Source organism: Xyrauchen texanus, chromosome 40, assembly GCF_025860055.1.
Source record: "Xyrauchen texanus isolate HMW12.3.18 chromosome 40, RBS_HiC_50CHRs, whole genome shotgun sequence".
Classification (NCBI taxonomy): domain Eukaryota; kingdom Metazoa; phylum Chordata; class Actinopteri; order Cypriniformes; family Catostomidae; genus Xyrauchen; species Xyrauchen texanus.
The window spans coordinates 5645730-5934087 of NC_068315.1; positions in this window are offsets into that span (position 1 = coordinate 5645730).

Below are 288358 nucleotides of genomic sequence, written 5' to 3' on the forward strand. Positions count from 1 at the left end.
ACTCTCTCTCTCTCTCTCTCTCTCTCTCTCTCTCTCTCTCTATGTCACAGGCTCCATGTCAGCCAGTTTACTGTGCATCCAAAGCCAATGAGGCAGATCTTTCTGGCCTTTATATCCACCCACATGTTTTCAAAAGGCACATTGCAATAACTACATGATACAAAGGGATGTGTGGCTGGTTGAAATTCAAGGAGAAGGGATCTCACTAAGATGCATGGAAACTAAAATGACTAACAGCTAGTGCTTAGTAAATACACATCGTGCCTTCCCTCTCTTTCAGTGTGCATATTTAATGTATTATGATATTTCCTTTTGCCAAAGATATAAACCTCTCTCCTCATCTGTTCTCTGTGTATTTCACCATCCATAATCCTACAAAGGGCAGTCATGGCTACCTGCAATTACATTAGCCTTTGAAAAAATTCCTAGACAGCGCGTCTTAGAGCCGGAATATTAAAACTTCAAATACTTCAGACAACATGCCCTCGGGAAGATAATTATTGTTTTAAAGAGAATGAGAGAAAGGACTTCATCTCATTCCAGGAATATTTTGAGCAAAGCACAGCAGGTTTGCCTTTGCCAGGCCTCTGATTGTTCACATTCTTTTAATTCTTTGGTCTCATATTGGTGGAAATAGTTTTGTCAATTTCTGTGGATGCTGGTTAATCGTCAAATTTCATTCATCCTTGTACCTTATTTTCTATAGGTTTGAATGTGTCTGAATATTAATTCTTTTTAATTAATTAAGCTGACTTTGCCTTTTGAATTACGTAAGATTTTTGCTATTCTTGATCACCATTCATTGACATTTTGAGGTTTAATGCAAGCATTGAGTAATAACTAACTAAATGCAGTGATGCTACAATATTAATTATATTTCTCAGTAGCATGGCAGCACCCCCAATTAGCCACAGTATAGCATGGAAAAATGCTTTGAAATACTTAAACACACAAATCTAAATGTTTTTCATATGTATTGGAAAGTTTGAGTATATTTTAGTGACATTAGTGACTTGGTTCGTACGGGCATAAACCGGTTCAAAATAAAATGATTCACAGATTCATGCATTAAACTTTATGTTGTCTGTTTTAGTATATTTCATAAAATGCTGCTGTTCATAGTATTTGACTGTGTTGTATAAATTATTATTTATTAATTTTTTTCTTGCTTTATTATTTATTCAGTGGTGTATTAGGGTCATTTAGTTTAGTGTGGGGCACAAACAATCACTTAATCAATTATTTAACCAATCTTTGAAACATTTACAATAACTCCAAATTCTGTCACAGATGTGCTTCGCATGTTACAATTTATGTTCACATCAGGGACTATGAAGTACTGTGAATTTGTGCATGTGTGTATGCACTTTAACCAGCAAAGTTTAAAAACCGAATTGTAGTGAAGTGGTTGATTGACAGGTAGTCGTTTCACACTATAACTCACTGGTTTCACTGGACTCAAACAAGGGGAGTAAAGCCTGTCTACTGTCATTTATGTGCTTTTATAATGCCTGCGAGATCCTTCAGTGATGCCCTAGTACTTATAAAATGAAAACAAGTATGACTGGTAAAATTAGATACATTTTACAGAGAGTGATGAATAAACAACCACAACCTAGCACAACCTCTGAACATGATGTCACATAAACATTCCTAATGATTTCATCTCAGGACAAAACACCACTAAGATGTGCACATCCACGTCAAAAAGCTCAAGTGACCGTGAAAGTAAACAACAAATACACAAATCATCAAAGGGTGTGCAGCATATCAAAATGACAACAGACTTCCAACATTTATCAGTCATTGTAATCTAATACAAACCAATGCACCAAAAACACAACACTGCAATGTAATAGCATACAATTAATTGAAATGATGAATGGTACACTTCAACTAATCCAACCAGCAGCACATAAGAAAAAAAAAACTATTGATGGCAGATTTCTCCAGATTTCTGTTGATTAACATTGAGAATGAAGGGCTAGCCCCATGCTTAGCAAATGAGAACGATTTCATGGCTTTTACGCAACATACCTTAATATTAATATAATTTATCAAAAGAATATATACTTTTTCTTGTATTATGGATATAAAACCTGTTTAAGTTGAGTAAAATATATTAGTTCTGAATATACATTTATGATGATGTCATGCAATTTGCACAACAGCACCACCTCTGGCTGGGCTTAGCCCCACTTCCCTCTTATGTAGAGATGTGGCTATTTGTGTGAGATATATCTATCTGCAGAGCCATTAGGCACAGCAGTTTCAGGACAGCAGTCTCAGGCCGGAGGTTAGGGTGGATCTAATAGAGCCACAGCAGTTTCTGGATGGATGCTTGCATCACCTACAGTTTTGAAACATAATTTCTTACATTTGTTTGCTTTATTAGATTTTATATATGCTGTTTTCAAATCAATTTCCATTTGATGACATTCTTAAATATTTAATGGTAACACTTTTCAATAAGGTTCCATTTGTTAACATTAGTCAATGCTGTAGGTATCATGAACGAACAATGATCTATATTGTTAAACATTATTTATTAATATTGGTAATGTTAATGGATAAACACACAATTGTTCTTTGTTAGTTCATAGTGCATTAACTAATGTCAATATATATATATATATATATATATATATATATATATATGAACTGCTGTTTATTCCCATGTAGCCATTTCACAACTGTTTTGAGATCTTTAATTATTGGTAGTTCCTTCATAAGAGAAGGGTAAAGAATAATAAAATATTTAGTTTTAATATTTTCAACAACACCCAGACACACACACACACATATATATATATATATATATATATATATATATATATATACTGTATATATATGTATGTGTGTATGTAAATATTTTTTGATTATACCTATATAATTCCAAAGTTCCTTAAAATGGAAAGGTCACACTTGAAGACAGAAAAAAAAAGATAATATTTAATATCAACTGCAACAACAGCATAAAATCCATCTTATTTAGTTGAAGTGGTAATAAATTACTTACAGAGGTCAAATAAAATGCACTGAAAATACTATGCAAATATGTGTTTACAGTATTGTATATTCCAGGTTAAGCATGATCCATGCTCTACCAGTTGAGCTACAGAGCTCCTGCATTTCAAGATATTGCAAGGATGATCGTAACAACAATGTTTTGGTTTCCCAGGAAATGCATAAATGTATAAGTCAATAGATTGAATGCACTGTAAGTTCATTTCAATAAAAGCATCAGCCAATTGAATAAATGTTAAAGCATGTCTCCTTATTCTTTCTTTCAACAAATACGTATAAATCACACCAATTATTTTCAATTATAAATGATTTCTCTATATTCCTTACCATCAACATGAAAACCCCACAGTCTGACTGCTGGCGTGGTCACTGTTGCACTGGTGATTGATGGTGTGTCTCTGGCTGTTGCCGTGGGCACTGTTGCACTAGTGGTTCAAATGCTACAGGTGGTTCAGAGAAAAGTAAAGTAAATTTTAATATTTGTGCTACATATATTGACAAACAACCCTAGGTGTTTTTATCTCAATGGACAACTGCCTTGTTGGAGTGGCTTTTGATATGCAATTTTAATTTGTCCAGTCATGTCGGCTTAAATACACTTGCCATGCAAATAGGGAAGTAAAATTGCTGCAACTGGGGTAATGTTTGACCTCTCCAAATCGTAATATGTCCCTACAAACTTTGACAAATGTGACAAAATATAACAGTGAGCAAGAGTATAAGTAGGCTACCATAAACTCACAAACCCTAGGCCTAAGCAAACCATTTATATTCAGAAATATATATAGATCCTTAAAGGGATAGTTCATAAAAAAATGTAAATGCTCTCTTAAATTTTGAATCCTTTTTTTATCCTTTTTAGAAAGATTTTTCAGCTCTTTAGGTCCATACAATGCAAGTGAGTGGGTACCAAAATTTGAATGCTCCAAAAGCTCATAGAGGCATCAAAAAAGTAATCCATATGACTCCAGTGTTTTAATCTGTATGGGTGATACCAATATTTAAGTCATTTTTGCTATAAATTATTCTCTCTGCCCAGTAGAGGGCGACATGCATGAAGAATGCAACCTGGTCTCATAGAATGTATGTTACTCTTTTGCAAATGGACTTGTATGTGCCGCTTTCTATGTTTTGCTGCAGTTTCCTGGTGAAATGAACACTAGAGGAGCTACAATAACTGTGTGGTTTATTGATTGTCACACAAATCACGAGTACAATTGTCACTCTATTACTCACCCCAGCTATATTATGATAGCAAAACACTTTTACTTTAATGCATGATTTTAAAAAATGAATTTTCACACGTTTACTACAGACCCACCAACATATACACACTTATTCCTATGCTTTTGCTTGCTTGGTAGCTCACCTGATAGAGCATTGGACTTTGGGCTAAACGGCTGTGCTTCAAGTCCAGCTAAAGACCCAAGAAAGTGAAAGTGGCATAGAAGCAACAAAAAATGATGAGGTTGCTTCAGTTAATGTGTTTTTATTTATTATTATTATATTAGTATTGCATTTTAAAACACTATCTGTTAGGGTTAGTGTTGGTTAAGAGTAAGGATGTCTGTTTTGATAAACTCTCATTAATCTTTTCGGACACTATTGGTTAGGTTTAGGGTAAATTTTTATGTTAGGGAGATACGTTTTACTTAAAAACCTCCATCTAAAATGTCTGATTACAAACTCATTTTGCTCTGTTTTATTTTTATGTTCACTTCCGTGATTTTGGAGCTTCAAAATTTTGGCAACCATTCACTTGCATTGTATGGACCAGAAGAGCTGAGAAATGCTTCTAAAAATCTTCATTTTATTTTAGCAGATGAAAAAAAGTAATTCACATCTGGGATGCATAATGGTGAGTAAATGATGAGAGACTTTTCTTTTTTGGGTGAATGATTCCTTTAATTGTTTGTGCCATGAAAATAAACCTCTGATATATATATATATATATATACTGTATATATACTTTACTGCAAAAAGTACTCAAAGTTGAAGAAACACCTATACATTGTTCCCCTGATAGCTTCTACTTCGTGTTACTTTATAGTGAAGCTAATTTCTATTCCAAAAGAGTTTACTGTAGTTTACCGTAATTTATCTGACCAATGAGTAGCTTGTTGTTGCTTGTCAAACTACAGTTTCAAAGTAGCTTACTCAACATTGCACACAATTAATCTTTGATACCCATATGGTCACATATGACCGAAATAAATATGTGGTATTAGATCCAGATTTTTACAGATGTGCCAAGCCTTGCGAAAAGGTTAATTTAATGTAAGACTTGCAATCCAATTATCCAACTGGTCTTTGTTGACCAGGGACTTTGGGCATCAGGTGAGGAAAGTAGATCTCAATTGAGTCACTGAAACAGAAGTGGAGTGAGCAGCTGTGGTTGGCACAATGATTGACATGTGCCAGATTGCAGCCTTGTGCTCCCATGTTGCATTCTGACCTCTAATGTTTTATATGTGTATTCTGCACTGCTGCAGAGCCAGATCATATCAGGTTACTCTTATAGGATTAACTCTGAGCTGCCCTTGAGGTATAATGAGATCTCTTGAAGATGTTATGGATTTAAACTTGACCACCTGCTTGAGTAGATATTAATGTATGCATGTGTACATGAGTGTAATGCGATTCAAACATACAGTGTTTATTTTTAGGGGAGCACGGCCTTCGGCACACCAATTTTTATTTTATATTACAGATGAAGCTTTAATATTTTCCTGTAATTGAAAGTAATTTGAGTTACATTTTGGCAATTTTATGAATCACTCGTTAACCTGGCTTTGAATAAATGGATGTAATGCTTTGCTCCATTCAACTTGTAAAGTCAGAAATACCAGCATGCTGGAAAGTGAGAAATACCAGTTTGCCTATACTGATGAAGTGCTTAAACCAGCCAAAGGTGGTTAACTGGTCTCCAAGCCTAGCCAAACTGGTTACCCAACTATCGGCAGTGGGTATCCTGGTATATGATGACCTGAAGTAGTCCATCTTGCAGCGGGTCGGTCACAGCCCGAACAGTGCCGAAAACACTTCCGTTAGATCTTGTTGTGCCACCACCCGGCATTGCTGGAGGAAGCCGTCCAACTGGCTGAGGACCATGTGTTGAGGGCAAAGCCATCCCACTCTCTCTCCCCTTCCTATTTTTCTCCCTTCTCTTCTCTCTCACTCTGACCCTGTCATGCAGCCTGTCCCGGTCAGACTACCAACACACCTGTGGAGGGAATTATGGGAAGTGTAGTCCATGGGGAACAGATGACAGAGGCAAAACAAGGGCAGACAACAGTGAATCGTGACAATACCATAGATGTTATTCACATAGCTTCATCTTTGATTTTTGATGGGAATGAAAACGTGGCTGTGAGGGATAGATTTACTGTCTCTTTAATGACATGCTCTGTATAAAGCTATTAAAAAGCACCTAGATCACAACTAATTTTGATTTTTTTTTTGTCTAATTAAATTTCTTTTAAATATTTTTTTTTTTTTTCTAAAGTTTCGTCAGCGGAAAACCCTTTAAACAATTGTTAAACCCATTGAAGAGACTACATCTTTCAAAGACTTGTTGTCATTCCCATCAAAAATCAAAGATGGCACTTTTCTGAGAAAGTTCTGTTGTTTACAGATTTTACTGCTGATTTAACATTTATTATTTGAATGTAATATTGACTAATTGTTTTGATGAATGCAGTCTTTCCTTATTAAGGTATATAGGAGCTGTACTTGTGTGCCACATGTATCCATAGAAAATAGCTACCCGAGAGCATTCCCAAAAAGGCGGCAGAGTGGACTGACTAGCCTTGAAAGAGACTTTTGCATAATTTATATTTAACAGTTTTTTTTGCCACAATAATTCTTATGGTAGTAAACAACTGTAACTAATCGTATAGTGTTGCCATTTCTTTCTTCCAGATAGAACAGAGCATTTATCTGTATTTTATGATATAATTCTGATTTGAAAGAGAAATCTGAACTTTGGGCTTGTTGAAAAATAAAAAGATGAGTTTCCACGATTTCCTAAAAAACATATTTATGAAAGAAACCTCTGAGTGTGAAAATGTTAGGCCAGCTATTTTTGGCACATTTTAAGTTTTTATACTATTCGATACAATAAAAAGGGTTCCCTCTTGCGTTCCCATAACCTTCCAGTCATTTGTGATTTCTGGAAACCAATTATTTGTAACAAAAGTTTTTATTAAGACAGATTTACCTAATGAATTACTCATGTGGGAAAATTCTTCAAGTTATAACCAAGAGCAATTAGGTGAAGATGATGAAGCATTTTAAAACGGCACATTACAAGACAAATTTATATTCACTGTAAAATTGCCATGAGGATTTTTCAAGATTTTGTACATTTCTAGGACTTTTTCCTGCCTGGAAAATACCCTGAAACCTGAAAATAAAAACAGCCAGTAAACAAATATACAAGTGATTAGCAAAGTAGCCAAGTTGTCAGCTATCTAGCTATCTATTTCACTCTAGTTTATAAGTTGTCTGCTAAGGAGAGCAACTTTTGCAGATGTGCCCATTTTGAAAACACAGACATCTGGTTTGCCATCTGCCATCAAACGTGTGTTGTTTGAAAGCGCATTAAGGACACGATATTGTCCACAGTCTCGACCCAGACATGCTAAAGGTCACTGCCATGGAAGATGTGGAGGCAATGGAACACACTGATTACTCTGACATTATTCCTATGTCTCTAATTTACTTACATTTTCCTAAATGCTGGAAAAAAACAAACAAACAAACAAAAAACTGCTTGAACCAGCCTAAGCTAGTCTGCTGGTTTTAGCTATCTTCCAGCATGGTCAGACTGTCTTTTAAGGTTGTTTTTTGTTTTTTTGACTGCCCATAGTGCATTCAAGGTATGTAAGGTAATGACTTTCACTTGGCTACAGTGTTGCTATGTTATTTAAGCACATACTGTTCAGAAATACTACTCAAGTAGTTTAAAAAAAATGTGGCAGTGATAAGTTGAAAAAGAATGCAATTTTTTTCAGGACTGGCTTCTGTTTTTGTAGAAGAGTCAACCACATTTAATGTTGTATATTCACCTTGCAACTAATTACCTTGCATTAATAATACCAAAAATAACGGGGCCTGGATAGCTCAGCGAGTAACGACGCTGACTACCACACGTGGAGTCGTAAGTTTGATTTCCAGGGAGTGCTGAATGACTCCAGCCAGGCTTCCTAAGCAACCAATTGACCCAGTTGCTAGGGTGGGTAGAGTCACAATGAGGTAACCTCCTCATGGTTGCTATAATGTGGTTCTCGCTCTTGGTGGGGCCCGTGGTGAGTTGTGCTTGGATGCAGTGGAGGACAGGGTGAAGTCTCCACATTCGCTCTGTCTCCGCGGTAACACGCTCAACAAGCCACATGATAAGATGTGCGAATTGACGGACTCAGACACAGAGGCAACTGAGATTTGTATGCTGAGTCACTAAGCCATCACAAGGACCTAGAGCGCTTTGGGAATTGGGCATGCCAAATTGGGGAGAAAAGGGGAGAATGAAAAAAGTATATCAACTGAATCAGAATCAAACAAACAGTATTTTGATTCCTTTGAATAATAAAATTTTTCTTTTAATGTTTTTTTTTTTTTTTTCAAACAGACTAAAAGAATATTTACTCATGTATGATTATAGCAGACTCCTTTTTAAAGGTCTGTCTGTGCAATTTGTAAGCCGGGCACATCTCAGTGCTCGGTTAATTGGCAGATATTTGTTCCTCACGAGGTTGCAATGCTGGGAAATAATGAATTCCTGATAGACTGAGAGATCAATAATAACCTGAGCCGTTAATAAAATAATTACCCTCTGCCTGACTAAGTAAACAGGGGACTTTATGAACAGCACTGAGGCACCTATGATTGAGGAGACACTTGCTGTTTGTCAGAGAAGAGGAAATAAAAATTGCATTTTGGGAGTTGTATACATTAAGTTAGGGATGCATACATGGTTGCCAAACCCTGTGATAATCACATTGTGAAATAATATCCAGAACCAAGTGAAAATATAATATTCCTCACGTGCAATAAAAGGGTCTGCAGTTTGTTGGTTAATGAGTTCACCTTTTTAATAATTGAATTATTTTAGAATTGAAGATGCATGTGGGATTTGCCCATTGTTTAACCCTTAGGCAGGCCAGAAGGTTTTGTTAAAGATTTAAAGTTTTTATAATAATGTTTGCAAAAAAGGTTTGCTCAGCAATGTACCCATATTGTAGACAAATATATTCCAAAGACACCCGAGGACCGACAGGCCAACATACTGCACTTATAAATGAGCGTAATAAAAAAAGGTATAAGTATATACTTGTATAATATACTTGGGCCACCCACCAGGAGTTAATACAAAAGATGTGGGACAGACAGGGTACGATGGGTTAAAGGCATCCCTTAAGGAATATGTGCTTTTTTACTGGTTGCAAAGTGAAGATGGAAAAAATAAATAAATGTATATGTAAGGTAATGACTTTCACCTGGTTACATATATGGGATTTCAAACTATTTAAATATTTAATCGCAATTAATCTCATAATTTATTTATAGTTAATCATGTTTAATTGCAATATCTTTATAAACATGAGTGGACAAAATATGTTTCATCAAGATGTATTTTTCAGTCATCCACACAAAACCAGTGGAATTAAATAGCTCTGGTCATGTGACTATTTGTACCACTCATGCAAAAAAGTCTGCACTTTCATTGACAATTGATAACTCTTGCACAAAATACATAAAAAAACTCCTTTTAGACCTCAGTCACAATTGTAACCGGTGGAATTAAATGGGACAGTGTAGATTAACTGCAAGTGTCCAGCAATCTCTCCAACTCCTGCATTGGCTAGTGCACTATCAAACACAGACACTGTGACAGAACATTATGGACAGCAGCAGGGTTTCCATTAGCCTGTAATCAGTAGAGCCGCTCCCTATATGCATATGATGCAGTCTTTGTAAGGCACTAACTCCCTAGAGAGCACCAGAAACTCCACTGACTGGCCTTACTGGCACGTTATACATTATTAAAGGACCCGGTAGCAGTTGCGGAACATAGACGATCGTCTCACGCTCAAACTTAAGGCAGCTGTCTTGCCACTGCAATCGTGCTACCAAGTTCCGAGCTCTATCTGTGCTTTGAGGGCATGTTTGTTCTACTGCTGTGCTACATTGATAAAATGCTTGGCGCAGGTATCAGAATAATGTCTCCCATCATCTGTTTTCCTGACGGTCAATGCATGTGACATTAGCGGCATTTGCTCAAATTGACTCACTTCTCATGAACTACGGTTTCTTCAAAGGGTCATATTACGTGATAACGGAATAAAAAATGTATATTATATATATATATATATATATATATATATATATATATATATATATATATATATATGTGTGTGTGTGTAGTGTATATATTTATCACACTTGCAAGAGTGCGATATGGCCCTACATCAGCACTGCTGTGATTCAGCCTCAGGGAATCACAGCAGTGCTGATTTAGGGCCATATAGCACGATTGCGAGTGTGATATTGCTTAAATACCATATTTCCATGAACAAGTTCATTTAAAATAATTAGGAAAACCAAAGTATGTTAATAAAAAAAGAAATTTGTCCATGGAACTACTTTCTTACGCCACTGATAAGAATCTGCCATTGCTGGTTCAAAAAAAATGATGCATCCAAGCCTCCGTTAGTAATTAAAAATGTCACTTTAGAACTAGTATCAAGGCTTGGGCTGTTTCTAACAAGTTATTACAGTTATTGGTCCTCGGAACTGATTGGACCAGAACTCGGATCTGATTGAACGAGAGATGTTCCAGGAGTACTCGGATGCTTCACTGTGTGTATCACGACGATGGTGTTCATACCGTTCTAAACTAAAGTGCAAGAGCAATGCAGATGTTTTAAGAGTCTGTCTCTTTACATTTACTTTTGTGACATTACATATTTTAGCCAGCAGGTGGTGGCAAAATAAATGTTTTGTGTTTACATTCAACAGCACTCCATGATCGCTTGTATTACTATTACACTACTAAAGATAGGAAATACCTTTTAAATGGCTTTACACTTAACAACTTCAGCATTAAGGCTCATCACAGCTGAGAGACACAACAGACTGATAAATTACACAAACTCAATATGCATACCTCTTACAGGAGTTTCCACATTGGAGAGAAAATACTGTGGAAAATGGCAGGGAACATTGCGGTTTCTATAGTAAAAAACTCTTGTGCATTAGTTACTGCGAAATAGGGAGGAATACCCCTGGCTATTTTTCCACTGAGAACATCGGATGAATTTCACCAAAATTACATTATCTTCAGAAAGCTGACTAACAAACTACATCAACAGGTGATCGCACATGCTGCATCTCTCTCTCCATCTCTCTCTCTCTCTCTCTCTCTCTCTCTCTCTCTTTCTGAGCGGGTGTTGCAAGTGAGTGGACAGAGTTTGTTGGTGTGAGTGAGCTACTTTAAAACATTTAACTTTCTTTATTGAATATTATAATTATTTTTAATTTCTTGTTTTGTTATCTTTAATGTTTGTTTTCCTTGTAAAACATGTTGAGCTGACTTTGGTCAGCCATCAGGTGGAATGGGAACAAATGTAAGGGATTTCTCGTGTTTGTCTGTCAAGCATGGCTGCAAAATGAAAAGTTTGAGGACATATTGAAGAGATATGGCAAGCTAATGATTTCAATCAAAATGATTCCCCTTGGATGTAAAAATCCTACTTTCAAACATGTGATGTCCTTTTGACATCATGCATTCATGATTCTGAAATCTCAGAATTATCCTTTGAACCTGTCAGTGAATTTGAGCATTGAAGGCAAGAATTACACTATCATCAGTTCAGACTTAATGAAATGCTTTGTTTGTGGTGAGTACAGACATGGTCGACAGACCTGTCCAAATAAACTTGAAAATATTGTGGATGAGGAGGCTGTTGTTGATAAAATGCAGAGTGCTGAGGACAGAGAGAGCGTTAATGGTGAGGAATCAAATGTTTGTGCTGAACCACAGATCGTGAATGTGGAAACCACACCTATTCAAGAGCAGTCTGTATCAGATAATTCAAATGGTGGTTCTGTGGAGACAGCTGAAGTGACAGCTGATCAAAGTGAAATGATTACAATCCCGATAGAGTTAAACCCTTTGCAGGGCAATACAGAGATTGTGTGTGAAGCCATCTCAGCTGTTGATGAAGGGCAAACTCATTCTGCTACATCTGGAAATTATGATGATCCAAGCAGTCAGAGCTCAGAAGTTTTTCTTTCCCAAGACTTTCCGGATTTAAAATTACAAACCGAGGAATCGGACCATGATTATGAAGATACTGAGGGTTTGGATTTAAGCATGCAGACAGAGAGCAAGCCTATGGAAAGACCAAATTGTATTCTATTAAACAGATCAATTAATTTCTTGATAGTACTAAATGACTTCATAAGACGAACATTTTATAATTTTCCAAATGTAAGATTATTCTTAGAGTCAGGTATTGTTGCAACGAGAAAGTCCTCTTTTGATGAGCTTGTTCAACCCAAAATATATTGTTTTAAGAAAATTATGTCCAATGAGAGTTCTTTGAATGTATGTGGAATAAGTTAAGTATGGCTTGGTTGACGGAGCAATTTACGCAATTTTCTACTGAGTATATTTTTTCTTGTCTATGCCATAGGACCCTTGACTTTTGGCTCTTTTAATATAAATGGGTGCCGTGAAAAAGGTCTGTTAATGTTTTTTATTTAATTTCTGTAAATTAACAACCAGTGAATGTTATAAATTTAATATGTGGTAGAATGCAAAGAGTTGATGTGACACTTGTTCTTAACGTCTCTCTTTTTAATGTTTATGTCCCCAATAATGGGTTAGAGAGGATTTCCTTTTTTTGAAAAACTTCATATAGCTATTAAAAATGGTCCTTGTTATAGAATAATTGTTTTGGCTGGGGACTTCAACTATACATTAGATCATGCACTATATAGAAACCATGAAGAACCCCATAGCAATTCTGCTTATGCACTTAGAAATTTGTTCTTATCATGACATGGTGGACGTCTGGAGGGAAATGTAGCACCAAACAGTATGCATGGCTCAAGGTTAATTCCAACATGCTATCTGGAGCAAGACATGACAGGTTATATGTACAGAGACTTGACAATTTTTTTTCAATAGTTGCATCATTCCTACTGCATTATCAGACCATCATTTTATGTCTGTAAATGTTTCTGTTGCACAGGGCAATTTTAAAAATTATTTTTTTAAAGCATGACATTCATCATCTGAGCTTTGAAGGGGACGATGTGGATACTAATGAAATCTTAGACGGGAAAAAGCTACTTCTAAAAAATATGTTAGAATAGAGGGGCCAAGAGTTACTTACCTGCACAAGATTTACAGATTTTAATAGTATGGATGTTCCCACAGCATCCTTTTTTTACTTGGAAAAGAAAAATTTCATCAAAAAACATCCTGAAGGCGGAGAAATAAAGGATGAACATGTAATTATTTCCCATGCACTCTCCTTTTATGAAGAAATGTACAGAGCTGAAAATGTGATCCTAACATGGCTGATACTCTTCTTAAGGATGTACCCAGTCTCACTGAGGCAGAAAAATCTAGACTTGAAAGACCACTCAATATTGGCGAGCTGACATTGGATGTTCAAGAACTATCTCTTGGTAAAGCTCCAGGACTGGATGGGTTAACTGCAGAATTTTATAAAAAATTTTGACCTGAAATAAAGGGGAACTTCGAGACATTAGGAATTGAAGGCCAGTATCTTTGATTGGGGTGGATTTTAAAATATTTTCCAATCGTTTAACCAATAGACTTAAACAATGTATATCTACAGTTATTCATGAAGATCAGTCATTTTGCATGCCTAATAACACAATCTTTGACAATCTCTTTCTTATCTGTGATCATACATATTTTGCTAGAGTGCATAAGCTTGATGTAGGGTTTGTTTCTCTTGACCAGGAAAAAGCCGATTGATCACTCTTTTCTTTTTAGATGTTTTAATGCTTTTGGTTTTGGTCCTGTATTTACTTCTTATGTAAAACTTCTTTATACAGACATTTATAGTATTTTAAAAATAAATGGCTGTCTTACAAGAACATGTACTGTTGGCCGGGGTATACGCCAAGGGTGTAGTCTATCAGGACTCCTGAATGTTTTTGCTATTGAACCATTGCTGATAGCTCTGAGAAGACAGCTTTGTGTGACATCTCAGTAGTCATATCATCTAATGAAGACCCAGTAACTGTTAAACTTATTGCATATGCAGATGATGTTACTGTTGTCATAACAACAAATGAGGATGTGAAGAATTGAACATGTCTTGAAGTCTATCAGAAGGCTTCCTCTGCACAAATAAATTGGCAGAAAAGTACTTCCTTCTTACTGGGTCAATAGGAAGATGGCGACCCTCCAAAGCTTCTTGTGTGCTGCTCTTAGAATTCAGATGGGTTTATAGTGCTGGGAGTTTTTCTTGGGACTGATCATTATATGTAGAAAAACTGGGAAGGTCTGTATGATAAAGTGTCTGGGTGCATACAGAGATGAAGATGGTTACTCCCTCAACTGTCATACAGAGGAAGGGTGCTTGTTATAAACAATTTGGCAGCCTCAATACTGTAGCACTGGTTGACTGTGATTGATCCACCTAACGATCTGATAAAAAGTTTTCAGAAAGTTTTTGTGGAGTTTTTCTGGGATGGGTATCATTGGCTCCCGCCCAGTATTCTATTTTTGCTATTGAATGAAGGAGGACAAGAACTTATCAATCTGGCAGCAAAAGTCAAAGCTATGAGATTAAAGGCTACTAAGACAATCTCTTAAAAGGCGCGGCTGTCGTCCGATAGAGGGTGGAGGAGTGGCCAAGGAACAAGCAGCGGCATATCGGAGAACTTGCGAGTAAGAGTCAATATAAGCCATGGATATCAGTTGGTATGGCTTTGTGTTTTAGTGTCAGAAAATTTGCATTTCGTCTTGAGTGAACCTCTTTTTGTTTAGTTCCTTTTTAGGTAATGATCAAATGTCCAACACAGTTTTTGAAATGTTTATGAACAAAGGAATTACAATAATTTGTGACTTGGTTGATGTAATTTCAAGGAGGTTGTAGAGCGGAGGAGGGCAGGGCTGGAATGACGCATACCCGGTCCCCAATCAGCCTGATGGGGTGCGTGAGGGATAAAGGCGGCCGGAGATGACAGTTCGAGAGAGAATTACAGGCAGGTTCCCTGTGTGTGGTTATGTTTTTGGTTAAGTTGATGTGGCAGGGCGGAGGGCGGGGCCGGGTCGTGATCCTACACACCCGGTCCCATATTAGGCTAATTAAGCCTCCGTGAGGGATAAAGGTGAAATGCAGAGGATCGTGCGGGAGAGAGAGATCGTTTACGGACATGCCCATCGTGTGTGTTTATGTTGTCTTTTAAATTTATCATTCAACTATTATTTATATTGAAAATTCTCGCCTCCTCCTTTCCATTGATCACTTTACACTGGTGCCGAAACCCGGGAAGGAGGAGGGATACGCCGTAGTAGAGTTCTCGCCACTACCGTCCACCCCAACGGAGCAGACGCGACCATCTGCCGGGGGACAAGGAGACCAGCCGCCTGAAAGAGACGATGGCCACCGACCGCGAGGGGAGAAGGGGCTCCTAACCGACTGCCTGGAGCAGTCAGGGATGCTGCCAGGGGCAGAGGAGTTCCCTACCAGCCTGTGAAACGTGGCGGGGTTTAAGACCGCCGACCGCGAGCAGGGAGGGGCTCACTGCCGACCGCCTGGAGTGAGAAACCGCTGCCAGGGGTGGGGGCGACCCCTTCTGTTCCCCGAGAACGCAGCGGGGCGTTCTGTCAGCCAGGGGCTGGAGGACTGCCTCTGATCCGCCCGGAGAGGCGCGGCTGTCGTCCGATAGAGGGTGGAGGAGTGGCCAAGGAACAAGCAGCAGCATATCGAAGAACTGGCGAGTAAGAGTTTTTTTTTTTTCATCTCTCTCTCCTCTCTCTCTCTCTCTCTCACTGTCGCTCTGCATTGGCCTTTTCCCTCTTTTAAATTTTACAGTTTTTTGGGGGGGTACTACACTGTTACAGGAAGTACCCCCCCATTTTAACTATTTCTGTTTCCCTCCCCTTGTCCCCTCCCTCGTCCAGGTAGATGGGGATGACCTGCCGGCAGACTAGACTTAAAGCACGCCCTCCCCCAGGTAAAGGGGGGGGGTGTACATCAGGCCGGGGGCTCCCCAGCCTGAGAGAACTAGGGAGGAATGTTGCAGGACGGAGGGCGGGGCCGGGTCGTGATCCTACACACCCGGTCCCGCCTCCATGAGGGATAAAGGTCGACTTCAGAGGATCGTGCGGGAAAGAGAGATAGTTTACGGACATGCCCGTCATGTGTGCGTTTAAGTTGTCTTTTAAGTTTATCATTAAACTATTATTTATATTGAAAAGCCAGTTCTCGCCTCCTCCTTTCCATTGATCACTTTACAGTTGATCATTAAAATATTTTTATATTGTCAAGCCGGTTCTCGCCGCCTCCTTTCCAGTGAACTGTGTTACAATCATGTTTGTGTTAAAACTGATCATTCTTATGGAATTAATGACAGAAGATGTGATACTAAGTGGAGTGAGTTCCTTACTGTTACTGATAATGTGTCTCCTTCTTGGAGGCTTTTATATAAAGGCCCTCTTCCAAAAAGATCAGGGGATCTTCAGTGGAGGATTTTGCAATGTGTGTTGGCAACTAATGCTTTTGTGTCTAAGTTAAATGCAAATGTAACTGAGACAGTTTTTCATGTTTTTGTGAAGGTCATAGACTGTTACCTTTGTTCACACTATTGGAGGGAATCGTGTTAAGGTTAGGTTTTTTCTTCAACAAAGTACATTTTATTTTGGGTTGTAGGTATTTGAAAGCACACAGAGACAAATTTACTATTGCAAACTTAAAAATTGGGCAGGCTAAATCTGCTATTTGGAAGACGATTGTTAACTGAAGGGCTAAATGTAAATGGTTTACATCTTTTCACTGCACTGATAGAGTCTAGAATCAGAGTTGAATACGCTTTTTATCAAGCTACAGGAAATATGTGTGAATTCAAGAATAAGTTGTGTGTGAATAATGGTTTACTTTCTCTTTATGAGGATGGCACCACTTCATTCAACTGGTGATGATTATGTGTGCTGTTTTTCCTCTCTGAAAATGTATAGCTTTTAGTGACTGTTGATTGTGCATGATTAAATGTGTTTTAAAAGTTTAAAAAAAGGATCTATCTCTCACTCACTCACTCACTCACTCTCACACATGTACACTTAAATGATCCCACTTTAAACGGTCTTTAAAATAAATATTTTCCCACTTTTTTATGTTTTATTTTTTTTATTTTGTTTTTTTTTTATGCCAAATACTATCCTTTAATTTATTGGATAGTTACTGCAAAACATTTTTGTTTAATCACCTTGAACAAAACTGCAAATGACAAACAAGTACTTTGACTCAAAATAAATGTAAGAATTTCAGTTATTCTTAGTAGCTACATAAATTTGCAACAATTTAAGTTATTACATGTTAGATTAAATTAGCTAAATATCAACCTTTAGACATTGCACATCATGGATTATGAAAATATTGCAGTGCATAGTGACAGACATTTTTAAGAAAGTGCTGTGGTAGTTTGTATTGCTATTTAGTGTTTAAGGAGAAAATCAAATCAAAAGAGCCTTTTAGCCCCATTCTACCATACTATTATCCCTAACAATTATAACTAATAATGTGGGAAAATTGGCCAAAAGTTGTGCAGTAACGAGAGGCAAAGTATTTTAAACAAGGTCACTGATCATTTAAGTCTGCTCTTTACAGTTTCAGCATAATAATAAGTTATTATGTAATTTCAGTATATATATATATATATATATATTCTTGAACTTGTTATGATTCAATGTAGGTTATGCAAAGAAGCTGTTACTGAGCATTTTAAACCCATATTTATATCATCGATCATGTATGTAGTTAATTGTACAATATAAGTTATAATAACACAACATGGTTTGATTTCATAAGGAGGAAATATTCAAACACATGCATTATTTGCATTATTTCCACTGTGGCCTCAAATAATTAACTTGATTGCAGACTGTTTCCAGGATCCTCCTTGACAGGGACTGTGGCCTTAGATCTCTGTGAGTTCAATTCAATAGAAAATGACAGGTAAATGACAAACAACTACTGTTACCACAGGAGTAAAAGTGCCCTTGCCAACAAATGTACCTTAGAGTTGAGTTGTTTCCCTTTCTTGTTGAGTACACATCCATTTTTAAGCAAGAATCATTGCCTATTTAAGTTACACTTATTACATAAGTGTATAAAATTAAGATTATTGTCATGCAGCCTCCTTAGACGAGCATTTTCAGTAAAATAAGGCTTACTTTTTCTGTTCCAGCATGACTATGCCACTGTGCACAAAGCAAAATAAAAAAATACATAGTCAGGTTTGGAAATAGATGACTGACCTGTATACGAAATCAAACCCTATAAAACCTTTTGAACACCTTTGGGATGAATTGAAACACTGGCTGTGATTGAGGTCCCATTGCAGTGCATGATCTCACTGCTAATCTTGTGTCTGAATGGAAGCAAATCTACATATTGTAGAAAGTCTTGTCAGAAAATTGGAAGCTGTTATATAGCAAAGGGAGGACCAAATCTCTATTAATGCTGATAGTTTTAAGTACAATTTTAAAATTAAACAAGCACATATGGGTATATAGTTCAGGTTCCACATATTTTGGTCCATGTAATGTAGGTCTATTTAATGAAAAAAAAAAAAAGGTAGCACCCCAATAATTTTTTAAAAGTGTAATTTTGCAGTTCACCTTCGAGCACTTTTCAAGATTTGTATCACCTTTGTGAATTCAAGCAAAGGTTTTGATATTCAGAACTGCTTTTTGTCTAAATTCCTCAGTAAAGTTTTGAACAAATTTGAAAGATAAGCTGGCCTTTTCCATCTAAAGTTGTGAAGACTGAAGTTGTTTGCCATGTCTTTTTTGCTTAATACAGCAGTATCCATCTCGGGTCAAGGTTGGTTTTTCTATATTTTTGTGAGCAATTCTGATGTGGAGGCTGTAGTTGAATGGGCTGTAGTTGAATGGGCTTTCTTGTATTTCACCACAGTCATTTGTTGTGTTTGTGTACCTCCAAATAATTCTGGAAGCTGTGTCCCAATAAACAATCATGTTTGCAAAGAAATGTGTCTGCTGAACTCTTGGCATATACTAGCCTGTAAATAGCATTTTTACAAAATGCATATTGAGCACTGTCTCCTGTTCTGAACTCATGAAGACAATGTTACAATGTACACAAGCCATCAAACTGTAACTACAGTAACAGTAGCTGAATGGATATCCTTTTCTTTTCTGATGTTATTCAGCATAGCGTGTGCTGAATTATGCCTCCTGAGTTCCATTTCCCTTGTTCTCAGGAATCTGTATGGCACTGTATGCACCTCTGGAACAACAGATACAACATAGAATGAGGGTAGACTGCTAAATGTATTGGTGTGATTCAGGAGCAGCCCCCATAACCTGGCAACCCTAGACCCTGCTTTATAACAACCAGATCCCTTCTACCAAGGTGAGCCTGCAAAGTTAGCAAAAAAAGGCATAATGTAGCAGTCCCATAGACATTCTTATGGCGGTTCACTCGAGAGGAAACAAGAGACAAGAAAAATTAGAAAGAAAACTACTTTTGTGAGGAAACAGCACATAATATAATGAATTGGCCACCTGTCCACTAATCTTTTATTTTTTTGCAAAAAGTTTTGCCTGGGGGAGATTGTCCCCAGAACCCCAATAAGGGTGCACTGTTTTGCTGTACCTGTGCTTTAGAGAGTAAAAAGTTTAAAACATCCCTGAAAGTGTGTAGGCCTGTTTTAATGAAGCAGCAGCATAGAGATTTCACTTCTGATGTCACCAAGTGCAAACTGATATCAATAAAATCACTTGGCCATACCGAGTTTTGCACAAATATTAATGATTTAGCACCTCTTCAACACCAGCAAGCAAAATTTGCTGATGCCACCCCTGTTGTTCATACTCGTCTCTTTACTCTATATAGCTGTATATTCCCCTACAATATAATCAAAACTAAAAATACTTAAAAAAAAAAACATCTTCATAGTTGATTATTCGACCAATATGACTTATCACAATAAGGAATGCGTGAATGCTGCACTCTAATATTCGCTCATTTAACAAAAGCAGCTACAATAATGATGCATAAAATAAAATAAAGAAAGAAAACATCTGCGTTGTGATTTTTTTTAATAGATGTTAAATAAATGAATTTCCACACAAAACTGTAGTCTACTTGGGGCTATTTCTTTTCAATGCCTATTAACATCCCCGTGTAACACAATCAGACAACCATTAGCTCTCATGGTGCTCACTCTCCCCTGCCCATTAACCACAATATATATCAGTTAGTTCCGGTCCTCGGATCTGATTGGATGAGAGATGTTCCATGAGTACTGATGGTCTCACACCATCAGCACTCGGACACTTTGCTGTGTGTATCGGATGAGACATTAAACTGTCTCAAGTCCTTACTCTCTGTGGTCATTAAAATTCCCAGGATGCTTCTCGTAAAGGGTAGGGGTGTGACCCCGGTGTCCTGGCCAAATTCCTCCCATTGGCTCTTCTCAATCATGGCCCTAATAATCCACATCCATTAATTGGCTCTATAACTCTACTGTCTCCTCTCCTCTCCTCCAATAGCTGGTGTGTTGTGAGCGTACTAGCGTACTATGGCTGCAGTCGCATCAACCGGGTGGATGCAGCACACTGGTGATGGTTGAGGAGATTTCCCTATACTATGTAAAGTGCCTTGAGTACCCAAAAAAGTGCTATATAAATGTAAGGAAGGAATTCATTCATTCATTCATTATTATTAATTATCACTCTGCTTGTGTTTGTGCCATTCTAAACTAAAGTGTAATATCACTGCAGATGTGTTAAGAGCTATCTGTCTCTTTATATTTAATATTGTGACATTACAGATTTTAGCCAGCAAGTGGAGGCAAAATATTATTTTTTGTGTAATATGAGCCAGTTGGTGACATGAAGTATTACTACTACACTATTAAAGCTAGGAAATAGCTTTAAACGGCTTTAAACTAACAACTTCAGCATTAAGGCTCATTACAGCTGAGAGACACGCAGACTGATTAATTACACAAAGTCAAGGTGCTTACCTCTTACCGGAGTTTCCACATAGGAGAGAAAATACTGTTGAAAATGGTGGAGGAGATTGCGGTTTCTATATTAAAAGACTCTTGCGCACCAGTTACAGTGAAATAGGGAGGAATACACCCACTCAGATGGCAATTTTTCCAATTCGAAAATTGGATGAATTTCACCAAAATTACATTGTCTTCAGAAAGCTAACAGACCACAGCATCATCAAAGGGTGATCGCACATGCTCACTCTCCTCTCTCTCTCTCTCTCTCTCTCTCTCTCTCTCTCTCTCTCACTCTCACACACACACACACACACACACACACACAAACATACATCCTTGTTTCTCCAATAACATGTTAGAAACAGTCCAAGCTGTGATACTAGTAGTTCTAAAGTGATGTTTTTAAGAGGCTTGGACGAGGCTTGGACATATCATTTGGTTTGAACCAGCAACCACAGATTCTGATCCGTCACATAAGGAAGTAGTTCCATGCACAAATGTGTTTTTTATGACATTAAACACATATATGAGCAAGAGTGCAAATTGGCAATTTGTCCCTAAATCAGCACTGCTGTGACTGCTAAAGGCATTCGGCCTGTGGCCTCGTGCCTGTAGCCGAATCACAGCAGTGCTGATGTAGGGCCAAATCTCACTCTTGCTCAAGAGTGGCCTGGATAGCAGATTTGCAGATTGAAAGTGGCCCCTTTCAAAATAAAATACCCCATAACAAACAATAACAAAATAAAACAAAATAAATTCATAATCTGGCATAACAACATATCCCTGCTACATCCACCCCCATGGTTTTATACCAGATTATGAATCAAACTCAAGTTCTTACTGATTTATTAATGATGACACATATTCTAAAACCACTAATGATCTCAATCTCTTTTTAGATTAAGGTAACCCAGGGGTAGCTAATCCCCAAATTACCCATAGAAAACTATACCATTTGTATAGCTCTACTCATGACACCATTAACAATTTTTATACAGATGTTCAGCCCTAACAATAAAATTAAATTAACATGAAAATTTTCTTTCTTCTTTTACAGAATTTAAAAGGTAAGAACAGTAAAACTACTTTTAATTCAAAATAATCTCAAAATGTACATTTCAAAAACAGGATACACTCTCTGCATAAATATGGTCTGTATTAGACTATTAACAGGCATAAACAACTGCTTATACACAAAGCTCTCTGCTATCACAAGGTTCTTGCACACTCAAAGGTGTCTCCATAGGCATCTCTACAACAGTAGAACCATCACACTTGTCAACCTTTGAAACATACTCATTATTCAGAACAGCTAACACAGCGGATTCATCAAACATCACAGAACCTACAGACATAGACAAATTAGAAAGACTGTAGGAATCTTCTTGAAACACAGTCATTCCATCACACTCAGTTCCAAATTCCACTGTTGGATCATTAGTTACATCTCTCTGATCAACACTAGCGCACTCCACAGATTATATGCTTGCCACATCCGTGGTAACATTTAGATCAGCCACCCAAACGAGAAGTTATGTCTTCACTCTCAGTTTGATCAGTTTCTTCACATGATGTACCAACACTAGAAATCTCATGACAGCCATTGTTATCTTAATCATCCCAAGGGGATACCGGCAAGAAGTTGAAGGGCATCAACAGGTTATATTGCACTTTACACGTTATTGCCGTAACACGACCTGTGCCAGGGTTACATATTTATATGTGTTCAATGAGCCATTTGTACTCACAGCAACATAAACTGTACTCTCTTATCGATCTGCTAACTTATTTTGCCTCATTCTCCTTTATTTGCAACAATCCCAAGTCCTTTCCTTTGAATGTCCTATGTTTTTCCTGTCACAATACTCAGCTTGTTTGCTTTGCTGTCACTCAGAATACATTTGTGCAACTGCCATAGCTTCACTCAAATATTTCCCAAGAGACTGGACATTCTTGCTTACATCTTCAGTCTCATTATTTAGCATGACATTCTCAAACAAAATGTCCAATGCAATCTCGGTTTTTGGCCGAACATCAAGAAAAGGGGGGAAACCTAGTGGTCTCATGTCTCCAACAATTATATGCAAACGAAAGAGTATTCAGCATCTGAGGCCACTTTGCTTTAGACCTTGGATGTAATGAACAGATAATATCACCCAGGGAACAGTTAAGCCTCTCAGTTTGTCCATTACCCATTGGATTACGTAGTGTTGTGGCAAGGAGGTGGGCAGTGCCGGGCCCTAACCAGGCTAATCAAGCCCACAAGAGGGATAAAGGCAGCCAGAGGTGGCAGTTTGGGAGAGAGAAAGAGCTACAGGCAGCTGCCCTGTGTGCGTTTGTGTTATATGTCTTTTGGTTTAAGATAATCATTCAATTATTATTGATATTGTCAAGCTAATTCTCGCCTCGTCCTTTCCCTTTTACCCCTTTACATTGGTGTCAAAACCGGTAAGGAGGAGGGATGCGCCATAGTAGAGTCCTAGCACTACCATCCACCCCAAAGGAGCAGCCGTGGCCATCCACCCTGGGACTGAGGAGCCCGGCCGATTGAATGTGGAGGAAGGACTGCCGACCGTGAGAGGAGGAGGGGCTCCCTACCATTTCCCTTCAGTGGTCAGGCTGCTGAACACTAAATTATGGCAGGGTCAAAGATAAGACCGCCATCCACGAGTGGGGAGGGGCTCACTGCTGACCGCCTAGAGTGGGAGAACCGCTGCCAGGGGCAGAGGAGACCCCTACCATCCATCAAATCATGGTGGAGCAATATACTTTCAGCCTCTTTACCCCTTTTCTTGTTCTAGGTCTCTTCTGACCAGACATAAGCTGGAACAGGGTCTTGGCGACCATAGACCAATTCTCTATGAAATGCTGGAAGTAATTATGGACTTTCTTATAATCTCCTTTTGCTCTGTTTCATCTAATATTGCTCTCAATTTCAGGTAATGAGCTGCCTAACGTCAGCAGTATGGAAGCTGAAAGGGCCTATCATGTAACTCAGATACGGTGCCTCTTTGCTTCACCACAGTTCAAGCTAGGTATCTCTCTAAAACACACACAAATTTTAACAAGCTTGTTCCTCCAAAAGAAGACACCTCACAATCACCAACGTTTACATCACTCAGGCTTGTCTAACCAGCTATAGCCTGTAGTGCTAGCTGCAAACGTGGAACTTTTCACTGAGATACTGCCACACAACCTGTCATGACACACCTTGCCAGCATTTTGACAAACTACACTGTCAGTGACTTGTTCGAGATCCTCCAAAGCAATACAAGGGTACACATCAGCCACTTTTGCATTTTTACTCAACACAATATTTGCATTTGTTGGGTTGACCATTTTCATTGGGAGTCAACCATCACCCAACAAAGGTGAAACCACTCTCCCCAATAAAACAATGTGATGCAACAATTACCACAGTGATCCCCACAGAGAGGACCGATCCTGGAGGTAAACGGCCACAGACAAGATGCTCACTCATAGGTTGAAGTGTCAAAGCCATCTTCAATTTCAATGTGCCTTACTAGTCAGGAATCAAATATACCCTACATCTCTCAACACACAAGAGCATGTGTAGAAATTTGCTATTTTCTGATTGGATGGGGTGTCAGGTTTACACACCACCTTCACTTCATCTGACTGATCAGAGGTTTCAAGACATTCGTTCCAAGAATGATTTGATCCTTTTGTCCCCTTACGATAAGAACAGGAACACTGAAGCTGACCCTATATACTTTAAACATCAAATTGTACACGCCATCAGGGCTAGTTTGCTTACAACCACAACCCACTAAGACAATATTTGGAGTACTCTGAATTTCTTGGTCCAGCACTTCGGCATCTCTGAGCTGAGGAACTATCTCCACGCTTAGATTTGTTGACATGGAGCCACTGTCCAGAATTCCCTGAAGTTCAACTCTGTCCTGTACCAACACACTCGCATATAACAAGCTGTCACTCTGATTAACTTATATGCTGTCTTTGATTTGTCAACACTTTCACAAAAGAAGGAATACACAGACTTGATGTCTGTTTCACCAGAGGATTTTATGCACAGCACCAGCTAGTCCTCTGCCCGAAGGGAGTTGTCTAGTTTCACTGAAACTTAACTTTTTATTGCTGACCGGAGCTCACCCTGGATGTAGATTTGTTGCAGTTGTAGCTTAAGTGTCCAGCTGCAAAACACTTGAAACACAAATTATGTATTCTGCAATGAGCAGTCATGCTGTACTCAATACTATTACACACTTTGAATTTGCAAGTCTGATTTATGTTTTGCTTAGGCCAGGCACCACTCATAGACTGATTGTTGCATACTAATGCCTTTTCCAGCAAAGTTAGTACTTTGTCCAATGCATTATCATCAGCTACAGCTGTCACTTGTTCATACTTAGAACAAATTGATCGGTGCATCAATGACAGTGGTATTTGACTGTTCAGTTACTTGGTCACAAACCAAGTTCTCATCAAGCTCATTCTGATTGTTTCCCCAGTCTTACTCCCAATTTGTTTTATAAAACTACTCATCTGACTTGACAAATCTTGTTCATGAGTATAGTACTCACAGATACCGGCTATAGTGGTTGGACTGCAGTGCAATTAAATTCTGTCATACGCTGACTCACTGTTCTACCCCACCTCGTACTACTGTACACAGTACCCATAAACAGCTCACTTTTGTCTGGTGTACTCAAAATTGCGCCCGCCCTCTACCGGCCATAAGTTCATTGTAGTCTCAAACTGAATCACTTTTCTCAGCAGTCATTTCACAGTTGTCAAAATATACATAAAAAAATGTCAATGACAATCAATTTGATTTATGACTGTTTTACTCTATTATTACACAATTAATCAATCTCTAACAAGTTAAACTAAACACACACAGTTCATCAGGCTAACTGAAACCCACTAGTCAACTGTCTGTTCATCGATCACAAGCATGCACTTCTAGCGACGGCCCTCAGCACCAAATCTCATACGTTGGCAGCCTCATCACGGACACTAGCCAAGTCCTCAACAGCAGCAACCGACCAAACTTTTGTCACATCTCCAGTTCCCCAACGACTGTCAACCTCCACTCAGCAACACCGGCGGTCAACAAACAGTCAACCATTCGAAGGGTCACGGTGCCAGTTTTGTAGCAGTTGTTCTTCTGTGTTGTGATTTATTTGGACAGATAAAGGGATTAAATAAAGGGATTTCTAAACAAAACTGTATGTAGTCTACTAGGTCTACTACTACATCCCTGTTTAGCACAAACACAAACAGACAAGCATTAGCTCTCATGGTGCTCATTCTGCCTTGCCTCTCCTCTCTGTTGGCATCACTGGAAAGAGCAAGTCATAAACACACATATAATAATAATAATAATAATAATAATAATAATAATAATCATTATTATTATTATTAATAATTATAATACACAAAAACTACATTAATTCACCAAAAATACACATATACCATACATTCAAACAACAACAAACATGAAACAAATATACATTTAAAAATGAAATGAACAATAAACATATATGATATTATAAACCGGCAGAACCGTACCTCTCCTCTCTGTTGACATCACTGAAACGAGGCCAAACCCGGATCTTGATACAGATTATACTCTAGTCTACTCATGACATCAGCCAACGCACATGCTGTGACCATTATCCCCGGTAATACACAACAAACCCCTTTCAAAATAAAATATCCCATAACAACTAATAACAAAATAAATACAAATTTATTTATAATCTGTTGTATCAACATACTGTATCACTGCTACATGTATATGCTTATGTGTTTAGGCTATCTCATTTATCTAACTGGCTTTCCAAATTGTTCTCATTTGGTGGGAAACAAACTGAGGTACCAGATTTGGCCATGAGCTTATTTACATTCAGACCAAATACCCTGCACAAAACAAAGCATCCATTTCTGACACAATGCAAAAAGTGGGCCTCATTCACGGCATGATTGCTTCTATTATCTGGCCTGTCTTTTTCACTCTGAATGGATCCTACATTTTTTTGTAATTTTTTTTTTTATTTGTAATAAATGATTTGACATTATCTTTGCTTGGAGAAAAAAATGGATAACCTGCATATCTGATCTCTAGAGAATCTCAAACTGTTGCTTAGTTTTAAAAGTTTTGTGTTTATTATTATTTGGCTGCTTCACTATTTCAATTTATAAGACATGCTCCCTCCCCAGGGACCTTTCGTTATGTCAAGTGTCACCTTAGTCCTGACACTGCAACAATAGAATCAAACAGCCAGCCAAATGCTCCTGCAACAATGCAAGTCAATAAAGAAAATTACTTTTCTCAGAAAGCGTTTGGCAGAGAAGGCGCACAAAATATTCTCTCTGGTAGAGGTAGGATGCTATGTCAATTGCTCACTTTCATGGGGAGTCGACTCTTGTCCAGTCAATTATGTATTGACAAACTCTGTAGTTCTGTCCTCAAGCACCATTTGGCACCATACGGTATAACAACCAAAAGAGGGAACAGTAGTCAGACTCCACTGGACCCTAGACCCTTTTCTCAGAAAGAAAAACTACAATGATTGTGCTGTTAGTCTCTGAGTCAAAGTAAGAGACTTTCAATCAGTTCTGAGAATCTTTACTTTGACATCTCCAAGGACAGGTGTCCAACCAAATGCTTAAAGGACAGGAAGTCTTCTGCTGGCTGGAGTCACTGCTGGATGGAACACAATCTTGAGTAAGCATGACAAACTGATTTTGGAGCAGGCGGGTAACACAAGATTAATCTCTGTAATTATCTCCCAAGGAGACATTTGCTCACTGCATGCAGAGAGTATTTGGACAAGGTACATAATGGTCTGTTCGCATTTGCCAAGACCCTGATATCTCAGAGATATTGGCTAAAACCTCAGTAGCCTCATCTCAATCATTATCATTCCAAATAGGCAATTTGTGCATTTATTTATTTATATTCCCTTCTACTTACTTATTCATTCTTGCATGCACTCAACTGGAGAAAATATTTTGACAACCACTTGTGGTTTTATGTTACAGGCAAAACAGTCAATTTGAAAGCACATCAAAACCCTTTTTATTATTCAGGAAATGTTTCACATCTCAAAACAGAGACATAATCTTGATATCTTACATCTGTTTGCGCCATGCCTTTTCAAATAAAAACAATCTGATGGTACAGCCCGAGACACGTACGTCCCCAACCATCTGTCCACGTTGCAGAGACGCCTCTGATGGAAAATACGGATCATTTATTTCAAACAAGCTCCCTCTGACCATATTAGTAAGTTAAGATGCTAGACAAAGAAAAAAAGCTAAATTGTGGAAAATGAATTGTGCCCTCTACTTATGTTTTTTGTTAATTTTATTTGTACTATTTACCAAACTTATCAATTCTCCCTGCTGATAGTGTCATTAATTTGCAATGTTTACATTATTTTAGCACCCAATTCACTAAAGGGATTATGCAAATCAGGAAGTGGCACAGCACCACCAAAAAAAGAGGGCTAAATGCAATTTCCTAATCTTGAAGGTCAGTTTTGATTGCTAGATTGTGGAGGATGCAGTAGACCACTTTGGTCTGGCATACTTATCTACACCATTGCATATCATTTGATCAACTTGTGATGAAATCCTGTACCCATGATTTCTTTTGTTTAAATGTGATTTAATTTACCGCCTGCCTTATGCAGCAATTACTGTGCCATGCCTAGGCTTTTGTAAATATGGTGCAATATACAATATAATAAGTCGAATTTACATGAAAAATAGGGTGTGTTTTAGCTAAAAAGAATGACAATGACATATATACATTTTAATACATGACATACTCATGCCGCAAGCTATCTCCAAGCATTTAGAGCCTGGTTTAACTGGATTGCTGGATTGTGTGGTTTGGTTAATAATAACAATAACGGCTCTGCCCCGCCGCAAGGCCCCAATCGCCGGTACGCCCAACGCGATTGTTCCCTTGGTCCCCCTCGCCCGGAGCTTGGGGGTGTGGCTTGCGCTCCTCAACCTGTTGCGATGGCTGATCAGGACCGTCCGACACGGCTATGCGATTTCTGTTTGTCATGCGCCCGCCCGGGTTCAGCGGCATCTGTTTTAAATCAGTGAAGGACGAGAACACCGCTGCCCTGTGTGCGGAGATCGCGACCCTTCTGCAGAAGGACGCGATATAGCCTGTTCCTCCAGCTGAGATGATGAAGGGGTTCTACAGCCCTCAATTCATTGTGAGCCACTCACCTCCCACGTGACCTCAACAGCGTGGCAGACATGCTGTCGTGGCTGGTCATGCTCTGGAGAGAGTGGAGACTCCACCACCAGGTGGTCCAGCTGATTTGGAGTCGATTCGGTGAAGTGCAGGTAGACCTGTTCATTTCCTGGGAATCCTATCACTCCCCGCTCTTCTACGCCCTGACCGAAGCTCCCCTTGGCACAGATACGCTGGCATACAGCTGAATTCCCCCCTCACACCCTTTGCAAGGTCAGGGAGGACGATGAGCAGGTCATCTTAGTAGCACCCTACTGGTTCTCTGAATTCTCCTGAGGATGGATCTCCTCTCTCAGGGATGTGGCACCATCTGGCACCCGCAACCAGACCTCTGGAAGCTCCATGTCTGGCCCTTGTACGGTATGTGGAAGACCTAAGTGGCCTACCACATGCGGTGGTAGACACTATCACTCAGGCTAGGGCGCCCTCTATGAGGCACCTGTATGCCTTGAAGTGGCATCTGTTCGCTAAGTGGTGTTCTTCCCAACCCGAAGACCACCTAGAGATGCGCAGTTGGGTCTGTGCTTTCCTTCCTGCAGGAGAGGCTGAAGAGGTGGCTGTCCCCCTCCACCTTGAAGGAGGATGTGGCCACTATAGCAGTGCACCACGATGCAGTTGATGGTAAGTCTCTCGGGAAGCACGATCTGATCATCGGTTTCTGTAGGGGCGCAAGGAGGTTGAATCCTCCCAGACCGCGAATCATTCCTTTAGGGTTGATTCAGGTTGATTCACTCTCCGTCTCTGTTGTGGATGTAACCCGATCCTTCCGACGGGTGAACATCCGTAAAGCTGCGGGTCCAGACGGCATTCCGGGCCGCGTCATCAGAGCGTGCGCGAATCAACTGGCAGGTGTTTTTACGGACATTTTCAATCTGTCCCTCTCCCTGTCTGTAGTCCCCACATGCTTCAAAACATCAACCATTGTGCCTGTACCGAAGCAAGCCACAATCACTTGCTTAAATGACTGGCGTCCTGTTGCTCTGACCCCCATCATCAGCAAATGCTTTGAAAGGTTAATCAGAGATTACATCTGCTCTGTTCTGCCCCCCTCTTTGGACCCATTGCAGTTTGCCTACCGTTAGAATGGGCAGCAACATCTCCTCATCACTGACCCTCAAAACTGGAGCCCCGCAGGGCTGTGTTCTCAGCCCCCTACTGTATTCCCTATACATGCATGACTGTGTGGCAACACATAGCTCCAATGCCATCATTAAGTTTGCTGACGATATGACAGTGGTAGGTCTGATCACTGACAATGATGAAAGAGCCTACAGAGAGGAGGTGCACACTCTGACACGCTGGTGTCAGGAGCACAACCTCTCCCACAATGTCAGTAAAACCATGGAGCTTGTTGTGGATTTCAGGAAGAAAGACAGAGAACACAGCCCCATCACCATCAATGGAGCACCGGTAGAGAGAGTCAGCAGTTTCAAGTTCCTCGGTGTCCACATCACTGAAGAACTCACATGGTCCGTCCACACTGAGGCCGTTGTGAAGAAGGCTCACCAGCGCCTCTTCTTCCTGAGACGGCTGAGGAAGTTTGGAATGAACCACCATATCCTCACACGGTTCTACACCAGCACTGTAGAGAGCATCCTGACTGGCTGCATCACTGCCTGGTACGGCAATAGCACCGCCCACAACCGCAAAGCCCTGCAAAGGGTGGTGCGAACTGCCAGAAACATCATCGGAGGTGAGCTTCCGTCCCTCCAGGACATATACACTAGGCGGTGTGTGAAAAAAGCTCGGAGGATCATCAGAGACTCCAGCCACCCGAGTCATGGGTTGCTCTCACTGCTACCATCAGGCAGGCGGTATCGCAGCATCAGGACCCGCACCAGCCGACTACATGACAGCTTCTTTCCCCAAGCAGTCAGACTGTTGAACACTTGATCTATCGCGATCAATAATTAGCACTGCACTTTATTCATCTTATATCTCACACTGGACTGTCAACATATTCTCCTCAATATACTACTTCATATATATATATATATATATATATATATATATATATATATATATATATATATATATATATATTTCATATACTCCTTATTGTATTGTATATTGTGTGTATTGTATATAATTATTGTGTTGTGTAAGTATGTGTACATTTGATTTGTAAATTGTTTTGTGTAAGTATGTTGTTTATTGTAATTGGTATATGTCTCGTCACTGTCATGACTGCTATGTTGCTCGGAACTGCACACAAGAATTTCACCTACTGTTGCACTTGTGTACATGGTAGTGTGACAATAAAGTGATTTGATTTGATTTGATTTGATTAGGGGATTTCTCCGTGGGTCTATGGGGCCTGCAGGGATCCCTGTTTCAGCTTCTGGAATCAGTTGACCTAAAGGCGGTCTCTTTGAAGACTGCACTCCTGACTGCACTCGTGTCCATCAAGAGGGTAGGGGACCTGCAGGCGTTTTCTGTCAACGGTCTGAAGTACTCTCACGTGGTCCTGAGACTCTGACCGTTCTATGTGCCAAAGGTCCCCAAAACCCAGTTTCGGGATCAGGTAGTGAAACTGCAAGTGATGCCTCAGGAGGAGGCAGACCCTATCTTGTCGTTGCTGTGTCCGGTTCGTGCTTTGCACATCTATTTGGATCGCATGCAGAGCTTTACATGCTCTGAGCAGCTCTTTGTCTGCTTTGGTGGACAGTGGAAAGGGAGTGCTGTATCCAAACAGAGTATCGCCCACTGGGTCATTGACGCCATTGCTTTGGCATATCATACCCTGGGCGTGCCGCCCCCCTTGGGGCTACGAGCACACTCTACCAGGAGTGTGGCGGCCTCCTGGGCCCTGAACAATGGCGCCTCTTTAGCAGACATCTGTAGAGCAGTGGGCTGGGCAACACCCAATACCTTTGCGATAATCTACAATCTCCGTGTTGATCCGGTTTCATCCCATGTGTTGTCAGGTACGAACAGGTAAGTTTGCGGGACAACTAGCCGGGTGTACCGCTGGTGTACAGCGCCTTTCTCCTCCTGGAGGGGAGACTTGAGCTTTTTACCCCCCAGCCGTGTTCACGAGGACGTGGACACTGGATGTCCTTCCTCCTAAGCCCTCTGGCAGGCGAGTTCTTGGATAAACTTGATGTTGTCCCAGTACATGTGCTATTAGGCCCTGTACTGGGGAGTGCTCCACATGGTTGCCTGTTTCTAACCCTGTGTGATGTATTTCCTATGAGACGGTTTCCCTTTTGGTAAACATGCATCTTCCTCGGGCAGAGTTCCCCCCTACCACCGGTCACCGTGTTTGCAGAGCTCCATACCCTCTTGGTAGGACCTACAATGGGGAATTCTCAACATGTGACACTGCCGGCAAGACTCGGTAAGACCATGTGACGTATTTCCACACAATTGCCTTGGGAAAGGACACCCCCGACGCATACACTAATAGCCCCCAGCTGAGCAATTTTCACTCATTTTTGTGGAGTAATTTTCCTTTAATACTGACCACAAGAATACCTGGTTCTTCTGGGAAGGGGGCAGTTTTGCCGATTTTTCGCAAAATATCCTTGCAAAAAATAAAAAATAAAGAACTAAAACATGGACCTAGTGAGGATTAGTAAACAGTTCAACTGTGTAAATGCACTAACATTTGTACACTTGCTTTGCTTTGAGTTTGCTGTTAACAAATCTTACTTCCTATCTCTTTTTGTTTTTTCTCTTTCAGATATCCAGTTAAGCCTGTAAAGGGATCAATAACAGGTTGCTGTCAGTTCAGCCAGTATGTTTAGTTCAGGTGAAATTCGGTAGTTCTCTTGAGACCTTTGTTTAACCTTTAATCTTTGCCTCTTTCCCTTTCATATTATTGCTATTTTCTCACTGGCTCACTGCCCTGTGGTCCTGATGCTCAATTCTTGCTGAAAGTAGTCTTACTTTCCAAAGCTACTGGAAAAGCTTAGTGGGGGAATTCATTATGAATTAGGGTGTGTTCACACTTGGCAGGTTTGGTTTAATTAAAATGAACTCTGGTGTGATTGCTCTGTTAGTGCAGTTAATTTGAACAAGTGTGAACGCGCACCAAACAAACGGACCAAGACCGCCTGAAAAGTGGGTCTCAGTCCACTTCCAAAGAACTCTGGTGAGGTTCGATTGATATATGAATGCAACATGGACCAAAGATGTCTAAACAGACCAAAAACAGGAATTAATTTGCCTAATACTGAGCATACTCAGTATTACCTGTTTCAAGCATACCTGGTTCTTCTCATCATAGGAGCTATGTTTCCCATTACAATTCGATACAGGTGTTGGAACTGCTGTCAGCTGTCCATGCAGCATATCTTCATTTGTGTGTGCATCTGAGGAATTCCTGGTGCTGTTTTGACTCCTTTACACATTTGATTAGCTCTTCATTTGTTCTCAGCTGGTAAAAATACCACCATATATAAATATAACAAGCGCATTTCGCCCAGCAGCCAGCATTGATTGAATGATCAGCAAGTTCCGTCAAAAAATTTACATCATAAAAGCTGTCCAATCAGGTTGTGAATGTTTCCTGATGCCTTTGTATTTGTATCATTAGGTTCAGTGTTAAAAATGCTACAGTGAATGATAAGCAAACCAGGACTAAATGTATCATTTTCTTTTTGATCCGGACCAAGAGAACCGAACTACAAGTGTGAACACACCCTTAATTGTATCTGCTGGTAGTGTAGTTTATGTGCATGTGCTATTTGCATTGTTTTTGCCCCCGATTCACTCACAGAATAATGCAGAACAGGTGTGGCTCATCCACAAAATATTCATACAATGGAAAACATACAGTAAATCCATACTACAAATAGCCAATGATGTAATTTGTTTACCTGTATATGTGTTTAAAATGCTGCCATACAGTATGTATATAAAAGCATCCCTAATATATATATATATATATATTTATATATTATTTCTTTTTAAGTCATAATGTAGCTGAAACCTGTTTTATATAGATATCCGTGCATGTGGGGCAGAGAATCTGTTCCCCTACCGAACTCCACAGCACCCCTCATTCCAATAGAAATCTGTAGTCAAATATGTTACTGAAAGGAGCCTTCATTGAGACGCATTGGGGCAGAAATGCTGACCATATGTAACTTTAGTATTAATGCACACAAGCAGTGTGACAGATTGCGAACATTGTGAGCTTTATCAATAAAACGTGTTTGTAATATTGTGTTGTTTCCATTGCAAATTCAGACAAATTGTCCATCAAACAACTTAAACCTGAAAAGCCAGACATAAAAATTTTTTGGAAAACAAAAAACAAGGGTAGGCGATTTACTTTTGTGATGAAAAATTGTTTGTCATAAAGCCTTGGCTCTGTGTAAACTGAAGAAAATGTTATGTTTCCCATATTTTCTTTTTCATTCTTTTTTTGCAAGCAGATATGGTGGTGTGTATAGTATGTGATTTGTAACAATTCTGCTATCCTGTTCATTACTTGAAACTTACTTCGATTTATTTTCCACTGGGACTGAACAGCATCGCTCCAGAACTGCAGTCTACAAATCTCATTTAGCTATTTAAAATGTGCCTTAAAATACAGCATATACAGTACCTAGTTAAACTGTATGGTTATAATGCTTCTCCACATCATTTTGTCATAATATTAAGAAACACTGCTGCTGTGATCAACATAAATTACAAACACCTCTTTTTAATAAAATTCCATTTACTGCCTGCATTCCGGCATTAATTGTGCCAGGCAAATTGTGGTGACTTATTTAAATAAAGCACAATCAATATGCCTAATTTGCATAGAAATGCTGCATGTTTGCACTGTAAAGAATTATAATTACACAATTTAAATACTTTAGTGTCTGATTGAACTAGATTGCGGGTGGTTAATGAATAGGACTCCGATTTTTGCGATGAAATACCCAGCACAAAACAGTCAATTCTCTCCTTAGAATTAAAATGTCCTCTTGTCATTGTTGTATGTGAAAGCACAAGTGGATTTTTAAGTGGCCAGGTTTCCCTTTGTGGCTGTGTTTTATGTGATATGTAAAAGAATGTAAGGAAGCCTTATAGGTAATTGCAGGATAATTACAATTCCCCAAACTTTTTTGTCCTCACAAAATTACAATGAGCTTTGTTACGATGTAATTCCAAAGCACATTTCCCTTATAGATGATTCGGATCTCACAGAAGCGGGGAGCATTTTGGCAGAACTGTAATGTAAGTGTCAAAAAACGTAATGATGTTTTCAAAGCTGTTTTCTCCCTATGGATCACGAGACCATGTTTGTTTTCTGGCAGTTTCATTTCAGGTAAAAAGATGTGGAAAACAACTGGTAAAAGATGACAGAAAGTGATCAAAGGCAACAACTCATTATTGTGATGTCAAAATATGACTGTGTCAGTGTTCAGTTGTGTACCATGATATCCTGAAACCGAAAAGGCAAAAATCATTTAAATATTTATGGTGTGGTACAAGATGCTGTGAGGTATTGATAGCATCAACAACAAAAAGAATAGGAGAGAGAGAGAGAGAGAGAGAGAGAGAGAGAGAGAGAGAGAGAGAGAGGTAATTGTTTTTAAAACTTATTTGAGAAAACATTCGTGCATTATTTGTTTTGAACGCAACACACCACAGTAATATATGCAGACTATTTTAGGCTTTTTGAAAATATTTTACTCCAAGACAGCGCTGCACATCTCAAAAAAGGAGGCAACCCCAAAACACACTCAATAGAAAATGTGTATGCTTTTTTTATTTTATTTTTATTTGTTTTTCATTAAAAAGGTGTGAAAGCTTATGGGAGGGATGGGAAAAGAGACATTTTGTTCTGTTGAATCCTGAGATGCTTTCCAAGGCTTAAAAAATAAAAGCTTCTAAGTGCATGTCAAGGGCCATGAAAACACTGTAATTAGAGCACAGAGGGAGAGGACTTATAGAAACATTATTTTCTGCGACTAAATTGACACTTTCGACCTCATGAGCCCATTACTAGAAGAAATTCTTTTCACTTTCCCAAAAGTCCTCATTGTTAAAAAGAAGAAACCCTAGGCAGAAATGTGAAACAAAATGTGACTTTTTTTCCTTGTTCCTTTCTTCTTTTTCTTTTTTTTTTTTTATTATTACTTATTTATTAATTAGCTTGGTTGACATGCACATGCCAAAGTGCTATTTTGCTTTGAAAATCCATTTGAATAATGTACAATAGAGAATTATTGTTTTTCTTTTATTTAGCATTCGGTTAAAGGTGTTATGTATGACCTTGTCTTGTTTTTCCGTTGCCCCTTTGTTTTCCATTTTTGTCACTTTTTTTATTCCATAGTTTTCACTTTTGTCCCTTCTGTAGCTCCACAGTCTTGTTAGCCCTCGTGTTCACTGTTCATTGTTTTCACCTGCCCTCGTTAGTTTCCCATTGGTTTCTGTTTATCACCTTGTCATGTTATTTTGAGTTCTGTTTGTTCATTGGCCCTTTTTTCTCATGTTCATGTATTTATACCCTGTCTGTTTGTTCAGTCACTGTTGATCGCTGAATGTTAGTGAATGTTTATGAATGTTGTTAGCCCGGTATGTGTTCCCTACCTGTTTCCTCAGTCTTGTGTTTATTTCCCCATTGAGGGTTTTTCCTTTGTTCCCGAGTTTTCCTTGTACCTGCCTTGTTTGTTTGGTTAATAAAATTGAACTGCATTTGGATCCGCATCTCCTCGTCTGCCTTCGCTGCCCATTCGTAACAAAAGGATTAGTTAAACAAACAATGTCATTATATACTTACCCTCAAGTTATACCAAACCCGTAGGATGTTCTAGCCTCTATAAAACAAATGAAATATTTTTTTTAAGAATGTACTGATTATTTTCCATAAAAGTACAATGCATGGGCACTGGAGCCTTTAAGCTTCAAGGCTGCTGAAGCTCCATGAATGAATCATAACAGTGATCCATATGACTTGTGCGCTATATTCTAAGTCATGCAATGACTTTGAGTTAAAAAAAATTAAAAATACATTTAAGTTGTTATTCACTGACAATATCCCCCTTCCATTGAGCTGTTTCCTGAATCATTGAGTCAGCGAGTCATGGGGGTGTATTACAGAAATATTTTTCACAAATTCATATTACAGAAGTAAATCCTAACTTGATTTAGGATTCTTATCTTAACTTGTAAAATTGTATCTTATCTCAAGTTAGGAAATCCTAGTTTTCCTACAATCAACCCTCATGTCTGTTACCAAGCAACCAACAATGCACAAACGGCTGCTGTGAGTTAAACATTAAAAAGGCTTCAGAAATAAACATTTTGATGACTGCATTATCATAATTGTTTAATCACATTATCACATGGGAATCTGTAATCATTTTAGGACACTATTACATTTGTAATTTGAAAAATGCTTAACGTGGCTGAATGTAATAAAACAGTGTTATTTAAAGACCAAATTTGCTGTGCTACTTCTTGATCATGCCTAGAATCCAAATTCAGTACAAGACCTCAATCTGAACGCAAAGTCGCACGTTAACGCATATGCTCCAGTCCTCATTCACTGTAATTGCACTGAAAAGAGCGACCAGTGTGTGTGTGTGTGTGTGTGTGTGTGTGTGTGAATGTATACATTTGTACACTACAGTACATTGTGTGGACTTAATGTCCCCACAAGTATAGTAACCCTGAGATCACCTACCTTGTGGTGCCCAGCCAGCGGTCCCCATGAGGCAAATTACTTATTAAACATAAATAAAAATAAAAATTCAAATGAAAAATGCAAAAATATTTCGGTGAGGGTTAGGTTTAGGGTTAGGTGAAATTATTGTTGGATCTGTATAAAATGCATAAAATGGTTGGATGTCTATGGAGAGTCCCCACAATGATATAAAAGCAAGTGTGTGTGTCTGTGTGTGTTGCGTTTTTAACAGGTAAAAGAGCATTAAACAGGTTTGGGATGACATGAGGGTGAGAATTTTGAGGTCAACTATCCATTATGTTGTGTGTTGGCCACTTTTGTAGCCAGTTAAGTATTGTAAATCTCAGTTTTAAGGAATCAAGCAAATCGTTCCAATTGCTTTTGTCTCTTTTACATTTTTCATGCATTAAATACAAAGTCTATCAAGTGATAAAATGTATAGGTCTAGAAGCTTTCCAAGATGAATAAACAAAGCAGGAATTTGCATGCATTAATTCTAAGTAAGCTGTTTGTTCTCAACCTGTAGCACACATGATAGGTGTAGGTAAAAATGCTGCTGATGATATAAAGCTCTGTGTTAAAGGTTACTTCTTGATCTTGCCCACATTTGCACATGATGCATATTCATGAGTGTTATTCAATGTTTTAAGGTTTGTCAGTCACAGCTTGAAATCACTCACTAATTAAATGCAGTTTTTTTTGGTGGCATTTGGCTTTGGTCATAGTTCAAATCTCTGTTTAAAGCAACTCCTTAATTTGTTTAATGATCTTAAGTTAGTTTTATTAGTCTTTTAGATCCTAAATTAATTATGTTCTCTAATGACAGTGCACACGTTAGTTAATTAACCTTTATGATATTGTAATGGTATGAGTACCATGGTTTATAAACAAAAACAAACCAAAAAAAAAAAAGTTGACTACAGTATGGTTTATTTGCATGAAGGCAAATTTATAAAAAAAAATGTAAAGCATTGAAAATCATGGTTTTAAAAAACATTTTACTTGTACAACAAATTAACCATGGTGTTACTTTAGAAAAACTGTTTTTTCAAATTATTTTTAATTAAAGTTTATTACCATTGTTTGGTTGTTACTGTAGTTTTACAACAAATAGCATGTTTAAAATATCTCACTATAGTAAAATCATGTTTAAAATGTATAAGGGATGGATAAAGCTGTTGCGATGGAACCCAAACTATTGTGAGGGAAAGTAAAACTATTTAAAAAAAATACATATTCTGAAATTTTCAGTATTCCCTTCCATGTCCTCTTAAGAGCTCTGTACTTTTGTATCCCAATACCTAGCTAAAGATTTAATTTGTATTTATTTTTTTCATCCTTGCCACAGTCTTGATTACTTGGGGCAATACGACATTACTTTATGTAAAGTTGTTATGTTAATGTGTTGTGAAATGCTCTAAACAAAAAAGCCTGATTTGATACTAAAGGGAACTCACACAATTTCCTTTGAGGCCTCATACTGAATACACATCACATAGCACAGCTGTTACCAGTGACGTTCAATCATTCCATTTTTTTTTTAATGGGGAAAATAACAGGAAGCATTAAATAATTTGGTCATCTATATGTTTTAAAAACAGAGTCCCTATACATCAATCACAACACTGCAATCTGCTGAAATGAATGTTCACAGATGTGGTCAATACATCCTTCCACTTCACAGTGACATTTTTAACAGAAGTGCCCCAAATTACAAATGCAGATCACTTTATGATTTAAAATTGGTTTTCAATTTTCCTTCAGATGTGTGTGGAGTTAGAGGGTGAAATGTCACCATACCTGCTCATCATATACTGGAAGTACCACCGCTTACCAAATTGGATTGGGATGTTCATGAAAGTATGAGGTGAGCTGGCACAGTGATAAGGCCAGAGATTGCACCCGTCACTGTGTATGACAGACTGACCTGTGTGGGTCATTTAGAGAAAGCAATCAATCAGGCAATCTGGGAATGGATGTGTCTGCTGAATTCTATTGGGAGGCAGATGGCAAGGTGCAGAGTAAAATAGTGACGCTATTATAAAGGCTTTTCCCAACTGGAATTACAGTGCTGTAATCATGTGGTGGTAGGAGCCATTAAAACAAACCACTCTTTTGAAAAATGGTGTTTGAGAAGCTGATGGCAACATCAAAGTTCAAAGTTTCTGTCAATGGAAATTGGTTTGCCCGTGATGTTGTTGGTGATGTACAGAAAGAGATCGTAACTGTGGTAGTGAAGTTCTTCAACTCTCACATTGCAAATTCTAGCTATGAATGATTTGGTCACACATTGGTATAACAAATTTATAAAGGATCAAGTCTGCCTGACCTCAAGGCATTATCCACTTGTAACTAGCCTTGCGACCATTTTTTACAGTATTTTTCTGAATTTCCAGTTTTACTTTTCCAGTCATTCATGCTTACTGATAAAAAGCACACGAAAAGCAATTTCTAGTGAATTGAATATTTTAGAGTTGAGCATAACTAGAAAATAAATTATACATTATGCTATAGTATAGCTGTACTATATACATTTCCATGAATTTTACTATGACATTTTTAATTGTATTTATATTATTTCCCTGATATTTCAGACTATTTGTATTTCAGCAATGGCAGGTTGGCAGTTTTGCTGCTGAAATTGGTCTGCATTTACTGAAATTTAAATCACTGCCCCAGTGGCCAAAGCAAATTAATTGTTGATCACCAAAGTGGCACCAAAAGTTTGTTGTAAAGTTGTGTTTTTTGTTTTTTTTTACTATGTAATTCAGTCAACATGAATGCATATTTGATTAACTCTACCCCATAACCCAAAGCGCAACCCTAAACTTAACCATCAGTGGAGTAAAATTGTAATTTAAGAGCGACTATGCAACCTCAGGATTGTGCTTCATGTTGTTTATGTGAACAGCCATGATTACTTCCTGGTTCCCGCAAGACCTAGTGGTCAGCTTGCATTATATGTGTTGAGGGGCCATAGGGCCTGGAAGTGTGAGTGGTCACTTTGCACATTTTGTAATATTTTATTTATTTATTTATGTCCATTTGATATTTTCCTTGTGGATATAGCTCATCTTTATAAACGTTGTCCTCAGATTCCTTCTCTTTCACATTCTAATGCTGATTGCTCAGTGTCCTCTCAAATCCCTCTTGAAACCACTGTTGTTGCAAACCACATGACAGGCAAAGTACCTCTTTACTAATAAGACTTGGAAAAACTTCCAGAAATGTGAACTTGTAGTCCCTATTTACACCTGGTGTTAACACCCACTTCGAGTGATACAGTCACAAGTGGTCTTGTTTGAGTCTCTGATTTGGTGATGACATACATCACTCACTACATCAATGTATTTCTGAGTGATGATTTCAATTATACTATATACAAGTATTTATTTTAATCTAGATGCCAAAGTGTGTACATCTACAATATGTTTGATGATTCATAACCTTTTAATACCTATTAATGTTTTTCCGACCTTTTTCTCAGAGACAGATACAGTGCTATTTATTTATTTATTTATTTATTTATTTATTTATTTTTTATGGAGTTGTGAATCACCCCAGATTTTCTCTTTCTTTAGGAAAAATTGATGACGGATTCAATCATGATTGCTGACTAAATCAAGATCTTAGTTAATCCATCTTAGGCTGCGTTATTCTTCATGGGCTTCATTTCACATGGATGGACAATAGCTCATGAGGAGATGCACTGTTGATAGAGGACATATTCATTCATCAAGGGAGCCTTACGTTGATGGATATGCAGCTTTAAATGTTGGGCTTAAAACATCAATCATCGGTACGGGAGGTCAGGGCTAAAGACCATAGCCCAGTTGCTGGGTAACACTTCCATTCAGCCACAACCACAAAATGGAATAAAGTCACTTTTATTGCAAAAGGCTACCCCAGGCTTCTATTTCCACCAGTGAACATGAATTTTGAATATGATAGTTAGTATAGTAACTCGTTAGTATTATTAGTATTTTGTACATAAAGTGTGGTTCTTTCTTTTTTTCAGGTCACATAGATTCAACACTATTCACTGCTGTGGATGGCACAGCTGTTTGTGCTTTTGTAGTCTCCCAAGACTGTATTTTGATTAATAAAATAATTGCTTGTCAGTTTATCTGTCATACTCATACTCAGTAGGGAGGGCGGTATGCAGCACGTTGGGACCCAGGCAGACACTCCCACATCAATTGGCGAACATTGGTTCTGGAAGTGGCCCGGCTCCCCACAGTGCCAGCACACTGGCCCAGACTTTTCCCCTGCATCTGCGGCCACATATTCTCCAACCTGGTGGGCAAGGGGACACAGAAGGTGGGGGAGAGATGCCTGGAACCCCCCGGGCCCGCAGAGCGGGTTTTGGGTGAATAAACCCCCATCTCCAGGGAGCAGGGTGAGGTAGGGGAGGGGAAGAGACAGCAGGGGAAAGAGAGAGAGAGAGAGAGAGCTTGGCCATCTCTCGGATATGCCATCAAGTGGTCCTCAGCCAGCCGGACAGCATCCTCCAGCGATGTCGGGCAGTGGCACTGGATCCATTCCGCAGTCTTTTTGGGCAGCTGGTCGATGAACTGTTCCAGCACCACCAAGTTTACAATTCCCCAGTGTCACGGTCCTCCACTATCAACAACCCCTGGCAGGCATCCTGGAGATGCTGGGTGAAAGCAAATGGACAGCCAAATTCCCCATATGTCAGTGCTCCGAAGCGCTTGTGATGTTGCTCTGGGTTCCGGCCGACCCGCTGTAAGATGGCTCGCTTCAGATCCGGTTACTCCAGAAAGGTTAACTACTGGCAGTTGTTGAGCCACGAGTTGAGCGTACCGCCAGCCTGACCCTGCAGCGACATGCTCAAACAACTCAACGAATGCTTCGGTGTCATCCTGGGGACTGGTCTTGGCTAGGGTGATCTGAGGTGGGGGTTCTGCAGCCAGTGTTGCTGCTGGAGTAACATGCAGAAAAAAGCTCTGGAACACCTGCCGGTCCTCCGCCTGGGCTTGAAGGAGCACCTTGAAATGTTGCTCCTGTTCTGATTGAAGCTCGAGGAGGGCCTGGTGTTGGGTCTGGTGGATGCCAACAGGGTTTTTGATGTTGTCCACCAACAGAGAGGACTCCATGACAACTCATCTCCCTCAATCCTGGGTTTTGTCACCAGTGTAATGAGGTTCAAGGAATGAGGAAGCAGGAGATGGCGATTCCAACTCAGGTATGTCACTTCTATTATTTACACAAACACGTTCGCTTAAACGTGTTATGGTGTAGCTTCAGATAAATCACTCAAATTTTTCTAATGGAAACGGCAGCGGCCAACACACGTAGCTTGTCAGCTGGGCTCTCTCTCTCTCAACTGCTGCTCTCCTCTCCATAAAAGCCCTCATAACTCCTTACTGAAACACAAGACAGGTGTTAAGCACAGGTGGAAATCATTCACCAATCATCTCCCCTGCTTCACTCTCCACAGCACAGCACTTGGCCATGCCCCCACCTTCACATATATGAAGGCAAATATTGCTTTTTTAACTGGATTGTCCAAAAAAACTGGAAAACATGCATTAATTATCATGAGCTACAATTGTATTTCATTAAACATTTTGAATGTACTTGGCTACAATGGCTGATATTATTAATTTAAAATTATTATTTAAAATATATTTTATGTCATTTTTTAAGGGGCCCTATTTCCAAAATGGGGCCCTGGGTTGGTTGCTTGTTTGCTTGGGGCCTCAGAAATTGTAAACCGCCCCTGTGTGTAAATGGCTTTCTCTGTAGATGGAATATGAGTGAAGCAGCATTTCAAATAATAAAGTGAATTGGCACTAAAGAGTATTTGAGTAGATTGTATTCCTTTTGTTGACCAATTAAAACATTTTTAATAAAATAACATATATATATATATATATATATATATATATATATATATATATATATATATATATATATAACAAACCACCAAAATGAACTCAAAAACACCTTCCTTTTGGACAGATTGCGTTGTAATTGGTGTAAGACCCATTCGTACTTACATTTCGTAGGAAGTGGTCAGGGGCCTTTGTAGTCAATAGAGGTGTTACCGACCTTCTTTCCATGTTCAGGAAAAGAGTCTCTCTCTCTTACTCTCCTTCTCCTGCAGTAAGTCCATAGTGATTAACACTGCAACTCTCCACAGTGCCTGAAAGCCCTTTGATGCATTTTGCATTTGAACAAACCACAGAATCCAATGATGCTGATTAAGTTGGCTTCAGATTCTCACAGTCATCACATGATCCTATGAGGCTTTAAGACTTCCTGTTCTATCCTGGCCCACCAACAGCTGCAATGCTGCAGCCCATTGTTAGAAATGAGTATAAATTCTGTAAAATATAAGGGGGTAATAAAGGGGACATCTTTCATGGGGGACTGGGGGTGGCCCAAGAGAGATAGATCAAAACCCCTGATAGTAAGGCGACGTCTGCAAATCGGCTGCAGGTGATCGGCCGCACGTATTATCCGCACACATTGTGGTGCAAAAGGTGCCAGCACAAACACAAAGGTAACACTTTACAATAAGGTTCCATTTGTTAACACTAGTTGCATGGTCTGTATTTATATAGCAGCTTTTTTAACCTTAGAGGTTACCAAAGTGCTTTACACTGTTCCCTGCCATTGGGAGAAACTTGGGGTTCAGTGTCTTGCCCAAGGACACTTCGGCATATGGAGTCATGTGGGCCAAGAATCAAACCGCTAACCCTGCGATTAGCAGCTGACCTGCTCTACCACTTGAGCCACAGCCGCACAGATAATGCATTAGGCAACATTATAATAATTACGTTATTAATCTTAGTTAATGTTACTTAATAAAAATACAATTGTTTGTTGTTAGTTCATGTTAGTTCATAGTGCATTGTCATTTTAACAAATACTATATGTTGAAATTAACAAACGAATATTAATAAATGCTTATAAGTATTGTTCATTATTAGTGCATGTTAACTAATGTTGTTAACTTATGTAAACAAATGGAACCTTATTGTAAAGTGTTACCAACGCAACTGCTTTCGTGCCCACAACTGCTTCAGCTCAACAGAGTAAACATTTAACATTTACTGTTAAAATTGTGTTGCATGTTTAGTGTAAGTGATAGCAAAAAACAAAAACAAAAAAAAATAGCTTTTATTACCATAACACCATGCTTTTCCTTGGTGCTCGACCTTCCCCTTGAGTGCGATCTGCAAAGCAGCCACAGGACGCCAGGTGTAACGAAACATATGTGACTCGATTGGATTTGGACTGACACAATTTAGACATTTGGATAAAGACTCCAGCTGCAGACTTTCTTTTTTCCATGCAATAATTTCATTTCATTATCAAAGGTTCAAATATGTTTTCAGAAGTTTAAATAATTTATTCAAAATTCTCTTGGCTCAAAAAATCTAAGTTTGAATGGGCATGTCAGCTCATGTCATGTAATAAATGTACAGAATGTACATTTATTAGTCTCTAGGAAATATACATGGTAGCTGTTTAAGCTGCAATTTCATACTTTTACAAAACAAGAGCAGCATTACCTAACACCATTCATTCCAATGACATTATTTTGTAATTATTACATTTTTCAGTCAGTTGTATGTGTCTGGAAAGTAAGATGAGGTTAATGCAATGCAGACAGTGAAAAGAACCTGCTAGTTGAGGTTTTTAATTAGCTGCCGTATTGCTACTTTAATGATAATTCTTTATTACACTTACATGAACATAAATAAGCAGCCAGATTGATAACACTTACACCTTAAGAAATTTGTTAGATCTGGTTAATGATAAAACCGTAGATACTGTTCAAAATTAAGTATTTGTGCATTCTCTAGAAACCGAACCCATGACCTTGGCATTGTGAGTGCCATCCTGTACAAGTTGAGCTACAGGAGCATAAAGGAGTATATTTAAATAGGGCTTAAAGTGGCTTATTCCACGCAAAATTGCTAATTATTTCATCAGTTACTCACCATCGTGTCATTCCAAACCTGTATGACTTTCGTTCTTCTGTGGAACATATGAGGAAGAATGAAGAAGGAAAGTTGTATGGTTTTGGAACAGCACAAGATTGAATAAAAGATGACAGCATATTCACCTTTGGGTAAACTATGCCTTTAAGTGCTGAAATACGTTTTGATGTGACTGTTTACCTGAACCTCCTATTATTAATCTCTCTCTCTCTCTCTCTCTCTCTCTCTCTCTCTCTCTCTCTCTCTCTCTCTCTCTTCTTCTTCTTCCCTCTTATGACAGATAGACAGAAAATCACAGAGACAGCTTTATTCTTCACCTGACAACACAGAACAGTGAATGCATTAAAGCTTGACTCTAATAAGTTGTTATTCTGCATAAAACAAGAGGAGGGGCAACCAGGATTGACGGGCTGGTCTTAAACATTGGCATGAAAAATAATATGCTGCTAAAAGAGACAAGAGGAGGCAGATTAGGGCATGAATTTATATCCATATCCGACCATGTTATCTGTTTCTTTCACTGCTGCAGTCACGCATATATTCTTTATCATTTTCTTGCGTCTGGCAGTTTGAGCGATGATGCTGTATACAAGCATATGCATAAGGCAGAGCAAACTGGTATGCATACGGCATATGACCAGGGTTAGAAATGGTTCTCAACTTCTGTGTACACAGCAGGATTGGGCAAAAATTTGAAAAAGGGGATGGATCCCTCAAACATTGGAATTATGTCATTGTTACCCACCCTCATTTTATTCCAAATCCACATGGCTTTCTTCCATGGAACACAAAATGTTTACATTTACATTTATGCATTTGGCAGACACTTTTATCCAAAGCGACTTACAATGCACTTATTACAGGGACAATCCCCCAGAGCAAACTGGAGTTAAGTGCCTTGCTCAAGGACACAATGGTGGTGGCTGTGGGGATCGAACCAGTGACCTTCTGATTAACAGTTATGTGCTTTAGCCCCCTACGCTACCATCACTCCGAGATTGTAGGCCTAACATCTCCCTTTGTGCTCAATGGATTACAGAGTTACAGAGGTTTGCACAGCCTGATCTCATGAATTAAATCACATGCTTCATTATATGTCAAATGTCCAGCAGACAATGCCAAAAGCAGGTGTAAATAAAGGTTTATAAGTTGAATATTAGACTGATGTTTTAATGAGTAAATCGTACCTTTCTAACCAAACACTTGAACCTAAATCTAACCAATTGTGTCCTAAAAGCAAACAAGAGGGAGACACAAAACAGACATCCTTACCCATTATCAACACCTAAACCTAACTTATAGTGTCCTAAAAGCACATTTTCTGAAGCAACCACATCTTAAACCACTTTTGTGTCAGCTTGCATGTTTGGGTGGGCTCAAACTTTGTTCCTCCGAGTCCAAAGTCCAACAGTCTATCAGGTGAGCTACCACAAATATCATAGATACCATTTTGATATCATAACATAGCAATGTGTGAGTAATAGTGCAAAAAATACAAGTTTATAAAGTCATAATTAGCCACTGTAGTCATAAATTGTGTCTAGTGTTTATTTCACCAGGAAACTGCGGCTAAACGTAGAATGTGGTGCATTAAAGTCAGTTTGTGTTTATTCTTTGAGACTAGGTTGAGTTTGCAACAACATGAGTTTGAGTAGATGATGACAAAATGTTCATTATTGGGTGAACTATTCATTTAATCCAATTCTAAATGGTGCACAGCCCTGGTGTACATCACTTGTGATCTGTCTCTATCTATCTCTCTCTCTTTAATGAATGCTAATGGTTCATGATTGACAGAGTGCATTTTTAAAACATCACCGTCAGGGAATATGAGAAAAAGCAGGTCTCGGTGCTAACATTAAAGCCATCACTCTGGGCATTCAAAATGAATGTTCACCTGATTCACACAGCATGTTAATTAACTGCCCTCTCCCTCAAAGCCAGTAGTACAGCTAATAGAACTGACAGGACTTTGACATCACATTTACATTACATTGATGTCCTTGGCAGATGCTTTTAAGACAAAGTGATTTGCAAAAAAGTGCACAAGTTGTGTTTAGCTATATCTCGGCATACAGCTAAACACACCATTAATAGGACTAAACCTTAGAACACCTTTACAACTAAAATACTGTACAATTTAGGGATTTCACAACAACTCGTTTTAATATTTGACAGGTTGTTAAAAAAAGTAGGCGACTAATCTGCGATTGACAGATTCATTTTGCTGCATTGTCATGAATGGTGCTACAACATCTGACCCACTCATTTAGAGATTCTGTCAGCCACTGGACATCAATTTCAATTGTTTCATGCATTGGACTTTGAGAGGTTCACAAGAACTGTCTGTGTGAAAACTCTAAATTAACTCAGAGTCTTTTCCCACTGAGGGCCATTTAGAAGTATCTGTTTAGATTTTGACATTTTATTATTATTATTTTATTTGCAAGCAACCAGTGGCGATTGCTTTAAGACTACAAGGGAATCAATGCTTCCCATAAATGTCAAAAGAAATGCAGCAATGATGAGTTTAATATGTACAAACAAGCTATATAAATAACATGTTACTCTTTGTGCATTTCTATATTTTAGTAAACGTGTTAAATATCACACATTATTATCTCAGTTAGCTCAATAAGCTTATTTTTTCTAAAATAACAGAGTAATAAATAATGTATTAACATGAAACAACATGTATTTAATATGTGATTAAGTTGTGGAACAGAATGTACTCACACACTGTTATTATGCATGTGTAATAGACAAGTATTATTTGTAACAGACCAGTCTTTTTACATACCTATTTGTGTAATAGAAAGATCACTTATTTCAATTAACTCTCTACTACACAGCTGAATACATGTACTGGCTTCATAATTATAAATTACACAATATTACATGTACTTAAGTGTACTTCGTGTGTAATTACATACCTTAACAATGTTAGTTCATAGTGCAAAAACAAATGTGAACAAATACAACTTTCGATTTTACAAGTGTATATGTTGAAATTAACATTAACTAAGATTAATAAATGGTGTAAAAGCATTGTTTATTGTTAGTTCAAGTTAACTAATGTTGTTAACCAATTTTAACAAATGGGAACTGATTGTATAGTGTTCTCAGTTCAACTTAAGCACAGCTTGTTAAGGTATGTAGTTACACATGAAGTACCCGTGCAGTCTAGATACACTTTATTTTACAGCGAATAATATTATGTAATTCTAATGTAATGATGAAGCCATTACATGTATTCAGTTGTGTACTAATGAGTTAATTAAAAATTCACTAGCCACAACTAGATTGCAAGCTTTTCCTACATTTTACTTGAAAAAAATGATAGATATTTCTAGGAATTATATACGTTCTTATGTCAATACAGTCACAAAGCTGTAAACTAGAGGTATAACTAGTTAATGTAACCCCAAGTAAAAATAATAAAGTGGACAGTAAAATATGTGACAGTGATTTTTCCAAATAAAGACACGTGTCTCCTTAAACATGCTCTATAAAAATGACCTTGAATTGTGCTTCTCTTGTCACTTATAGTCAAATGTGTAATGAATTTTAATGGAAAGCACTGAGCCTGGGATCTGTTCTATCAGTTGTCCCTGGCTCTGAGACTTGATGGAGCACTGTACCCACCTGCCAGTTTCGTCATAACCGTTCAGTCGCGACTTTCCTGCAAGATTACACTTTCAAAGAGGCTCCTAGAGAATGTTATGGGTCTATATTTAATGTGAGTCATAACTCTTAAAAGCTCTCATCACTTTTGAGCGGTGGCAGCTTGAATCGCTCACAGTGTGGAAGAGCCAGCGCTTCCTCTATCTGTCGTGCAGATTGGAGGCTTTCTGGAGACGTATGCGACTTCTACAAGCTCATTTATCAAGCTGTGGCTTCTGCTTTAGAGAGGAGGGAAGGTGGCAAATTAGGCAAAAGGAAGAAAGGAACTAAAGTAGAGAGGGTGAAAAAGACAAAGGGACAAGGGCAGAATGCTGTGAAGCTAATGCAGAAGGTACCTCAATTGTATTGTAGTTCATTATGTGAGAACTCCAAGAAGAATGACCTTTTTAGGAAAAAAAGAGGAAGGATGGAAGGAAGTAAAACAAATAGGGAGGGAAGGATGTAAGTAAAAAAAAAAATCAAAAGGAAGGAAGCAAAAGGAAGGAAGGAAGCCAGTAAGTACAGAACGTAAATAAGTAAGAAAGTAGGTGGAAGGAAGGAAGGAAGGAAGGAAGGAAGGAAGGAGGCAGGCAGTATTTAAGCAAATAAGTAAAAAAAAAGAAGGGAAGGAAGCAAGGAAGGAAGCTAAAGAGAAAAAAAGAAGGAAGCCAGGGATAGAAGGATGTAAGTAAGTACAGAAAGTAAAATAAGTAAGAAAGTAGGTACAGTATAAGTAAGGAAGAAAGGAATTCCTTTAGGACAACATGAAAAAGAAGGAAGTCAAGTCATTTTTATTTGTATAGCGCAATGCGTCATTTTCAATATCTATGTGAATGTAGATGTCTCCAACAATTAAAGCTCTATCTACATTAACTAGTAGATCAGATAGAACATTTGCAAATTCACCAAGGAAACCAGAGTAAGACCCAGGTGATCTGCATACTGTAGCAAGGGCAAAAGACAACAGAGTTTTTTATTTATTTATATCTGATAGTGCCATATTAAGCATTATCATTTACAATTAGTGCTTTGGTAGAAAGAGATCTAATTTTTAATAGCTCTACCTTTATATGATGTTTATTTTAATTTGTTTGTTAATATTTTTTATTCTAAATTATTTAGTGAGATTTTTGTGTTTGGTAGTTCATTGAACAGACACAGTCTCTATATCGGTGGTTCTCAAAGTGTGGGGCATTGCAAGAGGGGCGCGGAAGGTCAGTTTTTATTAAAGTATATTAGTATCATTAATCAGGTGCAAATTATTGTCCAGAGGTCCTGACTGCTACTGAATCAGCACGTACAAGGCAATGTCACGTGACACTTATTACTTTTTTCAGTGCTGGCTAGAATGAGGCAATCTCAGTCAATGATTAATACTGGATGAGAATGACTTTTATAGAGACTTGCAATTATCAGTTTATTATTATTATAAGAAATAACTATTCTTCATTAAAATTGTCTCCAATGAGATATAAAACTTTCTGTAGTTTAATGCAGATGAATGGAGGATTTGGATTGCTGAGCGGCCAAGCGACCCCTGGAGTAAAGTGGGGGCTATATGATATCTATGTAATACAGTCTCTATGTATTGTAGTTTATTTGAACTATGTGATGTCTCAAGTCAGCTAGCAGATGTTTGGATTAACCAGTTTGTCTGCTTCCTGACCTGGTCCCCAGTTGGTCAAATACTATCATTATATACAAGAATATGAGCCAAGTTACTAGAGAGGAGAACGGCACCTTCCCTGGAGTGATGGAGTCTGTCTCTCTTTAGCAGGTTAGGTCTACCCCAAACATTCTTCCAAATGTCTATAAATCCTTTACTATTCTCCAGACACAACTCAGACATCCATCCATTCAGTGACACTAATTCACTATAAACCATGATCACCACGTCACCACGACGGGCAGGGAGGGGGCCAGAGAATATTACAGTGTCTGACATCGTCTTTGCAAGTTCACACACCTGTTTAACATTATATTTAGTGATTCCCAACTGGCGAAGCCAGACATCATTAGTGCCAACATGAATAACAGTTTTAGAAAATATACGTTTAGCATTAGCCAGCACTTGTAAATTGTATCTGATGTCAGACACTCTGGCACCTGAAGTGCATTTAATAACAGCTGGAGTCTCTATTTCCACGTTCCTTACAATAGAATCATCAATTATCAGGGCTCTTTCAACTTGATTCTCATCGGGTGCATTACTGAGTGGGAAGAATCAATTGGAAACCCTAGCAGGAAAGGGAGAGTGGTGGCGCTTTGCTGAGCAAATATGCTGCTGAGACGTCACCCACATGCCCAAAACATGTGTATTTTGCTCACTGTACTACCCGCACCCAAAATAGTATCTATTGGCGTCTCTTTCTCAATGACCTCCACTAGTGTTTGGATGCACGTTTCTTACTCATTAAACTTCTCCTTCAGCCTGACTAATTCCTTACATTTATCACATATACATCCCTCACTGCTGACAGAAGAAGCTATAATAAACTTGTGGCATGTAATGCAGGAAGAAATAACATGAGCGTATGCCATGACTTACAGCAATTGTTTGTTGTTGTATGGTTGTTCTTGAGCAGCGAGGATTTGAAATTGATGTGGTTCCTAATCAGCAGATGTTTGAGACTGATGCAAAAATCCATGTAAAACACAGTGAAGAAAACAAATGCACACAGTTGAGACATGAGATGTGGACAAGCGAAAAAAACAAACAAAAAAAAACACAAGAGGAACAGGTGCGTGTGGTATAATAAACACAGATGGACATGGAAAAGCAGAAAAACATGAAGCGTTTGGTAAAATGACAATGAGCATGTAAGAATAAGAATAATCAATGCTAAGCAGGCTAGCAAGCTACAAACACTCATGCAGCATGCCCTCAGCAAAAGAAACAGGAAGTGACATCCTGTAGAGGAAGACAGGAAGGAAGGAAATTAGGAAAGAAAGAATGAAGGAAGGATAAAAGGTAAAAAGGAAAAAGAAGGACATTCAATCGTAAATGGAAATAAAACAAATGTTTCTAGGTTACTCTGCAAACCCAATTCTTCTCCATATACATGATGCTCTTTACCACCAGCCGTGGTTTAATTGACAGAGCCAAGGCCTGCCTCTCTAAAAGCGATTGGATAAAATGAGCTGGATTGACATTACCCGACCCAAAATTTTCACTCTGAGCTAGAGTCTGTGGTGCTAACCAATATCTCACAGGGCCTCATTTAACTTAGACACCATGTCTCTTCCTTATCTGGGGTTTGACGTCTCTTAAAATATTTTTGTATGCTCATTCTGAAAAGCAGGGTAAAAACTAGGGATGTCAGTTTCAGCTTTTTATCTTTTAATATTACCTCAGACTGCTAACGATAGCTAGCTAGTGAAGCCATAAGTAGTGTAACGTTATGCCAATTAACCTAGTAACACTAATGTTAATTTACATTAATCATCATGATTTTAACTTCGGCAATAGTATTTTGCTATGTTTGCTCTTGTACACTGATGATGATAAATTGTGTGTGGAGTAGTGTATAAATGTAGTGGATACATTTAATGTAAGTTCAAGTTTATTACCTCAAAGATTACCTCCTCAACCACATAACGTTAGACGGATCCAGGAATACTCCAGTGCATAAATCTACGAGTGTGTGTGTGTGTGTGTGTGTGTGAGCTCGTGAGTTTACAGCAGCGGGGGAGTAGCTGACTGAACTGACTGGCGCACGAGAGAGAGAGCGCAAACACAACCTTTTATTTTATGTTATTAAGAGACTGAGAAGTGCAAAATTATTTTAGATGAGAAGTGTAAAAATGTTTTCACGAGACCGTGGTGGGGCAAATGAGACTAGTCAATTAATGGGAAACACTGAAGTACATGTGTTGTTCATTGGAAATGTCAATGTGTACCTCAAAAATCGTTAATTTCCTGATTCATCATTAAACAGTAAACATATTTATTTTTGTGTAACATTAATTTACTCTAATATGAACATCTAAGTCAGTCAGTTGCTGGTTTCTAGCATAAGTGGACGAGCACACCCCATGCAGACCATTTTTTCAACCGATTTGATTTACTTGGCCTTTGAGACAAACCTGGATAAACCACAATGAGAGACAGGTGTCACCCACTGGCTATGGCAATTATGATTAAGATGTTGGCTATTTCTCCACCAAATGTACACTTATTTCTAAATACAAGCATAATGTTATATTTATTTCTTGAATATGGACATTTGGTAGGGAGACCAAATAAAGGACACCATTTATTGTCCTTTATTTGGACAGCCGGAGGGGGGATAATGGGGTTCAAAACAGTGCTTCTATGAATGCAAACTTTAATACAGAGAAAAAGAAGCTCTATTAGCATAACATAAAAATATACACTCACCTAAAGGATTATTAGGAACACCTGTTCAATTTGTCATTAATGCAATTATCTAATCAACCAATCACATGGCAGTTGCTTCAATGCATTTAGGGGTGTGGTCCTGGTCAAGACAATCTCCTGAACTCCAAACTGAATGTCAGAATGGGAAAGAAAGGTGATTTAAGCAATTTTGAGCGTGGCATGGTTGTTGGTGCCAGACGGGCCGGTCTGAGTATTTCACAATCTGCTCAGTTACTGCGATTTTCACGCACAACCATTTCTAGGGTTTACAAAGAATGGTGTGAAAAGGGAAAAACATCCAGTATGCGTCAGTCCTGTGGGCGAAAATGCCTTGTTGATGCTAGAGGTCAGAGGAGAATGGGCCGACTGATTCAAGCTGATAGAAGAGCAACTTTGCCTGAAATAACCACTCGTTACAACCGAGGTATGCAGCAAAGCATTTGTGAAGCCACAACACGCACAACCTTGAGGCGGATGGGCTACAACAGCAGAAGACCCCACACCGGGTACCACTCATCTCCACTACAAATAGGAAAAAGAGGCTACAATTTGCAAGAGCTCACCAAAATTGGACAGTTGAAGACTGGAAAAATGTTGCCTGGTCTGATGAGTCTCGATTTCTGTTGAGACATTCAGATGGTAGAGTCAGAATTTGGCGTAAACAGAATGAGAACATGGATCCATCATGCCTTGTTACCACTGTGCAGGCTGGTGGTGGTGGTGGTGTAATGGTGTGGGGGATGTTTTCTTGGCACACTTTAGGCCCCTTAGTGCCAATTGGGCATCGTTTAAATGCCACAGCCTACCTGAGCATTGTTTCTGATCATGTCCATCCCTTTATGCCCACCATGTACCCATCCTCTGATGGCTACTTCCAGCAGGATAATGCACCATGTCACAAAGCTCGAATCATTTCTAATTGGTTTCTTGAACATGACAATGAGTTCACTGTACTAAAATGGCCCCCACAGTCACCAGATCTCAACCCAATAGAGCATCTTTGGGATGTGGTGGAACGGGAGCTTCGTGCCCTGGATGTGCATCCCACAAATCTCCATCAACTGCAAGATGCTATCCTATCAATATGGGCCAACATTTCTAAAGAATGCTTTCAGCACCTAGTTGAATCAATGCCACGTAGAATTAAGGCAGTTCTGAAGGCGAAAGGGGGTCAAACACAGTATTAGTATGGTGTTCCTAATAATCCTTTAGGTGAGTGTATATACAAATATACATTTTCAACATTCTTTTGAATGTCCATGTAATAAAATAAAATATTTGATGCAATGAGTGTTCCTTAATTTACTATTACTATTATTTTGAATGGCCATGGAAAATGAAGCAATGTGATAACAATTTTACGTGGTCACAAAAAGTATTCCGTTAATTTACCTGATGATCTTTCACATTTTGCTGACCCTTTATGCATCGCAGAGCTAATGTGTGCTCTAAATTTAGCAATTTTATTAGCAACTGACACATAAGTGCCAGCTTTACATGTCATTTATTCTGCTTACCACGGATCTCGACCTGCACGAAAGCATGGGAATCTATTAGACCAGATGCACATCACAATGCAACTAAAGTCGAATCCCGGACATTTTCGCAAATTTAGAAACCCCGGCCGGACGCTTTTTTAAGGTCCAAAAAAGAGGACATGTCTGGGAAATGAGGATAAATGGTCACCCTATATTTGGACATCCTTGACTAGCCCACAAGTTTAAAAACATTAAGCTAAACATGTAGGTAACATCCGTAAATCCTCACCATTACTCTTCTTTTGGATAAAGTCAAAAAGGCTGCGTTGCATTTTTTCTTGACGTTTAATTTTTCCTCGAGTGACACAAGCTTCCTCTCTCTAGTAGCGGGAGGTGGAGGGGGAGGGTGTTACATCATGTGAACTTCAAACAAAATGTAGCAATATTATTGTGAGTAGCCTACGTTCTTCGAAGACCTGCGAGACGGGCTGTGCCATGAAGATTTTTGCATATTCATACAAAAATATTTGTGTTGTTGTTGTTGTTTAGCAGCACCTAAACTTGTGTTGCCTACATTAAAATTGCATCTGGTGCTACAAAACATTTGAGGCTGAAGCCCCGGAAAAATGACCTGGCGACGCCGATGCTACTGCTACTACTACTACTACTACTACTACTAATAATAATAATAATATTGTGTACTTTAAACCAACACAATATCACTCAGAAATACAAAAAAAAAAAAAAAAAAAAGAAAGTGTATATGCTACTTAAAGTAGTTAAAATACTGTTTACATGAAACAATTATCCATTTTGCAGTAGGAGCACTATTTGTGTCAAAGGAGAGAAATTGAAACAAAGTTAATTGCGAAAATTCATGTGGTGTTCAGGTTACATAGTGTTGGCTGAATATTTAATCATACCAATGCTGGCTTAAGCTAATTTACTGGCATTCATTAGAAGACAGAAATCCATCTCTGATTCCAATCGATTTCAGGTACCCTTACATAAAAATGTCTGACCTATAGAAGGAGAGGTAATGAATTCCACATTTAATGTGCACAATGTGCATCATGCCTAAAAATGCTGTATAGAAGTTTTAAAAGAGTGTTATTAGGTTATAACCACTTCAGTCTTAATGTAATATTTGTTGTTTTAATAAAGAACACAGAGCTCAGGTATGTTGTTTTATTTATAAATAAATATAACAATGTTCTACAGTCGAGATGTTGAAATGTATCATTTTAATACAGTATAATGTTTAATGAGGGGTTACAGTTGTAAGTGTCTTGATCTTAAAGTACCAAATAATGCATCTTAGTAGTGGAGAGACAAGAAAATAATACTTTGATTAATATAATATTACAGTTGTGTCCAAAAAGAGACCACTACTGAAAATGCTTCCATTTTCATTATATTCATTACAAATTATATTAATAGCATGACATTGTGAGTGAAAATTCCAGAGCATTTCAGAATTTCTTAGTATTTGGAAATGTTAATTTATATTGAATTTTATTTTAAAGCATCTTTTGTGCTTCAATGGAAGCAAGCAAATCTGACCTTTTTCAAATCTGAGTTCACAGGGTCAAAGTCACACATTGTCTTATTTGATAAATGACCTAGAAATACTGCAAAATCTTTGATATTTCTTATTCTTGATTTACATGTGGTAAAATCCTAAAACCTTTTGAATCCCAAATTTTCAATATGGCCTTTGACCTTTGGACTCCAATGTGGCTCATACCAAAAAAAAAAAAGCGATAACATCAATTTATGGTCTCTAACTTTTCTAAAATCGTGTTTAACCCTCTCCTCATGACCATGTTTTTTGCTACACTGTTAAAGCAAAACATTAACAAGGGGTGTGCAGTGAAGCCATTATCCGTTTTTGTATCTGTATCTGTTCGTATCACAAAATGATCTATATCTGTCTCTGTATTTGGATAGAACCGGGTGAGGTTGGGGCTTAAACCGGAAGTGTGTCAAAACGAAATAAAATGCCAATTTTTAAATGTTCCTCTTGCATTTATAGTTTCTATTCATAAATATGCCTTATACAGTTAATGCCTTTTAATTGTAATAGCCTAATGATTTCTGATGTTAATATCTGTATGAAACAGAATTGTCATTCTTCTGTTCATGTATAACAACATTATTCTGAAGGCAGGAGATGTCGTGCAAAATGTGAAATGTCAAGCACAAAGTTTGCATATGTTTGTATATGATGTCATTTCTTAGTTAATGTTACACTTGACAAGCTCCAGACGCACACAATTGACAGAGACCGCAAACAGAGTCGAGACCACGCCCATGCGATTTGAAATCATTTATTCATAAGGTTTACACTTTATAAATATTTGCTGCACAGATTCATAAATTATTTGTCATTTTGTTTATGTTTATTTAAAATGTCGCTTTATCCTTGTGCCTCTTGGTTAATGGTCATATGAATATATATATATATATATTTATATTATTCATATGAATCCGTTATTATTGAAGTCATTATTCGTGCTTTTCCAAATAAGGTATTCGGCTTCGGGCACATCCCTAACATTAACAACACACAGACTAAGAACCCAGAGTTTCCCCACTGGACTGGAAGGTTGTCAATATATTGACTACCTCAACGCAGCCATGGATAAAGTTGGTGCAGCCTGTTCATTAACTGATCCCTGCCATCCCAATAGGGAATATGCTAACAACTCGGATAGGACATTCTGACATTCCGAAGCTGGTTTGGATCTCTTTCAATAATGACTTCATCTGCAACTCTAAACCCACATGTTCTGTGTGCCATGACCAAGTTAGATGGAGAAAAAAGTGGATATGTTGCCTAATGAAATGTAAGGAGTTGAGTCAACTGAGAATGTCCTCACTTTTCTTACAGCTGTAATCCTTACACTCTTCCAAAGCTCTAACAACTGTAGACTCACTTACCTACTGGCGCCCTTTTCTTATAGATCTGAAACCAAAATAAACAGTAAATTACAAATGGCTTAATTGATTCTGTACAACAGGCCATTCAATGTATCTTATGGCTTTAATACAGGCCATCTAAATACAGTATGAATTCTATACATTTTCATACTCCCAAATATTATGTATTAATTAATATTTGTTATGTTATATATGCTTTATACAATATTAAATATGTACACTACAGGTCTAAAGTTTCAAAGTATGGGAATTATGCAGTGACAGTTCTCGCCTCCTCCTTCCCGGGTTTCAGCAGTGAAAAGGTATTAATGAAAAGGAAAGGAGGATGCAAGGACCGGCTTGACAATATAAATGATATTTAATTAAGAACTTAAAGAAAAAGGCACAAACACACACATATGACGGACAGCTGCCCATAAAAGTTCTCTGTCTCTCTATGTTGCACCACAGTCCGCAGTCGGCCTTTATCCCTCTCGGAGGCTTGATTAGCCTGAAAAGGGGCCGGGTGTGGAATCATGACCCATCCCCGCCCTCTGCCCTGTTACAGTGTTTATGTAACTATAGCTGTCTGTGGAATTAAACAGCAAAATTATTTTAAAATCATACTTGTAAGGTAAAACCCGGCAAAGCTACTTTGTTATTTAATATATGTACCTCTCTTGAGACCTATGTGCCAAAGTAACACAAAAGACAAATGAGATTTGACAGATAAATCCTTATTTTGATTTGTCAATGTTTAGAAACAAAATGTCCCCTCTCTGTTTATTTTTTTTGCCTGAGTGGGAGGAAATACCCACCACAGTGAACTGATCAAAGAAAGAACTAGTTTTAGATGTCAGAAAATGGAGGAGATGAAATTGTGCTCAGTGGAGGAATGCCTAACAGAATCAGTGAAAATGAAATACCAAAAGAATTGCTGTAAAAAAGAAAAGCCACGGAATTGTATAGCAGAAACAAATCAATACTGGGGCAGATGAATCAAATCCGCTGCCATCAAATGGAATCCTGAGGGATTGTTGAACGTTCCCTAACTCTGGCCTCCCATTAGATCCCAATCCCTCTAATATCCCTCTCAAATCCAACATATCCCAACACAAAGCTTCAAACATTCTGTGCTGCCATGTTCTTCCAAACAGAGCCTATACAATTGTTTCAGGAAGCATCATCACAACCCGACAGAGTCCTGTTATGAGACAAAGAACACACATTCATGGCTTTTCCAAAGACAGTATATTACCCAGCTACAGCTGAAATGTCCTACCTATTCTTGTCAGTCTTCAAATCACACCTGACACCCAACAGCTCACACAATCTTGTGTTCTCTTCCCAGCAACAGTAATCAGGAACTTTCTTTGAAATTACAGCTTGCCAAGCTATAAACTACTTTTAGTTTAAAGGAGTACCACTAGAGTAAAGCTCCTCTTCTAACAAATTAGTTAGATATAGAATATAAAATAGTCAGAAAAATACAGATAGTGAAGTTGACTATATATATATATATATATATATATATATATATATATATATATACATATATAATATTCCCAGTTCAATACAAATTAAGCTAAATATGTTTTAATTACCACAAATAAATTATTTTGACTTTATCCTAATTTTCTTTAGAAAAAAACAAACATTATGGGTTATATTGAAGCACTTACTGTTCAATGGAAGAACACAACTTGTATGATGGTTTAAAAGACATAGTGTTTAGAGGAGCACAGTTGAATTAAATACCTCTGGTCATGTGACTATTTGTGCCACTCATGTGAAAAAAAGGTCTGCAATGTCATTTAAAATGGACAACTCTGTGTAAAATACATCAACAACTCCTTTTAGACTCGTTTCTACTGAGCCTCTAAAGGGTCAAGGTAGTGGGGAACAAATTAGTTGGGTGTAGGAAAAAAATAAGCAAAGGCTTTTGTGTCCTCTCGCAAAATGTGCATCATAATGTCAGTCTTCTGCTAGCTCTCCTGTATGTATTCCAGCATCATTACATCTTTTGAGTTCAACAAGAGAAAGCCAGTGAAATGGATGAGTGAAGCCCAAAAGACAATAGCCTACATGGGCAATGCACAAATCATAATCTTCAATTTATGAATGTGTGAAAATTAAGACAACACAATTAAAATCACATTAAATGCAAGTGGTCTAATTGAAATGGTATGCTGTGGCGCACAACTGAATCATTCACAATTGAATCATTATTTTTTTTGTTGTGATGGTGCGATGGTGTTTCCCTTTCCATTAATAAAGCAATAAATGCTTCATTACGTGTGGTGACTGAAGGTTTTGGGCTTTAAAATAACTGTAATTCAGAACTCACTTTTAAATCATTCGTATTTGTGTTACTCTTTAGTTTAGCCACCATGATTGCTCTCCCTTTGGAGTGCCCTGTAGAGGCATCATTTATGCGATTGATACCTGTCAGTGTTGAACGCAATTTATGCCGTCTGCTGGCACATGATAAAGTGCCACATAAACATACAAAGCCTACATATAAAATAATAGTTGATATTTGAGCATATGGTATTCAAATTCAAATTCAATTAGCCCTTAAGTTTGGAAAAACATGCCACATATATAAAAACGGCCATTTTTAAATATATTGAATTTTTTGGCAAATGCTATATATCAGATTTATGTATGATGTAATGATGCAATTCAGAAATGGTCCAGTGGGATTAAATGGGCTAATGAGAGTGTAGATTCCCTGCAGGTTTTACCTTCCAGCATCTTTTCCTTTTCTACAGTGGACAGTGCAATCAAATCAAGCACACTATTATTCAGAGACACTGCGACAGCACCATGAAACCATTGTTTGTGTTTTGCTGCCCCAGAGGACTTTCCTGACAGTTTGTGAAATACAAAAGCAGCCTGCCTTACTACTGTCTTGCGTGCCAGTTTAAAACTCTTCCTTTAGTGCATTGGTTGATTAACGAGTGAGTAGATCCTGAAATTCATGCACAAACTCAACGGGAGAGTTAATGCATGATAACGTGTAAACAAACAACATTAAAGAACAGCTCACACCTATTTGGGGTAATTCAATCAGAAGTGGACAAGTGAGACACATCACCTATAACTGGTCGTATTATGCATCATGGGAGAGACTCTGGTATGTCTCAATAATCATAAGGCCTAGCCTATGTCAGTGTATTTTTGCATGATATAGCGCAAAATGTAAAAGATGAAAAAGAAAGCACCTAAAATGCACAACGTTTCTCTTAATTATACTTGCATTTATTCTAAGCACAAACATAATATTTTGAGCAGAATTCGAAGTAATTTAGTGTAATACCTGAATTAGCAGAGCTTCAAATTTGCTTGCTTGGAGATGAGATGAGCAGATCTTTTTACATTTTTGAAACTTTATCATTGCTGGACATGTTGGCCCGTACTAAAACTCTGGTGCGCAGTGCAAGGCAGGTGTTCAAATGGCCACTGCAATCATGTTATGAGCACTAACTGTGTTTTTTGGTGTGCATAGCCTACTTCAATCTAAATGTTCTCCTGGTTTGTTTTGTTGATAAAGTGCTTGGCACAGGTCTCAGCATAATGTCTCCCACCATCTGCTTTCATGATGGTCAATGCATAGTTTATTAAAAGGGCCATATAAGGACGTGTGTTAATGGCGTAATTTATTTTTTATTAAAAATACAAATTATATATAATATATATAAATATAATGGTGTTAAAGCAATGTTGCATTATCTTCGACAGCTCTACACACACACACACACACACACACACACACACACATATATATATATATACACTCACCTATAGGATTATTAGGAACACCTGTTCAATTTCTCATTAATGCAATTATCTAATCAACCAATCACATGGCAGTTTCAATGCATTTAGGGGTGTGGTCCTGGTCAAAACAATCTGGTGCCAGACGGGCCGGTCTGAGTATTTCACAATCTGCTCAGTTACTGGGATTTTCACACACAACCATATCTAGGGTTTAAAAAGAATGGTGTGAAAAGGGAAAAACATCCAGTATGCGGCAGTCCTGTGGGCGAAAATGCCTTGTTGATGCTAGAGGTCAGAGGAGAATGGGCCGACTGATTCAAGCTGATAGAAGAGCAACATTGCCTGAAATAACCACTCGTTACAACCGAGGTATCCAGCAAAGCATTTGTGAAGCCACAACACGCACAACCTTGAGGCGGATGGGCTACAACAGCAGAAGACCCCACCGGGTACCACTCATCTCCACTACTAATAGGAAAAAGAGGCTACAATTTGCAAGAGCTCACCAAAATTGGACAGTTGAAGACTGGAAAAATGTTGCCTGGTCTGATGAGTCTCAATTTCTGTTGAGACATTCAGATGGTAGAGTCAGAATTTGGCGTAAACAGAATGAGAACATGGATCCATCATGCCTTGTTACCACTGTGCAGGCTGCTGGTGGTGGTGTAATGGTGTGGCGGATGTTTTCTTGGCACACTTTAGGCCCCTTAGTGCCAATTGGGCATCGTTTAAATGCCACGGCCTACCTGAGCATTGTTTCTGACCATGTCCATCCCTTTATGGCCACCATGTACCCATCCTCTGATGGCTACTTCCAGCAAGATAATGCACCATGTCACAAAGCTCGAATCATTTCAAATTGGTTTCTTGAACATGACAATGAGTTCACTGTACTAAAATGGCCCCCACAGTCACCAGATCTCAACCCAATAGAGCATCTTTGGGATGTGGTGGAACGGGAGCTTCGTGCCCTGGATGTGCATCCCACAAATCTCCATCAACTGCACTATGCTATCCTATCAATATGGGCCAACATTTCTAAAGAATGCTTTCAGCACCTTGTTGAATCAATGCCACGTAGAATTAAGGCAGTTCTGAAGGCGAAAGGGGGTCAAACACAGTATTAGTATGGTGTTCCTAATAATCCTTTAGGTGAGTGTATATATATACTATACATTGTCATTTTTTGACATTACATATGTCAGCCAGCAGGTGGTGGCAAAAGATACTTTTTGTGTGTAATATGAGCCAGTTAGGTGATTAAATACAACAGCATTACGTAATCGCTTGTATTGCTACTACACTACTAAAGCTAGGAAATAGCTTTAAACGGCATTAAACGAACCACTTCAACATTATGACTCTTCACAACTGAGAGATGCAACAGACTGATTAATTACCCAAACTCAAGGCACTTGCCTCTCACCGGACCTTCCACATTGGAGAGAACATACTGTTTAAAATGGCAGAGAAGATTGTGTTTTCTATAGTGAATGACTCTTGCGCACCAGCTACCGCAAAATAGGGAGAAATGCCCCCTTTTGGATGGCTATTTTTCCAATGAGAAAGCTGATCTTCAGAAAGCTAACAGCATCTCTGCTTGGGAGTGGCAACAGGTGATGGCACACACTCCATCTCTCTCTATCTCTCTCTCTCTCTCTCTCTCTCTCTCTCTCTCTCTCTCTCTCACAAACACACACACAAACACACTCTCTCTCTCTCTCTCTCACACAAACATACACACAAACACACACACACACACCCATCCTTTTTTATTCAATAACTTGTTAGTAACAGCACAAGCCGTGATACTTTTTCTTAAGTGATATTTTTAATTACTAACGAAAGCTTGGATGCATAATTTGGTTTGAACCAGCAACAGCAGATTCAGATCTGTTGCGTAAGAAAGTTGTTCTATGTTGTTGTTCTTTCATACAGCCTAATAATAACAATGTCACTATGGCTATGTAGAATATATCTAAGCAATATCACACTTGCAATCGTGCTATATGGCTGTATGAAACAACAGAAGCCTCATCTCCTTTGTTCAAATCTGCTCCATCACAGAAGGCTGGAATCACTGTAAAATGTAACAGCTGTAAATGCTGATATCTTTTTGTACAGACAGACCTTCTGGGAACACTTCACATGAGTATTATATCCCGTCTGGGGTGTTGCATGCGTCCTTTAAAATGTGAAATCTGGGATCAATTTGTCTCTTGTGATCTACAAAGCTCGACTTTGCCCATTTTTTCCTTTATTTGTTTTCTGGTAAAACTACAATTGTATGTTCAAAGACTTTTCTGTGCTTCTGATAGTAAATATTCACTTTTGGGTAAGTTAGGGAAATATTAGAGAGTTTAGTTTCCACAGTATTTCCATTACTTTGTTGTCACTGAACTATGTTGCATTCATTTGTTTAAAAAGACATTAAAGATCAAATATGTGTTTATTCATTAGACCCTGAAATATGTACAGTGTGTATATACTGTATATATATATATATATATATATATATATATATATATATATATATATATATAAGCAATATCATGCTCGCAATTGTCCTATATGGCCCTACATCATAAACTGCTGTGATTCGGCCATAGGCTCGAGGCTGCAGACAGAGTGCTGTAGATAATTACAGCAGTGCTGATTTAGGGCCATATAGCACAATTGCGAGTGTGATATTGCTTATATACAACAGTTCAATGAACAAATCAATTTACAAAAATAAGGTCATAAAAACGCATTTGTGCATGGAACTACTTTATTACATGGCGGATCAGAATCTGCTGTTGCTGGTTCAAACCAAATGATGCGTCCAAGCATTCATTATTAATTCAAAAATATCACTTCAGAAATATTATCAGGGCTTATGCTGTTTCTACAAGTTAATGGATAAACAAGGATGGATGGATGTGTGTGTGTGTGTGTGTGTGTGTGTGTGTGTGTGTGTGTGTGTGTGTGTGTGTGTGTGTGTGTGTGTGTGTGTTTGTATGTGTGTCAGACAGAGAGAGAGAGAGAGAGAGAGAGAGAGAAGGAGCGTGTGCGATCACCTATTGCCACTCCCAAGCAGAGATGCTGTTAGCTTTCTGAAGATCAGCTTTCTCAGTGGAAAAGTATCCATCCAAGCGGGGTATTTCTCCCTATTTTCGTTCACTATAGAAACCGCAACGTCCTGTGCCATTTTAAACTTTTAAACAGTGTGTCCACTCCAATGTGGAAAGTCTGATAAGAGGTAAGCGCCTTCAGTTTGTGTAATTAATCAGTCTGTTTTGTCTCTCAGCTGTGATTAGCTGTAATGCCGAAATTGTTAATTGAAATCCGTTTAAAGCCATTTCCTAGCTTTAGTAGTGTAGTAGTACTACAAGCGATCATGGAGTGCTGTATGTAAACTCTGGCTGACGGATGCACTTCCATCACCTAAATGACTGAAATTACACATAAAAATAATCTTTTGCCACCTCCTGTTGGATAACATATATAATGTCAAAAAATGACATGTGAAGAGACACACATACAGTTGCTCTAAACACATCTGCATTGCTCTTACACTTTAGTTTAAGCGGAGTGATACACTGAGAGAAGCATCAGACCTGATCCAAGATGGTGGCTCGGTAGCACGCAGCAACCGCTCTGGATCCAAAATGGTGCTATTTTTGTTTGTTAGCCCAAATTTTACGGCACATGGACATCGGAGCAACCGGTGTTGTCTCGTTTCACTGTGTACTGTACTAACTGTATATGGTTGAACAACAATAAAAACCACTTGACTTGATTCGAGGACCAGAACTAACTGTTGTATATATGTGTGTGTGTATATATATATATATATATATATATATATATATATATATATATCGGTATAACTGTAATTATTGTAATCAGAAGTTGAAACTACACAGTTGAAAAGCATCTGCCCAACATCAGTCATTAATTTGCCCGTGTTAAGGTGAAATGCATTCACAATGTCTCCTGGTGCCCATCACGCAATCTAATTCAAATCTCTGGCTACCTGAAGGCCATAACTGCTAATGGGCTATAAAAAGTGTACAAATTATGAAAAACTCAGAACTAGATGGTAAAACAAAATGATGCAGCATTCATCCCCCATCGCAGTACTATAACAATCAGCATGGATTTGAAAGCTAATTAGGCTACTCAAAATAATGTTAAAAGGTTTTGTTGACCATGAGCACAGTTCACAGGGTTTGCCAAAGAGGAAAATTCATGAAAATGTAATTGACAATCCCATATAAATGTGATTCAAAAATGTTTGATTGACCTGCTCCGGAACAGAGGAGGTGATATCTTTTTTTGTTTTTTTTTAATTCAGACATAATTTTTTTTTTTTTTTAAATTAGCTCAGGATTTCTGGGCTAATTTCCTGTTCCTGGGAATCCAAGGTGGAATTTAGTTAAAATTTTCATATACAGTAGCAGAGCTACATACTTTACATTAACCATCCATCTAAAATAAAATTACTCTCTTTACATTTATACAATAGTTAGTTCCGGTCCTCTAAATGGCCACATTCACACTAATCCGTTTTGATCTGCTGAGAAAACCATATTATTTTGTGGAGCATTTGTAACACTTTTGGCTCATGTGTCGACTTGTGTTCTCTTCAGGACTCGTACCCCTTTACTTTTCGTACCCGCAAGTGCAACACTCTCTCAGTTGAGCTACTGTGCTGATTGCATCCAAACAAGCTAAAGTAACAGTGTTTTGATGTCATAAGACAACATTGTGTAAGGAAACATAAGTGTTTATGAACTGATAATGTGCTGTTGGTGATTTATGTGGTTAAAAGTAATTGTTGTAGTGCCTTTAATATTCTTTCACCAGGAATATCTACAAGGAGCCAACAAAAAACAAAAATGTAAGTATTGTAATGTGATTCTATGAGACCAGGTTGGCTAGACTTCAGCTGGAAAAAGCCTGGTCTCATGAACATAACATGGCCTTTGCAAAAACGAAATCGGGTGCTTCATAACACATCAGGCTGCAGTTTCCCACTCAAATGTTCATCGGGGGGTGCCAAAAGCCAGTGAAATGGTGTTGAAATCAGATGAGGTTTTAATGTGAATATTAGATGGCGGTTTTAATGAGTAAAACTTACCTCCCTAACCTAAAACGAATGCTCAGTGTTTCAGTCTGTAGGGTAACACCTATTAATGGTAGATGTTTAGCATCAGTCCTTCTCTCGATTCAACTAATCATTTTCCCATCATAATCTCATTATTTCATTGCCCTCAAGACTAACTACTGTGGTGGAAAAATCCAAACCATTGAGCAATTTTAAAGTTGCAGGAAGCTTTTCTTTCTTTGAGTGCACTATGAAGCATGGAGTCCACGCTCCCCTGGGTTTCACCTGTTTGACAGTTTGCTTGACAATGACTAGACAAATTTACCTTGGGTGTTCAGTAAGAGTTCAATTAATATCAGGCCAGTAGATGCAAATTCACCTATGTGTGTGACAACTTCATTTACGAGGCCTAGAAAGAGTATTTTTCCCACTAGACACACGACTGTTATGATTGGATGCCTATTCTTATTCTTTATTTAGACATTGGCTCTCAAATAAGCCGCTGATAATGTGAATTATTTTCTCTCTCTCTCTCTCTCTCTCTCTCTCTCTCTCTCTCTCTCTCTCTCTCTGGGACAAACATAGCTTGAATAATGATATGGCTGACAGTGACACGTCTACATGTGATGCAGTCAAGTAAGGAGATTCTTTCTACTCTGTTAATGTCAGGTGGGGAATGAGTTCATTTAAATTGTAGTGGAACACCGGAAAATTAATGAAGAGGGAACTCGGGCTAGGAAGTCCTGAAGGAATAGAGCCTAGATGAGTGTTAGCAGTCAGAAAGTCTTTATAATAACTCATTAGTGATATTAACAAACAATATTGCATATGTGATAACTAACAGATCATTACATAAAGGAATTAATTCATCCCAAAATGGAAATGATGTCTTGTTTACTGGCCTTTTGTGTTATTTTTTTTTTTTTCTGGTTGAACACACACACACACACACACACACACACACACACACACACACACACACACACACACACACACACACAGACAGCCTTGTATGGAAAAGAGTAGCAAAAAATCTTCAAATTCTTACTTTCTGTTTTTCAGAAAAACAACACAAGATAGAAAGAAACTACAAAGCAAAAGCCACATTTATTTTTGTGAGAACTATTCCTGTAATTAGGGAGTACATGAACTACTGATCTGTTTGTTACAATTCCTAAATACAAGTTTTCATTAAGTATAATCACTACGTGTCTTTCTAGGACATATAATGCTTTGTAGAACTTATGAAAGTACTTTTACACTTAATTTGCTGGACTATCATCTGTCTAAATTGTTTTATTTCTGGCTTTTGACTTTAAGTGATTCGTTACCACACACACACACTCACACACACATCTCTAATGTCTTCGATCCCAGGGTTATTTTGATGCCTGTCAGTGTTTCAGAAGTCAGGCAAACGGAGTGTGTATTGATCATTGTACGCAGATATAGACAGCTTAGTTTTATCTTCAGTTCATCTTATGTTGACTTGATGTTATTCTCGTCCAACATGAGGTCTTACACTGTCAGATTCAAGGCGTTAGATTCTTTCAAGATGATGTTCTTAAGCCCGAATCCTTCGCCTCCAGGTGGTACGTTCTGAAAGTCCTAAACTTGATTCAGAGATGAAGCATCTCCTTGTGTTTCATCTTGAACAGTTTTTGAAAGCTGACACTGTTGTTAGGATAACATTTAAAAAAAATTGCTTTTTTGAGTTAAGCATATGTAAGTGAGACAGACTCTACATAATCTTAACAAATTCCTTCAGAACCCAAAGTGTAAACCTGTGTTTAGGGTTCAGAAATGCACAGTACAAAGCACTTTTTTCGCAGCACAGATCTGACTAGATCTCATGCTGATTCCAGATATGTTCAAAACTGCACTAGATAAATGTCCCACAAGCAACAACAAAATGTGTCGGAAAACTATTTGTGAAGCATCAGGAGTAGGAGTACATTGTTTGGCTGATGAATTATACGTAATTGTTCAAGCAAGTAAAGTTGATGCATGCTTGCAGAATTACATTATTTACATATATTTTTAATTGAATTATTTACTGTTATTCTACAGACTTCGTCAAGGCTTTTTCAATCCATCCATCCAGCCAACAAACCAACTAGTTAGACACATATTTTAAAAGCAAACAATTGCTTCAGAATTCACATTTGTACGGAAGAGAATTAGGGCCAAGCAATAATAAAAAAAATAAAGCCATCTCGAGATTAAAGTCATTATAATGCGAGATTAAACTCGTTACATTTCGAGAAAAAAGTCGAAATACAATCTTGAGAATAAACTTATTAAATATCGAGAATAAAGTCGTTGTGTTTCGAGAAAAAACTCGTTAAATTTAATCTCGCATTATAATGACTTTATTCTCTATATTTAATGAGTTTATGTTCAAGATTGTATTTCGACTTTTTTCTCGAAATGTAACGAGTTTAATCTCACATTATAATGACTTTAATCTCAATATTTAATAAGTTTATTCTCAAGATTGTATTTCGACTTTTTTCTCGAAATTTAACGAGTTTAATCTCACATTATAATGACTTTAATCTCGAGATGGTTTTATTTTATTTATTATTGCTTGGCCCTAATCCTCTTCCGTACATTTGAGGTATGACCATATAATTTATTTAGTACAAAACAAAACAATAATGTTTCTTCAAATAATGTTAACTGGAGACCTTTTTTTAACCTTACTGTAAGTTCTATACTGTATATACCAAGAAAGTTGTTCATGGTGTTTGTTTAAAAAAAAACAGAGTAGATTATTTGTGCAGTTGTTCTTTATCTTTGCAGTCATACTGTATATTCAGGTCATGGAACAATACCCACATTCCTGGATGAAGTATGAAGAATCTACTACTCACATGCATCCATTTAGAAAATACTATTTTACTGGACAAGATGTGTGCCTTTCATCAAGACGTGATTTCTGACACAGCTTGAGTTTTGTGAATAAAGCACAATTTGCATAAAGAGAGCATGTTTGTGCTGAATATAACGACCATGACTGAATTGCAATACGTATTCAAGGTGTTTTTTTTTTGCTTGTTTTTTTGGAGCTTGACAGTCAATTCACTGTTCACCTTCATAAGAAAGAAAGAAAGTCAATTAGGTTTACGGAATTAGGTTATCCCAGGTTGTTTTTATTTATTTATTTATTTATTAGATTTTATTTTATGTGGTCCAGTTTTCTTTGAATCCTCAGCTGAGTTCCACACCGAAACTGAACCATTTCTTCTCAGAAAGACCACATCCCATGAGGCAGACTCTGTCACGGATCCTTGGTGTGGATCAGTTCTGCTCTTCTGTAACAGTTATAGCCGTTGCTGACCTAGAAAAATGGTGAGGCTTCCGTAAGCAGTCCAGCTGTGGAAAAGATGTGCTCAGAAAGAAAAAAAGAAGAAAAAAAACTTCATGGTCAAGGGTCAGAAACCAAGTAGGACAGGCAGGTAATTTTTGTAAAGAAACAAACACTAAGAAGGATGAGAAGGAATGGGCCAATGCTCAGCCAAGCTTCAAAGTCAGGAGGGGAAATGCTACACAAAGGCCAAACACAAAGAGAGACTCACCTCAAAGACTCGCAGACAGACCAAAGGGACAACAAATCAAAAAGAGGTTGGCTGGTCTGATATACAGGACTTAAATACACACATAGCACAATGTAGATTAAAAATAGGGCTTTCGATCGATTACAATTTTTGAATTAAATTGATTACATAATATAGTGACAATTAATCAAATTAAGTTAAGAGTGGTTCAACTATGAAAAACTATGAGTTGAGATGACTGTTTTGTTCCATTCTGTTGCGTTCAATCCAGCTGCTTTTCAATGCAAGATTGTGTCCTCTGTGAATGACTACTTACACCGATCAGCCACAACATTAAAACCACCTACCTAATATTGTGTATGTCCCCCTCGTGCCACCAAAAAAACACCAACCCGCATCTCAGAACAGCATTCTAATTGTAACAATTGTACAGAGCGGTTATCTGAGTTACCGTAGACTTTGTCAGTTCGAACCAGTCTGGCCATTCTCTGATGCCACATTCTTATGCATGTGGCAGTTCTTGTGAGAACATGTGGACCCACAAGAGGCAACCGTGAGGATGTGTGCATGGGCTTAAAAAAAAAATCTTAATTTGTGTTCAGCAAAATAAAGCAAGTCATTTGAGTTTTAGACAACATTACAGGTGTGTAAATTATGAGAAAATCAGAAATAATAGTTGAACTACTTTAAAATTTGCAACAACGATCAGCCACAACATTAAAACCACCTGCCTAATATTGTGTTGGTCCCCTTCATGCCGCCAAAACAGCGCCAACCCACAACTCAGAATAGCATTCCGAGATGTTGTTCTCAAATACTCAAACCAGCCCATTTGGCACCAAAAATCATGCCACAGTCCAGATCACTGAGATCAAATTTTTCCCCATTCTGATGATTGATGTGAACATTAACTGAAGCTCCTGACCCATATCTGCATAATGCACTGCACTGCTGCCACACAATTGGCTGTTGTTTCATAAATTATGATTTAAAATGGTGATCAGTGTATTGAATAACTTTTTAAGCTATTAATATCTGTTGTCATGGCTGTCTTTTATTTTTTGGAATCAGATTCATGTAATGTTTATCATAGGCCTTGTTCAGACTGCCACTAAAAATCTGATATTTTGCATATTCAAATTGTATCCAGATGAGTTTTTGATGAAACCACATGAAATCTGATTTTTCAGAATCTGATTCAAACCACATCGGGAGTTGGTTTCAAAAGCGATTGAAATCAGATTTTTTTTCAGATGCGTCTCAGTCCGGATGCTCTGGCTGCTCAATTCAGATTTCAAATGGTATTTTGCGTCACTCTTAACGCGACACACAACAATGATGTAAAAAATCTGTGACTCCAGCACGGAACATCACACTATTTACCAGTCTCCTTCATTAATGAGCTTTTCTTGTACGACAGAGGAGTTCTGCACCATGACTGGACAGGGCGCTTATTTGGAGAGCGAGATGATGGACCACCATTTGTCTCTCATTTGTTTTGAAAGCATCGCCACATGTGTACGCCTTCATCATTACCAAATCAACCCATGCAGATAGGTTTGTTATGTCTGAACGCACAAATCTGATTCGATCACTTGCAATTAATAGTGCGGAAAGTCTACCTGAGAAGATCTGATTTGAGAAAAAATCTGATTTGCCTGGAATCTTAACATAGCCATAGATAAGTGATGTATTTTAAAAGTTGGCATACAGTGTTCATTATAATGGGGCATGGGTTTTGCAACTCAGTACTCAATAATCACTACTCATGAGTACCTTTAAATGAGCTACTCTTTTACTCTTACTTGAGTAGTTTTTAGGACAGCTACTTTTACTCTACTCACGCACAATTTTTTAACAGTAATTCTACTTGAGTATGATTTTTCAGTACTCTTTCCACCCCTGTACACACACACACACACACACACACACACACACACACACACACACACACACATGTTGTGTTTCCATGTTTTATGGGGACTTTCCATAGACATAATGGTTTTTATACTGTACAAACTTTATATTCTATCCCCTAAACCTAACCCTACCCCTAAACCTAACCCTCACAGAAAACTTTCTGCATTTTTACATTTTCAAAAAACATAATTTAGTATGATTTATAAGCTGTTTTCCTCATGGGGACCGACAAAATGTCCCCACAAGGTCAAAAATTTCGGGTTTTACTATCCTTATGGGGACATTTGGTACCCACAAAGTGATAAATACATGCTCACACACACACACACACACACACACACACACACACACAACACATTAAGCTGCATGTTAGTCCAAGTTGCAATTCACTTTCATTCATAATTTTTCCATACAATGAAAGTGAATGGTGCCTGAGACTAACATTTTACCTACCATCTCGATTTGAGATCTGCAGATGAAAGAAAGTCATAAGGGTTTAAAAAAAAACATGAAGGTGTGTAAGTGAAGAAATTATTTTCATATTGGGTGAACTTATCCTTTTAGAGTTAAAGTCAATGCTCACCAGTATAAAGTTGACAAAATCGACTGAAAATGAAAAGATTAAATCTTGAAAGAGGGAATAGATGTATATTAAAGATAGATAATAATATGATATTATGCATTTACAGTATATAATTAATACTATATTATTTATATTATGAAAATTGGTACATAGGCCTACCTAAAATTAAAATTATTAAAATTGACTGAATCATAATGCAAAAAAAGAAAACTGTATACTGTAGGTCAGATGAGATGAGAGATGAGAGATGTAACAGGTGTTTATAACGATGATGATATCTGTTTTAAGTGTTTCTCCTGACCATAATGCAGTTTTGCAAATTTTGCATCTTGTCAAAGGTAATATGAGCGAGCGCCACGATGTGACGAGGCAATCGCTCTCATGTCACGGACTTGCAAATTAGAAAGCTTCTTTGATTATAAACATTATCAATAGTTTATAATCAGCCCTTGTTTGCAGAGATGCAGAATTACGCTATTTGTCTGTCCAATTAACAGGTTTATACATCTTCAAGTTCAGCTAATATCCCATCTTACAATACGTGCTTCCTTGTCTCACAGAACGCTCGACAAGTAGGCCTAACCATTAAGCTGCGAAATGCTGCATACAAAAAGAGACAGAGAGAGACACAGAACAGAATAGAATTTTGGTCACACATTATACACAGTTTTTTGTTGCATATATACAGTGAAAAGTATTTGTTTTCACATATCCCAGCTAAGCTGGGGTCAGAGTGCAGGGTCAGCCATGATACGGCACCCCTGGAGCAGATTGGGTTAAGGGCCTTGCTCAAGGGCCCAACAGTGGCATCTTGGTGGTACTGGGGCTTGAACCCTTGACCTTCTGGTCAGTAACCCTGAGCTTCAACCGCTGAGCAGAGGATTTTTTTTTTTTTATACGGCACACCTGATCTCGCCAGACAGAAAACGCTGGATTAAACCACTCAAATTGTATGGATTACTTTTATACTGCTTTTATATACTAATATATATTAAAACTCTTTACATTTCGGCATGGGTCTTCTTCAGGGAGAGTCTTAGGGAGATTGTTGTTGTTAAATGAACTATTCCTTTAAGGTTGTACTTCAAGTTTGAAATGCTCAGATGGATTGTCAAAATGTCTTATTACAAAATATACTTATAGGTCGGGGGCACGATTAATTACATGAATTTATTTTGTTATTTGTAGTTAATTTGTATATCTGTGTAGTTAATCAAACTAAATTAACTTGTTAAATATAATTTATTTTGTATGTCATTGTATTTATAATTAATCACACTAAATTAATGTTTAAAATTGACAATCCTACTTAAAATAAAACAAAATATGTACATGCATGAAAAAAAATAATGATTGCTGTAAGTGTGTCTTGGAAGGTAGGTTATAATGTGTGTACTGGATGTGGTAGGCAGTTCAATTACAAAAGTCCTCTGTGTGTTGCAGCAGTTTTTATCTATCCTATTAAAGGAGCACTTTGTATTCCCTGAGGGTAAATGCTTCACTTGCAGGATGCGTTGGTTTTTGACCCCAACATTTTATTCGGAATCATTAATTTAGAAGGCTTTTAACTTGTGATGTTACCTAGGATGCATGATGTATTATTTAGAAGCAGCAGTCTTGCAGTTGGGAGAACAAGATGTTTGTGGCATAAAAATGTCTTAACATCAGAAGTGATGGTTCTTCAATTTCTCCTGCTTATATTTTTTATATTTACTGTACATTTCATTACAATATCAAAACAGTACTCAGTTACATTTACGCATTTGTGGATGCATTTCGATTTTATCAGTATATGTGTTAACTGGGCATCAAACCCACTTGACTCGAAACTCTAAAAGTTGAGCTACAAAGATTTAAGAGCTTACAAAGGTGCACGTCACCATAATCAGTGCTGAATGCCTTTCAATAGCAGATCGATAAAACCAGTAGACAACCCATGACTTTAGGATATTATTGGTGCCTTTAACCCTATAATTCCGTATGTATAAAATATGATACACAATGTTTGACAGCTCCTGTTTCACCCACTTCTACATGTAAAGCCAAAAAACTTACGGTATGCAAGTTTCATGTGTTTATGGCACCACCTAGTGGTTATTTGTGGGAAAAAGTGGTTTCAATATTTATAACGATCTGTTTAAAAAGGTGGAAGACTTGTACGAAAAATTACTCTTATGTTTAGATAAATTACAGCTTATTTTAATAAAGTAAAAGTGACAGTAATGATTATATTGTTACTGATATTCTAAAATGAGTATTTGCTGAATATAAGCAGCTTATGCTTGGTATCTCTCTAAATCACCATTACATTACATTCATGTCCACTATAAAAAAATAGCTTTGAAAATTCTGATATATTCTTTTATAAGATATATTGAAAGTGTTGACTAATATGTCTGTGTATATTCATATATGCAGCCTGCTTTGACATCATAAAAATATCATTATTTTACATTACAAGCTATTATAACGTCATCTTACCATAAGTTCCTTAGACCCAGTGAAATTATTTTTACAATTTCCCTATATAAAATGTCAATATAGTGCATAAAATACATATGATAAAAATTGTTTTTGAAATAAAGAATATTTTATTCATATTGCATTTGATGTGTTGAATTGAACTTTGATACATTTCAATAAATATTTATAGATCAAGGAGAGGAACATTTGTCATGGCCAAACTCTCAAACATTTGGTATGTATGAGCCAAGGGATTATTCTGATAATACCTCTGTAGCATACAGTATTTGGGCTAAGTGGGGCGGCTGTGGCTCAGGTGGTATAGTGGGTCAGCCATTAATCCAAGGTTGGCGGTTCGATTCCCGGCCCACATGACTCCACATGCTGAAGTGTCCTTGGGCAAGACACTGAACCCCAAGTTACTAGCACCTTGCATGGCAGCTCTGCCGCCATTGGTGTGTGAATATGTGTGCGGATGTGTGAATGGGACAGTGTAAAGCGCTTTGGTAACCTCTAAGGTTAAAGAAGGCATTATATACATGCAGACCATTTACCATTCTCAGAAAAACTTAAATAAAAAATGTCCTATACAAAAATGAATTGCTGGGCCTCAGGAGGATAGACTGAACCTCTCCTTTTTTTGCAAAACTGTAAAAACTTAGGCTGTACACCCAATGACTGAACAGATACCACAGAGTCTGGTTGTATTTGATAGGAAAGCGCTGTAATTAGCACCTTCCCAGTGAAGATATTATCTAAGTATTTGTGACAGACCAGCACAAGGAGTTGGCTGATTCCCCCAGCACTGCAGATCACCTTGGTGCAGCATTTGTGGTGATTAAATACTCTCCAGTTCTTTCAATTTTAATGTTTCATTAAAATCCACATTTCCCCTCCCAGACACTGTGTTGTATACAGAAGAATAACACAGGCACTCCTGGTTTTCAATTACAGTTGCATCCATTACATTTAATCATTCAAATTCAATATATATATATATTAGTAGTTTGGTGCTTTTCTAAACATAGCCTATGAGAATTATTGGTGTGCTTCACAGTTTGTAAAGTAATGAAAACATTAAAATATGTCGCCATTAAAGTCATGCGCTATAATAAAGGTATTAATATGTCATAAGAAAGCATTGTGTAAGAAACGCGGTGGAAAGCGTTTATGTTTCCCTTAAAAACTGCGTGATACGTATAAGAGTCACGTAAATAAAAAAAATTATAAAATTTAAAAAAAACATTAAAATAATAAGAATAAGAATTGGCAAAGATGTAGGTATAGCATACACAATTCTAATATGAGACCAAATTACAGACAACACAATAATAAATTCAATCACTTTTTGGATTGATAACTGACACACAGAACGCACTTGCCCCCATTTGAAAGCCCCAGCTTCCACTGCTTTGTAGTTTAGATAACATGATAGATCTAGTGCTTGTATCTGCGAGCAGGTTTGTCTTAATCCTGAAAGATTACAGCTACCATCATGCGAGTCATTCTGCGCACAATTGGCCATAATCCAATTCATTACATTAGCATACAATTGCTAATCCCCCATTAAGCAGGGCCAAATGTTGAGTTCTTGTTCTCTATTTTAATGTCCAGTCTGTAATTTCAAAGGTACATTACTCTTCACTGTTAATGAGGCAATAAATCTTATTTATGTGCTTTTACATGAGCAGACATGAAATTGACATTGCTCTGAATGAGCGGGTGAGATACGAGAGTGTTTTGGTGAAGCCGTGTTCCACCCCTACTGCCAGGCTTTAAAAAGAAGACTTCTAAAAGTTTTATGAAGGAGCAGATCAAAAGAGGGTTGAGGCACGATTCCAATTCTACTTGTGTCTCTGGCTGCTATGTTATTACCTGAGTTCTAAACAGCACTGGAGTGAGGAGACCGCATCCTAACAAGCTAAGGTTATGCCACCATATCTTTCCACTTATTGGAACTGATAGGAATTAGACAGACCTAAATATTTGAGCTACTGTATTGAGCTATCCCCGACAATTTACAAAATGAAACATACATCACGAGGTCTGGCTCTAGGCCAAAATGTAATGCATTTCTTTTGCCATTTCACGTTCCATTCATGCATTTTGTAGAAGCGTTTTAAAGTATATATAGCAACTTACTGTACATGTAGGTATATTTCATTTTGTATGTGTTCCCTGGGAATCAAACAACAGAACAAAACCTTGAAATTGCTAGCACCATGCTCTACTTGATCCAATTTAGCCAAATGCATTTTTGTTACTGCTGCAAAATAATTTAATCAACTCATTTATTTTGATTCATGTCCTTAATAATATCACACAAGAGCAATAGGAATTATGAAATGTTGGCTGTGAGAATGTTTCAATGCTTTGGCCTGTTGGTACAGTATAATGAGTTATTTACATTTTGTTTCATTTAAAAAAAAAAAATGGTCTCCTTGCTAATAAATGGAAGCGCAGCGTAGTTCTAGCGGGAAGACTAACAGCTGTACATCATCACATCATTAGCTGGGTAACTCCTAGCCAATCACATGTAAGCCATTGCTTTATAAGTCTGCTCACAATCTATCACATTGCTGTTTCATTGTGCTAACACAGGCAACCTCCACTACCCCACCACCACCAGTTGAGCCCTGTCCCACACAGGGGTAGACTCCTAGCCCTGCCTCCTATATCCGTCAGGACATGATGGTTCCGGATACAACTCCCTCGGACCGCCGGACAGGGCCTACGCCAAAGAGAGAGACATTACTTCCTGTTTTACACTTATCAAATAAATGGCATCTTAAACTTCACTCAAGCCTGCGTGTCTTCCCGATAGAAATGTATTTCTACCTTACAGCTTGTCTTTTCACAGCTGCCTCTGTCTTACAGCACCCAGAATCACATTCTCGTGGACATTTGCACATTTTCTGCATACTGTAGTTTTATTTAATTTATTCATATGCAATATATAATATTATAAATATTACATACATTTACAGTAATATTTAGATTAATATCTGATTCTTGCACATGTAGTCATGGTCAGCGGTAAGTGATAAAAAAAGCCCCACAGCATATTTAATTTCATTTTGAATCATTTTAATATGAAAATGAATCCCAAAGGGTTTCATTTCAGGATACAGTGTGTCACGTCAAATATACATTTCACAGTGCATTATATTCAATATTTGCTTTTGATTGATAATCTCAATTTACTGTTCCTTTTACTGACAACTATTCTTATTCTTGATACATATTTTATATGTATTATTATTATATTTTCAATGTATTATTTATTTTTTACTTTTACTGATTTACTGCACGTGCCATTATATTATTTCAGAAGGAAATATTGACATTACAGCATTTTTATATTTTATATTCAGAGAGTTGTTCACTGTTTCTTAGAAACATGGTTATATACAGTAATGCAAACTAAAGTACGAACCAGAAAGCCGAGATCCCATTTAAATCTGGTCTCTATCAAACTAAAAAAATAAGTAAATACATAAACTAACCAACCAAATCATAACACAACATCTGTAGCATGCAAATATTCCTGTATCTATTTTGCAGTAATTCATTAGGTGAACATTAAACAACTGCTTTCAACAGCTGTTGGTCTTGAATTTCTCACCATTAATGCTTATGTGAGTCAAACCGAATTACTGAACTTCAAACCACTCGAAGAGCATTTCAATACCTGAGCAAATCCCTCTCTACCTAAAATCCTCTCGCATGTCGTGCCCTGTGATGAAATCAGTAAGTTGGCTGAAGACATGACAGAATGCCTGCTGTTTGCAGCAATCCCTCAAGACACGTTCATACTTCTTCTTCTTTTTGCCTCTATTCCCCATCTGTGCAAGTCTTTCTGCTTCAAGGTCTATTTGCTTGTATTCTGAATCAATGACTGTGTTAAGAGAGATGAATTTAATTAAAGCGATTAAATTATATTATATTATACACAAGCTGGGCATCCTGTGTTCATCAAACCATAGTCACTTTCACAGTCTCTAAGCCCATGACTTCTCTGAGGTGGCCACAGACACAAAATGTTGATTTCAAGTATGTTTGTGGCAGGGCGGAGGACGGGACCGGGTGTGTAGAATCACGACCCGGCCCCGCCCTCTGCCCTGCCACAATGTTGTAATGTGTTCAAGTAATGGGAAGATAACACCTGTTTTACAAGGAATAAAGGTTATTAATAATAATAATTTTCTTTTTTAAATATATAATTTTAAATAATTGTGTAATAACCATGCTCAGGCAGAATATATATATATATTATTTTTTATTTTTGTATAAAAAATTTTTTTGCTTTGTTTTGGTGTTTGTTTTGCTGAGGTAAAAAAAAAAAAGACTGCTGTGTAAAATGCAAGTGTTTAACACTTTGACACTGCTTGCCTGACGCATGTCAACATCCTCTTTTAGAGAAACATATTCACATCATATTCTCTGAGGAACACAGACACGGAGGGGGGAAAAGCCGATGCCAGCGTGACAGCCACGCAACATTACTCAGTAAATGCTGACTGATTGCATTTCACATGCAGCTCTTGCAATTCTCAAATTGCTAACCTACTCTTGTCACATTGTTTCCACTGTGAAATTGATATAAAAAAATGTCCTGATGCTGAAGATTTTCATCCATGGACTTGGTAAAGCAGATTTAAAGCAAAACTATTAAATTAATCCTCAGTATACAAGAAAAATGGCCTCAGTGTCAGTGGAGAAAACATACAGGACAAGCTCCGATGCTGAGAGGATCCTAATCCAAAATTGAGCTGTTGAAGATATGTAAAGACTGGAGTCTGACTAATATTATGTTGCAAATGTCATGAGCTTGACAGATGTGATCACCATGAATTGCTGGTGTAAGAAAAATTGCACAATTAAAATGATCCTTTTGTGTTCTACAGAGTAAATAAAATAGCAACATTTGTGTTTGGAATGGCATGAGAGTGAGTAAATGATGACACACTTTTATTTTTGGTTGAACTATTCCTTTAAGACACAGAAAAGGAGCACCAGGGACAATCCAGTGCTTTTTTACATCTCACATTTCAATAGATATTTCTCTACACAAAGGTAAGACGGCACATACATTGATCTATTGCTTTCTTGTTACATCATGGGTCTGATGTCATGCTTTTTTATTATTTTATATTCTGTTTGGTTGTTTATTTATCAATTTATGCATCTCTGCCTCTGTTCATACTGATCACAAAATAAATAAATAAATAAATAAATAAATAAAGTACTCTTTTCACAAACACAAGATTTGGACTGTCCCTTTAAGTCAATGGCAACATAATTTTAAAAAGATTGCATCTTGTTTCTTTCTTTCTTTTCAAGAGTTGTGGACTTTTGGTTGAAGTTAGAGGCAATAAAAACATATTTCTGATGTGCTCTTGATTGTTTAATGTTGCAAAATAAATGTAATAGGCCAACAAATACTAGTTCAAATACTAGTCATCTCACTACATTATTATTATTATTATTAATATTTATTTAAACATTCAGTAAGAGCGACTGAGGGTTTAATTAGGGTTCAAGGAGAGTGATATACAAATTATGAACAAGGTCTGCTGGTTTGCAAAGTTGAATTCACTTTTCCAATTAAACTGCACTAATTCATACTCTTTTCTGACTTCCTGACACTGAAACAAATTAACTGAATGTTAAACTGCTTCTAGGCAGGGCAGACATCATTTAATTAATATCGAAAATGTTAATGTCGATGTCACAGTTATGGATGGACAAGCTAAGGATATTTGACACTTAAAACAGATCATATTTAATTAAAAACTTAAGTAAAAAAAAAAAAAAAAAAAATCTTAGTAATCTTAAGAAAAAATTAAAAAAACATGCACATGTACATTTTAAGTCTCCTGTGTGTTCCTATTTGGGAGTCAGTTTCAAGTGGGGTGGTCTTATTCACGAACTGCTTGCAATCTAACAATGCATTTATAGCACTGTGATATGCATAATTAATTAAGTTATTGTCATTCTTTTCAATGCAAACATGCCTTCCTTATACGTTAGTTAGGCCCACGGTTAATTAGGTTCCACTTCTCTTTGTGCCTAAGAACACCCTTTGCCTGTGATGAAATCACTCTCGCATGACTGCCTATCATGGCTTTTATCTTTTTTCTTTTTTCAATTAGTGGTAACATCCATATGATAAAATGCACCAATATTTAACAAATCATTTTAGTAATTAATAACACTTGTTGGAATAACCAATTTCTCTGCAAAGTAATATAGTTTATTATCCTAAGGCCACATCCGCACTAGAGGTCTGCACAGGCCTTACAGTATGCTGAAGTATGAATTCAGCCCGCTAATCCTAGACCTTAAGACCCAACCCAAATTGTAAGCCTGTACCTGATTCGAACCTGAAATCACTCACTCTCTTTATAAGTTCTTCTCCAAGTAAGTGCATTTGTTGCTGTTGGCTGTATTTTATTTAAGCATCTTAGGCAACATTTATAACAGTTTAGTAACAGCAAACATGCTAAGTTTCACAAGGCAAGGCTGCAGTTGTTTAATCGTTTATCAAGCACTGTAACTTTGCATTGTAAAAAACAACCTGGAATCATATATTAAAGTATAATAGTCACAGAAAGTCCACTTTGAGACCTGAACTTCTTTGAAATGTCTAATCTTTGTAAGAAATGCTAGACACAGCACAACAAATGTAAAAAAATAAATATATAAAAAAAAAACGCAGGTGCATTTATATAAAAAATTTATTTTTAACTTTACAAAGTGTCTAAAAAATCAGCAAGCGCAACAGTCAAAAATGTCTGTCCAATGCACGATTACATATAAAAAAACAAAACAATTGAAAACAGCACAGATGCATGTGAAAACATATTCAGTGTGAACAGTCCTAAACTCCTCTGTTTGAGCTTGTCATTTTTCATTAATAATTACAAACACAAATCTCACCTGAAATTTAAGTTATACTTGAAAAACTGACCCAAAACCGGTGGTTTAGGTCGGATCCACGGGTCAGGTAGCAGATCTCTAATCCACACTAATCCTTTTTCAGCTTCCAAAAGGTATCTGTGGCAGCGGGGGCGTGGTCAAGTGCCCGTCCGGGAGAGAAAAGCGGTAAGGGCGCTTACACCTGAGCTAAATTATGTCTAACACCTGTGTCTAATTGCAGTAAGCATGAGGAGAGCGGCATAAAAGAGCAGCAGCCACAGAGCCGAAAGGAGAGTGCCTACACCCCGAGCAGCAGCTAGAAGGAACCTGTGTTGTGCAATTGTGTAAAACAGAAAGTATATAATTAAAGAACCTTACCTTGAAGCAGACGCTGGTTCCCGTGTCTTCCTTAGTGGAAAGCTCCACACTGGTTCCGAAACCCGGGAATTAGCTGGAAAAAAAAAAAATTCCTGCAAATTATGGAACAGAGTCAGCCCCATAGAGTCCTCCCAGCTGGCGGAAGTCCTCCAGTCCTCGCTACGCTCCATCAGGGCCACCAACAGTCTCTGCTTGAGCTCCGACAGGACCAGGATCGTCGGTTCTTTGAGATCATCGCGGGCTCAAGCAGAGGACCGGCTTGCCATCCGGAGCCTCCTCAGCCAGGAGGCTGCTCCAGGCGCAGCCGCGACCCACGGACACCAGCGCCACACTGCCCCCACCACGCTACAGAAGATGGGGCCTGCAGATGATCCGAGGCGTTCCTGGACCTCTTTGAGCGCCGGCGGAAATTTGGGGTTGGCCACGTGACCAGTGGGCAGCCCGCCTCGTCCCTCTCTTGTCGGGGAAGCACAACTTCAGCGGCACAACAACTTACGGCAACAAGTCTCCTGGCTTATACCGACTTGAGGCGAGCCATCCTGCAGCGGGTTGGTCGGACCCGGAAGAAAGTCGCCAGCTCTTCGGGCCATGAAACTGGATAAATCCGACCGCCCGTTTGCGTTCAGCCCAGCGGCTCCGTGATGCCTGTCGGAGGTGGCTGCTTGCGGGGACCGCGACGTCGAGGAGCTCATCGATCAAGTGGTACTGGAGCAGTTTGTCCAGCGCTTGCCCGGAAAGCGGCTGAGTGGGTCCAGTGCCACCGCCGGCGTCGCTGGAGGAAGCCGTCACGACTTCGCGGAGGACCACATGGCGGCGATTCCAAGGGCGGATGAGCCCTCTCTCTCTCTCCCCTTCCCTGTGTCTTCCCCTGTTTTCTCCCTCCCCTCTTCCCTCTCGCTCTGCTCTCTCCCCAGGGTCCGTTCCTGCCCCGCGAGGCGCGAGGGTTCATGAGACCAACTTCCCGGCCGTGGGAGAACCCGCCTACCCCTTCCCGTCCTTCAGCCGCTCTCCTCCTCAGGTGGGGGTGCCCGCCAGCACGGGTGCGGCCGTGGCGCCTGGGCGGTCTGCTGGAGGTGCGGAGACCCGGACCACTTCGGGATCAGTGTCGCTGATGGAAATAGGGGCGGTGGTGCGGGTCTCCGACTTCCCGCAGGCTGCCCCGATCGGGCTGGAGCGTACCATATTCGGTAAGGATCAGGGGGTACATACCAAGCATTGTTGGATACCGGCTGTAACCAGACCACCATCCACCAACGCTTGGTTCAACCCGAGGCTTTGGGTTTAGCTAAACTGGTGAGGGTGAGGTGTGTGCATGGGGATGTTCACAAGTATCCCATGGTGACTTGGCGATTAAATTCAGGGAAAAATCCATAGTGTGGAGGCAGCGGTTAGTTCCGCCTCACCCATCCGCTAATCTTGGGTACTGATTGGCCGAATTTCAAAAGATATTTTAGAGGGATTTGTCGCGGATGGGTCCTGCATAAAGAGGTGTGTGGTGCTGCGATGCTTTGGCAGGGAGGCGGAGCGGGGCCGTCCTCGGCTGCTCGGAATAACGAGGGAAGGGGCGAGGTGGCCGCCCCTCCTCTCAGGGAATTCCCTGAGGGGGACTTCCCTCTAGAGCAGTCGCGGGACGAAACCCTTAAACATGCTCTTGACCAAGTGAGAGTAATTGATGGTCAACAGCTCTGGCCGGGCATCGCCATTGCATACCCATACTTTTCGCTTATTAAAGATCGGTTGTACAGAGTGACGCAGGATGCTCAAACAAAGGAGGAAGTGACACAATTATTGATTCCACAGAGCCGCCGGGAAATGGTTTTCCAGGCGGCTCACTATAATCCTATGGCCGGTCACCTAGGGGAAAGAAAGACACTTCTCCGTCTAATAGCCCGCTTCTATTGGCCGGGCATTGGCGGTGACGTCCGCAGGTGGTGTGTGGCGTGCCGTGAATGTCAGTTGGTAAACCCACCGGCCACCCCAAAAGCGCCTTTGCGCCCCCTTCCATTGATCGAGGTCCCCTTCGAAAGAATTGGAATGGACCTCGTCGGGCCATTAGAATGGACAGCACGCGGACATCGCTTTGTGTTAGTCCTAGTGGATTACGCAACGCGATATCCGGAAGCAGTGCCCCTGAGCAACATCTCCGCACATAGTGTTGCAGGGGCAGTCTTCAAAATAATCTCCCGGGTGGGGATTCCGAAAGAAATCCTCATCGATCAGGGCACAACGTTTATGTCACGTACACTTCGCGAGCTTTACGAACTATTGGGCGTTAAGTCGATTCGCACTAGCGTTTACCATCCGCAGACTGATGGCCTAGTGGAGCGATTTAATAAAACACTAAAAAATATGATTCGTAAGTTCGTACACGAAGACGCTAGGAATTGGGATAGGTTCAAGCTGCTGTACGGGCGACGCCCACGCGGGGTCATCGACATCATCCGCGAAGCTTGGGAGGAGGGACCTTCTAATAGTGAAAACGAAATTCAATACTTTCTTGATCTTAGAGCAAAACTCCACACTCTGGGGAAATTAACACAGGAGAATTTGCTCCAGGCTCAAGAACGCCAACGCCGGCTGTATGACAGGGGTGCTCAGCTACGGGAATTCGCACCGGGAGATAAAGTGCTTGTATTACTCCCAACATCGAGCTCTAAATTATTCGCCAAGTGGCAAGGACCCTTTGAGGTCACACGACGAGTAGGGGATCTCGATTATGAGGTTAAACGTACCGATAGAGGGGGCGCGCGTCAAATATATCACCTCAACCTCCTGAAATTGTGGAGAGAAGAGGCGGCCTCTGTGACGTTGGCAACGGTAGATCTGGAGAGAGCGGAGCTCGGACCGGAGGTAAACAAAGCCCGCAATCTCAACACCTCGGTTCCTTGTGGAGACCACCTCTCACTGCGCCAACTCGCAGAAGTTTCCGAATTACAAAAGGAGTTTGCAGACGTGTTTTCTCCTCTACCGGGCCGCACAAACATCATACATCACCATATCGAGACCGAGCCGGGCGTGGTGGTACATTGCCGCCCCTATCGCTTGCCCGAACATAAAAAGAAAGTAGTTCGAGAAGAATTGGACGCGATGCTTGAGATGGGAGTAATAGAAGAATCCCACAGCGATTGGTCCAGCCCGGTCGTCCTTGTTCCCAAGAGCGATGGGTCTGTACGTTTCTGTGTGGATTATAGGAAAGTCAACGAGGTTTCTAAATTTGACGCGTACCCAATGCCCCGTGTTGATGAACTGCTCGATCGGTTAGGTACGGCTCGATTTTATTCGACCTTGGATCTAACGAAGGGTTATTGGCAGATCCCCTTGACACCAATATCCCGTGAAAAAACGGCCTTCACCACGCCGTTCGGATTACACCAATTCGTGACGCTTCCTTTCGGTTTGTTCGGGGCACCAGCCACGTTTCAGCGCCTCATGGATAGGATCCTCAGACCGCACACTGCTTACGCCGCTGCCTATCTAGATGATATCATCATTTATAGCAATGATTGGCAGCGGCACATGCAACATCTGAGGGCCGTCCTGAGATCGCTGCGGCGGGCGGGGCTCACGGCAAACCCGAAAAAGTGCGCGGTTGGGCGTGTGGAGGTACGGTATCTGGGGTTCCACTTGGGTCATGGCCAGGTGCATCCCCAAATTGACAAGACCGTGGCGACTGCGACTTGCCCTAGACCCAAGACCAAAAAGGGGGTGAGGCAGTTCCTGGGGCTGGCTGGCTATTACAGAAGATTCGTGCCTAATTATTCGGATGTCACCAGCCCGCTGACTGACCTCACTAAAAAGTGGGCTCCAGATCCGGTCCAATGGTCGGAGCAGTGCCAACAGGCTTTTACACAGATTAAAGCTGCACTTTGTGGGGGGCCGCTTTTGCATGCACCTGACTTCTCTCTCCCTTTTGTATTGCAGACGGACGCTTCAGACAGAGGGCTGGGGGCGTACTCTGCAGGAGGTGGAGGGGAGGCGCCGGTGCTGTACATCAGCCGGAAGCTCTCCTTGAGGGAGACCAAGTACAGCACCGTGGAGAAGGAGTGTCTGGCCATCAAGTGGGCGGTCCTCACACTCCGTTACTACCTGCTGGGGCGGGCCTTCACCCTCTGCTCGGACCACGCCCCACTCCAGTGGCTTCACCGCATGAAGGATACTAACGCCCGGATCACCCGTTGGTATCTGGCACTCCAGCCTTTTAAATTCAAGGTGATCCACAGACCGGGGGTGCAGATGGCTGCCGCTGACTTCCTCTCCAGAAATGGGGGGGGAGTGGTAGGCAGGCTGGATGACGCCCCGGCCTGAGTCGGGCGGTGGGGGTATGTGGCAGCGGGGGCGTGGTCAAGCGCCCGTCCGCGAGAAAAGCGGTAAGGGCGCTTACACCTGAGCTAAATTATGTCTAACACCGGTGTCTAATTGCAGTAAGCATGAGGAGAGCGGCATAAAAGAGCAGCAGCCACAGAGCCGAAAGGAGAGTGCCTACACCCCGAGTAGCAGCTAGAAGGAACCTGTGTTGTGCAATTGTGTAAAACAGAAAGTATATAATTAAAGAACCTTACCTTGAAGCAGACGCTGGTTCCCGTGTCTTCCTTAGTGGAAAGCTCCACAGTATCGTTTTCCATGTGTGAATGGAGATCATTTTCTGTGGAGGAAAATCTAATTCCAGTGAGGATGGAAGGTGTAAACATAGTGAAATCAAATGTATTTATTTTTTTAAACATAAATGTATTAGTGTGGAAGCACCCTAACTGTAGTCTGTTTGCAGTTGCCAAGCAACATAGCAACTTGGTGCATCAATATAAAATGTGTGGTCACAGGTGATTGTTTATTGCCATTATAAAACAGCTTTAAATGCTGCTCATCTAAACACAATTTATAGTTGGAACTCCGTTTTACAATTAGGATTTGGTAATGTGCACAAACTACTTGGCTGAAACAGATTGATAATTCTAACATGTAATTCTTGACTGAATGGATCAGTGGACTCAGGGATTTATTATTCACAGATCATTTAAAAATCACTTTTTCTCTAGTCAACCATTTGCCTCCACTTTTATAAAAGTAGGAATATCTATCCATCCATACATCCATCCATCCATCCGTCAAAATGAAATATGAAATACAGTATACAGTATGACAAATTGTTATTTAAATTGGCCAAGAAAGCAAACACAAACACAGTGAACAGAGACAAAGAAATTCGACAAGCTACTTTAAGAGAAAACAACACACATACACACTCACGCATTACCACAATAACTCAATACCATATGATGTACCATAATAGCAGAGTGTGATCTCTACAGCTCTATTGGTCTAATCTCTGGGCACATGACTGAGCTCAGTAGAGGTCATTCCTACTGATGATGGATCGACATTCCTCACTCTCTGCTATACCAGAAAGAAAGAAAGAAATGTAGACGATAGAGAGGAAGAGGTTTTGGTGAGGGCGAGAATATCTCCTTGTATGACACAAACATTGTGAGCGTGGTATGCTGTCTCACTCCCTTGTGAAAAATGTGTGTTGATTTTTTGAACTGACCCTATGATCCCCACAAAAATATATATATATATATATATATATATATATATATATATATATATATATATATATATAAAAAAGAAAAGGACATACAGCCGCAACCTTAACTTGTTTAAGATTGCCGACTTTGCATAATATATAGTTATCTAGATCTATATCTGACATAATGTACAGTAATCAAGAGATGGAATTCTTTATGAGACAAGGACCACCACTTATGTATTCTGTGTGAATTCACAGTCAGCAGAGGAATTTTTATTTCAGAAGATGATGATCAAATTCTGCTAAGAAATTTCAGGAGCTGTGTTTTTACTCAAAGGCGTCTGGTGATTTGTTCTGCAGCCGGAAGAGAAATTAAAATCTGTCCTCTCCATCATGTTCATTTTAATGATTATGCCAGCATGTCTGTGCAGAGTGTGTTCTTCCATTCAGGTAAACTCCATAATCCACCCTAAGCAGGTACCAGTATCAAGACACTGAACTGACCATAAGGAAGAAAAATCACAAATGAGAACTCTTTAATATCTCAGTTGTTTCTCTTAGAGATTTAATAGAGAGCAAATGGAGATATTTGCCAAAGTCTCAAGCTTTAACTGTGCTCAGATTTGGAAATATACCAAAGTTTGTGATCAAAAGGAAGAGATTTCAATATAAGCTCAATTAATTGTATGGCTCTATACTGTTACTGTATGTCAACAATTATCTAATGTGTGTCTGTTTTAATTACTTCTAAGGGATTTCAGGAGAAACCTGAGACAACATTTATAGTTTATATTAAAGCAATATCACATTCGCAATCGTGCAATATGGCCCTACATCAACACTGCTGTGATTTGGCCTCAGGCTGAGTGCCGTAGACAATCACAGCAGTGCTGATGTAGGGCCATATAGCATGATTGCGAATGTGATATTGCTTATATACAACAGTTCAATGAACAAGTTAATAAAAAAAAATGTGAAAAAATGAGTAAGGTTATAAAAAATGCATTTGTGCATGGAACTACTTTCTTACACCACGGATCAGAATCTGTAGTTGCTGGTTCAATACAAGTGATGCATCCAAGCCTCTCAAAAACATAACATTAGAACTACTAGTATGACGGCTTGGGGTGTTTCTAACATGTTATTGGAGAAACAATGATGTGTGTGTCTGTGTGTGTGTGTGTGTGTGTGTGTGTGTGTGTGTGTGTATGTGTGTGTGTGTGTTTGTGTTTGTGAGAGAGAGAGAGAGAGAGAGACAGAGAGAGATGGAGCGTGTGCTATCAACTGTTGATGATGCTGTAGTCTGCTAATCAGCTCTCTGAAGATAATTCAGAAATCCATCCTACTTTCTCAGTGAAAAAAATAGCCATCCAAGCGAGGGTATTCCTCCCTTGTTTGCGGTAACTAGTGCACAGGAGTCTTTCACTATGGAATCCTCAATCCCCTCTGCCAATTTGAACAGTAAGTCCTCTCCAATGTGTAAACTCCGGTAAGAGGTAAGCACCTTGAGTTTGTGTAATTATCAGTCTGTTGTGTCTCTCAGCTGTGATGAGCCTTAATGCTGAAGTTGTTAGTTTAAAGCCATTTAAAGCTATTTGCTAGCTTTAGTAGAGCGATCATGGAGTGTTGTAGTATGTAAACACTGACTGATGCTGACTCACTTCATGTCACCAACTGGTTCGTAATACACACAAACATTTTATTTTGCCGCCACCTGCTGCTCACAATATTAAATATTAAGAGACAGATAGCTCTTAGCACATCTGCACTGCTCTTACACTTTAGTTTAGAACTGTAGGAACACAAGTGGAGTGATACACACAGTGGAACGTCTCTCATCCAATCAGATTCGAGGACCGGAACTAACCGTTTTAAATATACTGTGTATATATTTCCAGGGTTGGGGAGTAACGGAATACATGTAACAGGATTACGTATTTAAAATACATAATATATGTAATCGTATTCCACTACAGTTACAATTTAAATAATTGATAATTAGAATACAGTTACATTCAAAAACAATTTTGATTACTGAAGAGATTATTTGCATTTTATTGTAATTTGTTTAATTTAATATTTAGTTCTTTTCAGATGGAAAACATTTATACATATAAAGTATGTGATTCAAAATGCATTTGAACAGTGGTGAAACACTTATGATGTGTTACATTCATACGAGCAGACAGAAAAGTACATTTGAAGTGAGTTTGGAGCAGAAGAAATAGAAATAAACCTTGTGTAAATTGTCAGCTTTACACTAAGTTAAAATGCTACTTCTAGCCATTCTACACATGTTACCATGCACGATCATATTTTTTTATCAAGAAAAGTAATCATAGATCATAATTTCTTTTTTCTAGTAGGGCAAAAATCTTATTCGTGATTATAATTTTTGTATTGTATTCCTGTATAAATATAAATAATTTGATCTTGTTTTCGATACCACACTGCATCAGATATTTAGGTTTTTCAGAGAATGTATTTTTAACAGGTATTTTGTCTTACTGTACTGGCAGAGTTTTTATAGTCAAAACAAGTGAAAAAAATCGACCAGTTCTGAAGAAGTAATCCAAAGTATTTAGATATGTTACTTACCTTGAGTAATCTAATATAATACATTACAAATTATATATATATAATTACAGGATGACAGGATTTCCTATTTTGGGAGAACTAGCCCAACATCCTTATGTAGTACTGATGTTTCTGAATCCTAGACCCTCATATTCAGACAAGGACAAACTTTATGTTTTAAATTATCACTATATCAGAATGATTAATTCTCTGCCTCTCCGAGAAGATTATTTGAGGGAAGTTCATAGAAGATTCTTTGTTTGCCTGTGTCAGGAGTTATGATTATATTTAAGTTTATCTATAGGGAAATTCACTGCTGAAGATTTGATCAGCAGATGTAGTAGGAAGTTAACATATTTACCAATATAACAGAACATTCTAAAATCCACTTTAGTTGCATTTCATTTCCATCCAAAATGTCAAACACATGTGTGTTCAAATCCCAAATGTAATTTTCCAAACAAAAAAGAGACAATAGTTAAAAACAACAATAACATAAGAACTATACCATACAATACCTAATCTGCAGCCAAATCAACAAACTACAGTTCTACGCATTCACATTTTATTGGATTATTGAGGAATTTATATTCAAATTTTGCAGTTAGTTAAATAACACAAGTAGTAATAGTAGTAGAAGAGAGCAGAGGTAATTATTGTCAAAACTCTTAATAGTGAAGTGTGGAGGGACAGTAGATTTAAACAACTGTTGTTTCATTGATGTGCTTATCATTTTTAAAAAGTGTATCTTTGGGGTTTAAAAAATATTTATTTTCCATATGAACTTCTTTGTCTTGCTTGCTGAGTTAGCTTATAGTCTGATCATTATTAAAACATGTTCTGTGTCATTTTAATGGGATAGTGCATCCAAAAAAATCTAACATTTCCTCAATATTTACCCAAAAATTATTTGTTTACCATATTTTTCCAAACCATATGACTTTCTGTCTTCCATGGAACACTAAAGGAGATGTTTAGCAGAATGTTAAGGACTGAGTTGCAGTCTCCATTAATTTGTAGTGCATTTTTGGATTAACTATCCCTTTATGAAAAGTTTATTGTTAGAAGATGAAAAATAAATATATATATATATATATATATATATATATATATATATATATATATATATATATGTACACACACAACAGTTAGTTCTGGTCCTCGAATCTGATTGCATGAGAGATGTTCCATGATGTCTGACACCATCAGCACTCTGACACTTCACTGGGTGTGTATCACTCCACTTATGTGTGTGCCATTTTAAACTAAAGTGTAAGAGCAGTGCATATGTGTTAAGAGTTACTACATGTTTTTTTTTTTTTTTACATTACAGATGTTAGCCAACAGGTGGTGGCAAAATATATTTTTGTGTGTAATACGACCCAGTTAGGTGACGTGATGTGAATCTGTGTCAGTCATTGTTTACACACAACAGCTCTTCGTGATCGCTCATATTACTACTACACGACTAAAGCTAGAAAATAGCTTAAAACCACTTTAAACAAACAACTTAAGCATTAAGGCTCATCACAGCTGAGAGACACAACCGACTTATTAATTAAACAACTCTTACCTCTTACTGGAGTTTCCACATTCCACACAAAAATGTGGAATGGTTTCTAGTGGAGTGGTGGTGGCACAGTAGGCTAAAGCACATAACTGTTAAGCAGAAGGTTGTCGGTTCGATCCCCACAACCACCACCATTGTGTCCTTGAGCAAAGCACTTAACTCCAGGTTGCTCCAGGGGGATTGTGCCTGTAATAGGGGCTCTGTAAGTCACTTTGGATAAAAGCATCTGCCAAATGCTTGAATGTAAATGTAAATGTATAATGAATGACTCTTGCGCACCGGCTGCCGCAAAATAGGGAGAATTACCCCTGCTTGAACAGTTATTTTTCCACTGAGAAAGCTGATCTTCAGAAAGCTGACAGCATCTCTGCTTGGGTGTGGCAACAGGTGATCATATACACTCCTTCTCTCTCTCTCTCTCTCTCTCTCTCTCTTTCACTCTTTCTCTCACATACACTCAATCACATCAATCCTTGTTTATCCAATAACTTGGTAGAAGCAGCACAAGCTGTGAGACTATTTCTGAAATTAAATGTTTTAATTACTAATGGAGGTTTGGACTCATCAGTTGTTTTGAACCAGCAACGGCAGATACTGATCCATCACGTAAGAAAGTAGTTCCATGCATAAATGCATTTTTATGACTGTACTCAGTTATTCCTTATTTTTTAAAATGTACATGTTAATTGAACTGCTGCATATAAGCAATATCACACTCACAATCATGCTATATGGCCCTACATCAGCACTGCTGTGCTTACCTACGGCACACTCGGCCTGCCTCCGAATCACAGCAGTGCTGATGTAGGGCCATATAGCACTCTTGCTCGTGTGATTTGCTTAAATGTAATTGTGTACCATTAGGCTAAACTTGTTTTTTTCTCTAAATAAATTAGCAAAAATCTACATTTGTTACATTAATCCTTTTTAGTAATATTAGCAATGTGATTTGTGAAGCTCATGCAATGGGAAATATCAGTAATATTAAAACAAATAAACAAGGTGGTTGCCATCATGAGATTTAGCTAATTAACATGCGTTAGATCTTACGAAGTTCAGACAAAGAAGGTGGGGCCGGTGCAGAAATGAAAGGTCATTTTCAACATTCTTTGAAAACATCTCAGCAGTGTAGCAAATGTCAGCACTGTTTTACATACACAGAGTCTTTGGCATAATGAGATTCAGCGAGTAACTTTAAAGAAGCACTGAGCATCATCAGTGTGAACTTTCTTCATCATATGCGGTGATTATTATTTTGTATTCCACACTATATTTACACAATACCTCTAACAAAACACCTGATGCAGGGCTGTTATTTATTTATTTGTTCAAATTAAATGCCTCCCTAAAGGAATTAGGCTAGAATAGATGCTCCCTGCTCTCATTTCCATAATCTAATAGTGTGTTTATGAGGGAGAGTGTTTATGTTGCTGTCTGAATAGAAATGATACTCTCAGACAAAAAGGGTGGAGGAGAAACAGACACGCACACACACATGGTTTCAAGGTTCCCTGCTGCCACATTGGTCTGACAGCTTTGTGGTCCCAGCCCAGCAGACACTAAGCACATTTACACTCAACAATACATACACACACATTTAGTGAGTGTGAGTGTCCCTTTTATTATTGGTGGAAAATCTAAAAACATAATACTCAACATACACACGATGAAATATTCATCAGAGCCATTGTAAGGAACAAGGTTTCTCACTGTCTCTAAGGAAGGTTTTTAGGCAAGTGTAACAGAGATATCGGATATGTTGTTTGGCACAGTGTGGCCCCCAGTGGCTTTCACACAGTAGCTTTCTTGTAAAGGCCTGGAGAGATACAGGACAAACATACTATCATGAGGAAACTTTACTCTAGAGAGCATTTAAGTCGTACATTCTACTTGTGCACAGAACTCCAAAACTTCTGAAGCCTTGCAATAGTTTTATTTGAGGAACGGATTAAAATTTATTTCATTATTCATTGATAATCTTCCCCTATGTCATAGCTATCAAATCTCATATGTAGTCGCATTTTTCACACTTGAGTCAAATGACAGTACCCTTTGGCACGTGCCACATCAACATAGCCCACGTCCACACCAATATGATTTAATTTTGCAGCATTTACGCCTCTCATCCACACTAGAACAACATTTTCTTTTAACACAACTTTACAGCATACTTCTAAAAAAAAAACATGGCATTTTGACTTTTCCAAAACCAGTTTAAAAACAGATTAGTGTGGATGTGGCGATAATCTCATAAGGAAATGTAACTATAGCTACTATAAAATAAAATGTAAAGTAAAAGTAGTCCATTCTACTCATGTGCTACATTCCAAGTCTTCTGAAGCCATACGTACAAACCGTAATTTCAATCCTTATTAAAATAAGATCTTCCACCATACCACTCAAATTTCATTCAAACATGAAACACTATCTTTTTAGGGCCTCAAAAATATCTATAATATGTAATTATACTGGTAAATATGCATATACTTGTAATATAAACAGAATAAAATAATACATATATATATATATATTTTTTTAAATTTAATCCACTTTGGTGTTTTGAATAATTTAAACACATAATAATATCAGAATATTGTTGAGATTTTGGAGGAATCAAAGGTGAGAATGTTACAAGAAAGACATTAAATGACTGTGACAACATGATCTTACCGTGTCAACAGTTCTGGAGTAAAACTTGGTCTGTGCTTACCGAAATTCGAATTACTGTCCCCAGTGGCCAAAATCAGAAGTATTTTTGAACATAAGGGAATATGTGAGCTTCAGTTTCCAGGTTAAATGTCCACAGAGGGGCACCAAATGCGAGTTGTAAGGTAATTTATTTATTTATTTTATTTGTGAATCATGTAATATAGTCAACAATAATGCACATTGTATTAACACAATCACCGATTCCCAACCCCACACCAAACCGTCAGTGGAGTAAAAATTTTATTTTAGAGGGAAAATGGAACCTCTACGTTGCCTTTGTCACTGAATCTGCAAATTTGATTAATATCTGTTTTCAACACGGGACAAGAACACGGGTCAAACTTTCTTATCAGTTGAATACATGGAGGTTTGGTTCATGATATAAACAAGAGAAGAAAAAAATAACTCTGCTGTTACTTTAATTATTGATCCAATATGAATAAATGATAATATCATGTCTGACTTTATGCAAACTACCACAAACAGAATGTATGTAGACTGCTGATTATGTGTAATATATTTTCATATCATTACTGAACCAATAAATGAAATACAAATTAAATCTGTCATCTTTATGGGCTCATGAGTCTGATCTTTAAACCAAGCAGGCACACAGAATTAAAAACGTAATGTTATGTAACACGTTAAGGACAAATAATGAATGCGAGTAAATGTGCAGAACAGTTTTGTCTACTTTTGTGTAATCTCCAAATATTTCACAATATGTATAACAATGTATCGTTATTGAGGAAGAAAAGAACAACAATTAACTTAATTCAGAGTCTGTGTTTGCTCAGTCACGCACCTGTGTCTGTTGCGAGAGTAAGCATATAATCAGAGATGGCTTCTGTAACACTTTGGGTATTATTAAAGTGATTATAATTTATTATTGAATTATGTAATCGATGTATCTATGTGCCACTGCTCCTTCGTTGGGGTACCTCAGCAAAAGGACACCCCTTCTGCATTCACCTACCAATGACCATTGTTTGCAGCTGTTTGGTGCGCACACACACACACACACACACACACACACACACACACACACACACACACACACACACATAGACACACACACACATGTTGGTGCGGCTATCCTTATGAGGACTCTCCATAGACATATTGATTTTTATACTGTATAAACTATAGATTATATCCCCTAATCCTACCCATAAACCTAACCCTCACAAAAAAACGTTCTGCATTTTTACATTGTCAAAAAAACAAAGGCTGTGTCTTATTTGGAAGGATGCATCCTCCGGAGGTCGCATTTGTCGGCCGCATACGTCATCGAGGCTGTCTCGTTTCAGAAAAGCGTGTTGGACACACCGAATGCAGCCTTCGAATGCGACCTTATTTCATGGGAATTCGGAGAATGCATGAGGTGTATCCTTCGTGAGCACTCACAACCCACAATTCTTTGCTTCGACGCAAATGTCTTAAAAAATAATGCCAATTTACCCGTAAATGTGATGTTCAAATGCAAGTAATGTTAATTCCCAAGAAAGAAGTACCTCAGTAGATGGTTGCAGTGTATGTAATATATAATTATATTAATATATAATTAAAATAAGGTATTAGACTAAAAGTACACCTGTCATATCTTCTTTACATCATTATAACACCCCTAAATTTTACCTTATACATTCCCTTATAAAGGGACTTTGATCCCTTCTCACTCAAAAGAGTGACATGCTGTCATAGCAACCATGTTACGATCCGTTTCCGTTCGTCATACGAAGGCTGTCTCATTTAAATGAGGCTTGTTGAAAGGAGGACACTCGGTATACTGTAGCCTTCAAAGAATGTGACCTCCGGAGGACGCATCCTTCCAAACGAGACTCAGGCATAGATTAGTATGTTTTTTAAGCAATTTGAAGTATGAGGACACCCTTGTAATACTTTTTGTGGCAGGGCGGGGGCGGGGCCGGGTCGTGATCCTACATACCCGGTCCCGTATTAGGCTAATTATGCCTCCGGGATAAAGGTCGACTGCAGGGGATCGTGCGGGAGAGAGAGATCGTTTATGGACACGTTCGTCGTGTGTGTGTGTGTTTATGTTGTCTTTTAAGTTTATCATTAAAACTATTATTTATATTGAAAAGCCGGTTCTCACCTCCTCCTTTCCATTGATCACTTTACACTGGTACTGAAGCCCGGGAAGGAGGAGGGATACACCGTAGTAAAGTTCTCGCTACTACCGTCCACCCCAACGCAGCAGCCGCGGCCATCTGCCGGGGGACGAGGAGCCCAGCCGCCTGAAAGAGGACGATGGCCGCCGACTGCGAGGGGAGAAGGGGCTCCTAGCCGACTGCCTGGAGTGGTCAGGGCCGCTGCCAGGGGCGTAGGAGTCACCTACCGGCCGCTGAAACGCAGCAGGGTTTAAGACCGCCGACCGCGAGCGGGGAGGGGCTCACTGCCGACCGCCTGGATTGAGAGAACCGCTGCCAGGGGCGGGGTAGACCCCTTCTGTTCCGGCGGGGTGTTCCGTTCGCCAGGGGCTGGAGGACTGCCTCTGATCCACCCGGAGAGGTGCGGCTGTCGTCCGATAGAGGGTGGAGGAGTGGTCGAGGAACAAGCTGCAGCGTATCGGAGAACTGGCGAGTAAGAGTTTTTTTTTTTTTCATCTCTCTCTCTCCTCTCTCTCTCTCTCTCACTGTCGCTCTGCGTTGGCCTTTTCCCTCTTTTAAATTTTACAGTGTTTTTTGGGGGGTACTACACTGTTACAGGAAGCACCCCCCCATTTAAATTATTTCTGTTTCCCTCCCCTTGTCCCCTCCCTCGTCCAGATAAATGGGGATGACCTGCTGGCAGACTAGACGTAAAGCACGCCCTCCCCCAGGGAAAGGGGGGGGGGGGATGTACTTCAGGCCGGGGGGCTCCCCAGCCTGAGAGAACGAGGGAGGAATGTGGCAGGGCGGAGGGTGGGGCCGGGTCGTGATCCTACACACCCGGTCCCGTATAAGGCTAATTATGCCTCCGGGATAAAGGTCGACTGCAGGGGATCGTGCGGGAGAGAGAGATTGTTTTGTGTGTGTGTGTGTGTGTGTGTGTGTGTGTGTGTGTGTGTGTGTGTGTGTGTGTGTGTGTGTGTGTGTGTGTTTATGTTGTCTTTTAAGTTTATCATTAAAACTATTATTTATATTGAAAAGCCAGTTCTCGCCTCCTCCTTTCCATTGATCACTTTACACTCTTGTAATTAGCAGTTTCTAACTAAAAAAAGTCCTCGTTAACCTCACACACACACATATACACTAATTATCGTGAAATGAAAGTGTTTCCCTACCTGATTGGTCCAGAAATAGCAGAAGTACAAAGATAGTGTCATGACAGCCTTATTTATTGGAAGCATGCAAGCTGAAAATCAGTGTAGGGAGTAGGGACAGTATCCATATTTTAGAACCATGTTGAGACAAAAATGAAGGCTCAATGTATGTGTATTTGTGTGTAAAAGAGAGAGAGAAGGACAGAGAGAGGTAGATTAATTCCCAGTTGAAGGTCCTGCCAAATACTCAATGTTACAGGATGAAAAAATAGCCTCTTTTCGGGACTCGGCAAGCTTAAGTTTGGAATCTGCTGTCATCTTGCCATATATTTGGCCCCTCAGTCACCCCGCCCCAAGAGCAGGCTATTTACTTTACTGAAATAATTTTGACATGGTGGGTGTCATTGCATTTTGGTAGATTTGTCAGCCATGACAGGCGGTCATTTAGTTACAAAGATGACATGCTGTCAAGAGTGAAATGAGACAAAGGCTTGTGCGCTTGGTCAAGGCCTCGTACAGACAAACTCATTAAGGATCCACTCCAAGGCAGAGATGCAGGGCTAAAAATAAAAATCACAAACACAGAAAGTAAAGGTTGTTTTCCTTCAGCCAATTTTCTCTCCTTCTTGCTTAAAACAAGTAGAAAAAAAAGAAAAAAGCATTCTCCTTTTGTTTTCCGCATAAGAAAGAAAGATATACAGGTTTGGAATGACACAAAGGGGACTAAATGATGACATCATTCTCATTCTGGGTGATCTGTTATGCAATTTTGCTTCTCAAGTAAATGTATTTGAAGGATATTTATATATTTTTGCAGTAAAACAAGACAAAAAAAAAAAATCATGAGTAAGAAAATATTTGTTTTAAGAGTATAACTGCAATTCATAGTAGAGAACTTGAGTGTTTGAATGCCCAAATGATAGCTGAAGGTTACAAGAAATTGTTATGTAGAGTCACAAAACAATTACAAGAGTTCACAATGCTGGAAATGTCACATACACTCTGGTCAAGGGAAAGCTGTAGTCTGGTCTACTGTCTACATGACAATTATCACAACATCTGATCTGCACAAGGTCTGAGTCTGTAAGCAGCGATCAGCACACAGTTTATAGGCGATGCTAAAGAGAACAAGGTCAAGGTCACGAGGTTAAGAGTGAAAGTTGTGCTGTTCCCTTTACAAAAAGCTTCACTACGATGTTGCGCTGCTAAGCGCTACGGGGAACAGCTTTAGCTGTGAGCCGAGCTGAATAATGTGTGGAACACGTCAATGAACATTGACCGGAATTTATAGCCTCGGCTGATGTAATCATTAGATGCACCTGAGGCCAGGCTATAAATGGATACGTCACCAGGTGTCGTCAGAAACTCTTTTTTCAGAGTGATTCTGTTTCTGTGTGTTTCACACACCCTGTCAAAACTTTCTTTCCTCTGTTAGGAGACAGAATCAGTTAGGCAGTGTGCAGTGAACGTTGTTCTATTTTTCTGTTTAGAAAATATTATATATATATATTTATAAAAATAAAAAATAAAAAAAAATGTATAAAAAATATATATATATATTTTCTTCCCGTGTTCACATACCCTCGACATCATTATATTCGACTATCGTGGGTGCTGAGGCACGGGGGTATTCAGTGATGCCGCCGGTTGAAGAGACGCTTGCGGGCTATCTCTCGGCGGGCTCGGCATCGTCACTTAAGAAGCCCTCTCTCCCCTCAAAGCCTTGTAGGACAACCTCCACTTTAGTGTGAAGGGCTTATCAAGCAGCAGGTCAGGTTGGTGCTGCTCTGCACACTGTGCTGTTTTTCAGGCGTACCAGGCTGACCTCCTGGACGACCTGAGTGTGGGTTCTGTGCTTGACGAGCAATCCTCAGACCCACCTCGGTCCTGACTGAAGGGAGGCTCAAAAGCAAAGCGTGGCGAGTCGTGCGCCTCCTCCCAGGGATTGGGGACAGTCTCACCGCCCTCGCCAGCCCCCGAAGCAAGACCTCAGGACTATAAATTCTAGTAAGAGAAAACCCTGACGGTCTTGCGCCTAGATTAGGGGTAGCTCCCTCGGGATGGGGCGTGCTTCACTTCACCCTCCCGGTACCCCCTCGAAGCCCCTCCATTCCCGCCACCTCTTGGTGTTTCGGGTTGCAGAGGCGTCCGTCAAAATTGGGTGTTTTCACTGTTCCTGCATTTTATTCAGGACGCGAAACACCCGACAACCCCTCAACAGGAAGTGTTAAAATATAATACCCATCTCAGAGATCCTGGCAGCGTGGAAACTTCTGCTGGATATATTCTTTTCTGTGGGTCTTATAAGGGCGTCAGGATTTAATTCTCTCGCCGCTTTTCCGTGTTTCAACGGCGTGTTCTCACTACCGTAAACCGGATTTCTTTTTTTTTGTAAAAACAAAAAAAAGAAAAAACTCAATCTCCTGGTTAAAGGGGCCATGGTATGTGTTCCCCTTCTAGAGAGAGAGTTAGGTTATTACACTAAATACTTCCCGTTTCCCATGGAGGGTGAGGGGTGGAGTCTGGCTTAGATCTTAAAGCTTAAACTACCCATGGGTGTTCAAGTCCAAGATGATGCCTGTCAAGACGGTTGTGTCTCAAGCCCTACAACTCGTTTGGCTTGTCACTATCAATCTTATGACGCACTTCTATACTTCATTTAGAAGTTCGGCCACAACATGGAAAGTTCCTGAGGTTCACTTCCAGGGGCGAAGTCTTCCAGGGTCAGGTTCTTTCACTCAGCCTAGCCCTTTTAACCCGCACATTCACAATGCATGATGTAGCGCTGGCTCCTTGCGACTCCAGGGTATCTGCATTCTGAATTACGTAGACGACTGGCTGATCCTAGCGCAGTTCCAGGAACTGGCAGTTCAGCACAGGGACATCGTCTTAGCTCATCTGTTTCTCTGGGGTTGAGGCTCAACGCCAAGAAAAGCGTCCTCTCTCCCACTCAGAACAATGTCTATCGGGGCATCGTATGGAGTTCAATCACAATGCGGGCACAACTGTCTCCCGCTAGGATTGAGCCAATTCAGATCACCCTGAGCAAAGTCAGGCTAGGTCAAGGTTGCACTGTTATCAGTATCAACGATTTCCAGGTCTCAGGGTGAACGCGTCCACGGTGATCCCTCTGGACCTTCTGCTCATGAGACCGTTTTTGTTGTGGCCAAAAGCCAGGAGATTTCTTCCAAGGGCCAAAACCCCTGGGCTAAATAGGGTTACGCGCCTCAGGCTTCATTCCCTTTCTATGTGGTTCAGACCCCGGTTTTCTGCCTTGGGTCCCACTCTAGGTGCATCTTGTTGTCGCAGACTGCTAACGACAGACGCCTCCCCCGATTCCGAACAGGAAGGATCTTCTATCTCAGGCACAGGGCAATATTTCATCCCTGCCCCGAATTGTGGAATATTTCATGTTTGGCCCCTAAGGGTACCAACTGAGGGACACAGGGCTTTCTCCTGAGGTTATCGAGACCTTTTTAAATGCCTGGCTTTTTCCACTTGGAACAAGTTTGGGTGAGATCTTAGGGCAGAAGAGGACCTCTTCGCCTCTATGGATAGCGCAATGTCTCCTCTACTTCTCCCTGAAATCACCCAGCCCCCTTGGGTCTGGACGTTAAGACACATACATGACCCAGAATGCATCTGTATGCATTTCTTTCCCCAGTTTCTCTGCTCCGGGAGTCTTGGCTATGTTCACCAGCAAGGGTCTTGCCTCAGTATTAATGAGCTAGGCTGGCCGAACAGGATATGTTTCTCAGAGCTAATTCCTCTCCTCGACGGCTCGCCTTGGGCGATTCTGAACAGGGAGGACCTTCTCATCCTTGGCCCGAATTGTGAAACCTTTCATTCTGGCCCCTAAGGGTACCAAACGATGTTCACGGGGTTTTCTCTTGGGGTTATCGAGACCATTTCTAGTGCTAGGGCTCCCTCCACTTGGAACTGATCTGGGTAGATTTTACAGGGCAGAAGAGGACCTCTTCGCCTCTGTTGATAGCGCAATGTCTCCTCTACTTCCCCCCGAGTCGCCCAGCCCCCCCTCGGGAGGGGCTGAACATAGTAACGCAAATGCGCCTGCATGCGTTTCCTTCTACTAAAGTTTTTATTACAGAACCAGCTAACTGCCAGTTTGCTTCAGTTCTGGATTTTCTGTAGAAAGAACTGTCAGCGGGCACTTGCCTCGCCACTGCCAGGTTCTATGTGGCCACTGCGGTTTGCCACGGCTTGGTGGGCGGGGTGCCCTCAAAGAGGCATCCTCATTATTGCCCGGGCCTACGAGCCACGCGGTCAAGCTTCGCCAGTAGGTTTCAGGGCGCACTCTACCAGAGGGCTCTCCTCCTCTAAATCCTTGGCTAGAGGTCTCCCTCTGCAGCAAGTTTGTGATGCGGCAGGTTGCCCTCTCCGCACACATTCATTAGATTTTTATAGTTTGGATGTTTTGCCACTCCGGGCTCTTATGCCCTTGAGTCGACATCTCAAGCTCATGTCTGGACAAGTTTGTGATGCGGCAAGCTGGTCCTCTCCGCTCACATTCATCAGTTTTTGTGACAAGTTTGTGGTGCGATAGGGTTCTCTTTGCACACATTCATCGAGCTTTATGGGTTAGATGCTTTGCTACTTCGGGCTCTTATGCCCTTGAGTCGACATCTCAGCTCATGCCTGAACAAGTTTGTGATGCGGCAGGCTGGTCCTCTCCGCACACATTCATCAAAATTGAATGGTTTAGATGTTTATGCTACTCCGGGCTCTTATGCCCTTGAGTCGACATCTGAAGCTCATGTCTGAGACCTCTCGCGTTTTTGTGAGTACACTGCACAACAGTAGGGGTCCGGGCAGCCCCAAGTCGCGGCGTGGGTATTGCGTTCCCGTAGCGCTTAGCAGCGCAACATCGTAGTGAAGCTTTTTGTAAAGGGAACGTCTCGGGTTACATGTGTAACCCTTGTTCCCTGAAAAAGCGGAACGAGATGTTGCGCTGCTTTGCCGCACTGGGACGTCCCAGGACTGCTCTTCAAAAAGAAGTATCTGACGACACCTGGTGACGTATCCATTTATAGCCTGGCCTCAGGTGCATCTAATGATTACATCAGCCGAGGCTATAAATTCCGGTCAATGTTCATTGACGTGTTCCACACATTATTCAGCTCGGCTCACAGCTAAAGTTGTTCCCCGTAGCGCTTAGCAGCGCAACATCTCGTTCCGCTTTTTTCAGGGAACAAGGGTTACACATGTAACCCGAGACGTTAGTCATAGCAGGGCTGTTGTCTAGAAATAGTGTGTCCTGCATACTGAGAGATAAATCCTATCTGCCTCTCTTTGTCTGCATGTTTATAAAAAAAATACAGGACTCCCGATTTACCTCGGCTGCGATGTTTTTTTTTAATATATTTTTTTAATGAAATAGATTGCACAGAGATTTTTTAATTAGCTCATATCGTGAGAAATCAAATTTTCCATGATCTTTTCAGATAAAAGGGTCCAATGTATTATGAAAGCATACTGTAACTTTCTGTGTGCTTGCTCTAAACTTGTTCCCCAGTCCAAAAATACCATCTAAGGAGCCGTTCACACCGAACATGTTTTTGCATCTGTCTGTTCTGCTTTGTAACTGCTTTTCTATGTAAATTGGTGTTAGAAAACATTTTGACTGCTGTACCACATCTAGCTGTTTTTCAGTGTTTTCCTGAAGAGAGATCCGTTTAACATGCTGTTTTTAGCATGCTGTTTCAAGTTAAAAGAACTTTAACTTAAATTGTAACAAACCTGCATTCTGCACCTGTATGTAACATGTTAATGAATGAATGGTTTCGGTTTGAACAGCCGTTATGAAACTTAAATTTATATCTTTCTGAAATTCATGGATTTCTGACATCTGAAACCTGACACATTAACTGATGACCACTTATACAGTATGTGTTGTTTGTGGCCCAAGTCAAATGAGCCCACCCACAAGTCCACAAGTGGTATTCCTTCTTCAATGTAAATTATATATATATTTTTATTTTTATTAAATTTATTTGCCCATTAGATCAACTACAAGGAGACATTGTAAGTCTTTGCCATAGTAAGCAACACTAATTACAGAAATATACTTATGGTGGTGGTGGTGTAGTGGGCTACAGCACATAACTGTTAATCAGCACATAACTGTTAATCAGAAGGTCGCTGGTTCGATCCCCACAGCCACCACCATTGTGTCCTTGAGCAAGGCACTTAACTCCAGGTTGCTCCGGGGGGATTGTCCCTGTAATAAATGCACTGTAAGTCGCTTTGGATAAAAGCATCTGCCAAATGCATAAATGTAAATATAATTTCCTACATAGTCTTATGACAAATCGTATTAATTTGTTTGAGATGAAGAAATTGTAAAATATCATACAACTTCCCTCGTACCAAAAATGTACGACTTTTACTCCTATAGAGACCAATCAATCAACAAACATACAGGCATCAAGTTTTAGCCATCTTCCTATCCAACACTTCGTTTAAGAAAGGAAATGTCTGTGAACAAATTTGGTAAATCATTACATGTTTATTTTTTAATACAAATGACTGACGCATGTCAATAACCTGTAATACGCTTCCCTTGTCTCGTTACCTGATATTTATAACACCTTTGGCGGAGGATGAATCTCAGTTGCCTCCGCGTCTGAGACCACCAATCTGTGCATCTTATCACGTGGTTGGTGAGAGCGTTACCACGGAGACATAGTGTGTGTTTAGGCTTCATGATATTCTCCACGGCATCCACGCACAACTCACAACTCACCACGTGCCCCACCGAGAGCGAGAACCACATTATAGTGACCACAAGGAGGTTACCCCATGTGACTCTACCCTCCCTAGCAACCGGGCCAATTTGGTTGCTTAGGAGACTCTCAACACGCCCTGGATTCAAACTCGCAACTCCAGGGGTGATAGTCATCATCTTTACTCACTGAGCTACCTGGGCCCCCCAATCGAATGTATTATTAAGCAAAACTCTTGACCGACCATTGAGCTTTTGTGCGTGTTCATGAGTCTGCACGCAGGCTTTAGTACTCCTTGCACGAGAGCGACAGTAGTTATGCTGCCACTTGCAAGGTGTGAAAATATGTATTATGAATATGAATATTTTATAACACAAGAAAAATTTCTTCTATGGCACACAAGTGATTTTCTTCTTAAACTCAGGTTAAACTTTAGGGGTTTTGGTAAAGGGTTAGACTTTATTGTTAGGTTTACAATTAGATTAGGAATAAAACTTTGGTAAAATTATAATAACAATGTTCATTTTTTTTTTTCTATGGGAGTAAAAGTTGTATGTTTTTGTACAAAACCACTCATACGATTTTGCCATCTTATAATTTAATTATGATTTCTCATGAGACTGGGTTGGGAATTTCTGCACCATTTGTGCCACCAATGAAATTGCAAAAGCAAATTATTATTTTTTTTTTATCCCACCCCAAATTCGCACCATTTGCTGAGTCAATGTTTTTGTGTCTTTTAGTCAGGATGCTCAATCCAACGGCAATATATTCAGAGACACAGCGTTTACAGTTTTTGAGGAAATCAACATACAAATAGTTTATTTAGAGTTGTTGTGCATAATACATTATTGATTATTTTTCAGAAAATTCATCTTAAAGATTTAATGATCCTAAATTTGCAATTGTATGTGTGTACAGAGAAATTAGGTTGGTATAAAGCTATAGTTAAGGAAAAAGCCACATTATTAATTTTGGTCAGGTACTGTAAATATGTACTTGTGGTCATGGTAATTGCTGAACTGTCTTTGACCCTGACTAACTCCACATAATACTTTCTGTGTGCAGGTCATGGAGCCATTATATCAAAGGTCAGAGGATTGAGAGAGAGAGAGCGAGAGCGAGAGAGAGAGCGAGAGAGAGAGAAGTGAGTTACTGCAGTACTGTTGCCCTTACAGCATGCTAATTGGCTTCAACGCTAAATGTAGATGGCTACTGTCAATCTCCATTAGGCATTAAAGCCCTTTAGATGTCATCAATTGCATACTACAGAATGAGACCCACAAATTGAGACAGGCAAACACAAATACAAACACACTCAGGTCATCACCTTGATTTAGCTTCCCTTTTACTATGTCCGCCAGAGAGCTATAAAAAACCCTTGATAAAAAACACACAGCTATCCCTTCCATGACTAACGCGATACTCATCAGCTCCATTTGCATTCAGTTTATGACTCACACCCCCCACCCCATCTATCTCATAAAGGCAGGATCCGCGTTACGCTCATGAATCACGCAGATTGTGTGGTGCTGAGAGCAACTGGAGCTAGCAGGTAGCATTCTTCTGTGGTATATTAGAGAGGGAACAAAGGTGGGGTTATTTCTAAGAGCTTCATACACCTGATATTACATGTACCTGGAAAAAGATTTTATGTTGGACATCAAGTTACGACACGGTATCAAAATTGTTAATGTTTCAGCTCTGTAGTCCATACAATTCAAGTGAATGAGTGTCAGTCAAAAAGCACACAAAGACATCATAAAAGTAATCCTAAGACTCCAGTGTTTTAAGCCATACCTTTAGAAGTGATATGATAGGTGTGGGTGAGAAACAGATCAATAATTAAGCACTTTTTTGCTAGAAATTCTTCTTCCTGCCCAGTAGGGGGCGATATGCATGAAGAATGTGAATCACCAAAAACAAAAGAAGAAGAAAGTGAAAGTTAAAGTGGAGATTGACTGAGCAGGGAGGAGAATTTCTGATAAAAATGTACTTAAAATTGATCTGTTTATCACACAACCTATCATATCTCTTGGATATTCACTCTAGACATGGATTTAACCACTGGAGTCACATGGATTTGGCTACTTTTATGCTGATTTATGTGATTTTTGGAGCTTCAAAATGTTGGCACCCATTCACTTGCATTGTATGGACCAAAAGAGATAATCTACTAAAAATCTTAATTTGTGTTATGCTGAAGAAAGAAAGTCATACACATCCAGGTTGGCATGAGGATGAGTAAATTATGAGAGAATTTAAAGTTTGGGTGAATTATTCCTTTGAAGCCAAATGTGGCCCCTGTACCAAACAACTGCTCTACCCCCTCTCTTTTGCGGGACATAACGCACCAAGTGACCCTGCTTTTTTAGTGGGTTTTCATTATTTTTATGCATTTTATTTTATTATTATTTTTATTTCCTTGCATTGTTTTGAACATGTTTAATTTACAACAGTAATTCTCGCTGTCGGCATTAAGGAAAATTTAGACCCTACACATAAACTGATTTTAATGAATTTGTTTCATACATTTTGATATTGAAAATAACTTTCATCTTTAATTTCTGTAATCATGTCGCCATTTTATTTATTTTTCAAAATCAGATTCATGTAGCGTTTACAGTATCATAGATAAGTGATGGTTTTTAAAAATGTTCAATCACAAAAACCTATAAAATACCTATATTTTGTATTCTTTCTTTTAAATTGCAGCATATAGTTTTTATTATAAAGGGGCATAGATTTCGCAACTCAGTTCTCAATAATCACTACTCATGTGTACTTAAATGAGCTACTCTTTTACTCTTACTTGAGTAGATTTTAGGACAGTTACTTTTACTCTACTCATACTAATGTAACATTACTTTTACTTGAGTATTATTTTTCAGTACTCTTTCCATCCCTGAATATTCCTTTAATCTTGTTTATGTTATGGCACGTTTGGCTCTTTAGGACTCATATCCTAATCCCTTGAATTGCAAATGCAAGGGAATACTAGTCATGATTGTTGTAGTGCCCCTAGTGTTCAATTCACCAAGAAACAAACATGATACATACAGCAAACCACATAAAATTAATTTTGCAAAAATATAAGAATACTATTGTTATTCTATGAGACCAGGTTGCAGAAATGGCCTATGCTTTTTCAAAGAATCATAGAAAAGCTGGTTCTCAGCAGACATTAGATATCCACTTCTCGAAACCGCAGAGCTTTGCAGAAAGTAAGTGTCACTAAAAACTCCTTTAGTTACCTTCACAATTATATACATGGACTGAACTTTACTGGAAGGGCATTTCATGCTGGCTTTTCTAAAAAAAAAAATGGGTCTTCTTCAGAATCCAAGCAGTCTATTATAACGGTATACTTCTACTGTGGCTGTTTGTGTGTGTGTGTGCTCTTGTCATGGTTATCACAGCTTTAGATTGTGGCTTGATGGATTCATTATCATTGTGCTGGAGCCGCTCATGACTGCAGCAGACAGAAAGAGGACTCCAGACTCAAGGTCATTCACGCAGCTCATTGCAAAAGGGGGCACGGGGAAAGAAAAGAGACACAGATGAGATGGAAATGAGGAGTGGGACAGAGGAACTGCAGTGTGGTGTGTTAATTAGAGTGAGACATGTTTTACTGTATATGTTGTAAATGTAGTGATGAAGGGAATATATGATTTGGGGCTCAACGTAATTAACTGACTTCTGCTTAAACTGTTTATTGATCTACTTCAGGCCATCAATTTACATATCCTGGATGACTTAACCAGATGCCTCACCAGCCTTCCTTTTAAAAAGAGGTATTTAAAGGGGTCGAATTATGAAAAAAAAAAATGTCCTTGATATTTTGGAGGAAAAAAAAACAGTTTGATGTACCCACCATGTTTCAGAACACAACTCGCTCCCCAGTCCAAAAAAAAAAATGTATTGCAACCTTTTTCAATTTTTTCAGATGCTCTGATATTTTCAAGCATGTGATTGCTTTTGTTATAGCTATCACAACGATGATTACATCATGATTACGCATGACTGCCCATATTTACACATCAACAGAGCGAGTCATGACTTTCCCAATACTGAAAATACCCAGTCCGTATTTTCAATACAATGGCAGTGGATAGTGCCTCACTTTAAAGCCACATAATATCATTTTGCAAAAATGTTGCCATAGTCGAGTAGTTTTCATGAGATCAGGTTCCTATAAGAAGGATCCTAAAATGTCATAAAAGCAGGCCATGTGACTTGTGTCATATTCCAAGTCTTCTGAAAGTATATGACAAACAACCCACGATTTAAATAATTTTTTAGTGAAAATCTTGACGTCTGTTGCGTGTTCATGAGCGCTATGAGAGAAGCGCCTTCACGGTGGCTTGCATGTTTATGCGAGAATGTGCATAGCTAAAAACGAAAGTAGGGTGAGTGAATTATGACAGAATTTCAATTGAATTTTAATTTAAAATTGAATAATGAAAACTAACCATTTAAAGCTGATGCTTTTTTGTTTTTGTTTGTTTGTTTCAGTGTTAAAATACTATAAAGAAGCCATTTGTAGGTGGACTGCCCTGAAAAGTGTATACACTAGCACTATTAAAACATGAGCAATAAGCAACACTGACTCCAATGTCATGAGTTTAGGGGCGGGGCCGTCTGATAGCCTGACCAATTCTTGCCATTCTGGAAACCCGTTTGGAAATAATAATTTGTCCATCAATATGGTTTGATTTGATCAAAAAGTTCCAAATCTTCTCTACATTTTGTACTCTTGTCTTCCACAAATTAATCTTGGACCTTGTGTCTACAAATGAACCCTGGCCGTTGATGTGCTCTCCCAGAAACAGTGGTGGAATTTCTGCAGCTGAGTCTTCAGAGAAAACCAGGCCAGTGTGAGAGTGAAAGTCACATGAATTATGCAGCAGGGACACCTGTGTGTGTCTGCCGCTAGAAGAGTCCAGAATGAAAGAGATTTTACATTATATCTGGATCAGTCTGTAAGGACAAGCACATGCCCCATTTTCCCCACTACCTGAAAGGCAGATGAATCATCATTTGAATACTGTTTTAAGGTGTAATAACAATGATTTATGTATATGTGTCTCTGTGTACAGTTTGAGAGTGGGGTTATGGTTCTAAAATCATATCTTGTGCTGTCACAATATTATGTGCTGTTTTTCAAACTCAGCTGTTTCAGGATTTCTCTATTTAATCAACAAACTAAAGATTTGTCTTTTTTCACTTATTTAGCACTAAAGATTGTCATCCATAAAATCTTGCCATTTCTCCTAACCATAACCCCGCCATTCACTCTAAACATGCAAATTATTAAAGCAGTTGTTTATCCAGGAAGCTTTATAGCAACCAAAAAACTAGAGCTAGGTGGTAAATGTTTCCTTCACAGAGGAAATTGGTGGTTGAATGCTAATTAGTCAAACTTTTGAAGAATCACATACAGTAGGGACATAATGTCACACAGTGCTGGGCTAGCTACTTTAAAACTGTAGCTTGCAAAGACGAAAGCAACTCATAATTTCCTGTAGTTAAAAGTACAGTCAAACTGCTTTTTAATGGGTAGTTGGCAACATTACAAGTTTATAATGGTAAAGAGGCAACATCTTTGTAAATGTACAATTATCCAATGATATAATTTAGAATTTAATCAGAGCCGTGATTTTTCTGTCACAAAACCAATTAGAGATTTAAATGAACGGATCTTAATAAAGGTTAGTATAGTATACGCCAAGGGTGCTTGTGTTTAATAAGGAGAATATTTTTTTTTGGGCTTATTCCATTGTGTAAATGAATGATGAATGAATGAAAAGATGAGATGTGATACGAAAGTGTTTTAGAAGCTTAATGTTCACATCAACCATCAAAATGGAGGAAAAATGTTATCTCAGTGATTTCAACCTTGGTATGATATTTGCTGCCAGACTAGCTGGTTTGTTTTTGGGATCTAACTGCAGATCACCTGGGATTTTCACACATAACAGTCTGTAGACAAAGAAAATCTAGCGAGCCGCAGTTCTGCGTACAGAAACTTCCTGTTGATGAGAGAGGTCAATGGAGAATGGCCAGACTGGTTGGAGCTGACAGAAAAGCTGCGGTAACTCAGATAACACCTCTGTACAATTGTAGTGAGCAGAATAGCATCTCAGAATGCACAACACGTCGAAACTTGAGGCTAATGGGCTACAACAGCAGAAGACCAAGTTGGGTACTTTCTTGGGACCATAGAGTACCTAATAAAGTGCTTGGAGAGTGTATTTCTGTTGTACCTCACCTTCACCTGGAGTTTTTATTTTAACGGCTGAAAGTACACTATGAAATGTTGTTGTCAGTGAAAATAAAGTTAATTTTTATTTTATTATATATTTATATATATATATATATATATATATATATATATATATATATATATATATATATATATATATATATTAGTGCAAATTAATAATAAAATTTGTTGTATTATATTACCCTGGGCATATTTTTTTTGGTTAAAAACTGGTAATTACGAGGATATTAAGCTATAAATGTGGTTTATGAGGAAATTTCTAGTGTCCCCATAATTGTAATCACTTAAAGAACATACTAAACAATGTTGAAAATGTAAAAATGCAGAAAGTTTTTTCTGTGAGGGTTAGGTTTAGGGGTTGTGTTAGGGTTAGGGGATAGAATCTATAGTTCGTACAGTATAAAAATCATTATGTCTAGGAGAGTACTCATAATGATATTATACCAACGTGTGTGTGTGTGTGTGTGTGTGTGTGTGTGTGTGTGTGTGTGTGTGTGTTCTTTAAATAAAGAAAGTCTTATTGGTTTGAAATGAGATGAGGTTGATTAAATAGCCATAAGTTTTTAATTTTTGGTTGAACTATGCCTTTAATTTAAAAACGCCACCACTTCTAGTTAGTAATTACTTAACGCTGAAACCAAAACTTCAGGGAGAGAGAGTGAGAGAGAGACAAATATTTTACTTTAAATCCATCACACAATCGATTTGTTTAATCAGACAAGCTGACACCAGGCACACTGTACCGTATCTGCTGCAGACAGTTTAGTGCCTCTAATCTCTTCATTTAGCATTGCATATTTGAGTGTGACATTTGTTAAAAGTCAACAAAGGTTTTGGATTCAAGAATGGTATTTTTTATTTTGCTGTTATGCACAGAAGTTTCCCCTAATGCTGGCTCTTTGCAGAACATTACAGGCCTTTGGATTAATGGATTAATGTGCTTTTGCCTTAGGCAAACATTAAATTTAAAGTTATATAGTTATAGTTTTAATTATTCTGTTAGATGATTGAGTTTAGCAGGCCAGCATCCCCTGAGATTGGTTGAGTTATGCAATCCTTTTGAATGGATTTCATATTTTATTTATTTGTACAAATTAATATGAAAAGCTATAAAGGTGTTTAAGCCTGAACTTAGGTAAACTTGAAGGACTTTCAAAATCACCATTGCCTAAATAACATGACTGAACTTATAGACAAGAATCCACAGTTTGCTTAAAGGAACAGTTCACCCAAAATTGAAATTTTGTCATTATTTCTTCCATATCACTACCAATTCAACCCTGTGTAATTGTTTTCTTTCTTAAAACACAGAGAGAGCTTCAAGCTATTGGAAAGAATGTTTTAGCTTCTGGTTTCCATACAAGTGGATGGACATTAATACTGCCAAGCCCCAAAAAAAGGACAAAAAGCACCATAAAAGTAGGCTATACGTCTTGTGCGCCATATTCCAAGTCTTGTGAAAGCATGCAATAGCTCTGTGCTACAACACAGGGAAGTACTTTTAGTGAATAATGGTTTAAATGTAAGTTTGTTCCTCAAACTGTTAAATGGCTTCTGAAGGCTTGGATAATTTGTGCATCTAATGTATTAGAGATACAACTACTTTTACGAAACATTTATGGTGGTTTTATTGTTTTTGGAACTTGGCATCATAGACATTCTGACTAACATTTTATTATTTGTTTCATGGTAGAAAGAAAATAATACGGTGTCATTATGACATGATGACACATTTCTCACTTTTGGGTGAACTATTCCTTTTAGTACAGCACAGCAGTGACTGTTACAGCAATAATATTCTTTAGTTGACTTTTTGTGTGTACATCTGTGGTTTATAATCAGTTGAAGCCACGGCTGTAGACAGGTCAACAAATGAAATCACATGTAGCTTTTGTGGTCTGACAATAGATTCAAAACGTTCCTCTAGAGCCAGCTGTCAAAGATATAAATTGACCTGCAAACCGTTGTGGTATGGTTCAATCTTTTTTTAACACTTCAGTGTTACTGAGCAAATGCTTAATGACGTATAATGGCAAAGGTGTCATTACACCCTGTAACAAAAGATTATAATATGGGTTTCTAAGCCACCCGGTTCCTCTCCTTCAACCTTTTGTGGTTTCGAAAAAAAACATGACTAATTAGTTCAGTTGCATGCACTGCAGCTAGTCTTGGTTAAATTCAATTCTCAATGTGCTCAGTTTATGAATGTATTTTTGCTTTTCAATTTTGAGGATGTGAAACTCCACATCTGCTCATTACACAAGCAATGATTAATATCTCGTGTCGGAGCACCTTGTTTTTATCAGTGCGAGCTGTCAGTGAGATGGATACAAAGCGGCACAGAGCATGATAGATACTAGATAGAGTTCCTGACATGCAACCATACTGTAAAAACACTGGCAAACTACCTGTCCTTACCAATATAGATTCTGTCATTCACGCCTTGCCAAAAAACATTGGTTTACGTTAATGGTGACACATGGAATTTATGCGCCACTAGCGACACCGCATGGAATTGAAATCTCTTTGTTTGAGCTGCTCCAATGAGCTGGAGATAACAACAATGGTGCAAGCAATGGCTTGAGTTTGGGTGGGATTGCCTGTTTGTCACAACAATCACAGGCAGTGGTCATTCTTTTTGTTGTTGTTGCAATTCTGTTTGGTGCTACTTGTGGTGAAGTATGCACTCTGTAGCTTTAACATAATATCATAATTCTGCACAGGCAGATGCAAAACAAATGCAACATGATTATCCTCAGTTATGTTTTATTTGTCAGCATTTTATAAAGACATTGATGAACATATTGCACCTTTTCCCCAATCCCGAACACGTCATTTTAGATAATATGACAAAAAGTGAAACAAATGTCCTGCAGTGTGTGTGTGTGCGTGTGTGTGTGTGTGTGTGTGTGTGTGTGTGTGTGTTTGTGTGTGCGATTGAGAGAGAGAGAGGGAGAGAGAGGCTGGCAGCTGAAGGACAGTTTGATAGGGGCTTTGGGACCATGGGACGCCAAAGAGTGGATTCACACACTTGACATCCCTGAAAACACATAGATCATCCTCATCCAAGTGTTATGATCATGTGGGCACACACATTTAATAGGCTATTCAATAAAAATCAGGCCAAAATTGGATCAGCAAAGACCTCCCTACTGGCTTTCTTGTCTCCCAAACACACTTGCCCGACAGGAGCAGAATTGGCAGTTTGATAACTGAATGACAAATGTTAGAGAAACAGTCTGAATTATAATCACATCCATAATCCTTCCAGGCCTGTCAGAGAGAGTGGAAAAGAACCAGACGATGAAGACCCTGCTCGACAAACCCACAAACACAAAGGGACTCAGTTTGTCTAGACAAAATAGGTATTTTTTGTGTGAAATTAATGAACTGCCAGCCAACCTCCATTATCAACCTTGCATGGCCAAGAAGATCGTAGAATCTATCTTACGATTCATCTTAGTTTTGGGGCACGTTTCCCCAAAGCCATCGTATCTTTAGTACTTGAAAATGATTGTAGATTTACGAGTGCTCCTGGAGTTATCGTAGAGTGCTGAGAGCGTCGTGAGGAGTCACCTGTAGGACAACTGCAAAATTACACTTATTACAACTTAATACATTTAATGTTATGGTGATTACACTTTATGCAAAATACAATGAGAATTTAATATCAGTTATGTAAAAAAAAGAAAAGAAAAACATTTTGATAACAATTATAAAAATGTTACAAATATTTTAACTAAACAATTAAAAATAATAATAAATACAGTAAATGCATGGAATAGATAAGTGAACGAATAGATAAAAGAACAAATAAAGAAATAAATTACACTGACTTGTGCGGACAGCCATGTTTTTGGTGACAACAAAGGTAACTGTAAATTGGCCTTCGGCAATATTGCACATGTCTTGACTCATCATCCTTTCCTTCTCTTCCTCTCTGACACCCAAAGGCATTCTCGCCTGCACGACAATGTTAAGCAACATTGTCCGTTATCACCTTGGGAGCAAAGAGCAGACTTCCGCTTGATTGTTGAATGTTCCTAAAGCCAACCTCCTACTTTCCTACATCCGCTGAAAAATCAGTGAGCCTTTTTATATTCAGTATGTGCTTGGTCGTTGTCAAGATCATTCATCGGGCCACAGTGGCTAACTCCACTTCATTAACATATGTCTTCACTGATCCAGGAAGCAATTGCACCTTGAAATTGAAAACGCACATTTAATGAGCAAAGGAGTGATTGTCTAAAACTAATAGATCGTTCTGCACAAAATGATCACAAAACTACATTTAACTAAGTAGTTATTTATGTAGAGTGTTTAAGAAAATAAATGTAAACATTGCTCACCGTGGACGATAATAATTATTATAATGTTACACAGAAATATAATGAAGTAACATCAATGAGAGACACTACACTGTTACACATGAGAAAACATGGGAAATGCATGCAAAATTAAAAAGTTCTTAAATTCTCTTGAGAAAACACTCTTAACCTCTAAGATCAATCGTTGTTGGAAACTGAGGTCCTGGTCTCATGTGGAAATCCTATTTACATTTTTGGAAAACCTGAAAAATGTTTCTGCAAATGACAATTAGTTGAGCTAGAAGTGGGCTGACATTTACTAGACAACACAAGCGTCATTGTTTTGACACATTGTTTTGTATGTCCTAACAATGTATTAAAGGTGCAGTACGTAAAATTCAGAAATTACAGATTAACATTGTTTATGACAGTTACTGTGCAGGCAAGATCAAAAGCGACCTGCTCCCTTCGCATGAAAATCAGTCTACAGGCTTTAACAGGCAACCAAAGTTGCCGTTCACACATTGGCAAAAAAGGGCTAATATTACATGAAATTTGTTGCACATTGCACCTTTAAGCTTTTTCAAAAATACAATAAAAATGTAATTCACACCAAACAATTATTTGTACTGTATAACATTTGATGGAGCACAAATTCGAACTAAGGGATCTCAAGATTTGTTCTAAGTATTAAACTATATTTAACTTGACACAGTGACTTAAACATTTTATGTTTATGATGCAACACACCCAAGCCGCTACGCAAGCATGTCTGACGCTTGTTGAAATTGACAGGTCCTTAAACAAGCCCTCATAATAAATCTCGAACTGATTGACAAATTCACATGTGAAATGGATTACTGTGAACTGTATGCCAATGATTGATTTATGATAAATAATATGATAGTAAACAACACATTCTATTCTTAAGCCACTTTTTGTATTGTCTTATCAATGATAAACTCTTCTGCTACAAGAATGTAATGCATTTTAATTATCTGAATATATATATATATATATATATATATATATATATATATATATATATATACATTTTTAATATTTAAAGATAACTATTTATAATTATTTCATCAATATATATTGAATTATTGTTATATTAGGGGCTTTCTCAGCAAATATTTGTATATGCGATTAATCACAATTAATTAATCGGGACATCATGTCAATAATTCGATTAAAAATTGTAATCGTTTGACAGCCCTAATATATATATATATATAATTCTTCTTTTTTTTTATTAATGGTTACACTTTTTACACTACTTTTTAAGTATCTTATTATCTTTTACACTAATTAATATATTTTTTCATCAATATTTATTTATTCATTCATAATTTTTTTGTAGATTTTAAAAAAAAATGTGTTTCATACAATTTTAAAACTTCAGCTGCAAATTGTACCTATATGGCAACGTATTTTTGGTTGTGCAGTAATGCATACATCACATTTATTTATTTTTTGTTCATGGGGTCAAGATCAACACTACAGTTTGCCTGATTCATTACAGTACAATGAAATGTTTTCAGATTAAGTTTTTGTGGTTTAGGGAAAAGAGAGTTTCTTATAAAGGTGGTTGGAATTTGTTGTGCAAAGTTCTAGCTCATCAACCTCCAGGGAAGTATAATTAAAAAATAAATAAATAAAATTCTCTTTAGCATTTGTTAGTTTTGTTTTGTTTTTCTCTCCCTAAGGGATAATGAAGATTTGAAAACATTTAATTGATTTATGGGATTGTCATTGCTTAAAAATTAGGATTTCCCTTCATATTACCCTTTCCTTCTTTGTCCTTGAAGGGGTATTCCTGTAACACAATAGTTCTTGTAATGTATATTTTGTTGCATAACAAATTTCGCAATATATCTAATATCACTTGGCACAGATCACAGGCATGCAAACAAAGCTAACTTAACTCACCATTTATAAGCAATTCTAAAATCTAAAGGAGGGTTGTTCAACCAACACCACCGCTTTAAGATGCTCCATTAGTCTTCTTGATATTTGTTAGCCTGTGGGATGTCATTTACTTTAACGGCAAGGAAAGGGTAACATATTAGCCATGGTAAAAATAGATGGTTTAAAAACACAGCAAATGGCTCAGAACATCAACAAAATCGAAATCATGCTGTGGAAACTTCCATTTGATAATCCGAAACATAGTAGTTCTAGATGCTGCCGGGAACATTTTATATCACTTTGCCATAATCTGTTCTCACACATGCTCTCAGAAAAGCCATAGCATTGGTGGGCGAAGAGTTATATAGATACAGAAGTGTACTCTAATGGGAGGGTGCAGAGGTTTAGCTGCTAAAGGCTGTGCTGTGTTGGCTAATAGCAGATGAATTGGCTCTATTAAAATCCTGTGCTTTTTTTTCCCTCTACCTGTCAGTGAGTCTGTAAGGAGACTTGTTACAAATGGAAGCTGAAATGAATCCATGTCGACACCTCAACCCCCCTCCCCCCATTTTATTTTCATCCCTCCATCCTTAGCAGGCCATCAGTGGAAATGAGGCGGAAAATAATGTCTCTTCCCCTTCTGTTTTCCACCCTGACCCTCTCGACGCAGATGACTGCCACTGTTCACAGGTCAGTTCTTCCCACTGGCCTCTTCTCTCAAAAGACATTTACCAGCCCACCTGACTGTGCGGCTACATTTCTCAGCACGCCAACAAGACACTGAGGAGACCAGTGGGATACCGGTCATCAACCACGACAGGTTTTGCAGTTGTAATTTGAAACCTTCTAGAAAAATAACAAAACAAGAATGTGTTTCAGCAAAAGCATTGAAACTGGCTTTTTATTTAGAAATAATTCTGTAGATCAGAGGTTGTCATTAGCTTGTGGACCTATATTGTACAGGCGACAATCAAGTGGTTTATCGTACAAAGGTAAACAAAAAATGTATTTGAAATTCAATATACATTTACCGCCACCTACATAGGCCCAACAACAAGCAAAATTATTGAAGGGATAGTCCCCCCCACACACACAAAAAATAAGTCATTACAATAATAACAAATGTAATTCTCACACTTGCTCTGCACAGCGTCAAGGAACCTGCGGTGATGACATGTGATTATCTGCATGAACAAGTTGCGAGAGAAATTATAATAATCATCATAATAAATAAGCCTAATAAATTCCCTTGTATTCCTGTAAAATGCTGCCAAATGTGTGTTCTTATCGAATGTGTTTGTATTGTGTTTTGTAACAGTTTGTGCTGCCTAAAGAAAATAGAACAAAATTGTAGGCTCAAGGTGAACGTGTCTTGTATAACTTTATGATTTAATCACTTTTTCTTGTGTTGTGTTCACCATTCGTAAGAGTATTAGATGTGTATCAGCAGCTTTTCTTTTATCTGTTCTTCAAAATATAATCAAGTTTCGTCATACAAGCATCTTTGTGTCTAATTTCTTGTAATATATCACTCCTAGAAGTATTACTGGTCGCCTTCCACAGTGGCTGGTCCATCAGCAAAATATTCTGCATGACAAATCCGCATTTGGCAGGTGTTTATTTCAAACCTTGTTCACCAGGAGTAGGCTGTACGACAAATTCGGGAGAAAGCAAATCAAAACAGTGTCATTGACTTCAAGCTTTGCAATCAAACCCACACTTTCTGCTGGAAAATGATCTCTAGAAAGTTTTAAACAATCATGTGTTGGTGAATGGTGAGACATTAACAAAGAGCCACTTGTAACTCGCGACCCATAGGTTCCCGACCCGTGATCTAGGATGACCATCAGTTCACTTTCTTTGGACTTGAACAAAGTGAACATATATTTTAGAGCAACATCTGTATGTGACCTGTAAAGCTGGCACTTGCTTGTCCACCCAGGGGAGGGGAGAAACAAGCCCTGAGTCTTTATTCACATATTATCCACACTAAATATTATGTGACAAGAACAGAAAATGCCAGCCCAAGGAGAGTTTGTCATAAAAATGTTATCTTTAGGAAAGTAGGCTACACCTGGCCACAGCAGGATTGAAAAGTGTGAAGTATAGTATAAAAAAGATTGTTTGATGTCGTCTGATCTTTTTTGTTTTTATTTTGTATGGTTGTAATTTATTTTATGGCCATAATTAACTGTATTAATGTTACTATTCATTAAATGTATTAAATACATTTAACATATTACATATATTTAATTAATACATTAATAAATAAATGTCATTAGTGTAAATTTTGTTATTAATATTATTGGTTTGATAGTAACATAATTTTTTTTTTTACCTCATTAAATAGCTTCAATGTAGCTAGCTACTTTGTGATAGTAACTTGAGGTGTAGCTAACTACTTTTTCAAAAGAGTAGCTGAACTACTTAAAATTATGAATAGCTTGTTGCTTGTCAAACTACAGTTTCAAAGTAGTTTCCCCAACACTGATTAGGATGTGAAGAGACTTTCAACCAGTACAACAAAAAAATGTACCTGGAAAAGATTGCACACCCTAGCTTTAACACGTTTATATCATTTAACTGAGTGACTTTTTTGCACAGTTTTTTCCAAAGTTGGAGTGAAGATACAGGTGCCAATACTGGGGTGGTAAAAAAGGGGACCTTTTTTGTCTTTCTAGTTAAAACGTGTAATTCATTTTGGCTATAATTGTACCTTAAGGACATATTGCGTACATTAAATATTTAAATGCATGGACGTTTTGTCAAACATAATGACATACCTCAGGTCTTTAGCGACCCAACACTCATATCTATCACAAATGGATCTACAAAATGCCCAGATAGTGTCAAAATTGTGTAATACAATATCATACATTCGGTTATATTTTTTGATGATGCAACAAATGTTAAAATGGGATTAATTACGTCCACACTGAAATTTTATGAGACTCAACTAGCGGTAAAACACATATTGAGCTACTCTTAATACAAAAGCTACACATGAGTTTCATACTTGTTTTTTGTCAGGCGCTTATTGAGTCTACGTACATATATGTACATTTTACAGAATTTCAGCAGTACACCCAAATATCAATGGCCATATAATACTGTTCATGTGTTAGTGTCAGAAATTAATGGGGGGCTCAGAGAAAAATAAAAGGCCACATAACAAACAAATAAATAGATAAATTAAATAATAAATAACATGCCTTAATAATGGTAAAAATCAAATAAATAAATGCTCCTGAAAATCTAATCTAGTGGCAAAAAATGCCTCTTAATTTAAAATGTAATGTCTGACAATGTTCTGTTGTATTTGTTATAGTTTACTCAGGGACGGGGTTATGATTTCGGAGACCCAAAGCAATAATCTAGCAGGGGACCCCCTTTTGGCATACAACCGGGGGAAAATACATCTAAAAATATGTAAGGAAGTAAAGGATACATCTATGCTGCCAAAGAAAATTGATCAGTTGAAGGTATTTCAGTAGACAGGATGTGACGTGAACATAGGATTTGAATGAGCCTTGGTCCCTTCCTACCTCCGTATACAGCCTCCGGAGGCAGCATTTTCCTGGTTTCGGGTGCAGCCTACAAATGTGGTGAAATGCTGTCACCTACAACATTTCTGTGATACTGTGTCATGTTTTTAGATTTGTGTAATAACTTTACTTGGCATCAAATATTTGGAATTGTGTTAATAGGTGAACCGGCATTCCTTTGCCTTCAAAATGCATGTGAACTGTTCAGAGATGGCTGAAAACAGCACTAAAATGATGATGATAATAATAATAATAATAATAATAATAATAATAATAATAATAATAATTATAAGTGTAGGAAGACTTTGCTTTTTTCAAAAGAATTATTCAAGATGCCTTTTTACAATATTGTATTTGTCATGTATTTTATTATTGTAAGTTCATTTCTACAAAAAAGTAGTTTCTAAACCATAGATTAGGAAGAGCTCTAATCAGTTTACCCATCATACCTCCTTTTCGGGTTCCAAAGCTGCTTTAAGAAATTCAGACAGGAGTGATAGGTGACTCCTGAGGCTCTTGGACCTATGAGCAAAGAACACACTCCAAAAGGGGGGCAAATTGCAGAGTATTGATGGGAGGGATACTGTGAAAGGATTACAGGCAATGATGGAGAATAGGATCAAAACACGTGCAACATATTCATCACATAAGCCTTATTTTGCCCGTAGTTTATTGCTTTCATATTTAACAGCTCTACTGAGCTTTTCTCACCACAGTCTGTCTGTGTTTCAAATACACAGCTTTTTTTTGTGAAATGAAGCTCACCATCAAAGATTATGAGGAGCAAACAGGCAGTCAATTGACGTGGGGTGTATGGGTCTTTTGTGAGCCGCCTGGCATCATTTGAAATCGTTTGCTTGCCAGGAAATGACAGATTGGGTTTGAAAAGTGGGATTCCCTCCCCATCAGAATTTCTTAAAGACTTTGGCGTGGGATGAGCTGAAAGATAAAAGATTGAAATTGCACAAACATATAGGGAAATCCATTAAAATGTTTTTTTGTTTGTTTGTTGGGGGGTTACTTTGACGGAGAAAGCACTGATAAGTGCCATATATATAAATTGCATGACATCTTTGAAAATTGTAAAGAAATGTCATTGCATTTTGAAAGGACATTTATACACAGGCGTCTACACACTCTATGGTTTACCTGTGATTAGAGAGTGTTTTGGTCTCTACTGCAGGCTGAGTAAATGGGAGAGTGAGGCCTCCTGCAGCTCTTCATAGTTATAATCACCCATCAGCAGGACTCGGGGAGAAATAAAGAGTGTGGAAATACAGGGCTCTTCTCACAAACAGCTTCAGAGTTAATTACCTCTGGATATACTGACTGACTGTCCTGAAGTTTAAGTTGCAATCACCATTCTCACACTTATACACATCTTCCTCAGATGTTCTTTGTCTGAATGCTGAATTGTGTTTGTGCTCTGAATAGATATGTCAGAAACCATTTTGTACTGTATATTTGATAACTCACTGAATATGTTATATCTTTTTTTTATTCATTTTTATTTTAAATGTAGGTTAATTTAATGTTAAAGAGCCCATATTATGCTCATTTACAGGTTCAGAATTTTATTTCAGGGGTCTACAGAGTAGGTTAACATGCATTAATGTTCAAATATCACATTATTTTTCTCATACTGTACATCGCTGCAGCACCTATTTTCACCCTCTGTCTAAAGCCTCCTTTCTGAAAAGCCCAGTCTTCTTTGATTGGTCAGCTGGCGCAGTCTGTTGTGATTAGTCAAGCGCTTAGAGCATGTGTTGGAAATGTAATGCCGCTTACCATAACCGAAGTAGCTCTTAGGTGGGCATTATGCAAATGTGTTACATAGTGACGTAGCTATGTCACAGAAGTAATGGCTGGACTGCAAACCAGGTGTTTCAGACAGTTCAGGAGTATTGTTTTCTGTGGGAAAATGTAACTCCCTTTGGCGTGGACTTTGAGCTTTGGAACTTTGCAGACATTTTACATGCACAAACAGCTATATTACACATTAAAGAAATGGTAAAATTCCAAAAAGTATGTATTTAATGTAAATAGAATTTGATTAACATATTGATATCATTACAATTTAAATGTACAATAGGCATCTGTAGCCTATTGAATTTCGACTGTTCAAGAAATGTCTAACCAATGGAATGTTCGTTTTAAGTCTGATTGATCATTTGTTATGGGTGAATTGAAATAGGGGTGATGATGAATATGTATTTATATATATATATATATATATATATATATATATATATATATATATATATATATATATATATATATATATACCAAGAAAGTTGTTTCTTGTGTTTGAATGGTGCTTGTTTAACAAAACCAGAGTAGATTATTTTCACGGTTATATTGTGTCATATTTTCAGGTCACAAGACAATGGCCATGTTCCCGGATAAAGCTTTTGCGGAATCTATTCATAATACTCACATGCACACCAACACTAAGGAATGTAATGTTTTACTGGTCGAGAAGTGAACCCCTCATCAAATACAGTGCATACTCTGACAGTATGCGATTTCAGATGCAGGGTTACTCAAATTAAACTTCGTATACAACCTTGGCACCATGTCATGAGAACACCATAAGAGTTTGTTGATAGCACCACCTATTGGTCAGGGTTTAATTCAGCTCATAATTTTTTAACCGATTTGCATAAAATTGTAGTTCTACTATGTTTTTTTTGTTTGGTTAATGTTTAAGTAACAGTGTGACTATCGTTGCCACGATTGACTCTATAAAATATGCTTTAAATTGTATTTATTATATTTGTTTCTATTTTGTATTATTTATTTATTTTCATTTTTAAATTGGCCTCTAACCTCTTACTTCACCCACCATTGAGTGTTCTGTGTTTAACTGGGTGGAAGACTTTCAATGATGGACCCCTAAACAAGAGATTAATGTTCAATGATATGACTGAAGAACATCATCATGTGTGGAAAATTATTCTCAATAGGGGGCCGAATGACTTTTCCAAATCTTAGGAGACACACAGAGATAAAGAGCAGAGAAAATGAAGAACAGACAGCCGCTTACTACACAATCTACAGGATGAGACCCACAAAAATGACTCAGCCAGTCCCTCTGGGGCAATATGTCAGACTTGTTTGTGTCTGTTTGGATTCTGATGGCTTTATGTGGTGGTTGTAAAAAGAGTGCTTTATAATGAATGTGCATTATGGAGGAAGATTTATTCCTCTACTGTACGATAAAGAAACTCCGTAGATATTAATTTGAACAGACAAATCCTACTCCACATTCTGATTTGAAGAGCCAAATAAAATGTTTTGCTACAGGCATGCTACCTCAAATTGTGCCAGACTGATCTCACCATAAAATCGGAAACAGTATGTTGATATTTCTTTGGCTAAAATCGTAAGGCCTATTTTCTAACACCGCCCCTAGTGGCCAAAGAGATAACTTTTTGGGGGGTGTCTGTGCACATGCAAGCTCCGTTTTCAAGTAATGTACAAAGAGGTGTACCAAAAGCGAGTTTTAACATGAGTTGTTTTCAGCTCTACAGTGAGCACAGTGAAGAAGAATGCATATTTTATCAACTGTACCCCCTACCCAAAAGACCAAATCTAAACCTAACCATCAGTGGAGTACAAATGCAATGTTAGAAAGAAAAAAGAAATGCAACCTCTTAATTGCAATCGTCACTGATAATGCGAATGTAATTACTTCCTGTTTCAACGAGGGATGCGAACCTGGGTTTCCCACTCTGCTGACACAATGTGGTTGCACCACAAGGGAAGGTAAACACACTGAAGCCGATGCAATGTGACTGCTACTAGAGTAATGGAACTATCAGGCTAATAACATCCTGACTTCCTATGTGATCTTGCGGATTGTGCAGCTTGTTGAGGTATGCTAATAATTACTATTATAAGCAATCAAACCTACGATTTTTGTATTATGGACAATACAAATGTTAAAAAAATGTAATAGAAACACATTGAAAAAGAGATCCAAGCCTATAAGCACCTAAATATCATAGAGACTTGGGGTTGGGCTCTTTTGGTTTGGGCAAGTAATCAAGTTGCCTAAAAACCAACTAGAATATCCAAGCGACCACCCAACAAAACACCGGTAGCCACCAACAACCAGCATCATAGTGGCAACTATTGCACTACCTAGCACCACTCACATTTTATTCAGAAAATTAAAAAATCTTGTTATTATTCCTTCTTTTGTTACTTGTAATGATGTCCTGTCAGTCAAGTTTCCAAAAACCCCATTTTATGTCTCTATTTATTTGTGTTTTCTCTTCTCTTCAGCAGTCTTTGTGAATAGCTCTGCCATCTCGCAGAAATACTGTTCTCCTCAAAAAAATTACAAATATAAGAAGAAATTCCAAGAAAGGAGAGCTATTCAGAATCAGAAACAGAATCAGCTTTATTGCCAAGTATGCTTACACATACAAGGAATTTGTCTTGGTGACAGGAGTTTCCAGTGTACAACAATACAAACAATACCAAAACAGCAGCGAGACATAGGTAATTAAAACTAAAAAGAATACAAAATAAATAAATGGCCCAGTATTTGTGCTAGTGTAGGTGCTCCACATGTGCTGGTTACCCGTGGTAAATCCGCATCTCCCTTGGGCAAAGTTCCCTCTGCCTGCGGTCACCGTGTCTGTAGAGCTTCTCCTTGCCAGGTAGGACCTACCGCAGGACTTCTTCCACATGCAATACTGCTGGTCGGTAAGTCCATGTGATGTATTTTCCACACGTTACCTTCAGGCAGGGTGAGGTCTCCGTAGACAAGATTATTTTTTGTTTTTATTATTGGAATTTACCAAATATGTAGTATCAGCAAAAAAATACAAATAATAATAAAATATAGAAATATAGAACATAACAATAATAATAGGTACACTAGCAGTAGTGAAAAGTGCAAGACAAAATTAATTGAAAAATTCACAGAAACATCACCAATAGTGCAGGGCTGACTTTAGAACCAATTATGCATCGTTATAGCAGGGGCTTTCTGTTCAGTCATAATTCATCCACCCCTAAACAGATGGCCTTCTAATCATTGTAGACACTTGCACCTGCTAGGCACAACAAACATTTCAGCATCATAGACAGCAGCCGGCAATTCGCTGTGAATCTCAAGATTGCAGAAGTCATGTGTTTCTGTTCTGCTCTACCCTGAACAAAGCAAAACTTGCAGTATACTCCCATCTTGCAGTATAAAGATCAGTATAATATGTCTCTGCATGTAATACAACCACAATAATGAAAATGTAGCTTTTTTATTAGTGATCAACTGATATGTTGGTATCAGGTTGGCTACATTTACTGTGCTGTATATACATAATAGTAGGTATGTGGATACCCAAACAACACATATTTAATTTCATAAACATGGGGCGTAATAGAGAGCTAGTCCTCTCATTGCTGCTATAACAGCCTTAACTCATTTGGAAAGGCTTTCCAGTATGTTGAAACATGGGTGCAGGTATTTTTCTCTAGATAGAGCATAAGTCAGGTCAGTCAGTGATGCTGGGTGATGTGGCCTGGCTCACAGTCAGTGTTCTAATTCATCCCAATGGTGTTGGGATCCCAAAGTTCTTCCTACACAGTACACACAGTAAACAATTTCTTAGTTGACCTTCCTTTGTGCCCAGGGACATTGTCATGCTGGAACAGAAAACAGATGCCCCATTCTGCTAAAATAAATAAATTAAATAGCCAAACTCATTCAAAGGAATAGGTCACCCAAAAATTATCTCATCAATTTATCCAATTCCAGATGTGTATGATTTTTTTGAATAATTTCTCTGCTCCTTTGGTCCATACAACGCAAGTGAATGGGTGTCAAAATTCTGAAGCTTCAAAAATCACACAAGTCAGCATAAAAGTAATCCATATGACTCCAGTGGTTAAATCAATGTCTTCAGAAGCTATTTGATAGGTGTGGTTGAGAAACAGATCAATATTTAAGTCCTTTTTTACATGTAAGCACAGCGTAAGTCTAGCAGGAAGACTAGCAGCTGTACATCATCACACCATTAGCTGGGTAATTCCCAGCCAATCACATGTAAGCATTGCTTTATAAGTCTGCTCACAATCTATCACATTGCTGTTTCAGTGTGCTAACGCGGCAAACCTCCACCACCACCAGTTGAGTCCCGTCCTGCACGGGGGTAGGCTCCTTGCCCCTGCCTCCTATTTCCGGCAGGATATGACGGTTCTGAGTACTACAACTTCGGACTGCCAGAAGGGGCCTACTCCAAAGAGTGACATTACTTTTCTTTTGTATATTCATCAAATACATGTCATCTTCAATTTCACTCAAGTCTGCGAGTCTTCCTGATAGAATATAAATTCTCCTCCCTGCTCAGTCAACCTCTTTAACTCATACTGTTTTGGATCAATGACAATTTTCTTTTTTGAATGCACTTCTCCATTAATTAGAAGGCGGTATCTCCTACAACTTCAAAGAGTTGGCCAACCGGAAGTGGTTTTCAGCTGATACCAATCACATTAAGATGGCAGAGTATCAGCTGATAAAATGGCATGACCACTGTATTGGTCTGTCGCTACTTTTACTGCATGCTCGTTCCTGTTTGTTCTTTCTGACAGGGTAGGTGTGAGAGAGAGAGGGGAAAGGAACCACTGAACAGGCTATCCTGAACTAGGTAGTCTTCATGAAGACAACTCCCACCTCCTTGATATTATGGACTATTCTCGTGCAGGACAGACTGTACCATATCATACATTGAAGACTGTGCTGGACGTTTTAGGTCCCTAATGAGGAAAAAAAACCTGCCACTGTCCCCTATGAGGCATATCTGGTAACAAAAGAAAACGTATTTTATGGAGAAGTCATTAAAACCTCAACATGTCATCACCTGTATTCACTTCTCCTCTACATACTATCTCTCGCATTTTCTCTCTACCTCCCAGCAACTGTCTCCCACTGCCACACACCCACCCTCGGCACCATCCCCTCACGTCTGCAGTGTGTTCTCTGTGGGCTGTGAACAGTGGTGTCATGGGCAAAGCGCCACACAAGACCTTTTCCAGGTAATTGAGTCCTCCGGCTCACACCACTAATTTGTGAAGCTCTGCTTTCCCCAGCAGTTTTCTGAGAGACAAAAAAGCCAAAAAGGAAAGGGAGAAGGAGAAAATAACTGGCCTGAGTACAATATGTTAATTGGTTTCCTTTAGGTCATCAGATCAGGAAAAGGTCATTGTTCGTTTTAAAATAGTCTGAGAAGAGTGTCTGTGTTGCTACTAAATCTATCACAGTGTGCCACTGTGGTCACCAGTAAGTTTTTCTTTTAACAAACCTTTTCTTTTGAAAGCAATGGGGAAAATCACTAAGAATGAAACATGTCAGCTGATAGTGTTGTTTATTTGCACATGCCATCTGTTTTGTTTCAGCACTCGATTCACAAAAGGAATTATGCACATCAGGGGCCAACAAATCTGTGCTGAACGCAATTTACACAATGCAGTTCACCAGTTTGCAGGCCAGTTTTGCTAGTTTGTGAAGGAAGCTGCAGACTATTGCGATCTGCATACTTTAAATACACCACTGTGTTGAAAAGTGCACTCACCTTTACCTTACGCACATTATCAGTGCCCTTTCCAAAAATTTTTATATCATTTGAGACATTACTTCTGCCAATATCACTATAAAATGCACAAAAATGAAAAAGAAAGTTAACAAACAAATAATAAAATTCAGCTTGGTGCCAGCTTTTTACTAGCAGTAATACTACATACAGCTATTGGAGGCAGGCAAAAAGCAAATAGTTTTGCTACTAGGTCTCATCAAATAATATTACTGTCTACATATTTGCAAAATGTGAAATGAACATTAGAAACACTACAACAATGTTTTGTGTTCCCTTTCACACAATTCATGAGTAAAACGGCAGATTATCAGTTCATACACTTGCCTTTCAGCCTGTTCCTCACACAATGCTGTTATGATATCTAAACACTACACTATTTAGTGTTATAGTACATGACTTGTAAGGTGATACATTTTTACGTTTGTATTACATAACCAACTACATTTAAGAGCTTGTTCAAATATGGGTAAATTGCGCAGTAGCTCGACTGATTGAGTGTTGCACTTGCGATGCAAAAGTCAGTGGCCAAGAACAGCAAGCTTGTCGATACTTGAGCCTTGAAGTGTCATAGAAGCATCACAAAATAATGTGATTGCATCAGCAATTGTGTTTTTCATCTCATAGTTGCTTTTATTGGTTAGGTTTAAGTTTTAGTGTAGGGAGGTTGGTTTTGGTGATTTAAACTTAGTAGAGGATCAACTTTAAAAACTGTTTGGAGAAAATTGTACTCGGTTTTAGCACCCCACTGTGGATATTTTACAGTGGTACTGCTGCGATAAGTGTAAGGAGCCACACAATATAATTTTGTCAAAATGTACAGTCAATTTTAATGAGATCCGGCTCTAGTTTTGTGAAATGTTTTAGCATCTATAATGAACTTAATTTACATAGAAAGGAGGTTTCTTTGAACTGAAATGTATGACTATTATTTAATTTAAATACTCATGTTACAGTGCTTTTTCAGCATGTTAAGTGTCAGGTTAATCTGGATTGTGGGTGGTGAATAAGACACAGTTGTTTTTTGTTTTGTTTTTTTCAATTAAATATTGCTTTTAGTGAATTTATGTTAACTGTGTTTTCATTTAGCTGATAATAACTTGATAACACTAATACATATAATTGGTTAGGCCAGTGGTTCCCAAAATGTTACAGTGCCATACCCCTCCAAACATTCAACATCCATTCACGTACCCCCACTCGAAAGCATAGATAACATTCGCACAAGGTATTTTGAAAAAAAATGTATAACACAATTATCTTTGTAAAACATCTCCCTTATAGTAAACATGTTATATTTGTACATGTTACAGTATATTAATCATATACATAATGAATAAATGGCTTACTGATTGAGATGGGTATGCTAGATATGACATAACTGCAGAACTTGAAATTTCTCCCCTTGTCACATTGTGGTCTGCAAGAATAGCGTTCAGTTCTGTGCCTGGAACTGTGCATCATTGCAAGTACAGCATTGCCGGCCAACTTCAAGAATTTCGGTTAATAATCTGTGCAATTGTGTGTTCAGCTCAAGGTGCTTTATTATGTCACATTTTACACTTTTAGCAAGGTTGAGCTCATTTGCTGAAAAAAATTCATGCAACCATGTAAAAGCAGGTCTCTATTGTGCGAGCGAATGTGAGTAAAAATTACTGCATATGAATGTGGGAACATTTGCGTACCCCCATTTTCACCTCATGTACCCCCAGTGGGTATGTGTACCCCAGTTTGGGAAACATTGGGTTAGGCTATATCAGGATAAGTCATTAGTATGGAGAAGTTCTAATAATGGAGGTGTGAAATATCATGCTGTTATTTCTTTATTTCATCACTGTGTCTGCCAGGCTCTGTTATCAGTCTAATGACCCCAGGAGCTCTTTCTCTCTGCTCTGAAGGGCATCTCATGTTACTGATGAACTCTTTGGGACAGAGGTCTGAGTCACTGGAGCATGCTGTTTTGAATCAGTTGGAGTAAACCGACGACATTCAGAAAGAAAGATTTCTTCCTTCTTCCCTTCAGTTTTTGATCACAAATTGGCCATGCACAACTAAACAAATGTACAGAAAATCTGTGTCATTTGTAAAGAACCAAACTGGAAAACTAGTTGTTAATTGTGTAATTTAGGGCACTTGTTGCTGCAGACTGGTTCGAACTCTGGTCCAAGTGTGAAGAAAATCTAAAAAGTGTGTCTGAGACGTGTTTCTCTCTTCTCCACAGATACTGAGGTATGACTCATTCGCAAATTGTGTAACCAATCTGTCTCTCCACTGTAGTTTCTCCCAACAGCCCTGCAGACTCAAGGGAACCCAGACATTATGGTCCAGAGAGAGCATGCTGTTTAAAAACAGGAGCTTAACAAGCATAATCAAAACACAATGCCTCGGTCCACACTTGTTTGCTCAGAATCTCCCGACAACAATGCGTCTCTATCACTCGCTATATCACTTTAGTCAAAAATAGTAAACATCAAATAGGTTAAACTGTTGGCATCATGTTACATGTTGACAGCTGTAAGACAGCTAAATCTTGCCATAGTTATTACTGTGTAAACCATTAAAGATTGGGAGTAACTTTTCCTACACATGGAACCATATATTTTGGGGATTCAGTCCTGCATTTTAATGCAATTTTGATAGCAACCCAGTCCAACAACAAACAAACAAATCAACAAAAAATGTTATTACGATATTTTTTAAGTTTAACCCCTAACCCAAACCTAAACCTAACCATAAGGTATAACCCTTATCGAAATCCCAAACCTATAATTTGCACTCCTGAAGACCTTGATTAGCTGCTTCAGGTGTGTTTAATTAGGGTTGGATCTAAACTCTGCTGGACTGTGGCCCTCCAGGAACTGCTCTACATCATCATCACAATGTGTATGAGCTGTCTACTGTTTCCTGGCAAAAGGTTCCATGCCTTTCTGGAAGTAGAAGTCCTTGTAATATAATTTCCATGAAAGTTACCTTTTTGGAAAGGTAGCACTCATCTTTTTATATGAAATCTTTGCTGATTTTGATAAAGTAAAATTAACAATAGTGTTTGTATTGTTACTGATATTCCAAAATGTATATTTATTTAAATCAAGCAACATATGCTGAAAATGTAATTATTTTAAAGAAAAATTGGTTCAAACAGGTTTAAAAAATAGAATTTTCAGAGAATTATATTCACATTCTTTGTGTAAAAGTTCTGTTGAACAAAATGTTTTATTATATCATTAATTACTATAACTGTATGTGTTCCCTACATTACAAAACATAACTTGGCTCAGGTGGTTGGGAAAAAGAAGATATTGATATTTTATTTTGTGTGGGACAAAAGTACTGATTAAACTACATACATACATTTTGTCTAGAAAAACTATAATGTTGGTTTGACAAAACCTTGTCTGAAAGTCTAAAATTGTTTTATTTGCTCAAAGTTAAACATTTTACAGGTCTTACAGACAGTCAGGAAAGAAAGAAAGAAAGAAAGAAAGAAAGAAAGAAAGAAAGAAAGAAAGAAAGAAAGAAAGAAAGAAAGAAAGAACACCTTAAAGTAGATTAAGGTTTGTCAAAAGAAAATTGGCCCTGGGGCCCTTGCTAGTCATAATCCGCCCCAAGATAGACATAGTATATTCTTATTTCTTATTCTTAGTGAGAAAGTTCAAGAGTATATGGAATAATACTATGATCATTTTCATCTAGAGTGCAGCTTGAAACTTCAATTTCGTTCTCTGATCAGGGATGAGTTATTTCATCTCCCCAAACTCACACTGTCCCATTCACACCTCACCAGTGAGAAGCACCTATTCAGTTACAGTGCAATAACAATGCCAAGCCAAGTGTGAACCGCATCATGGGTAAGTGGGTAAAGAGCCTTTGCAGCCCTCTGTGTTAGTGACACTTCAGCTAAAGCTCCATCACATCAGTCAGAACTGAGATAATGAAGTCTGAAGGGGGAGGATGGAAACGATGCCGGCTTTTAGTTCTGAAGCAGCAACCAAGTGCCTTCATCATGAGTCGTATTCTCTCTCTCTGCCTCTCCCTCTCTATCTTTCTGTCTGTCAATCTATTCGCTGATAATTTGTCTGCTTAATAATCTGCTTGTAAGACACTATGAAGCATTGGTTTAAAAGATTTTGTAAGTTCAACATAAATAAGAGCTAGATAGAACACCTAATTTATGTGATGTTACAATAAGAATTGTATGTTTTAGGGATGCGCGTGGATAGTAATTATTTGGTTAACCATTTGACATGCTTTTATTTGAATACCAAAATTACTGTTCAGTTATTCTACTTGTGCAATAGTACATGGGTCTTTAACCCAAGCCCTATAGGACCTGATAAACTGTTGGGTTCCGGGTGAGGTTTTCAAGTGTAGGATGAGTTGCTGTTCAAACGTGTTTGCGTGCGTCAGTGCTATTTTAAAATTTTCTGTCTAAACATGAGCTTGATGGACCATTGAACCATCTGACTGTTTTTTTTCAGCATCTTGTGCAAGACACATTTTTTAGACCCTTTTTAAAAATTGAATAAAAAGTTCAACTTTTATAAATGCATATTGATACACCTGTATTCTGTTTCATTTGTTGCTCTGGCCCCTAGCTTTTTTAGCACAGGTGTAACAAGGATTCAACTTAAAGAATGAAGTTTAGGATGCAAAGAAGACTTCATGTGACTGCTACATATAATTCCAAATAGTTTTTCACACAGCAAAGTTTCAGCACTTGATAAACAGTGAGCCAATGTTTTTTTCTATTTGCTCTGGTGTGCAGACAGTAATTCCTCTAGTTATATCCTTATACATTTAAAAATCAAGCATCCCAAAGAATCTTATTAACCAACTCCATGCACAGTACACCAAATACACCATTACACGTTACACTGATACATTACACCCTCAAAATGTAGAACAGATCTGAAGGAGGTTTGGCAGAGCGGACGTTGACCTATTCACCTCGAGTAAGATGTTACATTGTCCCTTGTGGCTTCTCACCCCTGGCTCCCCTGGACATTGATGTGTTGGTGCATCAGTGGCTGTCAGCATGCCTGTAACCTGTATGGTTTTGTGGAAAGTTCGGTAGGATTGAGTTTGGCTCCTTTGTGTGCCACCATATTGGCCCTCCCACATGTGGTTCTCAGCTCTGGTCTCTCTCCTGGAGGAGATTCCTTGGGACATTCCGGTAAGAGCAGATCTGTTTGAGCAAATCTGCCGGGGGGAGCATTTTGCCCCACCGGGCAGACATTGACCTTCAAGAGGGCACTCTCTTGAGTTATGGTTTATCCCCTACTGTGGATGATACATTCTAAATGCTAGAGAAGACTATAAATGCTTAAGTGGCACAATTATTTATCATTTTTTTTATTTTTCTTCCTGGTGTTCAGTCTGAGGTGAGGACACAGTTAATTGCTCTTTAGGCTCAGTGTTGAAGTTTTTGCAAGAGTATTTTGGGCTGGGGTTGCCACAGCAACAATCACCGCTGTAGCATCAGAACATGCGCAGGTGAAAGGGTTTTCGATCAGTAGACTCTGGCTTAATGCGTGGAGTGGCCTCGTATAATTTGTCTGTTCCATTATTTCATAGAATATGTCTGGGGTGTTAGAGGCACTCTCAGGTGCTTCGTTTGAGCACTTTGCATCAGTCTCTGATACATTTCTGACCCTTAAAACTGGCTTGCTTCTTCATTGGCATCGGTGATTTAGGGTTAATGATTTACATGGCCTATTGGTCAATAGGTTGTATATGAATTTCGCACCAGGGTTGTCAAAGGTAGTTTTGACGCCTCACTTAGAATTTTACCCAAGGTCAATTCTACCCTGTTTTGCTCACAGGTTATCCCTCATTTGAGTCAGATGAGCATGAGAGGTTGCATATGGTGCAAATTGTGAGAACTTTGTGAGTCTATATTGACCGCACTAGCCAGAAAAGTTGTTTGTTTGCTTTGTTGGCTGCAACAGTGTTTTTTCTGTCACTAAGCAGAGGCTGTCTCATTGGCTTGTGGACCCAATTTCGAGTGCTTAAGCTGCGAGCAGTCTGCCGTCACCTATAGGTGTTCGGGCTCATTCAAAGAAGAATGTGGCATCCTCGTGGGCTTTGGCTAGCAACGTGTGCTTGGAGGACATTTTTATGGTGGCTGGTTGGGCATCTCCGCATACTTTTTTCAGATTTTATCATCTGGACGAGGGTTTTAAGTGGTTATATACATATTCTACTTGTGTGTAGCTATATGCTTGCCACACGGTCTGATACAATTAACAGCTACTGTTCGCATGGCTTATGCTATACTGTTCTCAATGTGAAATACAAAAGGAAACGTCTCGGTTACGTATTTATCCCTGGTTAACAGAGTAGGAAATGAGACATTACATAGCCAGCCATGCTCAATAGTTGCTGCACAGACTCATGCCTCTTGTAGAAAAGTGATGAAACTAAAGCTTTTAAGGAGCCTTTGACGCAACTCCTTAGTGTGCATCATTTAAGCACCATCAGCCAAAAAATGTATGTGATTGTATATAGACATCAGACCACATGACCACTTGCATGTTCCCAATTCGTCAGCTCTGATGCAGTACCTCATTCGTTACTCAGGGAACCAGGTTTACATACATGACTGAGACATTTTCAGTTGAGGTAAATGCTGTTCCAGTCTGGATAAGAGGCATTCACATTGCAAAATCAATGTGTTTTCAGACAAAAACAGAGAAGTGTTGACGTGGCCTAAAGAGAAAGTTCGGTCATCAAATTCTAGTGCATTTGGAACTGAAAATACAGTTGCACCAAACCCATGTTATTGACTTATTTTCTGTGGAATACAAAAGGAAATGTTTGAATATTGGCCTCAGTCACCATTCACTTTTCTGCCTAATATCTCCTTTTGTGTTCCACAGAAGAAAGTCGTGCAGATTTGGAACAACATGAGGGTAAATCAATTTTGCAGTATTTAATGTTACTGTTGATGGGCACAGTTGAAGAATTCATGGCAAATTATATCAAAACAGCCATAAACTTTGAGCCTTCTACTATAAATACAGGTTCTGAGATTTTTCTTCATGGCTGTATATATTCCTGCAATTAAGCTCAAGAATCTATTCGTAGCAGTTGAAGTTTACCAAGATTTGTATGCCTTAAGAATGCCTTAAGGCATACAAATAAAATGTGTATGTTTAAAACTGACAGATTGACCATTGGAGGGGTGGAAAGGAAGACAACATGGCTGTCAGACAGACATTTTCCACCTTTTTCATAAGTGTAAATATTTTTTTCATGAATATTACTAGTAAGACAACAAATCCATCAGAGCAGGCAACTATTACAGACTTGAAAGTAAACAGTGCCCCCTCTGATAGTTTTGGGTACTTTATGCAGTAATTTGTCATCTCTGTGTTTCCTTAATCCCCAGATTATATTATTTATATTATTTAAAATATATATTTAATAAGGCATTCCCTATTGAAATCAGTGAAATTTTAGAATATATACAGTTCATTTATTGAAACTAAAGATGTCCTGTTGTTTTTACCTTTGAAGACAAGAAAGAAATATGCTTCTAACAAGCTGACTACTTTATCTATTATCACACATTCTGCATGTGAGGTATCACAAGGGATTTAAAGATTAAAAACACATTGTCAAACACATTTAATATTTATACACTTGAATTCATAACATCACACATAAGTAGCATCCACAGGGCATAAATAAGAATGCAATTACAAAATTAACAAAACAGTAAAGTTTTTCCAGTGAGCTCATTAATTTTTGTCTGAGTTTGTTTGTGGTTGTGTGTGTGAAAGTGTTTGTGCATTTGTAATAAACTGCGGCACACACATCCACAACAACAAACACAATTACGTTATAGAGTTCATTGTTTAAGCAACACCAACAAAGACATAAAAACCCAAGCGGTGCTAATTGGCCTATATGTCATGCAGTTACAACACATTTTCTCTTAGTTTGTATTTACTTTAAGATTAAGAGGGCAAGGTTAATAAGACATTCTCACTGAAAATCAGGGATAACACAGAGATCAGAATGAAAAAGTGCTGCAGGGATGCAGCGTCATCTCTCCTGACTTAATCGTCTTGTGCTTCCTCTTCTTATTACTTACATGTTAAAATATTAATGGGAAGATAATTTCCCCACCCTCATATGCATGTGCGTTGAAGTGTCTCTATCAAATAATTTAGTAGAGTTGCACTGCAGAGCACACACACACACACACACGTACGTGGTATATACGGTCTCCTTTTTGCTCTCTCTCTCTCTCTGAGCGGATGTTGCGAATGAGTGGACAGAGTTTGTTGGTGTGAGTGAGTGAGATGCTTTCAAATTAAATAATTAAAAAAAAACATTCTTTATTGAATATTATAACAATTTTTATTTTTTTGGTTTCATTTGTTCATTTGACAGATTTGTTCCCTGTCAAAAAGCTACACTTTGATGCTGTGCTGATTTAGCGCTTTGGGAACAACTTTAGTTTGTGACTAGCTGTGAATATCTGTGCAACACGTCAATGAAATTGACCAGAATTTATAGCCTCTGCTGGTGACATTATTGTTTGCACCTGTAGCAGAGATATAAATAGATGCGTCACAGGTGTTAGATATTTTGTCTTCAGATCATTCTCTGTATGTTGTGCTTCTTGAATGTCAGAACTTTTGACTTTCTGCTGTTAGGAGTTAGAATTGTTAGGCAGTGCGCAGAAACCTTTCTCTTTCTCTTTTCTTTCAAAAAGAAGAAAAACAATGACTGATAAACAAAGCAAGCAGTGTGTGTTCCCATGTTTACGCTCTATGGCTGAAATGGACACTCACCAGTTTTGTTTTGTGTGTTTGGGGGAAGAGCATGCTGGGAGCATTGGGGCAGGGCAGGTGCAAGCATTGCGTTCAGTTTACAGTCAAAATGCTTTGCACTCGTCTCGCTTACTTTCAAGAGCCAGCGCCCACGCTTTCATCGTGGGGCTCTCGCATAGATGGCTGAGGAGCAAGAGACGAGTCCGTCCCTATTGCTCGCTCTCTCCCCAGATCCAGCTGATCCTTTTCATAAGCCTGAAGCGCGCTTCGGTGCCTCTTCGGTTCACGAGGGGGACGCTGAACCTCTGAACATTCCACACACAATAATAAAGTGGCTGAGGAATTACTCGAGGTGGTTACTCACGCTGTGGCCGGGCTACAGTTACACTGGCCACACGAACAAGAGACCCCCCAAACGTTCCAAACTAGAAGACAGATTTCTGTCTGGTGGCAAAAAAAAAAGGAAGGCAAAGCTATATCAGTCCCTTCCTTACTTTGATGACCTCCATGTCAAGCTCTCTCATTCATGGAGGAAACCTTATGCTTCCCATGTGTTTGTGCCCTCGACATCAACATATTCGAGCAACCATGGGTACCGAGGCACGGGGGGTATTCAGTGATGCTGCCGGTAGAAGAGACACTTGCGGGTCATCTCTCGCCTGGCTTGGCATCATCACTAAAGAGACCCAATCTCCCCACAAAGCCGTGCAGGACCACTTCCAAGCTTGTGGGGAAGGCTTATCCGGAAGCAGGTCAGACTAAAGCTGCCCTGCACACTATGGCAGTGTTACAGGTGTACCAGGCTGATCTGTTGAAGGACCTGAGTGCGGGCACCGTGGTTGACGAAGAGACTTTCTGTGAGCTTCGTCGAGTCACGGATCTGTCTCTACGCGTGACCAAGCAGACGGTTCGCGCCATTGGCCGGTCTATGTCTGCTTTAGTTAGCATGGAGAGACACTTATGGCTCAAGGTTGAGACAAGGACAAGGTTTTCCTCCTTGATACCCCGGTGTCGCCTTCTGGCTTATTTGGTGAAGTTATCACCAGGTTCCAGGAGGCAAAGTGTCACGAGGAGCCTTCGGGCAATTCCTTCCTTGCCGCACTCAGGGGGAGGGGCCATGGGCCACCCAGCCCCGCCCTGGTCCTTCTAGAAGGGAGGCTCAAAAACAAAGAGTGGCGAGTCGTGCTCCCCCTCGTAGAGACTGGGGGCCGGCTCGTGCCCTCAGCAGCCCCCAAAGCAAGTCCTCAGGGCAGTCATTTCTAAGAAGAAAAAACACTGATGGTCTTGACGGCCTTGTGGGGGTAGCCCCCCTCGTGTAGGGGTGCGCGAAGCATTCACCTGTACCTTCCCGATACCCCTACGAAACCTCTCCATTTCCGCCGCCTCTGGTGTTTCAGTAGTTAGAGGTTTCCAGCAAAATGTTGGGTGTTCCGTTGCTTCCTGCCTTAGTCCAGGATGTGGAATACTCGACATCCCCTCAACAGGAAATATCAAAATTGATACTCATCTCAGAGAACCTGGCAGCACGGAAGCTACTGCCAGGTGTTTCTATGTGGGTTCTAAGAACAGTAGAAAAAGGCTACAGAATTTGATCGCCATCCTCCACATTTCAATAGCTTGGTCTCCACTACCATGAAACCGGAACAAGCATGTCTACTGTGGAAAGAACTGCAAAAGCTCTTGGTCAAAGGTGCCATAGAACATGTTTCCCTTCCAGAGAAAGTGTCAGGTTACTACAGCAGATACTACATGGTTCCCAAGAAGGGTGGGGGGTCGCGTCTAATTTTAGACCTTCGAGGCTTCAATCGGGGCGTTAAAGTTCAAGATGCTAACTGTCAAGATGGTCATGTCTCAAATCCAACATCACGATTGGTTGGTCACGATCGATCTCATGGATGCATATTTTCATGTGGTTCAGATCCCGGTTCCTCACTTTGGGTCCCACTCTAAGTGCGTCTTGCTGTAGCAAATTGCTAATGACAGGGCCTGACGGGCCGGGGTGCAGTTTTAAGTGGTCATCCAGCTCAAGGGGAATGGGAGGGTCATCAACTTTATTGGCACATCAACTGCCTCGAGTTGATGGTGGTATTTCTGGCTCTGAAATACTTCCTCCAGTATGAGAGGCTGCCATGTCCTGGTGCCAGTGGACAAATCAGCAGTAGTCTCTTACATAAACCATCAAGGAGGTCTACATTCACGCCAGCTCAACAGACTGGCACGGCAGATTCTCCTTTGGGCCCAGGGCAAGCTCCTGTCAAACAGAGCAGTTTATATCCCTGGATGCCTTATTGTGGGATCAGATTTACTGTCCAGACAGAAAATGCCAACGTGGGAGTGGAAACTCCACCCTGAGGTAGTGGAACAAATCTGGGTGAGATTTAACAGAGCGGAAGTGGACCTCTTCGACTCCCAACAGACAGTGCAGTGTCCCCTCTACATCTCTCTGTAACCCCTGTTCCCTGATAAAAGCAGAACGAGATGCTGTGCTTCATTGCCATACTGGGATGCCCCAGGACTGCTCTTCAGACAAAATACCTGACAATACAGGTTACAGTTAATTAACCCGAGACGTTTTCTTTGTAAAACCTGTTTAGCTAAAATTGGTCAGCCATCAGGTGAAATGGGAACAAATGTGAGGGATTTCTCATGTTTTTATGTCAAGCATGGCTTCAAATGCATGCCTGACGCCTCTGTGTCAGTGGAAGATTTTCTGCGTGCTGTGAGTGGTGCAGTCATCAGAGATAACATTAGGTCGGCATCAACGGCATCATGTATGAATAAGGCTACAGTGTTTTTTAAGTGAAATTCAAATGGTTAATGACTTAATTGAGAATGGCCTAATAATCAAAGTCACAATTGAACCAGTGCTACCTTTTTCGAGCCTATCAAAAACAGTTAATGCTTGAGGAAATATGAGGAAATATTAAAGATATCTGGCAAGCTAATGAGTCTAATCAAAATGATTCCACTTGGATGCAAAAATCCTACAATCAAACATGTGATGTCCTTTCATCATCACGCATTCATGATTCTGAACTCTTCAGAGTGATCCTTTGAACCTGTCGGTGAAGTTGAACATTGAAGACAATGATTACACTATTTTCATCAGTTCAGACTCAATTAAATGCTTTGTTTGTGATGAATATGGACATGGCCGACAGACCTGTCCAAATAAACTTGAAAAATATAGCGGGTGAGGTGGCCTTCGATGATAAAGTGTAGAGCACCAAGGACAGAGAGAGCGTGAATGGTGAGGAATCAAATGTTTGTACTGAAACACAGATTGCGAATGTGGAATCCACACCTAATCAAGAGCAGTCTGTATCAGATAATTCAAATGGTGGTTCTGTGGAGACAGCTGAAGTGACAGCTGATCCAAGTGAGATGATTACAGTCCCCATAGAATCAAACCCTGTGCAGGGGAATAAAGAGATCGTGTATGAAGCCATCTCAGCTGTTGATGAAGGGCAAACACATTCTGCTGTAACTGGAATTTATTATGATCCAAGCAATCAGAGCTCAGATGTTTTTGTTTCCCAAGATTTTCCGGATTTAAAGTTACAAACTGAGGAATCGGACCATGATTATGAAAATACTGAGAGTTTGGATATAAGCATGCAGACACAGCAAACCTATGGTAAGACCAAATTGTATTCTGTTAAAGAGATCAATTATTTTCTTGATAGTACTAAAGGGCTTTGTGGCCGAACATTTTATATTTTTTCCTGATTACAAATTATTCCTAGTGTTGCGATGAGAAAGTCCTCTTTTGATGAGCTTGATAAACCCAAAAGATATCGTCTTAAGAAAATGTTGTCCAATGTGAGAAGTTATTTGAATGTACGTGGTATAAGTTAAGTATGGATTGGTTGACTCTTAAGTATTTGTTTTCTCGTCTATGCCATAGGACCCCTTGACTTTTTGCTCTTTAAATATAAATGGGTGCTGTGAGGCTGTTAAAAGGTCTGCTCTTTTTGATTACATTTCTACAAAAAGAACCAGTGTAGTTTTTCTACAAGAAACTCACACAGACCTTAGCAATGAGCTACAGTGGATGGGAGGGACAGGTCATTCTGAGCCATTTTTCTAAAAATAGAGCAGGTTTTGCTATCCTCATTTGACAAGAATAAAGATAACATCCAGTGAATGATATAAATTGAATGTCTGGTAGAATGTAAAGAGTTGATGTGACACTTCTTGGTCTTAACATCTCTCTTTTTAATGTGTATGCCCCTGTACATGATCTTAGATTTGGGGCAATGGTGGAGTCAGGAGACAACAAAACAGGGTCAAGGTCAATCCTTTTATTTTCTTTCTGAACCACACTCACACAATTGACGGTAACCATTGATAACAAAGGAATAATATTTCTTATAACTTGATCACTCTAAACAAAAACAATCACGATCTCTCTCTCTCCTGGTTTGGCTGTCATGCTTGACGAACACTCTCTCCTATTCTGATGATTCGGTGTGCCTTTTAAATCTCCCTCCACCATAACTATAATGAGAGACAGGTGTTAGAAACCATTATGAGCCAGGTGACGAACCTTACCGCTCTCCCTCTCCCGCAGACTGACATATGACCACGCCCCCATGCCTCATCCACCAATAATGGGTTACAGTGGATTTCTTCTTTTGAAAAACATATAGCTATTAAAAATTGTCCTTGTGATACACTAATTGTTTTGGCAGGGGACTTCAACTGTACATTAGATCATGCACTAGATAGGAACCATGAAGAACCCCATAGCAATTCTGCTGATGCATTTAGAATGCACCAAACAGTATACATGGCTCTAGGTTAATTCCAACATGGTATCTGGAGCTAGACTTGACAGGTTTAATGTACAGAGAGGTGCCAGACAAAAATAAATAAACGGTTGCATTAAAAGTGCTCATTACAGAGCACTTTTGAAAATGGTTTATTTTAATTGAAGACATTTGTGGGATAAAAACTTGTTTTTACCTTTTTCTGGGAGACCTGGATAGAGAGAGAAAAATAGAGTACAAATCTTTAAGTCAGTGGTGGGACATTGACAAACTGCAAATTAAATTGTTTTGCCAGAAGTATACAGATTATAATTATACGTTTTTTAAAAGACAAAATGAAGCAACTTGAGCAAACATTCTTCACCTGAGCTTTGAAGGGGATGATGTGGATACTCTTGAAGTCCTAGAAGGGAAAAAGCTACTTCTACGGAATCTTTTGAAGAAAGGGGCCAGGGGACACTTAGCTGCACAAGATTTACATCTTTTAATAGTATGGATGTTCCCATAGCATACTTTTTTAACTTGGAAAAGAAAATGTTCTGCAAAAATAACTGAAGGAGGAGAAATAAAGGATGAACATGAAATGATTTCCTATGCACTCTCCTTTTATGAAGAACTTTACAGAGCTGAACAATGTGATTATGACATGGCAGATACTCTTCTTAAGGATGTAACCAGTCTCTCTGAGGCAGAAAATCCAGACTTGAAATACCACTTAATCTTGGTGAGCTGACAGTGTCTCTTCAAGAAGTATCTCTATGTAAAGCTCCACAATTGGATGGGCTAACTGCAGAATTTTATAAGCAGTTTTGGCCTGTGATTGGAGAAGATTTGTCTTTTGTTTTCCTTGAGTACTTAGACAGGGGCACGCTACCAGGGAGTTAATGAAGAGCTGTTGTTACACTGTTGCCCAAAAAGGATGACCTTGTAGACATTAGGAACTGGAGGCCAGTATCTTTGCTTGGTGTGGATTATAAAATTTATTCTAAATGTTTAATCAATAGATTTAAACTATGTATTTCTACAGTGATTCATGAAGATCATTCATTTAGCATTCCTAATCGCACAAACTTTGACAATCTCTTTCATATCTGTGATCTTACATCTTTTGCATAAGCATACGCTTGATGTAGGGTTTATTTCTCTGGACCAGAAAAGTCGATCACTCTTTTCTTTTTAGATGTTTGAATGATTTTGGTTTTGGTCCTGTATTTACTTCTCATGTAAAACCTCTCTATACAGACATTTATAGCATTTAAAAAATAAATGGCTGTCTTAGAAGACCATTTACTTTTGGCCGGGGTTTACGGCAAGGGTGTGGTCTATCAGGAGTCCTATATGCTATTGCTATTGAACCATTTCTGATAGCTCAGAGAAGACAGCTTTTTGGAATCTCAGTAGTCAGATCATCTAACGAAGACCCAGTAACATTTAAACTTAGCGCTTATGCAGATGATGTAGCTGTTGTCATAAGAACAAATGAGGATGTGAAGAATTTAACAACATGTCTTGAAGTCTATCAGAAGTCTTCTTCTGCACAAATAAATGGGAGAAAAGTACTTCCTTCATACTGGGTCAATGGGAAGATGGTGACCCTCCAAAATTTCCCCTACACTGCTCCTGGAATTCAGAGGGGTTTAAAGTGCTGAAAGTTTTTCTTGGAACTTATCATTATATGCAGAAAACCTGGGAAGGTCTGTAAACTTTGGCAAAATTTGGCAGCCTCTGTGCTGTGGCACCGGTTGACTGTGATTGATCCGCCTAATAATCTGATGAAAAGTTTGCAGAAAGTTTTTGTGGACTTTGTATGGGATGGTATGATTGGCTCCCACCCAGTATTCTATTTTTGCCATTGAATCAAGGAGGACAAGGACTGATCAATCTGGCAGCAAAAGTTAAAGCTATGAAATTAAAGGCTGTTCAGAGACTGCTATTCACCACAGAATAGAAGCCATGGATATAAATTAGTCTGGCTTTGCTCTGAACTTTCAATCTTGCTAAGCAGCTGTTTGTAATGTCATCTAATGCTATTAAGATTTCAAATTTCAAATTTTGTGTCTCAGTTTTAAATTCTTGGAATGTATTCAAGTGTTTTAGCTCAGAAAATGAATATTTCGGGTTGAGTGAACCACTTTTTTAGTTCCTTTTTTAGGTAATGTCTAACACAGTTGCTGAAACTTTTATGATCAAAGGAATCACTAAAATAGGTGACTTGGTTGATGTACTGTAATTTCAAGGAAATGGAGGTCAGCCAAAGATATTTCTAATCAGGTGGGGTTTAGATCCATGAGGGCAGTAGAGCAATTGTTAAGTAATCTGAAAGCTGCCTTTCCTCCTACTCTATTCCAGTGTTAACTGTGTATTATCGGGTGGTCCCACTCTGGTTTCTCCTTCTATTTGTCCTGACGATGATCCAGTAGGCAAGCTTCTGGCCTTTAAGGTACTGCAAGTGTTACATTTTCGGGAAGCTGGAAAGAAAGAGTTTTATCATGTTTGTGAAAACTGATAATTCTTATGGATTTAATGATAGATGTGATACTAAGTGGAGATATTTCCTTACTGTTACTGATAATGTTTCTCCTTGGAGGCTTTTATATAAAGGCCCTGTTCCAAATCGGTAAGCTTTCGAAACAGGAATCAAATCAGAAGATCTTCAGTGGAGGATTGTGCACTGTGTGTTGACAACTAATGCTTTTGTGTCTAAGTCCAATGCAAATGTTAGACCACTTTCCAATTTTTGTAATGTAACTGAGACAGTTTTTCATGTTTTTTGTGAATGTCATATACTGTTACCTTTGTTCAATCTATTGGAGGGAATCTTGTTAAGGTTAAGTTTTACTTTCAACAAAGTAATTTTTATTTTTGGTTGTAGTTATTTGAAATAACACAGAGAAATATTTGCTATTTCAAACTTCATATTTGGGCAAGCTAAACTTGCTATTTGGAAGATTTGTTGATTATCAACTGAAGGGCAAAATGTAAATGTTTTACATCTTTTCACTGCGCAGAAAGTGTCTAGAATCTGAGTGTAATACGCTTTTTATCAAGCTGCAGGAAATATATATGAATTCAAGAATAAGTGGTGTGTGAATGGTGCTTTACTTTCACTTCATGAGGATGAAACCATTTTATTCAGCTGGTGATGTGTCCTTTTTTTCTCTCTCAAAATGTATAGTTTTTAGTGACTGTTGAATTGTGCATGATTAAATGTGTTTTAAAGTCTTTCTCTCTCTCTCTCTGGGTAATAGCCATGGTTATGGAGTTGAAAAGGATCTCAGCTATTTGTGGTTCAGAAGACAGCTTGTTAAGAGAAAATATTTTAACATGGAAAAAATACACACTTTAGCTTTAATTGATAGTTCAACAAAAATACAAATTCTGTCATAATTTTCTTAACCCAGTTCAAAACCCATATGACTCTCTTTTTACTGATGAACCCAGAAAATGATGTGTATGTAGTCACAGTCAAAGTTTGCTTTCATTGAACCTGTTTTCATACAATGAAAGTGTGTGTTGACCAAGGTTGTCATTCTGTTATTCGTTCTGTCATTAAAGTTATAAGGGTTTGGAACAACATTGGGGTGAATAAATGGTGACAGAATAAAAAAAAAAATGTAAATCTCTTTTAACATTGATTTTTGGCCAAAATGTATTCCATGCATGCTAAACCTTCTTCAGCAGTAAATATTTAAACAGCTTTAGTTGATGAATTAGCAATATGTGTGATCAAATTGCGTGGAAACTGAAAAGAGCATTAACCTTTAAAACCCTCACATATTTGGGGCAGAAATTACTTGCATTAAGTGCCACAAGGCACATACCCTATGAACTGACACGATGCATGTAATGACCATGTAATATCATTTTGCATCAATGTTTCACCACAATCACATAATGTTTATGAGATCAGGCTGTATGTTTAATTTAAGTGGTAACTTTGTCTCAGATGTTTCCCCTAAAATCACAGAGGAGAAACAAAGAAACTGCTGTTGAGACAACTGACATACAGTAAGATTAGGCTTAAATGAATGTGGATGTATCAGTTGGTCTGGAATAAAATGTATGAGAAATGTTTCAGTCCATATTGAAAAATCTAAATTCTGATTACAGACTTTGGTTTCTAGGCAAATCTGAGCATTGTCTGACAGATTGTTAAAACCTAACCTAAAATTAGCCTAAAACGCCTAATCAAGGCATACCCAAAGTAAATTTAAAGCTGTTCTTGAACCTTTTTGAGTACATGCATGGTTTTGGTCACATTTGAAAGGGGACACTCTGAAGTTTTTTCCCCAGTAGTCAGAATTACTGCAAGTGCTACTGATTTTGAGTAATAGAAGTTTGAACACAATGAAATAGAAGTTTGTTTTTCCGCCTGAAATTTTGTTTTGCATACAGATGCCTGCAGATGACTATAACTTGTAGCTATTAGCTTGAGAACACAATGGGATCACAGCATGAAGCCTTACCTAGTCCAAGTTCAAATTTTATAACAATACCATAAAAAATGAATATTTTACACATGTTTTTCTAAGGGTACACCCAGGCGTTTTACAAAAGTGCCTTCTGGATACTGCAAAAGGACCCTTTGGTAACCTAGGACAAAAAGGCTCCTACTTTTGAACGCTTCAACGTACAGTCATAATTTTGGGCTCTAATGAAAGATGACACTTAGAGCTATCATATTCCATATCCAGATCCACTATTAGTTTTGCTGACACAGAACTGATGCATAAACACATTAGAGTGCCTTTTCCCTTCTTGAAACTAAATGTTATGCATATAGAGTCAAAACTAGTACTATGGTGGACAATTTGTTTATATAAAAAATACACAACAATCTATTTACATGAATTTTTACACAAAGTATTTACAAACCATTATAAAATTGTACATGTTTCTAGCAACATGCCAGTCATTGTAGCAGTCACATTTGGGTACAAAGCACAAAGGCACATCACAGGAAGAGTACTTCACTGGTGTCTTTGCATGACACTGCCTGCACTTCAGACGACCAGCGGTGCAAGATTTGGTGATGTGCAATGGCCTGTGATGTGCTCTTCGTGGAGCAGGAGATACGGGTCTGGCTGTGGAGTGAGACCCCAACTCTGCCAGCTCCTCAGCAAGGGTCTCTCTGAAAGCCCTCCTCTCTTGATGAGGTGCTGTCCTGCTGCTCCACTTTATGTGGTCGCTTGCTGAGTGGGGGAGAATAAATAAATGTAATTTACAAAGCTAGACACAACTTTTCCATCTTTTCTGTATTCTATATATATATATATATATATATATATATATATATATATATATATATATATATAGTTTTTCTTTTTGTGTGTAAATATGTATTATTGTATGTATATTTACTGTAAATACTGTATACTTTGCCAATGTACTATGGAACAAATAGATGGGCCTACACCTCCCCATGAATTCAGCATTGTAACAAATAGATGGGCCTACACCTCCCCCATGAATTCAGCATTGTAACAAATAGACTCTCAAACACAACATATATTCTTATTTTCAACTTATATTTATTGATTTATTTATATATATATATATATATATATATATATATATATATATATATATATATATATATATATATATATATATATTCAGCATCCATTTATTTATATATATATATAAATATATATTTACGGTAAATATACAAAACATCTATATAGCATCTGAAACAAACAATGAACTAAAACCTCACACACGCACAAACGGTTCAAACACTCACTGAGGAAACACACAACAAAGGGTAATTACAAAATGTGTATTCATTATTCAAACTAAAGCTTATTTATGCGGAATATACAGTAATATATGTTATAAAACACAAGAAAACACTTACTTGTCCAGAGCAATGTCTCATCTCTCCATAAACATTTCCTCTGCCTCCGAATCATCCGTATTGTTTTCAGAAATTTCATCTCCAAACTCAGAATTTTCACAATGAATGCCTTCTTATATCACATCCTGGGGTGAAAATCCTGTTTTTCGCGTCTGTTTCACCATATTTAAATCGCCAAATGTGTAAACAGTTCCAAAACAACACTCCAATGGTTTTACGCACGGACGCACAAAACACTCGGTAAAGGCAAGGCAACATTGCGCACACACATTTCAGAACCGTGCTCTAATCGTCCCACTAAAGCCATATATCACTGTTTTCAGAATTTCATTGGCTATATGATGCGTCAGTCATTTCCACTCTTCGATGTAATTGGTTTGATCAGTAAACGAAGGAAAGTGGGTATGCCCTTACATTCGACACAGACTGTGGTTGGGTATTGAAGGCTTTGGGCAGGACATGGAAGCTCCTATTGGGTCAAATGAGGTGTCAATCGAAAGGTCAGAGTGCGTGCTTCCATTTTGATACCGGATATAGGAAATGTTTACATCTGAACTGAAGTTATTACAGATAAGATGTGAAAGTTTAGGTACAGCTGCCAGGTGCTTTGAAATGATGCAACAAGAGTCTGTGGATATTTATTGATGTAATAATGTGATTTGGACTAAACATTTTACTTGATTTGATCATTTGGACATTTGACAATGAAACAACACCGTTTTTGTCGGGAAGTTATGGATCAGTGGACTACTATGATGCTTCATAGGTGAGTTGCCTAAATTTTGTTATTGGTTGTTTATATGTTGGTGGTCTGACAAAGATATAGATTGTACCTGCTGTTGTGATTGTATCTTAAAATGGTTTATATCAATAGAAAATCAAGAAATGTAGCTTTCCAAAGATATGTGGCATGTGTACCAATGTAACACACGGCAGTTTTGTTTATCGCATACTTTTATTTTGTACATTTAAGGGCCCGTCCGCGGGCTGTGAAGTCTATCATGTTAAGATCTCTTCTGAAACTCTAGTGGAGTCACATGGGAAATTACTAAGTGTCTCTCTCTCTCTCTCTCTCTCTCTCTCTCTCTCTCTCTCTCTCTCTGTACACATGAGTGGAGTGAGTGGGTGGAGCTTTGAGTGTGAGTGTGTGGCTGTTGCGTCAGGTGCGAGTGATTTATCTTTTTCTATCTTTCAATTTATTCTTTGTTTTCTTTGATTTAGTATATTTAGTTTAGTTTTTTTGTACTGAGGATTTAGTTTGTGAAAAAAGCGGGTGAATTACCAGGACGTCAGCTCCCAGAAGTGTACTGGGAGCATGGTGTGCTTTGATGGCGGGAGCTTTAACTCATTGATGCGGAGTAATGGGGTTAAAATAGACTCGACTGCCAGTGTAGAAGAGTGCAGTTTAGCAGTGGGTGAAGTAACAGGACATGAAAAAATGTTGTCTGCGTCCCGCATGAATAATGCTGTGGTTGTGTTTGTGAATACATTTGATTTAGCGATTCAGCTGCTAAAAAATGGGGTTGTGATCAATGGCATCTTTACCCCAGTACTTTCTCTTTCAACTCCTTCAAATTGAGTAACTTTGTCTAATGTACCACCCTTCATTTCAAATGAAGTTTTGTCCTGAATGTTGTCCCGTTATGGGAAATTGCTATTGCAGATTAAGATGATTCCAATTGGGAGTAAATCTCCACAATTGAAACACGTTGTATCGTTTAGGCGTTCTGTTTACATGATCCTACAAGACAATATTGATGAATTAGATTTATCCTTGAATTTTCAAACATGAGGATTATAATTATGTCATTTTTGCCACTACCAACAACATGAAGTGTTTTGGATGCGGTGAAATGGTGCATCTTGTCCGAGACTGTCCAGACAAAGTTGATAAGCCCAATAATAAACCCTTATCAGAGAATAATGTTAAATATAAGGTACAAGATAAAGAAATGCAGAATGATACTGCTGTGGATACTGATGTTGAAATGCCTGGACCCAGATCAGTACAGACATCTACTGTTGTGACAAATGTGGAAAAGTTTGTGGAAAATGAATCAACAGAGAAATCTGTCGAGGAATAGTTTGTGGTTGGTGTTTTAGAGAGTGATCAGTCAGAAAGTGAAGTGCAAAATTATGCCAGTATGGTAATGACTGAATATGATGACTGTACATTTAAAACACAACAGAAACTAAGAATACAGAAATGTCCTATTGTCAAACAAGCAAAAAGAGGAGCTAAATATGACTTAAGCCAGACAGATACAGAGACTGAAAGTGAAGTTTCTGAATGCAGCATTACGTGTAGATTACCGCAGAGTGTTTTTTCGAGTGAAAACTACTGCGTAGATATTAAATCATTCTTAAAAGTGACAAAAAATGCGAGGAAAGTGTGCATTGAAGAATATTTCCCAGATGCTTTATGGCATAAATTAGTCTGTGTTGATACTCAACTAGAATTATTGTAAAAAATACAATCTATTTTATTTGATGTTTTTTGAATAAGTTGCATTGGTACCAAAAGCTGTTTTGTACTTTCCAAAAGAATATGAGGACATGGACATGGACAGAGCAGAACAGCTGCTTTTAGGGTCCAGTTTGTGAAAAGACTTTTAACTGGCCCAATGGACTCAAGTTGGAAACATGTAACATGTGCCACTTTACAGAGTTATAAAGGTCTAGGACTGGACAAATCTTTGTTTTGGATGAATCCACAGAAGATGACCTTATCTAAATTGTCAGTCTTTTATCGTAATGTATTTAAAGTATGGACTCTGTTTATTGTACGAAGACTCAGTGCTGCAAGTTTGCACATTGGTTGTTAAAGGAACCCTAATTCATGGATCACGTTTGGATATATCTTATGATAGAACATTCCCTACATTGCAATAGATTCTTATGAAATCTGGAGTAATGACTCTTGGTAATTACTACAGCTGGCTGGTCCAAGACTTAAAGATGTTGACTCAGCATTTGGACATTTGGGAATAAAATCAACTCGCATAGTCTCTAAATTACTTGAGAAATGGAAACCTGTAATTGCATTGGAAGAAAGTAAATTGCTAGAGGAATATATGTTAGGATTAATTACTCTAAACTGTGATGATCATTTTCCTAACTTGTCATTATTACCAAATTGTGTAGATCATTGAGGTGTATTGTTACTTTCTGGCAACTTAATACTAATTGGTTCAATGTAAATAGGAGTGATACTCCTTGGTGCACTGTTCTTCGATTGGGGGAAGATAATGGACCAGAGTGGGGAGCTTTATACAAATCTCCTTTTCACTTGCAGTGTAGAAACCTACATGGTGCCATTGAATTTAATGCTTTTTTTGTCAGTTATAAATTGATCAGCAATGGGTGTCTTTTCTGTCCTCAAAGGGAAACTGTGTTTCATGCTTTTATGGAGTGTAATAGCTGAAACCGTTATTCAATATTTTAGAGAGTATTTTTAGTTGTTGTGAAGAAATATTCTCAATGGAAGTGTTTATTTGTGGATTTAAATTCAATCGAAAACATTGTTTCCAGTGTCAGTTGTTTAATTTTGTATTGGTCAAGCCAAAATGGAAATTTATATTACAAGGAAAAATAAGATTCAACGAGAATCTTAAATGAGAATTTAAAAGTAGTTTTTTTAACCTTGTAAAATCTAGGATTTTAATTGACTTTCGATATTTTAAGACTATAAGTATCTTATTACTTTTGAGATGATTTGGTGTTTTAAAGGGATTTTATGTATAATTGTTGATGATAATTTAAGGGGTTAATACCTTTTAAGATTATGTTTTACACTTTTTTATGTAATGTTTTAACAAATGTAATAACGGATTTTCGAAATTCAACTCTCTCTCTCTCTCTCTCTCTGTATAAACATTTGAGAAGCTGGAGGCTGTATAACTCCCCATTCAATCACATTACAGTATAAAAACTATTGAGATAATAAAGGGATCTCATTTATGATTTTTCTATCTTGTGGGTTGAAATGAACAGGATGATATTGATAGACTCTTGCAGAGTGCCTGGACATTGTACACTCCAGAACGAGTCAAGAGAGAGAGATCGACCCCACCCTCTCCTCTTACCACACTTTCTCTCCAGTCTCCTGGTGTTGATTTACTTATTATGGGCTCTTTCTCCTTCATTCCACTGCCACTGCACACAGATTAGATGGGTTTTGGATTAGACATCATATATCAGAGTCAATCCATCATGGATGCTTTTTTTTTTTTTTTTCAGGGTGGATCGCTACTGCCATCTGTTGTAGTCTTTTAAAGAGATGTCCTCATGCTGTTGTGTGCCACACCCTTTTGTTTTTGTCTATTATAATCTGCGGATATTAATAGTGCTTCTGTTCTTTGTAGTGGCCAAGTAATAAATCAGTAATAAGATGGAAACAAATAGTGTGGATGCAAAGAGAGACCTGGATATTAATTCTGAACCAGTTATAAAAAAAATAATAATACAATAAATACAAATTAAATACAGGAACCAAATTATTTACATGAGGCTGTGTTCTGTTAACCGTTCTCAGGCCAAAGCTACTGTACACTTATTGGTTTTCAGTTTACTAAATGTCATCATTTTACAGTAAAGCTTTACATTTTTAAAACATAATTGTATCAAAATTAATTTGTTATTAAACAGAAACGTATTAGTTTGGACGTGGCCTCAAATGTGCATTCTACCTCGGATGCGGATGGAACAATGTCCTATAATACTGTGACAGTGATTTCCGCACTGCCATTGTATGGCACTGCAATATTACTATTGAATCTACTGCATGAAGCATACAGCTCATCCAGTGGGATCTAATTCCTTACTGGATTGCTTTTATGAGTGCTTCTTTTTAGTGAATAAAAAGCTTTTATGAATCAGTTGGGAGCGATTACTGGATAATCAGACTAATTTACTGACTAACACATTAGTTCTCATATCTTTGTCCCACTTGATGATTTTAAATGAGCCATTTACTTATTGTGTAATATTGTATCAATGCTCTTGAAACGTAAATCAGTGTGGTTACTGACTGGTTATAAATATGATGATGTATTTTGTTGTAAACAGTTGTATTTTATAAACATAAATGAATGAATGCATAAAACATTTTACAAATGTTTTGTTTAGTATTTCAATTTAATTGGTAAAGTCAAACCATTCTCTTTTTATAACTCTTATAAAGTAAGAAAGAACAAGAGCATGTGGAAGTATAAAGTATGTTTGAGTCTTATACCCTTTTGATGTTTCAGTCTTTAACCCTTCTGTCAATCTGTTGGCTGTTTGGCTGTCTCACTTTATCTTCCTCTCTCTCTCTCTCTCTCTCTCTCTCTCTCTCTCTCTGTCTATCTCTCTATCTCTCTCAACAAGTTTAGCCTAAAGCTTGTTGTGTTTCTTTTAATGTGTTTTTTCCCTGTCGTTCAAGTAGCTGAGAGTTCCTAGCAAGAAACTAACTGAAAGCCAAACGTAAAAATGTATTGACGTCTTTGCATTGGACCACAAAATATCCAACCCAAGTGTAAACATTTTTTAAATATAGCACAAAAACCTTTGTCAAGCAGGACTCTTGCAGTTTTTGGCTTTACATTATAACATATAAGTTATATTGTTCAAAATTATGACAAACAAATTGCAACAATCATCAGATGTTACAGGAACATGTGATGAAATACACCTGTGCTTACTTTACTTGTATAAACTTAAGGGGAACTAACTTCATACATCATCCACTAAACATCACCTTGAGACCAGTTGGTTAAAAAGTAATTGAAGACATGGCTCAGGTCAACTCAACTCACTTTTACTGTCGCCATGTATTACACAAGTGAAATGACATGTGAAAAGCTTATATGGATAGTCATTGCAACCACACATGTTAATACAGTAAGTATATGTACACTCAACAGAATAACAATATACAGAATAACAATATGAAAATGTACAGAATAACAATACACGTATGTTTACACAGTTCGCATGTTACACAATACGCATTACACAAAATACAAACTGAACAGTTAGAGGCAATTGCACTGAATTTAATTAAGCACAGTATACAAGCACAATATGCAGAGTATACATAAAATGTGTAGCATAAACTATTGTGTTGCCATTAATTCTCTAATAATGAAAATGATAGATGAGATAGAGAGAGAGAGACGGAGAGAGAGAGAATCTAATGAAATCCAGTGAAATTAGTGTTAAGGTTCTAGGGTATTGAGATGTTAGCAGTTCAGCAGTCTGGTGGCCTGAGGGGAAAAGCTGTCCCATAGCCTGATGGCATGGGCTCTGATGCTGCGGTACCGTCTGCCAGATGGTAGCAGTGAGTACAGTCCATGGCTTGGATGGCTGGAGTCTGATGATCCCCCATGTTTACACATAGCCTGATATGCAGTGGGTACGGAAAGTATTCAGACCCCCTTAAATTTTTCACTCTTTGTTATATTGCAGCCATTTGCTAAAATCATTTAAGTTCATTTTTTTTCCCTCATTATTGTACACACAGCACCCCATAGTGACAGAAAAACACAGAATTGTTGACATTTTTGCACATTTATTAAAAAAGAAAAACTGAAATATCACATGGTCCTAAGTATTCAGACGCTTTGTTCAGTATTTAGTAGAAGCACCCTTTTGATCTAATACAGCCATGAGTCTTTTTGGGAAAGATGCAACAAGTTTTTCACATCTGGATTTGGCCACCTCTGACATTCCTCCTTGCAGATCCTCTCCAGTTCTGTCAGGTTGGATGGTAAACGTTGGTGGACAGCCATTTTCAGGTCTCTCCAGAGATGCTCAATTGGGTTTAAGTCAGGGCTCTGGCTGGGCCATTCAAGAACAGTCACGGAGTTGTTGTGAAGCCACTCCTTCGTTATTTTAGTGGTGTGCTTAGGGTCATTGTCTTTTTGGAAGGTGAACCTTCGGCCCAGTCTGAGGTCCAGAGCACTCTGGAGAAGGTTTTCGTCCAGGATATCCCTGTACTTGGCCGCATTCATCGTTCCCTCGATTGCAACCAGTCGTCCTGTCCCTGCAGCTGAAAAACACCTCCACAGCATGATGCTGCCACCACCATGCTTCACTGTTGAGACTGTATTGGACAGGTGATGAGCAGTGCCTGGTTTTCTCCACACATACCGCTTAGAATTAAGGCCAAAAAGTTCTATCTTGGTCTCAGACCAGAGAATCTTATTTATCACCATCTTGGAGTCCTTCAGGTGTTTTTTAGCAAACTCCATGCAGGCTTTCATGTGTCTTGCACTGAGGAGAGGCTTCCGTTGGGCCACTCTGCCATAAAGCCCCGACTGGTGGACGGCTGCAGTGATGGTTGACTTACTACAACTTTCTCCCATCTCCCGACTGCATCTCTGGAGCTCAGCCACAGTGATCTTTGGGTTCTTCTTTACCTCTCTCACCAAAGCTCTTCTCACCCGATAGCTCAGTTTGGCCGGACGTCTGTCTCTGAGCTCTTCAGGCAGTTCCTTTGACCTCATGATTCTCATTTGCTCTGACATGCACTGTGAGCTGTAAGGTCTTATATACACAGGTGTGTGGCTTTCCTAATCAAGTCCAATCAGTATAATCAAACACAGCTGGACTCAATTGAAGGTGTAGAACCATCTCAAGGATGATCAGAAGAAATGGACAGCACCTGAGTTAAATATATGAGTGTCACAGCAAAGGGTCTGAATACTTAGGACCATGTGATATTTCAGTTTTTCTTTTTTAATAAATGTGCAAAAATGTCAACAATTCTGTGTTTTTCTGTCAATATGGGGTGCTGTGTGTACAATAATGAGGAAAGAAATGAACTTAAATGATTTTAGCAAACGGCTGCAATATAACAAAGAGTGAAAAATTTAAAGGGGTCTGAATACTTTCAGTACCCACTGTAGATGTCCTGGATGGAGGGAAGCTCACCTCCAATGATGTGCTGGGATGTTCGTTCTACCCTCTGCAGTGATTTGCTATTGAGAGCAGTACTGGTCCCATACAAGATTGCGATGCAGCCAGTCAGAATGCTCTCCACAGTGCACATGTTGAACGATCTGAGGATGTTGTGACTCATCCCAAACCTCCTCAGTCAGCTCAGGAAGAAGAGCCGGTGGTGTGCCTTCTTCACTATGGTCTCTATGTAGACGGACCATGTGAATTCATCAGAAATGTGACTCTCTCCACTGGTGTTCCGTCGATAGTTATGTGTCCTTGGTTTTGTTGACGTTGAGAGAGAGGTTGTTCTCCTGGCACCAGCATGTTAAGGAATGCACCTCCTCTGTAGGCCGTCTCATTGCCATCTGTGATCAGACCTACCGCCGTCGTGTCATCTGCAAACTTGACAATGACGTTGGATCTGTGGGTGGCCAAGCAGTTGTGCGTGTAGAGAAAGTACAGGAGTGGGCTGAGAATGCAGCCCTGCAGAGCTCCAGTGTTGAGGGTCAGTGGAGTACAGATGTTGCTGCCCATTCTGACCACTTGGTGTCTGCCTGACAGGAAGTCCAGGATACAGCTCCACAGCTAGCTGTTCAAACCCAGAGCCTGGAGCTTAAAGTCAAGCTTGGAGGGTACTACGGTGTTGAATGCTGAACTGTAGCCCACAAACAGAATTCTCACATACGTGTTCCTTTTGTCCAGGTGGGAGAGAGCAGTGTGTAGAGTTAAAGCGATGGCATCATCAGTGGAGTGGTTGCCACGGTAAGCAAACTGTAGTGGATCCAGAGAGGCAGACAGCAAAGAGCAAATGTGATCTCTGATTAGTCTCTCAAAGCATTAGCTAATCATGCGAGTCAGCAACAGGACACCAGCCATTTAAGCAGGTGATTTCAGTTTGCCTCAGTACAGGAAAATGGTGGACGTTTAGCCAATGGGCAACTGGCTCCCACAGTGAGCCTGGTTCTCCCAAGTTTATTTTTCTCCATTAACAAACATCTTATGGAGTTTTGTGTTCCTTGCCACAGTCGCCTTCGGCTTGCTCACTGAGGTTAAAAACAAAAAAATATTTATTTAATTATTTATTTATTTTTATACACAATTTACAATCAGTTTAATCAAATTACACAATGAACATAATGAAGACTTTATAGATATTACAGTTTCATTTTTTTAAAGCATGATTTTCTGTAAAGCTGCTTTGAAACAATGTGTGTTGTGAAAAGCGCTATACAGATAAAAATGACTTGACAAGTGAAATTGTCATTGTCTGAGACTTTTTTAAGGACATTATGTGCATGAGTCAGACATATTTGTAACATCTCACTTTCATCATAAACAGCTTTTTAATTATGCTGTGTGAATTTGAACATAGTTTGATACTTAGAAAACACACCTTAAGAGCCTAAATCTAGTCACCATACATTTAAATCTAGTCACCATACACAAATCTATACACACGTTAAGTTATCCTGCAGCTCACACTTTACAAAAGTTATTTTGAGAAAAATATGAATGAAGAGAGACAAGTCTATTTTGCAACTAGAAGCCCTATTTTTTATACCTGAAAATAAATGCTGATATAGATTAATAATCATCTGGAATATGTTCGGTTGATCGATGAATGTAAAAGGCATCCATCCCAAGCCTTCTTTGTGTACAAAGAAAAATTTTTCTTGTGTATAGAAATGTGGAAAAATAGACAAAATGTACATTTGTACATAGTTCACATTTTATATTGATTTGATTAGTTCTTGATCTGATCTCATTTCTGTAATTTGTGTTAGTTTATACTGTATTTCAAGAAAATGCTCCATACATTAAGCAATACTCTACCTAAACAAAAAATACTTGGGAGTACTATGGATGCTTTTATCAAATAGGAAGTTTGGACATGGTTAACAGTTAAAGAAGAGAGTGTTGGAGGAAGGGGGAGAGCAGAAACTCTTCCACTGCTATACATTACAGTATTGGGACTTTGGACCATTTGGCAGCCACTGAAAAGCTATATCTAGAGAATAAATGACAGTTAAAGCTGTCTTTGATTGCAGTGCATCTCTTTCTCTCTCTTTCCTATTCCTTCAGACTTCATTATCTCAATTTTGAATGATGCAATAATGTTTGGTTGAAGTGTCACTTGTAACAGAAATAGCTGAAATGACATCGAAGCCATTCACAAATGATGCATGTTAAACAAGTTGTTACTCATTATGAAATTGAATTTTATGGGTTTCTCACAGTAACACCCAAACAAACAATGTCTTCTATTGGAGAACCGAAGACAATCTCAATTTAAATATTTTGCACTATAACACATGGCTTTGAGTGCCTTATTGCGTTTATTGTACAGAAAGTTCCAAACGTAAAAATCCCATTCTTTCTTTCTTTTTTTTCTCCATAGGGAAATGTATTATTACTGTAATAGTAACTTATGAATCATTCAAGACAGACCTACCATGAGCTCAGAGGTTGTTAATTAATGCTATATGCTTCTGCTGAAGCCATCAGTCTATGTCATTTCAACTTTTTAATTTTGTCTTTATAATTTGACTTAAATAACTACACTGCTCATGATCCTGAGGTGGAAATCCACCAATCAGAGAATCATGGCATACAAACCGCTGCAAAACAGCACAGCAGCATCTGCCCACTTCCTTGACACACTGTGAGTGACGCATGTGAGTCAGTCTCCCTACAGTGTCAAACTAATTATATATTTGCACATATCAGAATATTCTAAACTTCTATTTTATACTTATAATAAAAAATGGTTAAATCAATAGTTCTATATTTTCAATAGTTTTTAAGTCAGGTATGTCATTCACAATGTTTCACGGGATTGTAGTTAATTCAATCATTAAATATGTTAAGTACACAGTCTTGTACCTTTTGTCTTTTCGTCCAATTTCCAAATAACTTTTTTTTTTCTTCAAATCAAAGTATGCAACGTTGTGATTCACCTCAGTGCTGGTTGGTTCATGGCTTAGAACCCTTTTTTGAAGTACTTTAGGGAATCCCTATGGAGAAACTGAATGTGAAAAATACATCTGAAACAACAGCAAAAAAATAATACAAAAATCTAGTCTCTGTCTTGGCTAGTACTTTTTTTAACACAATTGAAACTTTGTATTGCAGCATTTATTATGTTACTCTCTCCATAAGATGAATCACGTTTGTTCTATCTTTCCACATTGTGTAAGTCTCTTTGGATTAAAGTATCTGCTAAATTAATACATGTAAATGTTGTGATTGATGCAGTTTTATAAGACACCAATTGTCAACACACACACATTTACATATATATATATATATATATATATATATATATATATATATATATATATGTAAATGTGTGTGTGTTGACAATTGGTGTCTTACTATTAATATATATATATATATATATATATATATATATATATATATATATATATATATATATATATATATATTAATAGTCAGCTTTCAGAACAGTAACTCTTTCCACCAAGTCAAATGGTACCTAAGAATAAATGTGGGAAGTTTCATATGCAGTCACATGTGTGCACAGGCCTTCAGATACATCTCTGTGTGTCTATCAGAATTTAAAGTTGCATCTAAGTGTTCTATAAAAGAAATGAAGTTGAGAATTACTGAAAAAAAAAAATGGAAATGATGCAAACTCATACTTGTTTACCTCAAATAAGCTCTACGGTTAAACTTTTTGGAGCATGTATGCTAACTGTAAGGCACAGGTTGGACAAGACCATTACATTTTTTATATATGTATATTATTGTTGCTTTTAGAAGCACTAATAGTCTTAATCGGGCCAAACTGGTGTAGAACCCTTTGTATCCCTGCAGTGTGAGGTTCAGAAAAAAATTGTTAATGCAACTGGCCACACTACTTTATGGCACCCCTTTGTATAAATGCTGAGAATGCAATGCTTAGTATGCATGCATGCTTATGCATTATGAACTTCAACCTATGTGAAGCCAAGTTCTCATAGCTGGAAGTGTTTGCTGTCATGTACTTGCATAGAATATATACTCTACAATATCTTGCATAGTCTGTTGTAATACCAATACAAATGCAGAATATCAGGTTTAGTTGAGGAGATTCAAATTTGGTTGAGTATTGTAATGAGAAGTCAACACAGCGATCAATCCACGTGCAATCAGATCACGTTTTTGGAGACGAAAGGACATGAGGTGATGTCTGTTATCTTTTTTTTTACAATTACTTGATTTGAGTGGCAGCAGTGCTCGCGGCACATCTCTCACTTTGAACTCCTGCTTATTTATCTGGAAACATACGCGTCAACTTGGAGAGTCATTGCTGTGCTTTCTTATGTGGAAAAACAACGATAATTGATCGTTACCATGCGTGAACCTGACATCCACCAACGGTTTTAGCAACAGTCCCGTTTCGGTTCCCATGGAGTAAAATGCTTCTCGCAGTCTTCTGCAATACTCAGTGACCTTTCCAAAGCCTGTCAATTACAGGAAACCAATTAACATATTGTACTCAGCCCAGTTATTTTCTCCTTCTCAATGCTTGTGTACACGTTCTTCCCATTTTTGTCTCTCGGGTAACTGCAGATGAGACTTGAGCATCACAAATTAGTGGTGTGGGGTAGAGGATTCAAATATTTGGAAAAAGTCTCATCCATGACACTACAATTCACAGCCCACAGAGGGAACACAGGAGGGAATTGGGACCAATTCTGGGAGTAAAAGGATGGGAGAGAGGAAGAGACAAAAAAAAAAAACAAGAGAAAGGAAGATGGACGGATAGGGGGTGAGCAAAGAAAGCCGGTGATTTCATGTAGAGTGGTTCACCACTTTGCAGATTTACCAAACAATTAGAGTGGAACTTCTTGGTCGCTGCCCATGGTTCTGAACTGCTTAACAAACTGCTGGCCACTGACCATGGTGCTGAAACCCTTGTGTCTTGCATGTGCCAGTGCCAGCAATGATTAAAGGGCCATCTGCTCACGGCTGGATGAATTATGGCTGATGGGAAAGTCCCTTCTATAATGTTTGATATGCATAATTGGTTCCATTGTAGCCCGTCTCTGCACTTTGGGTGATGTTTGCCATCGATTTTAGATGTTGCTCAGTCTGTGTCAGTGTTATTTTAAGAATGTATGAGTGCATTGTTAAAGCTTACCTCTGACAGTTAATTAATCTCTCTCTCTCTCTCTCTCTCTCTCTCTCTCTCTCTCTCTCTCTCTCTCTCTCTCTCTCTCTCTCTCTCTCCAGTCTCCAGTAGTTTTGTACTGTTTAGTGTTCTCTGCGGTCTACTATCTCTGTGTCCCCATTCACAAGTGTCATCCTATATTATTGTAATAATTGATTCAACCATCTGAGTGTACCCAGTGCAATACTAATGTTAATAAGATCTCCAAAAGTAAGCTCTATGTGTGTTGATTGTTTTACAGGATATGTGGAAATGAGTAGGTGTCATTCTCCACATGTTTACACGGTATCAATCGATGTACTGCAATACCTACTCATACGTGCTTATAGAAATAGTGATATTCCATGGCGAGGAGACAATTCTTTGGAGAACAAAAACCTTTTGATGGTAATGGTTCAGTGGTGCAGAAGAATGTTTTCTGTATTGTTTTTGAACCTGTTATATTGAAATCACAATGGCATGCTGATAATTGAAGATTGGATGACAATTACAAAAAAGGACAGAAATAGAAACTTTGAATAAAAAGTATTTACTTAGGGATAATTAAGATTTTGCTGTTTAAATGGTACATTAAAAGTGAAAATGCATTTTAAGGATATTAATATACTGTATATATTTAAACAATATCACACGAGCAAGAGTGCGATATGGCCATACATCAACACTGATGTGTTTTGGCTGCAGGCTGAGAGTTGTAGTTAATCACAGCAGTGCTGATGTAGGACCATATAGCATGATCATGAGTGTGATATTGCTTAAATTCACCTTTTTCTTGAATGCAGAAGTGTTCCACGATTCAACTGTTTTCAATTTATGTTCTCCGGTTTGTATTCGCATTTTCATATATTCTTAGCAGGTAATGCAATGTTTAAGGTATTGCGTTTGTAAAAATTGTCAAAGAGAATGTCCATACTTCACAGAATAGAGATTACCATTTGTTTTATTTAAACACAGTGTCTGAGTATGTAAAGGCTTGGGCTGTTTCTACAAATGCTTTGTAGAAACAAGGATGTATATTTGTTTGTGTGTGTGTGTGTGTGTGTGTGTGTGTGTGTGTGTGTGTATGTGTGTGTGTGCGTGTTTTTGTGATTTACGAGGACAATTTTGTAAGTTACAAATTAGTAATTACAAGGGTATTATGCTATAAATGTGATTTATGAGGACATTTCTAGTGTCCCCATAATTCAAATCGCTTAAAAATCATACTAAACAATGTTTTATTGAAAATGTAAAAATGCAGAAGGTTTTCTGTGAGGGTTAGGTTTAGGGGTTGTGTTAGGTTTAGAGGATAGAATCTATAGTTTGTACAGTATAAAAGTCATTATGTCTATGGAAAGTCCTCATAATGATAGGTAGACCAACATGTGTGTGTGTGTGTGTGTGTGTGTGTGTGTGTGTGTAGAGAGAGAGAGAGAGAGAGAGAGAGAGAGAGAGAGAGAATTTTAAGGTTTATCTGCAGTGTCAGCAACACCATCTCCATTCTCCATAACCATCATACCTTCATCTCCCACAGAGCGATCTACCTGCTCTACGTCCACTGCCTCAGCCACAATCGCAGCAGCTGCTGTCTGCACTGAACTTGGTCCAGGTACCTCATCATCAGTGACAATCACAGCGACATTCTGATTTTCATTAACATTAACAACATTTCCATCATTTACCACCTGTACAGGTCCCTCGTTTGGCCTATCTAGTCTAACGTTACTTAGGCACGCATGGATCAATTGCCCCACAGTTAAAACATTTCATGTTATTTGTAGTGGCAAAAATGACATAGTTAAAATCCTCATATCGAAAATTCAGGGACAAATCCAGTTCATTGAGATTGTCTTGCAGGATCATATAAATATAACACCTAAAAGACACAACAAGTTTCAAGAGAGGAGACTTGGTGCCAATTGGAATCATCTTTATAGGAGAAACAGTTTTACCATAACGGGCAATCATTCTGATCAACACTTCGTTTGGGATGAATGGTGGCACATTTGATAGCGTCACCTTTTTTGAAGGTGTAGACAATGGAAGCACTGGTGTAAAAATGCCATTAATCACTACAACGTTTTGCACTAGCTCATTTGCTATATCAACAGTTTTCACAAACGCAACAACAGTGCTGTTCATACAGGACAATGACACAATATTCTCGTGACCAATTACTTCTCCCACCGCTAAACTGCATCCCTCCACACTAGCAGCTGAATCTATTTTCGCACCATGATGCCTTGTCAGAGAGTTAAAACTCCCGCTGCGTGGGGTAGCCATGCTCCCAACTACAGGACCCGTCACCCCGGCTAAACACAACACTCGCTTCCCTTTTTTACAAAATAATTCTACACAAAAAGAAAACTACAAAATATAAACAAAAAAGACAACTAAATAAAGAAGGAAAAAGATAGAAGTATAAACCACTCGTACCTCACACAGCAGCTACACGCTCACTCCATTCACACGCTCCCCACAGTCACACCGCACATGCGCACGAGAGAGAGAGAGGGAGAGAGAGAGAGAGAGAGAGAGACTGATCATGTGCGATTACCTGTGTCTGTTGCCACTCCCAAGCAGAGATGCTGTAGTTTGTTAGTCAGCTTTCTGAAGAGAATGTCATTTTGGTAAAATGCTTCCTATTTTCTCTGCGGAAAAAATAGCCATCTGAGCGGGGATATTTCTCCCTATTTCTCAGTAGCCAGTGCACAAGAGTTATTCACTATAGAAACCACAATCTTCTCCGCCATTTTAAAAAGTATGTCCGGTAACTCTTGTAAGAGGTAAGTGCCTTGAGTTTGTGTAATTAAAAAATCTGTCTGTTGTGTCCTTCAGCTGTGATGAGCCTTATTGCTGAAGTTGTTAGTTTAAAGCTGTTTAAATCTATTTCCCAGGTGTGCAGGTGAATGAAAATACTGACTGACTGACTGACTGACAACCGTGAATAAATGCATGTCACATCAACTGGCTCATTTACATTCTAAAATGGTCTTTTGTCGCTGCTAAAATCTGTCGCCGGTTAAAATCTGTGATGTCACAAAAATATGAAGAGACACATCAAGCTCTTTACACATCTGCACTGTTCTTACACTTTAGTTTAGAACAGCAAAAACAAAAGCGAAGTAATACAAACAGTGAAGCTTCCGAGTGCTGATGTTGTAATACATCAGTATTCATAGAAGGTGTCTCGTCTAATCAGATTTCGAGGACCGGAACTAACTATATATATATATATATATATATATATATATATATATATATATATATATATATATATATTATTAGTTCCGGTCCTTTGAAAGCTACATCACTGTACTTTCCTTTCCATCAATAGCTGGGATGTGGTGGGCATTCTTGCACAATATGTCTGCCATTGCATTATCCAGGTGGATGCTGCATACTAGTGGTGGTTGAGGAGATTCCATCAAGACTAGAGCTAGAGAAAAGAGCTATATAAATGTAAGGAATTATTATGATTATGTATGGGAGATCAGGTCTAGTTGCCACAATGTACATTTGGATAATTAATGAGATGCAACTTCACCAACAAACAAAGTGCATGGGTGGAACTAAGTATCCCTAAGAACACATGTTGAAGAGAGAATTTTTTTTATTTAAATCATCTCGGTTACGTACGTAAACTTGGTTCCCTGAGGAACAGGGAATGTGTATGCTGCGTATGATTGCTATGGGACACTATATGAGTGTCACATGGTCTGAAGCCCTTGTACGCCAATTCATTGGCTGATGGTGCTTAATTTCCCCTTGGGAGCTACATGACATTATCTATAAAGGTGCTCGATATCACGCCATCGAGTCACATTTCCTGCAAAAGGCACTAGCCTATGCAGCTTCTAAAGAATATGGCCAGCTAAGCAGCATATCGTTCCCCTAAGGAATCATGGTTATGTACATAAACAAGATGAGTGGTGTATAATCGCTATATGAACAAATACATTCACAACAGTAGCTGCCAACTGTCTAAGCCCATTTGGCAAGCATATGCATTTGGCAGACACTTTTATCCAAAGCCATATAAGCATATCCAAAGCATATAGTGCACAAGCAAGCTAAAGCATCTGAATAAAAAAGGAATTATGAATATATTTCTGTTTCAACAGAGATTATTTTTGATAAAATCAAATGTATGCAGAGAGGACCACCATGTCACTATAAAAATGTCCTCCAAGGACTCACCTCTAGCCAAAGCCCATGAGGATGCCATGCTCCTTGTAGAAAGAGCTGTCTGTAAATACCTGAAAGCAAAGGTAAATCATGAGATTCATAAGCACACAAAATTGCATCAATTAGCCAATGAGACAGTCTTTGCTTGGACACCGAAAAACACACATGTTCCAGCCATCAGAGCACATAAACAACTGTTCTGCTTATTCCATTGGCTAGTACAATCAACATGAACTCACAGTGCCCAAACTGGACCCAGCATATTTAACCTTTCATGCTCCTCCGACTCAAACAGGGAGGAGAGAAAGCCTGAAAATCAATGGTCTGCGAGTGAAACGACATAGAAATAACCTTGGGCAAATAGCCCAAACGAGGTCTTAACACAACTTTTGAATACCCTGGCGCAAAATCCATACACAAAAGATTGACCAACAAGGCATGCAAATCACAATCAGACTCTCTTAAACGATGCCAATGCCAATAGCAGTGACGTCTTGAGAGTCAAAAAACGTATCAGAAACTGTTGTCAAGGGCTCGAATGGAGCACCCGAGAGCACCTCTAAAACAACAGATAAACCACAAAAAGGAACACAGATGGGACAAAAAGGTCTAAGCCTGCATACCCCACACATAAAGCAAGAGACAAGATAATGTCTGCCTACACAGACTCCATTGATAAGCTCATGTTCAGTCACTTTAGCAGCAACACAGATTTTAAGCATTGGTGGGGCAAACCATGCCCTGAAATGCTCCTACAAAAATTCCAGCACAGTACCAAGAGGACAGTGAACTGGATTTTCACATAGCAATGTACAGCAAGATGCAAAAATATGGCATTTAAATGTATATATCCTTGAAGCCTCAAGGATTTCAGAGCTGCATCCATGCATTTTCTGAAAGTGTGTGGTGCCAGTGCAAGTCCGAACAGAAGGATGCAAATTTGGTGTGCTTTGCCCCCAAAAGCAAATCTGAGAAAATTTGCTCAATCTGAATACAAACCAGTCCCCCATCTGTACTTGTGAAATGTTTTTTTTCTGCGTCAGCATTCTAAATTGAGATTTCATTGGAGTGAAATTCAAACGTCTCAATTACAGAATCGGACACAAGCCCGGCGTATTTTAGGATCAGAAAAAAACGGAAATCTCCTCTATTGCCCGCCTGAATTTAATGACATAACCATGCACAATCATTTAAAGTATCTAGTTCGAAAAGCCCTGCAACTGCTGCCAAGCCAGTAGACAGGCAGACAGAGGAATTAATGCACGGCTCTGGCCTGAAGAGTGACATGTAACTTTTTTCCCTAGATTTTGCGCTTGGCTTACTTTTGACAACTGCCCCACGACGCACTCTGACCCCGCCTCTACTACTGTGGCTGGTTGAATGGGATTTAATAATGTTTCTGACTTTATTGTATTCAGGAATAAATGATGAGCACCCTGAAATGCATTTACAGCAGGGATGCTGACAGAATAAGCCTTTTCCCTGGTATTTTGAATAGGTAAGAGTGTGTGAACTTTGGGGGGAATGTTCATTCGCCACAATGGCCCCAGCATTCTTTATGGAAGGACAACGTGTGGTGCTTACGTTCACTGTGTTTTGTGTAAATTTGTGCTTGATGAACATCATATTATGTTATTCATGTCTTGAGACCCTGGGTCATGGAGACAGAGGCTCCATGAATTGTTTTTGTCGGCCATTCGAGGCATGTACAATGGAAAATCATCCCAGTTCTGATCGAAGGGTAAACTGGAGAAACGGATACGTTTATACAGTCCAATTTAATTCACTGAATTGGGTCTCACCCTTCGTTATATTGAAAGCCCATCAGGATTTGTGTGTAGACCTATTTTTTTGTAAATTGAGTTATATTACGCTTGCCCTGAGACCCTTGTTCATGGAGGCAAAGGCAAAACTCAAGCTGAAAATATTCAATGCTTGTTCGCCAGAACAGATTACGGGGGAAACTTAGCTTAATTAGTGTAATGGAAAACAGGTTAGACACTAAACTGGTCCTAGCATATAATAGGGGAACAACCTTTAGTACTTTATTTTGCACACTGGATAGAAGAGATTGCTGAGAATGCTCAACATTCATTTTATTTATTCATTTATTTGTTTTACGTTATTCATGCAATACATGTGTGGAGGGAGCATTTGCTAACCTCAATTCGTAGAAGGAGGCACAAAGTCAGCTGTCTACCGCCCTCGCAAACAAAAACATTGCCTTGACCAACTCGTTCCTTGATCCTGGGGGGGTTCGAGGGAAAGTCCAGATGGAGCCAGTGAACTCAAAGTCATTCCGCAATGCACTTGGTTGGACTGCAAAACCATCATGTGTTGATTCAACAGCTGTCTGAAAATAGCATCATCCATCCCGCCATCGCAAAATCGAGCAGAGATAGCAGTGTGTGTCTCTTCTCTTGCCAGAATGCCTGCATGATTCATGAAATGGGTAATAGAAAATATGAGTTAAAATACCTCACATCTGGCGACAAACACAAGGAGGATTCGCACTCCTATCTTCTCAGATTTGAAGCCAAAATCCCAAATGTCTCCAGCACTCAGAGCTCCAAATCTGGAGGCCGTAGAACTGGAACAAGTGGGAATAACTCCTCACGGTGAGAAATTGCAAGCCTCGACAAAGCGCCGTTGTCCTCGTCGGTACCTTGTACTGTTTGGAAAAAGCTCTGAAAATTACGCTGTGTCCATGAAAAATAAACATTGCTTCGACATGGTTAGCTAGAAACAAACAATTCTTAGGCTTAGGCTTAGACAATTTGTGCACTTAAGAACAGTAAATTTGACTCAATGAGCTTTTATGGAGCCTGTGACGTGTAAAGCCAATAAATTGGCGTGAATTTATAAGGGCTTCAGATCACGTCAATCTCGGACGGGGACCCATAGCGATCATACGCAGCTCAAGTTCTCCAAAAGGGAAATTACGCATATCGTCACACAGCCCTTCATCATGCTGGTAAAAGTAAACTTGAACAGAGCAGTTAATTGAATACAAACAAGGGGATAGCCACAGAAATGAACAATATAATCATCAGCCGCCAATCAGAACACAGCAATCCTAATTGTACCAATTTGACAGTTAATTAGAGAACATGTCAATAGGAAAACCACTCTCAAATACACATCATTAAAAAAAAAAAAAACATTATGCACAAGACTTTCATATAATAGTTGTCACAGCAACATCTCAGTAATGATAAGTGTTGGCGAAAGAAAAGTCAAATTGAGCAAAAGTGTGTCTCATCATTATATTGTGTTTATACTGTAGTCCTTATGTAAGCAAGCAAAGATAATTAAATCACTCAGGCATACATTAAGGCAAGGGTCATCTATGGTATGAATCCAATTTTCCTCACTATTGGGGCATGTTGTCACAAGGGTTATCATGCAATTAAAAAACTTTTTTTCAGTACAAAACTAAAAATGTAAAATTAAAATGTTCTGAAGTTTTTTCCCTTTTTTTTTTTTTTTTTGTAGCTAAGACTTAAAGGTATGTTGCTAAACAGAAATTGATTTTCAAAAATAAACCCACCCAGAGAAATATATTCACTGGAGTAAAAAGTGTGCATACATAAAGTATAATATAAACATTTGACCTTAACAGTTTCATGTTTCATTTGGTTCTAAAGTTTATCCTAAATAGAACAAATGTAAGACTTAAATTTGAACAGAAATATGTAACGTTTGGACATTATCAAGATGCTCGATCTGCTCATCTGGTCATAAGATCTCCCCCTTTCCCCTTCTTCACACTAAATAACTAGCCTGGCTCCAACAGTCCTTTGTCACATTAGTTGCCTTTGCAGATGCTAAACAGAAACATCTCTAAGTCTCTCCTGTAACTTCAAAGGCATTGCACAAGTCACCCCCAACTACCCCATCGCCAGGCACGAAATGTCATGTGATTGAGAAACACTGAAAAGCAAATAAATATTCCCTGCATTAACTCATAACAATCAAACTAGCCCAAAATGCATATAATGGATTCCTGTGTTGTATGTATGTCTCGATGTTATATTAACCTAGTTATGATCCTTGAGTTATGTTTGGTTCATTTTGAATGCTGATATCCAGGTTTAAGTATGTATCACTGTTTTAATGTCGGCAGACCCCATCTATTTGGTATTTAAATGATCCTCTCTTTATGCCTTAATTAATGGTGTCTAGCATGTTACAATATAATGCATTATACTATTTTTACCATCCATTGGTGTAAAACTGTACAAATTCCTAGACCACCATAAAACATGCAAATAGGCTGTGAAGGGGAACAAAGGAAGATTTCTCCCGCTAAAAGTTGGCACCTATGATTGGTCATTTTAAAAAAGATGGGTGTGAACTGATTTGGCCTTAAGAGACCTCTGCTCAAGAATATCTCATCTCATTCCCTTGTGAGACAGACACTTTCCTGACTTTCCAGCAACTTGCTTTCAAGTTAACTTTGCTCAAACTTCCCGTGGACAACCGATGTCTGGAAGAATCCATAGAACTCCTCAGCTCACAAAATCCCAGAGAATCTCCGTAGTGACTGCTGTCGTGTTTATTCTGTTGTTTCATGTTTTTCATGTCTTTTGTTTTCAAGTTTAGTTCCTGTTCATGTCATATGGTTTTCTTTTCCCTCATATGACCTTGTCATGTGTTTTCCCTGTTCATGTGTCTTGTTTTCATTGGTTCATTGTTTGATTACTTTGTTATCAGTCTTGTCTTTCCATTGGTTAAAATTAATTTAGTCTTGTTATCTTGTTTATAGATTAGACTTGTCATTGGTCATCTTTGTCATGTGTTCTACCATGTCCTTGTATTTAAGCCCTCATGTGGGCCATTGTCTGGTGTCAGGTATTGTGAATGTAACGTTGTTGTTTTCTTCCAAGTCAAGTTTTGTCAATTCTAGTTTTAGCTTAATCTAGTACATGTTTATGTTTAGTTCACCTTTGTAGTCAGGGTTTTGGGATTCCACTTTTGAAAAATAAACTGCACTTGCGTTCATCACTTCATTGTCATCGTCTTCATCATTGCCAGCACCAGTACATCATTACAGAATACCTGAATGACACAAGATGAACCCAGTCTATGCCAGGGGAGTCATCCCCTGGAGGATTATGAGGAGGAATTCTGCACTCTGGCCTGCAGGGTGGATTTTAATGAGGACTGTTTCTGTTTAGGCTGAATGAGCCGATTTCCTCTGACGGTCGATGTTCTGGTGGCCTTACTCTGTATATCGACCTTGCCCTACTGATGGGTGGTTCACCATTCAAGGGGAGTCGGTTAAAGAGCCAATGCTCAAGCCTGCCAAGGCCAATGAGCCAATGCCCATGCCTGACATGGCCAACGAGCTGGAAGCCTCATCCTTCCCAGAGCCAGCACTGCCAACCTCATCCATCTCAGAGCATGCATTGCCAACTTCAGCCATCCGGAAGAGGAGGAGGAGGAGAAAGGCTTCTGTTCCCGAGTCTCTGCCCATGTACAGGACCACTGAGGTCGTTCCCAAATTTCTGCCAATGTTCATGACCACAGAGGTTGTTCCCAAGTCTCTTCCCATGTACATGACCTCAGAGGTCATTTCCAAGTCTCTGCCCATTTTCACAACCACAGAGGTCGTTTCCAAGTCGCTGCCCATGTATACAACCATGGAGGTCGTTTCCAAGTCTCTGCCCATTTTCACAACCACAGAGGTCATTCCCGAGTCTCTGTCCATGCCCACGACAACAGAGGTCATTCCCAAGTCTCTGTCTACGCTCTCGAACCCAGAGGTCATTCCTGAGACTCAGTCCATGCCCACGACCACAGAGGTCACTCCAAAGACTCTGCTCATGTTCACGTCCACTGAGGTCTTTTCCCAGTCATCCAGGACTCTTCGTCTTGAGCCTCCCATGGCTCTGCCTTCCACGAACCACACCGGAATCAGCTCCAGGCCATGTCACCGCCACGCCAGAGTCAGCTTCAGGCTATATCACCACCATGCCAGAGTCAGATCTAGGCCATGGTAAATGGTCTGCACTTATATAGCTCTATTTTAACCTTAGCGGTTTTCAAAGCGCTTTACACTGTAATTCATTCATCCATTCACACACATACTCGCACATCAATGATGGCAGTGCTGCCATGCAAGGCGCTAGCCTGCCATTGGGAGCAACTTGGGGTTCAGTGTCACAAGGACACTTCGGCATGTGGAGTCATGTGGGACTAGGAATCAAACCATCCATCCTGCGATTAGTGGCCAACCCGCTTTACCACCGGAGACACAGCTGTCCCCAGCCTTGTCATCACCTCTCCTGAGTCTGCTCCATGTAACGCCTTAGCCTTCTCCATGCCATGTCACAGCCACACCTCTGCCTGCTCCAGGCCATGTCACAGCCACACCTCAGCCTGCTCCAGGCCATGTCACAGCCACACCTCAGCTTGCTCTATGACATGTCACAACAACGCCTGAGCCTGTCACAATAATGCCTCAGTCTGCTCCATGCCATGTCACAGCCAAGTCCCAAACTGCTCCATGTCACAAGCAAGCCTCTGCTCCTCTGTCCAGGCCCGTCTCTGCTCCACCAGGGACCTTCATCCCTAGGGCTCCACCTTGGTCCTCAGCCCCATCGGCTCCACCCCTTGAGCCTCTCAGGGTCCCAATTTCCATTGCCTTTGCCCTGTTCCTATGCTTCCTGTCCTGCTTGGCCACGCCCCATGCCATGTCTTGCTAGGCCAACCCCCGCCCCACCACCCCAGCTCCCTTATTAACTTTTTTATATATTTTGGGGCATCGGGAGCCGCCCCTAGAGGGGGGATATGTCATGTTCTTTCTGTTGATTCATGTTTTTCATGTCTTTTATTTTAAAGTTTAGTTCCTGTTCATTTCATGTGATTTCCTGTTCCCTCATGTGATCTTGTCATGTTTTTCCCCTGTTCATCTGTCTTGTTTTCATTGGTTCATTGTTTGATTACTTTGTTATTAGTCTTGTCTTTCCATTGGTTAAAATGTACTTAGTCTTGTTATCTTGTTTATAGTTTAGTCCAAGTCAAGTTTTTTCAAGTCTAGTTTTAGTCTAATCTAGTTCATGATTATGTTTAGTTCACATTTGTAGTCAGGGTTTTGGGATTCCACAATGGAAAAATAAACTGCACTTGGGTTCATCACTTCATCGTCTTCATCATTGCCAGTTCATCGTTACAGCGGCTTTCACATCAAAGTCTATATATATATTTATGATTAATTATAACCTGTTGTAATTAAGTATATATATATATATATATATATATATATATATATATATATATATATATATATATATTTCCCATTTTGTCTGAGTTAAATATTTATGATTAGTCATAATGTGGTGTTATTAAATTTATATATATTTTTCACATTTGAGTAAATTTGTTACAGTTAATATTTAGGCATGATCAAATTCTCAAACAAGTTTTGGGCACACAAATGTGTGAGTCGTTACTGAATGAGACCCACTACCCTAACCCTAAATTTTTTTTCTCCATCCTATCGTGTCAAAAAGTAAGCAATTAATCCACCTTTCACATCCAGCTACTAAATGACTTCTTGTTTTTTATTAGGCCAGCTCCCAGCAGATTGGTGGAGAGCATGTCCTCCCTCTGCATGCTCTCTGTTCCTCTAAGTGCTTTCCATTCCATGACACTGATCGATGGAGAACAGTCATGAACTCTCTCAGTGGATGAGTTCTTCACTCATAATGAGACACACCAGGACAGCAGTGTTTCCCTGTCATTTTGTCAAACATAAATCTGCTGTTTGTAGACTTGTATTATAGTGTGTCCTGGCTGATGGAAGACAGGCTTTATTTAGTGGATTCAGTCACAAAGAGTCCTTTTTATTATTATTAATTATTGTGAAGCTGTCAACTGGCAGACAGACAAAATGAAAAACTTAGATATAACCTAAAATTGAGGTTACACAATAAAAGTTCCAATTATGCTATAAAACAATGCTGTTAGTTTGTGCACTGGTCCCCATTCTCACACCACAGCTGTACAAAGTGATGTTTAGAAAAATCGTAGCATCAGTCACCATTCAGTTTCTTTTATATTGTAGCCGGTGGTTGTAAAGAAACAACACAGGGTACAAAACTATTCTGGGGGGTTTTATTCTAATGGCTGTTGAAAAATGAAAAAAAAAAAAAAAAAAACAGTAGTTTATGGGGCCGTGTTTAAAAATAAATAAAAATTAAATGGTAAAATGAGGGGGGCCTGAGTAGCTCAGTGAGTTTTGACGCAAACTACCACCCCTGGAGTCACGAGTTCGAATCCAGGGCATGCTGAGTGACTCCAGCCAGGTCTCCTAAGCAACCAAATTGGCCTGGTTACATGGGTAACCTCCTCGTGGTCATGTTTAGTGGTTCTTGCTCTCAGTGGGGTGCATGGTAAGTTGTACATGGATCGCGGAAAGTAGCATGAGCCTCCCATGCTGTGAGTCTCGGCGGTGTCATGCACAGAGAGCCACGTGATAAGATGCGTGGATTGACTGTCTCAGAAGCGGAGGCAACTGAGGCTTTTCCTGCTCCACCTGAATTGAGGTTGAATTTTGCATACTAATAAACACCAATAACATTAAATATCACAGATGTTAAAGGTCATTTAAAATCATAAACACTGCAGCTTTGCAATTAATGGTTCATAAAATCCTAGTTCCCTTCAAAATTAAATGATACAAATACATAAAAATAGACCAAGGGCCCTTAAAACCACCAAAGCAAGTCCCATTCGAAACTTTGTGTACGAACTGCCCAAATCTCAGGACAGTCAGTCCATTGGTAATTAACTCTGAAGCTGTTTGTGAGAAGAACCCTGTATTTCCACACTCCTTATTTCTCCCCGAGTCCTGCTGATGGGTGATTATAACTCTGAAGAGCGGCAGGAGGCCTCACTCTCCCATTTACTCAGCCTGCAGTAGAGACCAAAACACTCTCTAATCACAGCTCAAGTGGGGAGAGGTTTATGTGTGTCTGTGTGTGTAAGACTGTGTGTATTTGTCCTTTTCTTTCAGGGTGGTGGATTTCTCAAAAATAATAATAATAATAATAATAAAATAAATAAATAAATCTTTAATATATCAGAGTGAAATTCTTGCATTGGTTTTTATTACATTACATAATACACCTTTATTTGTTTATTTAGACAATTAATTTATATTAAGTATTATAAATACTTAAAAATAAAACTTAAAAATATATGTACAAATCAGTGGGAACTCCTTTTATCTCTTGAGTTTACTCTCAATTTTTCTATTTTTTATTTTCCTGTATGGCCAGGTTAGTTCAAGGTCAGTTTTTGTTTATTGGGGTGAAACATAAGCATTGGAAAGAACATTTAGTTTCACTTGGTATTCTTGAGGACTTCCCCTTCTCTATCCTCTGAGAAAGACAAATGAGTCACACAAACACACACGCAGAGGATCAGATCATCCTGACATCTCTCTCTTCAGGGTTAAATGCTTCAGTTTGGCTTTTCAAGAGTATAACGTTAAAGAAAAGTTTGAAGTTGGCCTCAGAGAAAAGGTCAACAAGAAGACTTCTTACTTTTCCTTTTTCACTTTATTTTCTTTCTTTTTTTAAATTGGTTTTCATTTGAAATTCTCTATTGTGATGTATCAGTAACCAGGGTTTACTGTTCGGTACAGAATTGAATTGAGAATGAAACTTTGATTCCAATTCAGTTCCTAAATTTAAAAAGATGTAATTAATTTTATATATATATATATATATATATATATATATATATATATATATATATATATATATATATATATATATATATTATTATTTTTATTTGTGTGTGTGTGTGTGTGTGTGTGTGTGTGTGTGTTCTTTAGCTTTGACCACAGGGATGGGATTGGGGATTGGGGATTGGGAGAGGGAAAGGGAAAGGGAATAATGGGGGTTAAATGTTGATTCTGTACATATATGTTTTGTATTTCTGTTTAATTTGTTGGAATCAATAAAAAGTGTTAATCTGGAGAAAAAAAGGAATTGTTAACTGAGTAGACAAACAAAATGCAGAAATGTTATTGTAATATGAATTTAAGTGGAATTAAAATTAATTAAAAAAATAATAAAAGTTAAAAGTGCATTTTAAATAATATATTTCATACTTCAGTATGCATTACCCATAAAAATTGCTGTACACACTATTTCCAGACACATTAGATGATTATAATGAATGTTTGAAATGTCATCTATATATATATATATATATATATATATATATATATATATATATATATATATATATATATATATATATCTTTATATTACAACTTTCCCAGAATTTGCTGAATATATTTGATCTGAAAAAATATAAAGGACATTTTGAAGACACACATGTCTGTGATATTTGTTCTGATTTTATTGACCTCTAAGAAGTTCAGAGAGAGAAGTTTCGAAATGTCACACATTTTTTTCTACATTCTATTATACATGTCAGGGAATGAACATGCACAGTTAGTCAAAATGAATGATTATTAGTAATTAATGTTGTTTTGATGCAAAGCCTGTTTATGGACTAATTCAATTCCTCTGTTGTGTGTTGAATGTTTTTGAATTGCAATTCCGTAAATTCCACTTTCTGTCAGTACAATTAACATTTTAATTCAACATCCCGTAGGCTGGCCAGTTCACATTCCAACTCAAGAATTGAATGGGAACCAATTCTGAAATTTTCCCTAAACCTGTCAGTAACACATTTCTGTCAGTTGGTGGTTGTCATTGCTCATTAAATATTCTTAATCATTATCAGATGGCAGCCCAGATGGTCCATTGTGCAGTTCATTTTGCTAGGTCACATTTACAGATGTTCTTACACATATAAATCTTTCATATTATCGCAGAGAAAAGAAAAGGAATAAAAAAAAATTCTTAATCATTTACATTTTGTACATGATTGAAACTGAGAGCGGACATGCTTTTGTATCTCTAGGTGTGCAGAAACAAATATGAGAGTATAAACCTTTAAGACAGAACTGTACCGAACAGATTTTATGTTCCTCTCTGCCATGAAAGCTGCTCTTCTGGGTTTATGAGGTTTTCATCTTGACTGCAGAAGAGAGTGACACCTCAGTCTAAGACAGGGAAACATAAAAGAGAAATATGGCAAGGCTTGAGTAAGGAGACCAGTTGAAATACTAAAGGGAGAAATTCACAGAGAATTAACTGAAGGCACTTTCTACATTATTTTAGAACCCTCAGTAAAGTAACTATGCAAATCAGGTAATGACGCAAAAGTTGTCACAAAAAATAGTGCTAAATGTGATTTGCATGGTGTAATTCCAAATCTTGCAGGTCAGTTCTGCGCGCTAGGTTGTGGAGGCTGCAGCTGATTTCAGAATGCAATCTGACATTCTTTACTGGGAGAATTTTAAAGACATATTCGAGTTGCAATATAAGTTAAGCTCAGTCGACAGCATTTGTGACAGAATGTTGATTACCACAAAACTTTATTACGATTTGTCCCTCCTTTTTTATTAAGATCTAAATTCTAGGTTACAGTGAGGCACTTACAGTGGAAGTGAACGGGGCCAGTCTGTAAAGGTTAAAATGCTCACTGTTTCAAAAGCATAGCCATAAAGTAATAATATGTGTGTTAACATAATTTTAGTGGGATGAAATTCCTTACAAACATTTTCTGTCTAAAGACATATCCAATTTGTGCACTTTGTTGCCATGGCGATGCTACCCCATCCAGCATTACACCTTACACTACCAGTTTAAATGCTGTGATCGTGGTAATTTAGTAGTCTGCTGCAAAAATGACAATATAAACAAGTTCACAGCTCAAATAATACATGAGTCTTAAGAGAAGAATTCACATGCTTTTATAAAATGATAAGCTTCACATTTCTGCCTTTAAACTCTCCAAAAATTGACATATGAAGTATCCCATTTCTTATGGTTGGAGTTGGCATCAGTTCATCCTCTAAATTCTACCATAATAGACTGAAGTGATGTTTGGATGGCACCGACTGCTATTAGTTATCATCACACTGAGACACGTAGCAGTGGAGTCCAACATGAAGCAGGAATGGAGCTGGATCCAGCCGTGTCTGGGAGACCTCAGTATTGGAGTGACGAGGTTGAGACAGGGAAACAAATAGAATAATATTAGCATAGCTGTCATTCAATTTATTATATCAATGTTTCTGGTGTCTGGTTCCAGCAGTCTTAACTAAAGTAGCCTTATTGTGGGTTGGAGGATACATTAGGTGTATGCCTGGCTAAATAGATGAGTCTTTAGTCTAGACTTAAACTGAGTGAGTGTGTCTGCATTTCAAACAGTGTTAGGGAGACTATTCCATAGTTTAGGAGCCATATATGAAAAGGATCTACCTCCTTTTGTGTATTTTGATATTCTAGGATCTATTAACTGGCCAGAATTTTTGGGAACACAAATGGGAACACAAAAATAATATTTGCTATTGTCTCTCTTTCACCGCTATAGAAGTTTGCCGCACTATAGTTTACTTTTGTATTAAAAAGACATTTCAGGACATTTTCCACCTGGTTTAACTGGACTGCTGTGAAAAATGAATGTGTTTTTTTTTTTTTTAGCTCAGATATCACATATACAAAAAAAATGGTGTAACTGTTTAGCGAGTTCACCCATGAACAAAAGGAGTAGAATGGAGTTTGGAGTCACTGACATCTATTTCTCTCCCTCAAATGTCCTCACACCGTCCCTCCATCCATTAATCACTTCCACAGATAAACACTTTTCTACCTCCCCCCTCTCTTTCTCCTGCTTGCAAACGACTGTTTGCAGTTTCAGCGTGTGGCCTCTGCGAGATGAGTCTGGGGAGCCATGCATCACTTCTGCTAACACCACTCAAGGCTGTTTCAGGAGACAAACAAGGATGATGGGTAAACGCCACAGAGACTTGCTCATGATACATGACTTTCCAGATCCACTTAACAAAGATACATTACCTCTTTCCAGGTGGACAATGTCAACATTGAGAGAAGATTATTTAAAGGTGAAGTTTGTAATTTATCGATGATGAAATGATTTTCTATACCTGTAAATGGAGACACATCTAAGTAAATCAGTGATAGGTTGTCTTCCTGAAAAGAGTAAAACACATTGGATCTATTGTGCTTAAAAGCATGACATTTTGTCTAAACAGTCAAACATATTCAATTTTGGCTCAACCAATGGCGATAGTTTGAGGTGGGATCATCTGTTTGTCCAAGCAATGGAAGATGGGGTGGAGATGACAGAGGCCGTAAGAATGTTTGTGAAACCTGTTTGGCAACAGGTTGATGCTTCATTGAGAAAAGAAAAAAAAAGCTTAAAAATGAAAATGATGAAATAATTTACTTACTCTCATATCATTCAAAACCAGTATGCTTTCATATTTATGAATGAATTATTATTATTATTTGCAATATCTGATATGGTTCTTATTATTTTATTATAGTTCTAGTTATTCATATAATGGCAAAACATATGAATTGATGTTTATTTAATTCTTAGGGTATATAGGTAATACATTGTCTGTCTTGAGAAACTATATTGATAAATTGATTACATTTAAGTTTGACAAACTTTTGAGACACAGTTTGTTATGAATGAGTAGAAAAATGATTCCCTCATAAGGGTAAAAAATAAATAAAAAATGCCCTAAAAATGTTAATCCATCAGGGCAAATATTGCCGCTTGTAACAGTTTGTCTCCATCGTATTCAAGGACTCTTATTTTGAAGTTTACCCCAGCACTACGTTTCCCATATTCCACTGCCCAAATCACTTCATTGTTATCCCCACCTGTACGTCATTCCCTCATTAGTGTCCATGTGTATATATACCCTCTAGTGTTGCTCATGTTTTGTCAGTCCTTGAATACAGAGGAGACAAACTGTGACACTGCTTAATGTAAAAAGCAACTTTGAAACAGTTCATATAGTAACTACAGCTCTAAAAAGGACCAAAAACACCATAAAGCCCCTAAAATGTGTATATGACTTGTACGTTAGATTTAGTCTATTAGCAGACGTAACTTGCAAAAGACTAACTTAAGCAATTTGTCATTCAAAAGCCATTAATATTTGCAGTATCACATTGCCAAGTCATACCCATGTTGTAAGTTGTATTTGAGGTTTTGTAACGTAGTCTGATGATTTAGTAATTAAACAAATATATTTTACTTCAATAAAATCAGTTATTTTTTATGTTCCCACACTTGAGCACATTTTCAGGTTACCCAACAAAGCAGTTTATTTTATAAAATAAATTAAACACTTTTCCTCTACAGAATAATATTTTGGCCCAGAACTGCAGTTTATGTTGATGTGTCTTACTTTTATAATGACTGAATACCCTTGAGTGTTGACACGTGTTACTGGATTGAGCAAGCTAATTAGAGATTTCCATTGCAGCGACTGTGTTTGAGAGTTCTAAATCAAAATACCTGATTTGAAAATGTCAAATTCATTAATTAAGATCCTGTTGACAACATAGCTGCCATAGATTCTTTTCATATATGAGAGCCCTTTAATTAATATACAATTCACTTACATAATACTGTACCATTTATTTATTTTACATCAAAACCATTCCTCTAAAGATATAGGTATACTTAAAAGAACAAATTATACAAAAAAATAATAATTCTCATGATTTACTCACCCTTTTTGTCTTCTGCGGGACACAAATTAAGATTTAAAAAAAAATATTTCAGGTCCTCACAATGGAAGTGATTGGTTGCCAATATTTTGAAGCTCCTAAATCCACGTGAAGGGAGCATACATGTAATCCATACGACTCCATTGGTTAAATAAAATGTGTTCAGACAGGATGTGATGGGTGTGGGTGAGAAACAGATCAATATTTAAGAAATTTGTATCATAAATTACCCTCTCTGCTCAATAGGGGGCGATATGCATTAAGACATTTAATCACCAAAAACAGAAGAAGAAGAATGGGAAAGTGAAACTCAAATTGAGATTATCAAGGGAGGATTATTTATAGTAAAAAGGGACTAAATATTTATATTTTTCTCACCCACACCAATCTTATAGCTTCTAAAGACATTGATTTTACCACTGGAGTCGTATGGATTACATGTATGCTCCCTTTAGATTTTGGAGCTTTAAAATTGTGAGAAATACTTCTAAGAATATTCGTTCATGTTCAGCAGATGGAAGAAAATCACACACATCAGAGATGGCATGAGGGTGAGTAAATGATGAGAGAATTTTCATTTTTGGGTGAACTATTCCTTTAACACCACCCATACCAAAGATAATGGAAACCAAACCTTCAGTATGCTTGGAGCAGCATATTCTACTACCTTACTACTCTTACTGCCGCCCCAGTATGTAGTATATATACTGTGCACAGTAAGTGACTTTTCTGTATGCATAGAAAACCCCGGACTTACAAGACTAGCCAAAATGTGCAGTAACTGCGGAAATATTGCAAGTCACTCAAAATGATTGCAAAAATTTTAATCCCTCAATGAAATGCACTTGACTTGACCTTACATTTCAAATGAGATAAATGAACAAGCTAATTTAGACAGTCAAATGTCTTGTCCTTTTTACACAAAATTGGATTAAAATGCATAATAAATATTTTTATTGACAAGAGGGGACTCTGACTTTATTAATTATGCATGTGATGAGGTCATTCAACAATGTAACATTACTGTTTGAACTGTTTATCATGAATCAATGCATGTTCTTTCAAACATTCATTCAGTATCACACTATGGAAATGCATAGTGAGATACCTCACTTTTGTTATCAGAAAACCAGGGATTCGAAAGTAACCTAATGTTTCACTCTTTTTTTTTTTTTTTTTTTACTTCATTTAGTGAGTAGTAAGCAAGTATTCCATTCTAAACATAGCCTAGTTGTGTTACTTAAGTCAGTAACAAATAATAGACTTATTTACACAGAGTAATTATAATTGGGCATAGTCCATAATGATCACGTTTCATTGTAGTTTTCTGATTAGGTCCCCTGTATAATTAACAGCATTAGCTGGGTTATAATTTATTTTACATGTAAGCAAACTGGACATTATAACTGAAATAAACCCATATGAATCTATATTAAATTGAATCTAAATCAGAATTGAATCAAATTGAGAGCTAGTGAATCGGAATCTAATTGAATTGGGAAATCTGTATCAATACCCAGCCCTAGTTCTGAAACATTCTTTGTTAGATTAGATCCCCAGGTGGACGGCAACACCTGCATGACAGATTAGGCTGCTGAGCAGGTAATCTTCCACCAACCAAATTAATTGAAATCATCCAATTATAAATCAAGGGCCTTCTCTGTAATGAATCAATTTCTATGCAGCTTTATTCCTCTGCCATTTAGGTTGTGAAAATGTCTAATTAAGGGTATTATAAGAAGTTAATGAATTGTTTTCTGTTGAACTCTTGATAATCTCTAAGCAATCAGTTAAGGGGTCACAAATGCACTGGCAAAGGTCAACTCATTCAGAGATGATGCCTAGTTTTTTCCTGTATACCATAACAAACACTCTCGCCGATTAGTGATTCCTTTACATTTAGTAATGACAATAATCTATTGTAATGGAATAGACCAATGTGATCTTAATAGTATTCGTAGGTGTTCATATGTAAAGTGTGGTTCAAGCGCAAAACTTTTTTTTTTTTTGGCACAGAAGCTTACAATATTAGCATTTGTCATCAACTAAAACGTAAACCCTTTTACGTATTCACACATTCTTTGAGGTATATAGAATATAATTCATGAGTTGATTATTATTTTTTTGTATTTGTAATAGATAATGTTAAATACATATATTTAACGTCATCACATTTATTTAACACAATTAAAGCACTAATGTAAGTTGATATTGTAACGGTTTCATTGTGTTCTGTGTGATTTCTAAAGACTGATTGGAACCATTGTGACATCACACACACACACAAATCAATAAATGAGTGCAACTGATATTTATGTAACACAGTAACAATATTTAACTTATATATATATATATATATATATATTTAAAATTAGCCAAACAATAAGTGCAAGTGTCTCCTACTTTGCTATGAAAAAGGTCTTTCTCTGACAAAGTTTCTCCATCAATTACTGATGAAAGTCCTGTTTTGGAAATGTAGTTGATTTTTGAACTCTTGTCACCTGTGGCAGAACCCTCACAAAAACTCTCTTTGAGAAAAACAAAAAATGACTTTGTTAACACAGGAAAAGTCTGATTTTATTCTCAAAGTAGGTTTTTTAGACAGTGGCACAAATTCTGTCAATTGAGCTTAGTTTGTATTGAAACCAGAATAGTTTTTTAATAATATACAGTTTATGCAATTTTTGCATTAAATAAATTCCCGAAGGCTGAGAATGTAGCTCATCTTTTCCAGTTGTGGCCTACTAGTTTTGTAATGGCTAAAAAAAACATGCTCTCAAAAACTTTCTTGCTCTCATGGAGCTTTGGGAAGTCTGATTAATTGTAGTGAATTGTTTTGTTTGTGTTTCTTTAAATAATCTTAATGACTCAACCAATGTTGTGAATTTGGTGTGGGGCTATCTTTTTTTTTTTCAACCAATGGCAGACAGGGGATTTAAATATTTTAAAAAACTGTCATTATTTTTTGGCAGTTTTGTTTGGTGTCACTAGTGGCTCAGAAATGACAAACTTTACCTTGAACTTTTTTTTAAATCAGTGGTTGTAGTTTAACAAGAGACAAGTTCCTGTAACATTTCCAGCTTTAGCACATATTGGGCTGTTAAGAATTATCGCCACCTTGTGCTAGAAAAAAATTATAATAATATGATTTGTTTTTAAAACAAATAGAAAGGAAGTGTCTTGAGGCACGTTTTAAAAGTTGTAGTTCGTTTTAACTTCACACCAGGGCTGGACAGGTAATCTGGCATACCGTGCATTTACCCGGTGGGCCGACGCACATTGGGGCCGATCAGGCCATTGAGATATCTGAGCGGGCTGGTGGGTGGGTCGCGATAAGCTTAAATGAGCCACCGCGTAATGCAGAACGGACAAAACGCCACCGCGATATGCAAATGAGACTCACAGCGGTCAAATACTTTTGTTTAGTGCATGTTTATTTTGAAAAACAGCACAGATGAAGGCAATTTTTTTTTTTGAATGGCCTTTAAGAATGGCTCATATTTACCTCTCTCGTCTGTCCTCTGCGGTCCTATAAAATTAAGGTCTGTAATTAAAATGATAAATATAGAAACTTAGCAGAGGCCTGTTGAAGTGTCCACCTGCTAAATGTCTCACCAGAGGTTCCAAAGCATAGCGTTCAATCTGGTTTCCCCTCTGTCATGTTGATTTGGTGAGAAATATGCCTCACAGTTCTGTAGACAGGTAAATGTCTTTGAAAGAAGAGGGCAGTTGGATGAACTGGCCTGTGAAAGGTGGCAGTCGTTTGCGTCGAGGGGGTCAGGATGGAAAACAGAAGGGGAAGAGCCATTATTTTCTGCCTCATTTCCATTGATGGTAAACAAGAAAATGGGGGAAAAAACAGAGGAGGTAAAAACCTCAAGAAAATCACCTGAAACTCTATTTGGTAACATTTCCTCTCATAGGCCATTCAGCAGTGAGATCTCAAAAGAGCTTTATTTTATTTATTTTTTATACTGCTGAATTTTTTACTACTAGCAGAAATGGCAGAGCCCTCCGGAGCTGAATCCTGTATCCTGAAGGATTACACATGCTTACTGTCTCCTTATATCTTCTTAGCTCTTCCTCTCTTAAAGTTCAAATTTGTCATGCTCTTGGGAACACCATGGAAATGAGTGCAACATCGATATCCTCTATTAGTGCCTGTGTTTAGGACATGCTTAAAATTAGGAAAACTATTGCAGTTTAAAATCACAATTTCTTTACAATTGTAGTGACAAAGTCGACATATCATAGTTACGACAAAAATATACCTAAAATATTTAATATCATTACAACATTGCAAACATTAATGACCACAAAATCAGCATAAAACAATCATAGCATAAATGAAAAAAGAGAATGATTAAGATGATCAATAAAGTTTTAGCAATTTACTGCTGCTGCCTTGTTAATATGTAATCTATAAAAAGTAACTGTATTCTGATTACAAGTATTTCAAAATGTAATCTAGTCCAATTACATTTTAAAATGTAATCTATTCCAATTACAAGTACTTTATTTTGACATCTGATTATGTAATCCCAATTACATGTAATCTGTTACTACTCAGCACTGCGTATACATCTCCAGTTACAAGTAGAGAGTTACTTTTGTCAATAGCTTTTGAATGGTCTTATGTATTAAAGTTATCAATGCCATTAAGTTTTTTCTTTTTTCCTTTTTTTTTCTTTTTAATCTTTTAATTGAAATTATATGTGCACTGGTGAGCCCATTACTTGTAATGATGTATAGCTGACTCACTGTAACACAAAGACTTAATGGGGTAAACCGGGTAATGAGTCTGACTAATTTCATAAGCCCCTTATGAACATTCATTTCTATGATACATATAAAACTGAGGCATGTATAATATAATATGTGTCATAAGAGGAATTATTTAATGCAGTAATCTAACATAGGGAAATGTACTGTACATGCTGTACAGATCAAACATTAAACACAAAGCTCTCCCTTTTTTGTACCATATTACTTTTAATGTTTGGGTGGTCAAGATATATATCATAGAGTGTGTTATCATGTACAATCTTAGACAAATTATGCTCACTAACCCAACAACATATTAGGACATGTAAATGTGTTAAACTGGATTTTTATTTATTTACTTAATCGTTGTATCTGGTAAAGATTAGAGATGTCCTGATACTGATACTGGCTCAGAAACCAGGAACCGACACCATCTGACATACGGATTCCATTACGAAAACATTCAGCCCACAAATTAAAATCAGGTCATCATAGTGAGATTATTTAACTGCAAAAGCTGTGATTTATTTAGATAAATATATAGTTTGCATTAAAATGTGAGCACTTGTGAATGTATGAATACAGTGTTGTGCTGATGCCAGCTGCTTATACCTTTTAAAGCTTCTCCTTGGCTCATACAGGGAAAACACCGTCATGAGCATCACACGCTATGTTTGTTGCAGTTGACAGTTAACAGAGTGCAAATTCACACTGTAGTACGAGTCACATGCAGAGTACATAATTAAATAGAAGCCTTTTTCAGTTTAATAATCACTTTGAGTCATGTAGCATCCGGATTTTCTTAGTCAAAACAACACAAACACTTCAAAATAAAAGCTCCGTCAAAATTAAAGGAAAATCAATAGGAAAAAGTTTGACAGAAATATATCACTACTGTAAAGTTATGTAATATTCACTTTAACACTACTACTACTACTACTATTATTATTATTAATAATAATATATCAATAGTAATTATATTATACTTAAGCAGTATCTAAAATCTGTGATGCTCTGTTATGCAGCACTTTATTCGACAAAATATAACTCCAATGTTGTAATTTGGCCGAATCACAGCAGTGCTGATGTAGGGCCATATCACACTCTTGCTCGTATGATATTGCTTAAATATATAAAATGCACACGCAGCTCCAGCGTGTTATTGAACGGTGCTGCTCGGTGTACACAAACGCGTGCCTATTTTTAGCCTTACAGTGGTGTGCGATATTTCAGCTCTACTCACGAACAACATCACAGATATAGATGCTCAATAGTTTGGTTCACTTATATGCATTTAGACCGGCACCAGAGGTGCATTTTTACCGGAATTTGAATAAGCGAATTAAACTACTGTGAACTTTCGTGCAAACAGACACATTTACAGGACTTCCTGGAGAGTTTAGAATGTCAAAATAAAAGTGTGAGGGTTTAAAATCTAAAGGTTTCACAGAGGCAGAGATATGAACTCAGAAGCAAGGTTTATTGAACATATGATTGAAACAGTGATGTAAACATTGTGAGTAAATCCAGTTGAGCAGAGTGGCAAACAGCAGGTGAGTAATATCCAGACATGGTATAGACACGATGAACAGATAACTCACAACAGTCTTATGAAACTTGCAGGTAATAATGAAGACACAGGCATGTTTGACATAGTACAAAAGTCTGTAGTCTCAGATATACTATTGATGTGAACAGACAAAGTGTGTGTGTGTGAAAGTGGGGTATATATGCAGTCCTTGATTAGCCACTAATGATATGCAGGTGCGTGTAATCAGAAATCAGGGGCGAGTGAGCTCTGTGACTGCAGTGAGGAAGAAAGAGAGAGACCGGTGGATCTGTGACAAAAGGTGCACGATTGAGATTTATTACTATATATTACTATTATAATATATTATTATTATTATCATTTGTTTACAAATGTTGTATGGGTTCCAAAAAATAACTGTGTGAATGAAAAGTGGACTGATGTACAACTAAATTGAATAAAAAAAGAGATCTGAATCCTTTGAAAAAAAAATAACTACTGTTAATTTTACTGCTACATTATCTAGTATGCTAGTAAAGGTTTATTTAATAAGCGATACATTTATATTGAAATAATGTGTAGTTAGAGGTTTGTGTTTCTTTACATATTAAAGAGTACTCCCAATTAGTTCCACACAATAATGTAAAGATATTCTAAACTAATTATGCCAAAAAAACAACAACACTGGTATCGGATCGGGATTGGACGATACTGAGATTTCCGATATCGGATCAGAAGAGAAAAAGTGGTATCGGTGCATCCCCAGCTTTTATCACAGTATACGGTATCATCACGAAATTGAATTCCTTTACAAAAACGGGTTGAAAGATAAACAAACTTCACTGTTGTTCTCATAATAACGAGTTTAACTACTTTTTCAATACAAAAGTGGCTTTAAATAAACAGATAACGAAGAACTTTGAAAAGAACATTGAACGTTTAAAAAACTACTGTCATAACCAAATATAACATTTAGTTGATATATTAATATTTAAATAGTGATAATGCCATGGGGCTACTAATCACTACAGATCAGTACAGGCCTTGTCTTGTTGAGGCTAATGTTCAAGTGAGGCTAGACTAATTTTATCAAGCCAGCTCTACAACAATAGTATGTATGTTTGTTTGTTTGTTTGTTTTAGTTTTTCTGGGTAGCAAGCCAGTTGCTAATATATAGCTAGGCGCAGCTACAAATTTAATAACCGCAAATGTACTCGCACTGTATGGAAATGTACTTTTGCATGGCATTCTAACTTCAAAATTAATATTGAAATTATCATTGTGCCACACTGTCATTAGTAATTACAGGACTTAATATCTGCAAGGATGGATTAAGAACTGAGAGGCCCATGGGCTTTGGAGGCCCCCCATGACGTGACTATGTGCACCTTTATGCGCTACAGGAAGCTTGGCAGATTTGGTAGGATTTTTCAAATAGACCAATGAAAAGTTTGTAGCAATGTCTGACATGGCCATTTATCAGGGGCGGATTTAGGCATGGGTGACATGGGCATTTGTCAAGGGTGGCATCTTTAGGTGGGGCGCCACAAGGCGGTGACCCCCACCCAGTCAACACCTTTGGGGGCGCGTTGAAGCGGATTTAGCCCAGGGCGCTTATTAATACTTATTAATTATGAACCTATCCAAAATCATGTGTTATTAATAGGGATGTGCAAAGTATTCAAATACAAAAATCATTATTGGGTTATTCTGCACATGTATAGAGGTCTTCAACCCAATCGGAGTTCGACAGTACCCGACAAACCATCAGGTTTTGGGTCAGGTTAGGGTCTGTTTTTATATGGCGACTTATGGGCTGTTCACATGTGTGTCTGCACTGTTTTTAAATAGTTTTTCTATGTAAACACACACTGGATGGATGTCTGTGATCATTGAGCTACCACACAACTCAGTACCATCACATTTTTAGACACTGCATTAAGTTTAAAACTTATATTTATAAACACATCTCAAGACACCTGCATTCTGTTTCATCATTTGTTGTGCTGCATCAAACTTTTTCAGCGCTGGTGTCACAAATCAACATTCTGAAGAAGTTCAGGTTGCAAAGATGACTGTTAATGTGACTGTTACACATGATTCCAGATTGTTTTTCTCCTGGCAAAGTTTCAGCACTTAATAAACGGTGAGTCAATGTTTTTTCCACCTTTTGCTCTGGTGTGCAGACATTAATTACACAAGTTAAATGCGGAATCATTTAAAAATCAAAGCATCCCGAAGAAGTCCTATAATCCATAGCAATCGCTGCCTAATGGAAAGTGAACCTGCCCGGGCAGAATTACGCATTTTCCATTGATTAAGAATAGGCCTACTATGTTGCAGGCAATAACAGATACACATTTAGTTAAACTTTAATGTGATTTTATCATTTGAAGACCATCCAGCTTTGCACACAGCCAGGTTAAACTGCACCTTATCTTTGTGTTTGGAAAAGTTTTGTAAATCAGATGCTGTTCTCTTTGGTCCTTCAAATAAACATGCAGCACCTTTGAGACGCAGATTCCTTGAGCGCGCACTCGGGTGTCTGAGCTCACGCTCCTGTTGTCAAGCACGCATTAGGCCGAACAAATATTATTTCACATAACGCTGACATTTACATGGACTTCTAATAGAAATCCCTAAATAAACAATAATTCATTTAGAGCTCTGTGCCCTTTGGGTTTAGAGGCCCCCTGGCAACGGCACAATTGGCCCGGTGGTTAATCCATCCTTGATTATCTGATTCCAACTGTATTTTAGTTGTTACTATGAGACGCGGACGTTACTGTGTAGCTAGTGGAGTTTTAGCGAACTACTTTCTGGCCCCTTGAAATCAAGCTACACATTATCTGCAAATAGCAACAGTTCTATTTCTTTGTCATCTTAGTTGTCTCTTAGCAAATTGTCTCTTATAGTGTTGTGTCTCAGTTTTCAAAAACAGTTTGTAAAAACGAGCACATTCACTTTCATTGTAAGGGTTAAAATGCAATGACCGTGAATGGTGACGGAGGCTATCAAACTGCCTAGCATCATCATGTGTGTACTATCAAAGAAAGAAAGTAATTAGGAAAAAACATAAGGGTTAGTAAATTATTTTTTTATTTATAGGTGAACTGTCCCTTGAAATGGCATTTTTACAGTGTGGATTCCTTAAAGTCAGGGGCGTAGATTCCAGGGGGATGGGGGGAGGTGACACCCCAATAATAACAGTACATTGAGCAAGATAATAATTTTCTTTGGCTCTTTTTGCGCTCTCTGACAGCCCAGGAAGGATTATAAATGTGATCATGATTCGGACGGTTTCTCTAACATTTGTCATTCACTTATCAGACTGCCAATTTGCCTCTTTGCAGTGGTAGGGGGATAGTGGGTTTGAAATGAAAGTGAGCCAGCAGAGAGATTTATACTAATCCAAATCTTGGATTGATGTTCATAGAATATCAAGACTGTTGTGTGTGTGTGTGTGTGTGTGGCTGTGAGTCATTCTCTTTAGATTAGGCAATTCAGTGTGCTTTCAAGGCCCATTTCGTGGCATGTCAGAGTCCAAAATCACTTATTAATTGCCAGAAAATACCACACGCGAGCGCGAGCTGTACAGTACATCTGTCATTTCCCCCAGAGTGTCTTTTTGGAAGTGTCAGGATTTATATTTCAAACACCTAATCTCTATCCATTGTAGTATTCCACTGTATTCTCCAATCATTTCCCAGCACTGCTCCTTGGGTACTAGAATTGATTAGTAGTCTGGCTGCATGTTTAGATGGCGTTTGCACATAAGAAAGTCTATTAAGAATACATCATGCTTTTTGCCTTGGTATTAATCTCAATGACAATATATTGATGAAATCAAGGCCCTTTGACGTCAGATATTATTCATAATTGTTTTCGCAAGCAGTGCTAGTTCATCCCTAGGGATTAGAAATCAAAAAGCTCCACATTAAGAAATGAAACAGACCAAGACCAGCTGCAGCTACAGCTGGTTTTACAAATTAATAATGGTTTATATCAGTACCATGACACTCAGTTTGGAGGTACAACCAGAACGGGGGGGTGAAATGCATATTACGTTGAAATTCACAGCCAATGAAAATGGCTTTGAGGAATAATGCAGTCTTTTTCTTTTAACTCATTTATTTATTTTAAAACACACACACACACACACACACATACTGTACACAAATGTGGATCTCCCACATAGAACCTGATAACAACAACAAACAATTCAAAAGTAACAAACAGTTTCTGGTGGTTTATTGTCTTTAATGTTGTTTATGTTCTTCTAAGCATTATTTCAAAACCACGCTTGGAGCATTTTGGTCAAACACACTGTTTTAATCTGGTCTACTGTATTCTATATTAGCATGGCTTTGATTTCTCTGCCTTGATTCAGTCACATTGAAGGTCATTTGAAGATTCTTTGATGCACAGTTCCCCCATTCTTATAATCTGATGTAAAATCAGATGTAGTCCTCCTCATTATTTTTAATAAGAAGCAGGAACTAACAGAAAATCATGAGGCAGATGCACAGTACATAAACAAAGCCACAGTAATAAAAAAAAAATAGAATTGATTAAAAAAAATCAATATAAAAGAAGTTTGTACATATTAGTTAGCCAACAGAACTTCACTAATTGCACATGCCCACATTGTTAATATGCAAATTTCAAAGTAATGATGGCATTTCTTCCAGTGTACGAGTCATTTAAATAATCCATCATGAGTAACAAATAACAAAAGCATTAGATACAACATTTCGTTTCTTTAATTGGCCGTCACGGAACCATATGTACCTTACAAGATTCAAGCAATGATTCATGCAAGAGCTTTAATGGACAGAATGATATGATGCTTGTTATAAATGAATGCATACGCATCTGTCATTAATAATTTAGTTTTAGAAATTGTCACGTACATTTATGTCAATATGCCGCTCCTGTTTTATTGTTCTTGTTTATCACAACAGGTTGTGCTATACTTGTGCTGCATTCCATATCAATATATCGGTTCAAAAACGATGCCTGTTTAAATGTGTCAGAGGCATACATTGCTGAGTGTTGTTTATGTCACGGCAGTCGCAAGGGAGGCACTGCCTCCTCAAAAATTTGAATGAGCAAAATAAATTACACATATATATACAGTATAATATATATATATATATATATATATATATATATATATATATATATATATATATATAATTTATATTATATAAATACAACTGTTAGTTCCGGCCCTCAAATCTGATTGGACGAGAGACGATCCATAAGCACTGATGGTCTGACAGCATCTTCACTCTGTGTGCATCACTCAGCTTGTGTTCTGCAGTTCTAAACTAATGTGTAAGAGTAGTGAATATCTGTTTTGAGTTACTGTCTTTATTTTTGAAATTACATATGTTAGCCAGCAGGTGGTGGCAAAAGATAATTTTTGTGTGTAATATGAGCCAGTTGGAGATGTAAAGTGAATCCGTTAGTCATTGTTTACATAGAACAGCGCTCCGTGATCACCCATATTACCACTACATTACTTAAGCTAGGACATTGTTTTAAATGGCTTTAAATGAACAATTACAGGATTAAGGCTCATCGCAGCTGAGAGACACAACAGACTGTTTCATTACAGAACTCGAGGCACTTACCGAGTTTCCACATTGGATACATACTGATTAAAATGGCGGAAGACATTTGCTGTTTCTATAGTGATTGACTCTTGCGCGGCTACCACTCAGTATGGAGAAATACCTCCACTTAGATGCTATTTTTCCACTGAGAAAGCTGACCTTCAGAATGCTGACAGCATCTCTGCTTGGGAGTGTCTCTCTCTCTTTCTCTCTCACACACACACACACACACACACACACACCGAGACAGCCACTTAGACAAGTACACACCCATCAATCCATCCTTGTTTATCCAATAACTTATTAGAAACAGCACAAGCCGTGATACTATTTCTGAAGTGAACTTTTTGAATTACTAATGAAGGCTTGAACGCATCATTTGTTTTGAACCAGCAACTGCAGATTCTGATCCGTTGTGTAAGAAAGTAGTTCCATGCACAAATGCATTTTTATGACCGTACTCGGTTTTTCAAATTTTTTTTAAATTTACATGTTCATTGAACTGTTGTATATAAGCAATATCACACTCACAATCGTGCTATATGGCCCTATATCAGCACTGCTGTAATTTCCTACGGCACTCGGCCTGCGCCTGAATCATAGCAGTGCTGATGTAGGGCCATATCGCACTCTTGCTCGTGTGATATTACTTATATATATATAACAAATATAAAATTACGAAATAAGAGCTCATTAATGTGTATAGCAGTCATATGTCTAAAGTCACTCACTCATGTAAAACAGCGACAACCAGAGGATAGTTTCAAAGGGAGGCAGCATCTCTCAGGCCTCCATTCAGCTCATTGCAATATCACTGAGTTCATAAAGCATGTGATGAATCTGGTTTATATCAGTACCATGTGACTCAGTTTGGAGACACAACTAGTTCAAGAAACAATAACGAGTGGGGGGGGATTACGTTGAAATTCACAGCCAAAAAAAAAATAATTATAGTATATAATTATTCCTAACTAATAATTAGGAATAATTCAGACTTTTTCTTTTAACACATTTTGTTCTTTTCAAGCACGCACACACACACACACACACACACACACATATATACATACTGTACACAAATGTGGATCTCCCACATAGAACCTGATAACAACAACAGATAATTCAAAGGTAACAAACAGTTTCTGGTGGTTTATTGTCTATGATGTTTTTTATGTTCTTCAAACATTATTTCAAAACCACGCTTGGAGCATTAGGGTCCATTACGTACTTTCCAAAACAAACACACTGTTTTAATCTGGTCTACTGTATTCTATATTAGCATGGCTTTGATTTCTCTGCCTTGATTCAGTCACATTGAAGGTCATTTGAAGATTCTTTGATGCACAGTTCCCCCATTCTTATAATCTGATGTAAAATCAGATGTAGTCCTCCTCATTATTTTTAATAAGAAGCAGGAACTAACAGAAAAGCATGAGGCAGATGCACAGTACATAAACAAAGCCACAGTAATTAAAAAAGTAGAATTGAAAAACAAAAAATCAATAGAAAAGAAGTTTGTACATATTAATTAGCCAACAGAACTTCATTCATTGCACATGCCCACATTGTTAATATGCAAATTTCAAAGTAATGATTGCATTTCTTCCAGTGTACGAGTCATTTAAATAATCTATCAAGAGTAACAAAAGCATTAGATACAACATTCTTTAATTGGCCATCACGGAACCATATGTACCTTACAAGATTCAAGCAATGATTCATGCAAGAGCTTTAATGGACAGAATGATATGATGCTTGTTATAAATGAATGCATACGCATCTGTCATTAATAATTTAGTTTTAGAAATTGTCACGTACATTTATGTCAATATGCCGCTCCTGTTTTATTGTTCTTGTTTATTACAACAGGTTGTGCTATCTAAATCCATAATACACAAGTAGGACTTGTGCTGCATTCCATTTGACTTGAAATCTCAGAATTTTCGACTTCTTATAAGGAAAATTGCAATAGAAATGACACTTGAAGTGGAATTTTGAACTCGTTCAGAAATCCCATGATTCTACTAAGATTTGGGTGTATGTCTCCATATGAACTTGCTGACACCCTTTGAAATGTGCATATTTAATGATAAATATTCACTTTAAAGCAAATAAAATGCATCAGTGAATCAACATTTCTGCATTATATGATAATACATTCAGATTAGCAATCATTTGTAGAGATTGCCGTTTAAGTGCGTTTCCAAACTTATAGCTTGTTTGATTAGTTTAGAAACAGGGGGCTAAAACTGTTACAATGTTGTATTTTCTTCTCAGTTCATTTCGATTGCTCAAGGCAAAATTTCAAAACAGACTCAAATGATGCTACTGTAATAAGTCACATGTGAGCAAACTGTCCCCTCATTGGTCAGAATATTTGTATTCTGTTGTATTAAAATTACTTGGAATCTGAAATGTTGTGTGAGTGACACACTTTCTAGTAAGCACTCACTCTTAAAGGTACAGATCTGTGGCATCATGAACTCTGTGTTATTTACCAAGAAGTAGATGACAGATGATCCAAAAATAAGATATCCATACAAAAATAATAGTCGAACAGATTAAATATTCATGAAATATGCTTGTTGCTGTATTATTCAAGTATATGGAAATTAACATACAGCATATAATGTTCATTTTGTTTGGGCATATATGTACATAGCCTATACAAATTTGATGATAACATTTATTTACATTTACATTTATGCATTTGGCAGACGCTTTTATCCAAAGCGACTTACAGTGCAATTATTACAGGGACAATCCCCCTGGAGCAACCTGGAGTTAAGTGCCTTGCTCAAGGGCACAGTGGTGTTGGCCATGGGGTTCGAACCAAGGACCTTCTGATTAACAGCCCTGTGCTTTAGCCACTACACCACCACCACTCATATACCAATTTAACCGATTTAAGGAAAACAATTCTTACATAAAGAACAACAGATATTGTTAGTATTTTATTATTATGTTGTTGCATTTATAAGCAAATTATGTTTACTTTTTATATTATATATTTTTATGCAGGCCTACTTTTCCATATGTTGATCATTATCACATGTTGTATGGGTTTAATTGAAAGCTGTTTAAATGTCAACTGGACCTGAAATAGGAATTTATATTCAACTTATTTTACTGCTGTTTAAAGGCAAAATGCAGCACCTTCTGTACACATTTAGTCCAAAAATAACACTAAATTTTTTTCTTAAATAATGTGTAAACACTATAATCGCATACTTTTATTATAGAATATAGATAGCATGCATAATAAAGCATATAGATGAAAAGAGTGTTTGTGTGCACATGTGTACAGGAGAAGCCATTAACCAAATGAAAGGGAAAAGGGAAACTGCAGTATTATTTTCCCCTGCACTGCCAACTGAAAATGTACCCTCAAACACACACACACACACACACACACATACACACACACACACACACACACAGCAAAGTTGTTAGAAGTTAACTCCGCTCTCCTATCGAGATTCACCCGCCGTTCAGGTGGAAAAGGATGCGAAATAAAAGCTTGCCCTGACAGACTGATCCAGATATAATGTAAAATCTCTCTCATTCTGGACTCTTCTAGCGGCAGACACACACAGGTGTCCCTGCTGCATAATTCATGTGACTTTCACTCTCACACTGGCCTGGTTTCCTGTGAAGACTGAGCTGCAGAAGTTACTCCAGTGTTTCTGATTGCTATGAGAGCAGACAGAATGTCCAGGGTTCATTTGTGTTCTGTAGGAGACTTGACAAAAGAACACCATTTACTTTCTCTATTACTCTCTCCTCTTTAGCTTCATGACATTTCATGTCATTTCTGCCACAAAGTTTTCAATAAAAAGTACAAATATTCATTTGTTTTGAATTGATTAAGAGTAGGAAAGTGTTTAGCATAACTGCTAAATATGGAGGGAAAAAAAATCTAACATACAGAGGCATAATATGTAACATCAATGTATTGTTTTGCTAGTGTTTATTTTCCTCTAATTCTGTCAGACTTATCTTCTTATCTATCTACCTGTCCGTCCGTCCGAGCTTGTTGAAAATACTTTGAGGCAATTATTTATGTTTATGCATTTATATACACTGTCGGTTAGGTTTAGAGTTTAGCTTTTAAGGATGGGAGGTAGGGTTGGTTATTTAAAACTTCATAGAGCACTAACCTTAAAAACCTCCTCTGTTTGGGAGAACATGTCGCTTTCAGTTCCACACATTGTAGGTTTCACATCGGAACTGTAGCAATACATCTATAGAACCGCACTTTGTCATTTTGCATAATTATCATGAGATCAGGCTGAAGATTTTGTGTTAAAATCTATTTTCCCTCCGATGAGCCAAGAGTTAAGCAAAAGCGAAGGTCCACTTTAAAACAAGAAAAAAATAATATGGATATAGATAGACACCTATTTCCTTTAGTCACATTCTTTACAACCTGCACTAACAACTCTTACACCTAGAGTGCTTTCTATTAGGAGGAAACTGCTGGTTGAAATGTGACCTTTTCACATTCATCCTAGTGTGAAAACGATGCTCATTGGTAGGGTTCTCTTTTTTGATAGAATTTAGTTACATAAGGGAGTTTGCATCATCTTTTCATTTTCTTTCTTTCTTTCTTTCTTTCTTGCTTGCTTGCTTGCTTTCTTGCTTGCTTTGTTTCTTTGCTGCAATGCACATAAATAAGATGAATTATATTGTCCTATATCCTAACAAATACACATATAAACAGTTAAATAGAACAGCAAATTGAATTTTCACTTAAGAGTATTTCGGATATATATTATAGATGTCAGACGCCAGAGGCAATGACATTGTTTTCAGCAGAAGAATGTGTTTCAGAATGAGTAAAAATGAAACACAGAAAGAAGCAGAGTGAACATGATTAGGACTGTAGATCTCTACAACAAAAACAAATCAATACTTTGGGCAGATGAATCCAATCCGGCCCCATCAATCGAAATCCCAAGGGAGAGCCGAACACTCCCTAACTCTGTCTTCCCATTAGTTTCCAATCCCTCTAAAATCCCTCTGAAATCCAACATGACCCCGCTATAAAACCTCAACACCTGAGATGACAGTGCTTCTTTAAATTGTTTTAGGAGTACTATTACGAGACGAAAATGGTTAATTCTCCATATCCAATGTTCACTATGCGACCACAAAAGTATCACAGCACCCTGTGTTGTTCAAATTTTAAATGCAAGGGATTGTGACTTCTGTCTTGTCTTGTATGCCTTTTTAGTGTATATTTACGTATATAGTGTTTGTGATGTATTGTATGGTGAAGCCAGAGACATTTCCACAATGTGGATAATGAAGTTAACCAACCAACCAACCAACCACCCAAACACCACACCCATGTATGCTTTTTTGGCATTACATGTAATTTTTCCATCTGCTATAACAGCTTCCACTCTTCTGGAACAGGTTTCCACTAGAGGTTGGAACATGGTTGCAAAGATTCACCCGCAATTAGACACTAGAGCATCAGTGAGGAACTGATGTTGTACAATAGGGTCTAGCCTACAATTGCCATTCCAATTCATCCCAAGTCTTTCCATCCCACACTCAGTAAACCACATTATCGGTGGCATTCTTTGAAAGTGCAACATTAAATGTCAATTTGAGCTAATTGAATGCATCATTCTACTGAAAATGTTTGACTATAGGAGGGTTCACACTCCCAGTGACATGCAATGACAAAGCAATCGATCCGAGCAAGTGTTTTGCGGTGACGTGTGACAGTGACCACGACAAATTTGAAGAAAGTTTAACTGCAATTTAAAAGTGAAGCGATGTGGTGACTACCATGTCAGTGGAGCTCATGTCATCCATCTACTGTAAGATATTTTACTGTATCCATGATTAACATAAAGTATGTAATATGCAGGTTCTTGTAACACAGTGCACTGATTTTTTTTCTAGCCGTTTTTCGAGCTTGAGTGACCAAAATTACCTTCAACTTAAAGGTGCTTTAAAAAGTGATTTTTTTGCAAATTAAAAAGTTTTATATTGAAAGAAATGAAATGTACTTTTGAGAAGTATGACTGAAATGATGAACACTCACATGAGATGAGACTCCAGACATATGGGTCTTATAAAAAAACTTTTTTAGTTTACATTTTGGGCGCTGCCATGTTGAAATCACAGGACGAGCATTGTCTCACATTTCCACCGAAGAAGAGGAACCTCGCGCTCATTGGCCGACGGCACTACGCTCACGATGTTGCTCACACTGTAAAGTAATGTAAGCTAAAACGATGTGGTGTTTGCTTCTTCGATCCTCAAAAAAGAATGGAACATGCTTATTATTATACTTTACCATCCGAGACAACAGAGATTCAGAAATAATAATCATTACAGACACCGTTTGTCAGCAAGTGTTAGTTCTCAAGTGTTAGTTTGGGCATTACAGGTTTCTTCCAGCGAATTTAACTGCATTGCAAGAATGTAGGAAACAGTTCATTTGTGATTTATTTTTCTTAATTTATGTTGTGCAAAGTAGCTTGACACAGATATTGTAAATGAGTTCTGTAATGATGATAATAAAACAAAATCTGAAACGACGATATTTTCCGGATTTATTAATAATTTAATCATACCAGTCTGTATCGCTAGATAACTTACAGTCATGTTTAAGCAAAACAATTCTGTAATAATAGCTTAAAAAAAGCTTTCAAACAATTGCCTCAAACTCTGACATTCCTTAGACACGAATTATATATTCCCGAGCTGGTGGGGACAGTAGAGACAATAATGCTGTTTCCACGTCAATAGGTGTCAGTAGAGTCTAGGACCACAGCCACATTGGTAAAAAGGAAGACGGATAAGAGCCATGCTAACACTCGCAGAAAATCTCTTTCTGCACATTTAAAGTATGGCAAATAAACCACATTTAGACTTTTTAAAAATTCACCTTTTGTGTTCCATGGAAGATGAAAATTATTAGGCTCAATTAATAATGAATTAGACTTTTTGGGTGAACTGTTCTTTAAAATATTAGACGTACTTACATTTGACACAGCAAAATCCCCCCCTCCCCTGCACTTAGTATGCATTGGCCAACTCACTCTCATAACTCACCTGCATATTTTCAAGTCCTCCAGGATTAAAGTCACTGTAAAATGAAAAACAGCTTTAGACTGAGACATATTTTTCAGCTAATTGACAGAAGGCTCAGTCAATAGATTTTACAAAGATGTCTGTTTTTGTCTTTTTATTTTTATTCCTAAGATCTCTGTTATTTCTTTATTATACATGACATTGGATTTCTATTCCGTGCCATGATGCTGCCGCTCAGAATTCACACAGTCTGCTGTCTGCTGCTCTGCAAAACTTCTAATTAATCTCATGCCAGTCTCTAAACTGTATCTCAAAGGAGAATTCACTGTGGCCACACTGACACTGATTAGCTGTATCACTCACAGATGAACTATCATATCAGTGGGTGTTACTGAAGAGTGAGTTGACTAAATTAAAACATCATAACTATAAGTACCATTGTTGAAGATATGGCCTGGTTAGTCCACATGATTTGACAGGTTGAGACAGGGGTTTTTTGGGGCGGGAGGTTGGGGTCATGCAAGAGACATGACTTTGAATCTGGCTTGTGCATCTCTTTCTTTTCCTGCCAATCTCTATAGTTCATATGAATGAAAATGATAGAATTTTTGATGACAGATTTTTATGTTGTGACTGTGTTGTTGGGTTGGGCAAAATTCAGAATGAAAACACTGAAATTAAAACACATTTGAATTTCCTGTGTTTATGTATTTCCTATTGGACCTATTGGATATTGGTATATAAGGGGCCTTCTCAGCAAATATTTGTATATGCGATACATCGTGATTAATTAATCGGGTCACCATGTAATTAATTTGATTACAAATTTTAATCGATTGACAGCCCTAATATATAAATATATATATATATATACACACACACACACACACACACAACAGTTAGTTCCGGTGCTCGAATCTGAATGGACGAGAGACGTTCCATGAGTGCTGATGGTCTCATACCATCAGCACATTGACGCTTCACCGTGTGTTTGTGCCATTCTAAACTAAAGTGTAAGAGCAGTCCGTATGTGTCAAGAGCTGTCTGTCTCTTTACATTTAATATTGTGACAATACATATTTCAGCCAACAGGTGGTGTAAAAAAAATTTTTTTTGTGTATAATATGAGCCAGTTGGTGATGTGAAGTGAGTCAGCATCAGTCAGTGTTTACATAAAACAGCACGACATGATCGCTCGCACTACTGCTATACTACTAAAGCTAGGAAATAGTTTTAAATGGCTTTAAACTAACAACTTCAGTATTAAGGCTCATCAAAGTTGAGAGACACAACAGATTAATTACACAAATTGAAGGCGCTTACCTCTTACTGGAGTTTCAACATCGGAGATGAAATACTGTTCAAATTGGCGGAGGAGATTGTGGTTTCTATTGTGAATGAATCTTGCATACCAGCTACATTGAAATATGGAGGAATACCCCCGCTTGGACGGCTATTTTTCCACTGAGAAAATAGGATGAATTTCATAAAAATTATCTTCAAAAGCTGACTAACAGACTACAGCTATTGTTACCTCCCCTCAATCCACCCTGGAATCCATGCCCCAGGAGGAGATAGAGAGAAATACAGCAAGTTATTGAATTTAGATGTTGAGAATTAAAGGTCAACAGCTTAGTGAAGTTTCTGTGGTATTGTTTATGGACTTCTGATATTGTTCATAAAGTATAGTAAAGTTAGGTCCTAAGGAAAGGGATATGTTTGGGCTTGAAAGCTATTTTTCTTTGCTATTGAAAACGTTGATCTCTCTGAACTCGCACATTTATTTTCTTTTGGGTTTCTCATTTGGGAAAAGAAAGATGAATCAACAAAAAGTCTCTGAAAACTTTCATACACTTTTTTTTGCATCTACAGTGTGGGATTTATTTTAAATAGAAGAAGACGCTTTTCTGCATGGGACAACACATGTTTATGTATATGGTTAAATCTGAGACCACATTGAAAATCTGGAATTTAATTTAATCTAATATAAATCTGTAAATAAACAGGAAGTCTTGACATTTACAAAAATGAAAACAAATATATTCTGCATTACTTTTATGCCAAAAAAATAAAAGGAAAATTGACATACTCCATATACTGATCTCATGCAAATAATGTGACTGTGGTGACAACCACTTTTATAAACATATGCATTTGACATGGATAAATAAATCAAAATTTGTATGAAGTGAATTGCAATATGCCATCTCATCTTTGCTGCTGCTTTTTGGGCCCAGGTGCTTGTGTCCACAGCCAAGAGGATCTAACTAATTTACTGCAGACGTTTGAAGCCACAGTGAATTGTTACTGCTGTTAAAAGCCTTGTTTTCTAAGATGTTTTACTAGTGCAGACCTACGGGGAACTCTTCACCAGTATATTATATCCAGTCCAGGTTTTATCATCCATCTTTTTAAGTTCTCCAGCTTCCACCATCTGTGCGCTCGCATACTTAATTCAACTCACAGCTGTGGTGAAAGGTGAGAGGTGCTTTGCACCTTTGCAGCAAGAGTTTTCAAAAAGGAGTACTTAAATTATATAACAAGCTTTCTGTTCAGAGCTGTGCAGCTAGATGTCAGATCAGTAAATAAATAAAGACCAATGTATCCTAAGCAGAGTGCGATTGGCTGGATTTAGATGCTTTTGACACTCAAGAGCCGTGCGCTTACGCGTTTTTCTCGTTAAAATGTATAATCGTTCTCTGATGTACAACCTGCCCTTGCAAAGTTATTGACAAGGCACATTTTTTTGCAACGCTATGAAAACTCACCATATAAATATGTTTCTATAGAACCTTGAAAATCCATCCATCCATCCATCGTCAACCGCTTATCCTGTGTACAGGGTCGCGGGGGGCTGGAGCCTATCCCAGCTAACATTGGGCGAAAGGCGGGGGACACCCTGGACAGGTCAACCTTGAAAATAAGCTATTTAAATCATGAAAAACTATTTTATATTAAGTTTGACCTCATATTCAGTGGGTTACCCCTAGTGGTTAGGCCTTGAAGACAAGGCTGGCTGATTCATAATACAGGATAATCAAAATTTTTGCCTTGTCTTGCCTTTCCGTATTCTTATTTGAATGGTCTTGTCATAGATGAAGACAGTTGGATGGGTCAAGTACTTCAGATGAAATGAATGTTGCTTCCCCATTTAATACATTTAATCTCAAATCCTCCTGAATAGTGCTCCATTTTTTTCATAACAAAAAAGATGTGTAGACAAGGAAGGGGGCAAGCTGTACCTCCATCCTTGGCAGGCAGGATGAGCCTTGTCTGAAGTAAATTTGTCTTTCTTATTGTGCCAGATGCACTTGACCCTTAATCAACAGTGAAAGCCGAACAGTCTCAAAGCAACTTGCTCCACTCTGTTCAAGGCTGTTTTATTCTTCTCGGATCAGAAAGGAAACGGAAGAGAGAAAAAGTTAAAAAAAAACTAAACCTGGAAGTTCAACTCTCACACTGTTATAAATAAATACAAATTGTAAACTGTGATGCAGTGATAATTCAGCAAACACGATGGCCATTCTTTTCTTCACATTAAATCCAATTAGCTACAAACATCCAGCATTGAAGTTTCAGGGGTTCTTTCGTAGAGTACACTCTTTGATTAAAGGGATAATACACCAAAAATAAACATTTATTTTATTTCTTCTGTGGAACTGATTGTTCTTTTCCATACAATGAAAGTGAATGGGGACTAGGGCTGTCAAGCTCTAAAAATAACAAAAGCACCATAAAGGTAGTATAAAAGTGGTCAGTGGACTAAAATTGTAGTTCTGCTCCTCAAACAAAACTATTGTATGTCTTCAGAAGACTTGGGATGTACTAATTTGGGTTATACATATTTAGAATAAAAAGCAAATTGGATATTTTTATGAGACTTTTATGGAGCGTTTAAGTGATTTGTATATCATGACAGCCCCAGTTACCTTTCATATGAATTAGAATTAAAAGCAGCCATGACATTCTTCAAAACATCTCCATTTGTGTTCCACAGAAAAAAGTCATATGGGTTTGTAACAACATGATGGCGAGCAATTAATGTCACTGTTAAATTATTTGGGTGAACTATTGCTGTAAATTCACATATTCATAAAATGTTCTAGCAAGAAAACAACAATTTAGTCCATACAATGTCATGATGCCCTTTTTGAAACCTGTAAGAGGACAGAATTTTTTTTTATATGGCAACAATGAGGTTTAGTATGGAACCATTTAGGGGTTCCAATGAAGCGAGTGATTTTATATATATATATATATATATATATATATATAAAGTGATATACAACCTATATAGAATATGAAGCAAGTTATATATACTGTAAAATCCATTTAGAATATGAAGTGAGAGGTATAAAGAACCTACAGTATATAGAATATTAAGCGAGTGATATATTGAACCTATTTAGACCACAAAGTGCATATATGCATATAATAATGGAATATGAAGTAAGTGATATATTGTGCGTGTATAGAATATGAATCGAGTCATATATAGAGTTTATATAGAATACGAATCGAGTCATATATAGACTTAATATAAAATATGAAGCTAGTGATTATATATATATATGAGAGAGAGAGAGAGAGAGAGAGAGAGAGAGAGAGAGCCTTTATAAGATATAAGGAGAGGGAGACATAGAACCAATACAGAACAGGAAGCAAGTGATACATATAGAACCTACACAGTAAGTTAGTTATATAGAACCTAAAAATTAATTATTATCTGTTTGTAATAATCAGAAACAAAGACTGCTGACCCTTTCTTCAATTTAATTTGAGATCCTTTGCATCAAGGCAACTTATTCTAAAACAGCAATCCACAGGAGAAGAAAATACAGGTACTAATAATATAAAATCTATCATGTGTGTGATAACTTCATTAATGAATCACGGTGAGAAGTTTTCCCTAGAGAGAAGAGTGTTCTGAAAATTGTATTTTTCACATGAGACATAAACTGTGGCAGTCAGGCATGATTTGTATAAATCTTGTGCTTGTGACAGTTTGTAGTCAGACAGACTTCAAAACGCACATGTAAGTTAAAGCTTAAATCTCACATGAAATATATGAATATCAATCCACACATCCTGTACAGTGGAAGCAGAAATGTAAGTGTTTTGAAATGATAACACAATTCGACTCTGTGTTTTATCTAATGTGGGTCATTGTTGTTATGCAGTACCTTTAAAATGCTAACTTTTATGAAACGAGTACTGTACTGTATGTCTGTGTTGTTATTTCAGGAAGTATTTCTATAAAAAGGAATACCAGACTTTTTAAAATATGCTCTGGTGAAATGCATCTTTAAAATTGTGAGCTTATTATTTATCCACTACAATAACACATGGGGCCATAAAAATGATCTGCACAGTAAGAAAATGACCCTATTGATCTCTGGTGCTAGATTGCTCTTTTATCCAGCATATATTGATGTACCTTTAACACCATCAGATCTCTTTTGGACTTGAAAAAAGACAGTTCCCAATCAAGGGACGTCTTTTTAATGGCAGAATATTACTTCTAAAATTAAGTAGCCATGAGTAAGATTATACATTTTGCTGTGGCATAGCGGTCTCTCTTTGTTCTCCATAACATTTCTTTAGAGACTTTTTTAGATATTATACTTGCCAACAGCCTTAAGTTTAAGCTATATGTTCGAACTGACAGAATGAATGTACAGAGATAATACACAAAAGGAACTACAAAGGATATCTTCTGAAAGATATTGTTACAATTGTTTTGATTCAAAATATGCATGCATCTATAAAGGTAAATATCAAAGATGCAAACTGTACAAGTTGCTGAAAGGAATATTTAATCCAAAAATTTTAATTGTGTCATCGCTTACTCGTCTCCATGCATTTGCATCAAGCATTATTTAAATTCTTCTGTGAAACACAAAAGTAGATCTTAGGTAGAATGTCTGAGCAATTTGGTTCATACAAATATATATATATATATATATATATATATATATATATATATATATATATATATATATATATATATATATATATATATATATATACTTAAATATATTTATTCCTCACAAGGTGTGATGTGATGTATAAATGCATTCTAATAGTTGTACCACACAGCCCAGAACAATGCCTTCCCTATAGAAGCGATTGGTCTAGAATCCAGTTATGTGCTCTGGTCCTCTTGTAGAACATCTCTCTTTTACTAACCCACCCAAAAAATAGCACAGACTTACATATCCACTCCAGCTGTGGAGGAGATTTACTAGGAAGACACATATGATCAGGGGTGAGAAACCAAGTAGGACAGGTGGGTAATTTTTTTATAAAGAAACAAACACTATGGCTGTGGGACATTCAGCCAAGCTTCAAAGTCTGGAGAAAAATGCTCTACAAAGGCTAAAAGCAAAGAGAGACTCACATCAAAGACTTAAAGGCAGACCAAAGGGAACGAAGAATAAAAAAAAAGAGGCTGAAGTAAAGGCCCTGATACTGACTATAGTATGCATATCATAATATCATACCTGAATAAAAGTCAATGACAGCTGATGCCCTGATAGTGTACAAAATAACATGATACAAAAAGCACAGATTATGGTTAAATAGTACATGCTTGTTTAGTATAAGCAGAGAGCCTTCTCAAGAAATGCTGCACACTCAATATAAGTCTCGGATGCCAGTAGTTGATCTGAATCTGTTTTGGCATACGGTGTCCAAACAGGATCCAACCATGTCAGATATTTTCAGCTTAAACACACAAGCAGTGCACTGGCATGCATTTTTATCTCAACATTTGTAATCATTATTTCCACAGGCTTTTTACTTACTCGGCTACACATGATGGAAAATAAATTATTTAAAAGCATGCTAAGCAATGTGTGGTTAACATGAATATGCATTAAGTGTTATTTTTAACATGTCAAGCAACTACATGGTCAGCTGAAACAATATAGTCTTAATCAGTCTGGCTAATGTATGTCTGGTGTAATTTGTGACCGGCTGTAAATACTGTATATCTATCTGACTCCTTTATGTAAAGCCACTAAATTGTAACGGATTTATGCACAATGCAGTCAATTTAGGGATACACATTTAAATTGATCGCCACTCAAATCAATGGACTGTGTTTGAAAACAGCCTTCAGTGGCAAAATTGAAAATATTGAGCTGCATTTAGCTAAACCTTAGGTTAATTTGTGGCATGAACAGCAATAAAAAAAGAAAGTTAAATTAATATTTGTGATTGTTAATTAGACTCTTAATTAAGCCAGATCCCCACATACACATAGTAGCAAGACATAATTTTTTTAAAGGTGATGTAATAGTTTTAAAGTTTATATACTTTAGTTTCTCCTATCCCAGCTTAATGTGCACAGTCAACTATACTGCAAGTAATCCACTGATGTAGATATGAAACTTTGTACTGTGTGGTATAAAAAACTGCTAAGGGGAACTGCTAAACTTGCCTGACGATATAGTCGGGCGATGGAAGGAGCACTTTGAAAAAACGTATGAACCAGACAGAAATGTCCTCTGTGGAGGAGGCAGTGCCTTGGTATTGTCAAACGTGTGGTCATTCCCATTTATAATGGCCGAGGAAAAGGACTAATGGGCTGTCCTGCTGCGTCTGCTGCTACTGTGACCCGGACCCAGGTAAGTGGAAGAAAATGGATGGCGGGATCGATGGATGGCTGGTAAAAAGCCATCAATTGGGTGGTACCCTTGTTTAGGGTACATAATGTACCCTTAAGGAGACAAAATCGAAGTAAAAGGGAAACATAAATGTTCCTGAAATATATTCACATAATTTTCCTTCCTCATGATGCCATCTATTTTGTGAAGTGCACCAGTCCCTCCTGCAGCAAAGCCCCCCCACAACATGATGCTGCAAACCCCATGCTACACGACTGGGATGTGTTCTTCGGCTTGTAAACATAACAATGGTCATTATGGCCAAACAGTTTAATTTTTGTTTCGGTAGACCAGAGGATATTTCTCCAAAAAGTTAAGATCTTTGTCCCCATGTGCACTTGCATACTGTAGTCTGGATTTTTATGGCAGTTTTGGAGCAGTGGCTTCATCCTTGCTGAGCATCCTCTCAGGTTATGTCGATATAGGACACATTTTTACTGTGGATATAGATATTTGTCTACCGGTTTCCTCCAGCATCTTCACAAGGTCCTTTGCTCTTGTTCTGGGATTGATTTGCACTTATTGCACTAAATTACATTCATTTCTAGGAGACAGAATGCGCCTCCTTCCTGAGCAGTATGATGGCTGCGTGGACCCATGGTGCTTATACTTACATACTACTGTTTGTTCAGATGAACGTGTTACCTTCAGGCGTTTGGAAATTGCTCCCAAGTATGAACCAGAATTGTAGAGGTCCACAATTTATTTCTGAGGTTTTGGCTGATTACTTTTTATTTTCACATGATGTCAAGCATAGATGCACTGAGTTTGAAGGTAGGCCTTAAAATATATCCACATCTACACCTCCAATTCAGTACACCTCCTATCAGAAGCTAATTTTCTAAAGGCTTGACATAATTTTCTGGAATTTTCCAAATTGCTTAAAGGCACAGTTAACTTTGGAATTGTGATATAGTTATGTGACAAGGAAGAGAGCAAGGCTGGGACTGTGAGGGTGCACGGCAGGTGCTAAACCAGATGATCAGCAGGAGAGCGAGACAAAGGGGAGCCAGAGATGCCAGTTTGAGAGAGAGAGATATACATGTGGCCACACTGCATGTGTTGGTCTATGTTTGTTTAAGTTGAGTTTTACGTTAAACTTTGTTGACCATTTTCTAAAGTTTCCTTTAGAAAGACAGGTTTCCTTTCCTCCATCCTTTTACCTGTTACAGTGGTGCCTAAACCCAGAAGGGAGGAGGGATGCGCTGCTGCAGAGTCCTCGCCGCTGCCTTCCGCCAGGGGAGCAGTTGCGGCTGTCTGCCTGGGGACGGAGGGGTCGCTGCCGGCCGCAGAGAGCCAGAGGAACCACTGCCATCTGCCGAGTAGTGGAGGAATGGTTCCATTTTCCAGGGGTCAGAGGACTCACTGCCGTTCGGCAGAGGAGCAGTTGAGAACTAGGCGACAGCATGTCCGGGGACCGGCGAGCAAGTTGTTTTTTTTCTCTCTCTCTCTCTCTCTCTGTTTCCCCGCTCACCCTTTCCCTCTCCCCACACCTCTCCTCATCTCTCCCCCAGGTTCCCAGGAGGCGGGGTGGAACTCAGGCTGACAGAACGGCTGTAAGGGCAGCGTCTCCCCTCCAGAAATTGGGGTTGAGTAAGTCAGTCCGGTGGAGCCCTCCAACTATTAGACCATGTAAAGCTTTAATCGCAGCCCCCAGTAACCTCATCTGTGATTATTAGCAAGTCATTCTGAATGTTAACAAAGCTAGCTTCTTTTTTTCATCTCTTTAGGTTTCACCTTTGTTTTTGTATGGTATGGCTTAGTCTCTGCCTCAGATAGCACACTGCGTTCAATGACCGTCTGCATATTGCACCAAAACTGGAAAGTTTTTGTGACAGTTTGCTTTCAGCCTGTGGTTCAGTTCACTAATAACATGCAATGCATAGTGGCAAACACGTTTGGCCCTTAAATGTTAACTCACACTGGTAATGACAACACACAAAGAGTGATGCAACAAGCCGCTTTCTGTTTATGTCGCACTAACAGAGTGAGAAGCATATTCCAACTATTAAAACTCTTGAAATAACTACAGGAATATATTGCTATTGTATTTTAGTGAGAAAACATCCTTACATCTTACCATTTGAGGCCAACCCAATTGGCTTAGGGCGCTTTACACACAGGACACAAAGTTTTATTTCCATCACGATTACCTGCACCCCATAAGCGACCCCTTACCATGATAATTACTTGACAAAGTTGAGAGGGGCGGTAACACATAATATAATCAACTTCCCTTTGTCTCATGAGATATGAAACTAGAGCTTTGCAGTGCAGGATTTTCAATCTGAGATTGCATTAATGGGACTCAGAGTGGGCTTTCCACCACATCACCTGACCACCTCTGAGTGCTGACTCCACAAATAAAAGCAATGTTATTGAAAAAGTGAGATGGAGATTTCTCTCTGGGTCTTCTGGATTCTATTAGCTGTGAAGGAAAAGCTATAAAGGAAATCATTTTGATTATTTTTTTAAGGGTGTGTGTATGGTAGTGTTCGTTCACAGTCACAACAAAGCACAACCTTTTGATCCAATCGCTGCTGTGAATTGTTGTGTTTGGTCCTGGTATTTTTGCAAGAATGGTGTGCTGGTCACTCAGTTCTACACTGAAGAACTTCTCCTCCAGCTAGTTCAGTAAAGATCTCACATCCGGTCAAGTATTTGTGCACATACAACTGAATATTCTGGCATTATTTACTCACCCCCATGTCATTCCAAACCTGTATGCGGTTACTCTTTATGAGGAACACAAAAGGGGAATTTTTTTAACAATCTTCATATAGCTTAGAGATCTTCTTGGGCATTAATTTGAAGCCGAAACCTAACCCGACCCGATACTTAAGCAATATGACACTAGCAAGAGTGTGATATGGCCCTATATCAGCAGTACTGTGCTTCGGTTGCAGGCCGAGTGCCATAAGTAATCACAACAGTGCTGATTTAGGGCCATATAGCATGCTTGCGAGTGTGATATTGCTTATATATGAAAATAAAATAAATTAGTCACTGAGTACGGTCACAAAAACACATTAGTGCACTACTTATACAATGGATCAGAATCTGCCATTGCTGGTTCAAACCTAATGATTAATCTAAGCTCTCAAAAACATAACTTCAGAACTTCTAGTACCACAGCTTGGGCTGTTTCTAACATGTTTTTGGAGAAACAAGGATGTTTATGTGTGTGTGTGTGTGTGTGTGTGTGTGTGTGTGTGTGTGTGTGTGTGTGTGTGTGTGTGTGTGTGTGTGTGTGAGAGAGTGAGAGTGAGAGAGAGAGAGATGGAGCTTGTGAAATCACCTGTTGATGATGCTGTAGTCTGTTAGTCAGCTTTCTGAAGATAATGTCATTTTGGCGAGACACATCCTATTTTCTCAGTGGAAAAATAGCCGTCCAGGTGGGGGTATTCCTCTCTATTTCACTATAAGAGTCTTTCACTATAGAAACCGCAGTGTTTTCCATTTTGTCCTCTCCATTGTGGAGAGTCTGGTAAGAGGTAAGTGCATTGAGTTTGTTTAAAGCCATTTAAAGCTATTTTCTAGCTTTAGTAGTGTAATCGTAATACAAGCGATCACGGATGTGCTGTTGAATATAAACACTGAGTGATGCTGACACACTTCATGTCACCAGCTTGCTCATATTACAAACAAAAATTGTCTCTGCTGGCTAAAATATGTAATGTCACAAAAATAAATGTAAAGAGGCATATCTCTTAACACATCTGCACTGCTCTTACACTTTAGTTTAGAATGGCATGAACACAAGCGGAGTGATAAACACAGTGAAGCATCCGAGTGATGATGGTGTGAAACCATGAGCACTCATGGAATGTCTCTCGTCCAATCAGAGACAAGGACCAAAACTAACTCTTGTATGTGTGTGTGTGTGTATATATATATATATATATATATATATATATATATATATATATATACACACACACACACGTATATATATATTTACCATGGGTCTGCTGAATGCTTGATTCTGATTGGTTGATCGGATCGGTTCTAAGGTGTGCAATCATTTTAAGTAAATGCACGGCTATGAAGTAGTTCCAGGTCTTGACACGTAATGTTTCCATATCACTTTGCCAAATTATTTCAGTTATTTGAAAGAGCCATGCAGTCTACTATTAAAAAAAAAAATATATATATATATATATATATATATATATATATATATATATATATATATATATATATATATATATACAGTGAGGAAAATAAGTATTTGAACACCCTGCTATTTTGCAAGTTCTCCCACTTGGAAATCATGGAGGGGTCTGAAATTGTCATCGTAGGTGCATGTCCACTGTGAGAGACATAATCTAAAAAAAAAATCCAGAAATCACAATATATGATTTTTTAACTATTTATTTGAATGATACAGCTGCAAATAAATATTTGAACACCTGTATATCAGCTAGAATTCTGACCCTCAAAGACCTGTTAGTCTGCCTTTAAAATGTCCACCTCCACTCCATTTATTATCCTAAATTAGATGCACCTGTTTGAGGTCGATAGCTGCATAAAGACACCTGTCCACCCCATACAATCAGTAAGAATCCAACTACTAACATGGCCAAGACCAAAGAGCTGTCCAAAGACACTAGAGACAAAATTGTACACCTCCACAAGGCTGCAAAGGGCTACGGGAAATTGCCAAGCAGCTTGGTGAAAAAAGGTCCACTGTTGGAGCAATCATTAGAAAATGGAAGAAGCTAAACATGACTGTCAATCTCCCTCGGACTGGGGCTCCATGCAAGATCTCACCTCGTGGGGTCTCAATGATCCTAAGAAAGGTGAGAAATCAGCCCAGAACTACACGGGAGGAGCTGGTCAATGACCTGAAAAGAGCTGGGACCACCGTTTCCAAGGTTACTGTTGGTAATACACTAAGACGTCATGGTTTGAAATCATGCATGGCATGGAAGGTTCCCCTGCTTAAACCAGCACATGTCAAGGCCCGTCTTAAGTTTGCCAATGACCATTTGGATGATCCAGAGGAGTCATGGGAGAAAGTCATGTGGTCAGATGAGACCAAAATAGAACTTTTTGGTCATAATTCCACTAACCGTGTTTGGAGGAAGAAGAATGATGAGTACCATCCCAAGAACACCATCCCTACTGTGAAGCATGGGGGTGGTAGCATCATGCTTTGGGGGTGTTTTTCTGCACATGGGACAGGGCGACTGCACTGTATTAAGGAGAGGATGACCGGGGCCATGTATTGCGAGATTTTGGGGAACAACCTCCTTCCCTCAGTTAGAGCATTGAAGATGGGTCGAGGCTGGGTCTTCCAACATGACAATGACCCGAAGCACACAGCCAGGATAACCAAGGAGTGGCTCTATAAGAAGCATATCAAGGTTGTGGCGTGGCCTAGCCAGTCTCCTGACCTAAACCCAATAGAGAATCTTTGGAGGGAGCTCAAACTCCGTGTTTCTCAGCGACAGCCCCGAAACCTGACTGATCTAGAGAAGATCTGTGTTGAGGAGTGGGCCAAAATCCCTCCTGCAGTGTGTGCAAACCTGGTGAAAAACTACAGGAAACGTTTGACCTCTGTAATTGCAAACAAAGGCTACTGTACCAAATATTAACATTTGATTTTCTCAGGTGTTCAAATACTTATTTGCAGCTGTATCATACAAATAAATAGTTAAAAAATCATACATTGTGATTTCTGGATTTTTTTTTTTTAGATTATGTCTCTCACAGTGGTCATGCACCTACGATGACAATTTCAGACCCCTCCATGATTTCTAAGTGGGAGAACTTGCAAAATAGCAGGGTGTTCAAATACTTATTTTCCTCACTGTATATATATTGGCTTAGAACATCAGATAAGAATGAATGACAAAAAATGCCTATAATATCCTAAATTTATTTGGGCTCCCACTCTTCTCTCTCTCTCTCTCTCTCTCTCTCTCTCTCTTTCGCTCTTGACCCCCCCACCCCACCCCACACACACACACCGTATATGCTACCACAGCTAAATAACTATATAAACAAAGAAAAGTAAAGTAAATTGGTTAAGAACATCAAACATTGTCTATAATATCAGTAACCACTAGATGATGTGCAAGCTGGTGTGGGGGGGTTACTGAACAATATTCTGGCTGTCAGGTATTTGAAGCGTGAACAACAGCGATACAGTCCAGAGGGCAAACAGTAACTACAGTGTTATGTTTATACAGTCTGGTTTATTTACCGAATGGGGGCTCACCCTTCATTTCACTGTCTGTCAAGCTCACTTCTTGTGTCCTGCCGACCATTTAAAAGGGGTCGGTCCAACATGAAAATGCCTACACGGAAGCACCCGTTATTCTGGGAATGAACGAGGACCCCAACCCATCTAAGGGGGTGCAAAACTCATTGCCTTATGCGGCTCTCTAATGGGATGCTGCGAAGATACAGAATCTGAATCAGGCTTTTCTCGCTCTGAATGCAGCAGTCTGCTGATTTATGGTGCTTTCACATACAACGTGAAGTGAGCGTTTTGCGTGGCACAATTACATACAAAGTCAATGCAAAGATGCGAGCGGTGCGAATGAAGCAATTGACGTGACTCGAGCATACAAAATCACTTCATTCGCTTTCGTTTTTTTAATCTTTTAAAATTTTTAATTCCCTTGATGTGTTATCACGAAAGCCTATCAGCATTGAGATTGTCCGGATGTCACTGACATACTGATGCACTGACGTAATAGTGGAAGATATCTGGTAAAATGGATGAAAACATTGTCGTAGCGGTGTGTGGGCACCCGGATTTGTGTGACACAACATCATACATTTACAGAGACCGGACGAAAAAGACATCGCTTGGAGGAAAGTGAGTGAGAAAGTTGGACTACCTGGAAAGTTCTGAAACTATGCAAGTATACTTGATTCCAGCTATTGGTTGGACTTTACTATGAACCAAGTCGTAGAAGCCCCTCCTCCTGTCCTTTTATGGAAGAGAAGGGGGAATACTCGCAGATTTGTGTTACTCGCGTTTAGTTTAAGCACATGAAAATTTCCTTCGCATTGTATGTGAATGCACCATTACAGAACAGAATTTTTCCACCACCGCCTGGACTGCATCAATGCACAAATATCTTTGAGCGTAAGCTACAGATGGTGGTCCGCCACCATGAGGCCCGCCATAATCTGACCAATGGCATGAGCAATATGTTTGTTAGCTCTTAGCACCAAATCAGAAGCTCGGCACAAAGGCCTCAGCATAAAGTCCAGCTCCCTCGTCTTAATCCCTCATAAAAAGGGCCTGGTAGGCTTGCCAATCTGCCTGAATGTGCAAAACCGAAACCACCTTGCTTAACAAGGATGATGTAACATTGCACGGCTTAGAGAAAAGTGTTGGCCTCGATTTCCCTGTGGTTGCCAGGGAAGGAGAGAGAGATGGGCAGCCAGTGTCTCTTCCATCGCCTGGATAGAATTATATCTGTGGTCGGAAGCTCGTCACACATTAAAAATTCTGAGGCCGATTCATTCATAATCCTGGCCAAATAGGGTTGATCCCAGGACTTTAAAATCTCATAAAGGAGGTCCAGGGAAAAAGGGAGTGGCCTACGAGGTGTAGTTGCGCACTGCCCCACTAAAAAAAACAGATCCTCCGACTGCGCTACATCTGTCCAATCCAGGTGCAATTTTTCAACTACACATGTAATAATCTCAAGCAATTCTACATAAGTTGCCACCAGCACGTGGCTTTACCAAGTTTTCAAAGGAGACGAGCCTTTCATGGTGCGTCCTGACATTCATTAAATCACACTAGGCAATACAAACCCTCCAATGTGGCCTCGGGGTGGCGAAAACCCAGACAGGCAATTCACATGTTGTGGAAATTGTCACCGACGATGAACTGCGTGCACTGAGGTACGCATTTCTATATTCCGTCCAGTGTTTCAACTCAACTGGGAGAATACAAATTATCCTCACTTCGACATGAGTCATTTGTACAACATGGGCCAGACGAGATTGTGCACTTAAGAACAGAAAATATGAATTGATGGCACGAAGCGAGTGCCTTTATGGAGTCTGTGAAGTAGATCCCTTGGAGCATTGCTTAAGGGCCATCAGCCAATACATTTGCATGATTGTATAAGAGCTTCAAACCACGTGACACTCATAGTGTGTCCCAATGTAATTACGTAGTTCGAGTTCCTACGAAAGGGAACTTTATTTTAATGTGTCCTTGTTTCACATACTACATGTATTTACTATAGTTATAACAGTACATTATGTATAGTTACAAGCAACTATTCCTAAACCAAATCCTTACCCTAACACTATACCTATAGTAAGTACATGGTTAATTAGTAATAAACAGTAATTACATGTGTAATTACACTTTAATAAGGCCACATTAAAAAGTGTAACCAATGGAACAAACATTTACAGTTACAGCAGAGCAAAGCACCTCACTAGAATGGTCATGTAGTAAAAGGGTGGTGTAGACTCTGTGACAGAACCTTTGAGTAAACTTTTCCTTTAAGCTAATGGAATTTTTAATATGTTAATGAACAAACAACAAGCCAATCTCAGAATGAACATTCAAGGCCTTTTCTAGCAATGAGGATATTCTATCCTTAGTGAAGGGCAATCATCATATCGTAATCAAATCATAATCAAAAACCTGCATTCTGCACCTCAAAGGATAAATTTACACTATGACCCAATAATGGCGCTTTGACGTAGTCTCTTCATGTGATTATAATGCTATTTATAGACACTCATTATATTCAAATTATAGTGAACGTTGCCTGTTACACTTTTCCTAAAAGTCTTCATTTTTGTAAGCCTCTTTTTATTTTCATAGATTCTTAGATGTGCAACTCAAAGCTCCTTTTGAATTGATAATATTCTCTTGTTTATTCTTTGCTAGCTTTAAGAAAGCACAGCAGTGGGATTTCTCCTCTAATTACCAACATGTTGATGATGAAAAATGACAAAAATGCAAAAACTGCAAATAGACCCCAGACTGCCATGTGGAACGCAAGCGTTTAACATTCTGTCAGAGCCGACTGTGTTTTTCTCCTGATGCATCTCAACATCACCCTTTGATGAGAGCAGCCGTTGAAATTATTGCCGCACTCTCAGCAGAAGTAAGTGGCAAAGAGAAAAAAGGCGGGTGCTGGCGTGACAGCCACGCCACATTACTCAGCACCTGCTGACTGATTGCATTTCGCATGCAGCACTAGCAAATCTCAAATTGCAAACCTACTCTTTACATGCTCCCATTGTGATAGAAGGTGACAAACCTGCCAAGACAGAAAATTCCCGGTGTGTTGTTTACTTAGAATTGGCTATGTTTCATTTGTTGTTGACCCTTTGGGATAAATCTTGCTCGAGCTGTAAAGTGCACCAGCAATATTTTGTATGGTGCATGCTTAACAGCCACAAGGGCTTGTGTTTTTTTATGTTTGCATTGACACAGAAACTTATGGCACTTTAAAGAGTAATAGGATTGTGTGATGAGTGGGTTTTCACAATTTTCATATGTACAAGTTGAATTATGTGAAACATTATAGCTCTACATGTCTGGATTTTTCATGAATTGTCTGTTTTATTTACATTTATGTATTTTGCAGACGATTTTAATCCAAAACGACTTGAAATGATTTCAAGATCTAAATTTTCAATAGTATGAGGGTTCCTTGGGAATCAATCATGTGACCTTGGTGTTGTTAGTGGAGCTACAGGAAGTTTCACATGGAGGTTCTACATCAATGCCAATAGAAAATGTTAAACACAGTATATGCAAATAAATGCACTCTGAATATGGTATCTCCCCAAGTATACTTCTGTCTTCCAAGAGTCTTAGGTTTGTTTCAGCATGAAGGGCATTTATTTTTGCTCTCTTTTCAACCACACTTAGCTCAGGACCTGACCTCTGATCTCTCCTCCAATCCATTCAGTTCCTCCCACATGGTTGAACCTGTATGCCATATTGGTGTTGGGGCATGATGGACGACTGTATGCTATTGAACAGTGGGGAAGATTCTGTGTTAGTCCACAGGGAGTGATTTTGCTTCCCAACTTTCTTCTCTTGAAGATTAGGTTTCTTTTTAAAAAAGAGCAACATCCTGCCAATTCCATCAGAAAACAATGCATACTGAAGAGAATGTAAAGCAGGGGATAATTCTCATGATTCTAAATAGACTGTTCACACCGAGTGCATTTTTGCATCCATCTATGCTGTCTGTTGTGTCTCGAGCAGTGGCGATTTCTCAGAGCCAGCAAAGCCTTCTCAACTGGCCTAACATGCCAAATAAATAAATATTTTTCATCCTTTCATTCTCAATCACATTTTGCCTATGTATTCCACTCTTAATTAATCTACAAACAAATAGAAAAAAGAAAAAAAAGTGTCAGTGTTTTGCTTGTGTTGTGTTTTGGCCTCTAGATGTCCTCCTGGTGCTCTCTTACACATATTCTCTACTTGCAATTAGTGTAATTAAGTTCACATATGTTTCATTCAGCCCTGTACATTTAAGTTACTCTGTCTCCTAGTTTCTTTGCTTGGTGTTTAGTAGTCCTGAAGCAAGTGTTCTCTTAATCTTGGTCACATTTGATTAACTCTGCCCTAGGATTATCCCCTTCACTGTTTGATTTCTCATGGACTTCCTCCTCTGGAGGTTTGTTGTTTTACAATTTTTGCTGTTTTTTGTTTACATTTGGGGAATGCCCTTTTTGGACTAGTTTTGATTTTTGAGCATTATTTTAGCTGTTTTTTTGCTCCAGATGTGGATTTTTTGTTGCCTGAACTTTTATTAAACTATTTTATGCATCTCATCTTATAATTGCGTCTTATTATTGGTGTACCATCCTCCAGTGGCTCGAGGGTTTTGAGTTTGACTCTATTACCGGAGACCCGAGTTCAAGTCCTGGCTCTGACAGAAACACCAAGCCAGACATGAACCCAGAGACGCCCAGCACGCAAGAGCTCCTCACAACCATAGCCCAGCATGGAAACACTCTATCCTGTACAGGCAAGGAAGGACTGTAACAGGACTTACTCGCATTGCCCCACCTTCCAATTCAGGATTGTTTCTCCCCATCACCCTTGCTTGGGGATATCATAAGCATCAACTCAAGGCCTTGGTGGATTCAGGTGAAGCCAGAATCTTTATGGACTTATCTCTTGCTATGATTCTCCAGATCCCCTGTGCCTCACTCGCTACCCCTTTGACAGTTACTGCACTGGATGGATGATCTCTGGGTCCTGGAAAGATAACCCTCCTTACCTCTCTACTTTGCCTCTCTATTCACCAACACCAGGAGGAGTTGCATTTCCATCTGATACAGTCTCCTGTGGTCCCTGTTATCCTTGGTCACCCCTGGCTTCTTCACCATAACCTTCATCTTGACTGGTCCACTGGCACAATCCTCAATTTGGGTCCCACTTGTCATGTTACCTGTTTGATCCTGAGTTTCCCTGACCCTGTTCTCGAGTCTCAAGAATCCCTAGACCTATCTCTAGTCCCCACTCAGCACCACCTCAGAGCAGTCTTCAGTAAAAAGGCGGCCACATCGTTACAACCACACTGCCATTATGACTGCGCGATTGACCTACTTCCAGGCATCTTCTCCTTGTCTTCTCCCGAGCGTGCAGCCATGGACAGTTACATTGAGGAGGCCCTCGCGGCAGTGATCATTCATCAGTCCACTTCTCCTGCTGGTGCTTGTTGTTTTCTTTGTGGGTAAAAAGGATGAGGGCCTTTAACCCTGCAAAGATTTCCGAGGACTTAAGAAGATCACTATCCAGAACCATTACTCTTTGCCCCTCATGGCCACAGCTTTTGAGTTACTGCATGGAGCTTCCATTTTCATTCAACTCGACTTGCGCAATGCTTACCGTCTTGTGTGCATTAGACAAGGGGATGAGTGGAACACTGCCTTTAACACTCCCACTGGGCATATGAGTACCAAGTTATGCCCTTCGGCCTCACCAACGCTCCTGTTATCTTCCAGGCTCTGATAAATGATGTCCTTAGAGACATGCTTCATTGGTTTGTATTTGTCTACCTGGATGATATTACAATTTTTTTCAAATGCCCTCAATGAGAACGTGGAGCATAAAAAAAAAGTTTTTTCTTGGACGCCTCCTCAATAATCACCTTTATGACAAAACCCGAGAAGTGTGAATTCCATGTGCATTCCTTTCACACCGTCTTACACCAACAGAGAGAAATAACCATGTGGGAGATCGTGAGTTACTGCCAGTTAAATTGGTGCTCGAAGAATGGAGAAATTGGCTTGAGGGGGCCAAACACCCATTTCAAGTACTCACTGACCACAAAAACTTTCAGCAGGCCAAGCGACTCTCGACCAGGCACACTGGTCACTATTTTTTAGCCGGTTTCAGTTTATCTTATCCTACCAACCTGGCTCCAAAAATTCCAAACCTGAAGCTCTGTCTAGAGTATACGCAAGCAGTAACCAAGATGATCTGGTCACATCTATTATCCAGAGTTCCAAGATAGTGGCCCCTGTAAGATGGGAACTTGAAAATGTTGTAAGGCAAGCCCAGGCTCGGGAACCAGAAGTGGAGGCGTGTTCCATCCGCCAGGGGTCAGAGGACTAGCTCTGGTCCGCCCGGGGAGGAGCAACTGTCATCCACAAGAGGTTGGAGGAGTGATCGAGGACCAGGCGTTGGTGTGTCTGGGAACCATCAAGCTAGTTTTTTCTCTCTCTCCTCTCTCTCTCTCTCTCACTGTTGCTCCACCATGCCTCTCCTCTTTTTTCCCCTTCCCCTCCCCCCATGACTACACAAGCCCAGCCCCCAATTTTGCTAATCAGCTGAGGAGAGGGATAAGTGCAGCAGAATGTGTCAGTTCGAGAGAGAGAGAGCCACATGCATGCCATGTGAGTATTGTTGTTGTGGGTCTTTTTGTTTAAATTAAATACTATTTTGACTGTTCAGTCGGTTACCGCCTCCTCCTTTCTCATTTCAACCTTGTTACAATACATTACGTGTGCTCTTGCATTGCTCTGGCGGTTACAAACTTCAGACCTCTAGGGGGCAATAGATTTTTTAGATGAGATGATGAAACCGGTGCTGTGTCTGAAAATGCTGCCTTTTGGAGGCTGTATACTTAGGCAGGATACCAGTTTCCTTAAGAGTTCCATTCATTCAAAACAGCTGTCAGTTAAGCCATTAACTGATTAGGCAGCAAGTCAGCTGCCCATGTTTTCAGATGCAGCGGATGTGGTAGATGAGTAGATAGTTGAGCAAAAATATTTGAAAATTGATATAATAGCATTCAAAATGGTGTACTTAACATATTTAGTGTGGGAATTAACTAGATGCTACTCCCATAAAGAATTATGAATGATTTAGGCAAATCAAAATCCAGAGGTTCTCAAATGTAATACACCAAACATTTTTATGTATGAAATAAGACAAGCATTCACAAATGGATATGCATTGCTATGAAATTAGCAATGCATATCCATATTAAACATGAATTAAAAACAACAATGCATTTACTCTACACATTTAAATTGTATAATCTTTGAAAATAACATAATACAATTTATCAAGGAACACGTGGCCTTCCTGCAATAAATGCGTATAGCAGCCCACACTTTAGAAACACACGTATTAGAATCAGTCTCTGTTACTGTCACCTTTGCAGTCCAGTGTTTATTATCAGAGTGAATTGTAGCCTTTATATTTAATATTTTCTAATACCTTTCTAACAAGGTAATTGTCACAGTCACTAAGTTTTTGTCTTGCCATTAGCCCTCATCACAGCATCTGTTCCCCATAACCCTCACATGTTCTCCAATCCCTCATCAGCACCTTTTTGTATAAATACCCTCTAGTTTTGTTTCATGATGGTAAGTTCTTGTTCATGGTTACATGTGTTAATGTCACTACAAACGACTGTTATGTTTTGTAACCTCTTTCTTTATCATACTTGTATTCTTATTTGTATTCTTCTTTTGATAATGTAATTAATTAAAATATGCATGTGATACTGTATAATGCACCCACAAAAGATGCAGCAGGTGACCTGTCACTAAATTGATAGAGTGGCGTGAGCTCCTCCTCAAGTCTTTCATGTGCCAACTGGTGGATATTGTGAGAAGTACAACACATGTATTTTAATTATAAGAATCCCGCATGCAGTATGTCGAGTGATTTCACTTGATGGATTGCCTGATGGTGCATGAAAAAATTGTTGTAATTTGTATTACATTAAATTAAGGATGTAATTTAGGTAGTGCATGCGGTTCATTGTTGTGAAGTTTCCAATGACATGTGTGTTGCCTGTCTGGGTATTTGCCATGTGGGGACAGCGTTGAAAGGTTGGGATTGCTCACAGTGTGATTTAATGAACATTAGGATGCTCCGTGAAAGGCTCGCCTCCTTTGGAAATTTGGTCAAGCCTTTGTGCAGACTGCATGTCTACCAGTGCCACGCGGTCGTTTGACTCGTGGGAGGCCAGCGCGGATGCCAAGAAGATGGGAGTTGTGCAGCAGGCTGGCCTACAGTTCTCTCTGTCACTCTTCTCGGATTTGGCTAGACGTTCTCCCATGGAGTTTACACATGGGCATTTGCGTCCTAGCCCTGAGGCCCGCACAGTGGTTTACTTCGACGTTGAGGATGAGGACACCATATCTATGGCGGAATTAGATTCCAAGGATCTCGCCAGTGGCTAGGCTGAAGCAATGTTACATTGTCCTTGTTAAGCAAGGCCTGTCAGGCTTTGGGCCAGGTGGTTTCGGCTTTGTACATGCTGGCAGATTTGCAAGCCTACCAGGCCCATTTTATGAGGGACTAAGACGAGGGAGCTGGACTTGATGAGGCCAAATCAAATAACTGCGCAGAGCTTCTGATTTGGTTCTAAGAGCTAGCAAAAATATTGCTTGTGCTTTTGGTCGGAATATGACGAGAACACCATCTGTGTGAATATCTCACAGACATTCGTGACAAGGACAAGGCCTTTCTAATGAATGCAACTGTCACAATCCGCACTGTTCGGTGATGCAGTCCAGTCAGTGGTGGAAAAATTCAGCTCTGTGTAAGAGCAAACTGCCACTTTCCAGCAGGCGCTTCCTCATAGAGAGAGAGAAAAGTTCGCTGCACTTTTGGTATATTAGCAACGTCCCACCAGAAAGGCACCAGACATGAGTTTTGCACCCCCTCAGAAGGATTGGGGTCCTCGTTCATTCCTGCCATTATGGGAACGTCCGTGTAGGTATTTGGATGTTGTACCGGCCCCTTTTAAACATCCGGTAAGATACCAAAAGCGAGCCTGACGGAATTGCAGTGAAACCAAGGTAAGCCAATATTCGTTGAAGGAAACCAGACTGTTCAAACGTATCCGTGTCATTCCTGTTTGCCCTTCAGACAGTATTGGGTTGAATTTGCCATTGTTCATGCTTCGAACACCCGACAGCCAGATTATAGTTCAGTGTCCCTCCGCAGATTGCGCTGGGGAGTGAATATTAAAACTCACATTCCGAATTCAGCCTCTGTCTCCATGACCAATGGTCTTGAGTCCTGCATAACATAATTAAATGTTCATCAAATACAAGTATGCACAAGACACACAGTGAAAATAAGCACCATCAAAATGCCAGGGAAAATGTTTATTCTGGCAGCGTCCCTGTTGCAAAGGCATCTGAGGGCGCTCATATTTTATGCCTGAGTACAATTAAGGCAAAAACATTATCAAATTCACTTCAACCAGCCTCAATAGTAGAGGAGTGAAGGCTTCCCTCTGCTGTGCCGCTGTTTCAGGACAGTTGCCAAAAGTAAGCCAAGCGCTCCATCTAGTGGTTACAGGTTGCGCTGCTGGCTGAAGCCATGAATTAATCCCTATGTCTGCCTGTCTGTTGGCTTGGCAGCAGCCTAAGGGTGTTTCAAACTGGGTACTTCAAACGATAAAACATGGTTACGTAATTTATTTCAGGCGAGAAGTTATGTTCAACCGGGTCATTCTGACAGACGTATCTGTTCGAGAAGCCCCTCTTTTGATTTATGAAATTAATTCTCTCTTAGAAAAAGGGGCAATAGAGGAGATTCCCCCTTTTCAGAGAAAGTGTGGTTTTTACAACCGTTATCTGGTCCTGAAAAAGACAGCAGCTTCTGTTCCATTCTGGATTTGAGACATATGAATTCCAAACTACTGAAATGTCAATTCAGAATGCTGATGCAAAAGCAAATAATGTCACAAGTGCAGCCAGGGGTCTGGTTTGTGACAAAAGTTTTGAAGGATACTTATTTCCATATTCAGATTGCACCCAAGCACAGACACTTTTTCCGAATTTCTTTCGGGGTCAAAGCTTATAAATTTTGCATCTTCCATTCAGACTTGCATGGGCACCATGCATATTCCCAAATACATGGATGCAGCTTTGGCACCCTTGAGGCTTCATGGCATCCGCGTTTTGAATGATTTGATGATTGGTTGGTGCTAGCCCACTCTGAGACGTTGGCTGGTCAACATCAAGATGCCATTCTCAGCCATCTGAGCAATCTAGGGCTGTGTGTAAACCTAGACAATAGTGTCCTGTTGCCAAGGCAACGGACTCTGTTTCTAGGGGTGGAGCTAGATTTGCGGGCGATGCAGGTCTGACCTGACTTGACTTGACAAACAACAGCACAATGTTACACCTACAATACTCAACAAAGAATTAGAGAACATGAGGTATAAATACCTGGACAAGGGTAACGCATGACAAAGACAAGCAATTATAAGACTTAACTAATAACAAGAAAAAAAGACTACTAAAACATGAACCAATAAAAAACTGATAACAATAAACCAATGAGAACAAGACTCATGAACATGAGGAAAACAGGATATCACATGACTGGACAATGAAGTTAACTAATTTCACAATAAAAGACCTGGAAACATGAACATGAATCTAAACATGAAACAAAAACACACAAATATACACAGGGTTAATAAATGAGTAGTAACTGGTCACTCTATTAGCCAAAACTGCAATTAATTAATTAATTAATTAAATACAATTTTTTTTTTTTTGAAAGAAATCTACATTTTGTTTGAGGCACACAATAGCAAGTGAACTACATACACAAGCAACACAATATATTTCAGTTATGTTGTTATTTACTGAGTTATGTACTGTATGTGAAATAATCAGTACTTTTTACTTTTGGACAACCAGAAAAAGTTTAAACATATTTCTACAGTTGTTTCAGTGGCTTATTCATGGCACGTTAAAACAAGACAAACTGTGGTTGTTCACTTTATATTATTCATATGCTCTCTCCCTGTACAAGTGGGCAATTGTTAATCAAATATTATAATCAAAACTGTGACTATTAAAGACTACATTTCAGCTTACTCCAGCATCTCGCCCAGTGCCTTTAGCAAAAACGTGATAATGATCTCAACTGGTTGCTCTTTTCACAACTTTTCAACTTTTAAAATTGTCTCTTTTGAGTAACTAAATTGTCTCATAATGTGTTTTCTTCCCTGGAGCCTGGAGAGCTTAAGGAATGATTCGACAGAAACAAAAAAGTCTAACTGTATAAAAAAAGTCCCTTTTTACTTGCAAATGCCATCTTCAAGAACCTTTTGGAACACATCATGAAAAGAAAAAAAGAAAAAAAATACTCGTCTCTTGTTAGAAGTGCGAGACTGCAGCGCGAGAACATCAGACTCTCGAATCCCTCTGTGACAGCAATTGATGAGCTGGTCTCTTTCACTCTCTCAGATGATGTTTTAATTAGCGCAGCCGAACAAAAAGCTTTTCTCCTGCACATATGCTCTTTGTTGCTTTCTCATTGCATCATTGGTGAGATGCCATACTTTTTATACACTTGTTTATTAATTTATGTAAGTCTTTCTTTCTGATCACACATCACAGAGAATAAAAAGAGTATGTCCTGCAAGCTCACAAAACAAATCTGAATTCTTCTGATACTTCCACCTTTGACCCAACACCCTCTCTGCTCTTCTTTTTCGTGACATTTGGGAGCGCTCTCTCAGCTTGGGCATGGATTTGACTTTCATCAGTCTAAGGTTATAGTTAGAGAGAGTTCGGGAGAGCGAGAGCAAGCCAGAGGAGGAGAGAGGCAAAAAGAGAACTCAAGTCTTGGTAAATCCCTGGAGGATGACTGAAGTACAAAATAAGAACAACCTTGTGCTCAAGCTATGCATCGGTCTCTTCTACTGGTGCATATCCAATCACCTGCTTTTTCTGAACTATGACCATCGGGGGATTCCACGCAGTGTCTAATTTATGGAGCTTATCGTTAAACAGTTTCTATTGACTGCATGCTTTTTTCACCATGATTCCATATAGTATTCCTTATCCCCACTTGTCGTTTCTAATCCATATACATTACCTCCCATTTATGAATGTGTAAAAATGACTAGACAGTTAAAATAACATTCATTAGGAATGGAAATGTTGTGCTTTGGTGCACAGTGTAACTAGATAACAATATTTAAGCTTTTGTTGTCCCTTTATTGTCTTGGTAAAAGTGAAGTCCATCATTTGACAAAATATAAGAAAAATTAGACCTGCATTCTTGTCATTTGTCATTCTTAGTGTCTTAATACATTTTTAGCAGTGTTGTAGTCAAGACCACCTAAACCGAGACCAAATCAAGACCAAGACCAGAGTGTATCGAGACTGAGACAAGAACAAGACTTTGAGGAAGACTTTGATCAGTTTATCATGATAAATATCTTGATGAAATAATCAAAAGGCATTGCAGAGTTGAATTGGACGTGTTTGAATTTTCATTAGTTTTCTATGAGCAAACAAATACAAACAAACAAACACTAAGGAGCTGAAATCAACTTATCCCTCTTTATTCAACACTCCTTTTCAAAGTTTTACCATCCACCTAAAACCAATAAAATTTTTGTGCAAGCATCGCATCATGTTTTTTGGATGACTCTTATATATAATGATGGTTTCCCCCTAGAAACCATCATTATACAGAATATATCACACAATTATTCAGTACTTGTCGTCACTTTTCTCTGTCATTTCTTAACCCTCTGGTGTCTGGGGGTATTTTGGGCCCTGGAGAAGTTTTGACATGCCTTGACATTTGTGCTTTTTTCAGTTGCTTAAAAACATATTAATGGCTGAAGTCTGATAACACTGTATTCAGCACAAACTGGGCTACAATAATATGTGAGCAACATGTGTGTACATGTTTGAATTTTTGAGAAAATAATGTTTATGCGTGGTTTTTGAAAAAACAAAAATTTTAAGTCACTGAAATAAGGCCATATAACACATACTAAACATTTGTCCACAAGACTTTTGAGAACTGGATCTTGTAGCCTTGAGTTTTTGCTACAAAATGATGTGAAAATCATCCTGATCACTCATTCATACAAAACAATATAGTCATTTAACTTTTGTATGACAATTTTAGTGTTGAATGGCAATATGCGTGGAGGCGTGAACTATCATGAACATTGATGTGATTCACACCTGAGGACACAAAGACCACTCCTCTGGGTCTATCAATGAGGAATGTGACAGAGAGAGAATTAATGTGAGGAGACTTAATGATCAAAATCAAGTTTTAAGTTAAAAGAAGTAATCTGACTATATATTTTCTTTACATAAAACTTTACTTAATTTTAGACCTACACTACCATTAACAGAAGTCTGTTCTGCTCACAAAGACTGGATTTATTTGATCCAAAATACAGTTAAAAACATTGTGTTAACTCATTTTACTTCAGAAATCATTATAATATGCTGAATTTCTAATATGGGCATATTTAAAGTGCATTTTACTCATTTACACCTGAAGACATATTTGCAAGCACAAGCTTTGTTGATGATAACGAGGCAGCATAAACACGTTAAAATATAATCTAACATTCATATTATTTTTATATCATATTACATATCATATTTATATCATACAGCATACAATGTAAATAACAACATTTACATGTAACTAAAACTTGCCTATTAGGACATATTTCAAATGTCAATACTTTGAGTCCTGTCTGGAAACAGTCCCGCTAGTAAAATCTGTATATAAATTAGAATGTCAGCTAATGAAAACTAATTGACTTACTCGTCTGAAATTGTATCCTCTGCCCTGGATCAAATCTCTCTTCAAAATACAAATGTTCATTGGAGTCCCGCTCTTCTTGTTAACTCATCTTTACATCCAGGAGTTTACAAGCACGCAAAAAAGTTGAGTTGTGTTTGTTTACATCAAAACTAGCAGTCGGGGGCGTGTACTTTTCCCTTGATCGCCTCAGCACATTAGCGTATGAATGGCGCGCTCTGCTGGTGGGTGGGATCACATTACAGATAATGAGGCTGAGCCAGGAAAAACGTACATCGCTTTGTTTCATACAGATTACATTGCAGGAGAATATTTGTTTTAAATTTGAATTGTTTTAAAAGTAGACATTTTATGCTTTCTTTAGACATATGTTTCATGTTTGTGTGAGAAGAATTCGCGGAGTTTAAGTTAATTTTAGTGACGTGTTTCTGAAATATGATCGTGAACACAGAGACTGCTGAAAGCTCAACCTTTTTATTTTATTTATTAAAAAAAAACACAAGGTTTTGATGTTAATATGAGTGTACACAAAAAAAGAAGATCCTCTATAGTTTATAATCATGTATTGATTTTATTTATATGATCATAAATGACGGAGTATTTTAAGTCTATGTTGCTGCTATGTGGAAAAAAAACAGCAAAACGCGCCGGCGCGTTTGCCGACCCCAGAGGGTTAAACGACAGTAACTTTCCGAGTTGAATATAATGCAGCAAGAGGCAGATTGCTAACATTGGCTAGCTAGCTTTGCTAGCATTACTTACACTTAGCTTTGTGCTTCCTTTCTAAGTGGCGATAAAAGTTTGACGTGGTCTCAGCCGTCTCGGTAAGCATTGTATTGCAGAATTGACATACTGCTGTGCGTTTTCTTTTGGATGCTTTTTTGCAGATGAACTCTTTGTGGTTTAGGTCAGTGTTTCCCAACGGCACAATTTTTAGGTTTTCCTTTTCAAGAACTTTTAAGAACCTTTTTTGTCTGTCTTAGTATCGTGAACTCCTAAAGTTTGAAATTCATAGGTGCGCGGTAACAGATGCCAAGAGGTAACAGATGCCAAGAGCGCAAATAAATTTTTTATTATTTATTTATTTACTGTATTTTCCGGAAATGAATGCAGAGTTTACACTACACGATTCTAAGCCAGATTTTCGCTTGTCGACAGTTTTGTGGGGATCGTCGACAAAAGCCTGAAATCGTGGGCAAAACGGAACTCACTCCGGTTAGGGACAATCGCAATGTATGAACTATCAAAGACGCGATTTGTGAGAACCGCCGACACGTCACCAATGTCAGCGAGATATCTAGAATTTTAAATATCTGGACCTGTCTGCGATTCCAAATCGTGCGAAGTGAAATATGTTTTGACTGAATACAACTGCAGCGTTGCCCTACAGCCAATGAGAGAACAAGAAACAGGGCACGGGAAGTTTCAGTGGAAGGAGTCCTGATGTACCTGCCACATAACATCAACTAGCATGTCTGCAGTATCAAGAAAATCTCATTGGACCGAAGAAATGGAGGATAAATTAGTGGAACATTGGCAGGAGCACCAGTGCCTATTTGAGGTTTCCTCTTCTCTTTTTCCACCCGGTTGTGGTACAGTTCAGAGTTGGGGAGAAATGGCCAATTATCTTGTACAGTCAGGTAAGCAAATATGTAGATTTTACAATAGGAGGTACTTTTTCATATTGTAACCAATAAAATATATGGTGCCTTGAGGTGATTAAAAACATACACATCATATTCTGAAATGCATAACTTATGATCATGCATTTGTTTTTGTATCTCTTATCTCTTCTTGCTTGTACTTTGTTGTCAAACGTAATTTGGAGTCCAGGCAGAGTCGTCTGGGATTCGTCAATAGTGAAATGTTTTGTAATGCGTTCACCCATGTCGCAAATTCATCGGGTAATTTGAAAAGAAGACTTCAGTGACAAGACAGACAGTTGTGTAATATGAACGGTACCACAATCCAATGTCTTTGAAAGTTGTGTAGTGTGTAGGAGCCATAAGTCACACCTGACTATAAGTCCCACCGGGTCAAAACTGTTGTTGATAGAGAGAAAAAAAACCCTCACATAAATCGCACTGACAAAGGTTGTATCCGGCAGGCACTAGGACCCGGGAGCAGCCACCCGGCCTCCATTCACCGGTTCAAGCTGCGTTCACACTGCCAGCTCAGTGACAAAACGATTTCATCTCATCCATTTTCAATGAGAGCTGGCAACTTCTGGCAACATGAGCTATGGCGATCATTGGCAACCGGATGTGGGTGTATCCAGCAACACGACAAAGTTGAGAAATGTTTAACATTATGCAAATGAAGAGCGATTTTCGGGAGCGACAGCCAATACGAGAGAAGATGGTAGAGCTCACTTGATATTTTAATAATAATATTAATTGTAAAGAATCAGTGCTGTTTAGACTCCCCATACACACCACTAGCGACCTAACCCCCAGCCAATGGTGACATGCAGTGACAAATTAGACGTCAAACGTGTGAAGTTTACTGTACCTCAGAATCTACACATCGTATCACTGTGTTTTAGGACTTAAAATAAAATTTGCTTTTAGTAATCGTTTGTAACATTTCTCATATTCTTCTATTGTTTCATGATAGAAACGTGACATCTGTTCTTAATATCTGTAACTATTCCCTGTTCCAACCTATTCCTTTAATGTTAAAGGAATAGGTTACATATTAAAATTCTTACCGTAATACACTGAATTTTATTCATCTTTGTTGCTTTGATGACTCTTTATCTCCATGTTTATCTTGATTTGTACACTCTGCAATTGGGTAATCCTACTGCCTCTGCAATCCTGTGTCTATAGGCAATGTAGACAATGTCAAGTGGTTTTTCATGTAATAATTATTACCTACAATATATTTCAAGGTGACAGTGAGTGATACAATTATGATTTATTGTGTTATTTGCATTGTTCACAGGATCCCAGCGGATTAAATGACAGAAAGCAAGATGTCTATGTGATTAAAATAGACTCGAAATAGTGCTCATTTTTTTTTGGTTGCTCACATTTTTTAACCTTTACTTGTTTAGAGTTTGTTAGAGGTGTCCATCGATACAGTGACAATTTCTGTTGTTAACAAATGCACCAAATGTTGCAATTTTATTTGAATTAGTCTGGACATGATATATGAATTAAAGTTAGATTATTATTTGAAAGGATGGACTGATGGAAAACCACACATTCAAATTATACGGTATGTGATTTACATATGTTGCAAAAGATCAAATTTATGAATGGGACATCATAAACCAATGGTTTGATTGGCTATTTGTTATTTAAATGATTGATTTATCCAAAGTTATCTCAGCACACTAAGACATTATGATCAAAAGCAAGTGGACAAAATCATAGACGTTGTAATGAAACACGTAGATATATAAAGACTTAATACATATTAACAGAATAAATGTAAGTTGCATGTATTGTTAACTGAGTTTCAGGCAATCCAAATACATTTTTCAATATCTGTATAAAAACTCCAAACAGTTAAACACACAATGCCATCTTTCAATTTCGATTGTGTGAATGCATTATCTGAATTTTTTTAAGCAGGGCGATGCATAGTAGATTTTTTTTATTTACACTTCCCATTACTGTAATCCATTCTGTCTCTATTGCTGCATTCCTGACACTGAAGCAAATTAATTTGTTTTAAACTGCTTCAAGGAAGAGCAACCATAATATAATTACCGTAAGAAATGTGCTCCTGTTGCAGGGATGGACAGGAAGTGGATATTTACAGGTAACTTAATTACTCTCGTGGGATACAACACAACTGGGCCAACGAGAAGAGGATTCTGGGACACTAGGACATGGCTGAGAGACTTATTCAGAATAAATATATAGACTATATAGACAAGGAGAGCAAATAAATAATGGGCAATATTTTTTTAAAGGATACTGCAAGGGAACGCATACATTTTTCTTCCGTGCACTCTAGCATTGTGAATATCACGGTCTAAAGCCAGACATAATGAATGTGATTTTTAGAAAAGGCATGAGTGGTGATCAGCTTACTATACAGTTGACTGACATTACAGCAACATGAATCAAAATTTTAGACTGCCTTAGAGGTTCATATGTGGTTTGTAAAGAATGGTTGTCTAGTAAGTGAAAAGACAGACAGGATAGTATTTGTGTTAAAAAAAAAAAGCCCCTTTGTTGCTTGGGGTTTAGGTTGGAGGGGCTGGGGTTTGATTTGCAATGAACAATGGTCAAATTTGGCCAATACAATATATATTCATGTTGTATACTTGAGATATGATGAAATGGTTATTTTTAATATGCATTATCTTTTAATTTGTTACTCAAAAAAACATCTTGCTATCTAATATGAATTTGCATCAGTTGACACCTTATAACTATTGGCCCAAAATATAACCTTTATCACCATAAAACCACCTCGGCACCTTTGTAAAATCCCATGGCTCTGCCCGTCGAGTGCAGTGCTCATGGCCTTCTGGAAGCAGATCACTGCCTGTGTCCACAACTGTGGAGGTCGCTCCTCTATCACTGCCTATGTCCATGACCAATGAGGCCATTCCCCTGTCACTGCCCATGCTCACGAACACTTGAGTCCATTCCCTCATCACTGCCAATGCCCATGACCACGGAGGCCGTTTCCCAAGCACTGCCAGAACTCCCAGCCACAGGAGCCATTTTCCTGTCGCTGCCGGCGCCCATGACCACTGTGAATCCACCCTCAAGAGTCTTGCATGGCTACACCCTTAGCGGTCATCCAGAAACTCAGTCTTCCAGAGACTCCTCCTCCAGCGGCTCCGCCTGCTCTCCCAGAGATTCCCTGATTCCCTGCTGCCCCGCCCGCTCCACATCCGGATCCTCCCCCTGGAATTCAATTCCCTGCTCCTCCTGCGGCTCTTCCCTTACCAAATGTTGCTTCGGCCCCTGACTCTGTAACCTACCTTGTTTCTGCCTCCTGACTCTATGGCCAACTACCAAGCCACCTAACCCAGACCCTGCCCTGTTGCCACCTCCTGATCATCCGCAGGCTCCCTGGCATCATAATCATGGGGGGGGGGGTCATACACTTCATTTCCCAGGATGCACCTTTGTTGATTACCCTCACCTACCATCTATCTTCCAAAGCTGTTCCCTTTTCCATCATTATCCTTTTGTGTATTTATGCCTTCTGGTTTCATTCCCCCACGGTCGGTTCTTTTTAGTTTGTCTGTTTGTTTGTTAGCATGTTAGTGCATGATGTCACTTATCAAGTTAGCCAGCAAACTGCATTAGGTTTGATTTTCCTTTTGCTCCAGTTTTTTTAGTTTCATCTTTGTTTTCTTAAAATAGTTAGTAGACTTAATAATACAGTAGTTCTGCAGTTGGATCCCTACTCTCTCATCTCATCCTTCCCAGTCTCATAACAGTGGGACTCTAAATAAACAATAAACACACTGCTATTTAATTAGGAGTGCAAATAGTATCTGCCACTATATAAGAAGATGCTTATAGTTGTTATTTACACTTAGTGTAATTCACATCTATCGCCTCTAACACCTTCATTAAAAAAAAAAAGAATTACAACCTATAATCAAAAAAATCTTCCATTATTATTTATTTTCACACAAATTATGTTGTTCCATCAACATTCAATAAAAATAAAGATATTCAAGTGGTTAATACACATAAACATTTGACAATTGAATGCCTCGATTGACTAATCAGTATCAAGTATTTCAGAGAGCCTTGTAGTAAATTAATTTAAAACATAAGGAGAAGGGGCTTTGCTTTAGTAAAAGGGAGTAAAATAGTGGAAAGATTTGAGCAATTCAAAGGAAACTGTGCCTTTCAGTCCATTCAAACCTCCATCTAGAAGGTGAAATGAGTTTTCTCAGACCACGACAATTGAGCTTCAATAAGGGTCAGGAAAGGTAGAAGTAACATCTTACAAAAAGGTCTGAATACAGTGAATACAGACAAAGAGACTGTTCCAGAGAAACCCACACACAGTACAATAGATCCACACAAGCACAAATAGTCCACAAAACCATCACAATGGCTTCCTTAATACAATGCAACAGCATAGGAGAACATAATTTCCACAGCTTTATTGGTCTAATCTCTGTGCCTCTGCTTTATGCTTTCTATCAGGTAGACAAAGTTGTCAGTCAGGTTTGGCAAAGCCATTTTCAGTTGTCAATAGGACAGATGGGGAGGGGGGGTAATGAGAATCTCAAAAGAGAATGAGTAATTCCAGAATTACAGAGCTCAGTAGAGGCCGTTCCTACTGACGATGGATCGCCATTCCAAGGAGCCTTTGCTCTGTCTCTCTCTCACTCTCTCTCCCTCCACCCCATTTCTGCCATGGCGATTGAAAGACATTCAGTGGGCTACAAATAGATTGAAACAGAAAAATAGAGGGACAGTGAGAATGTAAGTTAAGGCTGACTCTGTAGACGAGAAGAATGGAGCTATTCACACAACGCTGTGAGATACAGGTGAAAGGGTAATGCAAGTTTTCAGAAGACGATGACAGCTATTTCTTTTTCCTCTAAGAAGGAGAACATGCTTTGGATTATTGTTTTGAATAATACTGAAATTGTCCTGTCTCTGTTATGACCTAATCAAAGGCTGGTGAAACACAGTGTAAAGCATCAGGCTCGTTAAATATAATTTATCTGTGCCATGTTTGATTTCTGAGTGTTCACAGTGTGTTCCATATTTGTATACATTTACACTACAAATATTTTGGGATATTTTCTGAGACAGGTTATGTAAAGGATCACATACAGTCAGCCAGTTGTTATCGCAAAATAAAGCCTGACAGGGTGATCAATAGTGTCTTGGTTTATTTTGCTAAAATGACTCGCTGACTGGACATTTCCCATTTATTGTATGGCTACCTACCAAATAAATAAATGAATAGATGAAATATTGATTAGAGTTGAAATTACATTATTATTTGAGAAGAAAGAGACAGTGGAGTCTCCAGAAACAGCTGAATCCCACCTCCAGTTTGTGTCAGAATTCTGTTGTTTATTTTGCTAAAATTATTGCCTGACTGCTCATTATCCAGCTTATTTTATTCTATTAAACCAGAACATTACAGAACAAGACATGCCAAGATTCGGTTTAAACACAAATTTCTGTGTTGTATCTATTTGACAGATAGAATGTAACTCATGTGGAGGGCGGAGGGCAGGGCCGGGTCGTGATGCTGCATACCCGGCCCCTAATCAGGCTAATCAAGCCTCAGAGAGGGATAAAGGCTAACTGGAAGCTGCAGTGTGTGAGAGAGAGAGACTGATTTATGGGCAGCTGTCCGACACCTTTGTTTGTTTGTCTTTTTTGTTTAGTTCTACATTAAACTATTATTTATATCGTTAAGCCGGTTCTCGCCTCCTCCTTTCCCTTAACCCCCTTTACACCCTTAATCTGGGGTGTCAATAAAAGACCACTGAAAACTGGGAAAAATCCTCAAACATGACCCTGTATGCTGAGAGTGCCGTGGTGTCTAAAGGTCAGATCAACTGCATTGGCAGACCATGATGATCAAAAGCTTTTCAAACTCCCAAAAATTGCAGAAGCAGCACATTAAATCAAAGACACTGTGTGATCTATTCAGCCGCTGATAGGAGAGCCTAAACACTCTACTCTCCATCATGCTTGCATTTCTGATCTACACTTTAATGATCATGTCAGCATTTTAAGTCTCGCTCATCCTATCAGATACAGAATACGCTATACTATCCCCTCTACCATTCTTCCCACAGCCAAACCTCCATCTATCAATTAATTGAAGAGGTTTGGACTCCTGATATGATGTAACTTGAGGGGTTGGGGGACCTTTTCAGATAAGTTTTTAAAAAAAGTAAAAGTTCTCTTATATTTTTTGCATAGGACAATTTATCCATTATGTTCTGAAGTTTGCCAGAATATGGTTTAATCTGACAAAGTTAAAAACATCAAATATTGAAACTGTACTCTTAAAAATAAAGGTTCTTCAAATATGGAAGCACCTTAGGGAGGTCAGGGAGGTCAGGGAGGGACGTTATTTATTTTGTTTTTCATCGCACTAGTTTGCATTCTCTCACAATAAGTTTTGTCTTCCTGTAAATTAGTTTTGCACATCCCATATTAACCATTTTTTTTTTACAGTAACCACAGCTGAACTATGATATTTGTGGTAAAATAATAGTAATAATACGATAAATCCTGTAGTATATAATGTTTTACTATAGTAACACCATGGTTAATTTGTGCCACAAGTAATATGATTTTTAAACCATGGTTTTCCTGTATTATTACTATGGTTTTACTACAATAAGAATCTCATTGTTAAAATATGTACAGTATACTGTAGTAAAACCATGGTAACATATGTGGTTATAGTTTTACTACAAATAACTATACTTTACTACAGTTTAACTATAATTACTGTAGTAAAACCATGGATAATTTTCATAAGGGACGTATGGAGCTGTTGTGAGGGAACACAAAATAATTGCAAGGGAACACAAAACTTATTGTGAAGGAACACAAAAATGTTTGCGAGGGAATGCAAAACTATTTCAGAAAATAAATTCCTTTCTTGTCTTTAAAGAGGCATTGTACAGGATAAACCTTGTTTCTAACTGAAACCTTTATTTTTGACAGTATAGCTCCTTACAGTACAGTCTTTGTACATCTTTCCTATCAACAAAGTTTTTGGTCAAGGCTGCATGTTTTCATTTCCTTGACATGTAGTCTATGAGACATTAAAGCTGGTGAATAAAACATTTCATGCATTTTCCAGTAAATGCTGATCTTGGCTTATTCAGACGAAGCACCAGTGTGATTGAATTAATATATCTTTGCCACTCCCTTACAGAATAAGTCTTATCCTCTTTAATTTTGACCATGCCACAGTGTTTGTTTTCTTTCTCAGACAGCATAGTGGTTTAGTTTTGAGATTTCTCAGGGGAAATACAGTCCTTGTGATAAATGGACATGCTTGGCCTTTATCTATTGTGAATAATGGCAATGAAATATAGTCCCAAATTAAACTTGAATGCTTTTGATTTAGCAGAAAAAAGTGAATTTGTCCAAATCCCAAATGTAATTTCAAAAACATGGAGAATTTTCTGCTGAAAGTTTGAAAGCAATCCTGAATCAGCACTTTGTTATATATATATTTCAAGCACTAGTATATAATATTTATGAGCAAAATCCATAAAGCCTTCATTTAAGAAGAAGGGCAATCAGGAACCCCAATCAAGAACTGCTTCAGAGGCAATAAATCCCAGCTTTAAAAAGGATCAATAGACAGTTATTAAATGACAGCCAATTACTGTTCGTTAATTACATACTTAACATGCCCATGGCTTTTAAAGCTCATACACACATATTTGTCACTTCAAATTACCCCATCATCTCTAACTATTTACCATTTATCCTTTCCTTCCATCCCTCCCACTTTTCTCTCATCTGATTTTTTTGATTATCTGCACCGGTGACCTTGAGCATCTGTACTGCTGTAGTCACAAGGGGCTAGAGCTCAGTGATGATGAATCCATTAAGAACCTGGAGCCACAGTCTAAAGCTGTGATAACCATGACAAACACACATACACACACGATGAAATGATAGTGTGAGAGGTCAAAGCGATTCTGAGAAGTTAAGAGGGTCCTTCTGATTAAAAGTGGCATGAAATATCATGCTGCAATTCAGTGAGCGTGAGCAGTATATTGAACTGTAAAGAAAACTGGTGTAGATTTAAATGAGAGTTGTCCTTTTGCAAGTGTGTTCCAAATCCAAAGCAATGTAGTTTTAACACAGGTCGAAACTTACTTGTGATTATGGACTTGTCAAAATATAATATAATATAATATAATATAATATAATATAATATAATATAATATAATATAATATAATAATAATAATACAATATGACACAAGCAAGAGTGCTTTATGGCCCTTCATCAGCACAGCTGTGATTCTGCCACAGGTAATCACAGCCGTGCTGATTTAGGGCCAAACAGCATGATTGTGAGTATGACATTGCTTTTATAATTGGCCCTGCTGGACCCACTCCGAGCGGGATTAGAATCGGTGTCTCCGGCATGGGAGGCGGGCATGCTAACAAGGAGGCTAAAGGCTACAGCCTCTAGCGTCATTCACTAGTGCACCTCTTGAGTCCAGGGGAGTGAGGTTTACACACACTACACATCATGTACCAGCTGGCTACCGTTACACTCACTCGCCTAAACCTCACTCTCATCCGGGTCACGGCACCACTGTAACCGGTCCTGCTCGACCTGCTCCGAGCAGGATTCGAACTGGCGTCCACGGCATGGGAGGTGGGCGCAATGACAAGGAGGCTAAATGCAATAGCCTCTAACATCAGTTGCTAATGAGGCCAGGGGAGTGAGGTTTACACACACTACACAGCACATACCAGCTGGCTACGTTACACTTTATATAATAGTTCAAAGAATTAAATAAAAAATGGACTGTAACAAAAATAAAAGGCATTTGTGCCTGCAGCTACTTTCTTACACCACAGATGTAATCCTGATCTGCCATTGCTAGTTCAAAGGTGCACACAAGCCTCCATTATTAATTTGAAAATGTCACTTTAGGAATAGAAAAAACAGCTTGGGATGTTTCTAAAAGGTCATTGTAGAAACGAGGATGTTTGATGTTTGTGAGACAGAGAGAGAGAGACAGAGAGAGAGAAAGAGAGAAAGTGCGATTACCTGCGTCTGTCCCGACTCCCAAACAGTAAAGCTATAGCTTTTTAACTTTAGATCTTTAACTTTAGCACCACCGAGAGTGGACTAAAGCACTAAACTGTTAAGCTGAAGGTTGTCGGTTTGATCCCCACAGCCACCAACATTGTGTCCTTGAGCAAGGCACTTAACTCCAGCTTGCTCCAGGGGGATTGTCCCTGTAATAAGGGCACTGTATGTCGCTTTGGATAAAAGCATCTGCCAAATGCATAAATGTAAATGTAGGTCATTGGTGGCTACATCAACCATCAGGGATGGGAGATAACTCCATCAACAAGAAGGTTATATACGTTTAAATGGCATATTTTTGCCTCTTGGTGCGCAGCGTGAGTAAGGATCCAGTCCACTGCCCAGTTGATTCAGTACTTGATTGTTTTATAAGAGTGTTTTGGGGCCAGGGTCATCCCAGCAATGATTACAGTGTACGTGGCCACTATAGTGGCTGAGCATGTGCTGGGGAATGGAGTTTCTATTGGAAGACATTCTATTTTCTCTCGTTTTATACACAGAGCACACAGGCTTAGATCTTTTAGTCTTTTATGGGATTTATCTATGTGTGTGAGTCGCTCTTGACTTCTCCATTAGAGCCTTTAAAATCAGTATCTGATAAATTTCTGACTCTTAAAATGGCCCTGTTAGCATTGGCATCATTTAAGAGGGTTGGTGATTTGCAAGCCCTGTCGATCATTCTCTTGTGCATGGATTTTGTGCCAGGGTTATCTAAGGTCATGCAGAGACCTCATTTGGGCTATTTGCCTAAAGTTGTCTCTGCGTCCTTTTGCTCAGTGATTATTAATTTGAGTCAGATGAGCATAAGAGGCTACACATGCTATGCGCAGTAAGAGCTCTGCAGGTTTATGTTGACCGTACTAGCCAATGGCATAAGTCAGAGCAGTTGTTTGTGTTCTTTGGTTTGTGTACAGGGATATTTTGGTGTCCAAGCAGAGACTGGCTCATTGGATTGTGGATGCAATCTTGAGTGCTTATGAGGCACGTGGTGTGCCTTTGCCTCTGGGTATTCAAGCCCATTCTACGAGGAGTATGGCATCCTCATGGGCATTGGCTAGAGGTGCGTTCTTGGACGACATTTGTATGGTGGCAGGATGGTCCTTTCCATGTACTTTTGTTAGATTTTATAATTTGGATGAGAGTTTGTCTCCTGATTCCCAAGTCCTCTCTGTTGGATCAGGAGTGCGTTTTTGAGATTTCTATTTCTTTAGCTCGCTTTTGCGGCACTGTAAGCTTGCCACATGGGCTTAGAGAGTTGGTAGCTACTGTTTGCATGGTGTGATGGTATCTCCTCCAAATTGCGTCACGCAACATTGATGTTTCCTTTAAAGGGAACCAGACATTGCATAGTTAGCCACACTCTCTAGTTGCTACATAGGCTTGTGTCTTTTACAGAAAATATGGCAAGGTGGCGCCAAGCACTGGCCTATATAGAGCCCGTGACGTGGCTCCCTATGGACATCGCTTAAGTGCCATCAATCAATAAATTGGCGTGATTGTATACTGGCTTCAAACCATGTGAGACCACTGACATAGTCCCAATTCCATCATTGCGCAATGTCCCCTTCCCTTAACCGAGATGATTTTAATCCCAAATCAATTTTTTTATGAAATAGGACTGTATATGTTCTCAAAACTGAATCAAACATACAATAGTCATCATCCATACCAAACAAATTAATTCCAAATTTTCAGCAACCTCTCATATTCTTAAGAAGACTAAATACCTGATGCTCAAAAGTTATTCGTCCGCTATACTATTAGGTCTGCCCCCGACCAAAGATTTTCCTAGTCGACTAGTAGGAAATAATTTAAGCCATTATTTGACAAGTCGCATGTTTATGAAACAAACATTGAAGCATCCATTGAAGTTCATACACGACTTGAGACATCAGTACTCATTGAACGTCTCTCGTCCAATCAGATTTGAGGACCGGAACTAACCGTTGTATGCAATATAATACAATATAATATACAGTAATATAATATAATATAATTAGGGCTGTCAATCGATTAAAATGTTTAATCAAATTAATTACATGGTGTCCCGATTAATTAATCGTATTTAATCGCATATATAAATATTTGCTGAGAAAGCCCCTCCTATAACAATAATTTAATAGATAATGATTAAATAATTATACAAAGTTATCTTTAAATATTAAAAAATATTATTAAGGACATCAGACATGCTTGTGTAGCGTTTTGGGTGCGTTGCATCATAAACATAAAATTTTTAGGTCACTGTGTCAAGTTAAATATAGTTTAATACTTAGAACAAATATTGAGATCTCTTAGTTCAAATTTGCGCTCTATGAAGTGTTTTGACATAATAACACATGTTGTTGTGCTGTCTGCTGAAGGGTTGATTTGTTCACTGTATAAACTATGCATTGCCCATACAGCTGAAGTTTCACTTACTGTCCTCTGAAGTAAACAGGTGGTACTACAAGCTTGCATTTCTCAGGAATGTTCCTTAATGTGGTCCGGGGGCATTGAGATTAATTGCGCGGGGAGGGGGGGCTTATCGCAGTGAATGAACATGTTAAATCGACAGCCCTAACTATAATATAATATAATATAATATAATATAATACTTCTTCACACTTTCTCTTGAAAAGTAACCTAAAATAGTGCATGATTTTAAATATTTTCTTTTCATTTTACAGTATGTGTATTACTTTGATTTAAATTGTTCAAAATCCTAAAGTTTTCTGTTTATTTCCACATTTAGATGAAAAAATCCAGTATTTTCCATGTGATCTCAGACTTTTGGGTATATACACTTCAAACCTCCTCCATATCTGTCCTGTAGAGCCCTTAGCTGTGCAGCCTCATGTCAGATATATTTGACCTTTGTGCTCCCTTTCTTCCCTCCCATTTCTCCCTCTAGTGTACTGAAAAGATCCTGTTTTCTGACAGTCTGTAAAAAAATCCTCAGGCTATGACCATTTCAACAAGATTCTGGGGTACGTTTTCCCAAAATATGTAAACATTACTTTATTCCTTTCTTTAGGTGTAGTTTAAATGTACCTTGGTATCACACCAGCTAGCCAATCCAAATATTGTGCTCTGACTCTAAAATATACATCAGGACAGTGCCTCCTATAAAAAAAAAAAAAAGTCAACAAAAGCACAAACATTGCATCAAAACTAACTCCTGTACCCAGGGCTGGACTGGAAAAAGAAATTGGATTTTCATAGCAACTGGCCCAAAAGTTGAGCGGGTCGTGGTCTATTCTGCATAACGTGGTGGCTCATTTTAGCTTGTCGTGGCCTGCTTCATGGCAGACCCACCGGCCCGCTCAGTTCGAGGCCGGACCACCAGGAAAATGCCAGGTATGCCAGATTACCAGTCTAGCCCTGCCTTTACCACTACCAAATAAGTGCTCAAAAAGTGTGTAAACCACCCCTGTATTTTTTTCTAAAGTAACATTCTCCGACTGCTTCACCAGCAGACAAACTTCATAACTAAACTTCAGGGGCAGCGTCTCTTTTGCCTACTTTGAGCTTTTTATGTTTTCATAGATGTCCTAAAGGGTGCGAAGAATAAGAGGAAGGCAACAGCAATATAGGAAATATAGACAAATACAGCATTATGACCGGGGAAGGGCCATAGCAAGGAAATCTGGGCCCCCTGACTGTATACTGGTCTGGGCCCCTTTCATTTAAAAAAAATACTGTATACTGGTCTTGGCCCCCCTTGACCTGTGGGCACCTAGAGCTACGGCCCATTAGCTATGGCCCTGACCGGGAGATTTACCTTTCACTGAGATAATGCTGCTTACCATGTCCTCAAGTGTTCTGCAAATCATCCATACTGAGTCACAAAAACTGGTTATGGATGAAATAATTACAGATTTAACAACTCACCCATTTGGATATTATCACTTTTTGTCATGTATGCAGAGGAAACAACACATCAGAATCTAAACTTGAAATAAACTTGATATGAGTTAAAACACAAAATTGAGTGAGATTTTTTTGTGACCGCAAAGCTGTGTGAAATTAAAGATGCACCTCCATGCCTGTGATCATCATTTTAATTGTGTTATTTACCAAGGACTTGTCGACAAATTGTCAGAAAAGAAGTCACTTTGAGCCAGAAACACATTTTAAATTTAGTAAGAAGGAAAGTCTCAGCTTTCTATTGATTTAGTAATTATTAGCTTTCTATTCAAAACCATTGTCAATAGGATATATAATCATTTGAATGCTGGCTGAAATAACAATTCAAATGTCCTCCTTTTTGCTTAAGTGCATAAACTCAAAAAAGTTACTCAAATGTATTCAAATAAAAGATGCACAAAATATTAATGTCATTATTTTTGTAGCCATTATTGTTTATAGCAATTTATAAATGGGCGGCTGTGGCTCAGGTGGTATAGCGGATCGGCCACTAATCACAGGTTTGGTATTTTGATTCCCATCCCACATAACTCCACATGCCGAAGTGTCCTTGGGCAAGACACTGAAACCCAAGTTGCTCCCAATGGCAGGCTAGCACCTTACATAGCAGCTCTGCGGTCATTGGTGTAAGAGTGTGAATGGGACACAGTGTAAAGCACTTTGGTAACCGCCAAGGTGCAGACCATTTACCAAATGTTTAAACATATTTACACTTTAATGTGACATGGTTTTAATGAATACTGTTTTATGCCAATACCTTATAAACCTAAACAAAATTGTAAAAACATATGTTATTGGTTGCTTGTTGATAGTCCTATGTGTATATAAAATCATGTTCAGATTGAACTGCAACGTCAATTTACTTAAAAATAAATAAATAAATAAAAAATACCACCAACCAAATGCAGACCTACATGCTGTAGTCTTTCCATATCAGCGAGTCTCCATCAAATCTCCATCAAATCTATTTGGCTGTGTGACTTTCATAAGGTCTAACTTTTGATCCTACGCATAACGCACCATTTCCAACTGAAGCTGCGTTCACAAAATGTTTAACGTTATGCAAATGAAGAGGGACTTTCGGGAGCGACAGCCAATAAGAGAGATGGTATAGCTCACATGATCCTAATATTTTAATAATAATATCAATTGTAAAGAAACAGTGCTGTTTAGACTCTCCATACACACCACTAGAGACCTAACCGCCAGCCACTGGTGAAAGGCAGCGACAAAGTAGCTGGCAGTGTGAACGCAGCTTAAAGCTTACTCTTCTGTAAATAATTTAGAGCAGGTTTTTGCCGTTTGTGTACAGATACACTACATATTGTGCAGTCTAATGTGAAAATCTTTCTGTGGTCGAGCTATAAAAGAAACCATGCAAATGATATTAGTTTTCATGGGGTATTGTGAACGTGCATCTGTGTGTGTCTTTGTGTCTGCATTTGCACAGCTTTTATTAAGACAGTGTAAATGAAGGTGATGATTTCTGTGTGCGTTTTAGTCATGGAAAATTACTCAAGGTACTTGAGCCCCCGTGTTAATTTGTAAAACCAGCTGTATGAGTTATGTTAGTGTGTGTGTGTGTGTGTGTGTGTGTGTGTGTGTGCAATATCCCTTCCAGAGCAGAACTTTCACAATAAAGAAAATTCACTTAACGCTTCACATCTTGCAATGAAGCCAATCAGTATTCATGTAGCAGTAGCCAGCCTAAGGCCACTGTACTTTCCTCTTTAATTATTTTAAAGGGTGAATTGGATCGAATAGTGTCCAGTATATTTGCAAACTCTTTCAATACTGCCTCATGAAGTTGGCTCAGATAATGTCCAGAGTGTGCAGAGCTGTAATCTAGACAAAGGTTGATGACATTGAAAAAGGTAAAACACAAGATAGTTTGGATTTGTTTAACATGATTTGTCCCATCCTTACATTTGTCTTATTTCATAGTTTTGGAACTGTTTGTGTATATACAGTATGCAGTACATATTTAGGCTTACTTTTTGCAAAACACAGTCATTTTCCCAAGATTAAATTACTGTATTATAATTATATTGATTATAATGAGATTTGATTTGATTTGACAAGGAGCAGGATGACATCCAACTCTAAATAAATGATTTTTACAAATGCACATTGACAAACTGGATGCACTCCACAGGCATGCAACTGTAATTAGATTTCCACCGCTATATACTGGCATTAGATCATTTCTAAATGTCTTCAGATGAGTGGCATAATGAAAAGTGATCTGAACAAATGGGTTCCACTCACATTAATTAAGAGTGCAAGGAAGAGCTTTTCTTATGTGTATAGGGAATATATTTTTATCCCATAAAATGTGCTTTACTCACAAAACTGGTGGGTGGTGCAGATGAAAGGGATATGTGCTTAATCTTCTGCAAATAGAGTCTGTTGAGGGCATGACAGCAAACTCACTTACAGACAGGTTTACAAAATCTACTACATTTAACATAAATTTAACATAAGAGGATCTTGTCATGTTATCTGTTTCATGTTGTGGTTACATACAAATAAATAAATACATTTGCTTTTACAGAAAGTGTTAAAAGGAATTTTCAAGGTTTAATACAAGTTAAGCTGAATCAACTACATTTGTGGCATAATGATGATTACCACAATAATAATCATGAATAGAAAATTAAATAAAATTAATAATAATAATAATAAATATAACTCCTGCATCTTTAATAATAATAATAATAATAATAATACAAAAAGAAAGATAAAAGGAAAAGAAAAGGACAAATCCTGGTAACAGTAAGGCACTTTCAATGGACCCAAAGCATAGCCACAAGTCGTAAACGTTAGACTTGTTCACATGATTTTAGTGTGTTGAAATCTCTGTTCTTCTTTGTTTTGGTGTAATAACATTTTGTACAGGATTAAAGGGTTTATCACGTCATCATGAATACAAAGTTGTGAAATTGGATCTATTTTTAAATGGAAGTGATTTTATTACTCCAAATTCATGTAAATATATTTAATGTATATGTAGAAATTAAGTTAAATAAATTACTTATTTTGTATGATGATCAAAATTATGCATAAAATGCAGTCGACTGAGGTTAGCACAACGTTTATTGAACTCCAAAATGTCTTTGAAGTTAAGCTTAGCTTTTTGGCTTTCATTTAATGCAAATGAAATGCTGCATCAGAGCTGCTTTGCCGTTGTCATGAAACTCAACACACGCTTGGTTTTGTCAGTTGTGCACGAGAATCAATGCTGCACCTCACTCTATTGTTGCATTTTAAGCTGCTGTGTCAAGTAAAAAAAAAATGTTAAACGTGTCTCAGGACCCCTTGTTCTGCTACTTTATGCTCTCTCTCAATAGCTGTTTTGGAAAGCAAGAACGTATTCAAACATTTGCTATTCTCAGTGTGCTGCCTTTGCAATAGCAATGCATATAGATAGAAATGTATAGATGGTTAAATAGATGCAAGAAAGGAAGATCAATCAGCATTCAGTGTGCAAGTTGATATAATATCCAAGACCAATGTGAATATTATAATAACGTCAGCATTCTTGGTTACTTTTTAAGTTTAATCGTATAATGTATTAAAAAGTATAAAAACATAAAATATCAACAAAAACCTATAAAATTATGTTTGAATGGAGTCCGCACATAACTGTATATGGTTAAGGCTTATACGACTGCAGAAATTGGTGGAGAAGACAAATAAGAAAAATAAGATAAAATTCTATATAGTGCTCTGCTTGCGATCAATATAAAAAGAAAGCCTATTTGTGAAATCACACATATAGAGTTGTAATTACAATAGCTGTAGAGCCAGTGTCTGTGAGCAACAAGGACCCTGTCATGGTCTTTGATTTCATAACCATGACCTTGTCCTTCCATTTATTCCCTGCTAACTGTGGGGTTATATCGGTGTATGTACTAATTTGCAATTCAAATGATGGATATTGACTTCAAACTGTGCCTACAGCGACCGTGAGCAGTGCAATATGTGTATCAGCCACAATTCCCCTGTCACTCCTCCACAGGGCATTGCCTGTGACTTTTAGATTGACAGAGAGTGTCAACATCTGTTTAGGTGGCAGTGTGGAAAAAAGAGAGAAAGAAGCAATTTGTGCAGGTTACTCTTTTGGGAATTTGGGAGCAACTCAGTCTGTGGAGTATCGCTTAACACACACACACACACACACACACACACACACACACACACACACACACACACACACACACACACACACAATGCAACACTTACACTAATACAGCATCTGAAAGAAGTCTGTTTTATGGATGTTCAAGGTGTTGGTCCTTCATTATGACCTGACGTATAAATGGCCTGTGCCTCTTATATGCCTTATGGAATATTAATAGTATTTATAATGCAGGATCTGTCCCTTCATTCACACACCCACCCTGTTTCAGCTAAATGAGCATGAATTATGAATTATTTAAACTTGTGTTATTTTAAACAAGACTAATAACTCCTTGAGGATATCAGCGCCAAGGTGATGCATGCAGTTAACGAGAGCTTTACAAATGCGTATGGAGAGAATTCTCCACAAAGTAGACGTATGCAATGAATTTGTTTAGCTACATCTTCGAACGAAATAAAGGGCCATTACATAAACCTCTACAGCTTCTCTGAGCATGCATATTTTCCATTTTAAGAGAGAAAAGAAGCAGGAGATATGGAAACATACTTTTGGCCAGGTTTTTTAAGTGTTTGTAGAGCATCATTCCAGACATGAATCAATGGGTGGCTTTTAGCTTCTTTTGTCAAATGATGAGTCCTCTGGTTTCAATGAGAACACAGTAATAATTGACTTCATGTTTGAAAGTATTGTCTACTCTAGTTGCTGGCCATGGTTAATGTTTGAACTTGTTGAATTTGTGGAGAATAACTACACTAATTATGATCCTGGAGACACAAATCTCCAATCAGACAATTGCAGTAACTGCCCACTGCCATGACAGATGATAAGTGATGTAATCTTGTGGCTCTGATGAAATCCCTATGAAAGAAAATTGAATGGAAAAATACTCCTAGAACCAAGAGGGCTTTAAAAAAATGGATGGGCACTGTTGCGCTCTATTGCCTTGTTGTAAGAGGTGGCATAGGGTTGGCAAAAATAGGTTTTAATGTGGCCACCGTCCTTCCTTTATGTTTCATCGATAAGACCACAAGATCCCCAGAAGGCTTGATGATGACTTATGGTGTCCCAGACTCAACCCCTGTTGTATCTCTCCAATTCATGGTGTTATCTTGGGGCCCAGGAGAGATCTTTTAGCTTGATCCAAAGTAAAACCGTATTCTACCAGCTCTGATGCGGTCTTTGAAGTGATTTTGTTGAGAAGGACCATGGATCCCAAGTTCCATCAGAGGTTTGATGGTGGGTGTGGCTATAAAGCCTCTGCACACCACTACCTCTTTCATGGGATTGTACATTTGACAATGTAGACCAGGGTTATTTGATTTGGTACCAGTCCTGGAGGGCCTGGAGGGTCCAACCCTAATCAAGCACATCTCAGCATACCAGTTGGTGGCCTTCCAAAGACCTTCCAAAGAGTTGAATAGGTGTATTTGCAGTGACAAAACTCTCAAGGTTCTCTAATAATCTATCTTACTCTTGAAACTTGATAGAGACAGTTGGCCTTTTTTATGACAGATTGCTCGGGATATTTCAGCTTTGATAAGTCGATTTGAATAAAAGCAACTGTTAAATTACTTGTGCTGGTTATTCTTGGTGGCAAGGAGTTAGTTTACGTCCTTTTTGGCCTCAATTGTCATCCTTTTCATGATGTGGTTGTGACACCACATGTACCTGCACCGACTCAAGTAGAGAAGTACTGCTTATCAACAACAAATAATTTGAAAATCGGAAAAACGACAGACAAAAGAATGAAAAAACTGCCTCTCCCATACAGCATTGCTAATTAGAGATCTGCTTGCATTAAATTGAGCTTGACCGTTTGACTTGACCAACGGGTACCTTCAGATGTTAAGCCCGAAGCCGCCACCCACCAACTGTCATATTTTAAGCTCAAACCGGACCCGAACCTTAAATCACTCACTCCTTTTATTATTTATTCAAGTAAATTTGTTGCCATAGGCTGTATTTTATGTAAGCATCATAGGCAACATTTATAACAGTATAGTAACAGTAAACATGCACAGTTTTGAGAAGGCATGGAGCCCCTCAGCACACTAGAACATAAGCAGTAATAAAAGACATCAGTCCAGCACGTTTACATAAGAAAAACAATGATCCCAAACCTGTTTGCTGTAATTGTTAAGGATTTTTCCCGCAATTATTTTTCACAAACAACAGTTTACAGTGAGCACTTCTATCAAGCTCCAAAAAGTCCAAAAAGCACCATAAAGTATCTCATATGTTCATTAGACAGCCTATTCCTTTAAAGGGATAATTAACCTAAAAAATTAAAGTCTGCCATAATTTACTCACCATCATCTATTCACTCATCGTTTACTGGGACTAACATTCTGCCTAACATCTCCTTTTGTGTTCCACAGAAAATAGTCATACAAGTTTGGAACACATGAGGGTGATGATGACAGAATTTTAATTGTGTGGGTGAACTAACACTTTAACAACCTCAGAGCTCATGCTAGGTCTGTCTTAAAAAGTTTTATGCTTAAAAACTTTATGACTAAAGGAAAAATAAATTATGGAACCCCATGCTATGGACTATCAAATACACAGACGTACATTCTCACACACACAAAACCCTGAAGCAACAACGTACATTCTCTCTCTCTCAGACACACACACACACACACACACACACACACACGCACACACACCCTGAAGCAACAACGTACATTCTCACACCCACACACAACACCCTGAAGCAACACACACAGGTGACCAGAAATTCTGCCCTGCTGTCAATACAATTATTGCACTCAATTGTTTAGATGAATATTTCATAATGTGTGCATTCCTTGTTATCTGGAGCATTCTGGGTTCTGACTTGGAGTCCAGATGAGAGACACATGATTACATTCAGCTGCTCAGAGCAGCAACTGCACTCTGTCCTCTTGTAAACTCCATTAATGAAGTAAATAATATTTCATATGGGAACCCCTGTGAGACATCTCTACTGAATTATTGATACATAGCTCTACACACACACACACACACACACTATCTCTCTCTCTCTCTCTCTCTCTCTCTCTCTCTCTCTCTCTCTCCCACTCAAAGTTTTATTGTATGCTAGCTTCATTTCTATTCATAAACACACTATTCGATTATGGAAATGAGAGCAGGGAACATCTATTCCAGCTTAACTCCTAAAGGAAAGCATTTTATCTGAATTAATAAATATAAAACATCACTGCATCAGGTGTTTTGTGAAGGCTATTGTGTAAATATAATGTGGATAATAAGCACAGCATCTAATGGGGAAATGCTAACACAGCCGACACAGCATCACATTAATGCTCTTTAGAGACTTTCTTTTTGATGATCAAAAGACCATCAACAGACTCACTGATGCGACGCTATTACTTAAATTACTGAATACATCTGAGCTTATGATAAACTGTCTCCAACAATTGGCTGGGAAATGCAGAAACCAGTTTGAAGAAGCTGGTCCCAGCAAAGATGTTGAATGCAAGATGAAGGTTGGTATTCTTAGTTCTCTGGTTAGGGTGGTTTTAATCAATTTAAAAGGTCAGAGAATAACTAAAATTGTGCAAATGAGACCTGATACATGGTGGGTAATATTAACTGGACTTTCACAGTAATCACAATTCTTTATAGACTTTCCGACTTCCAGTTATTTAGCATCTGTTGAGCCTATGCTATGCTATGTTATGTTGACCTTTGTACTCATGAGTCAGGTGGATAGTTTTGGAGCATCTCATTTTGCTTGTGTTTCATCTTACTACTTTTCAGCATCTCTAGTCATAAGTGCTGTTTTAGGATGTTGTGTCAAGTTACACGCAGTTTGAAATTTTGAAAAATGCTTCTCAAGACCCTGCATTATGTTGAGCTCTCTTCAGACCTCGAGCACAATAGTGCCTCATCTGTGGAAGGCTGTGCTGCCTGTAGCTCTCGCTGGTTTGACAAGACATGCACAGCTGGCGCTGACTGACCCCTACTGCCATAGTATTGTGTATTTCTCCACATATTTCACTTGGCAAATAAAGCTTCTACAATATAAAAAGAAGACTTATTCGAATACGATCACATAAGCAGAAGTGTGATTTTATTTTATTTTATTTTGATGTTGGAATACTTTCTCCTATCGCAGCTTAATGTGCAAACACAAATAAAAATAAGCTATTCGTAGGTTGATTTTCCTTCAAATGTAAACACTGTGGCTCCTTGGAACTATCAAAACATTGCTCTATTTGTTTGTGAATCCCAACCAGCATGACATTACCTCAACCAATGCTGTGAGTTAGGGGCCGGACTTTGTTTTTGTTGACCAATGGCACACTGTTTAATCATTCTATTATTTATTTATTTTTCTGTTCTGTTGGGTCATGCTAGTTATGCAGAAATTACACACTTCACCTTTAAATTGTAAGGAGATTTAGCTGCTCTATATGGGTCTCATACCTAGCAGTTGCAGAGTTATGTTTACCTGAGGAATGTTTGTTCAGCAAACAACACCACATGGAACAAAGCAGAGTCAGTAATGAGGCCAGCTGTTCAGAAGATTAGAGATTTACAGCGGTGCTTGAACTGGGTATTTGATGGAGTAAAACAGCAGGTACAATCATCTATCCTTATATTACAAAGAAGTATTTTAATTACATTTATGTGTTTGTATCTCCTCAATAATATAGTACATTTTCTGGATTTTCTAATGATTTTGGTTGGACATGAGCCTTTTCAGCTTTGTGTATTTAGACATTTTGGTGCTATGCAGAATGGTATAATTTCTTTCATGAACATTTTACAAAAGTATTTTACAAAAACAATTAGCCATGCCTTAAAGTAATTTTATCAACCTAGTCTCATAGAATCGGGTTACTATAGCCTACCTACATTTTATCAGAATTATTTTTCCGTGGTTCGTTTTATGTATTGCTTTTATTCACTTTTACACAAATCATGGGTAAAAGATTATATTTCATAAACTCTTTTTTCGCCCTGTTTCTCACACAATTCTATCCTATGACATCTTAACACTTTTACTGTAGTGCATGACTTGTAAGGCAATACATTCTAACATTTGCATTACATAACCAACTATATAAGCTTGTTCACTATGAAATTGTGCAGTAGCTCAACTTTAACAGCACTGCACTTGCGATGCATGCAAAGGACCGGAGTACAACTTCTGAAGGGCATGAAAGTCGACACACAAGTCGAAAGTGTCACAGAAACACCACAAAATGACTGGTTGCTTCAGCAATTTAATTTATAATCTCATATTAGTTTTTTATGACTCTAACAATTAGGTTTAGTTTGGATGTTTGGGTTTATTGATTTTAAATTTGATAGAGCATTAACTTTCAGTAAAACAATCTTTTGGAAGAATATTTAACTTACTTTTAGCACCACTTAGTGGACATTTCACCTCGGTTCAGCCGTGATATGCATTAATGAAACGCTTAAAATAATTTTGCAATAATTTTCACAACAGACATGTAATTTTCATAAGACCTGGCTTGATTTTACCACAGTGACCATGTTTAAAGGGGCTTTTGGTCAGGGCTAGGCAGAGGTGGGTAGAGTAGCCAAAAACTGTACTCAAAAAAATAATTACTCAAGTAGAAGTAAAAGTAAAATTACCATTCACTATTTACTTTCAGTGAATGTTTTTTTTTCTCCTTATATTTTGAAAGTGAATGGTGACCGAGACTGTCAATCCCTAACATTCTGTCTAACATATTTTCTGTTCCACATAATACAAAGGGTCACACTGGTTTAGAACTACATAAGGACGTGACATAAGTAAATAATGATAGAATTTAAATTATGGCTGAGCTATCACTTTAAAGGGATAAATTATCCCTTTAAATTTAAATTGAGAAAATTATCTCATAATTACTCACCCTCATTCCACCCCAGATGTGTATAACTTTCTTTCTTCTTCAGAACACAAATTAAGATTTTTAGAAGAATATTTTAGCTCTGTAGGCCAAAGTTGATGCTCCAAAAAGCACATGAAGGCAGCATAAAAGTCCAGCATCACAATCCATGTCTTCAGAATTAAAGAATTAAAATGTTTGCGTGAACTATCCCTTTAAGGGCTCTTGTCAGATCTGGATGAATTTGTCAATAAGAAGAGAGGTTTGGAAACCTTTCTAGTAATGTAGAAAAGTTCTAGTAATCTAGTAGAGTGAAAGTCTGTGACAGCAGTGCACAGCTGTGTGAACTTCTGCTGCTATTAAAGTCCCATTCAATAATCTCTCAATAAATTACACATTAATTAAAATGAAACCCTGTAATATAATGACAGGAACACTACCCATTGTAAAGAAGTAAAAGTAAAAAAAAAAAATCATTAGAAATTGACTTGAATGAGAGTAAAATGTATCCACTTTTAAACCTACTCTAGTACTCAAGTAAATGTAACAGTAAATGTAGCCTGTTACTACCCACCTCTGGGGCTAGGTTAAAAATAAACAAAAACATTCCATTAATGCACTGTGTTGTTGTTTTGTTCTGGGCAGGAGGTCATAAAAGTGTGGTTAAATGTGGTTTCGGGGAAGATGATGACTGTGCTGATTCTCCTCTGAAAAAAGTTACACTGCTGGGTGTATAATGGGGTTATCAAGGGGAGATGATGTTCTATTCATCAAATGTTATTTTCTTTCGACTCTGCTGTTTGAATATATTATTTATTTTAAGGTCAAGACATTTACAAGGGTAGCCTCTGTGCGAGTCCAGTTACTGCTCTGAAGGATGAATACTAAAACATCTCCTGAAAGTTTATGCCGCCATCTGCTCAAATACTTGCTATTACTTAGAGTTTATTTTTTTTAATTCATTATTAAAGTTAACAAAATTAAAAAAATGTAAATCCTTTTTAATACACATTTTTGTTCTTCTCGTCTGTGCACATTATTTCAGGTTAATAATATGCTTGTCTTAAACTGTACATTTAAATTGTCATACATTATTTATTATTAATCAGACTAAGTTTTAAAAAGCCTAAAGCTCACTTTGTTCTTTGTTGTAGTCTTTAGTTGCTCATGAACACTTTTTGCAAATACAGAACATAGACTGCATACTGCAAAACCGTCAATAGATATTGATATTTCTTTCATTCTCTTTCTTTTTTTTCACAGTCTGAGCTTAAATATATATGAAAAGCATTCACACAATATATTAGACAGTCACCGTTTGTGTTAGTAATGGAGTGCAGTTGTATGCATGCACCGTTACAGGTCAGCGCTGTGAGAATACTCCTTGCTGACACTGAGGTGGAAAATGTGAAGATAATTTAATATTGTGTCTCTATTAGATTAAACTCAAAAAGGTTGCCTTGTGTACGTTGGCTCAGTTGTATCGTGTAACTTCATCAATACACATGGAAGCACCACAACAACCTTTCTTCTGGCAAATAACCTCAGTTTACACACCCATTTAGTCATTAATTCTGTCCTCATTTGTCTAATGTCTGGAGGTCAACTCAAGCACATGTAACACTTGAGGTTCCATTTATGGCTTGTAAATTCAGTTTATCTGCTTCGAGGTGACACTACATGCTCATTTATAGTAACGTCTTCTTTTACTTTTCAGAATCTAGAGGTTGGCTAAACTGTGGACTTTTTTTCAAAAGGACATCTGTGTGTTCATTCTATCGTTTATATATATTTATTAATGTCAACAATTACCCAATTTTGGAATTAATGTTTGCATCTAGGTGTAAATAACTCTGGCCACAAAGCACAGCTATTAGCACCTCAATAGTCTGGTGTGATCAATGAGTAAAAAGGCAAAAGAAGCCCAAAATCCCCAACGATGAAATCAAATTATTGTACTAAATCTATCTGTTATAATCACTCTGCAATAAGGTTATATTCGTTACAATGAGAATAAAAAGTAAATATAACAGAAAATATGAAGTACTTTCAACATTGAATAGTTAGTTTAGATATTAACTTGAAAATATTAAGTAAATTCAAAAATTATTTTAAATTAATTTGAGTAAAAAAAAATGCTTTAGTTAATAAATATTATTTAGGATTGTTTGTTGTCTTTCAGTCAAAATTTAGAAAGTCTTTTCATATTTGTTTGAAAATTTGAGTAAAAGTCACAGGTCACTTTTCAAATCTGTTGTTCCCAGCAGGCTACTAGGCTTGAATAATTAATGAGCTTGCATGTTATTTTTCAAGTTGATTGAACTGCCAGAGTGGTGATGGTGTAGTGGGCTAAACCACATAACTGGTAATCAGAAGGTCACTGGATCGAACACCACAGCTACCACCATTGTGTCGTTGAGCAAGGCACTTAACTCCAGGTTGCTCCGTGGGATTGTCCCTGAAATAAGTGCACTGTAAGTCGCTTTGGAAAAAAGCATCTACCAAATGCATAAATGTAAATGTAAATGTAATTTACAAAAATTTTATTGCTGATTTTGTTTACATTTGGTTACTTCTTGTTGAGAAAGTCTAAGGTTAAATGTTCACTTAAATGCACTAATTCATGATAAAAAATAAACACATAAATAAATAAATATCTGTTGATTGTGACCATCATCATTGTTTTGTTTTTGTTGTTGTTGTTTTTTGCACCAAGTGTGAGGTCTAGGTGCGCAGCTTTGTCTTTTGTTTTTGATTGCCGGCAATGCAAGGTGATGTTGCCTAATAGAACACAAAACATGCATAAAGCTTTCCTGTTGCAGGCTTCCGTATGTCATGTGGTACATCATTATACATGTGCTAATAAGGGAAGAAATTTGAATTGTTTAATAAAATAATCATTTAAATTTTACTCAGTTTCTTTAAGTACCATGTACATCAGATTTGTTACTTTCAGAAAAGTTACTTTACTGTTAAATTACTGTTTAAACTGATTTGTTATTATATAAAAATAAATATAAATGTACTTTTTTTGTAATTTAATATTATTTAGTAATTTTAGGAGATTTTACTTCATTTTATACCATTACAATTTATTTAAAAAAACTGTACAAAAACATTCAAAATTAAAATATATTAAATCTTCCTTGTATTTTTTCAGTGTAGTTAACTGCATAGTTTTTTTTTACATACAGTTTACTAATATTTATTTTTAAAATTCAAATTTGTAAACATTAACATTGGTTAATGCGCTATAAAATAACATGAACTTACAATGAACATTTGTATCTCTATAAATAATCATTAACCAATATTAACAAATATTGTTATAAAAAAAATGGTTCATTGTTAGTTCATGATATCTAATGCATTTATCAATGTTAGCAAGAACCTTATTGTAAATTATTCCCTTTATTTTATAATATATAGGCTATTATAATATTTTCTACTTATGTTATTTATATATGACCTCATACTAATTGACTACACTGATGTGGCAGTGCTGAGGGTGGGCCGGGTCGTGATTCCACACACCCGGCCCCTAATCAGGTTAATCAAGCCTCCGAGAGGGATAAAGGCTGACCGGACATGGCGGTGCGACAGAGAGAGAGAGTTACGGGCAGCTGTCCGACACCCCTGCATGTTTTTCTTTTTGGTTAAGTTCATTAATAAATTACAAATTATTTTGGCAAGCTGGGTCTCGCTTCCTCCTTTCCCTTTTACCTTGTTACAACTGAATATTTGCACTTTTTTAAATTAATTTGTGACACTGCAGGGACATTTACAATTTTAAAGAAATGTTGACCAGTACAGGACCTAAACCGTACACTTTCCCTTATTCATTTATATGAATTTTAACTTAAGATATTGATGTTAAACTATTCTATTATACTATAATAATGTTACTAAATATAAATAAATCTAATACAGTATTTGCTGAGTGTACTGTATTATATTGTTAGTACATATGTTATAAAACTAAAAGCATATCAGCCTGATGACAAGGTACATTTGAAATTTGCTTGTAAATGTGTAGTTATATTTGTATTTTTGTTGTTTGCATTTAATGGTAACAGGTGCTTATCAAAATGACAACCTGTGTCACTGATGGCTGTTCCATGGGTTAGTAAATAAATAAATAAATATGATAATTCATATAAATAAATGTCATCGTAGTCATCATTATCATCATCATTATAATCATCAACACCAAAATCACATGCAGTGACAGTATAATTTAGCTTCTTCACCAAGTGGATCCACTTGAGTTGCCACTCTGAAGTCTTGTACAGCTGAGGTTTAATGCATATGCTATGACTCCAGCCACCACGATGCTGCGTGCCACGGCGGATAGAGGTAATGTCAGCTTTTCTATACAGTGTGCAATTCAAGCTGCCAAACTTCAAAACTGATGGGAGCTCTTACAGCTGTGACTCACATTAAATATAGACCCATAAAATGTACTGTTTGGAAAGCCTCTTTGAAAATATAATCTTGCAGGAAAGTTGTGAGTAATTGGTTATCAGGAAACTAGTGGATGACAGATGAATGGGGTCTTTCAAAACTTGCTGTTAGTGGGCAGTGTTAGTGATGTACTTCATTTGATTTTGTTTGAATATTAGATATTTACAACTCTACAAATCATAATCAGCCTTCATTTAATTGAAAGCAATGCTTTGGAGAGGTTTTTTTAGAAACTCAGGCTCATTTGGAATGGAATACTAGTTTACTATTTACTGCAGTAAAGTGCACAGACCTTAGCATGGACAGGAGCAGAATGATAAAAAAGGGAACTGAATAGTAATTATAAATACTTAAATCATTTCGAGTATTTAACCATTTTATTGTGTGTGTGTATATATATATATATATATATATATATATATATATATATATATATATATATATATATATATATATATATATGCTCTCGTTTTAACGCATTAATTCAGTGCGATTAATAACGCGTAAAAAAATAACTAAACTAATAATGCATTAAAAAAAATTACGCAATTAATTGCAATGCCGCCGTACCGTAATAAAGAAGATTCCTGAGAAATGCAAGCTTGTAGTACCACCTGTTTACTCTAGAAGGCAGTAAGTGTAACTTCATCTGTATGAGCAATGCGCAGTTTATACAGTGAACAAATCAACCATTAAGCAGATAGCACAACACAAACATGCGTTACGTTCTTGCGTTCAAAACACTTGATGGAGCGCAAATTCGAATTTAGGGATCTCAAGATGTGTTCTGAGTATTAAAATGTATTTAACTTGACACAGTAACCTAAAAAAAGTTTATGATGCAATGCACCCGAGACGATATACAAACATGTCTGACGTAGGTGTAAATTGACGGGTCCTTAAACAAATCTTAAAAACATTTACGCAATTAATCGCACCATAATAAGGAATATTCCTGAGAAAAACAAGCTTGTAGTACCACCTGTTTACTCCAGAGGGCAGTAAGTGAAATTTCATCTGTTTATACAGTGAACAAAACACCTCAGTAAGCAGAACAACGCAAACTTGTGTTACATTCTTGCGTTCAAAACACTTGAAGGAGCGCATATTCAAACTAAGGGATCTCAAGATGTGTTTAAAGATTGAGTATTAAACTATATTTAACCTGAAACAGTGAACTAAACATTTTATGTTTATGATGCTACACAAGCATGTCTGACGCAGGTGTACATTGATGGGTCCTTAAACAAGACTGCATAATAAATCTACAACTGATTGACAAATTCACTTGTGAAATGGATTGCTGTGAACTGTGTGCCAATGATTGGCTTATGATCAATAATATGGTAGTAAACAACACATTGTATTCTAAAGCCGCTTTTTGTATTGTCTTATCATTGATAACTCTTCTGCTACAAGAATGTAATGCAGCTTGAATTATCTGAATATTTTTATTATATATATATATATATATATATATATATATATATATATATATATATATATATAATTTTAAAATATTTAAAGATAACTAAGTATTATTATTTCATCATTATATAGTGAATTATTGTTATATGAGCGGCTTTCTCAGCAAATATTTCTATATGCGATTAATTAATCGTGACACCATCTAATTCATTTTTTTAATTTTTTAATCGATTGACAGCCCTAATATATATATATAATTCAATTTTTACTACATCACAAATAATAGCCTCTTCTGTAATATTTCTCATTTATTTATTTTCAGACATGATCTGTGATAACCCCATGTTTATTACAGATGTCATAGTAAAACCATGGTATTTTTTAAAGTACCATGTAGTACCATGACAGTATCATGAAATATGAACATGATCAATCATTCAGTACCATGGCATTACCCTGGAAACATGGTGCACAGTGCGAAGGCGCGATGAGAAAGTGCAAGCGCGAGGCGATCAACTGTGTTCCTTGAATAACATATAACATGTGAGTAAGGGCAGCCGGTGCAGTTTTTGGTGTCCCCCTAGGGTATGATTGTGCCCCCCTAGGGAGTTGGTGCCCTACGCAGACTGCGTAATATGCGTATAGGTAGCTGCGGTACCGTGTAGCCTAATGGTATTTTTCTGAAAGTGATTAATCTAATGGCTTATTAGTTTCAACAAAACCAAACTGGCTTTGGCTGAACCAGACAGCTCCTTCAGTTTCTGTCAATATTTTAATACAAATTGAATGTTTATCACTGAATGCGACCGTTCCCATTATAATTAATACATTTGTCTAAACGGCAGGTGCACGATGTCGGAAATGCTGTAGCAGTCGAGTGTTATTATTAAAGTTGAACTTACAGCACAATACATGGAGTGGACGTTTTATCTGACCTGTTACTTGTCTGAGGTAACAGCACCCCAATGTTCCGGGGCAAATTCAGAACTGCATTTTTTGCTTTCCTGAAGGGAACTGCTGCGGCAGGGGACGCCACTCGAAAGCTTGTTCAAAACGGTAGTGAGAAAATGAATCTTTTCTTGAAGGGCCGTTCTACAAGACTGTCCAGAAGTGCTGCTGACTTCTCTGGGCTCTGTCTCATCTTACATGGAAAGTAGAACAGTGGAACCGTGTTTTTTGGTCCGATGAGTCCACATTTCAAATAGTTTTTGAAAAACACAGCCGTCATGTTGTCTGGGCCAAAACGACCATCCAAGCTGTTATCAGCGTCAGGCCCAAAAGACAGTGTCTGTATGGGGGGTGTGTTAGTGATCATGGCATGGGTAACTCGCACAACTGTGAGGGCACCATTAATGCAGACAGATAAGTAAAAATTTTGGAGCAGCATATACTGCCATCCAGCACCATCTTTTCCTGGGAGGTCCCGGCATTTTCAGCAGGACAACCACATACTAGCCGAATAAGCAGAGAGTGTGGGTTATGAGATTGGCTTGCCTGCAGTCTTGACCATCGAAGACCCTGTAGAATTGTGCTTTTGAAGACGTGGATAATGGATGAATGGGGGAAAAATACACATTTTAAATTTAACAAGCTTGTACTTTCAGTGTCCAAATGCTTAATGAGTGTTATTAGAAGAAATGGTGATGTTTTACAGTGGTAAACATTTGAATGTCCCAACTTTTTTGGAGTGTGTTGCAATCATCTGATTTGAAATTACTGTACATAAAAAATACTAAAATAAAAAATGAATTCACAAGGTAAAACGTCATATAATGTGTTGTTGTAGTGATTTCAATACAGCAAAGGGTGAATATAATTTACAAATCATCCCTTTTTGTTTTATTAGCATTTCTCATACTGTCCCAACTTTTTTGAGATTGGGGTTGTAATATTTAAAGCACCTATATAATTGCACAAGTGTCATGCAAATAGTAAGTTAAAATTTGATAGTGCTTAGAAATTAGATTAAAAAGAATGAAGCACAAAAGTGCAGCGGTGTCGCTGACTTCATTAAACTGCAGGAGTTCACTGCAGAATATTTCAGGGAAAAAAGTGTAATCAAGTTATCTCACGTGAGCCCCGTGTACTTGAATAAATAGCTGTACTGTCGGAGGGCTCCCTTGACAGGCTCAAGCTGCTATTTACTTCAGATTAATTTAACTGCAGATCACCGTATCCACTTGTGGATGAAAACACTGAATATTATAAGATGCTGCACTTCCAAATTTACAATGTTAACTACATTTCCTAATCTTATGGTGAATCTATATGGATTTCAAAATGAAATGAACATGGTTCCCAGGATGATGGAGGCATTCTGGTTAAAGACCCCATGAAATTGCTTGACGAGTGCAGTTTTTATTTAATTTTTTTCTGTGTTGATGTATTTTCTATTGAAACAGAAAGTTTGGGTTGTTCATATCAGGCTATAGTTACGTAACGGGCACAACTAGCTAGATGGTTTCATGTGGTATTAGGGGGAGCATCATTTTTATTCTAAAGAACTTTGGTTGGTAAAAATAAAGATGCAAGATGAGTCATCAGTTTGTTTTGCTCTATTTTACGGAATGAGACAAATTGTGTGTTTATGTTTTTGTGTGTCTGTCTGCAAAAAAAATATTTTTTCTTTTTCTTTCAATGTTAAGAAGTACACAAGCATATAAAGGGTTTCCATGTCCCATGGTTGATTTTCAACAAAACTAACATTCATTTTTGTCTTAAGTAAAATGTTTTTCCATGCCTTAATTATTTATTTTTGGTGCTTTTGCATTTACATTTTACATTTATTCATTTGGCAGACGCTTTTATCCAAAGCGACTTACAAAAGAGGAAGAACATCAGCGAATCATCTTAAGGAGACAAAGTTTCACTATCATCAGAATAGTATACAAAACAGATTTAAGTGCAACAAGAAATGTAAATAAAAATGTTTTAGTGACCGGTTAAGTGCTTTTGGAAAAGATGTGTTTTTAGCCGTTTTTTGAAGATAAAGAGTTAGCTTCCGGATTGAGTTGGGAAGGTCATTCCACCAACGTGGTTTTCAAATGTCTTTTGTGTTTTTTGCCTTGTCTCAGACCCAGACTTTCAATACTAAACTATCCATGATAGAAAATAAAAATGTTTAAAATGTAAAGGATGAGAAATAAACATAAAGCTTTTACATTTTTAATTTGTGATTGTGTGAAAATGATTTCTAACCATTTTTTTTCTTCCCATTTATATTATAATTTTGTATTATTATTATTATTACGACTGTCTCACAGTTTTGGCATCATTCTCACCACACCAAACAATTTTGCCACTAACAAAGTTGTTTCAAAAGTTAGTGTACTTGTTATCTATACCTGTTTCTCAATCAGCTCCCTATGTAGTGAATCAGTATATTGTGAACATTAATTTGGGCGCTAGTAAGAGTACTGATCCACTTAACACTGAGACATTTATTTGTGTGTTTAAATGCAGCTGGTATTAATTAGCAAAATTGCTTATTAAATGACTCTATTGTGCATTTTCATGGTAGATATTAAAACACAGTGTAATTTTGAAAGATAAATTACAAATTAAGAAATAATTATACAAAGGAGTGCATTTTTATATTTTTCAAACAACTTTAATATTTAAAAGATTGTTTCAATTTTATAAAAAACTATGGAGCAAAGATAATTATCTATTTATTTTAGATTTTTTTAAAGGCTTTGACATAATATATATTTACACTTGTGCTCGTCCTCTAACGACTTCAAAAGATCTGACAACTTCCCAGTAAGGGAACATAGTGAGTAACCCTGGTTTTTACAGTGTACCCTGGGAATTTTTAGGAAGCAAACATTTCAGCACACTAGAATGATTTTGCGATTGGGAAAGATCTAGAAATGGCTTTCTCCCTGATCAGTGCCCTAACTACTGAACTAGGGACCTGATTGAGATGCACCCTATTTCAACAAAAGTGCCAGTGGAGCATGCTTGAGATGAAATATGAGTGGTGAAAGGTACTGTAAATCTTGTGATCAGGGTATTTTTCCTGGGCATAATTTCAAATCAAGCTGTAGTTTTGACAAATTACACAAAAAAGGTTTTTGTGTATAACATTTAATTGTGTGTATTAAGAATACTTAAAATGTTAAGTAGCACGCAGCAAGACAAAGGCCGCCATTTTATTTAAAAACGTTAACAATGTCATTTTTGTCACCATAATTTCCACCACAGAACTCTAGTAAACACAATACAGAATTTAATATGTGGTGTAAATGACATTGTGGTAGGAATGTTAATGACTTCCAGAAAAAAAGAAAGAAATTACATGAATCACCTGTGATGCATGTACATACACTGTTAAACATTGTAAGTCGAAAAGAAAACAAAATCAGTGAGAGAAAGAAACATATCTGCTAAAAGTGAATTTTAACAACATTTGACCAGTGTTTGGGAGTAGCTAAATACATGTAGCGATGCTACTAACTTAATTACATTTTTCAGTAGCTTGACATTAGCTCAGCTGCTTTTAAAACAGAGTAGCTTTTCCAGATGCAAACTACTTTTTCCAGCAAGTAGCGGTGTATCGTGACCAAACGCTACATCATATTGGTCAGATTATAACTAACGGTCTTCCTTATTGCGTAGTAGCCAAATGTTTACCGGCAAAACGTTCACCGATCTGGCAACATATTTCTGTCTGCTGATCAGAATCAGGCAGCATCTGATTCTGAATTACCATACGTGAATTACCATAATTTACTGAGAGCTTATTACAGCTCACTTGGATAAGAAGAGATTGTATGATGGTTATGTTAAGGCAACCACACTTTGTTTATCTGTGCAGGGGCAGGTAAATCTGAAAATGATAAAAGAACACCATTTTATTATTCTATGTAACAAAGAAAGTTTGTTCTTAATCGATCACACAACAGCATATTTACCTTTACTATTTAAATAAAATCATTCAAAAAGTTATTATTGCCATTTGGGGGATTTTTGTATCTGTTCTAAATATGTGTATTTCGCTTCTCATCATCTGTGCGTTTTTGGGAGCAGCGAGTGAATTATTATTATAATATTTAAAAATATACAGTATATATTATTATAATAATTACTATCATGCAGAACTATTTGATTTCTCCATTTTGTAGCATTTCATTAAATATTATTTTCATGTCAAATAAATGAAAATAATATATATTATGTATTATTATTATGCAAAAAAAATTCTACTTTTTTCACCAAGGAGACAATTTTTGGTTGATGCATTTTTTTGATAGAGCCATACCACAAACTAATAATTTACTATTTTTAAAAACAATATTTTTCAAAAAAATAAAATGTTTATATTGCTCATAGACTATTCAACAACAAACAAATATGCAACAATTTGTAGGTAACATGTTGCAATATGGAATTGAGTACACGTGTTTGTGAGTACACGTGATCACTCGCTTTTGGGCTGAGTGATATGTAAAAAATATTTTTATAATAATTGCATTGTTGTATGGTCAACCCCCAAGGTCAGTGAATATTTGATTTTGAATAAAAATTACATAAATTTATTTAAATACAAAATTCAAATTGCACAATCAAAATGAAAAAAGCAATTAAAATAACGAAGTGATTAAAAAATATTGTATGTAACCACCTCCCCAAATCCAAACATTTACCATCTCCAATGGCCCCATTTGCCATCACGCAAGTATCAGTATTCGGCAACAGGTGCAACTTAAGAACTAAAGACAATTATAAATGTAAAGATAATAATCATCATAATAAATAAGCCTAATAAATTCCCTTGAGTTCCCATAAAATGCTGCCAAATGTGTGTTCTTATCAAATGTGTTTGTATTGTGTTTTGGTAACAGTTTGTGCTGCCTAAAGAAAATAGAAAAAAATGGTAGGTTCAAGGTGAACGTGTCTTGTATTACTTTATGATTTAAGCACTTTTGTCTTTGTTTCTTTAATACAAAGATACCTGTATATTTTACTGAATGTGTAACAATGTATTACAATGTGTAAGAGTAAACTGCTCCGTGGAAATAAAGCGAAACTCACAGTACCTTACGAGATGATCGGAAATCAATTGCAGCATTCTCATAGACTACATTATTCTTCCAAACAGTTTTCAGTTGAAAGAAACGAGTGATAACTCTTTACATGCGATTGCTCCACGTCAGGGTCCCGTTGCACGCCAAACAGCAAATCAGACACGAGCACTGACGGCTTTTCTTGAGCAAAATTAGCAAAAAATGAGCAAACTTACTCGCACATGAAATACATTTGGACGAGGAGCTCGCAAACTGGATTGAGCCTCGTCGAATTTTGCGGGTGGCAGGTGCTAGTTTCACACCCTGGGTTCACATAAAACATATAGAACGTTCATAATATCACTCCGGTCGGTAGTTATTGGGAAACAAGTCCCAAATCTCGATGAATGTGCTTGTCCTAGGAGAATCTTTCATTGCACTCAGAGCTCATGGCAGCTTTTCTTTCATTTGTTCTTCAAAATATAATCATGTTTCATCAAATGCACATCTTTGTGTCTAATTTCTTGTAATATATCACTCCGAGAAGTATTACTGGTCGCCTTCCACAGTGGCTGGTACATCAGCAAAATGCTCTGCATGAAAAAGCTGCATTTTGCAGGTGTTCATTTCAATCCTTGTTCACCGGGAGTAGGCTGCATGACAAATTTGGGAGAAATGAAACAAAACAGTTTCACTGACTTCAAGATTTGCAATCACACCCACACTTTCTGCTGGAAAATTATCTCTAGAAAGTTTTAAACGATCATGTGTTGGTGAACGGTGAGACATCCAGTGAGACACTTGATTTTTAACAAAGAGCCACTTGTGGCTCGTAACCCATAGGTTCCCGACCCCTGATCTAGGATGACCATCAGTCTGTTTTTTTTGGACCTGAACAAAGCGAACAAATTTTTGTAGAGCAACATCTGTATGTGACCTGTAAAGCTGGAACTTGCATGTCCACCCAGGGGAGGGGAGAAACAAGCCCTGAGTCTTTATTCACATATTGTACACACTAAATATTACGTGACAAGAACAGAAAATGCCAGCCCAAGGAGAGTTTGTCATAAAAAATGTATCTTTAGGGAAGTAGGCTACACCTGGCCACAGCAGGACTGAAAAGTGTCAAATATAGTATAAAAAAATATTTTTTTAATGGCGTCTGATCTTTTTGGTTTTTATTTTATACTGTTGTATTTTATTTTATGGCCATTATTAACTGTATTAATGTAACTATTTATTAAATGTATTAAATACATTTAATATATTTAATTAAACACATTAAATGTATTTAATTAATACATTAATTAATAAATGTCATTAGTGTAAATTTTGTTATTAATATTATTGGTTTGATAGTAACATTACAAAAGATATTGCCTCATTAAGTAGCTTCAATGTAGCTAGCTACTTTTTGATAATAACTTGTAGTGTAGCTAACTACTTTTTCAAAAGAGTAGCTTGACTGTAGCTTAACTACTTAAAATTATGAGTAGCCTGTAGCTTGTCAAACTACAGTTTCAAAGTAGCTTCCCCAACACTGCATTTGACAACATCTAACACAGACAAAAAGCCATAAAACTCATGTGGTTTCATGACTTCATGTGGTCTCTGAAGACATAGCCTTAAGACCTGAGATAATACAGGTTGCTTGTGAGATTTAAAGGGCCAGCAACTCAAATATGAGGTCACAATCATATCTTGCTACATGTCTTTGCTACATATCACAGCACTTAACAATAAATTGCTCCAGTGGGTCTGTTTCTGCGACTGGTTTTATGTATGTCTTGGAGGACAAGAGTGTCAACTAAACAATGAACGTTACTGGACAACCCAGTATTTTTGATAAAATTGCTGTTTTGCTGACTTTTGATCTGTTGAGTCCAAAAACTAAAGCCTGGCTTGATGGAATTGTGTGAGATCAGTTTTCAGTGTCATGTCTCATGACCCAAATAGTTTGTGCTGTTTAGTGTTTTAGAGTGGCTAAAACTCAGGGCTAATAACCAGAAGGTTGATGGTTCGAGACCCCCGCAAGCAGTGAGCCAAAAGCCATCACCATTGTGGCCTGGAGCAAGGCACTTGCTCCAGGCAAGGCACAGTCCCCTTGGGTTCTCCAAGGGGACTGTCCATGTATCAAGCTTTGAATTGGTGAATGACTTCAACTGACCACAATTGTAGCTTTTTAAGAAAAAGCATGTTACTATAGAGATATACAGCTTATCTCAAAGTGCTTGTGCCAGACTTCAGTATTTACAATTTGTCTTCATACTAAGAGATTTTTATAAAAGACATATGGCCTTTTAAGTTTCAGCACATACCTGTAGTATAGTGTCTTGAAACTTACCTTGATTGCACCTGAACAAGCTTGTTAATGTGGCTGATTATTCAATGTAAATGTTAAAATGTATCACATAATTAGTCATGCACTTTACAAAACATTTACATTTATTAATTTGGCAGATGCTTTTATCCAAAGCGACTTACAAAAGAGGAAAACATTGTAAGTAAATCATCTTAAGGAGGCAGTGGTATGAAAAGTGCTGTTTTACAAAGTTTCACTAGCATCAGAATAGCAATATTCAAAACAGATTAAAGTGCAACAAGATTTTTGTTTTATTTTTTATTTTTTTTAATGACTGTTTAAGTGCTCATGAAAAAGAAGTGTTTTTAGCCATTTTTTAAAGGCAGAAATTGAGGCGGCTTCACGGATGGAGTTGGGAAGGTCATTCCACCAACATGATACGAAAATCACAGGAAAGCTTTTTGGTGCCTTTTTGTGTTGGTACAACAAGGTGCCATTCCTTAGCAGACCACACGCCTCTGGTGAGAACGTAGCTCTGCAGAAATTATTTTAGGTATGCTGGAACATACCCAGTGACTGTTTTGTATGCCAGCATCAGAGCCTTGAATTTGATGCGTTCATCAACCAGTAGACGTGCTGCTGCATTCTGGATCATTCATAGGGGTCTAATTGCACATGCAGGGAGGCCTGCAATGAAAGTGTTACAGTAGTCCAGTCTAGTTATGACAAGTGACTGAACAAGAAGATGTGTGGCATGTTCAGAGAGGAAGGGTTTTATCTTCCTGATATTGTAGAGTGTAAATCTACATGATCATCCTGTCTTTTAGATGTGGACTGTGAAATTTAGTTGGTTATTGATGGTTACTCCTAGATTTCTGACCATTTTGGATGGCGTTACTGTAGTTGAACCCAGCTGAGCAGTGATGGTGTGTTCAAAAGCAAGGTTGGCTGGAAAGACAAGGAGCTCAGGCTGGGTTAAGTTGCAGGTGGTATTCCTTCATCCAGGCCAAGATGTCTGCCAAACAGGCAGAGATTCGAGCAGTCACCATGGTGTTGTTTGGCTGGAAGCTGTGTGTTATCAGCGTAGCAGTGGTAAGAGAAACAAGTAGAATCAGGACGGATGATCTAGATCCAGCTTTTGTCTTTCTCAGCGACTCCGTGACAGACAGCAGGGCAGTCTCAGTGGAGTGTCCACTTTTGAAGCCTGACTGATTGTCATCCAGCAGCTTGTTCTGTGAGAGAAAACTGCCCTTTCAAGTGTTTTTGCCATGAATGGGATGAGAGAGACTGGTCTAATGTTCTACTTGTGCGGGGTTAAGTGCAGGCTGTTTCAGCAGCGGGGTTACTCAAGCCTGCTTAAATGTTGTGGGGAAAATGCCTGTAAGTAGAGATGTGTTAATTATGTATGTGAGTGCAGGTAGGATGGATGAAGAAATGACCTGGAGATGGTGGGAAGGAATGGGGTAAAGGGAACAGGTGGTGGGGTGGTTGGAGAGGAGGAGTTTAGAGACCTCAGTGTCAGTCAAAGGAGAGAACATAGAGACAGAAGAGCTGCATAGTGAAGGCGGGTGTTTGACATGGTGTGATGCTGAGAATGTATTGCTGATGGCTGTAACCTTATTAGTAATAAATGTGTCAGGGATGAGTCAGGTGGTGGAGGGGGGGGGGGAGTTTGGATGTCATAAGATAGGATTGTTTAAGGAAAAAGGTGAAAAGTAGGTGTTCATTAACTGAGGGTATATGAACATATTTCCATGAGGCCAGGCATAAATAGTCACTAGTGAATGGCTTTGGAATGTGCATTGTGTTGACATCAGGTTGTCATTTTCCAGCGACTCCAGAGTGATCAGTCACATGCCAATTATGGCTCAAGTGATTGGCTTAAAACAACGTTTTTGTCTCTGAGTGCCTATGAGCAAGATGCCATTATGCAGGTCGCTTACTGTCGAGGTTGCATCTGCAAGTCGAGAAGCTGCCATTAAGATGAATTGGAATGCAAATAAATAGCTTTCTACAGGTATTATAGACCTCCTTGTCGTGTGCAGATATGGCATGCTGTGTTCTACTTGGAATGTTGTACTCAGCGTTGTTTCTCCAAAGCAAAACATCCAACGGAGATGTAGAGACTCAAATCTGGCAGTGGCCCCAAAGCCTCCGGATAAGGCCAAAGACCAAATACAACAAAGAGAGAGGGAAGATGAAGACGCAGAGATAAGGCTGTCAGAGGAGGGGTGCTGGAGTAGAGAGCAAACACGCTCTGGGCGAGTGCTTGCTCAGTGCCATCACAGAGGGTTTGAGACGAATCCCTCTGTGTGCTGTGAAAAAAATAATATTTGCTGTTTCATATTTCAAAAAATATACTTATGTGTGGCTGCAGTGTGCAGAGCTGTGAGAGGCTTTGGGATGGAATGTGAGAACTAAGGCTCTAATATCTACAGGAAAAGTGTAAAAAATTGCCACTGTCCCTTTCATCTTTTTTTTTGAACTGCTATTGAATTTTGTTCTAAAGCAACAGACTTCAAAGTGTTGGGGAAAAGTCATGAGCGTGGGGAGTAATTTATTGGGAACAGAAAGAAGAATACCACATAGAGGTACAATTATACTGCAGCCTAGGGCGTAGATTTGGCTTGAACATGGGGTGAGGGGATGGGGTTACCGCAACTTTCAGAACTATGCAATTTCTCTATCCGTTAATCTATCAATGATCAGTCAGTCTTTTAAAGGGTTAGTTCACCCAAAAATGTAAATCATCTCATGATTGGTTTACCTTTAATCCATCCCAAATCTGTAATCTGTACTTTCCTTCTTCAGCAGAAACAAAGTTTTTTATAAGCAGATTTAGCTCAGTTTGTCCATACAATGCATGTAAATGGGTGCCATCAGGCTGCTGGCTGTTTGATGATCATTGTGCATATTTAGGCAGCATAATGAGCAAAGTCGATCAATTAATGTCTTCTGAAACAAATCGATAGGTTTTAAAAACAAAAATAGATAATTAAAACTTTTTTAACTTAAAAAAAATCGCTTACTGCCAACAGACAACGCATCACTGATGTAAGCGCAATGGAGCGTTCACACGAGAAGTCGAAAGCATGCGCTTTGTACACAACAGAGAAACTAACCTCACATGAGACTTAGTTCATTTCAAACAGAAATACAGTGCTGGGCAGAAGCTACCATTAAAGTTAAAAATGTTTTAATTATCGATTTGTTTCTTATGCCAACCTATCGATTTGCTACAGAAGACATTCATTGATCGACTGGAGTTTTGTGGATTACTTTTATGCTGCCTAAATATGCAGTTTGGACCGTCAAACAGCCAGAAACCCGATGGCACCCATTTACATGCATTGTATGAGCAAACTGAGCTTAAATCTGCTGGCAAAAATCTTCACTTTGGTTCTGCTGCAGGTCTGGGATGGCTTAAAGGTAAGGAAATCATGAGAGAATTTTCATTTTTGGGTGAACAAACACTTTGTCAACATGTAAATAAAAATGAAACTATTTACTTTCTTAATCTGTGTAAAAGGAAAATATGTGTAATATTTTTGCTAAATATAATAATTTGCTGTACCTTAACTTCAGTCTTCAGCTGATCACAAATCACTCTTTTCTGTCTTGCCTTACAATATTTCTCATTAAATATATTGTTTCACTCTGTAATTCATCAGATTTCCAGACTTAAATTGGTTGTGACTAGTATTTAATGTTGACTTTATTTACAGAAACACAACATCCTATAGGGCTAGGTATTGATACTGGTTTGACACTTATTCAATTGATATGAATTTCAAAACAGGTAAATTTCAGCATCTAATTTTTTTTTTCTCAGTTAAAGCTGTAAATTACACAGTGAATCTTCTAATTTATGAATATATTAATAATAAAAAACAACAGAAAGGCCAAGCAATGCAGTTCGAATTATACTTATTTAACATATATAATAATCAACACAACCAAAACTGAGTTATATTATATTTGAAAGTAGAGCTTATAATCTATATTGGGATTGTTCTGTTTTCTCAGAAGAGAAAGAATGTCGTTTTTTTAATGTGCATATCTCAAAAGTCACTTTTTTTTTTCTTGCCAAATCCAGAACAGGAGACTGTTTCAAAATAAATAAATAAACATAATCGCCTCTTAAATTTAGGTCATGTAGATTTGCGGTGCATGTTGACAGCATATGAAACGTTTGGTTACGTATGTAACCTCCGTTCCCCGAGGGAGGGAACGACACGTTGTGTCGGAGAAGCGACACTTGGGGTCTCTCTTGAGCGCCGATATTCACCTCTGATCTATGAAAAAAGGCCAATGAGAGTTGGCAGCCAGTATTTGCATGTCCGGCCCCCGGACATACGGGTATTTAAGCGGCGCAAATACGGGAGTTCATTCAGGATTTTTCTGAGGAGCCGGAAATGGTCCAGCCACAACAGTGGCTCGGTTCAGTGACATGGCGGAAGAAAGACACAACGTGTCGTTCCCTCCCTCGAGGAACGGAGGTTACATACGTAACCAAACGTTCCCCTTCTGTCGCTCTCTCCACGTTGTGTCGGAGAAGCGACACTAGGGGACCCATTCCAATCTTGCCATGTGCTGAACCGTGTACGTGAACTGCCGATACAGAGGCGGGCAGGGATTCATCCAGTGCCACGCATCGTCTGTACCCGGCTGCACGTACCCTTCCCCAATGCCCCATACGAACATCGGGATCCTTCTAGTTACCATGGGATGGGAACAAGGCGATGTTTGCCAACATGGGAATGGGCCAGCCTGGCTGGACCTCTTTTCTCTCTATGTTTCTCGCATAGAGCAATCACGGCCGGGGCCCTTACACGCATATAGGGAAGGGGTCTTACCCAGACCCTCGCGGAGACCACACCTGCCCTTTTTCTTGGGGAGGAAAAGTGGTAGACACGTCACATGGCCGTCTTAGGGCTCGTGTGGAAAGTATGGTGCGGTGGTAGATCCCAGCCTCGAAGGGGGAGTTGCTACAGCATCGGTGACCGGGCAGCTGTAACTGCCTAAGGGAGACACGGGGTCCGCTCGTAAGGGGACAGAACCGTGGAAATACACACAGGGGGCGTCCACACAGGAGGCCTTCTACTTTACCTGTGGAGCACCTATACCAGTACAGGGTAGCCATCAGGGTACCCGCAGTGGCTTGGGTCGGCGAGTTCCTCCGCTGAACCGCGGACCCGGAGGGCTGGGGAGGAATCGACCAGGGGCCCGACTCGGAGTGGGGCGCCCTGGGAAGAAGGCGCACTACTTTACCTTGACGTCAGGAAAAGGGCGCTGGGCACAAGCGATCCACCCGGCCGGTCGGTCTACGTGTTACCGAGTTCTACGGGCTCGGACCTGAAAGAACACGAGACGCAACCGACTCAACGCGGAGGTTGTAAAACCTCGCGAAGGTGTTGGTTGTTGCCCAACCCGCGGCTCTACAGATGTCTGCTAGGGAGGTGCCCTTGGCCAGTGCCCACGAGGACACAACACCCCTTGTTGAGTGAGCTCGGACCCGTACGGGTAGGGGCACGGCCTGGGTGTGATAAGCCAGTGTGATGGCATCGACAACCCAGTGGGCGAGCCTCTGTTTGGAGACGGCATTCCCTTTCTGCCGTCCCCCAAAGCAGACAAAGAGCTGCTCAGAGCGTCTGGTGCTCTGTGTGCGGTCCAGGTAAATGCGCAGGGCGCGCACTGGACACAGCAACGAAAGGGCTGGGTCTGCCTCCTCCCGGGGCAGCGCTTGCAGGTTCACTACCTGATCTCGGAATGGTGTGGTAGGAACCTTGGGCACATAGCCCGGTCGCGGTCTTAGGATCACAGATGTACCTGCCGGACCGAACTCCAGGCAAGTGTCGCTGACAGAGAACGCTTGCAGGTCCCGACCCTCTTAATGGAGGCGAGCGCGATCAGCAGGGCCGTCTTAAGAGAGAGGGCCCTGAGTCCAACTGATTCGAGCGGCTCGAAGGGAGGTCTCTGGAGTCCTGCCAAGACTACCGAGAGATCCCAGGAGGGAACTAGGCCTGGCCGGGAGGGATTCAACCTCCGGGCGCCTCTCAGGAACCTGAGGATCAGGTCGTGCTTACCCAAAGACTTGCCGTCTACAGGATCGTGGTGGGTGGCGATAGCGGCAACATACACCTTGAGGGTGGACGGGGACAGCCTCCTGTCCAGCCTCTCCTGTAGGAACAGAAGCACTGACCTAATCAGCGCATCTCTGTGGGTCTTCGGCTCGGGAAGAACACCAATCTGCGAACAAGCGCCACTTTAGGGCGTAAAGGTGCCTGGTAGAGGGAGCTCTGGCTTGGTTGATGGTATTCACAACGGTCGCCGGTAAGCCAGCTAGCTCTTCCGCGTCCCGTCCAGGGACCAGACGTGGAGGTTCCAGAGGTCTGGGCGCGAGTGCCAGAGCGTGCCCCGTCCCTGAGAGAGGAGGTCCTTTCTCAGGGGAATTCACCAGGGAGGAGCTGTCGCGAGGAGCCTGAGTTCCGAGAACCAAGTCCGAGTGGGCCAGTAGGGGGCCACCAATGTGACTTGCTCCTCGTCCTCCCTGACCTTGCACAGCACCGGTGCAAGAAGGCTCACTGGGGAAATGCGTACTTGCGCAGCCCCGAGGGCCAGCTGTGTGCCAGCGTGTCTGTCCCGAGGGGAGCCTCTGTTAGGGCGTACCAGAGCGGGCAGTGGGAGGTTTCCTGGGCGGCGAACAGGTCTACCTGGGCCTTGCCAAACCGTTCCCAAATCAGCTGGACCGACTGGGGTGAAGCCTCCACTCCCCGCCGGGCAGGCGTTGTCGTGATAGCGCGTCCGCTACGACGTTGAGCTTGCCGGGGATGTGAGTGGCACGCAGCGACTTGAGTCGCTGCTGGCTCCATAGGAGGAGACGGCGGGCGAGTTGTGACATTTGGCGGGAGCGTACGCCGCCTTGGCGATTTATGTACGCCACCACCGTGGTGCTGTCCGATCTCACGAGGACATGTTTGTCCCGAACTAACGGGAGGAACTTCCTGAGAGCAAGAAGGACGGCCCGCAACTCCAGGCAATTGATGTGCCAACGCAGCGGAGCCCCTTTCCAATGGCCCGCTGCTGCGTGCCCGCTGCACTCGTGTCCGAGTGCCTGCGCTGTGGCCTTTGTCGCTCTCAGGGCGAGGTCGGTCGCTGAGCGCAGTTCCTGCAGCACATCAGGATCAGGTCCACCCCCGTGCATGTTTCTGAGAGCTTTGGCCTGGTGGACTTGCAGGAGGGCCATCACATGCAGGGCGGAGGCAGCGCGTCCAGCCGTAGTGTAGGCCTTCGCGTTAAGCGAGGATGTTGTCCTACAGGGCTTGGACGGGAGTACGGGGCGACCCCGCCAGGAGGTAGGGCTACCGGGCATAGATGGTGCGCAACTGCCCTATCAACCTGGGGAATCGCGTCGTACTCGTGGCGCTCTCCGCCGTCGAGGGTGGAGAGAGTGGAGCGGGTGGCACCTAGACGAGCGGAGAGCGGGGCTCTCCACGTAGACGCCAGCTCATCATGCACCTCCGGGAAGAAAGGGACCGGGGGATGCGAGGCCGCCGAATGGCGCTGCCCCCAGGAACCAATCATCCAACCGAGAAGGCTGTGGGGAGGATGGAGGGTTCCAGTCCAACCCCACGCTCAAGGCGGCCCGGCAAGCATGTCGGACATCTGAGCTGCCGGCCTCAGCCTGGGCCTGCTGGCCCGAAGGCGGCAGTCCAGGGAGTCCTCGGCATCAGACACCGCGACTCTCCGATGCAGCGGCGAGCTCATCTGCTTCGGACTCAGGAGGATAGACAGCCGGGCCGTGAGGCGAGCCGCTATCGCCGCTGAGCGTGGACGGAGACCAGCGAGCGTGTCGGGAACGGGAGGTTCGCGGGGGCTACCCGGCGAAACTGCACCCGCTGCTGCCCCCAAATCGCCTCCAGCACCAACCGCACCGTCCTTAATCCCGTGGGAAGAAGGAGCAATGCGGGTGCAGCTGGGGTGGCTTGCTTTCTGTTGAAAGCGAGCCGCGACCGCTAACGTGGTCATGGTCATGTTCTCGCAGTGAGAACATGAACCATCCACAAACGCCGCCTTGGTGTGATCGCGGCCCAAACACACGAGACAGCGCCTGTGGCCGTCTGAAGCAGAGAGCACTCTACCGCATCCAGGAACGACACAGGGGCGGAAAGGCATCTTGAAAAAGACGCGTCCTTAAAGGACGTTCAACGCCGCTGTGTTTGCTCTTTTAGAGAAAATTACTCTTTTAGTAAAAACTCTTTTAATACACAGTGTGTGTGTGTGTATACGTGTCTGCGCTGTCGAAGCGCTCAGGGGCAACAATGCACGCCGTGCACTGAGAAGGAGAAAGCCGCTGTTGTGCGCCGTCAAGATCCAACAGCATGCAGATCGTCAGAGGAAAACAGGAACGCTTAAGTGGCGTGTAACTCGCAGCAAACTGCAGACAGACCATCGGCTCGAAGAAATTTTCTGAATGAACTCCCGTGATTTGCGCCGCTTAAATACCCGTATGTCCGGGGCGGACATGCAAATACTGGCTGCCAACTCTCATTGGCCTTTTTTCATAGATCAGAGGTGAATATCGGCGCTCAAGAGAGACCCCTAGTGTCGCTTCTCCGACACAACGTGGAGAGAGCGACAGAAGGGGAACTATTAGTGACTTCAACTCCAGAGTTTGGAGGTATGAAGTGGAAGTCTTGGCGAATAACTGGGCTCTGATCTTCAGGCCTGACCTCTGTGAAGATGATGGATGGGTGAGAGCCAACACTGATCGCTGCATATCCATCAAACAAAAGCTCCCCTGATGAATGAATATGTCCTCTATCAAACGTGCATCACCTCATGAGCTGTCATTTGCAGTGAAATGCGTTCTTCCTTTAGCATGAGATTAATGAACGCTGAAAATGATTTAGTCAGCAACCCAGAGAAGGTCAAAGGGAGGTGAGTGTAGGTAAGTTTTGGAGTTGAAACGCTAACTGTAACTCGATCTGGAAGTCAATCACTGTCAGTGCAACTGCATCAGTGACTGAATAAGATTTTAGATTGGGGCATATTGGTTATGTTTTGAAGTCACTCAAGTGACAATGAAAGAAGAAAATAGCAACATGATCACACGGGAAGCTGGCATGTTGTTTCTGAGAGTTCCTGTACCCTAGGATCGGCCACATTATTTTAATCAATCCCCACAGGCAATTAAATTATGCAGACTCACTGGCAAGTGCCATCTCGTATCAGACATTTTTGCATCGGCTCCAGTGTGTTTATCTTCCCATGTGGTGCCTCCAGAAGTGTGTTGCATTAGCAGTGTGGGAGACCTAGATTCGGATCCTGCACTGAAACCAGGAAGTAATCATGTTTGCATAATAAGTGATGAGCATGAGTCAGAGGTTGCATTTTTTGCAAAAAAATGAGAAAATGAGAAACAGATGGTTAGGTTTGGGGTTGGGGGTACAGTTCATAAGATATGCATTCCTCTTCACTGTATCAGTTGAAAACAACTAATTTTACTGCTCGATTTTGGAGCCTCTCGGTGGACATTACACCCGGAAAATGGAGCTCACATGTGTCCATACACCCAACACTTACCGCTTTGGTCACTGGGGGTAGTGTTTCGAATTTAAGGTAAGCACAGACTGATTTTAGCTAAAGAAAAGTCAAACTACTGTTTCTATTTCACTGTGAGATCAGTCTGGAAATTAGACCTAATACAATTCACTGTATGAAGATAATAATAATAACTGTTACGCTATAACATTTTGTTTCCTTACATTTGTCACAGTTTATGGCATTTCTACTCAATTTTATGAGTCCTCAGCATTTTAACTGGATTTCTTTTCTTAAATTAAGGTATAGTTTACCCAAAGATTGTAATTCTGTCTGAACCTTGTCCATGTCCACTTGGACATTTTACTAAACATCCTGTGTTCCACAGAAGAAAGTCAAGTTTGGAGCACATGAGGATAAGTCAATTATGACAAAATTGCCATTTATGAGTAAACCCCTATATGTTTTCAAGTGAAGAAGACACATTTTTTACCACGTGAGTGAGAATGTGCACGTTTGTTGTTGCTAGGATACCAAACTGGGCAGTATATCAAGGTATATCACAAAATTACATAAGAAGTGCTGTTTATTTGATATGCATTTGAAACATCAAGGGATTTCACAAGAGGAAATTATAAAATGTTACAGATTAAAGGCTTGAGGTTTCAGGAACACAGTCATTAAGTCTGAACTGTTGCTGGATTGGGATAGATGTTTAGAGGTGACAGGAAACAAATAGATTTTTGCTTCAAGGAGGGGTAGAAAGTCCTGCTATCTACACGCGTATGTTGTGCAAATCGATAGTTTCTCAGATTCTTTCATTTAAACGTATGCATATGATGGATTCATATGCATTTATAGAAATGAGACTGAGAATGCTTATTACTTTAAATTTAGACTAAGAAATGCATTTCCTCAGTGACTATACCATATTCCATATAAGCAGCTACAGGTTTATGTTTATAGCCCTCTGGGAGACAGCCTGGGGTCTCAGGACTTTCTTTCCAAAAATGTCAGCTAATACTGATGCCTGTTTTATATATATATATATATATATATATATATATATATATATATATATATATATATACTACCGGTCAAAAGCTTTGAAACAATTGACTGAAATGTTTCTCATGATCTTAAAAATCTTTTGATCTTTTATATTATCTTTTGATCTATTCTTTTATAGAAGATTAATCTTTTTTAATATTGATATATATATATATATCAATGTCTTTGACAGATTTACAAAATATCTTTCTTTTATTATTCTAAAAATAGAAAGCATTCTGTTGTGGCTAAGTATAATTACTTTTACAGAAAACAATAAAAGTCTATGCTATTACCTGGTTTAGATAGCTAGACAAATGTGCTTTTTCACCTTCTCTCATTTATAAAAAGGTCCAATCCTAAATGTGAATTTGCTAAAGGTTCCAGGTACAGAACGCCCACAAATACAGTGGGTACGGAAAGTATTTAACATTTCCATATAACATTTATGTCAGTGTCTGCCTTCCTAAATAAAGAATTGGTTCCTCACTTTTAACATAGGATTGCTTGAGATTTTTATTAATGAGGCCTTTCATCTTTTAGTCTTAGATCATATAACAACAACAAAAACATCCTGATATTTAGAAGCCATTGTGGGGAGAAAAATAAATTGAACAAAGGTGTAATTTTTTATAAATATACAATCTTGTTTAGATATACACTCTGTGTTGCATACATACAAATATCAATGTAAACATGTATGCTATGAGAAATGTGCACAGACACAGTACAGAAAAGCTAAGTAACTCTGATGCCGAAAAGTGCTTTTTTTATCCTACTGTTTGCCACAGCAATGGCGTCAAGAGGAATTTCAAAGGATTAGGCAAAACAGGGCTGTCAACAAAGCAGTACAAAAGAGATAGACTATGAAGACAGAATAAAGAGAGAGTTAAGCTCTGTATGTCATCATAAAGCTAAGAGGAACTGGGTTATATTTGCAAGACAGAGATTACTGGCTTTGGGGTGTGAATAAGTTACTAGTGACCATGTATTCAGGGTTTGAAAACAGAATGAGTTAGGGGTTAAGGGGTTATCTGGTTCCCTTTCATGAACTCGAGCTGCGTCTGATCGCTATGGGACACTGTACGAGTGTCACGTGGTCTGAAGCCCTTATACAATTATGCCAATTTATTGGCTGATGGAACTTAAGCGATGCCCCCTGGGGAGCTGTGTCACGGGCTTCATAAAGGCACTCGATTTCGAGCCATCGAGTCAGATTTTCTGTTCTTCAGTGCATGAATTGTCTAAGCCTGTGTTTGTTCTAGCGACTCATGTCAAACCAAGGATTATTTTTCTCCCTTTTGAGTGGCAATGTGTTTTCTTTTTCCAAATAGTACAATGGACCGACGAGGACAACGGCGCACCGTCGAGGCTCACAATTTCTCAGCACGAGGCGTTATTCACTTGTTCCAGTTCTACAGCCTCCAGATTTGGAGCTCCGTGTGCTGGAGCCATTTGGAATTTTGGCTTTGTGTCTGAGTTATAGGATTGCGAAGAACAATGGAATACTCCACGTGTTTGCCGCCAACCCCCTGAGTCCCAGCTCTGTGGCCATTGCCATTAAAAAATGCTGTATGAGAGAATTTGTAGGTAAGAAAACAAAATGGGCCCCAATGTCTCTAACACACAGCTGCCGTATGTGTTTATGTTTGTGTCTTTTTAAGTTTTCATCAAACATTATTTTGACAGCTGGTTCCTCCTTCCTCCTTGCCCATTTTAAACCCTGTTACATTGGTGCTGAAACCCGGGAAGATGGAGGGATGTGCTGTCGTGGAGTCCTCGCCACTGCCATCCACCCAAATAAGCAGCCGCGGGCCATCCGCCGGGGGATGGAGGAGTCACTGTTCCTCTGCATGGAATGGTGAAGCAGCAGCCAGGGGCAAATGGGCTAGCAATCGGCTGCCAGAATCAGAATCAGCTTTATTGCCAAGTATGCTTACACATACAAGGAATTTGTCTTGGTGACAGGAGCTTCCAGTGCTCAACAATACAAAAACAGCAGCAAGACATAGATCATTAAAAAAAAATGTGAATGGGCCTTGTTCCGTTCCACCCTGTAAGGAGCGGCTGTCATACGCCAGAGGATGGAGGAGTGGTTGAGGACCAACGGCCAATGGCGGTCTGAGTCAATGGCATCAACGGCGTGTCTGGGAACCGGCGAGCAATTTTTTCTCTCTCTCTCACTGTCGCTCAGCCTCGCTCTTTCCCTCTCCCCTTTTCTGTCCCCTTGTCTCACTCTTAGGTCTCAAAAGACGGGGAAAGTCTACTTGAAGGCGTGGCCAGAAGGGCAACGCCCCTCCTCTGTACATGACGGTCATTCAGCCTATGGAGTCTGGATGGGCCAGCGGCAATATTGCCACATAAACTGGCTGGAGATGCTCACGGTGTTTCTGGCATTAAGGTTTTTGCTTCCGGAGATTCAGGACAGTCATGTCCTCATCCGGTCAGACAACAGGATGGTGGTGTCCTACATCAAACGCCAGAGAGTGGTGCACTATCGTGCCATGCTAAGGCTGGCACGTCGCACTATTCTGTGGGCACAGGACAATGTAATATCTCTATGAACCGTACATGTTCCAGGCCAGATAAACTTGGAGCCGGATTTCCTGTCCTGACAGGATCTGATGCCCATATAATGGAATTTCAGGGCAGTCATGCCCTGTTGTCAAGACTGCTATGTTGCTCGGAACTGCACACAAGACCTTCACCTACTGTTGCACTTGTGTATATGGTTGTGTGACAGTAAAGTGATTTGATTTGATTTGATATAATGGACATTACATCCTGGACCTGTTCACTTTGAGCAAGACGTTGCACTGTCCCCTCTGGTTTTCTCTCTCGCCCCCTGGCACCAATGGGCATAGATGTGCTGGCGCATCAGTGGCCGAGAGCAAGTCTTTACGCGTTTCCACTGATCAGACTGCTGCACGCTGGTCTGCAGAGGGTTCGGTAGGATCGGGTTCGGCTTCTGTTTGTGATGCCGTATTGGCAATCTCAAGTATGGTTTTTGACTCTGTCTGCAATCTCCCACAGCATCTTTTCCAGGAGAGAGATCAGAGCGAACATATTGTCTCAGACATGGGGCAGTATTTGGCACCCCCGGCCGGACTTGTGGAAGTTATGGGTGTGGCCCCTCAATGGGGCGCTCTTTTGAATTATGGGCTATCCCCTGCTGTGGTTGATACCACTCTAAATGCTAGAGCTCATCACAGAGTTGGCTATAGACGTTTAAGTGGCATACATTTGCTTCTTGATGTACTGCGCAAAGTGAAAGCCCAGTTCACTGCTCTATTTGTACAGTGCTGGAATTTTTGCAGGAGCATTTCGAGGGTTGCCCTGGCAACGCTTAAAGTCTATGTTGCTGCTGAACACTCAATTAAATTTAATTTAATTTGTATAGTGCCTTTCACAACACACATAGATTCAAAGCAGCTTTACAGAAGATCAGGTATTAACAGAAGATAAAACTGTAATGTCTATAATGTTGACGAGTCATCATTGTATAATTAGATAACATATGATTGTTAATTGTGTAAAAAATAAGTAATTAAATAATAATTGTATTAATAACCCCAGTGAGCAAGCCGAAGGCGACTGTGGCAAGGAACACAAAACTCCATAAGATGTTGGTTAATGGGAGAAAAATAACCCTGGGAGAAACCAGTCTCACTGTGGGGGCCAGTTCCCCTCTGGCTAACATCAGGAATATAATGACATTATTACTTATGTATGTTAAACTAAGTAAGGGTTAAGGGACAGTGTTTAAACAAATATTTTGTGTAAACTGTAAGATTAATGACCAACAAATGTAATGAACATGCGCTTATCAATGGTGTCTCTACCTATTTGAGCAGGGTATGTAGGCATAGACCTTTTCGTCCCATCCGTATTCCTTTATGGGATTCATCTGTTGTTTTAGAGGTGCTTTCAGGTGTTCCATTTGAGCCCTTGACAACAGTTACTGGTAAGTTTTTGACTTTCAAAACTGCACTGCTAGTGGCATTGGCATCGTGTAAGAGAGTCTGTGATTTCCATGCCCTGGTCAATCCCTTGAGTATGGATATTATGCCATGGAGTTCAAAGTTTGTGTTAAGACCTCGTTTGGGCTATTTGCCCAAGGTTATTTCTTCATAAATTTGCTCACAGACCATTATTTTTCAGGCTTTCTCTCCTCCCCCATTTGAGTCAGCGGAGCATGAAAGGTAACATATGCTTTGCCAGGTTCTTGTGCTGTGAGATTATTTAGTATTTTAGTCAGTGGCATAAATTAGAGCAGTTTTTTGTGTGCTTTGGAGTCCACAACAGAGGTGTTTCGGTGTCCAAGCAAAGACTTATTGATGCAATTTTGAGTGCTTATGAAGAGTGCTGTTTACCTTCGCCTTCAGGTATTCAAGCTTTTTCTACAAGGAGCATGGCATCCTCATGGCTACAGGTGCATCCTTGGAGGACATTTTTATGTCAGCAGGGTGGTACTCAGCATACATTTGATTTTAGATTTTATAATCTGGATGAGGGTTTGTCTCCTGCTTCCCAGGTTCTCTCTGTTTGAACAGGAGTACATTTATAATTCCTAGCTCGCTTGTGCATCACTATATGCTTACCACTCAGGCTTAGACAGTTGGCAGCTGGTGTGAATGTATTTCGTTCCCGTGGTGTGAATGTATTTCGTTCCCATAGCGATCATACATAGCTCAAGTTCCATGAAAGGGTACGTCTTGGGTACATACGTAACCTTGGTTCCCTAAGGGGAACGAGACGTTGCGTAGTTGGCCATACTTTCTAGCTGCTGCATAGGCTTGTGCCTTATACAGAAAATCTGACTCGATGGCACGAATGCGAGCACCTTTGTGGAGCCCATGACGTAACTCCCTAGGGGGTGTCGCTTAAGCACCATAAGCCAATAAATTTGTGTGACCATATAAGGGCTTCAGACCACGTGACACTCTCATTGTGTCCCATAGCGATCAAATGAAACATCTCGTTCCCCTCAGGGAACCAAGGTTACTTAAATAACCGAGACGTTAGCATGTTATAACCGAAACTATACCATCTTTTTTTATTTAATTTAATGGCCATTCTAAATTAGCCCCCCCCCAGCGAACAATTGCATAATTGACTATCATTGTTTTTTCATTGCGATTTAGGTACATTTCACAAAGCATTAAATCATCAACATTTCACCAGAATGCCAATGATTTATGTACTCAACACAACCACAAGCGTAGGCCACTGAGAAGGATGTGAGAAGAGGACAATTTATCTTCAGGGGTCAGCTGATTTGAAGCCAGAATGCAGAAAAAGACTTCAAAAGTGCAGCTACATTGTACTCCAAGCTCTTACAACTTCCATCCTCTATAATTCCATTGCCACGTCCACTTCAAGACTGCCTGATTGATCGATTTTCTCTAAGTGACCCTAACAGGTCATGCGGTAATGGACTGGCCTCCTACACATGATGAGATTTAATCTCTGACTTTATGTATGACCACCTGTCTATTCCAATTTGCCCAAAGCTCCAGGTGTTTCATAATCTCATTTCTCAAGTGCCAGATCAACAGCAACCAGACCAACATTTATTTTCAAACCGCAGACCGTTGGCAAACCACATCTGATTGGAAAAGATGTATAAATGCAGTCATTATTGGCACCGTATGTGGCCAAGGGAACCATGGGTATTGGCAGCCGTTACCTTAAGTTAAATCCAGAACACTAAAACACACACACACAATCAGCAACGTCGTGATATTTTATCAATCCCATCTTTTCAAGAGTCTAGGACTTTATGTGCTAGACTATTTGCTTTCAAACCATAGGATGAAAATGTATACTATTAACCTTTTCAGACACTATATAGTGTTCCAGGGATACCATAAATGATAATCACTGAAAATAAAATAAAAAACAGTTTATGATAATATTTACTAGTTATTTCTGGGTGTAACAATGTTGACTTGGTAGCATCTAATCTCTTTGTGATTTTGGTGGCACCAAATGACAAAAACCTTTAAAAGACACCATCCTTTGGAAGGCATGCAGGGTCTGAAGGAGTAACAAATTATTAAAATACATAGGAGACAGTGTCATAGCACATTTGTTTAAACATCTGGAACTCATTATTTTACATTATATCTCTTTTTGTCCATGAAAAAAAATCAAACTGGTTTAGGACACTTAAACACAATAAGGGAAAATTAAGACAGAATTTCGTAGTATTATTATTATTATTATTTATTGCCTTTAAGTTTGCACTCAAATAAATGTAATTCTCCCAATACAACAGAAGCAAAAATAAAAGAACATTAGTGGTGAATATAGGTCAGTGTTGGGAAAGTTTCTAAATAACTGAAGATAGTACTTCACAACAAATAACTAATTGCTTATCTAAAATTATAATCAGATTGCTTTACTAATAACTTAATGTGAAAGTAATAACATTACAAATTACTTTACATTTAAATTACTTGTAAACAAAATATTTGATTTTCCATTCAACAAATTATCACAGAAACACAAACATAAGTACATATTGTCACCTTCCTAAAATAATGTCTTAAGTCATTTTTTCAGGTTTTTCAGAAAACACAAAAAACTAAACCAAATATCATGAGGAGATGATTTAGGCAGATTTTTGTCCAAAAATTACATAGGACATTATTTTAGGAAGGTGCCGATATGAACATAGCTCATGTTTTTAATGTATTCTACATAAATTATAATATTTAATTAACTTGATTGAAAGTCAATAACTGTAATCTGATTACAACAGTTTATACTAAAATGTGTTAAATTACTTTTTGACAAAAAAAAAATCTACATTCCTATAGTTGGATAATCTGATTTGATCAATTGTCGAACTTGTCCTGAAAAGTTTGAGCACCAGCTTTGCAAGCCTGTTTAAGCATCGGAGAAAGCGTGTTAAGAGATGTCAGATACTGTAGATGCAGACTAAACCTTTGAAAATATCAAAACAATTAATAACAATAATACATCAAATAAAATGAGCCTTGTTGTGTTTGGTGATCTAATTATATCTCTAACTGATGCAGGATCATTTAAAATATTGAAATGAGAACAAAAGAAGATAATGAATATATAATTAACTAAATTATCTGCTTCAGGCTATTGACAGATGTGGCTCGGGATGCTCAAGGTTCCTCATGAATATACATTTAAAAAAGTTTGTCAAGATCAAGATGTACAATGTGACATTGAAGTTTATGAGGTCTTCAAGATCATTCACAGCCCTCCATATATCTTTAGAAAGATCAGAAGGCTTAATTAGTATTTATGCATGCAAATAAATGCTTTGTTTATGAGTCTCAGAAAAACCTCAAGAGGGTTAAACAGTTATCCAGTGGACACTTCAAATAATTATTTTACATTCAAATACATAGTTTAATCATTTGTTTAAATGCATAAAATAATTGGTTTTAGTTGCTGCAGAACATAAATAGGTACACAGAAATAAGAGAAACCTTTGAAAAACCTCTGGCACATCTACATTGCAGTGTGGGTGTGGTGTTAATTAGACAGGAAGCGTTATGTACCAGAAATCAGCTGGCCTATTTGTTCCTCCAACACTGCATGGGCTGATCAGAAAGTGGCTTCTCAGAAGAACTCCAGAAACTTCTAGGGAAGTTCATGCCAAGGTCTCACAGATTTGAGCATCCAAATGTACTCTTATTCATATAGCAAACTATTACTGTACTTTCAAATATGTGACTGACAAATGAAACTAATACAGTCATAAGCAATTGGTCAGGATTGAGGAGCAGGCACAATGCAGGGCTGGGACACAAAATGTATTTGCAGGCTAAAATTCATCGCAAATGTCATTAATCAGTTATAATTATTTGGTCATTAATCAGTGAGTAGGGCTGGGTATTATTTTAATTTTGGTCTGTTTATCACCCAAAACCAATTGTATGGGTTCAGAAGACATGAATGAAACCACATGTGTTGTATGGGTTACCTTTATGCTGCATTAATGTCCTTTGCGGAGTTTGGAAGTGTTGGCCCTACTGACATGCAATGTATGGAAATATTCACATCATATCTCCATTAAAATATCTTTCTTTGTGTTCCACAGAAAGTCATGTAAGTTTGAGAGCATAAGGATGAGTAAATGATGAGAGAATTGTCATATTTGGCACTATATAATGAATGAAATATGTCTCAGATGGCAAAATAAACTGTACATTGTGTGCCCGGCTTTAAGTATATGAAAGCTGAATAGGTCACATTAAATTGGATTAAGATTCTTGTGTGGGTGCAACTTTAATTAGACAGAAGACATTGTTTCAAAATAACAAACAGCATAATTTAAATAAAAGCTGTGTAAATTATGTTGGATTTATACACCCTAATGCTGTAGGCCAATCAATGAATAATACAAGTAAAAAGCGGATTATATCAAAATAAGCTTATTTCCAGCAATCGCTGGTTGAATCTTTAAGCCTTTGTGCCCTTGAAGTAAATAGGTAGCTTTTGTTTGTTGACATCATGTGTAACAGTGCATTCTTTTTTCACTCTTTTGTGGAGTTGGACATTTAGTAATACCTTGCTGTTTCTGTTATACGACCTTCATGACTACTGTTGCAGGATGTGAATTATTCTTGTGCAGCACTTTTGTTACAATAAAGCCCAAAGTATACTTCGATTTTGAAGTGAACGCTTAGCATTTGTGTACAGTCAAGCACAAGCCTTTCAAAGTGTACTTAATTTAACTGCACATGCATACATGCGCTATGACTGCTATGAGATACTGGGAATATTTCTGGGACTATTATTCTGGGACTATTTCTCTTCAAGAGTTTAGGCCCATAATTCATATTCATTCAGACTCAAGTACAAATGCAAGTATCTCCTGACTTCTTCACACATGCACTCTTGATGTGCACATCCACTGTTGTTGTTTCTGGCTTCATCTCCTGGTGTTTAGCAGGGATTGTATCTTCTTCTAGAGCTTTTTCATGACAGCAACAGCTCAAATGTGAGCGTTGCCACCTTGTGAACCCACTAATTAGTGCCAATTACTCCAGGTGCATACGCATACTCCGGATTCAGAGGACCAATTGTTAGAATAATCAGGCCACATGCGTTCAGTGCTCGAGCACACTGCTGATGATGAAATTAGTGCCACGTGTCCTGTATATGTTAATGTGTCCCCTTAATATGTCGAAACAACTACAAGCAATCCAACTGTAAATTGATACCCTAAAAAAAAAAAAAAATAACACTGGCTCTATGGCACTGACAACATTGCTGTGTTAGTTTGAGCATCCCGACCAGCCCAAAATAGCAACATTGGTTCACCCATTGATGTTAGTTTGGGACAGCCTTGTCTTCATGTTTTAGTCCAATCAGTGGTAGATGGGATGGTGTTCTTGAAAATGGTGCCGACATTACACAACTTGAATTAATATTGAATAAAAGATAAAGTTATTTTCAAAGTATCAGAATTCACTTGAATGTGAATGTTGCTTGATGTCGCAATATGCAATATATTTATATGCAATTTCAATTCTAACATTAATCAATGGTTTTAATGTCTTTACATGGCTCTAATTTACACTATAATCTAGAAGTGTGCTTGATATTCCATTAATGTGTTGTTATCTTTGATCACTGGCTGTCATCACTTAACAGTTGTAATTCCGTAACACTCCCGCTCCAAACATCTGGTGATAAACAAAACAATATATTAAAGCCAGAAGGGGGAGATTCTATTCTGACTCTTTTCACATTGTTTGACACATACATTGCATATGCTGCAACCGTTTCCGTTTAACAAATACTGATTAATTTATAAGGGAAGTACATTAAGGAATCATAAAAACTTGATATAGGTTAGACAACATGAAGCCCTTAGAGAGAAGTTACTTTGTTTCCCTAAATTTTTAACTGCCTCCCTGAGGGCACATGATAAATTGATTATGTTGTTTGGCTTACATTGGCACACTGAGGCATAATACGGTTTGCGTACCAGTCACATCACCCAACCACAAACAGTATTGCCTAACACTTCTGCGCCAAAGATTTGTTTTCCTTTTGGAATATTAAACATGCAGAGGTGCTTTTATGTGGATGTGCACTATCAAAACAGATGTGGCTCTTCATGAGTGTGCAAAAGCATTACTAGACTCTATTTGGTACCATGGTACTATATTTTTACTTTAATTTAATTTTATATATTTATGTTGTGTTTTTGGACATACCATAGTGCTACCATCTTTTCTCATACAAAACAGTAACAAAAAGTTTTGTGATAAGTAATGCGATAAGAATCTTATCACATTGCATCTGGTGGGAGACAGTGTAAAATGAAATCCACCTCTGTGAGTGTGTTTAACAACAGGATATAATTCTTGCTCAAAGTCTGACAACAGAACTCCAAGAAAGGCACAAAGAGTTCAGCCGTAATCATGCTATCTGAAGAAGAATGTCAGGCCTGACATTATCTCAAGCATAACAGCTGAGAGACTCCCTGAGTTAGACAGCATTTTAAAACCAAGACAAGCACTCGGGTCATGGCAGACATCCGGATGACCTTCAAAACAGGCAAAAGGAAATTAAGCCCACTGCTCATCTCTGTCTAGACTGTACGAGCCGCTGAAGTGCTTGCCATGTTTGGGTCTGATTCATTATGCCAGATCTGAAAGGCCGATGCATTTAAATGAGGAGTATGGGGACATATTATTGTGCTTTAGTTTTGATGTAATGAAGGATGAAATCTTTCAGAAGAGACTGGTGCTAAATGTTAGCAGTATCCCTTATCAAGATTAACTTATTATGCTGTGTAATCATATAACCTATGCATACCTAAGCCACCAAATTACTAAATTACTATATATATATATATATATATATATATATATATATAAGCAATATCACTTATGGCACTTCGGCCTGAGTTCTCGTGCCTGTGGCCGAATCACAGCAGTGCTGATTTAGGGCCATGTAGCACGATTGCGAGTGTGATATTGCTTATATACAACAGTTTAATGACCAAGTAAATAATAAAAAAAAATAAATGAGGAAAATAAATGATTACAGTCATAAAAACACTACTTTCATACATGACGGATCAGAATCTGTCCTTGCTGGTTCAAACCAAATGATGCGTTCAAGCCTCCGTTAGTAATTAAAAAATGTCACTTCAGAAATAGTATCACGGCTTGTGCTGTAACATGCCTTGTTATTGGATAAACAAGGATGTGTTCGCGTGTATGTGCGTGCGCGCGTGTGTGTGAGAGAGAGAGAGAGAGAGAGAGAGAGAGAGAAGGAGCATGTGCGATCACATGTTGCCACTCCCAAGCAGAGATGCGGTCAGCTTTCTGAAGATCATCTTTCTCAGTGGAAAAATAGCTGTCCAAGCAGGGGCCTTTCTCCCTATTTCACGGTAGCCGGTGCACAAAAGTCTTTCATTATTGAAACCGCAATCTCCTCCACCATTTTAAACAGCTCATCCTCTCCATTGTGGAAAGTCTGGTAAGAGGTAACTACCTTGAGTTGTGTAATTAATCAGTCTGTTG